Below are 282,482 nucleotides of genomic sequence, written 5' to 3' on the forward strand. Positions count from 1 at the left end.
TGTCATCAAATACATTATATACAGCACGATTTAAAACCCCTTTCTGAAAGTGATGTGAATCTGATGACTGTAAAGACCCAACCCGACTGCAAAACTGATTCAGTGTTACTGCATAGTTACGTGAGAAAAAAAAATGACAGTCATAACATTAAGAGAAAACCAGTGCAGTGTTATATATAAACCATTATCAGTGTGCACAACAGCTGGAGTATTCAACAGCTGCATATGCAAACAACCCTTTATATTCAGTAGTCTTAGTTGTATAATCTGATTAAAATGTGATTTTTTTTCTGTACAGTTTCTGTGACAACCTCTCAAATATAGTTCTTTTTTTTTTTTCTTACACTTGTGGTCATTCTGAGGATCCCTTACAAAGACATGGTAATTTGTATGTGTGCTCCATGTTGTGGGTATTGTATTCTCCCAAATAGTTTCCTCTGTCTCTCACTCCTGTCATGACACGGCATAACAACCACTCTGTTCCAACCGCAGTAAAAGACGCTGGCAGGAAGTGAATTCCTCTGAAGCTGGCTCACAGACTCTCGGCTCACGTGTTACACAGTCATCTTGTCTTCAGAAGTTTTCGGCTCTCGCAGGGACACTGTTCACTTCCAGCTGTCCATTAGTTCACTGAGTTCATGAACATCTCATCCACGTCGGAGTCAAGGCCGAGTGCTGGGATGTGTTTTGGAATAGAAATCTGATATATCTGTATGAAATAACCGTTTGGATATCAGTGTCTATACATGGCTCCAGCTTGAGAAAGGCACTTTTCAGATCAAATCAAACAGGGACAGAGTCGTGTGTGTACCAGACTTCCACGCTGTTGTGTGTGTGTGAGGCCACAGTCGGCTCCTCCTCCTTCACTTTCATTGCATCCAAGCTCAACAATCAGGATTTAAAAAAAAAAAAAAGAACATATTTTACATACATAAACCATTAAAGCAGTTATTGCTTTAATTGTAACAGTTGAACATTGCTCAGAGCCTCAGGAATGCAGAGTTATACACTGTGAAGCTGTGGTGCACTTCTGGTGTAAAGCCTCAGCTAGTCTTGACGTCAACCGCTAAAAATGATAACACAGCAAAGGCTCACTTGTGATCACTTGTCCCCCCCCACCCTCCCACCCCCCACCCCGCCACATGTGTCTCTCTCTTGTGGTGCCCACGGGTATTGCAATGTGGAAATCTCGAGCAACGTCTGCAGTGGATTTTCAAGTTTTCGAGGAGTTTTTTACGAAGGCGCCACTGCCAAAGACGTCCAGCCGGTCGGAGATGTGCCTCTGACAGGAAAATGAGCCAAGAAACGAGTTCACAGCACTTTTGTCTGTGTCTGAGGCCGAGTGCGCATCAGTGAGTCACTTCCTTGAAATACGACTCAGTGTAAATAGTCTGACAATCCGCAAACACAGAGCTCTTAGCTCTCCATTAAACAAGGCCACTCTTTGGAATGATGCTGATTAAAAACACTACACAACTGGAAAAGAAATACGCAATAAAATATCAAGTCATTGCAGCATTTAAAAAAAAGTGCTCAGTGTACAGTTGCTCTCTCAGAGAGATCAGTGGCTGAGGAGGACAGTTGCCCAGCTTGTAAAGGAAGAAAGGCCTTGATGAGTCTGGTGGCTGTATCGGAGGTGCGGAGTCCACAGAGGTCCTCCAACCATTGCTCATCTCATTTCCCAGCATTCTCAGTGGGATTGTATTCAGTTTCACCTGACGACACCTGAGAGATGCGGCGAGTGGAGCGCCACAGGCGACGGGGGAATTGTCCCGAGCGAACCTGAGACGAGGAGGGGAAATATGTTAATCTTCACTTCGGGGCTAAAACAGAGATGTTACACTAAAGACGCTCAATTATCATCTGAAAAAACCTGTTCTTCAACTTGTATTTAGCATATGATTACCACCAACCCCCCTTCTCTCTCACACACACACACAGACCCCCACCACCAACCCTCTCCTGCAAGTCCTGGTTCTCACCTCCTCGGGCTTCCCTGCCCCCACCACAATCAGCTTTCCATCCTCCAGGCCCACAAGGATGTGGCTGCACTCCTTTGTCACGGACACACTCCTCACAGGAACCTTCAAGGCCAGGGGCGTCACCGGAGCGTCCAGACTGTCAAACAAAGAGGAGTCCGAGTTGAGCTTTTTATTTGTATTTTCAACACAAGATTCCGACGCAAACGTTTTCAACAAATGAGGCATCTCCTTCATAACGTCAAACCGAGATATTCCAACAGGACATCCCACAACACCCCACATTAGCACTATTGGGAGCATTGCCGGAAGGCCTGGACGGGAGGGCCAAAGAGTACTTGCTAAACATACTACTCACTGCAGCCTTGAAGTGTATAACAATGAAATGGTTAAAACCCGACCCACCCACATACAATATATGGACCCAAAAAGTATGGGACATCTACCAAATGGAGCAAATCACATATTCATTAAGGCTCCAAAAGTCTATCTTTACTAAACGATGGGGTCCTGTCTCTGCGTTTTTAATACAATGAGGGTTACTAATTAATCTCGCTCTGGGCCTCTGGTTGAGCGGTTATCTGTCAACTCTCCCTATTCACATACATTATACATCCTCTCTGAAAAGTAGCACATACTACATTATGGAGTGGACAATTACTATTTCTTTATCCCTGGTTTTATTTTAATTTTACTTGTTTTTTCTTTTTTCTTTCCTCTTTTAATTTAATAAATTATGTATGTAATCAACCATTTATTCCTATTCTTATCCCCCCTCTTTTTCTCTTGGAGTAAGCACTGTTTGATGTTTGTGGTTCTTTCTATGCAGTGTACACTGTACTTGAATACCATGTATAACAATATTGTAAACAGTTGAAAAATGGACAAAGAAAGTAAATGTCTGAAAATGCCTATTGTTTTGTTAAAAACGAAATAAATAATAAGTTAAAAAAAAACAACAACGTCAAACCGAGTTCTCAGTGTCCTTACCTGTATAAGTCCAGTATGTGGAGGCTGCCCTGCATGGTGCCCAGGATGACGTACTCGGACACCAGGTGCAGAGCGGTCACCTGCTCCTCCATGTTGAGGGAGGCCAGTAGACAGCCATTCACAGAGTAAACATGAATGGAGTACTTGCCCTGTGGAACCAAGTAAATTGCAGATAATGACATAAGCAGGTGTGAGGATTTCAATATTTTAACCATAGGTTGGCTGACAGAATTCTAAATAAATAAAGATAGAATCATTTCAAATTATATTTGTACTCTTAACAATAAAGATATGAGTAGTTTTAGCTAGATATTATGCCTTCATACAATTGATTTTAATAACTGTTGCTGCTTAGTGTTAATAATGAATCTTTTACCTTGTTCTCATTTCTAACTTTCGTATTAAAGCGTAATTCCCTTAGATTTATTCAACATCATATAGATTTCGAGCAGCTGTCTGATAAGTTCTGGAGGTCGGACAGAGTGTCTTTGTTGACTTAATTTTGTGACATTGTTTGGTTCGAGGATCCGAATGTTTACACAGTCAGGATTGTTTTGATATAGCACAAAACATAATATTCTTTGCTTCGCTGGCCAACAGTTTGGCCCTCATGGCATCTGCTGGGTCAAGGCCTTTCAAGACGTGAACAGGTTGCCCAGCAACTATAGCGTCATTGGGAGTGGCTCCCTGTTCACTTCCGTATCCAAAAGCCAGGAGGATGGCTTACGCCTGCGTACTTTCGGAGGAGGAGGAACGAAGATCTACTGTTATAAAATGGACAGGCGCCGGATGTTTGTGGCGCTCTGATACAACTAGTGTGTGGAAGCCCATTGTTTTGCTGATTGATAACCTGGTCATTGCTTCCTAAATAAATACTTGCATGAACAAACCGAGTTCAGCTCTGCTTCTCTAAAGGATAAATGAACACGCCTGACACAGGCTGAGGAACTTGTTTGTAGTATCACTGTGTTTGTGTATGAGCTGTACTCTAGAGTTTGTGTACGCATGTACCTTCTTGTGGGAGCTTTCCTCTGGCGTCGTCTGCACCACAATGTGACCTTCACTGCCGACCTGGAGCTCAGAGATCTGGGCGGGCACACAGCTGCTGCTGGGGGGTCGCAGCGTTCGCAGGAACTGGCCTCGTCGGACCGTGTGCACGATCACAGTCCCGTCCTGATTCACAGTAAATAGAGAGCCAGGGGTAAGTTTGATTCAGATCAATTGCGAACCCTGATTTGGTTCACCGCAACAAATCAGGGTTCTTCAAATCCAATCTAAACCACACAGAGAGGGAATCAGGATAAATCCAATGAAAGATCCTATAACGACAGTTTAAATGACAGATTGTATGTTCCCTGCATCTTCTTCGATTTAATACCAGTAAGGATGGAAAATAAAAGCTCAACATCAGCCTGAGCTGTGGTTTTTGCCTTTGTTCATTTAGCTAATTACACATTCCAGGTATGAACAACTGCTGGCTGTGAGATGCCGACATCTGTCTCCTCATACCCATAAACTCTGTGTTTTGTGGTTGTTTCCTGTGACTGGTTCACATTACATTCTCACTTGTAATGAGCCACATCACATTTTGCTCAGTGTTGTTTTCAAGGTGATTCAGGTTGACTACCATTTTTTCATGCCCACACAAACATAAGTCGTTTTCGTACATAAACGTCCAGAAAATTGGATGCAGATATTTTATGGAGTTTGGACGCAATCCCAACAACGGGAAAACGTCCAGAACATTCGGGCGAGGGGCGGCGTCTGATGTGAGTAATGATGTATAAATTGCATTGTGGAAATCACATGGTTTGGTTTACAGCACATCGACCCTAATCGCCTAAAGCTCTTGAAATCTCGTTGTCTTGTCAAGTTGACTTCTTATGTTGTATATATGTATGGCACTTCTTTTTCATCCTGGGATATTTATATTCTTTTTGTATTTTTCAGGTTCGCTTCTGTTGCGTCCTAGAAAACAAATCAACACGCTTCACGAGATTTTATTAGGGGTGGTAGGAAAAGTTCCCCCGAAAATATCTGGAGCAACTGACTTGAGACTTGACTTTTCACATAAGTGGGATTATTGTTTTAGAAGAAAGCGTTGAAGGGTCCCGCTGATATACAAACATCCATCAAACTCAGCAAATGTTGTTCGTCCGGTGACTGCTTTTTGAGTGTAACGCCTCTGACCTTTGACCCTGAGACAGCCATGTCCACTTCAGTGCTGATGGCCACACAGGTGACCTCCTGGTCGTGTCCACATAGAACCTGCACCGGCCGAGGAGACAAGCCGCTGGAGAAACCACCCTGAAGGATAAGAGGAGGAGAAGAATCCGAACGTGAATTCATAACCTTCATATTATTCAGCACATGCGTACACACAGGGACACATGCCGAGGTTTACCTGCTGCAGGACCTGCCACACGATACAGGAGGTGTCTCTTGAACCAGAGATGAGGTAGATGCCACAGAGGTCGAGAGCCAAGCAAGTCACTACGTCTTTGTGGAAGAAACAAAAAACATACAAATTTATAGACAAACCTGAAACATAGTTTGTGCATTTTAATTCAGAGATATACAAAATAAGAGCTCACCGACGTGCCGGCAGATCCTGCCCACCAGCTTGCCCTTGGCCAGTTGGGTGACTCGGAGACTACAGTCCCAGTGTCCTCCGCTGAACAGCAGGCGTCCGTCGTTGGACACCACCAGCACCTGGGCGCTGATCTCCACCCCGGGAGAGAAAGGTCCACTCAGGAAACGCTGCGTCCTGCACCACAGGGCAACAGCAGAAAGAAAAAAAAAATCAAAGCGAGTTAGAGAGTAGAGGCGAGAGCGAGATGTGGCCTAAAGGCTCTTATATACTTCTACGTATCCGTTTCTCGGAGAGGTCTCAGCAGGGGACAAAGAGTCTTTTTGATTTTTACTTCGACGACTATCCGTCTAAAAACAATTCCCCGCCAAACCCATAGGTGGCGCAACGGAAGACGAGCTCAGAGAAGCCTACCCCATTTGGGAAGAAGAAGTCCACGTGTCTCTGTTGACATGTTAGCTTGCGTCCCACACACTGAACCATGGCAACTAACAGAACTAAATAAAGTGACACCCAGCGGGTCAAGATGCTGATGTAATCGTTTATTAGCGCAGCGGTTCCCCGGTCTTGTTTCCGAACTGTGTTGCTGATTCCACAGCTTGAATCTGCTTGAGGCTACATGTAGCTAGAAGCTACCCGGACCTAGCTCCCCCCAGCTTCCACACACAGTCAGCAGGGACTCCCGGCACTAACAACTACTATCCAGTGTTTGCTTCTAACCTGACGGTATTATAGAAACAGTGTCATGATAGAAGTGGAATTAAAGTCGTGACGGCGGGTTCTTGCACTGTTACCACCGCAGTTAGCATGGTGGCTAGCCCGCTAGCTAGCCTAGCCTGCTAGCGCCGTTTTGAAAGCTTGTTATAACCGTATGTGACCGTGCACACATGCCGTCAGTGCTCTAACGAGCCACCGTCAGCCAGACAACTCCGCTGGCTTAACACCCACGTCACATTAATCGTAGAATCATAGTTGTGTTCGTGTTTGTTGCTACATGTAAACAGGAAGTTTGAGGTCCGGAAATACGGAAATTATGTCGTTCGCGGACTAATCACAGCCAAGAGCGGTCCGTCGGGTCTCCAAAATGAAGCCGAATAGTTCGAAAAATCAGACGTGTACGAAAAGCTGTCGGAGGCGCTCGGAGAGGGCGTTTCACGACGGATAGGGCGGTCTTATCTGTCCGTAATAGAAATAACGGAGAGGCATAAATTGGCCTTAAATGTGGAGGAGATTTATAATCAGCACATTAAACTGTCGCGACATCGGCAAATTACAACCTTTGTGAATCCCCAGTGCTCACATGCTTTGCATCCTGGTTTATTATCTGTTTATGCGAGCCACGTCGGCCTCAGCATAAAACAAGATCCTTTCAAGCTAATATCAGTTAATTAAACAGGCTTTGAAGCTTCACAGAAAGAAAATAAAGACAGTTAGATGTAGTGTTTCCAGCCAACTGTCAGGCAGATTTACACATCTTTGAAAAGGCTGTAAAAGTTAAGTGGGTTTGTAACTCCAAAAAATCTTAGGAGACAGGAAACTCAGGACTATTTTATTATATGATTTTTAATGTTAAATATTTTGCTCTGTCAGGACACTCACTTGGGGTTAGTCATCGTTGGGTCCTTAGTGAAGGTGAAGTAGTTGACAATGTTTTTGTCGTATGGCAGCCAGCTGTGTGTTCCTATCAACCCGTTTGAACTCACAGTAACCTGGAGAGAAATAACGTCATTGTTTGAAAAACCTTTAATGAATACAAATATGATTTTTTTAAGCTTTAAATTTGTCCCATCTGAAAGTGACCGTACCAGTATGTCTGAGCCCTGAATGATGAAGGAACGATTCTGGTTCTTTGGCACCACTGCCTGCACCAGAGGAAGCCCGTCACACACCACCTGCAGCACACACAAACACACACATGTTAATACAGAGATACAACAGGATGTGATTTATTCTTTCAGGTGATAATAATGCGATCATGACAGAACTCACCTCCACAAAGGGTCTGAGTTTCTTGAGCTCCTCAAAGATATTCGGGGGCATGGTGTCCAGGCGGGCCAGCCGCCTAGCTGCGTTCTCAGCCGATATACGAGTAGGATGAGGCTCCTGGGTGGAAACAGGAACATGGTATCACACTGCTGCAGATTTCTTAAAAAAAACATCCCATAATGCTGAGAACTGGGTCTTAAGAAATAGCTGTGCATCAGAGTGGGAGTGGTACCTTCAGGAGCTGACAGGGTGTTTGACCAAAGTTGCTGATGATGCCTTCCAGGGCCTTTCGCTCATTCTCGTTGGCTATTGCATCCAAATCCACTGCACCTGCAGAGAGGAAGAAACAAGAAAGATCGAGTTTCTATGGGACACGAGAAGAAGAAGAAACAACTTTTCCAATGAGAACTCCTGCCTTACCTTCGTAGGTGCAGTAGTAGAAGACATTCAGTGCGTTCACTGCCTCTTCACCTCTCTGCTTGTAACCAAAGATCAGGTCAATCCACTCGTGGAGGTGATTGGACACATGCTCGCATTCCTGGGGTCAAACACACAAGACGCTCTCTTAGTTAACACTTGTTTGGAAGCCAGAGTGCGCTTTAAGGTTGTAGCTGTTCGTGTGGACTCACCAGAGCTTTCCTGTGTTGCTTGATGAAGTCCTCTTTCGACGTGGCCCAGCGAGGGAGAAGCACATCCGCCACTGGGTCCTGAGATATCTGCAGATGTCCCAGGTCGAATCCTACAGGGAACAGGAAGCAAACACTCATAAGGATCTAAATATCAGCAATATATCAGATAGTTTGAGTGACCACAGGTATCATGCCCCTCACCGTTGATGTTCTGCAGGAATTCTGGGAAGTAGAAGAACTCAGGGATGAGCTCTTTGACGTCAGCGGGACTCTCCATGCGAGCTTGCCAGGCGGCTGGCACTGCGTGAAACTGTCGGTCAGCACAGTCAAACCTAAACAAAGACAAGATATATAACTTTTTGACCACTGTATTACTTGTTACTTTGCATATTTACTCCTGCACAAACTCCAGGGGGAAATATTGCACATAAATTACTATAGTATTTATGTTTACATATTTTATTTTGACTGTATAACTTTCACTCATACTCACAATACATTCTCTTTTATTAGCTTTACCTTTCCCCTAACTTTCTAATTATTATGTTCAATGTTCTGCACCAAGACACCAACGTACAGTCTGTGTACATGAAAACCTTCTTGGAAACAAACTTGATTCTGAGAATAGCATGAATTACTATGATAAGTCTTGCACTAGTGAGTAATCCCACCTGCCACTCTGCAGCTGGATATGCAGGGTGGTGAATGGCTCCATGCGGATCATGTAGTGCATGACTCCCGCTGCATTTGAGTAGTGTGTGCCATAGTGGAATTTGTCCGTGGTGCCCGTGGGGTCCTCGAAGCTCTCATACCTAGTGACAGAGAGAAAAATGTATAAATGAAGCATTCTTTACATTGTAGAGAGGACACGTTTGGTGCTTTACACAACTGAAAGAAATCCCATTCTTATAAAACCCCTTACTTCTCTTTGACATTCTGTGCGTGACGTGCGTTGACCACACCGATGGGTTTTGACAGATCTCTGAAAACGGCCGGGTTCTCCAGATCCAGAATAGGCGAGGTGTAGTCACACAGAATCCAGGGGAACTAAAAGCAACAGAACACAAATTGCAACATCACGCCTCCTCACACTCACAGTGCATCACACAAAGGGATCATGAATATAATGGAACACTGTCAGGGGAGAGGTGGCGTGGAATTACCACAGGATACTGCGACAGGTCGTTGTAAGTGCGTCCAGCGATGGTGTTCAGCTGCATCAAATACTCAAAGTTGGAGATTTCCCTGCACACCCATTTCTGTTGGACACATCGACATCGGATTGGTCAAACACAGTTATCACAACTCAAATCCAATAACAAGTTTTTATAGAAAAGTCTGCTTTAAATAATCACCTGTGTGAGCCCAGATGCCTTCAGGAGCTCTTGAGGGGAGCGGGAGCCAAAGTAAAACAGGTTTTGAGGCCGCAGCCCCAGGATCCTGGAATATACTTTGTTTCGCACCTGAAAACGCAAACAAAGTGTTTTTTATCTATTACAATATAATGAAAAACACTTATTGTTTAATACTAAAATAAGGAGTATCTAGAGTTGCACTGAGCCTCACCTTCTTTTTGAAGTTGAGGAAGTAGTGGGACTGATCTATGAAGAACAGCTCCAGCGCAGAGCGGCGCAGGTTGTAGCGCCTCAGATGAACTTCTCTGAGCTGAGACAGAGGCCTCTTGAAATCAAACCCGATTCCTGAAGGCAGAGATAGAATCATTTATCAAAGAACCATTTGAAGATCACTGGATAAAAAAGAGCAACATATTTCTGTGTCACGTACCCTCTTCCGTCTCTTCTTTCTCACTGTTGCCATCATAGAAGTAAAGATGGTGCGTGGTAACCTCCAGACGACCAGGAACGACCGCCACGATGGTGATGAGCTCGCAGTCCTCGGACAGAACCAGTTTCTCTTTCTGGCTCTCGTCTTCTCCCTCCACCCTGGCAACACAAGACAACAGTGATCCTTTACTTGTTCTGCAGTGCATTTTGCATATAGGACTTTCAGAGGATTTCAGAAATTCCATTCAAATTTAAAATCTTAATATGTAAAACTGTAACGCCTGTTTGGTTTCAATACATGTCGACTGGCTTTTTTGTGTGAAAAAAATCAGACATGAGGACGAAACTGTCGACTCACTTATCGTCCAAAAGGACGAGGTCCTCTTCTCCTAACTGATCATCCTCCATGTCGCTCACTTTTGCTTCCTTGGCAACAGCCAATGGGAGAGGCTCAGAGCTGCGAGGACTGTCAGCTCCTGAAAAATCACCAAAAAACACACAACACATCGTCAGAGCACCATTTTTGGTGGAAATTACAAAAAAACAGAAAAGTCAGTAAGAATGTCCTCTGTGACATACCCATGTTGTCCCTCAGGGCGCTGGCCTCGATGTGAGGATCATAGTTGTAGTTGGGAACAAGTTTGAGACGCATCTTTGAATATGTCTCTGCATTGGACAATTTCCACTTCACCTCCGGTGGAACTCTATCAGAAACACGTCCAAAGAAAATTATAGTTGAGCACAATCTGGTCAGGAAGGGAACGCAACAGGACGAAGTAGGCAAATATTCGTATTTATCTTTACGCAACATCTTCAAGCTGAATAGATTTGACAGTTAAATGTTTCCTCGTAAGTTAATTTGAATGTGAGTATTCACACGTCATTATACCTGTGGGCCCATGCTCCTCTCTCACTGGTCAACAGCCTGCGGAGAGCTCTCCAGTGCTGCAACACCACCCCCTGCTGGCTGGAGATAAGCTTCTGCGAACTGGAGTATCTGTTGTTCTCAATTCTGACTCGCTTCATGTGGGGGTCCAAGATCACTTCCTGTTTTTCAGCAAAAAAAAAATAATCTGTCAAGTCAAATCAATAATCTGAAATGTCAACGCTTGGTTTCAGCATGAAGCCTGGAAGGTCTGGTAACCTGAAACTTTGATTTGCTGTCAGATCTGTCTTTGTCCCGTTTGAAGACCGTGCTCATCAGGTCGTCGAAGCACGAGTTCCAGAAGTTAGACATGATGTCGTGGCAACGGCCGAATGTGTCCAGCTCATACTGCTCCATGGTGGGTTGAACCTGGAGCACGGTTATCACAGAGACAAAAAGAGAGAGAGAGAGGACATTCAGTGTTACACACAAAAATGTCAGGAATGACACAGTAAATAACTAAAGTTAAAGTGATTAGGAAAGATTGTACAACAACCAATAAAACACAACACTGCAAATCACACATTCAAGACAAAAAACAAAATTCAAATTATAATAAATAACAGCTTTAACTTAATTTTTAATGAGTAAAAAATATCCCGTCACCACTAAAGGACGAGTAAGTTAGATATATGAAAACATGAGACAGGAATGGCAACACAACCACCCTATCATTATTACCTCTGCCAAGAAGGTTATGTTTCATCTGCATTTGTTTCTGTGCTAGTCAGCAGGATTATGCCCCCCAAAAAACTGCACCCTTACTACTTCTACTGTTAATGTGTAAGAAATACTATAACTCCATTTAACGTAAAGGTTGAGTTAGTTAGAAACAGGAGAGAGGAAGGGCATTACAACTTCCCCATGAAACTAACAGCTTCCCTTTATTCATTTATTGTTTTACAAGAGTATTAAAAGAGTCCTTATATTTGACACAAGCTGCATTGTTGTTTGTTTTCCTCTAACTATCGCACATTGTAGGCATCATAAAATAAATAAAATAAATAAATCCAATACATAGACTAAACTAAATACACAGAAAACATATACACACTAATACACAAAACATACACACACAGATACACACACAGATACACACACATACACATACACATACACATACACATACACAAATACATACACATACACATACACATACACATACACATACACATACACATACACATACACATACACATACACATACACATTCACATACACATACACATACACATACATACACAAACATGTGATAAATCAGCCTGGTCCAAAGTTTAAAACCACAGGCAGCCAAAGTTATGCCACACTGGATAATGTATTGCAGGATCCGTGTATAGAAGTAATCTAAACACAACAGATTTATGTACATGCAGTGTCACACAGAGCAGAGATAAATCTCCGCTCAGCCAGTGGTGAGTGTGTCTGTTTGGCATCAGTTCACAAAAATATCTCAACTTCAAGTTTGAGCATAAACTGATCTCTGCCTCAAATACACTGAGTCAGCTCGAAAACATATGGGAGCCTCTGGCCGTTTCTCTTCCTCTCTCAACTTGTGATAGCATTTTGAAAACTTTGCATTAGATTGTTCAGCCACCCACTGGGAGGTAAGTGATCAGGCTCAGAAGGGAGATTGCAGAAATTCTGTTTGTACGCTGATGAGACAAAGAGCAGAGCCAGCAGTTTCTGTGGATGGTTGATTCCGCCTTTAGTTTCGTAACATAAACAGAGGAGGAGGCTCTCTCGACTCTCTAAACAAATGATAAGACATATCATTTTATATCAATAAACGTGAGCTGCCACACTGACCTCCTGCTGGTAAAAGCCCTGCCACTCCAGCGTGTGACAGTAAACCTTCAGGTCCTCGGCGAACGTGGGGCTGCCGTTGGTGACGGGCAGGTTGGGCAGCAGCTTCTGGAGGGTCACAGGGTCAGCGTGCTGGTCGAGCAGGGTTCGCACGACGGGCACCAGCTGGGAGAAGGTCTCCGGGTGTGCGCAGTTGCTGCCGTCCATTACACCTCCTGGCCACAGAGGGGCGCCCAGCTGCCCCAGCAGGAAGCACACCTCCTCCCAGCTCAGACACAGCACAGTCTGCAGGAGGCTGTGGAGCTTCACACAGGCCATCACACACACCTGAAGAGGCAGGGGGATGAATTATTAGACTGTGGATAGGCTTTGGATAGGGAATGATTAATTATATGAATATATTTTATTACTTAATGTTTTTTGTTTGAGATAAACACACATTTCCAGTGATTAAATCTATGAGATCTCAATCTGAAGTGTAGTAGAATAAAAGTAATTTGTTTTAATTAGGGCCCGAGCACTGACATCAAAGGTCAGGTGAGACCCTATTGAAATTGTAAGGATTATTATTATTATTATTATTATTATTATTATTATTATTATTATTATTATTATTATTATTATTATTATTATTATTATTATTATTATTATTATTATAATAGAAGTAGTATAGTAGTATTTTATTACTTAATGTTTTTTGTTTGAGATAAACACACATTTCCAGTGATTAAATCTATGAGATCTCAATCTGAAGTGTAGTAGAATAAAAGTAATTTGTTTTAATTAGGGCCCGAGCACTGACATCAAAGGTCAGATGAGACCCTATTGAAATTGTAAGGATTATTATTATTATTATTATTATTATTATTATTATTATTATTATTATTATTATTATTATTATTATTATTATTATTATTATAAATGAATTGGCTTTTTGAGGGCTTTAACATGCTCAACTTCTAACCAATATTTGCAGAAAGTTAGAAAGTGGTGAAAATTTACATATTCTGGAGGAATTTTCATTCTATTTGAATCTGATATCGGGCTTGTTTTACTTGTAAAGTAAGTCTGTTTTATCTACAGCTTTGATCTACAGCTGTGATGTCAGGGAGCAATTAAGTGAATTTATTTCCGACCTGACATTTGGAAAAAAAAATGGCTTTGGGCGGACTTGTACCACTTTGGAGATGAACACAACCGTCAGCCTGGAGCTGCAGCAGCAGCAGCGCTCCTACGTCTGAGAGGAGCTGCCCTTTCATACTGAACACTCCCTCTCTCTGGGAGGAATGATTGCAATGTCTTTAAAAAAAGAAACCCATAGAAGGATCGTTTTTTGTTGCCATGGCTTTATCTGAGTGAACTTATCAACTTAAATAAATTCCATAACCTATTTCGATTTATTTTCAGCAAAGTTCAGTCTTGGGTTATGAGTGAACTGTGCAGTGAGTTTTTTTTTTAACAGTACGAGTTGTTAGTGCCACTGACCTGTGAGTGCTGCTGCTGAATGTATCCGGTGATGATACGCAGGCCGATCTGGGCCATTTCCTTCAGTTCGGTGTGGCCGGGGCTGCCAGGGGTGCTATGCCAGGCCTGTAACTTGTCCAGCAGGTTCACCACCCCCTCAAATATCTGCAATACAACAACAACGGCTGTCAACAAAGGTTCAATGGAAAGGCCGGACCTGTTTCCACACCTTAGCGTGTTAAGGCATTCAGTACATTAAATAAAGCTTAACCTGCTTTTAAAAGGTGATTCAGATGCCACTTACACCCAAATGTAACACTCCACCCAGCATTAACTCAAGAGAAGAAACATTTCTTCTCACGTTAAACGTAGTACCTGACCTCAACTTCACCCGGCTGCTCCGGTTTTTATTTACTAGGGATGGAGTCAGCGCTGCCTTCAACATCAAAATAACTGTAATATCTTCAATTCAATTACAGCATCACATCCCAATAATGTTATCAGCCCTTTGTTCTGACTTTGAAGATTTGCTGTGATATAAAAATAATTGTATTAGAAACAGCTTTCTCAAAGATTTAATTTCTAATCATTTAACTTGATTAAACCCATAGTAGAGACAATACTACAGTCAGATGAAAGACATCTGTTCTGTATCATCATTTCACAATGTAGGCCTCCAGTTTACTCATTGCAGAAATCGGCTAAAAAAAATGTATTGAAGGAAAACTCAAGTGAACTGTTGGCCTGAGGTCAAGCATTTGAAATTCATCAGTGGTTAAAATTCCACTGGTGTTGATGATCATTTATAGGAAGTGAATGTGTAGCTCTGAAACATCTCATTTGCTTAATCCCTACAAAAGCTGAAGTATAAAGAGAACAACCAGTTGCGGTTTTAAAGTGTTTCGTGTGCCAAACTATTTCTTTGCTGGGCGAAGTCACTGTCTTTGTGTTAAGCTGAGCTGAGCACAGAAAACAAGTGATATCTGTGTCCTCATTTAACTCTGAGCAAGAAAGTCAATAAGCATATTTCCATAAATATTCCATATGAAGCTCAAAGCCCCTCAGATTCACCTGGTCACACACACCCAATCAGATTCATAGAATGCTTCTCTACATCACTTTTTCTATCACACACAGATATCAGGTGCAATTTGGGGTTTACGGTACACTTCAACAAGAGGGAATGGAGGAGCCGGGGATTGAACCACCGACTCTCAGGTGAGCAGAGGACCCGCTCTACCACCTGCACAACAGCCATCACCGAATAATAATTTTCCTCGTTATCACTTAAGTCTTAAAATGTCGCTTTTATTTCAATCAGATGACTTCATATACTTTTTTTATAAATAGGTGTGGGATTTTAGAAGCAGAGCAGAATGTGTTGTTGACATAAACACGTGTGTATCAGGTGATTGATGTGTTCTACCTTTTCACTCCACAGTGCACGGTTGTCTGTACCCTCAGCAAACAGGAAGTCCTGCAGCAGCCTGAGTAGTCGAACCAGACTTGGACAGAAAGGCAGGGACACTCCCTGGGCGTCTCTCAGGTCCGACAGAGACGACTCCAGCATCATCTCCAACAAACTGGCACACAAACAAAGTCTGAGCACACACAGCGGTAGTATTTCCGGATATCTTGACAAAAGGGGTGCTGCAGCCAAAGGTGCGGTTTAACTAGTTTTTTTCCATTGTGACACAGGCTCGGTGTGGTTTGGATAAACGTTTGTTTAACTGAGGAGTAATTACAGTTTAAATGATGTCACTAACCTGCGTTTGATGTCATCGGGAGGGCGGACCAGTTGGCAGGATGAGCCCAGTTTGGTGAGAACGGAAAAGACCTGTCCCCTCTCCCTCCACACCACGTCCCCCGCCCCCTCCGCCCCGCTGCCACTCCACAGCACGTTGAAGACGATGTTGGTGAGGATGTTGCACAGCTCCTCTTCAGGGGTCTGCTGTATTATAAAACACCACCAACATTTCATACAGGAAACCACTAAAACAACACAAACATGAGCTACAACTACAGTGGTCGTGTGCTTCCGCCAACCAGTGCAGTTTCAGTCTACATACACTTTTTTCAGATTCATATGAGGTCACTTTTAACTTTAACCATTTAAATCAAATCAATTAATATTTGAGTCTAAGGAGCAACTGATCCAAATTTGAAGAAATTCCCAAGAGGCCGAAAAACATGTTTCAAGAGGCCCCTGTGACCTTTGACCCAAATCAAATCAATTCATCCATGAGTCTAAGTGGTCATTTGTTGGATTATAAGAAATAATGAATAAGGATTCTTTTAAGGCGTTGGCAAAATTAGTTTTGTGAGGTTACACTGACCTTTGACCTCCAAATTCTAATCAGTTAATCTGTGAGTCAGAGTCTCCAACATGGTTACCAAAATTGAAAGGATTCTGCTGAGGTGTTCCTGAGATAGGAAAAAATATAATTTGAGGTCACAGCAATCTTGGTATTTGACCCTTGACCACCAGAGTCCAATCAGTTCACTTGTTAGACTGACTGAACGTTTGTACCAAATTTGAAGAAATTCCCTTAAGGTGTTCTTGAGAGATCTTGCTTATAAAGGCCAATTTATGCTTGTACGTATTTTTTAAAACGGATAGATAAGACCGCCCTATCCGTCGTGGAACGCCCTCTCTGAGCGCCTCGGAGAGCTTTTCGTACACCTCTGATTTTTCTAACTGTCCGTCTTCATGTCGGAGACCCCACGGACAGCTCTTGGCTGTGATTGGTACGCGAACGACAAAATTTCCGTACGACGTCATTTCTGTTCGACGTCATTTCCAGACCTCAAACTTCCTGTTTACTTCCCTGTAGCATCAAACCCAAACACAACTACGATTCTACGATTAATGTGACGTGTGTGTTAAGCCAGCGGAGTTGTCCGGCTGACGGTGGCTCGTTAGAGCACTGACGGCATGTTTGCACGGTCACATACGGTTATAACTAGTTTCAAAACGGCGCTAGCAGGCTAGGCTAGCGGGCTAGGATAGCCACCATGCTAACTGCGGTGGTAACAGTGCAAGAACCCACCGTCACGACTTTAATTCCACTTCTATCATGACACTGTTTCTACAATACCGCCAGGTTAGAAGCAAACACTGGGTAGTAGTTAGTGCCGGGAGTCCTTGCTGACTGTGTGGAAGCTGGGGGGGAGCTAGCTCCGTGTAGCAAGCTACAAGCTGTGGAATCAGCAACACAGTTCGGAAACAAGACCGTGGAACCGCTGCGCTAAGAAACGATAACATCAGCATCTTGACCCGCTGGGTGTCACTTTGTTTAGTTCTGTTAGTTGCCATGGTTCAGTGTGTGGGAGACAGAGATAAACAGACACACGTGGACTTCTTCTTCCCAAAATTGGGGTAGGCTTCTCTGAGCTCGTCTTCCGTTGCGCCACCTATGGGTTTGGCGGTGAATTTGTTTCGACGTAAAGTGGCCGGACAAGTAAAAATCAAAAAGACTCTTCGCCCCTTCGTTGAGCCCTCTCCGATAAACGGATACGTAGAAGTATATAAGAGCCTTAAGAAGTGGACGGACAGACTTTTGTCAGGGAACTGAATGAGAGATCAAAGATTAACAAAAGGAGACCTACCTGGGGGTTGGACGTGTTTGAGATGGTGTCTCCAGTGGGAGGGTCCGTCCCATAGCTGGTTCCATCCAGCACATTGGACAGACTGGAGCTCTTCCTGGGTCTCTGTGGAGGAAACGGTTTGCAGTGCTCTAGAGGAGACGGTGTGTTATTCAGACTCCCTGCAGGAGTGTGTGCTCCCATGTCTCCCATTCCCCCGAGGTCCAAATCTAAAGGTGAGGTCCCAAAGGGCGAGAGCGGCTGGTACTCCCTCCCCTCTTCGTTGGGGCAAGACGAGGCGATATCCACTGCATTCGAGACGAAGGATGATTGGCTGCCCTGGTCGGCTGAATCAAACGACTTGAAGTGGTGCAGGCCTAACTTTTTCCGGGGGCCTCCACCTCCACTCGGAGGCGACTGGGATAAATCAGAGAATCCCTCGGAGATGTCCCGCTGGCCACCGTCATCTTCCTCCTCCTCGTCCTCCATGTCCTGGGAGGGGTAGCTCCGGAACATGTCGCTGCGGGTGTCCTCTATGACCAGAGACTGCTCTCGCCGCAGCTGTGGCCGGTGATTCGGTTCAAAGGAGCTGTCTGTGGTGGGCTCTCCGATGCTGTCAGCGTGGACCTGGTAGGACTCTTTCACGTAGAGCTTGGTGAGAACGTCCTGCCAGCCGGGCTGCTTCGCCAGCTGCTTCACATAATCCTCGTTGGAGTAGATCAGGTGAAAGAGCTGCAGTGATATCAGACAGGAACAGAGACGCCAGAGGTTGTTTTCATTACTGTGATGATCAATATGAAACGATGAGTGGCAGTTTCACCGGACGAGGGGGGGGCACACTGACCTTGCGACAGACGTCCAGACGCACAGAGAGCTCGGCTCGATGGGACAGACAGACCACAGCCAGGAGGTCTCTGAAGTTAGGGCTGGGATCTGTGAGGCAGCAGCACATCAAATGTCATTTGAAAGTGTTGGAAATCCTATTTCATAATTAACTTTATTAATATAAATTATTTTCTGAAATCGAATAACATTTGTGATTTTTCCACGGTTTGTCTCTCATAAACCGGATCCAGGTTAATAAAGCTATTCAAACATTTCTTTAAAGTTTTTAAAAGTTTTTTAAAACAAATAAAGTTAGTTTTCCTAAGTTTATAAGCCTACGCAGTGGAACTCAATGAAAGAGCTTCTCCATTTATTAGAACAAAGGTAAATATCGATCTATTAAGTATTTATTGAAATAAATTTGTGTTAAACAATATTTTCACTTTTTTGGGATATGAAACTTGAGCATTATATAGAAGTAACCAAGTGTCAGTGTTACATTTAAACATAATTTCTATTTTACAAAAAATTACTGTTAAAAATTGTAAAATTAGTTATTTTCAGGAAATCTACTTCCTGTTACTGTTATCCTTGAGTTTAAGTTGAATAAACAGTAATTCATAGCTTCAGGATATTTTTTTTCTAACTTACAATTTGATTGTTGCTTTTTCATATTTAAAGAGAAAAACCTTGTATTTAAAACCTACGTTCCAGGTGCTTTAACATCGTAAAGGTCTTTTCTTATGTCATTCGTTTTTTAAGCTCATTCAACCAGAGGAAAGACGTTGTCTGATCGTTACCTGTAGCGAGAACCTGCTCGTACAGACAGCGCACGGTGATCATGCTGACGGGAACATCTTCGAGGACACAAACCAGACCGAGGTAGCCGAAATCCTTCAGCTTGATGCGCTGCTTGTTCCGCTCGGACACTCGCTCGCTCTTGAGGATTTTGTATAGAACCTGAAAACATCAAGTGGAAATTGTGATTTTCTGTTTTGACAGGGGAGTTTAACATCGGAGGTTAGTGGGCAGACGTCATTTCTCACCCTGAACACCCTCTCTCTGGCCTCGTCTCCGAAGCTGGGAGTGAGCAGCAGGCAGTACAGCTGCTCCACGCCCCACTCCAGCAGCACGGCCTGCACCTGCTCCCGGGGGGGGCTGCTCCTCAACAGCGCATACAGCACATCCAGGGCCATCACGACCTGGTGAGGGTGAGAGTCAGTCTTCAGAAATGCCAAAAAAGTGAAGGAAAGAAGGAGGTGTGGATGATCGAGGAATTTTCATTTCCAAGTGAAATATGATGCTTAGTATGCATACATGACTTAAGTATAAATAAATAAATAAATAAATGTATAAATAAATACAGAAATAAATAAAAAAGGAAATAAATTAATTAATACAGAAATACATAAATAAATATGTTAATAACAACAGCAATGTCTAAATAAATGTCTTATGAGAAAGGCGGGCCTAACCGCAGTCTCATGCAGGATTGGTCACTGGAGTGTGATGACCCAGTCCTACTACTTCTGCCTTTCAATGCCAATTATAAGTCATGTATGTTCCTCCATAGCTGAGAAGGTCAAATTATAGCTCAACTCCAACTCAACTCCCTGAAGAAACAGAGATAAAGTTTATTAGTTGTACCTGCTGCTCCTCTCCTACAGTCAGGATGTAGGCGAGGACGCTGTGGAGCTCCTCTGGTGTTGGAGACTTGAGGAAGTCCTTCAGCAAGCTGAACATGGAGGTCTGGATCGTTTGCTTCTCATCGGACAGAGAGCTGCCATCTTTCTCCACACTGGGACCCGAGACACAGTAAAGACATAAACGATCCTGCCACGATTCACTGAGTAAAACGCTCAGAAACGACTACAAATCGATGAGAAGACCTAAGCTTTGATAAGCGATCACTAAATCTACAATGTGCTGTGAGTTTAAAACCATAAAGGGAAGTGAGAGGTTCACCTGTAGAACGTCCGGATGGTATCCAGGATGTACTGAACTCCATACTTCCTCTTCATGCGCTGCTTGCCTTGTTTTATCACAGAAGACAGGTACTGGACATGTGCTTAGAAAAGAAAGAAATATATTTTGTTAATGTACCAGAGAAGAGAAGTGCATTAATTTACAAAGCACGGAGCTGTAGTGCAAGCTCCGGGCATAGATTCACTTTGAACCCTTCGCCACGGGTGGAACTCGAAACAATAACGTTTTCCATCTCTGCCTCACGCTGCTTTTAGCCGCCTCTTACTCCTTTCAGTCTTTGTGCGCATTTCCAAATGAAAGAATGGAACGGGAACAGCTTCGGCAGAAATGAAAAAGGTTCACAGGTGCATTTACTCGACTTGCTCGAGCCTTACCCAGACAAACATCAAAATGGCTTTTGGTCCAGATGCGGAAATCAAAGAGCAGGTGCTGGTAGAGCTGCTGCAGGAGTGGACTGTTGCCATCTTTGAAAACCTGCTCCAGCAGCAGCTGACAGGCATTTAACACGTTCATGTCGATCAAACTGCCGGGAACCTGCACAGGAGAACACACACAGGAGGGATGTTCATGTGTGATTCCACATTTTAGGGTTTATCTGTGAAACACGAGTGGTGCAGTGTTGGATTCAGTTCAGTTCGTATACACCAAAGGTATTGGTGTATTATACAACTTCACTGATTACAGCTATTATCGATGAATTACTTATTGACCAAAGTAACTATTTTAATCATTATTTTCATCTCTGAAGATTACGCAACAATTAGAGGACAAATCACCATGAAACTCGGTAGAAGGATGTGTTGTAACCAAGGATTTTTTTACTATTGCGAGAGAAGGTGTTTTTCAACATCCTCTTTGATTCCTCAAGAATAATTCACGTGTGTGTGTGTGCATGTTATTTTATACCTGTGAGGATCCAGATCAAAAAGCCAGATCCAGTGAATATAAATATGGTTTCATAAAGGGGACTGTTGGACCTTAGCCGAGGTCTGCCCTCCGCTGAGTTCTGGTTTAATTCATTATTTAAGCAAAAATAAACCTTTTCCTTAGAAATCATTAAACAGAATTTTGTTTTACAGTTGGTTGGACAAAACTTGACTTTTGAAGAAGTCAGCTTAGACTGTGGGAAACTCAGATGGACATTTTTCTGAGTAAAAGAGTTTCTGACTTGTTAAGAATAATAAGCAGCAGATTAATAATTTCAGGCTTTAGGGTTAACGTATGTGCTGTGTGCATTTTTCTGTCTTTAGCTCCACCAAACCTGGCAACCCCATGTCTTTAGTAGGACTGTTCCCCTACAGGAAGCTCCACCTTAACATCATATATTTCACCATATCCTGTTAGACAGCCAGCAAGTGCAACCATTAATGTGTTAATAGATTCACAGCTTACAGTTTAAACTTCCTAGAAATGGTAATTTCTACAGATTTTGAAGACGGCACCTTTACAGGGGTCAACACTGATCAGAAAAATCATAAAACTGAACTCTTCATCATCGGACAGAATAAGTTTAAAGTTGATATAACTCAGAATCTCTTGCAGTTAAGGTTGCAGCAAAAACATTTCTACAAGACTTAGTGGAGGGATGGGACATGAGCAAAAAATGGTGCAGGAATGGATCCAAGAATTTGATCACTTTCTTTAACATTATGAAATGGAGGGTTCTTTTTTACATATTTTTACAACTTCCCAGGGGATAATTCATGGATCTTTTATGAATAAAATCCGGCACACTTAGAGAACTGATATCAATGAGTGTGTGGTACTGCTGGACCTGGGCGGAGGTTTGCTTCATTCAAATTTATTTTAATCTCTCCAGATTTTTTATGGATTTCAACACATTTTCAAGCATCAGATTTTAACCATGGTATCCTTTGTTCTCATTCAGAGAGAGACCATGCAATCGGACAAAGACTGCATAACCCCCCCCACCACCACCACCACCACTTGACCATGTGATACCACTGTGAAAGAACCATTGCTGTTTTCAACCACACCGTACTCATTCATTACGCAGCAATTACAGCGCATTAATACAACAGAAAAGGTCAACTCTTCCCTTTCCGATGTCTCTCGCAATTATCGCCCACTTGCCGCCGCACGATGATTCACGAGACACTTACTTTGCTGAGCATGGCTCCTATGACGCTCGGCCCGTGGCAGAGCAACAGGCTCTCTTGATTTACAGGGTGATGACGAATCAGGTTCTTCACCATCAGCAGGAAAGCAGCAATGCTGTTTGTCTCTAGTCGGCTCTCTGAGAGAAAGAAATGATGCACAACAGACTTTCAAGATTTCCTGTGCTACCCAAAGCTTTATTTATGCATTACAAAGCACTACAGTGACGTTATCTTATCTCAGGAGGATGCATGGACGTATCTTAGGGTAGCAGGTCTCACTCCTGACTAATTCTATTCATGCCTCTATTCCCACAGACTGATGCTGTGAGCTGCTAAACAGCAATTTTACAGATATGGTATGACTCAGTGTTTCCACGCTGACTCTGCAACCTATGGGCAATGATTTCACAACCACTACTATGATATGTTGTGAGCCTCTTGTTTGAGCGTCTAGCATTTCCTGTTTATCCTTGCATCATGCACATTGTGTGCACGCTGACTCTATTTGTTCAAAACCTGTTCAGAGTCTGACCTCAAATGAAAATCTTGAGCAAAACAACATTCCCCAAACTCAGAAATTTAAAGGATCATTTACCAAAATTATAAAAGCACTATCTGACCTACATCTAAACATGCGGGTAGTTTTGTTTGATTTGCTCAGGTTTCCTCCAAACAAAGTGTTTTTGACAAAAGGTATAATATTACATTACATTACATTTCATTTAGCTGATGTTTTCTCCAAACCAATTTAAAATAAGTGCATTCAACCAAACCGAGAATAGCAAGAATCGTGTTAAGTACAATTAATCTTCAAAAAAGCCAAACTACAAGTGCTTCATGTAAGTTTTCTTTTATAAACACCAGCATTGACGATGGTTATTAGACATGTAAACTTTCTGCTCTCCTGGTTTTGTTGAGTGGCAAGCTTTCCCTCTTATTAAGAATACTATTTCCTGCTTACAACATTCTTCCCTGTTTAGGTGATCCGCCCTCTTTCATTAAGACACTATCACAGCCGTCATCTGCTGTTCAATTCAGGAAAAAAACAAACACAGCCAATATCTAAACTGGAAGCGAACTGACCTGCGGACTGGTTCAGCGGCAGCAGCATGGCAGCGTGGCCTCTGGGGGAGGTGAGCTCCGGTCCGAGCAAGTCGGAGATCTCCTGACCACTGTTGTAAAACTGCTCGGCCTCGCACACCTGCTCGATCAGCGGCAACAAAACACCTACGCCTCCCATCACATTTACGACATCCTGCAGGAATTCCAGTACTTTATTACCTGTATTTAACTGCGCGAATTACAGATAATGTCAACATTATTATCATGAAACGCTTCTCACCTTGATGTCCCAGTTGACGACCCTGTGTCCCGTCAGCCTGCCATCATACTGGTGATTGGGAGCCAGGTCCAGACATATCTGGCTCTTAAAGGCCTGAAGAAACACCACATGCACATGAACAGGAATCATTCGCTGGTATTATTCATAATTTACCCAGGAACAGCAGAGTAAGACCATGTATACGTGTTCAGTGGGTCACCTGTGGAGTGTAGTAGAGCAGAAGTTTGCTGTTGAGATCAGATAATTCTCCATCTGCTTTGAATAAGGACACGTGATTGGGGCCTGTGACGGAGAGAAGAAGCAGTGACGGTTTAAACATGCAAACACCACTTGGACATGTACAAGTATTTATTCAAACGTTTTGACACTGGGATTTCGCTACACACTTATCATTATTATCATTATTACATTGCATATTGCAATTTGACACTGTTCACTGTTTTCGCATTTTGCATTTCACGTTTTATATTTAGGGCCAGAGCACTGACATCAAAGTCAGTATGGTGAGGCCCTATTGAAATTGTAAGGATTATTATTCAGGCAAATGAATTGGCTTTTTGAGGGATTTAACATGCTCAAATTCTTACCAAAATTTGCAGAAAGTTAGAAAGTGGTGAACATTTACGTATTCTGGAGGAATTTTCAATGTGCGTCGCAAAATGGCTCCACGGTGCCCCCGAGACCCCTCGAGACCCCCGGAATGTGTTCATCTTTTATATATTTTTATATAGATATGTTTATGTCTAAATAAATGTTACTTTGTAGAAATATTAGAAAAAGTGAGTAAATAAGAAGTAAATAGTGAGTAAATATATATTGTTTTTTATTATTATTATTGTTTTTCTTATGTGTGCTGTATTTATTGTGTTTTTATGTTTCTATGTTCATTGTATGCACCAATAACCAGAACAAATTCCAGGTAGGTGTAACCCTACTTGGCAATAAATACCTTCTGATTCTGATTCTGATTCTGATCAGAGCATGACCTACCTGCAGCGTAAAGAGCTCGAGTCTGGGTGGGCTGCAGAGCCTCGTGGCAGATGAAGGCGGTCCCCAGGAGACCGTCCAGAGACGAGGGCGACCCCCACTCGGTGTCCTGCAGTCCCGCGGGGATGGTGTGGGCAGCGTTGTCCACTGTGGAGCCCCAGTGGCCTCCGGCAAAGGAGGCCGGGAAAGACTGGGAACGGTTCAGGGGGGGGGCTTGGGCAGGGAAGGCGAACTCGGGTGATGGTGGGGTGGATGGGTGCGGGGGCAGGTTGGGGGAGGTGGTGGTGGTAGTGGTCCGGTGGCCTGCAGAGCCGATGCAGCAGGAGGTGAAAGGCTGCAGGATCCGGGACAGAGGATGTTAGACTGATAGAGCGGAACTACGCAGCAATGACATGATAAGTTGAAGCCCAGAATATGTTAGACACCAGATTCAGTTACCTCACTGAGAGATGGAAAACGGAGCTGAGAGGTTTTGCATTGCTCTCCATCGATGAAGATGGTCACCAGGTTTTGACCAAATGGACGACGGCCCGGGAGGTGGACTATAGCCACCGAGTGCTGTGGTGAGGACGACATTACAGGGCACACAAATGTTCATGCTCGAAGTTAGATCCTTACAAAAAAATCCATTTCTGAATTGAGAAACAGTCGCAGTTCACAGCTTTGAATTAACAATGTTGATAAACTTGTCTCGCTTCAGTATTTCATGAACTTCTCCTTGATTTACAGGGTTCATACACATTTTGACCAATGGATTTCCATGACTTTTCCATGACTTTTCAATAACTTTAAACCAAATTTCCATGACCGAACATTTTGTGAAATCTCGGTGTATACACGAAAAAGTGACAAAATGTAGTATTCAAACTAACAATTCCAAGGCATACAGTATACCTTAAATGACACAAACCCAAGTATGCCTGCCTATATTTTGAGCGTATTTCTTTGAAAGCATATGACTTATTTAAAACTCAGCATAAATGAACTAGGGATGGGCATTCGATTAAATTGTCTTAATCGATCGTTTATTAATTATGCCCATCCCTAAAATGAACGACATGAAAATATGAATATAACAAATTTCCATGACTTTTCCAAAACTTTTGGGAGACTTTTCCAGGCCTGGAAAAACACATAATAAAATTCCATGACTTTTCCAGGTTTTCCATGACCGTACGAACCCTGGATTTAATCTATTTTCATTTGGAACTGGCTAAATGAGGATAAATGTTGGACAAACACTCACCCAGCGTGAGTCGTTTAGTGGGTGCTTCTGCAGAGCGACAGCCATGTAGTCTTTCTTAGTGCAAACAGCCACAACCAGAACACCCTCCATGGTGAAGAAGGCCTCCAGGCCAGTCCCACTTGCTGTGAAGAAACTTTAGACATAGAAAACAGGATTCTATCAAAACTTATACAATGCTTCCAATTCAATGAACTGATCATCTGCACTGCATTTTTTTTCTACCTGTAGAGCTGCTTCCTGCGAGGCCCTTTCACCACATCCCCACTGCGAGAGTTGGCCCGAGGTCTGTTGTTGGGGAACTCTGACTGACAGAAGGGGAACTCCTTGTTAAGGCAGAGCCAAGCGTGAAAGGCAAACCCGCTGCCTGGCCAGCGTTGGACTGTGGGCACCATGATGCCTGCCATGGGGGGCGACAGATCAAAGTACTGCAAGGCACTGTCCTGGCCTTCTCTGGCTGCCATGGCCGAGAGCACTCGGATGACCTGAGTGCAGTAGGGGTGCACCCGCCCCAGTGCTGCACCGCTGTCCTGATCCAACCTGAGCAGCCTGAGGAGGCTCTTCAGCTCCTCTGGTTTCAGACACAGGGAGCCCAGGTCCTGCAGGAGACCCAGGAGGGCGTCCGCACACTGCCTGTCCAGACTCTGTGGCTGGGAGAGCACCTGCAGCAGAGCTCCCACCATACCTGCCTCCACCGCCACGGTGCGGCAGGAGAAGGAGCCGCGGCAGACGGTGGCCAGCCACTGAGCCACCAGCACCTGAAGGTCCCTCTGACCCGACAGGTCAGGCAGCCACTGCAGGAGCAGCAGCAAGGGCTGGTCGTTACTAATGCCCAGGTGATGAGCGTGGACGTGCTCGCCCTCCACCGCCTGGAGACACAGAAGGCAAGAAACAGAGAAGGGAGAAAATGTAAATAAGGTCATCATTAATAGGAATAAATTGGCTGTCACTGCACTCCGTGGTTAGAATGAGGGAGTGTGTTTCACCATGTTCATCAGCTCCTGCAGCAGCCTTTTGGTGGGTTGACCTTGACTCTTCAGCACATCAAACAGCTGGGAGTAACCAATCCTCTCCTTAAAAACCTCCTGGGGGAAACGAGACAGAAATAGGCTGGAGAAAGCTGCTCCACATGGGATGCTACTTGGCATACTTCCATACATTGGGAGGGAACAATATGAATTCCTAAACGAAGGGAAAATCATTCTCATCAGGCACTAACTTATTGCAGCCATTGTAGGGGTCTGATTGTTGTATTATCATGCTTTATGATGTGAGTACAGAAATATGACCATATACAGTATGATCGTACAGGGCCTTACCTTTGCAGAGGGCGAGTTACTCATGATGGAAGTCAGGACTCCTAAGGCATGAACCGTAATACTGTCTGATCCTTTCTCCCAAACCTGCATTAAGATAAGGTTATTGATTGTACAAACAGGAGTTAACACACAAAAGCCTGAAAAAATGAAGCTTTTAACTGCACACGGTCAAGAAAGGTAAAACAAATCAGGATCGTCCTTCGTATTATCCTGTAAATTGGAGAGGATCTTCAGGTCATGTCTCTTTTTTTCCCCCACGCCACAATTAATAAAGCCGACTGAGCCAAAGTAAATGAACTACTGCACCAGCCACCAAACAATCACCTCTTTGTTAATTAATGATAGGTCCCAGCATGCAATAACCAAAGCCAACCACCAAAAAAAAAAAAAAAAAGACTGAGGCAATCCCTAAATGGAAATTAGGGGAAACATCAAACATCAGGACACGAGCCAGGTCTTTCATACGAGCTCCAGCAGTCACACGACAGAGCAGCTAGAGTACAAGGGAACTAAGAGAAGGCATGCACTGAAAAAAACACCATTTCATGCAACAGGATCAAAACAGAGCATGCTCCTCTTTCCCAGTGTTGTCAACAGGGAATTCAGCCTCTAATTGTGAATGTGATATAAATAAACACTCCCGCGCAAGCAACGATTAATCCTGATAATCTGATTTTTTTTTTTAAACTTTTCAATGTGCACAAAGCAAACAGCAGCTTGTCCCTAGGTTTAGCTGAAGTTGGATTCACGTGGAACAAACAGCGGAAATAACATTAAGTGACATAGGCTGCTAGTGGACCTGCATTCCAGATGGACAGATACAACAGATAAAAAAGGGAACTCCAACTACTATCACATAAAGGGCGTGCTACCTGCTTTATTTACAAATGAGTGCAAGCCAGACTTCCTGCCTAAAGCTTCCTGTTTAAACAGCTCGGAGCAGTTAACGAGCGGAGAGCAGGCTGAGTTTCCTGCCGACAGACCAATATCGACACCAAGCACAGCGGGTAGGCGGGGACGGGAGTACCTGGTCCACTTCGACCTCTGTGAGCAACTGTGTGGCGAGGTCGCACACACCGTCAGGCTCCGGCCTACGGCTGTTGCTCTGAAAGAGCTACAGGACAGACAAGCACCAGCACAGAAAGATGATTAGACAACAAAAAAAAAAAGGCATCTGCGAGCGGCCACGCAGACACGTTTGATCCTGGATGTCTCGGCAGCTGCGGCATGCACATGAGCAAAACATCAGCTGGAAGTTTGAGCAAAAAGAAGGAGACCTGAGAGCAGACTTGCCTCTGCCTCTGCCTCTTGGGGCAGATGAAGGAAGAAAGGGGCATGACGGAAATTACATTGAAAAGGTGACAGACAGACAGGCCAGCTGATAGAGGGGCAGATTCGAAAGAGCTGACAGACACAGTTTGGATGGACAGGGGTCGCGGGTCTGACCTTGCTGTTTTGAATTAGCCTGAGGATGTGTTCGAAGCAGTTGTTGTTCAGGAAGACCGCCTGCAGGACTGGTCTGTCAGGGCACTCCAGGATCTCAGGAACAGCAGCTAAAAGTGACAACAAGGAGGATGTTGACTCATCCTATTTATCCCACACTGGGGAAATTGATTTCTTTGGCTTCCACGCCGATTGGGACATATGAGAAAAAAGGGGGGAATGCTTTTGCTCACGCAGCCAGAATTGAGACCTGGGGGACGTGGTCTTACTTAGCATTAGGCTCTGGAGCGAGAGCTGACTGTCTTCCCAGCTCTGTCGGTCTTGCTGCTCGCTGCTGAGCGGACGGTTCCAGTTGAGGAGCTGGAAGTAGCCCTCCAGTATGGTCCTGATCTCCACCTGTCGCTCCGCAGGGCTGCTGGAGTGCAGGAGGTGGATCATCGCCGTCAGGCACTCCAAGGTCATCCGTGGGAGCCCGGTGTCCTTGGGTCCAGAGGAGGTCCGGCAGCACCATGCACGCAGAACGGAGAGCAGGTCCTCAACTGAGTGAGGGGTGATGGAGAGAAGGCCATTCTTCTGAAAAACAAAAATAGGCAAAGTAATCAGTTGTAGTGTTTGCGGCAGAGCAATCAACGGTGAAGAGGATGAACAGACCTTTCCTCCGCTGATGACCGCTGCCTGGAGATGGACCAGTTTGAGCATGAGGATCTCTGGGATCTGCTCGCTTTCCTGTAGACTCTCTGTGAACATGGTGAACATCAAGCCCAGAAACACAGTTACACAACATCAATCACCACTTAACCACAACTTAGAAAACATTAACACGGTGCAAAGTCAAAAGCCCCCATTTCCTAATGCATGCTGGGCCTGAGTCCAGCTCCCTGACACTGGGAACAGAACATTATAAACACAACAAGGCTCAACAGTCCCTTAAATTCAATCAAGCTGGATCACATTTCACACATTTGAATAGATATAATATTAATATAAATATCAATCAATCCTTTTTCACCAAGAGCCACTGAGTATTCCCTCTGAAACATTTCTTACAAACAAACAAACAAACAAACAACAGGGGTGAAAACATAAACTCTTTGGCGGAGGTGAAAAAAAAGAGTCGCTCAACAAAATTCCCTTGAGAGCCACTGACGTCTCTCAGAGTTATATCGCATAGAAAAGCTTAAGCCTCACTAATTAGCAAGGTATTACACAATTAGCTCTTAGCATTTCCAATTACAGCATGCTATCCCAGTATAATCCTCCTACAGTGTGGCGTCTGTGAACCTACTGCAACTTGCCGAAGCAGAGATTGTTCACACACGACTCATGTTTGAATGTTTCAAACCAAATAATTACACACTTAATGAATAATTAGGTTTTAACCACAACCAGGAAGATGCAGACTGAGTGGAACTACCGGTTATCTTCCATTGTAGGAAACATGTTGATCACATTTTAAGCCGAGCATGACAGATGTAGGCTGTGTTTGGGCAGCGGGAACAGTGTGATTCTTGTGGTATGAGAGGTCTGACAGAGATCAGAGTGGTAGACTGGACAGAAAGGGAGTGTCTCACCATGGAAGAGAGCAGGCAGCTCCTCTGGCAAGGCCAGTGGGGAGAACTTATATTTGTTCCTCTCCAGCAAGCTCACCTCCTCCCTGCAACACACAAAGCCGAAAGTCAGCAGAGAACTCTGTACTTACTCCACCTCACGCCCAGTCACTTTGCGATTGCCACTAATAGTGTTGGCACCAATGAGACTTGACTTAAAGGCTTTCAGGAAACAAGACGAGGTGTTGCACACCACAGAAGGTTGGGCAACATCTTTTGGTCTTTGTGTGAGTAAATTCCACCTCCCACACACTCACGCAGGTGATTGCCGGGGTAAAGCAACACAAACTCACCCTGCTAGGCGTCTCCTCCACGTCTGATAAGGGTCAAACAGACTCTCACAAAGCACCAGTCCATGATGCACAACCAGCTGTAGAGAGGACTGCTCGCCTAGTCCATGTTTTAGCTAGAGAAAATAAGTTTGGACAGAAAATTAGCTGCATCAGGCGGATAAATGTTTCAAGAATCATATTAACATTGCAACCCTGTTGAATCAAAAGGTCAACTACACACCCTCTCCTTTTGTCAGTGTGAACTAGTTTTTTTTCTTTCTCTACCGGGATGTCAAATACTATCAACAGGCAAGGGGAGCTTTGCAATTGCCTGGGGCCCCGAGCTGATTACGTTTGTCCACAGCAACGACATCTTTGTGAAATCCCCCTTAAATTCCATGACCGGTTATGTACAGGAGACTTTAACGACACCATGGGTCAGAAACCCCCTGACGACTCCTCTTTCTGTTTCTTCTTAAGCTTTACTACTTGACTATTAGTTATGTGTCTTCACTTTGTTTATAATGTTGATGCTAAAAGAATCGTTTGAAGATTGAAATGATGCGATATGGTATCATGTGTTTCTTCGGAGGTGGTGCCCAGGGGTCCCTCAAGGTCTGACAGGATCGATTCTGTGTCAGCCTCTCTACTATATATCACATTTCTGCGGAGTCTGGCTAAAGTGGCACTTTATAATCTTATCATGCATGATATACTGTGGATGCTGTGGAGCCAAGTCGCATCATTAATCACTGAACTCTGCGTCCTGTTTGAAATACCCTTCATGATGTTTTTTACCTGGTCCAAGCAGAAATTTAAAAGCCTGATAGATTCAAAAACAAAGCCAGGGGTCTTCTCTTGGTCGATGTTCTCCATATTCCTGGAAGTAGAGAGAAATTCATGCAAATTGGCCATTTTGGTTTTAAAAAACAAATACGGTGCATTTACAGGGAGTTAAGGACAAGTTCTGACACTGAGCTGCAGCTGATTTACACAATCTGCACAGGACGTTTTGGAAGAGCTGAAAAACATCTGAACTCTTCTACTTCCCTATGTCTCCATCACTCCTTCTTGCATTTTAACTGAATGACTAACGTTTTGTCAATAAAAACAACATCTGCATATCTTTTTTTTTTAACAATTTTTTCTTCTATGTAACATGTTTACAGGTTCACTGGCCCCTCACCTGCAGACAATGATGAAGAACTTGATGAGGAGCAGTGGGTGTGGGGCGCTGCTGTTTTGCTCGGTGGCGCTGGAGAGGTGCAGGACGCTGTGCCATAGCTGGGTGCTGAGGAACACCAGGACCTCCCGGGGGAGCAGGGGCACCTCAGAGCTGCACTCCTCCGGCCTGGGAGCGATGGAGATGTGTGTGAACAGAGGGGAGGAGCAGGGAGGGGAGGCAGTAGCAAACAGGCTGCGTTTACACATAACATAAACATGTCAAATCTCTATCTCTAAAGAAGGTCACAGTTCATCCTGCTCTCCGGAACACAAACTGATGGAGGCCTTTTGATAGTTAGTTTGCGTACGTTAGATCACTGATACCACTCACCTCCGAGGCGCCAGTGACTGCACATCAATGAGCCTCTCGAAGGACGCCACAAAAGCCTCGATCCACTGCTGCAGGTGGCCCACGTCTTTCTGCAGGAGGGAGGCAAGGACATTGATTATTTATTTAAGCCTCGGAAAACACATTGAGGAATAAGACCCTCATTTACAATGGTGCAGAGGGTACAATGAAGAGTTGATGCATTGAAGAGTTAATACATTGAAAGAAAAAAAAAGAAAGAAAAAGATTGAAATAAATATGCATATATATACAGTAATACAATGGAAAAGGTCTTAAACAATCATTTTTTTGACTATTCAATCAAATACTATGGTTAAGTCAACTAACAGTTACAATCACTGCAGGAGAAGTCAGTTGTACATGAGATAAGATTTGAGAATTCCCTTAATGAAATAAATGAGCACATCCTTGAAGATTTTGAAGACATGCAACGCTGTTAAGTCACCTGCACACCTCTTCTCATTAGTGAACAACACAGCAGGTGTAAATGTAGTAACAATATAATATGCTCTTTGGTAGGTTGCTTTGCTACCATCCGAAATAATGCACATTGGCTGAAAAACATAGCACTGACTAAATCTGTTGAGCTGCTTTTGTAACAGGATGTTGAACCTCAAACAGGAACGCATGAGCCAAGTCTTTCCTTTTTCAAAACAGGTCAAAAGAAGCCAAATGAAGTTTCTATCAGTCACAAGTTCCATATATACAGGGAACTCTCTATAGAGCAATGAGCATTAACAACCTTTCACTGGAAACATGTTAATGTCTTAAACAAAATGTTACTTTTTGACATCAGCCTCTGTGGTGCAACGCGTATCTTCTCTTTGCTCCTCATATCAGCCTCTCAATCTCACCCCAGTTTAAACAGCCCAAAGACAAACAGCTCACCAGATAAACCAGGTCAACTCTACAATTGACTCTGAATTATTTCTTGTATTTTTTAAACACAGACTGTTTCGCAATCCTTAAATGATCATCACATCACTCTGATGATCCAGACCAGCGGTGCTACAGGAACCCAGTCATCATCAAACGACACAACACAGGACATCTAGGAATGAAGCCTGACATAGTGTGATGGAACAACCAGAACATTCTCATTAGTACGCAAGTAAAAAAGCGCTGTTGCACATTAGTGATGAAGCAGCTTCCTCCAGAGCAGGCGGCATGAGGGAAGATATGAGTTGTATCAGAGAGACTGAGTCATTGTACCCAAATAACACATTGTAAAGAGCGCATGGTACAACACATTCATACTTCCCTTTAAGTCAACAAATAAATGAGCAACCTGCAGACCATGCAAGTTTCTTCTATATGCTAGAGCTCAGTGCACGTCTCATAGGCAATTAAAAGTCACACTTCCTCTACTAAATATAACATGGAATGGAACGCCTCTGAAAGCACTTGTCTTCTCTAAATAATTTGAAATGTACATTACCAACTGGCATTGACTTATGAGCCAGTCCATCTCTCATTGTACGCAGCGGAGCAAGGTGCCAGGTTCTTGTGAACCCGGTCTCAGACGTTTGCCCTCGGCGTGGTCCACAGCTCAGCAGCTGCACATCACTCCCAACGCCACAAGCACCAGCGTCCGACTCGCTCGCTCGCTTCTAGTCTCCCAGAGTCAACCGAGCAACCAGGAAATGACATTAAACTGAAGCTTATTTCCTTTATACTCCGTTGCCTCGTCAGACCCCTTCTTCTTCTGGTTCTGATGTGAGCAGATATGAAAGCAGCTCCATAAAAAAACAACAACAATGTGTAAGTGTCATGCAGGAGGACGATGGGACCGAGAGGGCATGAGCTGAAGCAGTGAATGTCAAAATATAAGCAATGTATTATTTCTAGAAAGAGTCAATTAATTCCATAAGTTTTTCCCTTATTATTGTCGATTTATGACGAAATCAAATTAGTAGATAAGAAAAAAATGGTGTTAAAGTAACTTTAATCGCACTCATACTTTATATAAATAATCTCTGTATGTACTCTGAGAAAACAGGAAACTGTGAACAACCTATTGTATTGAGCCTCCATCATCTGGACAATCTGGTATTTGAGTTTTGAGTGGGAGAGGCACTGGGAAATATCTGCGACACTCCCTCAGCTTTGTTTAATTGTCTATTAAACATATAGAGGAGCTAAAAGAATGACTCCTCCTTAATAACAGTTTTTTTATAATAACACTTAATGATCGTACTTGTCTTTGATTACACCTTAGGATATGTCATTAATTAGAACTCTATCACCTAGATTCACAATGTACAAGGACACGCAGTAATAGTTCAGTGTTTACAATAATTACTGCTTGACGACAATCGTCATTATCAAACTGTGTGACTACAACTTTAAGCGCTATTTACCTTGTGCTTTTATGCAAAAAGGTGAAACAGCTGATGTGGGTTTTTAGGGGCCGATTCCAAATATATATATATATATATGGAATAAAACATTTCTATGTCAATGTCTTTATTAAAGTAAAAATATAAAGCAATTGGCAAAGATTCTTAAGATGTTGTTATCTAACTGTTGTAACAAAGAAAGTTATAGTTAAATATATCAATTAGTAAAACAAAAAATATGAATACAACCAAATGAATAGATCTCAAATTAAGAAACTTTCGATTACTTACAAATTCTACCCCTTTACCGACTGACACCGATATGTGTGTGAAAGAAATGACTGAATGTGAATCAATCATCTGTTCTGTGTGGAGCTCAGATGCTCGATGTGTTTCACTATAGCTGAGTGGTGATGCAACATGTAGGTTTTTAGGCCAGAGCTGGTCAATGAGGTTAAAATTGGTAGCGAAATTGGAACAGAAACCCTGTGTAACACCTGCCTTATGTCTCTATTGACACATCATAAAAATAAATAATTCCTTACAAAATAACTCTTGATCAACCCCTCTGAATAAATCCACATCCTTTCCTCGCTGCTCGACTTGTGACGTTGTTCAGAGCATCTCCGTGATTCTTTAATGTGTGCCACAAAGACTCTTATTAAAAACACTATTAGAACAGATGTCACAAACCAACCACGAGGAACCAGCCCCTACAAACAGTGTCATTTATCCCTCTCCTCCCTGCCCATGGCCGAGCAGCTGTGTGGCTCTCTGCTGCTTGGCATTCTGCTTCGCTCCGGCTTCCCGCACAAGTGAAAGCAAAGAGCACTTTGATTTTTTTTCCCGGTTGGCCCCTCTGTTGGTAAACAGGGGAGGCCGAGGCACACGAGGGAATTCGACCGCAGTGACAGTGAGCAGCAAGGGATGGTTGTTTTTGTTATTATGGGATCTCTACAGTACATCGACTGTGCATCAGTAAGTGAGATAAATGCACAGAAACGTGACTTAAGTTAAGGAAGTATGACTTGTTGTCCCCGGCAGAGGAGGTGGTTTCACAGCTGGGTTCTTGGGCATATGTTGGCTTGTCACTGTGGTCTGACTCTGCCACTGCAGGCTCTAATTACTCTCTACCACAGGCTCTCGAGCTAATGATCACAAAGCTAATCACAGACTGTTTCTCTGCCGGTCTGACATCTAACTGCAGCCACACTGATCTCTCGAGCAGCTGGAAAAGATGCTTCTTTGTTCTTCACCTCCATCCAGTGTTTAAACATATAGGATCATATGTAGATTTACTTGTGTGAGTGAACAGGGGACATGAAGATAAAACTTTGGACTGTGGTAAATCTTTCCCGGCACCCATTACAGTTTGAAACAAATTAGCTATTCTTTAATTGAGAAATAAATCCACAAAGTAATCAGTGGAGAAAATTACCATGAGCTGGAATGTAATTAAACATATAACCAGTTGATTAAAACTAATTTAACTGATGTTAAAGTACAATGCAACAGTACGACTGTGTTAAGGAAGAGGCACATCCAAAAATAATACCTCTCTGGGTGTAGTCGCACATGATCTGATGAGTTATGTTACTCCCTCAGTGATTAGATCAGACTCTGTTTATGTCCATACCTGTCAGGCACGAGCGTTTTATGTTGGTCTGTAAAACATTCTAAGGCGTGGGGTGCAGAGCCCTTAAATAGTTCCAGTAAAGCTGGTTTTAAGTCCAGGAGACGAAAGACACAGACACGTTCAACCCAATGTATGACGGCCTGCCGGTGAACTGAGCTTGGCCTGAATATAGCATATTATCGACTCTCCGGGTTGTTGTTTCTTTCATTGCCTGCCTGTTCTTTGTGTTATTTGTGCTGAAAATGTTTCATTCTTGTACCAGTGTTACTACAAGACAGATACTCCAATACACACCCAAAGGCTTTTCAGTATTTCACATCAGTCCTTGCTGAACCTCAGCTCAACTTAAAAGTATTGCGAGGGGTGTGTGTGTGATTTCTTACACAATCAGAGGAAGCAGAGTTCCTTTATCACTAGCAAGCCTGAGCACGCTTTGCTATGTTTTGGCCGAGATGTTCCTCCTCAAAAATGATGGAATCACAGGTGGGTTGGACTCACCGCTTTATTGTAGATTATTATAAAATAGAGGCACAGAAGCCTACAAATAATTTTAGATTTGAATTCAGATCTGTTACAGTGTGTGAAACAGCTGCATGGGTGTGTTTGATGTGACTCATAAAGAGACTGCAGGCCATTGCCACTATAAGTAAAAGATTTGTTGGCAGACAAAAAGCCTATGAAATGTAATTAATGCCTCTTCTCCGATTGAGCTGACTTGCAAATGTCAACAGTTTCCTGGATGTGTGGTGAAAGAGAAAATAAAGACCATCAGGTGAGAATGGGATGTGTCCAGTAAAAAAAAAGAAAAAAGGAAGAGATATTGTCTGTGCTAACATGACTAACATGAGAACAAAACCTACAGTGGTGATTGAAAGAGCCAGGTGATTGTTCTCTGAAGTGGTTCTGCAGCCTTTCTGAAGCCTGTTGTTTTACTGTGAGTCACAGAAGGTGGTGACGGTTAGGACCAAGCTCAGCTGAATCACTTAGCTCTGCCAACCTTCTCCTTATTCGCTGCTGGGCAATGAGGGTAGATAATTTGCACACATGCAAACCCTACTTCCAAGAAAGCTCGGAAATCTGTGCGTCCCTTTCTGCTGAGAAGCGTTTAAACCAAGACAGAGAGAGACTATTATGTACTCTCAGCCTTGATGGCAACTGAAGGGATGTAACAGAGAGCCGAGAGGCAGCTTAATAAGGAAGTGGTCTCGCACTTTGAGATGCTAGACAGCTGTCAGAGCACACACTCACCCACACATGCCCCGGTGACTCTTTGTAGAAGTAATTTATTTGTGTTAGCACCTACAGCTTGTGTGTTTTCCTTTCAGGCGAGTTGTATTTGCAGCAGCAGCCCAGAGGAGAAGTAACAGGGTAGATTAGAAACACTTCTGCCCAAGTAACCACAATGCCCACTTTGACGGTAAAAGCTGCGGCAAGAGGCGATACACTTCTCATTCACTTGCATCACTGCTGCATTTGGAGTATTTTTTTTTGCAATTATTGCAGCACTGATCTCTGCCCTCTCTTTTTTTTTTTAAAGCCTCAGGCTCTTTTCCCAGACTCGGGATTAGGCCCAGTACTAAATTAAAACCAAAATTCAATGAGATATCTATAGAGTAAAATGTACAAGTCCTTGTCAAGACAGCAACTCTCTAGGATGGTCTGAGAGGATTGGAGGAGAGGAGTCTTCATGCCTCACAGGGAAAATACAGTACATGCAAACTTGGAGTGGAGTCTCTTCTTGTTTGACTGTCCTCAGGCATGGAAGCAGATTGCAAACACATTAAATAGTAATACTTAATTTATTCACAGCCCCACGTTCTCTCTCTCTCTCTCTCTCTCTCTCTCTCTCTCTCTCTCTCTCTCTCTCTCTCTCTCTCTCTCTCTCTCTCTCTCTCTCTCTCTCTCTCTCTCTCTCTCTCTCTCTCTCTCTCTCTCTCTCTCTCGACATGAAAGCTTGTGCATAAAAAAACTCTTGGTATGATTTTGTTTCGTTCTTATTAACAAGACATTGCACTTTAATGAGCGACCGGGGCATTGAGCTGCAGCTCGACCCACAGGGGGCAACGTTTGAGACGTGTCGGATGTCGGATGTGCTCACCAGAGAGAAAAGCTAAGTTGTTTCTTATTCTGTATTTGCGAGACATAGAGCCAAAATATTGCGTTTACATTTGAAAAGCAAAACATCCCTGTCCATGTGAGCGTTTTGGCTTCAAATCTGTTTAAAACCCCGTCCATGTTAACACACCTGAAAACATATCACGTGACCATTCACCTACACTGGGCATGCGCATGTTAACAGGAAACAAAGGCTACCTCATGACTGAAACAACCCAATCAGCAAGCGGGTGTGTCTGTGTCATTGTTTCCAATCATCTCTGTTTCTGCCCGTCTAGACTAAAACACACTCCTGGAGTTTTCAAACTAAAATGGGGTCGGCCACATATCCAAACTTCTCTGTTTTAGCAGCTCTAAAACATGGTATGAGACTGAGTAACGTTGGCACCAGGCATATCAACAAAAATTGTCCTGCTGGGAGCAAAACACAGAGGGGTAAGGACAGGAAGGCACAGGCTGAAATCTGATTGGTCCCTGAAGTGCTCCTGTCCTATCTTCAACTTATTAATGATACGAACAGTAATATGACAATGTATTAGGAACTTTTACACACAATGTGCTTGAAAAAGGAGCAATTTCAAAAATGTATTTAATGGTCTGTGTCTTTGCTCAAAGTTAGAGTGAACATGTAACAAGGATCTACTTCAATGTGCTCCTGACATATATTTGGCCCCCTCTAAATTGTGGCCCCCTTTCATGGCCCCATGATGAAAAACCCTTGATCCGCCACTGAAGCAAAACAAAACCCATGTGTTCAAAGTGAGAATGTAGTATCTTCCTGAACAATAACACAGACTCCATGACGTGGTTAGACCAACTGTGACATGCTTCAACTACGAGTAAGACCGACGGGGAAGAAGAACAGGAACAGGAAGTGGTGTAAAGTAACGCCCACCTGTATGATCGCAGGTACCTGATCGATCACACGTCATTGTTTGTGATCGATCAGCTTCAGACCACCCTCATACTTTAGCTTTCAACAGGTGAAATGATACAATGACACACGATCACACATGATATCCTCCTGTGGTCAGCCTCCACCTCTAACACACTGCTGAGTAAACAGGCGACGTCCTTAGAATATCGCCCGTGAATAAACGATCAGAGACACAAGACACACACACAACATGACCGTGTGTCTGCGATCAGGTGTGCAGGGGGATCGGGTTCGAAACTTCAGCCAGAGGAGCTGCTGCGACGACAGGTGTCCGCGGCAGGTCTTCCGCACTCACCTTCGTGTTGTACAACATCCACAGCTCATGCAGCCGCTCTTTCGAGTCCATCCCGCCGCCCTTGTGGTTGCTCATCGTCTCCCCCTTCGGTTCTCTCTCTCTCTCTCTTCTATTAAAAGCCAGTCAAAGTGTCAAGCACCGAGGGAACTTCTTCCTTCCCGCACGCAGGAGCAGGACGCGGCGCGCTCCTCGAAACCATTCCTGCCCAAATTCAGCCAAGCGCCGATCCGCGCGTAAAGAAAAGTGCTCGCAGACTTCCCCTCAAAAGTTCCCCTCAGAGCGACGTGGAACCAGCGAGCATGACCGCGGCCGTCGATCCAAGTCGAGACTGTGAGACCAGGAACAAAAACGCGTGGAAGTCGTGCGTGTTTGGAGGAGGAGGAACACCCATGTCCGCCTTCAGGGAGAGCTGCTGCTGCTGCTGCTGCCACTGCTGCTGCTGTGTGACTCCTATTGGAGAGAGAGTTCCCACGGAAGCGACTGATGCCATCCAACACCTAACATGACCTCACAGTGCACAGGCAGTCAGTGGATGTGGATGTGTGGTGGTGGGGATGAGGAGGAGGAGGACCAGGAGCAAATCATCACCAACTGGTGTCTCAGGTGTCACAGGTGCACACAGACATATTGACAGGTTTCCTTTGAGTGACGAGACATCAGTCTGAAGAGGAAATCAAATATCAACATCAGTTAAATCCAATTTCATTTATTTGTATTCACAAATCACAATTTTGCTTCGTGGGGCTTCAGAACCTGAGCAAGGTCCTGGATCCTTTGTCCTGGAAGTGGAACCCTCTACTGTAGGAAAACCTTCAACATGGGGAGAAGTACAAGTAAAGTCAAACCCATTAAAAGAAGAAAGCAAAGCATGTTGAAGTAACGTAAGTGGAGGTAACCTATATGCAAATCATTTTGAAAATGTTCCTTGTAGGGAACCCCAAAATTAAAAATCATTCATTATCTACTCCCCACTATTCCGATGGAGGCTTGGGTGAAGTGTTTGAGTCCACAAATCTTGATACAAGTACATTTACACCATATTGTTTGCATTAATGTCCACTGTAATCCATGTACAAACGTGGATCCGTAGGCGTGGGGGATTATCAGAGGACATTTAGGCTAAGAACATGGTGTAAATGATGCTGTTACGAGTTGAATTTGATTGTCGTGACTTTCAAACGATTAGATTACACCACATGAGCAGTATGGAGAAGCTTTATATTGTTTTATTATGTTTGAAGAAGGAGTCACAGTTTACTTAAATTGTATTGGATATTTAGACCCCTGAGATTCCAAAACTGTTTAGTGTACTCAAACCGGTTCACCCAACCCTTCATCGGCTGGTCGGTGAGTAGATAATGTGTGGATTTTCATTTTGGGGGTACCTGTCCCTTTAATGCTGGTTTTGTGCAATGTCTGCAGGGTGAAGGTGATACAGAGCAGGCAACATTCAGACACACAAGCACACAACTGAACTTCAGACTCTAACACCTGCTTATAATGAATCCAATGTGCCCTAGGCTAATTATTGCACAATGTTTTATTATAGTCCTGATGAAGACTGTGGTCAATAAACATGAATTAAGAAACTCATACTGATGAAATGTGGCGGTACACAGATGGATACTGAAAATAAAAACGTGAAAATGACTGATTATGAGATGTATCATTCGTCTAGATAAAAAACAATGCAATCACATTGAGTTAAATACATAAAAAAGCACAAAAAAGAGACAACTATAGCTGGGATTGATAGCATAGTGCCAAACCTAATATTTGAAATTTAACTGGATGATAATCGTGCGTTTAAAGTATTACTCCAGGAAAATGTATCACTGCAGATGTTGATGTTGAATCCTGTTGGCTCATTCTCTGACACCAATGCAATATATATTTTCATTATATTATTTATTTGTTTACCATGTTCTTGCATGTAAACTATCGGTGGTGTTATTTGTTCAATATTGCAATGTATCATCTCTGGACAGGCAGGTTGTCTGTTGCACTGCATGGAAAGTTTACAACCTGTTCCTATCTGCTAAAGAAGGCTGTATTGTAGGATTGTAATCTACAGCCACATTTATTTAGTCTCTTCCACTCCCATGTATTAAAATGTGATTTATTGATTTATCGGTGCTATCTTTGCAGTGTTGTGATCTTTAATCTTTATAACATGTTTGTGACACAAACACTCATTAGGATGATAGACACAGCAAAGATTGTATTATTACCATGGCGATGGCCTACATTCCTAACCAGGACGTGACAGACCCGACAGTGAGCCAGCCTATACAATATCTGACCTTTTTATTAATTTTTAATTAAAGATTTGTTCAAAGTCTATAAGTAGGCTTGAATAGGCTTGTAAAAAATTACCCTATTAGCTACTAGAAGGTAAATTAAGCATTTCTCTCAATGCCAATACATCCAAACATCAATTAATCTGTGTTATAATTTTGCAAAACCTAAATTACTTAAATAGAGATTTTATTTTCAAATAAACGCTGTTTATTTTTTCTTTAAAAAAGTTTATGATTCTGAAGAAATAAGCCAAACAAAAACAATATGTCCTGATCAGGCCACTGGAATCGATGTGCTCTACGCTCAATACTTGTCGAGTCAGGATTACTAATGGACTTCAGAGAGAAGTGTGTGAGAAGGAGTGTGGAGGTAAACATGGGAGAGGCAGCAAGTTCAAATCGTGGCAGCGGCAGCTCGTAGAGGCACTTCCGGTGGCAATAGAAACTACAACTTACATGTAAAGTTAGCTGCCTTGACCCAGTGTTAAAACAAAGGCAGCTGGATTTAAACAGTGTGGCAACAGAGTCAGCTGCTTTGAAACGGTGTGGCAACAAAGGCAGCTGCCTTTACATATCAGTGGCAGTTTCCGGTCGACAACGGAAGTGCGTCTACGAGCTGCCGCTGCCGCTGCCACGGTCTGAGCCTGCCCATACTGGAGACAGAAACATGGAGAAGCATGTGGGTTCACTGCAGGAACAGGCCCTGAAGAGGAAAGAGAGACTCAAAGCTCTCAGAAACAAACAGAGTCATGTAAGTTGCGTGTGTGCTGAGCTGTTTGTTAATTCACCGTTAGCCTGTAGAAAACGCGTCTGTGTGTCGGTAACGTTAGCCGACTTAGCTTGTAGCTAGCGTTAGCATATCGATGTAGCTCGTCGTTTTTAACTCTGGTTTGTAGATTTGTTAAAGTGCTCTTCGATCACTGTTGTTAAGTGATTGTTAAGTTAATTTTTTTACTCTTTGACGTTTGTTTTGTAGTTGTTTTTAACCTTGTTTTCTCACGAGGCTACTAACTTGTATTGGCTGTTTCTCAGACAGTAACAAAGCAGTTCAATAACAACTCAAGGACCGAAGTTTATCTCTGAGTTACAATAACTTAGGATTTGAACAGTGTGTTTTATTCATGTACACGTTTCTTGTTTCAATGTGTTTATTATTACTTTTGAAACCGCCTTGACAATGAAACACTTCTGTGGTCATAGTGTCTCTCTATCGTCCTATATATAAGCCAAGAACTAGCTGTAGATGTGTTTCCTTTTATTGTAAATGTCTGTTTGAAATTCAGCAAACTCACTTATTCACACAATGCTTCAATATCATACTGAATATCAGAGGTGTAGTGATCCTACAGGGACAAGAGCATTTTAAGCATTAGACATAGTGTGAGTTTATTCTTTACAGAAAAAAAGGTTTCTGTTTGGTTGCCCCTGGTCTTGAGGTTATTGGCTTATTACAGAGCAAATAGATGTTTTTTCAGATGGGAATTTCTTCTGATGTTAACAGGGAGTTTAAATCTAATCAGATTACTTGGAAGGGTAAAACTATTTACTTGGACTTGGCCCACTAAACATGGCTGTGTGAGATTTCTTACACAGGCCCATCCACAGCGGGATGTTTGCAAACATCTCAACCAGCTACAACACTTTCTGAAAATACAAATGTTAGCACTTAAACTTCACCAATCATGGAAAAGGGGATAAAAGTGGCCGAGAGTGAACCAGGTCGTATTCCAGCAATTGATTTCAGCTCTTTGAAAGGTGATCAGTGTAATTTGACATTAATTGATATTGTTGTATGACATTTTTATTGTCTCAGAAACCAACACATCATCCTGTGCCACACATGTGTTAACTGAACTATGAGGCATGTAAGCAAAAACATTAATATTCTGTAGGCAATTTGTAAAGGGAGGGGGGGGGGGTGCCATCTCATTTAAACCAAAATGGAAAAATGCTCTGTGTGAAGATGGAGAATTTGTGTGTGCAGGTGAAGGTTCCTGTATTTAGTAACTGAACAATGTTCGGCAGGCAGGCAGGATTCAACCTAACTCGGTTGATGCTGCTCTCGCTGTGCAACAGACACCATAAATAAAAGTGAATCATCATAATCAAAACAGTCCTCTAGCAACAACAACAACAACCACACACAGCAACCCACAGAAATAAAGGGCTCTCACCACAACCATCACATGCTGGACAGTCAAATTTAAAGAAAGAGAGATTTATCCTATCAGATGTTTTCATGATGACATTGAATGCAGCGCTACTTTTGGTCATGCTGATTGTACAATATCAAACTTTCTTTCACATCAACGCACACCCTGTGACTTCACCCACATTCTGAGAGCGGAGTTCCACTGGCTCCTCAGAAGGCTTGATCCTGTCCTTGTGACTTATTATATACAGCACACAGTTATTCCGCTCCAATATTACAATCCTTCCACTCTGAATATGAATTAATCTTGCAACAGGAAAGCCTGCTAAGTGAGTTTCACTAAGCAGAGCAGAAGCATACAAGCTTGGCTAGCAATGTTTGATAAATGACCGCTGGCATTCCTGAAGCCTGAGCTTTTTCCCCTTTTGTACTGTACTTCAAGAACGAGTCAGTCGCTTGAATTGTTCTTGCAGGTGGAGAGGAAGTCTCTTCAGGAAAGTGTTAGATGGGAGGGGACCAATATCCTTTGTTACAGCTTTTCACTTAGGGTTAATGTTGTATTATTCTGGATTTATATGGAAGCCAATTTCATCATTTGTTATCTGTATACATATGTATAGTTTCGTGAAGGCCACAGTATGAAGTACTGTCATAGTACAGGTAGCATGTTAGCCGTTCTGTTTACTGCGTGTCCTGGAATAACTGTCCAAATGTCTTACAGAGTTTAAGATTTAATAATCATACGTATGGGCCTTAAGAATATTTAAATAAGTAAGGTCCTGTTTATGTTAACATTTATTTAAGGCTTCTTCTCATCACTGTAAAAAAGATTTAATTTTTTCCCCTGAGAAATGGCAGCATGTGTAGTTTGTTTGTTGCTAATTCACCTCATCTTAGTGTCTTAAATTCATTCATAATTAAACTACTGCTCCTTCAATCAGACATAATCAAGCTCAAAATATGAATGTTTTTTTCAATCCTATGACTGTTCACCACCTGTATCTTATGTGCGCCAGATTTAAAATGGGCTTTTGCAGTCATACATTCACTTTAAAAAGGAAGCTTGTTTTCGTGTCATCTCAGAGACCTATATCAAACTACCACACTTCATTTGTCACATGTGTTGTAAACTATTTAATATGAACAAAGGTACACTTAACGTAATGCTTTCTACTGTTTGTTGAACTATTTATTTTTTTAATATGCTGTTTATACAGTTAGAATACAACATCGTAAATACCATGTCATTATTTTGACGTTTTTATGATACAGGGCCAGGAGCCAGAGGACGGGGAGCCAGTGGAGAAAAAACCATTGTTCCTCACGTCTTCATCCGAGGAGGCTGTGGAGGAGAAACACAGGTTGGTTCATCACATCCCTTGAGCTTTTTTCATATGTGACATTTTCTTCAAACATTTCACACTGTTTACTTTGGCTGAAGCTTTTTTTTAAGCTGCACAAACGGAACTGAAACTGATCATCAGAACGTTATCTGCTCTATATCTGATCACCATCTTCTGTGTTTACACCGGGGCCCAGGCACAACCTTCTGCTATTAGCTGCTCAAATATCCTGCAGCTCACTCAACTTTGTGTATTAGGCGACAGGACGAGCAGCCATCTTTCCTGTCCTACAGGAGCTTTTTTTCCATTGTTTATATTTAATGACTCTGCACAAAAGGGAGTGCCACTGTGTTTCCTCCAGTTCAACAGGACAGATCTCCTTCACGAGAATGAAAATGGCTGTGTGCTTTCGGAGCCTAATTTAGAAATTTCGCTTCAAAAAGAAAATATGTCTGAGCTGAGCTGAATGTGCAAGTTTTTTTTTTTGCCATGCTTTGCTAAGACTCTCATCTGTTGCACAGTACAAGTGTAATGTATCTGGGGATTGTTATTAAAATTTCAAGAGAGATCAAATTCCCTAACCAAGGCATGAAATAACAAAGTGTAAGATGTGAAAATGGACATATCGGGCTTATTCAGACTTATAGGCAATTATTAAAAATTCTTGAAAGTAGATAAATAATAATGACATGTTGGTACCTACAGTTTCAGTTACTCATGTGTAAATGAAGAGGCTGGAGTTTTGGTCCGGTAGCTTGATATCAGTGAAAACATTTGAACATGCCGTGGCAGCTCCTCCTTATTCAGTTCACTCTAAATATTTTGAGAGGGCCACACTTGGGTCAGTGCTCTGAATTTATCACTAGTTCTCATAGATGCCAGAGTGTGTTAGAAGTGTAAACACACTCATAAGACTCAGACACAGTTTGTGCCTTTGAAGCAGCGCTTAAGATGGGCATGTTATTTATTATCTCTGTGCCCGTATGTGCCTTAGTCTATAACAGAGCATCTTGACTTGTACTGAGCAATATCAATGGTCCCAGAAGGTTGAGTCCTAATGATGTCTTTGACTTTTAAACAATCCGGTTAAATTTTATTTTTTGTCCGCAACAAGTGATCTTTAAAAACATTTCTTGATTTTTCCATTTGCTGTGATATCGCTGGTCCTCAAATGATGTATCTTTATGTTTTTATAAAACACTTAACTTTTCACTTGTGTCTCAGCTGCACAAGAAATATCTGAAGAAAATTATAACTTTCTTTTAATAACATTTAGAGGAATAACATTTTTTTTAAAGTATTTTAGGAGACTATATTCTATTATTGACCTTCATGCGGCTTTCAGACATGCACTTAACACCAAACATTCTCCTCAAATAGTCCAGGGGGACAGCATGTGAGAACATGCATGTAGATGACGCCAATGAAGATGTTGACAAGGAAAGAGAATGAGATTAGAAAGCCTCTGGTGAAAACAACAGTGAGGTGTCGATGTGCTGTAAACAAAAACACCTTTCCTCTAGCATGCTCTACCCAGACACTACCCCTCACCTGACATTTCCTGTAGTTGTGAGTGTGTTGGACAACCCCCTGCGGCGTTCATATCTGAAAGGCAAAGTCCAGAGAATGTCCAGATCCAAATGTGCGCACAATTTCCCGGAGTTTACGTCTGAAAATGGCTTTGGAAGGGTGAGAAAATGATCAGAGACAAAGAAGGAGGATGACATACAACGTGGTCCCTGGCTAGACTTTAGGCTTAGGTTGGCAAACTCATTTAAATCTTCTTATTCAAATTTAACCCTTAAATATAATTTAGCTCTGTTCACTACATTAGTTTCAGTAGCAGCACTGGGACACATTCAGCAGGCAGAGATGGAGATGGCTGAACTAAGAGTGGACCTCAGTCAGCCACGGGCAGAACATGACCAGCATTCCTGCCCATACCCATACAAGGCATTGGTCTGTCCTTAAGCAGCAGGAGTTTAATGAATGTATGGAGGGAGTAACCTCTCAAAAAAAAAAAAAATCTATGTTAAGCTCAGAACAGCTGATAGCCCTCCTGGTTGATGCTGTGTCAGACAACAGTTTGCCTCTGCAGAGATGTCATCTGAGGGTTGCCAAGAATTCCTCTGTGCAGACGAGATGAGAGACTGCGTAATTCAACATCAAGGAAAGCATTCCTCAGCTGTGAGCTGCTCTCAATTAGGTCGGAGCCCAGGAGCAGGTGGACAATCCGAACGTGTTCATACGAATAAAGAGGCACATTATGCCCAACCCCGTGCAGACATTAGATGTGCAGCTGTGCAGGGTTTTCAGATGGTCTTTTTATGCCCCTTAAATCTCTGGGGGAATATACTTGCCTACACTGCCACCTCCTGGAATGACTGAGCTGATCATGTTTATGTTAACCACTGAAAGAAGCCTCACCTCACTGTATTCCTTTCCTCAGAGAGCTGAAGCTGAGGAATTACACCCCGGAGGACGAAGAGCTGAAGGAGAGACAGGTGCCAAAAGCCAAACCAGCGTCAGGTGTGAACTCTTTTCTCACGAACAAGCTTTAAAAACCATTAACTCAGAGTGCTCGTTAGTGCTGTTAATGTTCTTCTTTATGACATGGCCTTCAGGAAGGTCATTGCACACAATCAGCTAGAGACTCCTGCTGCTGTTCCCACACATGTTTGAAAACTGATGACAACCTCTTCTTGTTTACAGTGGAGGATAAAGTTAAAGACCAGTTGGAGGCAGCTAATCCAGAACCCATCATTGAAGAAGTGGTGAGTAAATCTTTCAGGGAAAATGTGATTTCATTCATTGTTGCATCATCAGTGGCTCCTGTACTCAGCTGTTTTCTTTCCTCAGGATTTGGCCAACCTCGCCCCGAGAAAACCTGACTGGTAAGACATTTGTGAGAATTATCATTGATAAAATCTTGACATAATTAAAGATAATTTGGAATAATTTGTGATGTCTTGTCATTGATTCTGAATCTAGGGATCTGAAACGTGATGTGGCGAAGAAACTGGAGAAGCTGTCGAGGAGAACCCAGAGAACCATCGCTGAGCTCATCCGTTAGTATTTCTTGTTTTTCACAGGTTTTATGGCGTAAATTATTAGGCCAATTGCTCTGTGGTTTGTGGACTCCACAGAGATTTGCAGCCGTCTGGTGGCATCAACAGTGTGATTCCTCCAGTGATGTGTGATCCACATTCTAAAAATAGACTCGCATCACAAAACAGGTTTAACTGTCAGAGGAGGTTTTCCCTGTGGGACATTGATTCGTCGCCTTTATTGGAGGAAGCCATTTTCTGTTCAGGTGTAGTCATAGTAACCCATTTGACTGAAGCAGTTATTCGTTAAAATGCTGTAATTTATTATGACAATTCAGACATCACAGCTACTTTTTGAACAAATTACTTGCGCATCAGAAGTAACTTTGTACCTGTCATTGGGACATCACCACCATATTCTGCTGGGACCAGTGAAAGTCAGTTTCAAGGTGCTAATGGTGCCCATTTAGCCTGACGTTGTCATACTCATTATTCTAGTCAGAATATGAGTCTGAGACCGCTCCATTGGGCTGTGATTATGGGGCGTGTTTCAACGGAACCAGGAAACAAAATGCCTCTTCGCTCAATTGGATAGACCTACAACCAATCAGAGCAACGTAGTATGTGACGTATGTCAAGCGACGCATAGTTGTTGTCAGTTTTCTGTTTCACGAGTTCGTTCACTCTATAAATAAATCAATGGAAATGCTGCAAATGCCGCTCGTATCTCCACCGGAGGCAAAGCCCCCAGGAAGCAGCCGGTGACCAGGGCTGCTCGTGAGAGCCCCGGCCGCCGGCGGCGTGAAGAAGCCTCACCGCTACCGGGACCGAGGCTCTGACAGAGATCCGTCGCTACCAGAAATCTACGGAGCTGCTGATCCGCCAGCTGCGCTGCAGAGCTCCGCTGTCATGGCTCTGCAGGAGATCAGCGAGGAGAAACGGCAGCTAATCGTTTTTTTCAAGCATTCACTTCCTTGTTGCTCCAACATTAACAGCGTCCCAACTTGTGTGTTTTTTGTCTCATATGTGCTGAGGAGCGTTGCGCCCCCCCCCCCCCCACTCTCTTTTTATTTATATGACTGCTTGTGTGGCGGCAGCATCGGGGCCAGCTGATAAATTAAACTTTTTATGAATCCCGTAGGAGGACGGCAAAAACATCTGTTCGATCTACAAATGCCTTGATCGCGTTCCTCTGTTCCTCTTTCAAAATGAATGCGCTGTCGATGTCTCTGAAACAGACTCGATGGCAGCATCGACACATCTCAGCTCATAGATATAAACACTATATATGTCTAAATATGTCTCAGCTCTCCAGCGGCAGGCAGCGCTCTTTGCTGACGTGGTTGACTACGTCACTGTAGATCATCTGTCAATCATCGTATAAAGCCCGCCCTGACGATCTGATTGGTCCGTACAGCTTCTGTACGAGCATAGTTTCTCCCCAACGGAGCGACTCCAGACCGAACTTCCCGAACAACAAATGTTGTGGGCGGGGCTAAGTTCGTCTGGCACCCAGGCTAGTGCCCATTATCAATTCATCATAGAATGATGGGCTGAATTAATAAATCCGGTTGACTTACATGATTGTTTATGGTTTTGCATTTTATCTTTTGTGTGTCCAGGGGATCGTCTGCGAGGCAGTGAGGATGAGTTGGCCTTAGCGGTGGGAGCAGTGGAGGTGGGACCGATGGAGGAGGGAGACATGGACTGAATCCAAGATGTTCAAAAACAAAAAGACGACCTGGTGAATGAGTGGAACACCACAGTGATGGTCTGACTTTACATCACATCTGTGTTGTGCTCAGAAAGAATGCTGCTGTCATCGGTTCTCTCAGGTCTTCATCATTGTGTCACTGCATTTGAATATAGAGTAGCACATTCGGTATGTGTTGTACATTGATGTGCATTGTTTATGTAATCATCAATATTTTGTTGAATTTTTTAATATTAATTAAAATGTGATTTTTCAAATGCCTGATTCTTATTTCTTTGTATTAAATCACATCATTTATTTTGATTTTTATGACTGATGTTACACTGATACTTGCATATTTGGAGTCTGCGCAGTATCGATGGGATGAGGGAGCTGCAGTTCCTCCCACCTGTACATGCACTCGATCAATCATGACTCGGTCTCAGCTGTCGATCTTGAGTTTGAAACATATTTCCCAACAAACAGACTGTTAAAAAAAAAAGACACCTTTCTTTTTAAATACATTGTGTTTATTCTGAAAATGTACTCTCTAATTATGTTGTGACCTCTATGGTAGTTACAGCAACATTAATGTCTTGCTACACTTGAATCAATCTAGTTTTGATCCAATGGGTGACAGAGGAACGATGATAACAGATAATAGGCTTTTTCTGATATGACATTCACTAGTGAGATCTACTGCAAGCACCTGTAATATACCTGGTCTGAACTGAACCACTCCTTTCACAATAAAGTGCATCTTCTGTCCACATAGGCCCAAACAGCCTCCTAAATGAAGAGGATATTGCACAGGTCATTATATTATCACTCTGGTTCAAGGCCGCCCGTCTCCTTCAGTGGCTTTCCTCTTTTCCTAAAAGGCAAATGATCAAGGCTCTAAAGAGAAAACAGAATCCACCCACTGCTTCTCTGAAGTTCACAGAACAACTACACAAATACGTGATTTAAGTGTCACTGAAATGATTAATAGCTCGTACCTTTGCTACAAGAACAAATTCTCCTACATAACTACAACCTTTCCAAAATATACAACGCTGGATGTAGCTCACAAACTACAGACATTTACAGCGAGATGATTAATACAACAAAAACAAACTGATGTGCTGGTATCTTGGCACTGGAAGCCTACTAAACCTGTTTGGTCATGATGCTGCTCTGAACACATGGTCATTGAGGATATGGTTATTTCCTGGATTTTGGTATTAAATACAAAGGAACAGAGACACTGTAGTTCAAGGAAGCATCATATCTTGAAGAAGCTGGGGAATCTGAGGTTGTTTTGGCACTGCATGCAGATTATCTAAAGATAAAGGGTTATATTGTGTCAGGAGCAGGGAAAGAGGAGGCCAATACCCTCAATACCTATCCTCAGTCGCAGGTTGGTGTTTGGTGCATCGCAGACCTCCCACAGATTTAGCCCTTGAGCAGCGTTGCTGTTGGTCTTGTAGAAACTGTAGCTTTATGAATCATCCGAAGGAAGGGGGGTAATCTGATTGATGCGTTCGTGGCTCCCTGGTGTTTCTCTGCTGTCAGTCACAGTGACCTCCACTAGATTCAATCTTCCTGGCTGCAGGGCCCAGCTCCACCTTGCAGACCCTCTGGGCAAACTTCAGTGAGCACAGGGTCTCTCCCACATTACTCTCCAGAGCGGACACCTGCAGCAGAGGACCAAAAAGAAGTGTCACCACAAGTGCTGCAAATGTGTCAAACTTCTAAGAGAGGAAATCTATAAACGCAGAGTCGAGATCTTACCTGCACCACCATGACGGTCTTGCTGCCTTTACCCAGGGAGTCTTGTAATAAATACGTAAGGCGGGAGTTCCTGAAGGGGATGTGAGTCTGCCGAGCCCTCAGAGCCTGAATTACATCCCCCAGCGACAGCAGAGAGCGGTTGATGTTCTGAGCCTCCTTCAGCCTGTCTCCCTCCGCACCAGACTTCCACACCCGCTCCGAGCCAGCCAGGTCAACCAGGTTCAACTTACCTGAGGGAGGAAATGCAAATTTGAAGTGATGGATGAAATGAAAGAGAGTCATCTCACATGCACATGTGCCTGACTGACTCCTGATCAGAAGCTTTTTTTTGTTTACTTTAATAAAACAGACATTTGATAAAGAATTATTTTAGTTTATAGTTAAAAAAACATATTTAATGCATTTGAAACACTTTCTGTGTAGGAACCAACAATGCATGTCTGACTGACCGGTGCTTTTGGACCCCGTGGCGAGGTCAGTGCCCTGAACCGTGATAGAGAGCAAAGCATGGGAGCGTGAGCTGTGCTGGTTCATCTGCGTGCCAAAGGTGATCCTGTTCCTTCTGGCTGTGGCTAAAATCTGGTTTAACACAAGAATATTCAGCATCAGAGTTATAAATAGTTTCTTACACAGATAAATTAACCCATTTTAAAACCCAATTTGCAAACATCTGTCACCTTCTTAATGTGCTGAAAGCTCTTCACTTCTATGACCCTGAGGCCCGGCACATGCAGCTGTCCTGTTCCGTCCGGGTTGATCTTAATGTCCAGTTTCTCTCCGTCCTTACTCAGCAGGTCTCTGACAAACAGAATAAAACACAGGCACTAAAACATCCGTTGTCTTTTGCCTCTAATTTAGCCATCCAGCCATCCATCATCTATGTGTGGGAGCTGGAGCCGATCCTCAACCATTCACGCTCGCATTCACATCTACGGTCAATTTCAAGTCTCCAGTTAACCTCACCCTCATCTGTCTTTGGACTGTGAGAGGAAGCTGGAGTACCAGGAGAAAACCCAGGCAGGTGAGAACATGTATACTCCATACAGAAAGGCCCCGGCTGGACCAGGATTCAAACCAGGGAACCTCTTGCTGTGAGGCGACAGTGCGCTCTATGTTAGATTCCATGGTGTAGCTCACCTTAGCACCTCGTTGTAGATCTCCACAGAGCTGACAGTGACGTCGTAAGACCACATGTCCTTCCGCTCCTCGATCTCACTGAAGAGATGTTTCAGGGCTCGCTGGTTGATGCCTGGGTTCTCCACACTGCCCTGGAAATCAGACGTAACTAAACTTGCAACCCCAAATACAGACCATCACTCTGAGACATCAACAGTTAACTGGAGGGCGTACCTCCATGGTATGGGTTTTTCCAGAGCCGGTCTGTCCGTACGCAAATATACAAACTTGGTACCCATCGATGCAGGACGTCACCAGAGGTTCGATTTCCTGAAAGACCTGGTGGAGGTAAATGAAGGGTTGGAGTTTGTGTTTGAGATTATATCTCCTTCATACTCACAAATGATCCTCTTCTCTACCTCTTCCTGTGTGGCCTGAGGGTGGAAGACCTTGTCCAGTTCAAAGATGCGACCCTTCCCTTTGTTCAGCACGGTGAGGGAGGACTCGTTGTGAGGGTCGGTCGTCACCACCGTGGACTGGCCCTCCTCGTGCTGGTCCTCCTTCAGCACAGGCTTCACTCGACACAGCACGCGGATGTTGCCTGAAAACAGAGGGGCCCAATCAGTGACACATTTGATGTTTCCTGCAGAGAATTTCCATTTCCACTTTCCTCCTCTGCATACCTTTAAGCTCCACCAGCTGCTCGTGGTACTTCCTGCGCAGCGCCACTTCCTTTCTGTACTTCTCCAGAAGGTCTTGGTTGGCTTCGGACATCTCATGGAGGGCTGCCGAAATCTGACACAGAAATGAAGCAGAAAAACTCAACAATGTTTCCCTGAAATACAGCGGACAAACTCATGACGTCACATCGCGGTGTGTACCTGTTTTTTTGCATCATTTATAGCTGATCCATAAAAATCGGAGAAGTTACGAACTTGGCTCCTCAGACTGGCGTAGTCGGTCTTCATGGAGCGTAAAGTCGGTGGGAGGGAAGTCAGACGCTTCTGCAAGCCTGGGAAAAAAGAATAAACAATGTTAAACATGCTCAAAGAGTTTTTCTTGTGTTTAGAAACCAGGATCCTTTTCTTTAGGGATTTAATCACGTGTTGCTCACTGAAGAATTGGTCCTGCAGGTTCTGAAAGTGTTCTGCTGAGCAGTGGGCAGCAGCCTTCACAGCTTCCTCCTTTTTCTCCTCCAAGTGGCCGATCTCCTTCAGCAGCTCCTCTCTCAGTTTACTGATTTCACGCTCATACGCTGCAATCTGTGAAAAGAGTGTCACATCGCTTTATCAATCTGTCAGCGCGATGGGTCCAATCTGTGTTGGTTCAGCTCTGTAATGAGTTGGTCTGTCGATGACATTGATCCAGTTTGGAAATGTTCTCTTCCTGTCTCTTTCTTAGGGCCCGAGCACTGACAGGCACTGACAGACAATGAGACCATATTGAAATTGTAAGGATTATTATTATTATTTTTCAGGAAAATTAATTGGCTTTTTGAGGGCTTACCAAAATTTGCAGAAAATAAGAAAGTGGTGAAAATTAATATTTTTTATTCATCTTCTGTTATTTTATTTATTAAATTTTTTATTTATATATATTTTTTTATTTTTTATTATTATTATTTTTTTTAATTCAATTTTTTTTAATTATTAACCTCCTGCGCACAAGCGAACCGCGCAAAATTCAATTAATTTAATTTAATTTATTTTTTCAATTTAATTTGCATAATTAATATCGTTTAAGATATTGTGCAATGAATAGGTGGTTGAAGTTCTGCCAAATTTAGGGGGTCAGTATCTTGCCAAGGACACTTTGGCATGCAGAGGGGGACCCAGTAGTTTCCAACCTCGGCTTCTTACGCCTTAAAATAATCACAGTGTGGGACACATTTAATTTAATATAATTCTGAAAATTCATGCAAAACCTTCTAGTTTATCTACGGTGATCAAATAAATGACATATTGTTCCCATCAATTAGTGTCATTTAATCCCCATTGATGGCATCTGTGTTTTCCCTGGCTTTCAGTGGACAACAGCCGACAGTAATGATTTGTGCACTGGTCGATATATGACATTATTATGGAGCATTATTGTCAAAACCCCTGTAAAGATTTATGACCATCTCTCTGCTGATGTTTCACTTTTAAAAACACAGGTTGTAAAATAGATTTATTCAGCCTGTCTAGGTGAGCGTGGATGCTGCGATGGTCACCTTGTGCTGCAGATTACAGCTGTATTCGTCAGATTTCCTGATCTGGTCCTCCAGCTGTTTGCACCGCTCATTCTGACTCGACAGCTTTTCCGACAGCAGCTCGTTTCTCTGTCTGGATTTACTCAGCTGCTTCAGTGTGGCAGGAGATTCCACCTCCACCGTCTGGGTGACATACTGGGAATGAAAAGAAAACTCCTGATTAGGTTCAGCTACTGTAAAAAGAACAAAATCGACTCTTTGATATTCCAACCAATAAAAAAACACTTTGAACTGGAATGGTACACAGTGGAGCGTATACATGGGTCACACTCCGATATCAGTTCCCTAAATTTACCAGTGTGTTGTCACCGAGATCTACAAATGATTCCCTGGAAAATTGAGGAAAATTTCAATTTTAAGTTTCGTAGAAATCCATGTCGTGGTTATTGTGTGATCCTGCCTGCCTGCCGACAAACAACCAACCAAAAAAACAGACGATAGAGAACAGTAATTACCTTCACCGCTGGCTCCTTGCCTCTCTCTCTGTCCAACTCCAGCTGCAGCTCCCTCACTCTGTCCTCTCGTTTTCTCAGCTCCTCTCCTCTCCTCCACTCGCTCTGCTCGCTCTTTCGCTCCAGGTGTGACAGCTGCTCGGCACGCTGCTGCAGGGAGATCTCCAGCTGCTGCACTCGGCTGCGGAGGTTCTCGTTCTCCTAGCAGAGCGCAGGAAACAGAGTCAGACGTTTGCGTTCGCCGTCAACAACGGCTGCACATCGGCGAGTGGGCTATCAGTCGGGGCTTGTGCGTCTCACCTTGACGAGCATGGTGCTGGACTGGGACGGGATGGCCGACAGCTGCTGCAGGAGGCCTTGAGTGACGCTCAGGTTTTGTTTCAGGCTCTCGTTCTCAGCCGACAGACACAGCACTCGCTTCTCTGAGTCTGTGGCCCCCTGAGGAATTTCAACATAGAGTTAAATTCCAGCATAACAAAAACAGAGATGCATCAAAACAAAGATGCTTTGTCATGTGTTTTCCTCACATATACAGTATATCCCTTCAGATTAATATTCAAGTGTTGCATAAGACATGTCGACCCTTGGTTGGCACTTCCACAGAACTATCTTCTATTAAGTAGGTGCTTTCTCATGATGCGGAAAGTGACAAGGACTTTTTAAGCTAATAAAGAAATAGTTCACAACACTTACGGTAGCTGTTCTCAGTCTTGACATCTCCTCCTCACGCTCCTCTATGCAACTCTTCAGCTCATCTATCTGTGAGAGAAATATTGAAAAGGTTTCCTTAAAACAGATAGAATTTGAGAATGTAGAGAAGTTTCACTCTGAATTACATTTTAATATTTGTAGAATAATGTGAAGTTTTATATAATTCTGCTATTCTTTTCACATCTAAGCAGAACGTCTCTTAAGATATATAATACTGTCTGCAGGAGAGACCTGGTTAAAATGGCAAGGATATAACAAACATAGATAAAGACTAATTAAATTCTACTAATAGTTAAAAGTCATTTATGGAGATGTTGTAGCAGATAATTCACAACTGATTATTAATGTGAGTTAAAGTAGCGTATTGTCAACACTACTAAGCAGCCGCCTACCTGCTGCTGAAAGGCCGTGACACGAGAGTGTCGGTCCCGGTCCTTCTGCTCCAGCTGCGAGTGCAGCAGACGGAGTTCACCTCTCAGCTGACTCCTCTCACCCTGCAGGCCGTACAGAGACTCCACCAGCCGGTGAACTCCGGCTTGTGTCCCTGCATCCGGGCTCGACTCACCTGGAGGACACAAATAGTCACTACCGTCAGCATGTGCCACATCATCATCATCGTCATCATCATCATCAGCAGCAGCAGCAACAGCAGCAGCAGCAGCAGCAACAGCAACAGCGGCAGCAGCAGCAGCATCATCATCATCATCATCATCATCATCATCATCATCATCATCATCATCATCATCATCATCATCATCATCATCATCATCATCATCATCATCATCATCATCATCATCATCATCATCATCATCATCATCATCATCATCATCATCATCATCATCCTAAACACTGGCTACATCAATATCATCAAAACAAACAACTCTTTATTCAACCATTATTCTCTGAACTCCCTCTGACCTGTTTCCTATATGTCGGCTCCTTCAGACTGATTTCCAGTCATTTCGAATGCTTGTGTGTTTGTTATATTAATGAACATTAACTATGCACTGACACACACCTTTTTCTCACAGTCCATTGCAGTTAAGTAAGCATTATCACTGGCGTGTTTCCACCTTAAGTCTCCAGGGCAACTTTACAGGCCTTACATGCTTCGTTCGCAGACCCAAGATTCACATCCATAAACGCTGCATCGTGCTAACCCTCCTCTGTTGTTCCACAGGTTCCTCAGCACCGGCAGCAGCACGCCCCAAAGCATTTTAATCACTCTCCTCCTCCTCAATGATTCATCAGTCTCTGTCACCTTTCATTTTCATGGCAGTGCTTTATGCTAATTTTAATATCACGGCATGTCAGGTCTGCTGTGTCTCAGTGGTGCAGAGAGAGGTGGTGATGCCAGGAGGGGGGGGGGAAACAAAACATGGAGGTGAGGCTACAGCTGTGCATCCACAGGGGGTGATTACACAAACGTGTTGTCGAGCTAATCTGCGATTTCCTTCGTCTGAAAAACGGAATGAAACATTCTTGATGTTTGTCCGGTGAATGGAGCTCCATCCAGTCCTTCAAAAGATCATATACCTGGACCCGCATGTTACATCACAGTAAACAAACAAGGCCTTGTAACTCTGGGAACCCAAGGCTATTTATAGTTTGACACGAGAGCACGTGGAGCCGAGCATGTGCCAGAGCTCGCAAATGCATTCGCAGGGAATAAAACAGCACTCACGGCCATGTTTTATTTACGAAGAGGAGCCACGGAGTCCCTGTCCTGTGTCACACGGGCGTTTATGTTTGTCCTGTAACTAATGAGAGTGCCTGGCCTGAGGTCCTCCACTTCATCACACCCACACACTGAGATGTATATGACCCGCTCTGGATATCAGACCTGCTATCATGCATACTGACTCTGGGGCTGCACCAGTCAGCCTGAGGACAGGAGTCTGATCTGGAGTCATGCATATGTTCATGTGCTAGGCAGATGGAGTCATTGTGGTTTCTCTCGTGGTCTGAGGACAAACAACCACCTGGTTAAGTCTGACATGCAGCAGATACCAACTTTTAAAGCTGTGAGGCCGGTGACATCAATGACGCCAACTTGATTTGATCCCACACAAATCTAATCAGTCTGCTCCCCTGCTGGTGACTGTATTCTTCGATGAAAAGGTGTACAGTGTGTCCCCAGTTAAAAAAATCTAATCTTACTGAGAGAAGATTGGAAAATCCACTTCGCAGCACACTGAGATAAATCTTTTAACCTGAATCACCCCCCTGATATTAGAAGAAGAAGTCTCTCCCTTCTTGAATCCTGTTCACATTTTCAAACAGTAATGGAAAATTACACGAGTGTGCCTACGGCCAACGGGAGCACAGTATATTCATCCTCCTCTTAATGCATCTTACTCCATCCATCACATGATCTCATCCAATCTAAGGTCTCACATCATAGATCTACCTCTTAACACTTTTCTGTCCCTTTGTTCACACCAACCAGTCCTCCCAGTTATAAAGACAACCCCACGACCTCCTCCACCTTAATTTCACCCTCCCACCTCCTTTCTTCCCTCTCTCCTCACCCTCGCTCAGTGGGCTGGGGGACTGCTGCTGGCTGATGGCGTCCTCCAGGCCGCTGATGATGCTGCTCTTGTCCCTGAGGCGCTGGCGGTAGGAGGCTCGCAGGGCCTTCATCTGCCGGCGGTGCTGGACCCGGTGTCTCTTCAGCTGAACGCGGTACTGGTCGGCCTGCTGCTGCAGCTGCTGGAAGTGGGAGTACTGCTCCAGAAAAGTCAGCAAGTGGGACATCACCGCCACCAGAGGAGACTCCGCCAACTGCGCAGGGCATGCACACACACACAGGCACAAGGTTTAGCATGACTACAGAAGCTCCTCTCTGGGGAACTGTGGATTGATGTTCCTGCATCAGGTGAGCAGCTCAGTCAGAGTGATGCCACAGTTTCGATACCTTTCCTGTTGTTTCCAGGTGAACCTGTGAGACCCGTCTCTTCTCAGCCTCCTGCTTGAAGGACAAGAAGGCAGCCAGAGGAGTGCATGCTGGAGGGTCAGGGCCAACTGCTTCATCTTCTTCATTTGGGGACAGTTCATCACTGTCACTGCTGCTGCCTGGATGACAACAAACCCCATTGATGTACTGTATATGTAAATGAATCAATTAACAGAAAATATCAATAACCTGTATCAACACACCAGCATTTGTTTAGCTCTATACAAAGCGAGCACTCACTTGATTCACTAAAGCGAGCACAAGCTTTTTTCCTTATTTTGGGGGTGTGGCCATCTCTCCTCCTTCTCCCTGTTGCCATGGAAACAGGTCCTGGCTCCTGAGTACAGCATCGTGCATGAGGGTCAGACAAGCTCAAAATATTTACATTTTGCATACATAGAAATGCACATAATGACATGCAATGAGGCTGCCAACATGGACACCTTTATGATTGAGCCTGTAACTGTAACTCTCATATAGGTAACACATCCATATCCCTTCTGAAAAATGGTTTCGTGACAGACAACCCCCGAGAATGGACATGATGTGGCTAGACATACGTGTGAGGAAGCTCCACACGCCCCCTCCAAGGAGTCATCGTCCTCCTCCTTCTTAAAGACAGTGTAGAAGATGTAGACTAAGAGGGAGTAGAAGGCGTACATCTCCACGCCACCCTAGGGTCCCTGTAAATGACAACATTCACATTCAAGTCTGTCATGCAGCAGAAAAGCTATTAATACTGTTATATTCATATTATATTATGAACACTCATGTTTTACAGATAATCAGGTGATGCATTATGGTTATACTGATCTCAGTACACCAGGGCATCGTTTTGTCTTTATTAACTGTCATTCAACTCCCATCATGCATTATGCTTTGTCTTTACCTTATCACATATCGTCCCCTCTTAGGTGATCAAAAATTAACAATCCCATCATCTGTATTCCTTTCTTCTCCATCCGTGTCGACAATGACAAATCTTCCCGTGCAGCCCTTGTTCTCAGAGCTGCAACAGCATCCTGCTGCTCTGTGCAGCTCCTTTGTGGCTCCCTCTCAACTGTTCTCTCTCCTCCCCTCTCTCCTCCTCCTCCTCCTCTCCACTTTGCTCCATCCACAGGCTGCAGCTGCAGCGAGCATGCCCACTGCAGTTTCTTGATCTGCTGCAGCAGTGAAGTGAAGGTGTTAGTGTGGAGCTTTTTAAAAAAAATACAGTGCTATAAAGACTGATTGAGCTGTTGGCGCTGACACCAGCAGCTTGAGACCATCTATCCATTATCTACAGCTCTTGTCCTTTAAAGGGTCGCGGGGGGCTGGAGTCAATCCTAGCTGACATTGGGCGAGAAGCAGGGAACAACACAGCCCTGACAAATAGAGACTAACAACTATTCACACTCGCATTCATCCTGAGACAAAGGAATGAACTGTGCTAGGTTCTGGGTTCTCGTTTGGGATACTGTACTTGAGAAATACTGGGATTTTGGACAAAGATGAAGGATTATAAATGGCACAATAGGGGGACAGTTGAACTTGAACTAAGAAAATGCAATGTAACGTTACATACAGTGACTCGGAATAAAATTTGGATTATTTATTCAGAACAAGTCTTCTTAGTTTATATTAACATTTGCTGTTTACCCACAGAAAATGAATAAATAAAAATGTACAAAAAAACAGGCAGCACAATTATAGTCATTATATTGTCACTACAAACTCACAAATGTGCACGTAGATGATTGATCACATTGAAAATACCACTAGTGACCTCAGTGTCTTGAATTCTAAGAAAGACTCTGTGCCACAGACAGGCACAGACACATGCACATATGATGCAGTAAAACTGCTGAGGCAGCGGCTCACAGCAAATCCTGAGAGAGAATCTGCAGTGTCCGCTGCAAAACTCTGTAAAAAATATCAATACCCTGCAAGGGCAAGAATGTGGCCAAACTAATTGATACAGATACTACTAGGTAGAGGTGAAATAAACAGATGCAGTCGTTTCAGAAAACATTACAGTACCTAAACACTAAGAAAGGACTCGTAAAAAAGATGCATCGATAAAAATCCAATGGAGATGATGAGGTAAGTTCAGGGCCCAGAGCTCAGAGCACTGCAGGTCCTCTAACTGCTGAGGCTGCAGCACAAACAGAACCTGAGGCAGCTGGATGCCGTTAGAAACACTAAAGCTGTTAGAAAAGAGATATGTGCAGCCTGACCTAAAGTGCAAGTACACTGAGATGATCATAGAGGACTATATCAATGTCACCCCAGGCACTTCCAGTACACCCAATACAGCTACACAACACCACCAGGAACTGCTGGTTATAACATTCCAGTCACATACTCTTTGTGAGAGACATTTTTTTACCATCCTCATTCAGTAAATCTGTTCAGCATGTAGAGACTCATTCTACAGATACTCCCTTCCCTCTCTAAGCATTACCCAAGGTCAGGTTATAGATAAAGGGCCAACAAGCAGTACATTGTAATATCTATGCTCATGGACTTTCATATCTGATTCAGATGCCCAGACAGAGAGGCACCAACTCCAATTCTTCTTTTGAGTATTACATCAGTGGCTAGACGTAAAGGTTAGGTATGCATGCTTTCGTGGAGGGACAATAATTGGGATGCTGTGGAAGCGTCTTCAGACTTGAGGGTGACAATTGCTCATGCTACTCTGTTAGTGTTTGTATATTGTTTCACCTTCTGCTCTCCTTGATGCATCAGGTCTACATTAAACCCTTCTGCATAAGACATCAGCAGTTGCCAGAGTTCTCCTTTCACCAGCTTCCAGAAAACACACGCAAATTAGGGTTTTCAGTGGTATCTGTTTTCTGTTTATTCAGATCAGTTCATACAGAGTTCAGACAAGGTCTCAGTGTAGTAGCTGCTGTATGAACCAATAAACTGTGAATTACTAAGATGACTTTTTAAATATAATTTTTTTTCCTTAGTCCCTGAGATCTGCAGTGTGGTGCTGCAGCCAATCATTATTTTTTACTACTAATCAAAGAACCTGTTTCAATTTACCAAAGCCCAATGTAACATCTTCAAATTATTCATTTTATCCCAATAATGTTTTAACCTCTGACTATTTTATTACCTGACAAACATTATATAAAAACTCAGACCTAAAATGCTTATAAGTTAGACATGTTATATTTTAGTAACTGGTATCTGTCTTTGCAGCACTTGACAATGTAGATGTGTAACCAGATTCTGACTATTCACACAGAACTCTACTGATTTACTCAATGCTGATGTTACATTGGTCGGTCACGTCCAGGAGAAACTTGCCGAGGGCCCTGGTTGAGGCCCAGCAGCCTATCGACAAGGCCCCTTTCAAAACCCACTTCATCAGTCCCTCAGAGGCCGCCGGGGACATGAGCAGAGCCAGCGTGTTTGTCCCAACCTGCGGAGTCACAAGTAAAGGTAGACTGAGGGCCACACCACCCAGGGCCCCTAAGGCATTCCCAGCAAACAGACACACCATGAGGCAGCAGGAGAGGGAGGACAGGCCCAGGCAGCAGGTCATCACAGAGAAGGCGTCTGCCGAGAGCCAGTTGCACAGTCCCAGCAGCAGACAGGAGCCGCACAGGAGAACATGCGCTGAGTTGTGGTCTTGACTGAGCCACAGGAAGTCAAAGGAGACCAGCGCCGGAGCCAGAAGCTCACCGGCCCACTCGGCTTCTCTCTGGAGGACGATCAGCTTGGAGCTGGACGGCTGCAGGACGCACGCTGCTGCAGAGAGTCCCAGCAGGAAGAGGCCGACTGACGGAGCTCTGTGGTCCTGCAGAGACGGGAGCAAAAGTACAGAGTGAGACTGAGGCTGGCCGGAGATACAACTTTTCACGTCAGTCAATATCGATAATAATCACACATTATTCATTAATATAAGTTTAAAGAGTGAAGGTTGTGGTTTTAACATCTCTGTATGAGCAGCGAATGGCACCCACTTTAAGATGTGTTAGAAATCCGAGGTGGATCAGCTCATTTTATACCTTCTCATTATACACAGTGCACATTTTAACAATATGCATTGATCCTTTGCTAAATTGGTATTGATGAAAATCACACTGCAATGACTATTGATGTTGTTTTATCATCCAACACTAAGTGAGACATGCAAAATTTGACTGTATCTATTGACAGAAGAACTAACCTCCATCAGTCAGTCCAATTAGCATATGTTATATTAGCAATGACTATTTAAATTCAGTTCTCAAAGAGCAAAGTTTAAACGACCAGTGAGGGTAGCAGAATAAAAACAAAGTCACAGAGGCTGCAAATAACCCATTATTATCATTATTGATTAATCTACTGATTGTTTCTGGATTAACCAATAATCATGTGGTCTATAAAATGTCAACCAGCAGTCAAAAATCTAAAGATACTCACTGTCCTGTGCTCTATGAGAAGGAAAAGCAGCATGTTTTGCTTGAACAATTACAGCCAAATACATAAATAGCACATGAATAATGCATATGTTATAAAATAGAAATGATATTTAATCCCACAGTGAGGGACACGAACCTTAAAGAGTGTGTAGGAGGAGCACAGAGCAGTGACGGACAGCACGATGTTGGAGCATGAAGTGACCCACTGTGTCACACTGGACGCCATTGGTCGGGATCCTGGAGCTGAACTGGTGCAAACATCCACGATGTCACCGACGTTTCCGTCACTACTGGCAACGGCGGAGGTCGGCTAGCTTCTGAGGAATGTGTCTGACGTCATTTGATATTCATGTGGCATGTATGAGCAGCTCAGGTTGTGAAATGTGAGTCAAGTCGAAGCGAAACACCTAGAACCAAACTTCAGGTTTGTTTGTTTGGACATGTGACCGTGAGGAACTGGACACTGCGCATGCGCCAAATGAGATGCGTTCATGTTATTCTTGTTTACTCTGTACTATTCCAGCAGAATTGTTACTAGTAGTCTTGCTGGCCCAAAAATATGAATAGAAAACTGGCTTTTAATGGGTTTTTGTAGCTGCTTATTAGTTTTACTCTGCATTTTTTTTGCAGGGCACTTTAAACTGAGAATCTGTTTAAACAGTAAAATATATTTGGATCAGATATAGCAAAAACAGAATTGTATTGTTTTAATGCAGGACTGTTGGTAGGAATCAAAATAATATGCTAAAAAAATGTTGTTTCCTACAAACCGTGATTTAATATATATCTGAACTATAAATGTTAAGTATGAACTCAGGACTCTTGTGATGCACGGTCGAAATCTATGAACCAGCAGGGGCCGCTAATGTTCTTGGCCAAATGGAAAGTATGGTTTTTCCGGCAGCACGTGAAGGCAGCCAAAGTTCGAAAAGTATGGCGGCGGAGTGTACGACATCAATAACAGAGCAGTGGATACGGGACAAACTACGACTGAAACATCCGTGTCTGAGTAATATTATCTCCTTTCAGTAAAATGTTTATTTAGGTGTGAGTTCTAACGACTATTTAAAGTGAAGCCACGATGTTTTATCTCCTGTAACTTAAAATAATTGCAGTTTGTTGTCGGTAGCTAAGCTAACGGCAGCTAACGTAGCAGGAGTAACTGTCACATGATGAAAAGCACCAGAGTCATCGTGCCGCAGTGTAACCTTATTAATAAATATATATGTAAATATGTAAATATATGTGTTTGAACAGGTGATGTCCGCTCGCTGAGCCTCCCGGGGACATGTGAGGAGAAGATCAGACATCTGGGACATGCTCTGAACAACTTCGTCCGTCTCAAGTCTCTGGATCTGTCCTGCAATGCTCTCGTCTCTGTTGAGGTGGGTTTTTAAAACCGATAATATGCTATAAACCCCTTATTAAACCTTGATTATTAGATCTAACCTTTATAAAACTGTGCAACAGTGTTTGTTGCACTATAAAGACGAGTATCTTTGTTTAGTGGAAATAGGGCTGGGCAATAAAACCTATTTCAATAATCGTGGTAATATAATTATCATCAAAGCTCATAAAACAAAAGTCATATTGAGCATAACACATATCTGATCTACCTCAGATTTGTTAAATTTGTATCAATTGTATGCCATTCTCTGTCCATAAAGAGGAGTTAAAAAACACAATCTTTAAAGTATTTAAATGTAAAAGAAATAATAAAATGACATTTAATGTGATAATTATCAATATTGCACAAGTATTTTTCTCAAATTGTCATTGTAAATATTGCATTGTCAGTAATGAATGGGATTAAATCATTTTTCCTAACCTCTGTTTAAACTTTATCTGCTTCTTTCCAGGGGGTTCAACACTTGAAATCGCTGGAGAGGCTGATCCTGTACTATAACTGCATACCCTCCCTTGAAGAGGTGAAAGTGCTCTATGAGCTGACATCTTTGAGAGAGCTGGACCTCCGACTCAACCCTCTGACCAAGAGTTACCCAAACTTCCGCCCTTACGTGGTACATGCCATGCCCAAACTACGCAAGCTCGGTAAGATGTGGCCATTTAACTCTGACCCTGTTCTTCTCCGACAACTTTTACTAATAAGTCTCCTCCATTGCTCTCCAGATAGCTGTTCAGTCTCAGACACCGAGCGCAAAGCTGCCATAATGCAGTTCTCCTCTGACATTTTACCTAACCCTAACCCGAAGAGCTCCCGTCAAAGTCAGTGCGAAGACAAAAGGTTATTTTATATATCATGTAACAACACAAACTTATGTGGAGGTTTTAAATGAGAAAAGCTATGTAACCCTGATTGGTCTTTATTGTGGTTTCCAGAAGCAGCGATGCGAGATTGGCTCAAGTGAACCGCTTGACCAAAAGGCTCTCTCTCCTGACTAATCCCAATGATATTGTATTAAACCTTGTGGAGATGAATCCTGGAGACCAAAGTGAAACCATCTCGGCCTCTGTTCACAAGAAGGCAGGAAGTAAGAAGCCAAAGTCCAACAGTTAATTCTCATCTGAATTTCATGTTTTGTTTTCAAACTCTTATTAATTTCAAACCATCTTCTGTCTCAGAACCAGCAGAGGAAGAACCAAAAGATGTTACAGAACAGAGGAGCTCAACTCCTAAACAGGTGACTTCCTTTTGCTGTATATGAAACCATATCATCAGTCATATATTTAAATTATCACACTTACTGTATGTTCTCATATTTATTTAAGGAAACGGCTAAATCCATCCTGAGATATCCCCCCACAAAATATGGTAAGCTTTTTCTTATAGATTGTTGACATTGTGCAAAACCACCACTTGGGGGAGACACAATTCTTCCTTTTAATTTCGAATCATGAATACAGCCCCTCAATTGAAGACCAATTAATATATACCACACTTCTATTGTGATATTTGTAACTTACCAGATAACACCAGGTCGAAAATGCCACACGTGAAGGATTTGTCTCATAAAAAAAGTTCTACCTCATCAAAAGTCACTGAGAGACCAAAGGTGTCCTTCGGCCCCTTTGTAGAGACACGCAGACCTGTACCCGGAAAACAGGAGGATTTCCCCAAACAAACCAGACACGTGGCCAAGGGACATTTCACCCCCAATCCTGGTACAGAGCTGAATATCTTCATTCAATATGCTCCACTGAGAGAAGTCACACACATCCACAAATACCAAATGTTATTATATCTTGTTATGTTGATGAAATGTGTATTTTTTAAAATATTTTTCTAGATCAAAGTCAGCGTCTTTGTTCTTCATTCGTTAACCTCCGACCTCCCAGTCCACATCGTCCTGGTTTGAATCTGTCTGACCCCTCAAACCCCATCTTACATCCTCCAAGACTGACCTACTCCAGCTTCAACAAGACAGAAGGGGGCTCCAGCTCCCTGCAGCAAGAAGAAATTAAGAAAAAGGTTTGAAGTTGTCTGTTTTGTTGTGCACTAAATCATGAATAGTTCCTCCTCCCTTCAAGAACAAATTATACTTGATGTTATTTTGCTCCTGATATCAACTTACAGTATCTCTGAACTCCACTCGCAGGGTAGTTACAGGAAACCCCTGGAGATGCTTCTTAATCTCGTGGACAAACACTGGAAAGGAGAGAGGTCACTGCATCAAAACAACAACTTCCTGTGTGAGTTTGAGTTTGGTTTCCGGAATGTAGCCTCCACGCACTGATAGTGAATATCTTCTCATCATTTCTATTTTTGGCTCTAGCTCAGGCAGTCAAGATCCTCTCTATGATGGAAAACGATATTTCCATCCGGGAGGCTGAGGTCAAGACCTTAAGACGGGAAGCCGGCGCCATGAGCGTCCAAGCGGCTGCACGAGAGCAAGAGCACAAAACCGAAGTCCGTGACCTCTCTGCTCAGCTGGAGGAAACTCGCTCTGCAGTTGTGAGTGGATTCAGCTCTCTAAAACAATCTAGAGCTCCAGGAAGCCTTCCTAGTTTTGAAAAGCACACAGTTTTTATTGTCTTTACCTCATCCTAGGGCAAACTAAACGAGCAGCTGAGGATTGTCTTGGAGGAAAACGTCGCTCTGCAGAAACAGCTCATCAAGTTAGAGCGACAGTATCTCAAGTCTATGATGAAAAGTTCACCTGTCACTCAGATTAAAGGTGGGTGTTAATCCCAGTGGGAGATACATCTGAACATTTGGCTGTTTTCCTTACACTGAACTCACACTTGCACATCCTTTAGAGGCTCAGATAGAAGTGGAGGAGCTGAGGAAAGAGATCGAGGGGCTGAGGGAGAAAGTGCACGAGGCTGAGACAGTCAAGGAATCGTCAGATGTACTGCAAGAAAGCCAGGTGAGAAGATTCCCCCATGTGAACGTTGGCACTCGTCTAAATCGTTTCCGCTCTGTTGGTTGTTTATGTGATGTGGATGTGGTTGTGTACGTGCTGCAGGTCCCTGGTGGCTACCACTGAAGGTTTGCTAGCTGAGCTGAAGGGGAGAGAGGAACGTAAAAGAAGCATTTGAATGAGGAGATACGCACCGGTATGAAAAAGTGTGTCATATTAGCATTGCAGTAATGGCATGAGGCCCGGCAGCTAAAGAGTGTTTGTAATTCATTTTAATTTATTTATAGTCCTTGCAGTGTACACTTCATTTTTGTTTGTAGCAAGTTCCCAGCCGATTCCATTAATGTTTATTATTTTCCCCCAAAAAATGTATAGATTGTGTTTTCTCGATGGAAACAATGACGGAGAAAGGCAATTCATTCAAGCATGGTTGTGTATAATTGTGTGACAAGGCCGTTATGCTAACAAATGATTTTAGAGAGAAAAAATGTTAGAGAGAAGGTCACAACGTATTTCCTGGATCAGTAGCAAGATTGCGTCTCTCTTGGCTGTTTTTATTTTTTTGTATGTTTTTAGGTCAGTTGTGTCTCCATCTGCTTTGTACACTGCAGTGGAATGAATGCATCTCGATTCCAGCTGCACTGTGACTTTATTTATACTTCTACCTTGGGGCTCTTGAGCTTCGCACACATGCACTTTTCTCTAGCAGACGCTAATGCAGGACCTGGCAAACCAGGTTCGACTGTGGACTCTGCATACAGTCAGCTGAATGTAGCTTTTACCCTCATGTGAATGGTACACGTTCCTGGAAAAAGCCATAATAAAAAATAACACATCATATTTTGACAGATTTTTTTATTTTCAATAAAGCACTACAAATCATGAACACACATTAAGAGGTCTAAAGAACAAGAACAAAACCACGCTGCATGCACCAGGGCACAACAGTACATTAAAAGTTATTTGAAAAAATAAGACCGTATCGTTCCTCCACATTAAAGGTGCACAGTATTTGGCATTAAGCACAGAAAACAGATCATACCTAAGCTACTGCAGCAGACAAAAACTAACACACTGACCGATAGCTGCTAGTTTTCCACTTGGTGCCTGGTTCTTCATCAGCTGAGGCTACAGGCAGTGTGTGACGAGTGCGGCAGAAACACTGTCACTTTGCTGGAAAAATATTATTCTATAAAAGTTTATTACCTGTGCAATTTTCCCTTTATCTCACAAACTATGCAGTACGTCAGGAGACATCAGTAAAAAAACATCCTTTTGTTTTTATTTGCGATTTGGATGACAGTACCGCACATGAAGTGTCTTCTAAATCTTTATCATTAGACAAATCCAATAGCATTAGTGTGTGGCTGACTTTGTACATGTACAAGTTTATACATATTGATTTTAAGCAGTACGATATTTGATCACGATCTAGGACAGAGTGTGTCAGGGCCGTACTGAAGAAAAAAACACGAGACTTCAAGAATAAAGTTATAATTGGGGAAAAAAGTCATAATATTTACAAGAATAAAGTCAAATTTTAACGAGACTTTATTTTATTAAGAAAACAAAGTCGCACTAAGTTCCACTTTACCTGGTTCCAAAATCTTGAACCAACATCATTGTTTCCTGAGAAACTACGCAACCTATTTGAATCTCACACAGATGTAAACAACCTCACATTCGACCACGACCGAACATTTCCTCCTCCACTAAAGAGGCCACTTCCTCCAAGTTTCGTCAGAAGACACACAGTTTGTTACACAATCTTTTCAAAGTCCTGATACTTACAACGATGTGGTGCTAATTTGCAAAATAATTTAATATTTTGTTATGTGTGAAATATAAGATTCTGAGATTATGACTTTTTTCTCTAATAATTACAACTTCTTTCTCAAAAAATGATGACTTTATATACAATGCATGTATTCTTAAAACTTGTTCCCTTTTATTTCCCTTCTAATGGGCCCTTATACTCCATCATAATGACCCCACAATGTAATCACTTAAGAAAATAATAATGAATTCTGTCCAGTAGTCTGTCTTCACAGCAGGCACAGCATTTAAGATAAGTTAAGACAAACTCCTAATGTCATCTTTATGCTTCTGAATCATATGCAATATACGTAACATGCACAAAGTACAGCAATACAAGAAAAAAGGTACAAAGCCAGTGTCATAAATTAAGCCATGTGGCTCTAATGTTTTAGAATATACACAATCTTACCACAAATATATTAGAACTACTAGAAATCTAATTGAGGGACTAACAATATAAGAGAAAATACAATCTTGTACAACCGAGCTCATCTACTGTGGTTGGAGCTTCCTTCAGCTGGATTCACCAATTTAATACTTGAAATGCAGGTTAGCAAAACAGTTTGTCAAGACAATGAACTCCGAATAAAGACAAAGATATAAAACTGGAAATACTTTTTGTTTAAACAGTTAAAAAAAGAGGCCTTCTTAGTTTTTTGTGCTTTTGTCGTATTCACAGAAAAAAACAAATCTGTCATAATCTTAATTTACGACTGGTTTGAGAAAGCTTTTATAATAATGTATCTGTCTTGGTCTGAGCTCCATGCAAATTATTGAAATGGCAATGCGAGCTTGTGTAATGACATTAAATGAACAGTAGATTTTACAGATGGTTGACAAGAGGGGAAGGCAGAAAGACGATTAGGAGGGAATGGAATTAACAATTGAAGTAATAAAAAAACAACAAATACGATAATATCTGTCAAAAGCGTGCCAATTATCGAATCTCTGCAAAACAAATTAATGATGCTTTTCTTCAGGTAAATCTAGGAATAGACACATTTCCATTAAAAAGTGCAATGTTGTTGATTCATCGAAACCGTCGCCCGACTTTATTCAGTTTTTCTTGGCATGTTGTTGTTTTTGTGCTCAATAAATATAATAAGGCCCTATCATAACAACAAAGCTTCAATGTTCATAGAATGGTTTGTTCTCTTCAGTGTTTGGCAGTAACTCGCTCTCTGACAGGAATGTACCAGCTGGTGATGACTTTGTAAAAATAGATGTAAACAATTTTCCAGTTCTCACACTTGACAAAGAGAGGAACTAAAAAAAACATCTCTCTCTTGCACACACACACAGACACACACAGATACACTCACGCACGCACTAAATAAATGGGCGGGAAAATGTATGAAATTTTGTGCTTTCTTTGAGTACTCTCCTTTATTATTTTTTAATAAAAACATGTTTATTTCCTCGTCTTTAATCGGTTGGTTTAGTGAGTTTCTTTTCATACGACCCTCGGTGTTTGTATCCTGAGACGTATCCGGAGGTGTCGACTATGTCTACCCGACCCGCCTTGCCCTTCCCACGACCAGTGCCGTCGAAGCGCTCCTTGTGTGACCCTGTAAACTTGGTGGGGTCCGTGAGGCGGCTCACTGTAGGGGACGCCACGGCTCTCTGTGGGAAAACATTTAAGTTTATACTGTGATTGCTGGTACAAATGGATGTGATGTGTACTGACATCAGTATTAGTCCCGTTGTGAGACTTACCGTGACTCCTGCAATGACAGGTGCCTTCCCTTCGATCTGCTTGAACACCTCGGCCTCGGCCTCCTCTACTGTCTTCTCCTTGTATTTCTTCCGGGCCAGCTCTCCGAGTGCAACTTTGAACTCGTCAAATGTGATGGTGCGGCAGGATTTCTTCCTGTAATGTGGGTGGAAAAGGAGCTTAAGAAGGGGATAACACTTGTCACAGTGCAGCGCACAAAACCCCAAAAGACGTATGGAGATTTATCCGTTGACAAAGAAAAGGCTGAGTTTAGGATCGCCTTGTCGGCAGCTCTTCTCTACATCCTCTCAATCTGAAAGTATAAAACGAGAGCAGGCGATGCTGTGCACGCAGCCATGTGTGATCACTTCAGCGTGGCAGATGTAAGACAGCATAGAGATGGTATCCTACTGAGATAAACACTGAGAAAACTTTTACTGTTTGGATCTCGTCTCCCAGTGTTTCTCTGTACTTCACTGTCGTCTGAGCAACTCGGCAGACCTACACACACACACACACACACACAGCTGTAGGCTGTATATGTGAATGTCTCTTCATATTATTTATCATATTGCCTTGAAGTGTATAACTCAGGGCCCAGAGCCCTGTGGTATCCATTCCAGCTGTCTAATAAGGACAGTTGGACCTGCTGAAGGGTGTTGTGAGGCCCTGCCTTTTCATTTAGAAGCTCAATCTGTTGTAACCACTAACCAATACCAAGCCACAGATCATCATCAATCATTCTCCTTCTGAGAGAACTCTACTCGTCTAACTGGCCATTTGCCGGATTCACTTCCACGTTAGAAGTGCATAGTAACACAAACACAAACAGCCATTGCTGTGGTGATAGGTTGCCTAAACAACAGCCAATAAATCCAGCAGTCTCTCCGGGCAACCTGCTGTCATAGCAACAAGCTACAATAAACAGGGATGTTTGGGTTTATTATTAATTTGACTCATCCAGTGAACGGTCGTGTTTGGGCAATCCATCAGTGTTGAACATATGAGAGCTCCATTCCTCTGCGCCTGTCACGCTGTGTATTGTCAGAGGGAAAACTGGACTTCCAGCTGCCGTCTCTGTCCGAGGAAGATAAGTCCGACTCCTCGGCAGACCTCTCCAGAGTGAACATTAGATCCTCCAGAGTATACAAATACAGTGTAAGTGTGCTGTAAAAATAGCAAATCCGAGGAGGCTGTGATGCGGTTAGAAAGGACAAATGTTCAGTGGGCGAGAGGAGCTTTATTTTAGTTTGGGATACTGATGACCTGCTGTTTATATAAGGAGTTCAACCATCTGCAGCACATGATCCACATGGTAAATGGATTGTATTGATATTATGCTTTTCTAGTCTAGACCACTGGAAGAGCTTCAATCAGGGCCCTGAAGAGCAAATCACTACGACTAATGTCAAAATTCAACAGCAAATCCAAAAACAATGATAAAATTGTAAGTCACTTTTTTTTAAATTTATTTGTTGTTGTGTTTTCCCATTTTGCATTGTGATTTGCACCACAGGGCTACCGTACTTCACACTACAAATCACATTCACTCATTCACACGATGCAACGCAGTTATTTCTATTTCATGGCAGTTTGTGTTTCAGTGTCTTGCCCAAGTACGCATTGACATGCGGATTGGAAAAGCCGGGATCGAACCGCCGACCATCTGGAAACCCCCCTGGACTGCAGGCGCTCCTTTATGGATCTGACATAATAGCTGGTTGAATCGACACAATGCTGGTGCACAGCCTTCGCTCATGTTCAGCGATGAGGAAAAACAACCAAAGCCTGGAAAATGAAGCCACCATCAGATCGTGCCAGGAGTTAATTAGTCCATTCCAGATTTCTACCTCATCCATTGTTGATGCTGTGGTGTTCTTTGGCTCCGAGCACGGCAGAGCCTCAATGTGGTGCAGCTGACCTCCACTATGAATCAGGGTGAGTTCAGCCATGCTGTGATTAGCCAGTGCTCATTAAGATGTTTAATTTTTTCATGTGTAAGCAAAGAGCTTTGACACTGATTAAAAGGAGAGTGGAGATCTGCTCCTCTGACATGGCAGCGCTCCCTGACTCAGTTGTGCCTGGAGTCAAAAACTACATGAAAATGAGCCCCTCCCCCAGTTTGTCCTGCTTTCTATCCTGTGGCTGCCTGTGAAGCTTACACACACGCACACATAAACACACACACACATTCAGAAATCACTTTACTATCTCGCTCAACACTCTGCAGAGCTTAGTGAAGCTGGTTCAAATTGCATGCTGGGATATTGAAGGACCCTGATTAGGACCTGTAGGCCTCAACAAACCCAAACACACATCCAAGGACTGAATGTATACAACGCTGCACAGATTCATCACAAAACAAAGTCTGTTTGGAAAGATGTAGAACACATTTTTCTACTTAAATGTCTATTACAACATATTGCTGTTGCTCACCAACAGAACTGGATGTAAACAAGCTTTAATCCCACAGTCAACGTAAAGGTTCCTCCTCTAGTCCGGCCAAGAAAATGCTCAGAGCAGTAAACATGAGCTGTTACCATGCCAACAGGGAAGATTTTGATGTGGAGGAGTCGGGGAAAACAAGGATTCTTCCAGAACATTTGTCCAGTTTCCTGTAGAGAACTGTACACAAGTTCTGGAGGTATCAGTGGCGTGTGAAATAATGAAGGGATGTTTATTAGAACCTGCAGGATCTCTAAGGACACTTTTTTGTCCAAGTTGATTATCATATCTCAGAATAAACCGCCCATCTAAGGCACAAAAATAAAGGCAATCATGAGAGAAACAGGGGTGGATCCAGGGGAGGGGCCAGGGGGGCTCTGGCCCCATCTGAGATCAGACTGGCCCCTGAAGTGCCCCTGTCCTGTAAGTGATCTTTAAAAAAAAATTTAACTAGTCACTGTCCAACAATGCAAAGAAGAAAAACTAAATGAGCATGAACGAGGAACAATTTTCAAAACATTTTCAATGATGTGTGTCTTTGAGTAAAACAAACAGGGGATGTCTTACATGTGCACCTTACTGAATCGCTATATGTGCATGGATGTTGGACATATAATTGTGTAAATTGTTGCCCCTGATTTTGAGAAATCTGAGATACGCCATTCGCTAATTGTTATGCTTCAGTCTGCATATTTCATTCTCCATTGTTATATCCTGCAGCCAAATTCAACTGAGCTGTCAGCATCTTGCTGTGAAAGAGCATTGTAAGGGTGACGCCTTTCATGAACCGGAAGTTCTATGTGTGAAAGAATGAGGTTTAGAAATGTCACAGACTATATTTGATAATGCTTGAGAATAGATGAAGGTTCTTACCATCTGAGGCCGTATGTGAGGACAGCCACTGCTTATGGAGGCTTCAAAAACATTTTTCTCTTCATTAAGGGGAATTGACTTTCTTTGCATGTCTTTGCTTGGTCTGCAAATAAATCTGACATGACAATATAAAGCCACTTTAGTTTACACTGCACTGTTTGTTTGATAGTGATAATAGCCAGTTAGCGGTAGGTCCTAGTTTCCTGGAAATGTATTTAAAATGACTAACAGCCTTTTGAAATGGCCTTTTTATCTTCCTTGATCCAAGGGCAGGAACACACAGTTTCAACAAGAAAAATAACACATGAAACAATTTTGGAATCTCTTTTAAATGAGTGTGTACACAAAGTGACTGAGATTGACCTTTGGTTACACACCAGCAGAAGATGGAAAATCTACTAAATCAGTGTGAGATTCCTAAGCAACTTGTCCTCTCCTGTAGGAATATGTGATGATGAGTGGCCTCCAGCTTTGCTCCTCTATTCTGGCGCCGTCGAGCAGAATCATTAATTCACTTCATTCAACCAAGATACAAAAAAAACCTGCTGCTTTGTGTATGAATGAAAATCTCCAGAATAGCCACACACACCCCGACAAACCCACATTGTGAAAGCCTTGTCCTTTCTTACACCCTCTTTAGTCTGTGGTGCTTAAGGAACGTTACGATCTAATCTGTGGAACATATCTACACTCATCTGTCAATGTGTTATCAGCACATAATGGTTTGCAGACGCTCGGTACACTTGGTAAACATAAGCGCAGCTGTACAGATGAAAAGTTCTCTGCTTTGGTGAAATAACATTGAGGTCACAGCTTATTATTAGAGTCGACAGAAATCAAGGAGCAAAGGATGAATCAACGCAGCCTGAGGAAATACAAGTCGAGCCGCCCTGGCCTCCTGCTCTGGCTGCTGTTTTCTGACGGTCACTTTCGCCCAAGCCAACCTCATACAGAAAGAATAGTAACGTAGCCTGAAAATGTAATATTCCATAACTAAAAGATATGAGGTTGTGTTTTGTCTACGTTTGTTTATCTATTATCTGTTCATGAGCAGGATTACGCAAATACTACTCATGATTTCCATGGGATTCTCTGGAGAGATGAGACATAACCAAAGAAAGAGCTAATTGAATGTAGCTGTAGATGCAGATCAGGGGGTTGATCCAGGACATTCTTTTTCACTTTAGGCATTTTTCATTGATTTCCCAGAGAATTATTCATGGCTCTTCGTGAAAAAAAGCTGTTTAGGGGACTGATTTTAAAGAGTGTATGTAATTTGGTGCAGATTCAATTAAAAATCAGGATCTAGTGAAATTACTGACTGGTGACAGAGGTATGCACTCTACTGAGTTTCATTCTGGTTTGATAATATTACGCTGGTTTTCTAAATTGACAATCATAATAGAATCATAACAGTGAAACTATGTGGCCAGTGCTCAGTCTGATAAAGACCAGACCATAGATTTAGTTATATGGAAATGAATGAAACTACAAACACATCCTTCATCATTCGTAACTATAGTTCAGTCCTGGGCCAGTTTTCATCTCCAATTATTTTCTACGACAATGTTCCAAATAAGTGACCTTATAGGCATCGAGATGACTCAACCTGTAGTCATTTCTGCCTCCGCAAAAAGGTACAGTCATGTAGTGGCACGTCAGTCACTACATCCTAACCGGGTCATATGTTGGCAGATTAAACTCCAAACAGGCTGAATAACAGATTTCACAATATTCAGTCTTTAAGAGAACAGCACATTTGGTTTCTCTCTTACTTGACTTTGCTGAAGACGATGTCCACGTCAGTCAGGGTGATGTTCTTGCCGTCGATCACGGCGCAGTCCTTGCAGAGTTTGGACCAGTTCTTTCCGTGCAGCTCCTTGCCGGTAGCGCGAGTATCGCCGTGGATGGCGAAGCGCCGAAACGACTCCTCCAAAGCGGTGATCTCCACGGGCGTGGAGGAACCCGCACCTCCATCACTGGTCCCGTTGGAATCCATCGAAAGTCTTTTGGACGCTCGGTCCTTGGAGTGTTCACTGTGCGGCCGTAAAGGGGCCGAGCTGATGGTGGCATGCTTGGCTGTCTGGACTTTAAAGTCATCTATGTTGTCTCTGAGAGGGGGAAGACATGGCAACATCACCTGACTATTCATTCAGTGTAGGACTTTAAGCTATGTAAAGGACTAAGTGAATCATTTAAACCATATATCAGAATAGTCAGAATGCAAGAGGTCTGTAAAACAACACAGATTTGACAAGAGCTGCCACTAAAGGGCATGTAGCACCATTAAATGATTCCTATTTAATCCCATTTAATCAGTTTGGACACATCTATGGAAGAGGACGGCCTTCACCAGAAACATATCTGATCTCCAGCTGCTCTGCCAGATTTACAACAGACAAACTCTGCTGCAGAATGAAAACAATGCAACACGCCTTAAGGTCAAGACAGAGCTTGCTGCTTTGCCTCTAGTTGTCCCTTCTTGTTCATTACTTGATTCTACGTTACAGGCAAGATTAGACTCTCCAGAGGTGTGTCTCTGTAACTGTGAAAGGGCAGATGTCTTGTATCCTGGCAGAGAGGTGAAGGATATTAATAGACCTCTGAGGAATTCAAAGGCACACGAATCAAGACTGAAGGCGGCAAATGGGTATTTTAACTAATGTACAAATAAGAGGTGAAGGCTCTTTTTTCATGCTAGTACTTACTTCTGGTCCGCCATGCTTGAGCAGGAATTCACTTCCCTCCGTGCAGTGCTTGGATTAGTCGACTTCTGATTTCTCTTTGTGCTGTGGGAGAAGATGAGAGAGCAGGTGGACAACGTGAGAGGAAGACAGCATCACAACAAAAGGTGCGATGCTTCTCTTGTCCTCTTTTCTTTTTAATCAATGTGATCAAAATGAATAATGACAACGTGTCTTTTCAAGTCTGACACAAAAACTCACACTGAGACACATTTAAGGGAAATACTTCAGAGAGAATAATAGGCACAACCCAAAAGCAGCAAGATCCTCTCAATCATCAAATAACTTCCAGACAGCTTCTTAATATTCGTTACTGTTTGTAGTGACACATCTTTAAACGGTTTGCAACGACCTCTCTCGGGTTTGGATGATTTCATTCACTCTGAGTACAAAGATTCCTCTCTGAACACCTCATCCTCCAGATCTGCATGAAGCGAGCAACAGGAAAGCAGCTTCTCAATTCAGCCTCTCGCTTAGGCTATTCAAAAATTGCTTTTTCGACCAGGAAAAAGCTATTTACTTCCAGATAATAGCAATAAAAGTATTTCTATCAAGACAATTCAATCCTGCTGTGTATTTATAGAGCAAGTGAGGGTTCTCTGCTCACCTTTCAGCTGTTCCCATACTCAGCTCAGCATCATTAACGGACGTGTGTTGCCATGGCACCGCAACAGAGTCTCTAAAACTATTTGCCAATCGTTGTACTTGTTACTAATCAGACAGGAACAAGACGCAGACCGGAGAGAGATGCCGTGTCCCGTGGACTTTAATGTCTGCTCCAGCTCGCAAAGTTTCGCCCGAGTCCCTCAAGTCACCAATAAAGTTCTTTCACTCCCCCTCACTCACCACAGCCCTCACAATGGCACCACCAAGGGGTTTTGTTTCCATGTCCCTGTGACCAACAATCACACACAAGACCTCGCTAAGTACACTCGCCACTTAAATGGGTACAAAGGTTCCTAGATTGACGCTGCATAAAGCCATTATGATCAGGAAGGCAATTCTTAGTGGGGGGGAAAAAAAGAGAAGATTATTAATCTGTATGAATAATGGCATTCAGAGCTGCAGACACTGGGAGCCCATTGTCCAAAGCCAGTGGCCTCGGTGTCTGACCTCTGCTCGTGTCTTCACACATACATGGTGACATCGCAGAGTGCCTCTATTGAGTTTCTGTGCTCATATGTCATCGAGTACTCGGGCCAAGACACTCGAGATGGAGTAACTAAAGTTTGCTGAAGCTAGAATTCATTACTGCAACTTATTTTATACAGTATTGTATAATTGATTATTCATGTATTAAGTGTTTTAATTTTTAATGGAAAATGTAAATCTATCCAGCAATGAAATGCTCTCTTAACTAAATGCACAAATGACAATTTTACACATACAAACAAAATAACTCACACATACTTTTGGTTTACAACAGTTAAATTTAGCCAATAACCATGTGAGCAGTTATATAAAACTTAGCATTTGCATACATTTTTAAGAAAACCTTCTTTTCCTTTAATTAATCTGTGAGATCATAGACAATATTCAGCCTTCTTTAAATATTTGCCACCAGTTTGCTTCTTGTAAACTATTTCGATCATGACCCTCTCTTTAGGACATCACAAACTTAAATTTTTTTTAATGAAGTAGTCCAAACTAACTGCTTTAATAAGGTGTCTCTGGGTGTCTCAGGCTCTGCTCTCTCCCTGCTCTCATCCTACCTCATGACCGCACTTACCAGGTAACTTGGAGAGGATCTGTGTCCGAACCTTGTCCTCTCACTGCTGGGGTCCCTCAAGGTTCTGTCCTGGGTCCCCTCCTCTTCTCTGTGTACACCATCTCTCTTTTAGCTCTGTCATTTACTCACATGGCTTTTCCTACCATAGCTATGCTGATGACACCCAACTAATCCTCTCTTTTCCCCGATCCTTGAACACAGGTAGCAGCACGAATCTCGGCCTGTCTGACTGACATCTCTCAGTTGATATCCACACACCATCTGAAAATCAACCTTGACAAGACTGAACTACTTTTCCTTCCAGGGAAAGTCTCTCCCACCCATGACCTGACTAATACCTTTGACAGCTCCGTGGTAGCCCCCACCCAGACTGCTAGGAACCTGGGTGTGACACTCAACAGTCAAATCTCCCTTACTGCCAACATTACTGCAACAACACGTTCCTGTAGATACATGCTGCACAACATCAGGACAATACATCCCCTTCTGACTCAGAAGGCGGTGCGGGTTCTGGTCCCGGCTCTGGTCATCTCACGCCTAGACTATTACAACCGGCTGGTCTACCTGCTAGTGCCATCCGACCTCTGCAGCTCTCACTTACATACAGAGCTTTGTAGTTTGGCTTTCTTGAAGCAAATTGTACTAACTTGATTCTTGTCGTTCTGGGTTTGTACCCTCATGGTTGAATGCACTTATTGTAAGCTGCTTGGATAAAAGCCTCAGCTAAATGAAATGTAATACAATGTAATGTAATGATATGATGATAATTTACATATTCATTGTCAACTGAATTATTCTGTCATACAAGGAGAGTAAAATATAGGTTATTACACTATGGCAAATATTAAAATCTGCTATGTGTGTTTATGTGATGTAGTTTTCTGATGTTGTTGGGTTCACTTTTATAAAGTCACTGATGTTGGTTATTGACATAGTTTTCAGTGGGTAGCTCGACACCCTCTCGTTAGAGTAACGACCCACTGTGTGTTTTCCTTTGTACGTCAACGACAGCAGTAAAATCCATGTGAGACAAAGGAATCTTTTCATCCTCCTCCTCCAATTTATAGTCACTAGCTTCAAGTGTCTAAGTCCTCAGCACAACGAGCCTCCTCAAACACATCATGTTCAATAAGAGGGGTCATTAACACTGTGCTGAGTTCAATGGTCTTTTTTATTATAATCGACTGATTATTTGATTAAATTAATTTCATAATTAAGAATATATATATATATATATATAAAACTGCATTGCGGTCAATACATGCATTAAAAACCACAGAGGATAAAAGCACTATAAAGCCTTGAAGCTTATCTCTTTTGTAATCCATTGATACCATCTATTCTATACATGTATATGGAAAGAATACAATTCTGTACAATATTTGCCTGACTGCAGATTTATTGGGTGAATTATGTGTAATTAAAAGCTGTGTATTTTACACTTTAGAATAATTAGCCAAATACAGCTATAATTTTTCCACACATTTGTCCAGTGCCTTTTTTCTGCCCCACTTTGCCACACACACAGAAGACACCATTTGGTTAAGGGCAGATCTCCAGAGACAAATCTGTGACTGGATGACAGCATGCTTACATACACTCGCCTTCTGGCAATACACTGCACAGATGAGTGCTTTAACCATAAATTGACCCATTTTCAACTGCATCTATTCATAGCAACAATACGCTGCCATGACTGGAACATTCTTTTCATTCTGGAGGGAGGAGATCAGCCGGTAGACAACATGCCTGCTCAAACACACACAAAAAACAAAATTTTTGTGATTTAACTGTTATTTTGGCAGATGGTGTTTAACTCATAAAAATGATGACACTGTTGACAGAGTGATGTGTGTGTGAGAGAGGGAGTTTGTCAGAAAGCCTCCTCCTCCATCATGCCATCACGGTGAGTGCGTCTGCAGAGAGCCCATCTGTTTTCAGTATCCTTTCCAGGCAGCTGCTCCGTGACCGTGTCAGTCAATCACACAAGTACAACCAAGAGCGCCGCCCGCCGCTGCCATGACACACATCGGTCTGCTCAAGACTGATCTAACTCTTATATAGCACATTATGTCTGGCAGCTTACTGCCACGACACATGTCCTAATGAATGAGAGACAAAGCACCATCTTTACAGGATATGACTGGCAATATTCAAAATGTCTCTATTGGTCACAAAGGTCCGTTAAAATGAGCAGTGTTTGTTGATAAATTATTTCATCAAGATCCATCAAATACTCACTGGGAAAGCTGTGAAAGTGTTTAAAAATGCCTCTGTCCCAATGTTAAAGAAAGGGAAAACTTCCTGTATCTGCATCCACAGCAATATGTACTGGGTTCCTCCCTGACCCATATTGCATCCTTCCCTCGGGCTTCATGGAAATTACGTCCAGTAGTTTTTTGTGTAATATTGCCCACAACCAAACAAACCAACCAACACACTGATGTCAAAAACATGACCTCCTTTTCAGAGGTAACTACAATGGCACTCAGACGAGCACATTCCTCTGCCAAGGCCATCATGATTGTGTAGTTCTTATAGTAGAAATTAAATATAAAAAAGAAATGCTCTGATAACCTAAGTTAAAGAAAGTAGGAAAATATTTTAAGCGTTCTTCAAAGGCCAAGGCCCCATGCCTGAAATCGGGTTAGAAGTGATTTATTTAAAGTCACTTCCACCTGATCCTAACCCTCGTACTGCTCTTCGAGGTTTTGTGGTGTTTTAAGACACAAACGTGTCTGGTTGGATTCCAGCCTGGAGGGGGGGGGTTACAGCACGCCATGCCTCTCTCTCTCTACCCATGTTTCCTATCTGCAACTCCACTGCTAACAATCTAATGAAGGTTAAATCCCAAATATAAATACAACTAATAAATACTCTCTAAAGTGCCCATGTGTGGATTGCTGTGAATCCGAAAACAGTTCCTAAAAAATGCTCCATTTACTCATGTTTAAGAAGAGAGAGAAAACTACAATCCCCAGTTGTTTAGGAGTTCTGTGTACACATTGTGCTGCTTTTGATCTTTTGATGAATGGGCCTATACAAGAAATATAGCTTGTCGTAAGCTTTAACATGGACTCCACGTTGTTGAAGGAGTGATCAAACACAACCTCTTAACCCTTCCCCAATTCTGCCCCGGTCCCGACTCTCTCCCCAAAGACATAAGGAACGAGAGGATGACATCAGTGCCGCTGCAGCCCAGGTCTGAGGTCACCGGCTCTCTGTCTCCGTCAGTCCGCGCCTCCCCGCACCCTTTAACTGCTCTGTAAGTCAACGATCTTGGCAAGCGTCGTGCTAAAGAAAAACAAAACGATTGAAACAAGCAACGGCAGTCATTGTTGGCAGTAGCAGCAGTCCAAATAGAGGTATAAGGCAGCGTAAAGAAAGCCTGGGAGTCCTTATGCAACCCCACATTGGAGAGGAAAACGTGATGCCAGAGAAAGCACAAGTGTCGGGCCAACAGCAAATGAGCTGTGAGTGGAGCCCTTTTAAAAAGATGTTTGGAAGCCAGACTGTGTTGTATAATGTCTCACTTAATTAATTAAAGGTAACTTGTTTTAAAGTCTCTGCAGTGTCATGGAAATGTCATGTAATGCCCCAATAAGAAACCTTCCATTATCCGGCACAATGAAGCACAGTGAGACACACAAATACTCCCTTGTGTTGAAGTCAACATGGAAAAAATATAAATCTCCCTTTGTTTTTGGAGTAAAAACGCAGTCGGGAAACATCACTTCATCATTACGCCTGTTAACAATCATTTCAATTTCAAGCCTCACCTGAATTTAAGTCATCAAAAACGAAAAGGGAATATTTACACTCTGAGGTTAATCGTTTGTGTCAGAACACAAGGGCTCTCCGACCAGTGCAATGAAACCTAGAACAGTGAAATCTGGGACAATCTCTGTGACTGTCTTCTCCTCATGCGTATCTAATACAACCTATGGGGAGAACATGGCTGCACAGCCTCACTGAGAGAAAATAAACACATTACCTACATTACGGGGGAGGTGCTCTGTTTTATATTAACATAAAAATAAATCAAATACCTTTTCTGCCAGTACTGACCATTGTCAAAACAGAATCTAATGTCATTTTCATCAGTATTTATCTGCAAATAACCCATCCACACTTTCAAATGACATCATTTATATTTCTGTGCAGAAATAGAACATGTTGAACTCTGTCCACGCACTTGCCTCATTAGTCTATTACTCAGCTGTCAGCTCTTAAATTCAGACTTCAGCTGCAGAGCATCGAGAAGCTAATAAAACAGGGAACCTTTTTTTTTTCATGCACAATTATGTAACTACTTCCATGCAACCCACAGAGGCTGCAGCCACAGGCCATACGCATTGCCAATCATCCTTTCTGACCAATAATGGTGCTTATTGGAGAGCCCTCGTTCAGAAGATAAACAGCAGAGGGAAAAAACACCCCGATGTTTATGTTAGTGGTCACTGCTGCAGTCGCTGGTTTCAAACCGCAGTGTCTCAGCTGGGATTCTTTAGAGAAGCGTTACATAAACAAGGAAAAATGTCAGATTCACACACAGAGTCCACGTGATCTGTCTGTTATTGTCAGCAGCACCTATAGTGCACGTCTGCCAGTGCAGAAGATCAGAGGCATCACAGGCAGATCCCTGAGGATTTTCGATCGAGCATACAGGCTCAGCATGCAGCCACATGTGTTTACAACTGAAAATGTATCGTATCCTGCCAGATCAATATTAGTGACGCACGCAGAGACATGCGAACTGAGGCAAAAGAAGCTCCAGGAATCAGGTGAACGTGCAAATCTGGCATTTAGGTATCAAATCCTTCATTTTTGCAACAAGTGATAATATCTACGAGACAGAAAATAGCCCCTATGGTGACAAATGCATGAAGTGAAATTCAGCTTTAATCACCTGGTGAAGAAATCCTCCGCCTGCTTGTTATAATTCACACAACCATAGCGTGTCGTCCTGCAAGTGTTGCTCAGACTCTGCTTCCTCCCGCGGCTCCTGAGCTCGACTTTGCCCGATGCCTCGGACCCAGAGATGCTGAAGAGAAACCAGCCCGCTGATTGGCTGCCGCCGAGCGCGACGAGCTGATCTCTCCTCTCCTCGTCGGAGCGATGTGGAGCCGAGATGGTGTCTGCGTGCTCTGTGGAGATCTGGTAAACAAGAGCTGCGAGCATCTGGAGGTGGCAGGATGTAAACAAAGGGACGTGGAGGGTTTTCTGTGCACGGATCATCGCAGCTTCATTAATAAACAACCAGTGAAAGGGCACGAACATCAGAGTCACACACACAGAGAACCAATAAAAACAGAATATTTTAAAGATTTGAGTTCATTCTGATCCTGGATGTCTTGAGGCGGCTGGTGTATTGGACTGTAAGTGACCTGAGAGGAGTAAAGACTTTATATTATTATGACAAACACTGTAAAACGCAGAAATGTACACAAGTCTGCCCTATGGACGTGGATGGTATTCATGTGCACGGATCATTGCAGCCTCATTAATAAACAACCAGTGCGCGAGCATCAGTCACACACACACACACACGCACACGCACACGCACACGCACACACACACACACACACACACACACACAGAACCAATAAAAACAGAATCTTTCTAAGTTTTAAGTCTTGAATTAATCCTGATCACTAACTAGAGACTTCATATAATAATGAGAAACTCTCTAATGGCTAAATACATTTTAAAAATCCCCTCTAGAATATATACATGTCTGTCCAATGGACCTGACTCCACTGATGTCCAGCACACTCATGTGTTACACAACCAGTGGCAGCCTCGTGTCTGGATGTGGATGGACATTATGTAATCCCATCTCCACCCTCAGGGTTCAAATAAAAAAGGTGTAGCAGACTCTCACAGGTGCAACTCAAAGACAGAGGGACAGTGGTAAATACATGATGTAAATACGTGAGCGAAGAGAAAAAGGCTCAGATCTGCGACAGAACTCATCGTGATGAGAGCAGGCATGGTGTAAACACTCGATGACATAATATTCTTGAGCAAGAATTCAATTGCGCCACACTGTGGTGAGAAGTAGGTTTAAAAAAGTCACTTTACTATCACAGTCAACAGTTGAACAGTCTCGGTGCCACATTTGTGAAATCAGCTTTTACAATAAAACCTGTACAGGAAAAAATAAACAGTTCTTCTATGGATAACAAACGTTTAAAACACATCCCATGTAGGTGTAAGGTCATGAGGCTAACCTTTTCTCTGGTCCTTGTCCTTCCTCCTGTTTAGACAGAAAATAAATAGATAGGGGAAATACTTACTATTTAAAAACCTCTTTGAGTTGTGTGATTGCAACATGGATTAATAGTCTTATTTTTTTATTTCATACTGATAAAGTCCTATGTTTGTTTCTGATGTTACACTCACAAAATTTGCCTCTGAGACAAATAATTAATAAGGAGTCAGATTATATCTTACAAATGGATAGACCATGACTTGTGACAAAACAATACAATGCAATACAATACAATACAATACAGTGGTTATAGCAGGTACAGCGCCGATGTAAATAACACAATCAGAGATGGTGTTTTATTTGCTGATTTGGTTTCAGTGCATGAGCCATGCAATCACAACATGGAACAGAACTGAGTCATTGTCAATGTGATATAGGAGCAGCTTTCTGATGTGCTATGAAATAAAGGCCCATCAGGCCCCTGTCAAGTAATTCAAGCCATGATAAGAGATGACTGAACAATATATTTTTGCCCTATAACATCTATGAAGGAGGAAGAGACTGGCCCCATTAGATAAGCACATGACAGGTACTTCTCTCTGAAACAAACCGATGAAACCTAAACCACCCAGGTAGACCCTTGTTTAAAAATCAACTTAAAAACACAAGTCCTAATTATAATGTATAATTCATGTACTTTTTGATTCAAATATGACTGTTCCTTTTAGGAAACAAACAGCGATGCTAGGATCACTCACTGTGTAGGTTTCTTTACACTGGCTCCAATCACATTAAGGCCACAGATGAGAGCAAACATTTTAAAAGTAGCTGTGAGCACAAAAGCCACCAGGTGCTGTGGAGCTACAGAGCTGCAGAGCTTAAGGCTGATTCTCTTGAGAACAGAGCAGTTGTTCTTACGGACACAATACGTATAAATATACTTTGACAGTCTCCTGGATACCTGATATCTGGTGTTAAACAGATTTAGGTTATGCCAAACACAGTGGACATGTCGTTCAAGATAAGTCATTCTTGTTTATTCACTTTTGGTAATTATTGTTAGTCCTGTTTGTGTATTCACCAAATCCTTATCTTTTAGACAAATCCTGCTGCCGGGTAACACTTAACTACTTAACTACCCTACTAAAATAACAGTGAGTCACTCTGCTCTCAAACTGTTTTAGTTAGTGTGTTATCTAAAAACAAATGGTTAAGATTTTTTGCCAGAATAGCATTTTACTTTAAAGTGCATTAGGAAATATTTCAGTTAAAAGTAGATTAGCAACACACAGAGGCTTTTTCTTTTAGCTGAGCATGCTCAGCAGCTACGGGCAAACACATGTTTTGAGGTAAATTCAACCAGTAAATACCTGTTTATCTCAGAATATATAGACAGAAACCAGGAATACCCACAATCTGGATATGATTGGTTGTCTATGTGTGGTAAAGAAGCTCAAGAAGAAAAATAGTGTAGAGAATATGGTCTGTTTATATAGTTTACTACCAAATTCAGCTATTAAAAAAAAGACACAAAGCACCAATGGGTTTGTGATATCAACAGTTAACCGAAAGCTGAACGACTGCCTCATTTTCAAACTTCTATCTTATCCACTACATGAGTTAGAGGGAGTGTTTTGTCATTTCAGGTTCTCTCTTTGGTCTCCAGATAAAATGACAGGGGGGAAATGCCTAGATGAAACCCATCTGGCTCAGAATATGAACAGTAAACTCAAATATTATGTTTCAGCTTTTCAGGAAGATAAATAGTTCCTACGCATTGTTGTATCTATGTGACCCAGGTTGAATATAAGTGTATGTGCGCTGGACTTTCTGACTTTCTGTGCAAGTCGGTGACATAAAAACAGGCTTTAAATAATTCATCTGACATTAAAACACAGTGTAGATTACAAAAACAAGAACAGGTCCACAATTGTCCTTCATAAAAAATGTCCACTAGATGAAAATTTAAAAAAACAGTAACAAACTGTGCGGCGACGTCCATGATGTCCTCTGTCCATGTCAACAATGTGTCCATGCCGCTCAGTTTCGTGATGCAAAGATCCATAATACATGGTCCCTGAAAGCAGCATATCATCGGCCCCTGCTGTTCATCACACGTCAGTTCCTATCACGTATCGTCTGGAGTCATAACTGAGCTGCCCAGAGGGTCCTGCACCACAGGAACACTGTCCACAGACTGCACACTGGGGCTCTGAGGCTCTTCATCAGCACTAGGCCTCCAGCAATTTATGTCATTTATTTCCCCTTTTTAGAACAGGAAACAAGACAGGAACAAGGATTATTTACAAGCTGCGTGAGCTAATGTTCTTTATAAATGTATAAGCTTCAATGAAATTCATACCGTAAAACATGTTTGTTAAACTCACTGATTTCCTGTGCTGTAGGACATTTTTTTTGTCTTTTAAGACATTTATATTTCTTTTCCTCTATTTTTGTTACTAAGATTGACACAAGACATAATTAAGATGGGGATGAGTGTACTCCAGTACCTACTTTCTGTCTTCTCTGTGGGGTTTTCTGTTCCATAATGAAAACGATTCTCCTTCTCCGTTGATTTCTTGAGGTTTTCCAGCTGTTTCAAAGACATGTTTAAATGCTATATCACCCATTTAGTGCATGAAAAACCATTTGAAAGGTCATACGTCCTTACCTCTGTACATATGGACCCGGGAATTCTGCTGCTAAGGGGGACTCCATCATCAAATTTGCAGGTACTACAGAAAAGAAGAAAAAAGTCTGCATTTCTCTTCACAGATTACATTTTTCAAAACGTTTTGTTCCCAAAGAAGGGATGTGTCAAATGCATTGACATGAAAGGGATCTACTAAATGTAGTTATGTTTAATGTGTGAAACAACAACTGTAAGGAATCAGTTTTACCTTGAACTCTGTGATAATGCAGGCTCACAGTCAATTGAGTGATCTTGGTTCTGTAAAAGATGAAAAAAAACATGATTCTACAGACATTAAGAAATAAACAAGTGATCAACAGTGAGAAGCAAAGAGCAGGCCTCACCTCTGGGTCCTTGTTATGAGTTTTGGCATCATTGGATTGTCCTGCTTCATTGTCTATGATTCTAGCTTCTTTCTGGCGCTGCATCTTTACATAATCATAGGTGCTTATTCCTTTAGAAACTGTACAGAGAAACAGAGGGATACTATGAGCTCTAATGAATGGGTAGAACGAGATTTATCTGATGTACATTTGAATGATTGTGACTCACAGAGATAAAAGTGAAAACCAAGCAGATGACAGAGCAGCAGCAGGCAGACGATGCACAGCATCACTGTTATAAAGGCCAATATGAGGAGACCAGCTGAACTAGTCTTTATGGGTGCTAATGGTATAAACGCCAGCCAGGTCCCATTCCCGAGCATACCTGTGGAAACACACACACGATGCTTTTAATGATGCAAATTACAGAGAGACAATATTCAAATATGTTCCTCTGCCTTGGATTTAGTCAGATAAAGAGAGTCCAAAGGTCGGGGTGACTCACTACCAAACTGTGGAGCAGTTCTTAGAGTGTTTGGGTCCAGGTAATGCTGAATAAAGATGAAGAAGATGACAACAACGAGCAGGAACGAACCCATCGTAGCAGAGCACAGTGCCACAAAGAAGCACCTGAAAGCAGTAAACAAAACCTGGTGTTATGTGTATATACAGGAACACGCCACATTTCATAGGGGATGTCAAAATAGTCTTACCAGTAGTTTCTCCTGCCCACGCAGTTGTTCAGCCATTTGCAATGGTGATCAAAGTCTTCCACACATTTGTTGCAAACACCACAGTGTTTCACTTTGGGGCCACTACATGAAGACAGATGAAGATTTACACCCTTAAAACACTTTTCTGTAAATTTCATATCCTTACTGACTTGAAAAGTTGTATTTCATTAAAGTGTGCATTTTTCAGTGAATACATACACCTTGACATCACATAGATAGCAGTGCAGGTCCTGGATGACATGCAGCTGGTTTTTCCGATCAAAAAGTGGCTTTGGGCTGGAGTAGCTCTGCTTGGCCCTGACGCTGGCGTCCGCTGGGTCTATAGTGACGGCAGCAATGTGCGCCAAAAGGTGCACGATAAATGCTATGCCCGTCAGCTATACAAAACTTGAGTCAAGAAAAATAATACTAATAATAGAACAGCAGTAGAATGGCAATCAGTGGAACTCATAACTCTGCCAATGCCCAACAGTCCCCTTATAAAATAATTTTTTAATTCCTGGATCTGGACCTTGATCTGGATCCATGCTAGAATTTAGTGGGTTCTTCCCTGACTGATAGTTCATACTTCCACCAAGGCTCATGGTCATAAAGTAGTTTGTGTAATCCTGCTTACTGACAAACAAATGCAGATTAAAACACCACTCCATTGGCGAAGATTTAAAAAATACATATATAAATGTGAAATTAAGTCAAAGTCAAATTGAACCAGAAACTGCAAACTATTGCCCACAAGTGGATCTTTTGTGACAGAAATAAAGTCAGATCTGGAGAAGTCAACTGTTTTTATGGCTGAGTAAAGCTTGGGTTAAATAAACTAGTGTTTTTACATCACGCAGCATTCAACATGTGACAAAAGCACCAGTGAGTATGTCTACTGGGCATAATGAAGACCACAGAAACAGAGACAGAGTCATGTCTGATGTGACTGAAGCCCATACACTGAGCCCACACAACAGCATCCTTGTCATATGATGTAAGCGGCACAAAGAAAACCACAGCAGGGGATAATGTCTGCTCCATATTCAGCTCTAAATGAGCCTCTGCTACACCCACAGCTACAGTAACAGCCAGGTCTCATGTTAAAGGATACAGAGTAGAGCACTTGGTTCCACGGCAGAGGAAGAAGAGGGATGTAGATGCCGAATCCGACTATGGCGAAGAAGCTGTACACCAACCAGCCGACCACTTGGAAGGCCTGAGGGGGCCACGACCACCCGTTCATCCTGGGAAGTTTGGAGGGGACCAGCTCGTTTCGGCTGCTGCCCCCCATGGGAGATGTGCGTCTTCGCCTCTCACTGAAGCAGCTCATCTCTAGACAGGTGCCAGAAAACAACAAGACATAAGAGAAGAGGCACAGCCTGTAGAGTCTGTCCCTCCAGCCATCGTCCACAGCCCCAGGAACACGAGTCAGTGTCGCTGCAGCAAAGCGTGTGACCACATTTGCTGGGGAAATTAGTTAGTTAAATGAGCTGAGTGTTAATGATAGTGACTTTGAGCCACACCTACCTTTAACATATAGAGCAGTTTAAATCTACATTCAAAAATGATTGAATACTGTGACTACAGAGTAAACACCAATCTGTTACAACAGAAGAAGCGATCAAACTACCTTAAAGAGGATAGGATGAATGGCTGGCCTTTTGTATTATTATTCTTAGAGGGGTGCATCCTATAACCTGGCAACTGTGTATACAATGATAAAGGAGGAGGGTCTCGTATTAATCAAGGCACCAGTACACATAAATAAATGAGATGAAAACTGAAAGACAACAGCTGATTCTCAGAACATCCTAGTCACTGTTAAAATGCTTTGTAATCACATGTTTTGCTTTTGACCTGATGTCTTACACAACCGTTGAGCTGCACTCAAACTCACTTCTTATATGAGCTACAAACCAGTCAAATATATAAATATATGACATATATCGATGTTTAAATCAATTAATAGCCTAATGCACTATAGGCCTGAGTGAACTCCAAGTAAAAAGAGGAAATACCCATTTTATTGTTTGGCTTTGAGTTTTTACTTTTACAGCTGAAGCTACAAGTTAAATGTGAAATTAAATATGGTCTGTTTGAAAGTGGTTCACACAGAGATCCTGGATTAGAATAAACAATGAAAATCACGTCAATAATAAACATATTGTCATAATAAGGGAAACAGGTTCGCATGAAGTTTTTGTTTTGTACGAGGAACACAGAGGATTTACTTACTTTCTCCGGTGAAAGGACGCGATGATTAGATCAAATAAAAAATGTTCCTCGTCAAATAAAAACGCAGATTTCCACCGCTGGATTCTCCTCGATTAGTTCGTCGCCCGAGCAGGTGCTTTAAAAAAATAGATTTCCCATGATCGACAAACGCAAACCTTAGGAATAAAGAGAATCGGATAAGAAACGGTCGTAAAAACGGTGGAACTCGCTCATCGTCCTGGTTTCTCCTGAGGACGCGAGTCAGAAGTTGAAGAATCAACTCACTCAGCAGGTCTGAGCAGCGCTATGGAAACCGAGCGGCCGCGCAGGCGCACTGCAGCCCTGCTCGACACTGACTGATCACCAAGGCTCTTTCTTCACTGACTGGAAACACAGCTCGTCTGTCAAACTCTTACGTGTGTCTCCTTCAGCCCAGGAGAATAGAAGCTAGGACCCAGGTACCCTGTGCTTTGTTGACACCGGCAACAGGCAGGAGGTGCAAACACAGATAAGCACCTATTGCACTTCTGCTTTCTAACAGCCCAGATTTTAATGGTTAACTTTTATCTCCAAGTTATTCATGTTACATTATGCAGATTTTAGTTCTTTCACTTCCCTATCCCCCCCGACATCCTGCAAATATCTGAAACATCAAGAGTCAGCAGTGCATCTTGAGTCTCGCCGCAAGTGTATTCGGGGTCGTCAGCTTTTGCATTCGATGTTGTCCAAAAAACAAACAAGTAAACCACACATTTATAAATACAGGTGCAATCGTTTATTTTTCAGATGCAAAAGAAACACACAATTACACTACAAACAGTCTGTACAATCATATTCAGTCTGTAAAACAGATTAGAGGCGACGCTGTCTCCACGGTGTTTAGACAGTCCAACAGAGCAGAGTGCTGTTAACACCCGGGTAAGAAAACGGCAGTGTGTGTGGTCAGCTGTTGGCAGAGCTCTCTGGCTCCGGAGATTGAAGGAACTCGTACGGATCGTGAACCATGTCTGACTGGTCCCCAACACCCAGGTGTGATGGGCTCCCTGTGGATAAAAGAAAACATGGTTGTTAGGGGGCTGATGTTACTGTTGTGTGGAAGGCAATAAAAATGTTTCAGCAAAGTGGAGGGAGGCGTAACATTTATCTGGCATTCACCGAGGAGCTGAGCAGCATATGATCATGGAAGTTTACCTAGGTGGTGCTGGTCTCTCTCAGAGGCATTGGAGAGGGAAGAGAGGTTGGACGAGGGTCTGGAGCCCACTCTGTCCGCCTGGGCCTCCTGGAACTCCTGCAGGAGTTTATCTGCATCGTTAAAATCCTGCTGGCTTTCCTCATTTCCAGGCTCCTTTTTCACTGTTTTACCTGATTAAAAAAGATAAAAGGACGATCCCTATAGGAAATTAACTGAATGGAGAACTAAAAAATGTAGGTATACAAGTTTTTATATCTATATATTTTGCTTATAAATATGTGTTATTTCAATACAGGTTGTAATGACCTCTAAGGCACTAATAAGCTGAATGAATATTTTCAAATAGTCAGTAAAGAAAGTAGCAATTCAGTTTCACCATTAACTGTAAATAAAGATGGTCGATGCTTCTTCACTTGCACAAAAATGAATCAAAATATTCCGGATGAGAGCGTTGCCATCTTGCACTGGTGACGCAATTCACGGTCCGACTTTATTTTTTAGAATCAAATAATATATTAAAAACCAAACTTATCATTTAAATGAATACCTGAAAAGTCCCCAGTGATAAAAAAAACAACTTAAATGACAGAAACCCTCTTTGGAAATACTTAAATTGGTATGTATTTTATCTTTTTAGTTTGGCCCATGTCCCATTTGCTCACATGGAGGGGGGCTGGATTATTATCCTTACTCAATAACTAGCTTAATTGTGTGACTGGATTAATAATGTGTATGTAAATGCAGCCTTAATGTTGACAGAAGATAATCACCCAATGCGTTAAGCATGGAAATATCCAGGGACATATCAGGATAGTTCTTCATTGACATGAAGTCCAAGACTGAGCCGCTCTCTCCCAAGCCACTGCCATCTGCCATCTGAAGGAAAACGCTCTGAGTTAGTCAGACAGTAAATATTACTTAGTGCAATGTTATGTTTTACAAGCTACAGCATACCTGTATATCACAAATGTTAGATTTGGTTTCATCAGGTTTTAGCATCATGTTTCTTTTCTGAAACATAAAGAAGTATAATTTACACAAACAGAAACAACATGTTTCTATGCAATCTTAGAGAGTGGGTGATGGATGTATTGGATTTTGATAATCTGTGTAAATTGCTTAAATCCAAATATTATATACCAGCCGGATCTGATTGACAGCTGGAGTGTGATCATCTGCGGTCATCTTGTCCAAAAGGCCATCAACCCAATGCTTAGTGGCACTTCCACAGCCCTTGACAAACTCCTGTATACTTCATAGTCATACAAAAACAAAAGAAACAAAATGACAAGCTGAAAGTGAGTATACTTTCGTCTCTACAGAAGTTAAGACAAAAAATAATCCCTTACCTCAAAGCACATTGTACCCCTGTGTCATCTCCATAGGCTGAATAGAGCAAGTCCACCTCATCAGGCAGCAGGTCTGGATAGACGGAGTTCTTCTGAAGGCTCTGGGTGTTGTAGGCACTGCTCAGGAAGGTCACTACACAGAGCAACACCAATTATAAGCCATAGACTTTGTGCCAATATTTATTGTTGTTACTTGAGAGTTTAAGTGACACATATGTATTAAATAATAGAGTGCACTTTCACCTTTGTGTCTCCTGTCATCTTTGAAACCTAACGTTGTTAATCCAGGCAGAAGTTTATTTGACAGAGAACTCAGGTCCACCTTATGAGTCTCCTCCTCTGCTAAAAACAAGACAAAATACTTTTTACTGATTATGTTAATATTGTGAAGATCATGGGACAACATTGTGTTTTGAAAGATATTTAAAAGACCAGCAAAATGAGAGCAAACCTTCAGCCTCAGGATCAAGCTGATTTACAACAGTATATATTAGAGAACCATCGGATTCTTTGCGCAGGTGCCCCATCTGGAAAAACAGACGAGAGACAATATATTGTCATTCACATAATAATGATAATAAAAACATATAAAATCACATAAAACATATTCCTCATCTAATAGGAGTGTGAATGTCTTACTACTACTTAGCCATTATCTTATAAAATAACCTCATAACTGGTAGACACATCTTGTAAGAATTAAAGTGTATACACAATAAGTGAGTTTGAAAACCTTGGAGTTTGGCATGTATCGGTTGATGCGATCCCGGGCTTCATCTGCAGAGTGTTCAACCAGAGCCAGGACATGCTCCTCTGCTGTGCTGTCAGTCAAGCTGCAGGCATTTCCCTCTTGTTCATACAGGTAACTATGAAAAACAGGCAATGGTACCAGATCATTACACTGACAGGATGCTGTATCACAAAGCCTCAGTTGCAGAGTACAGAAAAAAATGCCCACTTATGAGATATTACAAATAAGTTATACCTGACTTCCTTCATGTCTTTGACTGGTTGCTTCTTGGACTTCTTTGCTGATTCCACTGGGAGGGGGATAATCTCCGGGGGAGTTTCATCAGCGGTTAGGTCTTCATCTCCCAAAATGGCTGCCTGCAGGGTGAAATCCATGTCTTGCATAAAAGACATGCTGCGTTTCAGAGCTAACAGACGCTCCTGTACACAGAGCAGAGGAGAAGAGAAGGAAAGAACTTAACTTGAACTGCCTGATAGGAAATTTAAAGGCAAGAAAGGAAAAGGGATTCGATAGGACAGTAGGAAATTGTATAGGGAAAATAAGGTTTCTAATACTACAATCACTATAGTAGGGGAAACGTGTCTTGGCCTTTCGTCCATATAATCTCATTACCTTGCTCATCATCTTGAATCCTGTGTGGAGCAGTTTCTTGGCAGCCTTATAGTACACAGTCTCTGGTCGGTTGTACATCATTGCATTGTCACACATCAGTTTAAAGTCCCCCTGAAGGTCAAAAGGTTTGCAAACAGGTATGAGTGAAAACACTGAGCAAAACACAGCAATCTTAAAGTTGATGATGCTCTCAAAATAAATGAAGAAATAAATATACTTCACCTTGAATTCTGTAACTGTGTTGTACTCATTGTTTAAAATCTTGTCTTTAATGGAGCTGAAGTCCATAGGATGTTTGATGATCGTTGAGTAACCAGGAGCAATCGCGTCTGTTACAGGAAATGAGAAGAATCCATGGGGGTCTTTCCTGGAAAGACAAGTGATGCACCAGTGATATTCAATAGCAGATTCTTGATTTGTTTAGACTTGTCTTTTAAGCATCGGTTTTCCTTATCTGTCAGGTCACTATGATCAATATGTATAAATTTTGCTCATGCTGTTATTTGGCACACTAGAGGAAATAATGCAACCCTATTCACATTTCCCTTTTTGCAATGTAAAGTAAATACATCAGCAAAACTTTCCACAGCAGAACTCAACTCTTAAAAAGAATAGTGTCCAATAAAAGTTCCTATCATGTCCCGCCTACTCAAACAGACAGACAGAAAGTCTACACACAACAAATGCAAATTTTTCTGTTGAATGATATGAAAATCAATCAGGGTTTTTTACACAATGGACAAAGTATGTGCTCAAATTCACTCATGTCAAACTAAATGAATCATTGGAGATGTTGCATGTGAAGATGAAATTATGACCTGAACGTGGTGTAAAAAGAAAGCTCAATGTCCAAAGTGGGAGGGCTTTATGTTCTGGGCAGCATTTGATGGTAATATGAACATTGATTCAAGACATTTGTTATCTTATAATTTCCTGATAGTGTTTGATTAACAGGAAAAGACGTATCCCCAAACTACCAGGATTCATTCTCAGTGACTAGTGTAAGCATATCAGCTTTATGGTCGAACCTCTTTATGAATTTTAACTCTTAGAAACAATGACACGGGACTGAAATTACACATGTTTGCATAAATTACAGTAAATTTGCAATTCTCACCTCTGCAGCTGACGTAAGAAGTGCTCCAGCAGCTGTTGACGCGGTGTGCACTCATTCTCTGTTGTGGAAAAACACAAATATAAAAACGTTTTAGATTTACGACTGGAAAATTGCTGAAATGTCAAGTGATGTTTACCTCCCATAGGTATCGGATATTTTGCCAGTGAACATGTTGTCCTACCTTGTTGTGTCCTGCATGCTCTGACCGGTCTGTCTCCCTGCTGCTCGACGTCCACCTTCACATTGGGGTGAAACTCGTCCACTTCAGACTCTATTTCAAACCTCTCTTTCTTTCTCTTCTTCTCTTCAGGCTGATGACAAACATATAGGAGGTGAGTGATGAGACAAAGTTGTCATTGAAAATGTAGCGTTCATATTCCCAGGCATAAATAAAGTCTCCTCACCTCTAGAGAGATATTTATAGCTTTTGACAACGTAAAAGGCTCAACGGCGACACCAGTGTGGACGGAAGCCGCAGCTGCTGCCGCGGATTCATTGTGCTCTCGCTCCCTCTTCTTCCTTTTTTCATCCTGTGTAACGAAAAGGTCGTTTTAAAATACAGCACCAATCTATTTCTCAGAATCAGAAGGTATTTGTTTACTCAGGTGGATGAATGTTCTTCTGTCTACAAACCTTTCGCCGTCGTCTCTCCTCGTCGTTCACATACTTGTCTTTATCCTTCTCAGACTTCTTTTTCTTCTTCTTCTTCTTCTCTTTGTGGCGCTCTCGCTCATGGTCCGATCTGTCATCGTAGTAGCTGGAGTCGTGGCCCGAACCGGATTGCTCTGTCACCTCGCTCCCTCCGACTTTGAGCACGAGCTTGAGGGGCTTCTCCAGAGCCTTGTCCTCATAGTCTGCAATCGAAAAACAAACAAGACGGAAGCTGAGACAGGAATCTATGGAAGGAGTTGTCCAGCTTATGGAGACAACGTAAACATTGTTATGATAGGAGTACTGTTTACTGTCATGGTACTTAAAAAGCTAAATAGATGGCATAATATTGCCAAATCTTTTAAGTCTGTAATAAACCTTATACTTAATGTTGTGTGACTGGGTTGTGTTCTACTGTGTTGTTTTGTTGAAAAACATCTCGTTGGTGCTTGACTGATTATGTGATTAACCACAAGCTAAATAAAATCTAAAATATGATACAAGGTAAACAACTAGTTGTCTTACCCCCATCTCAACATCGCACCCAGAAAACAAATGGAAACATACGTTATAAGCGGAATTTTTACTGCTGCAGAACATTGTATCGACAGGCTAGCCTGAGAAAGCTAACACAAAGCTAGCTCGAACAAAAGCGTTGTGGTAAAAGCAGCATATGGTAAAAGGTGCGTTCAGGTACCGTCTACTGTCCTCCACTCGGGCTTGTGTTTCTTGTGTTTTTTCCCCATTGCAGCTATCGGGTGTTTTAGTCCAGTGATGAGCGATGGTTTCCAGTGTCGCACTCAAAACAAATCGTTGCAGGAGAGCCAGCTGCAGCCGGAAGTGCTTCCTCCAGCAGAGCGATGTGTTTCCGGTGTAGAGAAACAGCGCGGTGAATTCAACGAGCTGTCGGCTGTGTGACCCACCTGACAGCCTCCCCCCGGGCTCATTCAACACGACCGCGGGTCCCGTCGCTAACCAGACGGATAACGTAAAGCTCGTAAGTTAAAGTTTCCATTATATTCACGAGGAAAATAGTGTCGGGAAGAGGCTTTGACGTTAGCATGCTATGTTAGCTAGCTACAACTTCACTCACTCACTCTGCTACGGAACATAAACAAAGTTCGTTTTGGTTCAGCAGATGTTTTTCAACTGAGGTTTTAGAGTCTGAACTTTCTGTTGCTGTTGTTAAAGCTCTGGATGTTGTGTCCGCAGGTTTACAGGGATGGAGGAGGACAGGATGGAGGTGGGGAACCAGAAACAAGACATCCATGTGGAGGTCCATGTTAGATCTGACAGGTGGGTGAGCTCAGGTGGTTTAACCTGGACCCTGAACCAGGAGCCCCTGGCCGGGACTGTACCATTAGATGGGTCTCTAGATTGTTAGAAATATACTTCGCTGTTTAACAGTATCTGCTATAACTAAGGCTGGACCCTATAGCCAAAATATTATATCAGTCAATGTCATTTTCACGATAAATGTCACATTATTAGACGAGTGAATAATGTTATTAAAGAAGTCTGATTCCTGCTCCTCAATGAAGGTTTGGGTTTTAATATTTTCTTTAAGAGCAGGTAATGACAAACACTTTAAAGGTTCAGTGTGTAAGATTTAGGTGTAAAGGGACCTATAGGCAGAAATTTAATATAAAATGCACACTAGTGATGTTTTCATTAGTGTGTTTCAACTAAATTGTATGAATTGTTGTTTTATTTAACCTAGAATGGCCCTTTCGTATCTAAATACCTTATATTTTCATCTGGAGCAGGTCCTCTCTACGGAGGCCGACATGTTCTTTTTACAGTAGTGAAGAGTGCAGACTGGACAAATTAAACACATTTTTTAGTTTTTACTACAACTGAAGTCTGTAATGGAAAGATACTTAACTTCTTAGTTTAGGCTTACAGCAGACATTTCCCTCTAGGGTACGGCTTGACATAAACTTTATGGTGCACCCACTTTCTAGCATGTGAGCCTATTGTCTATTCATGTCTTCCAGAAGTTGATCCTGAGGTCACCTGAATTCTATATAGTGACCTTTGCTCTGTGGTTGGACTGTGATTGTCCTTTGTTCAAAGACCCAGCTGACTGACACAACAACCTAACCATACATGATACTATTCCCTCTCCAACAAATTTAGGATGCCGCCTATACCACACACCTTTACAGACAATGTGTTCTAGACACAGAACAATACATTCAACCCCCCGCGTGGTTTCTGGTAACACAGAGACACTAAAATATGAGCACAGACGCTTCACTTTTCATCTCACTTGCAACCTCCACCTTGCCAGGGTGATCCTTTCTGCAGAAAGCTTTTACAAATAAACTAGCTGCAACAAGCGGCAACATGCAGCTTCACCACTAAATTCACTGGGTTTGCACAATGCATAATCATTATAATGATGGTTTGATCTAGTTTAAGATCTCAGTTGTTTTGGTCTCTATTGTGGTCATTGGATTTAAAGTTAGTGATTCACAAATAAACATCAGACAAGGTTTTAATAATCTGCCACAAGTGTTTTATTGTTAACAAAAAAACTTTTAATAACTCATTTAATGATTGATTGTTCAGCAAATAAAGGTCACAATGTTGTGGAAAAGACCCCCCATTGTGTCCTGAAGCCAAAGTTAAACAGTGAAACTTAAATTAAGCTTTACTTTTTATTTCATTCAAAGGGGTCGTCAGTTATCTAAAGTTTTTCCCATAAATTTAGTCTCAAACAACTGATCGATTGGTCAACCAATCATGTTGTCAGATGAAATGTTGAACGCGCCATTTAAACTCAGGGTCAATCAGGATCCCCTCAGGAGGGGAACCCTGTACTGATCAAACCACAGATCCCACCACTGCAGAAAAGACATACTTGCTGTTAGTCAGTTAGAATGAGATGCACTGATATGCTGTATATAATGTAGTCAAAGAATGTCCTGTAAGATTCTTACACAGAAGATCTCTGTTGCATGTTGTCATATGTTTCTGTTGTTGTTCATTTTTCAGCACAGCTAAACTGTCTGAGGTGAAGATACATGTTCTGGCTCTACTGAATCGCCACAGCATGGTTTTTGGAAACTACAGATGGAAGGAGTTTGATGAAGACTTTCTCAGGAAACATGTGGAGTCTGTGTCTATAGTTGATATCGAGGATATGGCAACACAGGTCTGTTATTTGGGTTCTCTTGCCAGTATTTTTTTAAAATTTTTAAAATTAATAAAGAAATAATAAAGAAATGCTTTGCACTTGTTAATATTTATTCTTTTATTTGTTTTCAACTCTGTTTCCTCACTCAGCCCCTTGATTTGACAAGCTGCTCTGTCTCTATTCACGTCTTCATTCTGAATGAGGATGGACCCAGCACCCTCAGTTTGGAAGAAGATGAAGAGCTTTCAGCAGCAAATCACTGGCTGTTGCCTGCAGGTAACGAACAACACTGAAGGATCGTGTATGGAATGGAACGGCATGCTGGGAAAATCTTGCTTTACAGATTGTTTACAACAAAATATTTTTAACCAAATACTTCTGTCTCAAGTACAACCCTGTGAAGCTTGAGCAAGAGCCTGAGGTAAAACCTGACTACAGCCCTGTTACTGTGTCATGGAAACCTAGTGATATAAATATATATATTTAAATATATAAAGGGGGAGTAAAGCATAAATGTAACAGCAAGGTTATGATAATAATGATAAACCAGGCCTATTTTCACTTTAATTATTATAATTTGCGTCTTATATTCATCTCACTCTTGTGTTGCTTAAAATACCCCTTTTACCTTTGGCTGATTAAAATGCAATAATATGGGACTATTTATCTGGATATTCCTTTGAATAACTGTTTCTGTTACAGCTGAATTCCATGGGATTTGGGAGAGCCTGGTATATGACAGTGGAGTCAAAACCCAGGTAATTAGACGTATACTCAACTGTGTATTGTACAAGCTAAGAGACAAAGTAAATGATTGCATGATTTTCTCATACAATTACATACATACTCTACCGACACTTTCTCATACACTTCTTTCAGCTCCTGGATTATGTCACAACAACAATTTACTTCTCAGACAAAAATGTCAATAGCAACCTGATTTCATGGAACCGCGTTGTTCTGCTCCACGGTAATTTACTTGTAACAGTCATGTTTATTGAGGTCTTGTGAAAGATGAGGCGTTTAAATTAATAGATTTTCCCTTTTGTGTTTGGTCGTATCCAGGACCCCCGGGCACAGGGAAAACGTCACTATGCAAAGCTCTTGCCCAGAAGCTGTCAATCAGACTGTCAAGTCGGTAAGGTCGTTATTTAAATGAACCCGCTTCAGCCGTTAATACACCTGCTCTTTACAGTTTAACATGCACTCCTCTCCCCTGCAGGTATTCTTACGGCCAATTTGTGGAGATAAACAGCCACAGTTTATTCTCAAAGTGGTTCTCAGAGGTACACCTTTTTTTGAGTGTTTAAATATGATGTAATAATCAAAGGATCTTCGAGATTAAACTGATAATATTTTGGTTGTTTATCATGCGTCTTTGTTGCAGAGCGGTAAGCTGGTCACAAAGATGTTTCAAAAGATCCAACAACTGATCGATGACAAAGAGGCTCTGGTGTTTGTTCTGATAGATGAGGTAAAAATCCAATTGTTTGAAACCATCTTGAAACTGGAACTAGTTTAATCTGAACCTCAGATAATAACGTATTTATAGCATGACAATTTATTTGCTCCCATATTCACTAGAAAATATGATTAGTCCTAAAATGTTAGTTATTTCTTGTCCAGGAATGTTTTTGCTGTGACTGAGGCTGTTCCTCCATTGAACCTACTTGATTGAGAATAGGTGGAGAGTTTGACGGCAGCAAGAAACGCCAGCCAGGCTGGAACCGAGCCCTCTGACGCCATTCGAGTGGTCAATTCTGTCCTCACTCAGCTGGACCAGATCAAGCGGTAAGAAAGCAAAGCATACACATGATATTCAAATCTCTTTCCTATTCATTTTTGTTTGAATTGATTACTTTGTGTTGACCTTTGGGCTCATATTTCAGACATTCCAACGTTGTGATCTTGACGACCTCCAACGTGACAGAAAAGATTGACTTGGCATTTGTGGACAGAGCTGACATCAAGCAGTACATTGGACCCCCGTCCGAGAAGGGCATCTACAACATCTACCTCTCGTGCCTAGAAGAGCTGATGAAGGTAATAAGTTTACTCTCATTCGTCTTTTTGTCATGTTGTGCTCCTATCAAGTTACGTACATCCATGTGCAATTGGGAGATTCAGGTTTCCAAGTTAAAAACAAAGCATCACAATGACTCCGATTCAGAAAACATCAAATACAAAATACATTAAAATGAGTATCACCAAAATACTATCTTTTTATGTATTCAAATACAAACTCCTGAGAAATTTGTAACAAAGTGCATTCTGCTTACACACTCAACCTCATTCAAAGATTAAGGTGAAATGCAAGTGTGAAGTTTAATGGGTTCAGGTACAAAACATTCACTTAAATAAACGCATCACAACAAAATAGCGCTGTTAAGCTTTATTTTAATCAGGCTGCAGAAAACAATGCAGAAGCAAAAGGTTTGATTAAATAGCGTGAGTTTGTGTCTGTGCCTCATGATGTGAATGTATGCAGTGCCAGATCATCTACCCCCGGCAGCAGCTGTTTACCATGTTTGAGCTTGAGACGATGGGGTTTGCTAAGAGCGAGGTGTCTGAACACAGCCTGAACCTGAGGAACTTGGCTCTGTGAGTACAACCTCACTTAATGCAATAGCACCCAATTATCTGTCTTGTGCTGAGTACATCCAGTGACAGTGAGAAGTGAACCAGCCAGAGGCTACCGTTTTGTTTTTCTTTTCATTTCCAGAAAAAGCAAAGGTTTGAGCGGAAGAGCACTGAGGAAGTTACCATTTCTGGCCCATGCACTGTTTGTGAGGGTAAGTATTTGATTTTCTCCGAAAGAGTGCTCGTGTGAAACAGAGTCCGATCGTTTTTTAATGCAGTTTTATTTGCCCGCAGTCACCGACAGTGACTCTCGAGAGGTTTCTAGAGGCTATGGACCAAGCGGTGGATAAACAGATGGAGGAAAAAGCTAATCTGGTCAATGGGTTCTGAAACTCATTACATCGCCTAAAGGCTGGCACATGATTGTTCATGAGCTCAGGATCCCATGCCCTGTTTGTCTGCAGTTCTGAAAAACTAGAACCTTTGTGTCTGTTTATTGAGCTGCATTCATTCATTTGACATCACTGTGTTAAATATATTAAAGAGTAACATTATTTAACAAATGTTATACGTAACTAGTCTTTATCCGGGTAATTTTGTTGGTGCTAGTACTTTAGAAGAGTGATATGAAATGTTTCATGTCAGTTTCAGTAAAGGCGGTTTGACAGTTTGGATCAACATGGAGCACCTGATCCCTGAATTTCTTATGTGACAATAATTGTTAACTCTTTTCTCAATTGCCAAATCGTTTGATGTTTTTATGCTTTAACTGTAACAGTGCCTGTAGCAGTGAGTTTCTCAGTAACGTTAGTGAATGGATATTGACTCAGTCTGCAGATGGTTTTGTATGAGATATCCCACTGAAAAAGCAGCTTGTCAGACAGAAGTGACTGGTGGGTCAGAGGCCTCAGTGGACAGTAAAACATCAGAAATACAGAAAGTATTTTTTTCATTTGGATAAAAGTTTCTGTGCAGGACACCATTGTCTGTTTAATAATGTTAACTGTCTGTTCGCCGTGTTTTGTCTTTCCTATACTGTTCATGTCTTTTTAAAAAGAGCTGTTTCTCTTTGACCAAAGTTCAAAGAAAATGTTGATTGTTTTTCGTTTCAGTTCTATATTTATGTTAACAACAAATCTTCTTTAAACTCCAGCCTCATAGGCATATTACAACTTTATTTTGTATATAACATTGTAATAAACAACACTGTTTATACTTTGTGTGTGCTCTGTTTGAAACGCATGCAGTTTGGAGATTTTAACAAAGCCCTTGGGCCACCACCTGGGGGCGCACAGATGCTTTTGTAGTTTCACACATAGTCAGTTTTTTATACAGTGTATTTTATGAGACACATGACGATCACATTATGAGCAGGGCCTGACAATGCTCACAGAAAAAACTGATTGAAGATGCACTGGAGCTCATCACATGTAACGGGAGGATAATTTTATCTCCATCTTGCCCAGTAAAACCAAAAAATATCACAAATGAAGAATGAAAGTGTGCAAATTGAGAACTTTTGCATCAAACACCATGTAGTTCCTTTATGAGGAAGAACCCCTGCATGGAGACCGAAAGAGTTTTAAGTTTATAATGTCTGCAAGTGTGTGTTTGGAGATTGTTGCCATCTATTTTCCCCTAAAGACAAATATTGCAGTTGGATGATCCAGTTTTGAAATGTATGGGTCATATGCAGAGTTTACAAGAGCAGATCAGTGGCTCCATTGTTCGTATGAACATGTTTTGCATTCTGTGAATGCTCTGCTGCTTTGCATGTCAGCTGTCGGCTTTAGACAATGTGCCCTTTGTTTGTTGTTGGGCAACAGCTTTTCTTTTTGCACTCCACCACTTCAAAGGTGGATTCCGTCGGCTGTTTCCTGAATGTGAAAGAAAAGCAAACATTAAGTTCATCTCTATTCTCACACTTTATTCAGGTGTAATCACATCTCTGTCACTTGTAAAAACCACCTCTGTTGGGTGGTTCGTTGAGCACATTTCACATGAAAATCTTTAAGAGAATGATTTCACTGGCAGCAGGCTATCATTAAGATCAAATGAAAGATTTATACTCATTAATTTTAAAGTGCTGGGTTTTACAGAAATCCCAGAAGGGATATCCCCTCTCACATAAATCCATGATTTAATTGTGCTTGTGAATTATCCCTTTAATGCCACAGTATCTTTTACGCCTAATTGTTTGACGCCCACAATTACCATTAGGCAATGAAGTTTTCAGTGCGGGATGTGTCACACAAGAAAGTTCTCCTCTGATCTGATCGATGATCACAAAGTGGAGAGAGAGGGGAAGAGAAAATGGCAGATGGAGAAAAGTCAAGTTGTAGAAACGGGGATTGTAAATAAAACCATAATTGCTCTGTCTGGAGGCCTTTGTTTTCTTTTCGACTGTAGTGGCTCCAAAAGCAGGCAGCTGTGAAGAGGCAATCAAGACGGAGAGAGGAGAGAAGTCAAAAGCCGTATTGTTACAGGGGTTTTTATCATCGTTTCAAGCTGTTTGAAAATGTCAGAAATGTCCAAACAAAACAAAAGCCTGATGTTTATCCTCACAACTGTTGTTCAGGTACATGGCTGAAAGCAATGGAATATGACTGCATGTGCCAACGGTGATTCACACGGGGAGGGGATTCATTTACACACAGACTTACAGGTACTTTAACAGGAAACTTATAAGAGCTGCACACAAAGACCATGGAAACTACCACTCTGAGTATAGAAGTTGCTAGGATTTCTAAGTGAGATACAGCCATTATTGACACAAGTATTACAAACACCCTGCATTTTTGTTGCCAGTGTATTGGTGCTGTATGCTCTGCAGAAATAAGATTGAAATCATTAACGTTAAGCTGTCAGGGCTTCTCAGTTCTACATCTGCGTGACGGCCTTTGATGATAAACCAGGACTTTTATCCAAGTGCACGTCTCCCTTTTTGAAGGCAGCTCTCCGCTCCCAGTCTAAACTATCCTGTCAGGAACTGCATGAAAAGTCGCTTCTGCTTTGAGTTCAGACGTTTTCTGCGTCCCATATGTTTGTCATCCATTTTAAAGCTGGATGTTGGAGAGAGCAGCAGAGGCAGAGAGAGAGAGAGAGAGAGAGTTAGGGCCGTACCTAGTGAAGAAGAGGCAGAATCCAGAGAGCCAGGGCCACATAGAGAAATTGTATTAATTAGGCATGGTGAGAGGGATCAAAAGCAACTGCCATCAGTAGGCAATGCAAATTAGGGGCTCGCTGTCAGCCATGGAGTGTGATCTGAGACTCCTGTGTCTGCGTGGAGTCAAATGGCAGACAAATTGACAGGAGGAGTTATAAACCTGCTCTCCGCATTCATCAGGATACGGTTGTGAAACTGGGACACTGACACGTACAGTAGGCCCACCACTCTGAAAGAAAATAAGATGTTCTTCCAGGGGCCCGGATAATCCATTTCTCTCATGTTTAGCCAGGCAGAGCTCCACTATTAGAGGTAATAAAGAATAAAGATGGGCTGTAATTTCTAACATGACAGCAGCAAGTGATTGAGCGAGTGAGCGATTGGCACCAGGCGAATAATAACAGTTTGGGCCTCGATAAAATGCAGAGATCAAAGTAGCATCTGTTCTGGTTTCCAGTACAGTCTGCAGGAGCTGTGTGTTTACAAAACAGCAACATCACATTCATATTTTCACACTAAGCTAACGGTTGTGTAAGTAGATGAATATTCATAGGAGTTGGCCTGGGTCCCGCAGCCAGGTTCTGTTGTTAGACCCTGCCAAAGGAAACAAACTATAAAACTGCTGAAGAGCTTGTGATCGCCGGTGAGTTCAAGTACACGCTGTTCTTCCCAGTTCTGTTTTATAAACACATGCTTTATCTCCAGTATGTGTGAATCTGTGTGTAACATTCACACAGTCAGTTACTTAATGTTGTCACCTACTAGCTCCTGGTGTGTTTATCGGTACACACACAAGAAATGATGCGGAAACATATATCTTTAAATCAACAGCATCTGGCATGAGTGATGTTGCTTTTATTCTGTTTCTATGTGATTATATGTGGAGATAGATTTATTTACCATCAAACAATTTAATAACTAATAAGCCTTTACCGGTTGGTGTTTAGTTTGAATGAGAGAAACTTGAGGAAAAAAAGGTGTCTGCAAACTAATGATTAATAAAATAATGAACGTGTCTTAAGGATAAATGTGTATCTGCTGGAAAAACCATAAATGGAGTTGAAAGTTGCACCGACAGAGGACGCGGTTTTACATTCAACTAGACCCGAGCTGCCAAACCAGTATTCATAATACAACCTCGATGGAACCGGAAAACAAATGGATTTTCAAAATAATGGTCATTAAAAAAAAAAGCATGAAATGAAAACTTCAGTTGTACAGGAAGTTAAAAATATACTGGTTCCATTGGACTAGGTTTAAATAGAATACAGACTAAAGGAGAATTAACCAACACAAAATTAATTGCAAAAAAATCTATAATCTAAAAATCCATCACTATGGTTAGGTAGATTAATGACGAAATGGATCTAATACATGGTAATTATAGTAACATAAAAAGTCACATAGGAACTAAAAATAGTCATGAAAGATAATTTGTTTAACCTACAATATGGGCATACATTCCCTGTTTCAAACTGAGCCTGTACTGGAGTGCACTTAAATCCTACTATTTCATTTATAATCACTTTATTATTCCATAAATATGCCTCCATCACACCTCTCCCCACATTCTGACTGGTTTTATTGCTCATTAGCTGGTTGCAGAAGTGTCATAAATCAGGTGTTTTATTTTTCTTCATAAGAACTGAACCGGAAGTTCCCTCCATGTTATGCGCGTCTTTACGCACGAATCCTCCGTGTGCCGCGGATCGGAGCGCGTCAATGTTCAGTCGGACTGAAGTGAAGTCCGGGGGTACACACACACACACACACGCTCACACGCACAGATCCCTGTTTCACACACGTATCTCTTCTCTGCACGGAGACAACTGATGCTTCAATGAAGAGGAGATTGAACGACCCGCCTCTGGATGAAGTTGGAGATTTTTTCGTGCCAAACAAACACAATGTGACCATGTTGATCCAGTGACTGCTTCATCCGCGTCCGATTTCGGAGTATACCTTCATCGAGCCCGGGAAGAGAGACTTCAACATGGGCAAACTTCAGTCCAAACACGGTAAGAGAGGATGAGGCTGGAATCACTCAACGATGCACATTTAAAAATATTGTATTATGCTCTCTAACATTAACATTTGTCTGTTCTGCATCTGTTCCCTGACGGTTTGGATCTGAAGCGTGTAAGCGCAGAGAAAACCCTGAAGGTGAGGATCGATCATTCGTAATGATGAAGGTCAATAGATGATGATAAAGTAACTGATTTGATTTGAGGCTGATGGATGCGGTTTTATTTCTCTTCTATCTCAGGAGACAGTTTTGTTGTGAACGCCTTCCTGCGCAAGGGGATGGAGGAGTGTGAGAGGTACAACGCGACGGATCACAAGCTGAAGAACATGCAGGTATCAGGCCATTTCTTCACATTTGTTTTTCTTCTTCATACAGATTAACACAACAAGCAAAATGAAATGACATAGTTCCTTTACCGATTTTTGAGACTTTGTGGGAACTAATTATAACACAAAGAAAAACATGAAATCTAGTCAATTATTTGTGATAATATCTAAATCCTGTGCTTCTTAAATCATCGAATCTGGACTTGTTAAAGTGCCTGTAAATGCTGATGCTCTTGCATGGTTTTTTATGAGTAGCATGAACAAAACTCATCATGTGTGTGTGTCTGTGTGTGGTTGTGGGGGGACAAAAAGCAAGTCCCCTTTAAGGTTAAGGTTAGAGTAAAGATTAGGCAAGTAGTAACTCTGGTTAAGATAGAGTAAGTCTCCAGGAAATCAATATGAGTCAATGTAATGTTCTCTGAAGTCATGAAGACATGGTGTGTGTGCACGTGTGTGTTTATTTGTTGATAGGACGAATCTGTCAAGCACTTCAAAGTGGTCTTGCTGAGGCTGTTACATTCCCTTTACCTTTTTTCCTGAAAGATGAGCCGCAGAGCTTCTGGACTTGAAGGCGAAAGAAACTGTATTCACGCTCATGTGTGACGACACGCTGGTGTCTCTGCTCGGTTGTGAGCTGATGTTCTTTCTGTCATGTCTGGCTCCGGCACAACACTGCAGCGGTTATTCCCCTGCCAGCATCACTGGATGGGTTATGACAGCCATGAGCCCTGTGTGTGAAGTGGCTTGGCCAACAACACACGCACACACACACACACACACACACACACACACACACACACACACACACACACACACACACACACACACACACACACACACACACACACACACACACACACACACACACACACACACACACACACTCAGAGGCAGAGGCAGGGTGGAAAGGTAGTCATGTCTCAGACTGAGGGGATAAAAAGTTTGCTCTTGTGGCTGCTGGCATCATGACTCAGGGCTGTGTCTTTTTCCTCAATGCCTCCCATTCTAGTGCGGCTCCCAGTGGGCAGCCCTCTGTGGCATAACATTACATCACTTCAATTAGCGTGTCGTTTTTGAGGGGTGCGAGAGTGGCAGAGCTCTCAGACAGAGACGTGCGAGAAGTTCACACCGAGGCACTGGCGACCGGTGAGGGTGGGTGGTTGTAATGGTGGAAGAGTTATGGATTATATCAGGATTGTAAACCGCCCACTTGTGGCAAATTAAAAGACTTGAGAGAGAACTCTGCTCCGCTTCAGAGGAGTCTGAGTTCACACTCCGCTGAAGGGAAACCACCAAAGGCACAAGCTTGGCACTTATTAGTAGGTGGGTCCCACCCTCACCACTATCAAAGTCATGCCCCTGATTTATACGGTGCCATTAGAGGCTCATTCTATCAGCATCAAACTAAGCAGCTCCTTCCAACCAGCTTTAACTCAAGATTGCTCAAACTGCAGCTGGAAAGAACAGAATACAGTCACATCTGTTATTGCACATGTTGGTCTCTATGTGTCTTTATGGTAAATTGTGGCAGAAAGTAACATGGAAACTGTTTTTTCTGCCTTTCCATTAGCTACTGTGGCATTATTTTCACCTTTGTTCATGCCGTTCTTGTACTGAGTCAAATATTTGTCATCTATACATTTGATAGATGACTTTTTTCTGCTTTATGTGACAGTAAACTGAATATATCTGGGTTTAGGGCTCATGTTTGGACAAAATTTGAAATTTGAACATGTCACTTGGGACATGAGGAAAGTTTGAGGTTGTTTTGTAACTACTTTTGGATTCTGGATTGGAGACCGACCGATTTATCGCCCGGTTTTATATTTATTTTTAGTACTTGAAATGCAGTTATTCATTAGAGGGGGATATAGTCAAACTGCAAAATATCAAACCCTCAGTTACATTTCTTTGTCATAAGGGTTTGAAAACAACCTCAATATATATTTTTTGATAGATCAGTATAGGAAATGTATTCATCTTTATAATAAATTCCATGTAGATGAATTGACAATGGAAATATTGGTTAACTTTTAAGTCTGAAATTCCACAAACCCAAGTGTTATTACATTTTAGTGGGTAAACTCAATATGTGTCTGGCTGCTTCGACAGTGAACGCTCTATTCGTGCTGTTTGAAATCAATGTATACCTACATTATTATAAGGACGCATTATGTCCCCAGGGATGTTGAGTTTCCCATCTAACAGTCAAAATGTATCTCTTCTGTAAAACCAGTAATACCATTTGCCTGTTTGATCCCACATACTGTTAATTAATTCTTCGCGATAGGATTGGATTACATTGACACTTTTCCAGATATAATTATTCTCTGGGGTTTAGACCATGATGAAACAAGTCCAGGTCAAACAGAAAACAGAAGCAATATCATATTATTTAGGGGATTTTAAGTTTATAGATCAACATTCACTCCCCCCCAGAGCATTTCAGCATGTGGCTCTCACCAGACAGCGGTTCCACGCCTCAGTCCCGGCTGCAGGGACAGTTGAAATTTCTTATAATTTCATATAGGAGCAGATTTGCCAAACACACTGTTTAGCTCTGACCATCCCCCTCCTCATTGTCAAACGGGGGAGTAGGATTCCTGAGCTGTCTGGCTGCGACTTCAAAGCGCGGAGCTGTGAGTTATAAAAGGGCTCTGATATCAGTGGAGCCTCCGAATCCTCACCCCTCGATCCCCCCTGCCCTGTCCTGGGGGATGGGCCGAGGGATGGAGCACCACCAGGAAGAAAAAAAACAACAAACAAGCGCTCTGAGAGCCCGTGCCCAGCGTGGTTCTAAATCTAAATCCTGACTCTCCTCTGCAAAGTAGCTGTTTCCATCTTGCAGGCTTTCAATGCTTCGCTGCATTTTAGCAACAAAAGATGAAAAGATTGCAAAAGGCTTGTTTAATTATTGATATTGCTGCAAACCATGATCCAGGATTTCAGCTGGCAGGTTGCCCTCAGTGTGTAATCCTATAGCCTCCTTCAAGTGTAGCATGAGTGGACAAAGAGAGGGTGATGTAGCAGGACACGTCTCGTCCTGGCTGCAGTCATCAGGGTTTTAACACCTCTCTGCAGGTGTTCAAGACAAGAGGTTCCCGTCCAGGCACCTGGTGTAATGTAGGGATATTACAGGTGAGATCAAAGTGCTGGTACCAAGGTGTAGTTGCTCCTCTCGTGTAAAAAAAACAGAGCTAACTGTGCAGTTGTTGAATATGTCAAATGCAGAAAAGAAACCCAAACCTTGTACTTATCCAAACCCGTGTTCATTAGTGGAAGAGCTCGGTGAAGGTTCACTGTGTTTCACCTCTGGAAACGTCAACACATCAACAGTCCAGACCCTCTCACACACACACGCACACGACTACAGTGCTTCGTTTCGGAGCTTCAAACAGACATGCTCGGATGCCCAAATAGTGACAGCCTAATTCAGCCTTTCAGCACCGTCTTTTGTCTCCAAACTCCCCACCGACTTGGCCCGAGCGGAGCCAGTGTGCCAAAAGGTCCAAGACGCAAATTTATTTTGACTTACGAAGAGTTACATAGCACTCACCCCCGCAATAATAAATTAGGTTTAAGAGCAGAGTTCCCGAGCAGCTCACTAAACTAATTTTAAGCTAATGTTTTTTTTTACTTTCATTTGGAATCTGTGAATAAGAGTTTCCCCTTATATAAAAGTCCTCATTTGGCAATCCGGCTCAAAATGGATGTTTTGTTTGGACATTTTTCGCCACTGGGCATTCGGGCATATCTTCTCGTCACTGTGTTAATTTTAAAATTGGCAGTATTTGATTTGGAGCTGACGATGGGATATCTGTGTAATCTGAAGGCCGTGGCCCTAAATGACATTTTATTTTTCAGTACACAGCCGCAAGTTGAGAACTGAGGTAATTGCTTTTTTTGGTTTGGAGCTGCGGGTACGGTGGGACGTAACCGTGCAGCACTTCAAGACATATTCTCGTCAACAGCATCTCATGACTGTTTCTCCACCGCCTCCGCCACAACCACCAGGGACAATAAAGGCCTGTCGCCGCTGCAGCACCACCACGGCGCGATACACACACCCGGTGGAGAGGACACAGCAAGGTGTGCTCACACTGTATACGTCTTGCTTTTTTGAAGGGACTTGAAGGCATTTGGAGAGTTTGTTTTTTTCCACCCCTCCTTCTTTTTTTTGAAATTGGCTTCACAAGAAGGCGAGCTGTGAGCCTTCATCTCTGAATGAAAAGCATGTGGCTGGCATCCAGAACAGCGGGGTCTTTCAGCACGGCCCCGGCAGACATCTGTTCCTGGTTTGTACAGCAAAATCCTGGAGCACGGAGAGGGGCTGCGGTGGGAAGGGGGTGAGAGAGGGTGGCGGGGAGTAGGAAAAGAGGGGGGAGGAGTGGTGGGTTTAAGTGTGTGTGTGTGTGTTTTTTTTTTCTTGGGAGAGATATTTGAGGGGCTTTAAAGGTAGTGGGGGGAAGGGGAGTAATGGAGGGGGCCTCATCCGCCTTGTCCACTGCATTGTTTGGTCAGGGGCTGACCATTGATCTCACCTTTCCTTCCACGCAAACTTCTAACACGTGTGAAACCAGCAGTTTGCAGCACTTTCCCGAACCCTTTTCCCCGTCCATGTTGGTTCCAGTTTGTCCACAGCCGTGTAAACATCATCACCTGATCGCCGTCAACACACATCACTTGTGTGAGGGGCTTGTTTGAGCCGTTCTTTCATGTCGGAGTGTCGAAGTGTGTGTCACCACATGGCTTCGCTTGTGAGTCAGAGGCCGAGTCCCTCTCTCTCTCTCTCTCTCTCCCCGTGTTTGTGAGTGAATGAGTGAGTGAGAGGTGGCTTGTGTGGCCTCTGCCTAATGGGGGAAGACATTAGAACACTGCAGGCGGATTGGATGTTTATTTTTCTGAGGATATTTATACTGTGTGAAGGGACTTTGAAGCAGTATGCTGTGCTGGTGAAGAGAGCTAAGGGCCCTCTCTGGCCGTCAGGAGGAATCAGAGAGCCATCACACGGGGGTTCACCAGGCTTTGGCACAAATCACGGACTGCATTAACCTTGGGCAACATTAACTCGCCTACGGGCCTGTGTTAACCCCCCCCCGACATCTTTAATTTCAAAGTCAAAGCTTGAATTTTTACCCACAGCCCCCCTACAAGATACCTTCTATAGGTAAATATTTACACCACCTTAATATAATATAATCATTTGCTTTATGTTGTGCAGCTATTGTGTATTTTACTCAACAAATGTGCAGTTATAGTCATTAGATACATAGACACTGGTCACACAGAGAAACTGAAGCTGTTGCCCATTTCACATTTTGTAACCTAAACATTTTCTTAAAAGAAGTAGTTTGTTTTCTTGCTGAGAATTAAATTAGAAGACTGATACCTCTGTCATATCGGTACAGTCTATATGACGGCACAGTCAGCAGCCCACCACAGGAAAAGCCTGGAAACATGGAAACAGCCTAATGATGTCCAAACATAAGAAACAGTCTATGTGAACCTCTAAGGCCAAATTCAGACAGATGGAAGCCCTGCAAGAGAAAAATCGACTCTCATTGATTTCAGTGGATCCAATGCTAAATAGACTGTATTTATATAGCACTGTTTTAGTCATATCGACCACACAAAGCACTTGACAGTACCAGTCACATAATCCATTTCCTCAGCGTTACTACATGCTGTGCCTCTCCTATCTCACACACGGGCATCACAGCCATCAGGGTGAGAAGCCTGGGATCGAACCGCCAACCTTCTGGCTAGTAGATGACCCGCTCTACCTCCTGACCCGCTCCAAGCAATGCTATGCAGGAGAGGTGCCAACACAGTGGGCTCTGGTAAAAACCATAAACCCTGCCCAGTTTTTTACGCTATGCAACAAAATGCCTTAATAGATATACACAACTAGAGCTTGATGACAGGCTCTCTGGTTGTAGAGACAATGTTTTGACAACTGCTGCAGCAGATATGCCATGCTGTCGGTTATACTGCCCTTGAGGGCATATATGATCATTTAAATTTCTCCAACAGTTCAAAGTAGAGGAGGAATGACAGTCGCTCCCCTTCCTTCATTAATGGATCTCTTATCTGCAGACACATGGAAAGAAGCTCTGCCTCCTTCAGAGATATCTCAGCCCCCATGATTGCCACTTTGAAGTCGCTCACTCCTTGTCTTTTTATGATATTTATAAGATATCTGTTCTGGTGCTTCACAGAGATTCCGTTTATAACTTCACAGAACCGGCTGGCAGCGAGTCATCCTCACAAATGCAATTATTTGATGGTATGTGAACTTCCCTGAATGTAGCCAATGCCAGGTTTTCAGTGACACTGCATGACCCAGACGTGCATGGTCACCGATGACAGCAGGGAGACCTCACTTCCTCTGCGTGATGAGCGCCCTGGTGGCTGTTCGGGGGCAGCCCCTTTGAGGGTTAACCCTGGTCTATGTCTTCTCTCTCGCTCCTTGCCAGGGGAAAGAAAATACCTGAAGCTGGAGCCCAGTGCTTAGCGCTGACATTTTTGGCAAAGGCTGCTGGATCCAAGTCTGTGTTTGATCTTGTGCCTCTTCCAGCCAAGTAAAACACCGGGAGACTCAAAGGTTATTACATTTTAGTGTGTAAGGTATGTTTCCACATAAACCCCTGTTCCCCTTAGAAAGCTTTAGCTCTTTTCCAAGTTGACTTCATTTCGCAAACCTTAGAGCAGCCAAGGGAATATTATATTTTTTCAGTTATGGTTGTTGGTGGTGTTATTATACACTGTCATTCCAGCCGTTGTAAATTGATTACATTGTTTTAATTAGGGCCTAGGTGAGTATTCACATCCTGAGTTCTTCCTGGAGAGGACAGAGGATGCTTTAGATTCCAAGTGGAATTAAAACATTATCAGACGAGACATTGCAGGTCTATTTTTGTTCAATATTTTGTTTCTTTAAATATTTGCAGATTGAAAGGGAGACTGAGGTTTTGCTTGTTTGGTTAAAGAGGACAGGGGATTCCTCTTTTGGACACAAGTTTGTTATCCCATAAATTCAGCCAGTGGAAACTTGAGATGCACTCCACAGAGGTCAGATGCTGACACACTGTATATTCTGAAGTCGCTCTCAGCACAATGCGCAGATAGCTGTAAATCTTAGACATGAGTACCTATACTTTTTGTGTTTGCGTGAGAACACCTGGGATAGGTCAGAGAGAGAGACAGAGCAGAGTGAGGACAACACCAGAGCAAAAATGTATAAAAATGATGGGATGTTTTTGAGATACTCGTACACGCTGCTCATATTGTGATGCACTTCCATTCACTTTCTCTCGATAAACAGCCTTCAGAGTCACCCGTGAAGGCTTCGAAACCTCATCCTTGCTCTACATTCCTGAACCTGACGCCCTGTTAGGTTTGAGGCTGGGGAGTGGAACACCGCACACACCACAAACCCTGGCTTCCAAAAAATAAAAAGTGTAGGGTACCCAGAGCTGCTGGCGATCCGCATTGTTGTGATGCTGCTGTTTGAGGCAAACACTCTGCTTCTTTTCAAAGGGTTTCAAAGAGCCGGAAAGTGTTTTTTGCCGAACAAGGATCCGAAACCTGAAATTCATTTGATGTTCACGCTCACCTTAGAATGAAATTTGGGAATTTATTGCAGAGCTGTGTTCATAGGTGATCAGACTTTACACACTATCCATCTACTTGTCGTTCAATTTCATATACAGACTGGCATATAGCACAAGATTTATCAAACACACCCAAACCCAGACCCCTGAGGAAACTAGGCATCTTTTCTCTCCGCTGTGAGCTGAGCCTCCCCCTCTTTGGGACCCCAAGCCTGCACATGTGTAGGTATCGCTACTACTCAGCTCATAAAACGCCACAGTCCCATCTGAAAGTGGTTAGCTGTTGAAACACACTGGCGGCTTCAAAGCTCGGATCCGGGCTCTGCAGACAGCCCAGGCCCGGCCCTCCTTCTGCACATCACATTCCACTCCGCTGGGGAATGGCTGCAAACTCGCTTTTGTTACACAAACCTGTTCCCGTCATCAAAACCCTCAATGGGTCTCCATTAAAAGGAAGTGGTTTATTTTTGTCATGGGTGGTAATTTTTCAGGGGGAATTTAATTTGGGATATGAATGGTTTCAGAAGGGTTCTTCGCGTGTGTTTGGATGAAACAAGAACCTGGTGGTTCTCACATTCTGAGTTGGTTTATAAACCCAAACACCTTTTGTGCTCTTTCTACATGTAACAGACAGGGAGGAAGAGGATGAAATAGTGCTGAAAGAGGCCACTGTTCTCATTTCCTCTGAAGGCAGCCTTCTTTTCTTCCCCCCACCCATTTCTTTTCCTGAGCCCGTCCACTTCAAAAGCTGACCTGGCCCTGTGTGCCATGTAACATGTTTACCTAAAGACTCATTTCAAATAAACAGCAGTTTCTCTCCGCGACGCCTGACCCCGCTTCACCGAGAACCTTTCAGAGACACCATCTGCTCACATGGGGCTTCACAAAGACAACACACTCTTATAAAGGATTTATTTAATGGTATCTCTGTGGAGAGCTTATAGTTTCATTAAAAAAAAAATAGTCTGGGTTTACAGTGGACCAAATTGTGCTGAAAAGTAAGAAAGAAGGGTCACAGAAAATCGGCTTTTGAGAGTTGGTGGTAAAACGTTAGTACCTCTGCAATGTCTTTATCTATCACCAGCACCTACTTCTTGGTGTTGATAGGGGCTGACTGATCCTATCACTTCAAGAATGCCAGTGTATCAGAATATCTGAACTTTTACCCCCATGACCATGTGCTCGGCTTTGAGAACCGCTCCATCCTGTTTGCGCCCGATTATCTCTTCGCTTTTAGTGTTAGTGCACCTCAGCACCCTCTGCTTTTTGAAGCATAAATCCGCCTTTCAAGAACTTTTATCAAACATTAAGTGTCACACTTTGTGCTTTTAAGTGGACTACCCCCAGACTTGTGTGTGTGATAGAGAGCAAGGCTCCTTCAGGCTTGCAGCTTTATACCTGAGATAAGATAAGAATATACAGGCAGCCAGGCTAAGCTAACTGCAGCTCGTGTTTAAGTGCAGACTCTTTCATGGCCTCACAGCACCGGTTTGCAGTAATTATGGCCGTGAAAGCAGCAGCTCTCTTTGCGCTCTGGAGCTGGAGAAGGAGGTGGAGCTGAGCTGAGCTGCCCTCTGCACCATAGCCTTTTGATCTCTGCTTGTGCCATGGATGAATTACGTTCCAGAATTTCACACTGGGGAACTGTGCTTGAGAAACACGCAGCCAGTCTGTCAGGTCACTAAAGTGCACACATGGCAGCCTCAGTCCAAAAGGGAAAAAAGGGCAGATGTTATGGTTTCAACAACCGTGGCCTCAAAAATCTTCTGCTTGGTATCGTTCTGTGATGTGTCACAAATAAAAATTATAATTCATGGGTTTGCATCATGCGGCTTTAAAATTCCTGTCTTGTTGCCATGATTTCAAAAGTAAGTCATCATATCCTTTTTATTTTTTCGCCCTGTAATTTTCTTTGAGAATTATTCAACAGAGTTATGAATGAGCTTTGCATGATTTTGATGAATCAGTAATTGGACCTCATCTGTTCATCCTCAGCTTTTAACTTTATCCTCTTTCTTCATGAGACGTTGTGTCTCATATGCCACAGCATTACAGCCAGTGGCCCTTTGGCCATTGTCCATTTTACATATCCAGTCTTCCTTCTCTTCGTCTGAAGATCGCAGAGGCTCCTCTGCTTCCTGTGCCCAGCAGGAGGGTATTTTTAGGAATCCTCAGGAAAACACTTGGTGTTGACCCTGGGATGACCCCCTGTCCAGTTCCAGGCCTGTGAGGAACTTCACAGCTTGGAATTAAGTCGGTTCTTGCAGTGTCAAGAATTCTTGTGGTCTTTGAGACTGGCAATCCCGACCAGATGGAGGAGAAGGCAGCACCGGTCAGCCAGAGATAGTTACCCAACAGCATTGAGGAAAGAGAGACGGCAGATAAAAGAAGTGCAGACACTTTGAAAATACAGCATCTCTTTTTTTTCTGTTGGATAGCTTGAAAATATTTTGTGCACAAAAATAAGCTGTGCAGCAGTCTGCAAAGCCAAGGGATTTTTTCCCCCAAAACTCTGTTGGCAGGATGGCCTCAAGCCTTAAATATTTCATTGTTAGGAGGAACAGTACCAATTATGCAAACAAGTGGTGTCTCCTAGGACCTGAGTTTGGCAGGTGCTGAGGAGAATAGTAAGCCTATAGCAGATGAGTTCTTAGAGGCCCTGTCTGTGTGCTCGCCTGTCGGTTATTTGTTGCATCCTGCTGCACTGAACTCTGTATTTGGCCGTCTCAAACCAGTGAGCCTGGTTCCCCCTCAGGGCTGAAGGCAACAAGAGTACAGTACAACAGCCACTCATCTCTGTTTGCTCAATATGCCTCCCAGATGGATGTGTTGGGAGTCCACGCTACATTACTGGCTGATTAGTCACGGCCACATAAGCTCCTCTTATCGTGGTCAGTCATATGGATCTGCACCTCTCCGTTACCCAAAGGCGCAGTAACTAGTGGGCTGTAGAGGCTTTATCCCTGAACCTGTTCTTATCCTGATGTATGACAGGTTCAGGAAGCCAGGGTGCCGCTCATCCAACAACTCACAAGCTTTTTAAGAGCCGCAGCGCCTCAGGTTTAAGTGAGCAGCCGAAGAGTCACTGTGGATTAGAGAGACAGACAAAGGCAAGTACCTGTGCACCGCAGGGGGCTTGCTTTTGCCTGAGGGGTATGTGGTTTAACTCAGCTATCTTGAGGAACAAATAGAGATTCCAATTGGATTGAAAAATATATCCATGTGAAAGGAGGCAGGTAAAAAGCCAACTAGCATTAATAATGTGTGTAATTCTGAGCCAGTCTCCGTGTGTTGCAATTGAAAGCAGGGGACAACTACTTAGGAAGCGTCCAGAGAAGTTGAAAAAAGGTTGATGAGGCACAAATGGCTGACTCGCTGAAATGGATTAACAATTGAAATTGTGAAAATGAATGGAACAACAGTGGCCATAGTTAAATAAGTGTATGTTGACGTAGTTAACATTAGCTTGTTTGCTTAAAGAGGACAGGCAGATCTGGTAATAAAGTAATGTATTGAAAGTTAAGGAGTAATGTCAAATAAAGATTATTACATTTTTAATGGTTAGTTTTTATCAAAGTAATCAGATCAGATACATCCAGATCCTTATCTGGATCCACGATAATTTAAACAATGTACACAACCCTGATTTAAAAAAAATAAAGATCTCTGCATTAGTTCTTGAACAATTCCCCAAAATGTAGAAAATATGTTCCATCCACTCTAAAAGTTAATGAGCTCTTACTTGGCCCATACCCCATCCTTTCAACAAATTTAAATCAAATCTGTCCTGTATTCTTTTAGTAATCCTGCATGAAAACATTTGCCTAGCATGTAGTAAATTCATAAAGAGATGGAAGAATGAGTTGGTTAACTAAACAGATAATTGCATGTACAAACACAAACTGACCAAAGCTTTACGAGACAATTCCATTTGAACAAAGAACTCTTTAACAATATCTCTAACAATATCCACTGACTGGAGCCTGTTCAGAACATGACAGGTAGCGGTGACACGCGGTCACATCAGACAGAGATGGCCGGGGACCGCTCGTGTTAAGTCCACGCGTGTGTTGCCGCTCCTCCACACTGGGATACAGCTGTCCTACCCCAGCATGGTTTGTTTACATTTCTCAGTCACCCACAGGAGCCCTGTAATGCCTGCAGCTCCAAAAGCCTCCAACCACAGAGCCGCGCCCCTATGAACTGCCAGGCCGGCTTTTCAAAACCTGTGACTCAAATCCCTCGCAGCTTAACAAAAACGGGCAGTGAAAACAGCGGTGTCTGTGGTTATCTCACAGGTGAGAGCAATTATAACTGACATGTCACTAATAGAGCGACGACTGGAAACCCGACTCTGAACTCCAGCGGGCGGCACAAAAGGAGCGCCCTCGCAGATTACAGAGGGAAACAGTTGTCATCCGGCAGGACCGGACAAGGTGGAGTGGTGACTCTGACTGACGCACGAGCAGTTTGAAGAGAAGGTTTATACTGAACCATGTGAGATCAATGCAGCAGATGAGCTGATGATGAACTGCTCCGCTGGACGTTCGGCGTCACCCACAACCTGGCAGTCTGAGGTCCTCCGTGTTGTATCAAGGGCCTGTGGAATGTGGAACAAATCCCCTCAGCTTTATCAGCCTGGACGCGCTGCCCATTGGCCCGGCTTAGGAGTCAGGGGCCTGCGCGGGAGCTTACAGAATTTCACATGGAGGCCAGAAACAGAGGAACATCCTGTTTGAGTCTAACCGCCTGTCCCACACCGGCTTTGATATGCCGTGGCCTTGCGCGCTCGCCTTCTTTGTTGTTTGTAGGGTGTGAGTGAGTGAGTGTTCAAAATGCGTTCTGTGTGTCTCCTGCCTCCCGATCCGTGTGCATCTTGTTTTCTTTACTTGAAAGATTATTTGAACAATACGGTTGAAAATATAAGGTCCATGTTTCCCCTGCCCGGCAGCCATTTAATAAAAAATGCCAATGAACTAAAGTGTGGCACAATTCCCAAATCATGAGGCCATACTGAATATTTTCTCCAAGCCAAGTAACATGCAGGAAGGGCAAAAATGAATTAGGCCACTGTGTTCATGATGTGCCATATTTACAAAGGTCATAGGTCACACAGCTTATTTTAATGCATTAACTATTTCTGTTATTATCTTGTGTGGCTCTTGACTTCTTTGACCAAAAAAATACCTTGTGCTCTGGAAGATTGTGCAGTTTTCTATATTTTATGGGCCAACAGGTTTGTCAACTGACTTATAAGACAATAGACTTGAGTTTATTTTGCCTCCTTTATTCAACCCAGTTACTCACCTTAGCGTGAGGCTGTGAGCTGTGACATACTGGAGGCTTCACCTTTTGAAAACACTGTTCGACTTCAGATTTAAATATGTGTTTAAATATGTGTTTCCAGTTTTAAAACTTTCAAACTGAATAAAAGGAACAGACAGTGTCACTTGTGACTGTTAAAAGAACCAGTTTTATTATACTTCTGAGCGCATATAACATAGTGTAGTCATATAAAAATCCACAGAGAGACTATTGCATTACACTACCAGGCTCGGTTACGTCTGAATTAAAGCAACATGCTCTCTGTGGAGCTGTCATAATGTGTGTGGCATCAGGTTTTAAAACCTACTCCAGTTTTTTGGGGTGTTTCAGATGTACTGAACCATGACAACCACTTTGTTTTTTTTCTCTTTCCAGTAACCGATCAAATACATGAACTGTGTTATGATCCGCTACGTCTATAATTTAATACATTTGCCTAACCCAGATTCAGGAGTGTGAATCCGCCCGCTGGTATGAAACACATGGTTTCCAAGTCCCCACAGTAGCTGCCTGTGTGACAGCTGAGAGGAGGGCGCTCATTACATCAGACTCCTATCAAAGCCTGCTTTAATGAAGGCGAGTTGATTACAGCACCGGTGACAGATGCAGGGTGGTCAGCCAGCGATGCTAATCTTTGTCTATGCCGTCCGGCAGGTCGCGAGCAAAGTGAAAGAGCGGTGATGCTGCGAGGAGGGGTTTGCAGGGGCGTGTGGAGTTTAGCAGATAGTCTCTCCTGATTGAAGAGGGAGCGGGTGACTTTCAGTGGTTTACATGCTGCTCTTACAGAGACAGGCAGGCACGCTCATCTCTCCTCACAGCTGTTGTTACACTGGTACCAAAGAGGCTTCGCCCCGGTGATTCATGTCCTGCCAAGGGGAGAGGTTCTGCCTCCTGTTTGACCTCAGCGAGAATCCCACCACCCTGTGAGCGCCATATCTGGGCCATCTCGGGCCACACGGGGCCGGTCCAGATAACAGGATGGCATTCTGCTCTGATCTCCTTTCCATTCACAGGGAGACATGTTGTGGCACACTGACACGTAGATAAAATAACCCTGATTAGTGGACAAAGGCATATTTGAGCCGTCCCCTAATGACAAGCATTCGACATTTTGAGATTTTTGAGGCTGAACTTGAAACAGCTCCAAACCTTTACTGAGGGTCCTTGGCTCGGTCATGTTAGCAACGCATGGTTATAAACTGACTAGTAAAAACATGGTCTAAGCTTGTGTTTTTTTTACTGTAATTACAATGAACTTTAATACGCAGAGTAACTCCGATCCAGCAGTGTGTGCAGCGCTGTTTGTTTTAATATTGCTGCTCACTACTAGGTGAGGCCAGTGCGCTCTGTTGACTCCTGAGCACCATAATTACCCTGACCTGGAATGAAAGCCGAGGCCTGACTGGCCTTAGGAAGAGGGGGCTTTCTGTTCAGCCGTCAAGAGACCAACATATTGTTCTTTTACTGTCTTGCAGGGGAAGAGACAAGTTGTGCAACAGGCCTCCTTCTCTCTCTCTCTCTGTAGCTCCCCATATTTTCAGCCCCTTCCCCCAGCCTCCACCCCTCGTCTGCCTCTCCTCAGTATATGACCGCTCACATCTGGTTTTGAGTCAAGGCCAAGTTGGTTTCTCTCGGAATGGAGGGCTTTTATTTCTCAATGGCCCCGCTGCTTCTCAGGTTTCATTCTGCGGCGAGGAGTATGTAGATTGTTTACGTACTGGTGTTCCTTTCTTTATGGTGATACTTCTCAATCCTCGTTTTCATCAGCGGCGCCCACAACAATTCCCAATTAATGGCCCGTGGGAGGAGGGATGCTGGTTGGCTGCTGGTCATCAAGGCTTTCCTGCATGTGGCGTCCCTTAAGTGTCAGTTCCAGGTGCCTTTTTATTTCTAGAAACTGTACATCCTGGAGAACTTCCACTGTTTGGCCACGACTTGTCTCCCAAGGCCCCTTCTGCATCAAATAAAGGAAATAACTGAGATTGTTGGCCTGGTTTGGACAATGGACTGCACACTACATTTGAAGGAAAACAGATTTTTTTGGGGTGGGGGCAAAAGAAATAATAAAATGTCCACCAGGCTAAGTTATTTTTATACTAACTACAGCTTTATCTCAAAACAAAAAGAAGCTATTTGAAGTATTTCAGAAACCCACAACGCTTTGATATGACATGACGAAGCTTCCAGACAGTATCCTGTTTTTGTGTGTTCCCCAGCACATATTTGAACTCGGATACGCATCCACACTTCTGATCAAGTTGCCATATTTCATACCCTGAGGCCAGAGGAGCTGTTTACCCAATCCTAATGTTAGCCTCCCTTGTTTTTGAAGATGCAATTTTTTCCAAACAACTGTTGTGCGGCACATGATTTGAAGAATGGACTAAAAAGAAGTCTGTATTAGGGGCCCGGAGCTTGAGAGAGAAGGGTGGTGGTGGTGGTGGTGGTGGGGGGGTGTTAAAACAAAGATGTGCAGTGTTTTCCAGTGGGAGGATGGGTGGTAAGCAGGCAGAGAGAGAGAGAGAGAGAGAGAGAGAGAGAGAGAGAGAGAGAGAGAGAGAGAGAGAGAGAGAGAGAGAGAGAGAGAGACTGCTGGGGGATGTCTGATGTCACCTGGTAGGGAGCAATGAAAGCTGCTGGTTACCCTATCCCACATAAAAGTCTGGCAGTAGGCTGAGGCTTTAGGGAAGCTTGGCAGAACTGCTGCATTAAACAGGAACAAACATCACACACCGTCTCTGTCTGTCTCTCATGTCAAGACGTCTGGGAGACGGAGCCTGTTTACATGGAACGCTGTCAGCGCTTGTTTTCCAATGCACTGTTTTTTAAAGACAACAGAGATCCAATACCTTATCACTTCCCTGTCAGCCTGCTGGAGGTGTTGGTCCCACACATGCAATGTTTTCATCTGCCTCCCTCCCCCCATATCACAGTATAGGCAACTAAATAAAAATGTAGCCTCACATAACTATGCCACTAGACGAGCAATAGAAGGAAGGTTTTCACTCCCCAGAGCTAATACCAATTTTCTTAAACGCACTGTGGGATACAGAGCCATGAACTCATGGAACCTACTACCAACAGAAATTATAAACGTGACACGTAAATGTATGTTCAAAAAGCAAATAATGAAACACTTGGGTTGGGTACAGCATACTTGTGACACTAGATGGTGTTGTACTGTACATAAATGTGTAGTATTCTATTACATGGTTTGCAGTTTTCGCTTCTATGGAATTGGATATATCAGTGTTTTATACCATGACAAAGGTAAAACTGCATAACCACTAAGTGGATTTTTAATATCTGTAATATAAAATTGTATGATCGTTATTTTCATGTATTTTAACTTTTGATATTCGTATGTTTTAAATGTTTGATATTGGTATTGTAATGTACCAATACCCCCCCCCCCCCCAAAGTGCTAACACATTCGGGCGGCCTCCGGAGCCGTTTGTGATCTGATAGTGAAAGAATGAGAGCTGCTAGATGCCAGAGCTCAGTTAATTACACATGTGGTGGGCAGATTTGAGCCCGACACCGTGGGCGATGGGGATGGAGATGCCATGTGTTTCAACATTAAACTTGCAGACTGTGGTCAGACCCAGCTTTGCTCTCTCATTAGCTCTCCCAAATGGATGTAATGGAGGTGTGTGTGTGGAGCAGGAGGGGGGGGTGAGCCATGTGTTCAACATAAGCGCTGGTTCTCTCCTCGTGCAGTCGGCAAGACGTCTCCTGATATCTGAATTTTAATTAGAGACGGGCCTGTCTTTTTGGCAGCCGGTCGGTTTATTGGCTTCATTTCATTACAGTGGAGGCTGAATCCCGTCTTTCATTTTGGAGGTGCCTCTACCTTGCTCTGCAGCCTCATGGGAACGGGGATGAGAAGAATCAATGGTTGCTTTTGATGTTCCTCTGAGCGGCGTAACAGTGTCTGTGTGAACTCCCTCATCCTTACACATTGCCCTTCATTAGGGGACTGCGCTACAAAGAGGGGGAGATGAAAGCATCCAGCGGAGGAGGGAAACAACAACTTGGCTACACAAACCAAAAAAAAGAAGGATGCATGGGGGACGCACGAACGCTCCCGTCGTCTGTAGATTCCTGTGATTTAAGGTTGCTGCTTTTTTGGGGCCCAGGGAGTGGTACCGGTTCTCTGCACCTCTCCCAGCAGCCTTCCGGCAAACCCACCTCCATCCCAGCAGGAAGTGAAGTCAGCACTAGATAGGCCCTATCTCCTTTCAAACACATCCCATCCTCCTCTGCCTCCTCTCTTATCTGCATTTCTCCCCTTCCATCTTTGTTCCTCTTATGTTTCCTTCCCTCCTTTCCCCCTTTGTGCTCCCTTTCCTCCGTTTCATTCTTTATTCCTCCCGTTTTACTTCCTGCCCCTCTTCTGTGTCGCTCCCCTCCTCCTCCTCCTCCTCCTCTTCCTCCTCTCCCCGAGGCTCGACTCCCATTCTTTCGCTGTTTTCTCTCTCTGTGTCTCTGGTGGCCAATTTGCAGGGGGAGGTGTCCGAGCCTTGACCCTGAGACTCAAGCGGCCCCCCCTTTTCAGCAGTGAAGGTCAATGCCTAGATTACAGGCTGGAGGTATCATCCTCAGAAGTGAGGAATAATCACGGGGTATAAGATTGTTAAATAGAACCACAGGCCCTGGCGCTGTCATTACTCTGAGAAAGAGGGGAAGAGGGAAGGAAGAGAGGGGGGGGGGGGGGGAGCTGGATCACCTAAACGCATGCAGATGTTCTGACTCTCGCTTGAGCCTCCGCTCTGTTGAAGGTACATGGAGTTCTTTTGTTTTCGAGCATCTATCTGTTTTTTATTTGTCTCGTTTCAGTGGGGCCCCTTGATTCCGTCTGGTGAGATTTTATTTCAAAGTGTGTGTGGAGCAGCTTAGAGGGAAGAGAATGACGTAAATAAGTTGAATCATTTGTTGTTTAAATACTTGTGGTTTAAGGGCCTGTGCTGCACTTAATTTTCATTGTTTCCACAATCCAGTTGTAAGAATGGCTGTGTGTGTGTGTGTGTGTGTGTGTGTGTGTGTGTGTGTGTGTGTGTGTGTGTGTGTGTGTGTGTGTGTGTGTGTGTGCATGGATACCCTCTGTATCAGCACATGTGTGGGATGGTTATGAATGCATTGTGGTTCTGTTTTATGCAGGGTATAGATTATTCACATATGACGGTGGAGCCTTTTCCCCTTCCTCCCCCTCTGCCCCACTTTTGTTTTATGGCATCGGAATTGTGTATTTAATCAGTCCCATCCTATCTGCACGGAAATTTCCATCTGGCAATTATTCTCCATTCAAAATAAACACACATGTTGCTGAGAGCTCATTGTGAGGTTTGTTTTACATAAACCATAAACTCAAGAGTCAAGTTTTCAATGAGAAACACAACAAAACTTTTTTTTTCTTTTTTCCTAAACCCTGGACGTCTTCCATCAAACACTTCTCAGTGGGTTCCATGTCAGGCAGGATGAGAATAAACAGCTAGAGAGAGCGAGAGAGCGAGAAAGAGCTCAGATGATGAAGTGCATTAAGGTTTTGTTTTTTTTTGATGGATGCGAGAGGTCCATTTGAAGGGCTTGGAGGAATCTTGAAAGCTTGGCTGCGGCTGCGCTCGCTGTACAGACAGTGAAACACAATAAGCGTGCAGATGTTCAAAGTGTTTGGCGGCGCTGGAGCCTCCAGCCCGCTCCCCTCTCATCTGAGTAGGAAATGCTTTAGCTGGAACTGTTTGTTTTCTCTGTGTCTGTGGTCTGAACTGTAGATTCACTTACATCTCTGACCCCCCCCCCCCTTCTCCTCCTCCTCCTCCTCCTCTCCTCTCTTCCCTTGTCCCAGGAGTTCTCAAATGGTGGGCTGAAGGAAGGACGATTCACAGATCAACACTGTCCCCTAGAGGGTAGGTGGAGAATGATGCCTTTTCACTAATTGATAAGCTTTGTGCGGAAAAACAATCCTTGAATATTTTATGGTGCAGGAAAGAGATCCGACGTTGTATGAAAGATTAGTATGTATGAGAAATTGGTATGTATGACTCCATAAATAACACAGCGTGAAACGTGGTAAATATACATCTGTGTACCATTCACAAAGTGCATGTTATTTCAGGATGATTGTGTAATTTTGCATGATGAAAAAAGCAGTTTTTTCATCTGCCTAAGTTTTCATTACAACTAAAGAACCATAGAAAGTACTGCCCTGTGCAGGGATTATTGACAATGAGGCTAACCACAGAAATGCAAGCTACATGATACCCAATACTAAACAAAAGACTGTAAAGGATTTACTCGGCATCACAAGCACATTTAAAAAATCCTTCTATAATCTCATCTGTAATCAAGTCAAATATCAAGATGTTACAGTTACATTTTGTGAGCTAGTATGTATAGAGCCAAAAAGAGACACTAATGCACATGTATTATGGACACAAAAATATAAAAAGAGAGATTTATTTTTTTGACCACATTAATAAGCAAAGGAACAATGGGGATCTAAGTGATGTTTTTGGTTTAGTGAGGCCTTGAGATTTTCTCCGTAAGAGAAGCTCACAAACTTTTGCCTAATTTCCGGGTGAGAAAACACCACTTTTGTTCAGAACTTGATTGTTTCCTCTTGCGTCGACAGTGGTTCTTCCTCCGGAGAAAGCTGAGGGCTGCGAGAGCTACCTGCAGTACCTGCACGCGGAGGACAGAGAGCGAGAGGTTCTCAGAGATGCCTCCAAAGCCACTGGGAAGAAACGCATCAGTCTGGATGTAAGCAGTGACTGATTGTGATTTACCTGAGCTGTGTGTCGAGTTAAATTAACATTCCTGTTCTGCAAGAGTTTCCATATTGACCTAACGTTGAGATTCCTTTACGTGCTTCTAATTACACCTCAGTTGCATTGGGACAATCATTATTAAAGGGGAGCGTTTATTCATATTTATGTAGTCCTGAAGACCTGGACATGGTATTACAGCACCAAATGAGGCACAGGCAATGTGGAACAAGACATAAGCTAGAGACCATTTTTTTAACTCACTCACTCACTCCAGCCGCTTAACCTTAGTAGTTGGGGCTTGCATTCTTTTCTTAGAGACCTACCCTAACCCTCAGTGTAACCACTACTTGCCTAACCCTACTTCTAGCCCAAAAATTGGGTTTTCTCCAATTTGAGGACACAGATTTTGTCCCCATTTGGATGTAGCCATCCCGAATTAATTGACCTCTAGTCTACAACAATACCATTCATGCCGTCTTGGCTGGTGCAGATCAGTTGTTTCAACAGCGAACCGGTCTTGCTTCACATGACAGGATTTTTCAAGTCAGGGAAAGGTCTCTCCTAGGTCACGCGTTCCGAGCTGGGAGTGTTGAAACTGTTGTGTGTTTCGGTGAGTGAAAGTTATTTAAACATGGGTTAGAAAATAAATGCATGGTGGGTAACTTCTATCCTAGCCACTGCTGGGTGCCCCTCTCCCGCGCGCACAGAACATCTGTCTGTATGTTGACACTGCTCCACACCATATCCTGATTGAATTTGAGGACCAATAAATAGAAAAAATAGATTGTAATGTTTAGACTTGGATGTTTTAAAGAAGTGCTTAGATCTGCCCTTTGGTGATCACTGCTGGATAGGTGAGCTGGGGAGATGTTATAGAACCGTAAAGCGCTGGCTCTCTCTCTGGGGTCTCTGTAAATGTACACTGGCTTTCGAAACAGTGTCAGCGCTGCACCGGGCCTGCAGCAGGGCCTATATATATAGATGTTTATTTTTCCAATTATGGCCATGTTACTAGATACATCTGAATCAATGTCACTGCCAAAAAAGTTGTAACTGAGAGTGGTTGCGCTCATTTTTCCTGGAAGAAGTCATTGTGGACAGGCTCTCGGCTCGCACCCTTTTTTCTCCACTCCCCCCCACACACAAGGTGAAAGCAGCTGAATGGATTTTTATTAATAAATTCAGCACCATCCTGTCAGCTCTCTGTACATATTTCTTTGGATATATAAGTAAATACAAAAATTAGATTTTAAGGTTGTTGATCTTGCTTATTTTTGCTTTGTAAGGACGTCTTTAAAGTCACCTGAAGATAAATCTCAAACAGAGTATGGGAGTGAATCTTGTGTACTTTGCTGCCCCCTGTTGTAGGAAATAGTGCATAGTTTGGTCTCTATGTTTGCAAAAATGTACATTTATAGTATGTTAGTATATAAAAGATATTCAGCTCATGTGTTTGTGTCTGCAGGACTTGGAGTGTGATGTGTCTGTGGAGGACGACAATCGTCAGGAATGGATCTTCACCCTCTATGACTTTGACAACAGTGGGAAAGTCACAAAGGAGGTGAATATGTTGTAGCTGTCTGAACTCCCCCCTGTCATTTTCTATCTGAGGTCCTTGGTGTATACTACAGAGTACTACTCGTCACATTGATGATATTGATCAAATACCAACAGTGTGATCTTCCTGTCGCTACAGGACATGTCCAGTCTGATGCACACCATCTATGATGTGGTGGACGCCTCAGTGAATCACTCCTGCCACAACAAGAGCAAGACTCTGCGGGTCAAGCTGACCGTCACTCCAGAGCCAAGGTGCCACCGGAGAGAAACAGGAGCAGGTAAATGAGATTGAAAACAGAAATTTACAACTAAAAGGTTTTTTTGTTTCAAATATGCAGTGTGACATCTCAGGTTGTCTCATAGATTTTTAGATTTCGGGGGATGGTTTTGATTCTGAAACCCACTTCTTACCACTCTCAGTACAGTGTAGTGGGGGTCAGGGCCGGGTCTAGGCAGGGGCAAGAGGGGGCCTGGCCCCTCAAATAAATGTTGTGCCCCCTCAAACTAAATCCCAATTTATAATAATAATAATATAATAAAGCACAATGCCCCCTCATGATTTGTGGCTGCCCCCTCATACATGCCTGTCTAGACCCGGCCCTGGTGGGGGTTAAGGTTGTTTGTGCAGTGCACTCAACAATTACAGTGGCCTGTATTGTCACATATTTTTCTGTAAATGTTCAGATTTAATTAATGGTCTGCATGTATGTTTGGACTTATCAGCTACTCACTGAAATTTGTGAGTGATTATGTGAATTAGCAATTATCCACTGTAACCAATTATAGTTAAAGTGGATTTGATGTAAAAACCCAATCTCTTTGTCAGTAAATTTGGATGTTGCTGAACACTCTTTGCTGTTCTGATCTTTTGTGTTCTCTGTTTAGATCGCAGTCACCAGGATGAGGGGGGGCGCTCGGCTGACAAACGACTGTCTGCATACATCAGGTCAGTTCCTACCCAGAATAAATGCTTTTGTGTGTTTAATCAGCTCTTACAGATAAGATGGGCAAAAGTGTTGGCCACTTGTATATATTTATATATATATATATTTCTTTTCATTTTCAGCAGCAAAGGGCAGAGCAATGAGGCGCCGGCCACTGAGGGTCAACATTACTGTGTGGATGAGAACACAGAGAGGAGGAATCACTACCTGGACCTGGCTGGTATAGAGAACTACACCTCCAGATTTGATGGTAAGTGTCATTTTGTTATGTGTTATACCCGGCTGGTTGTTGTGAATGTACTAAATGTACAATATTAAGTCTTCATGATTATATTATAAGTACAAACTGACCTTCTGTCTCTGCCTGCAGGCACCACCCCTGTCTACCCTCCCCAGGAGCCTCAGGGACGGAGCTCCCAGAGCCAGAGCCAAAGCCAGAGCCAGAGCCGCTCCCGCTCCCAGGACCCAGAACCACAAGTTGTTCACCAGCGGCGCTCACAAGTCATCAGCGATAGCTACAACCCCACAGAGTCTCGAAGCAGGGGCACGCAGTACCTCAAATCGCCCAAAGGAAACTACAAGGGAAGCGGAGGAAATAACGGGGTCAGCGGAGGCGGCAAATCCACTAAATGTCATGGCTACCACCCTCCTCTGCAGACTACAGCAGGCCACGGAGGTCAGGATGTGTACCACTTACCGCACCAAGCCCAACCCTCCAGCCACCATCAGCACCCTTTGCAATACAGCCACAGTAAGCGCCTGAGGGCCAGAACCAGGGAGACCCTGTCCCCGACCAAAACCCCTCAGTCGCAGCCGCAGCAGCAACCTCCTGTGCTGCCCAGCATGGAGAGAGAGCAGGCGTCTGGCCCCCCTGGGAGCCCGGGGTTTGTGGTGCCCATGGTCCAACGCCACGAGCACCACCATCACCACGAACACCACCACCACCACCACTACCACCATTACCACCAGACATGACCGCCCTCAGTGTGCAGTGACTCAAACTGTACAGGACCAACCACAAGCGACCACACCAGTCTAAAGGACTTGACGTCATCCCACGGGAGAGTCTCACTTTCTGTCCAGGATCTTTATATTCTCTTGCAAGCTATTCAGATATATCCTGAGATTAGATGAACTGAGGAATGGTGCCTGTGTGATGCCCGATGATAAAGGACCAGAAGGATGTATTCAGAAGTTATTGTGTAATAACAAAATACGTGTGGCACAGCTTTGAAGTTTTTTGTGGATATTCCGCTGGGACTGCTGCGATCAGTACCTGTTTTCAGTAAGGGCACAAATACCAGGAAGAACCGGATCGAAGGACCCCCCTTTTCCCTCTTGTTGCTGTTGGTTGAAGTCCCAGGAAGCTTTACTGTATATCAGAGTAGGTGTGTTGTTCTGTGTGAGACCTTTCCAAAACACGGATCTCAGGTGTAAAAGGTGCTGCTGCTCTCAAGCTTTTCACAGAGGCGTCTTCCTCTGGGGGGGCCAGATGTGGACTGAGGGGCTTCCTGTTTGGGGAGGGAGGGGGTATAAAATCACCACTGCCAGTTTTAATGCAAAAATATCTTGCTATATGTATAAAAAAATCTATATATGTAAACACATTTTTATTGTATAATTATTATACTGTATATGCATATTTCATCATGGATATATTATGCATATATGTATTTTTTGTCTTTTATATATTTTAATAAACGTTATATAGTTCATTTATGTTGTTGCAGCTACAGTTTATTTCTGCTAAATTGATTGAGTGTGTGTCTGATTCCTCTTTGCAGGTAAAAATATATCAACAGCTAAGTCTTATATTATTTGTTGAGATTTAAATATGAATTCAAACTAATACTTTGTTGTGGACCCAAAGCAAATAATAGCATGTTGGAAAAGTGTTTTAACATTTTAAATTAATGGGAATAAATTAGGCCGATACTTTGAACACAATAGATTAAATTAGAACAATGTTGTTGTCATTTGATCTGAACAGTTTCCCCTCTATGCCATAGTTTTGTTTTAATTCAATATCACAAGGAATTGAGTAACCAGCAAGTGATTGTAGGTTTGATACACCTGGTTTTTCATCTGAAAAGCTTTGTTAATAACCATTAGCTACATCACATTATTCTGAGAGAACAGCAGCTACCCTCTACATTAATAACAGGGAACACTCCACAGGGTGGTGCCTCCAACCTGCTATAACTCTGGAGCAAGCAGCGTCTTGCTCGTTGTGTGTTTATTAGTTTCTTATTTTTTTACAGACAAATCTATTGAGCTGCATGCACCTAGTTAGCACAATACAAAGTGAACAGGACTCCTCTGAGACTGACGAATTCAGCCGTTATGTATTTCATTATTTGGCACCTGTGTCTTGATTTAAGGGCTTATGAGTGTTTGACACTGAGCAGTCTGAGTCAGCCACTAGATGGCAGTAAATAGCCACCAGTGAGGTGAAAAGTGAATGATACAAATACATCTGTGAGAACCGTGCTACTGACCAGCTGATTTACATACACATGTATATAAACATGTATATCACTATTGTTCATATTGGATTACACTCATGGTGTGGAATATGAAACTGCACCATAACACATTGCCAAGGTGCACCTCCTGCACACCTTGCCACATAATAATAATAATGATAATAAAATAAAATTAGCTGCAGCCATCATTGGGTTCAAGTATTAAAGACTTGATTTCATATATTTTATTTATAATATGTGAACCACTTCCTTTTATGTAATGATTTAGTTGATTGGTTCCTTTTCCCTTCATCACCACCTTATAACATTAAGTCATTTAATATCCCTGAACTGAATAATGGACAAAAACTACAAATGTGCAGGTTTGATTCACAAGTGTTTGAATCATGTGATAAATTCAGCATTAGGTCTGAGTCTTTACTGATCAAGCAGCTGATATCCAGTCCACTTTGACCATGAGCAAAGAAAACTCTCTGACCTGCTGAGGACGACCCTGACCTTCTGTGAAGAGGTTAAGAAGTCAGAATCTTGTTTATTTATATACAAGATTCCACTTTACATATGCACATACTCTGCACTTTTACTGCTTTTGCACTTTTTGCAGACTAGGAAAAAACAACTTCCACTGGGATTAGAATATTGTACCTGAACTGACAGTTCAACCATCACAGCATGTTCTGGTCTTTCCCTCTGCAGGGGTCAAACCTGAGCCTGTCCCCTTACTGGGCATGCCTGCATCACGTGACCATGTGTGCAGACCTACCTGTCATTTTCCAAAGAAACTTAGTGCACAACTACAGCCACAGTGTGTGAGCCAATCCTGCTCCAGTGCACATGCTGGATTTACTGTGTTGCACATAGATAGAAGTGTCGGTGTAATAGTTTCTGTGTCGTTAATTGGCTGCTGGGTTGTAAAAGGAGAAGGAGGAGAAGGAGGAGAAGGAGGAGAGGAGGAGAAGGAGGAGAAGGAGGAGAAAGCAGTAGCAGCGGCAGCAGCATTCCCTGCTCCGGTCGTCAGGGATTTAGGGAAGGACTGAATCCGAGCCCCGACTGAGACAAACAATAGCAGCTATGAAAGGCGAGGGGAGGGGTCGGCCTAATGCAAATATCCACTTTGTGCGCCCCCGGAGAAAACTGCTCTAAACAACTGACAAGCACCAACTTCCACACGAAGTTTTCTGGAGTTAGAGCCGCAGACACCAGGCCGGGAAGCAGGGTCGTTTTTTTTGGTGGGGGATTTACGTCTCTGCGCCTTTTACGCACAAACTTGCTAAGTAAGTAAGTTCTGCCATGGAGGCGTCACTGGAGAACCTCCTCGGTGTCAACAGGCGGAGAGGAAAGGGTTTGTGGACTCAGGAACCCGCAGCATCACCGACATGTCCCGATTGCACCTGCTGCTGAAGGAGCACACACAGAGGTAAGGAGTCCAAACACAGCTTTGGCTCTCCCTCCTTTTTACGCATCAGCTCAACACTCCATTCCCTTCTGCTTCCATCGGTTCTTTTCAGTCCTGCGTGCGGAACTTTTCTGGGGAAACTGCAGCTTTTTTCTCTCGACATACAACAGTTTGTGTCCCAGCCACCATTTCTTTCTCTCCTTTCCCCCTTGTGCAGCTTATTTAGTGCAGCTCTAAGCCTGTCTCGGGAAAACGTGATTATCCTCAGCACATCGATACGCTGGCTTTCGTTCAACACATGCATGAGAAAGGCCCTGCCACATAATAGGTCAGTGGGAGCCTGTCTGCTGCTTGTATAGGCGTGGGGCAAACAGAAGGGGAATCCCACCGGAATATTGAAACTGATTGTTGTGTCCATGTGAGTGAAGCAGACAGAATATTAAATCACCAAAGACGTGACACTGGACCTCTGGTGTTTTGATGTCATTCCCTTTATATATTGAGTTAAAAAATCAACAACTCAATGTTATTATTATTTGAACATTCGTAACTTAAAAAAAGCACTGATAAGTACAATTTGAGCCTTGCTTTATTCGATTCTGCACTTTTTTATATCCAGTTGTCTTGTGCAAAAGTGCTGGTGTGAAGTGCTACTGTAAAACCCCAGCATATCCCCCCAGAGCACACATCAAAGTGGGCTCAACATGAGGGCTTTATCTGAACAATTGCTCCATTCTACCCTGCACCCCAACCCCGGCCACCCCCACAGCCCCCTATTCCCGATTTCCACTTGATTAAGCCCTAAGCTGAGCAGAGTTGAATCTGGAGGGAAAATGGCTCACTAATTCTGACTCTCTCCAGTCTGACACAAAAGAGGGAAGACTGTTCTCTCCGCTCTCATTTGGTTCAATAAGTTGACAGGAGTCCTCCTCTCTGACGTGTTGGAGCCCATATTGTTGGACAAATATAGGCAGGACCAGTTCGACCGCATGGTAAATGAGAGGCTGAAGGAAAGAGAACAGACAATTCTTATATACTCAATCAATTAATGGTAATTCCTTCTTGTCAAATCAGTTGTGTGTATGTTTCTATCTGGAATCTGCTCTGACTGTGGAGCCAAATCTCCCTCTGCGACAATGAAGACCTCAGTTTCCCCAGATGTTTTGCTGCTGGATGTAATTCCACGCTTCCAAAGCACCTTGCGTCAGATTATTTCACGATTGCCATGAATGAATTTTTTCGTCATCCATTCATCTATTTTTTCCCCTCAGTAAATCATTTGGTTTATAAATCTTAAGAAATATATGAAGATATTTTTCGTAACTAGAATGTAAAGTTTTTTCTCAAATAGTTGCAGATTCATTTCAAAGTAGGTTTTGTCAACATACAAGGAATTTCCTTTTTTTTGTTGCATAACAAAGATATACATGAGTAGGAACAATGAAGCAAATTAAGATGCAAGTACTTAAGCACAAAACTATACAATGAGATTCAATGTAAAGAACTTAAATTCAATCAAGCCTCATCAAATTACACACTCATAGGTATCAGTCCTAAACATGCCAGATTTTTTTAAAATCAAGATCCATTCATTATCTTTTGAGAATCATAGAAAATGTTAAAAGAGGGCCTATCTTGGAATGTTAAACAAAGTGGATTGGTGAGAACATAAGCTCCTTGGAGGAGGTAAAAACATCTAAAAATACCTTCAATATGAAAATATGTGCAATATGTTACAGATGTGCAGAAGATGTGCAAGTGGTCGCTGGTAAGACGTTATGTTCATGTTCATGGGGTCAGTGTCAGTGCAGAGGGAAAGAAAGTGATAATGACTTTATCAGTATGTAAACATTATGTGTTCTACACCAAAATCAGAAAGTAATTGACTATGTAAGTGTTTATCATCAACCCTACATTCTCATGCTTGTGTAACCATCAATAAAATGCAAAACAACTATTTGAAAAGATCTGTTTGTTTTGAGGTGGACACTCAGGTAGAGATGTTAAGGCCGATAATGTGATTTATGAAGACTCTTTAGAAACCGTCCTGTGCTTGTTCGAGCTCAAACGTCCTCCAGATCTAACGAGTGCAGTTGAAAGTGTTGTAATCTACGACGTCCTTTAGGTTTTGACACTGTTTGTAAATCATTATCTGAATTGGTGAGAGTAAGCAGAGGCAGCCTGCAGACTGCACTGTACACATTCTCTGTCTGGTGTCGCAGTTGCCTGGCAATGGGAGAGGTGCCGCTGGATGAAGGCTGCTCTGGTCGCTCTTCTTTTCTCCCTCTCTCCCTCTCTCCATCCCTTTCTGTCTCCAACACCCCCCTCTACCACCACACAGCTTGTTCTCCTCTCTGCATACTAATGAATGAAGCTAAGGCTGATTACAAACCAGGCCTGTCAAAGTGATTATTAATATTCCTCTCTGTGGCCTCCGTTTACAGGCACATAAACTTTATGGGAACTTACTCTACTATTGTTGTGTGTAGCGTTTGCTGTTTTCCCTAATGCCGTGTGAAATACAGCAGACAGCCAGTCTCCCAGCCTCCTGTTAATGTCTGCTGGGTGGATTAGTTCTCTTGTGTTCAGCAGGACAGTGAGGTTTTTATATGTCTGTGCGCCGGCCACTAGAGGAGGGCAGTGTGCAATCTGTATCGAGACGGAGTCAACCCAGTTTTTTTTTCAGACGAGTGGACGTCCCACTTCTAACTGTATTTGTGTTCAGGAAGTTTCTCTGTGAGCTACACACGTTTTTAACCACATCATTTCAAGGGTCTATCTCTACTGCATCTCTAAACAGGAAGCAATCATGACCCTGACAGCGGCTCACAGACACAGCGAGTGTTTCGTTTATATGAAAGCAGAAGGAAACAGGAGACAAATACAGAAACAGTTGGTGCAATACCACACCAGTGTAATAAACATAGACATGCACTGTTTCTTTAATATAATAAAGCAGCTCAATACATTTATGTGACAACCAGACTAGCTGTTACTTTGCTGTATGAGAAACTTCATACAAGGAGATTAGGTTTTTGTTGCCGTACGTCTTTTAGAAGGATTATGATCAAATCAACAGATTTGATTGAAACTTGGAGGGGAGCCGTATGAGCCAAGAAGGAACCCATTAACTTTTCGAGAAGATTCAATTAAGGGGGCAGATCCAGGAATTCTATTTATCTCTTTCTTCAACATTGCGATGGTTGTTTTTTGAACATTTGGTCCAATTTCCCAGTAAACAGTTCAAGGACCTTGATTTACAAACAAACAGACATTGCTCACGGACTGATATCTATGTGTCTGTAATTTGATGCAGCTTGAGTGAATTTCTGGGGACTGTTGGCAGAAGTGAGTGACAGTCTTGTTTTATTTAAGTTCATTATCTTATCTCCTCTGATAAAAGTGAAAAGGCTGAAAATGCAACGAGAAGAAAGCAAAGTTAAATTTTTCCTAATTTTAATACAGCAACATGTCTAATTTCTTGTTCCTAGTTTTGAGCTGCAGGCTTTTCTTTCCCTGGCATTTTAAAATATATTTAGTTAAAATAAAAACTACTTGAATATGGTGTCATTACTGTACTCTGTCTGATTTTTCCACTTATTTCATAAAGAACACATATTTACATTGAACATAATTATATATTTCTTTGTGATATTGGGTTAGTTTAACAGTGGAGTTATTACAATTTGATCTCAACCTCAACCACCTGTAGTCATAAATACATAAATACATAAACAAGTAATGGTGGAGTAAATGTTTAACACTTCTCCATCAAGGCACATTTACTTTTGGTACTTCAAGCATATTTTGCTGATAGTACTGTATCATACTTGTGTAGGATTTTGAATACACTGCTTTTTCTTGGAAAGGAGTATATGTTTAAATCGTTGCATCACCACTTTTACTTTTCTTACAATACTCAACAAAAAACAGAAACCTACGTATATAGGAAGTTTCAGAAACTCTGCATTTTGCCATTGAGGAGTTCCTCTTCCTGATAGGCCCTATCCTCGAGAGACGGGTATAATTAGAGCTATGGAAACAGGAAACACCTCGCCCTCCCTATCGTTCTCTCCCCCTTTCTCTACCTCCTCTCTCTCTCTCTCTCTCTCTCTCTCTCTCTCTCTCTCTCTCTCTCTCTACTAAGTTATGCATTTTTTCGTTCAAATTATGACGTGCAGGGACAGAGAGTAGAGTCTGTAATGAGTTCCGCGATGTTTATCACTGTGTCTCAGGTCCATAGGTTTACTGGAAATTAGGCTGTGGTATGTTCTTTGATTTTTTTTTTTTTTTGGAAGGAAATCAACAAGCTGTTAGTCGGCCAAACTGCCTGTTAGTAAAGAAGAGTCGCAGTTATTTTCACTCTATTTTAAATAGCTTATTTCCTTTATATCATATATTCTCGAAAGAAAATGACAATTGCTAAACATTAGGTGCCAAAGAATCCAAAGGTGTTCAGTTCCCAGGGATATGAAAAAAGAAAATTGCAACTCAGTTATGGGAGCTGTTACCACCCAGTGTTTGGTTTTTATGATCTGAAAAAGAATTGTACCACTAAATAATTGTATCTGCACGGCTAAAAGAACAAATATCAGAGAGGTAAGCAGACATGTTTACTTCTATTCATCCTCTCGTGAATCATGATGTCAGACAGGCACTAATGCCGTATGTCATTTCACGCTGTCTATACCGTAATCCTCCCGAACTCTTCAGCCCGCCTTGCGTCACTATGCTCCAGCTGTGACCGCCTGTGATTCATTTGTGGTGAATGTTTATACGCCCAGGGTAGTTCGGTGCAAAGTGAGGGACATGGTAGACGGAGGGGCCTCTAATTTTTGCTCCTTCCTCCAAAGATTAAAGACCCGGAGGAGACCAGGTGTACAGTTCAGACCAGAGATTAGCCCCCCCGTCGCACTTGCCTTCTCCTTAGACCACATAAACTGCCGCTCGCTGCTCGTGTGCTACACTCCGCCTCTGTACAGGTGAGCACGTTACGCTGGTCTTGTTGTTTTCTTTAAGAGCACGCGAGTTCCTCTTGACTCCCTCCAGCAGTGTCTCTCTCTGCTCGAGCACGCTCAGTTCATGAGAGAGAGAAAAGTTTGCGTTTTTTTTTTACTCCTTTATTGATTCAGAGGAGTGGCTGCCACCTTTTCCCCTTCCTGGTGTGGAATGCACACCTGGAGGTGTTTGCCGAGTGGCTGGAGTAATCCATATAACAATGCAGGCTGACATCTGGGGCCATCAGCGCTACTAGAGACCGTTTGCACTCCAACAGCCCCTGCATTGTCTCTAGATCAATATGTGAGCTGTGCTTGATGTCTTTATTGCCACATTTATCATTAATCCTTTGTTTTTTTTAGCTCTGACTGAAGAATAGAAGGCTACCGATGATAAGAGTCGTTTTAATTAGCAATAAACTTTTGAATTTGTGAGAATTAGTAACATTTAATTAAAACCAGGATCAGAAAGCTCAGGTAAAGTGCAGTTGTCTAGACTGAGTTGACATGACAGGTCAGTTGAGTTGCGCTGCTCTTGGTTTCCCCTCACAGTGCTCACACACACACACACACACACACACACACACACACACACACACACACACACACACACACACACACACACACACACACACACACACACACACACACACACACACACACACACACACACACACACACACACACACACACACACACACTCTGGAGGGAGATGGGTGCAGATAAAACGACTGGGTTACGCCCCGCCGAGGAATTGGGATGCCTGGGGGGGGGGCTGGGATACTTTCTGCCTGGCTAGCCTTAATATTGTGATTCTCCCCCAGTCAACAAAGCAGTGTGTTTGATGGAACATGTCAGGTTCCTGCAGGACTTATAGGGGCCGGTCCTCTCCTCTGGTTAGACAGCTGTCAGCCCCTCAGAGCCCAGAGAGCCAGCGACTCCTCCATGTGTTGTCGGAGACTCTGAAGCAGCACAGCAGAGCGAGGTGAGTGCTGATCTTCAAATTAGAACACAGGGTTGGGTCGTTGAGTCAAATTTGCATACGGCATATATCAAGTCAGGCTTCTGTTTGAAGTCAATGTACAGATTAAGTTCTTGTTGAAACAGATTTATGGGTTTATTGGTACCCAGGCATGTCTGAGCAGGAATACCAAAATCCAGCATCAGGGCGTTCAATATTTTTCCATGCCCTATTTCTTCTCCCCTGCAGCACAGATCAAGTTTGATTACTTTAGGCTGTAATGGGAGAAAGCCCCATTACTATACAGGGATTACTTATTAAAATCATTATTTCTAAAGATTTTATTGCAAAGTCTTACATCGTATTGACTGAGCGTTCGCTGTTCATACTGTGGTATAATATCTGTCTTGGTCAGACTGAGCGTGTCCTCTCCCTGACTCCTTGATGATCTGAGCCGTGAGAGCCGGCGCTGTAACTCGACCTTGCCTCCTCCAGCCACCTGTGCTCGTGTGCCCAGAGAAAACAGTGGCTTTTGTGTTGGAGTGAGACGTCCACACGGCAGGGGGCTAAGGTGCATTAGGGGGCTACGACAGGTGGCGCGCTCTTCCTGGGCCTTCCCCTGCAGTAAAGAGCAAGAAAATCGAGGGGCTGTTGGTCGGAACAGCTGCACCCCCCTGCACACATGTAGTCGGGGGGTAAAATGTCATTCCTGACAAAGACATCACAGGAGGAGTGGGACTGTGCTGAACATTTGATTTAAGATGCGTGGTTCTTCTTTTTGAAACGTGTCAGTGCAGCGTTTGCATATCTCCATACAGCGTCAGTTCTCAGTCTAAGTGCAGTGGGAGTATGAGACTCATACAGTATGAGCGGGTTTGTGTAGCTGTGTGCATTTGTGTTGCGAGGTAATCACTCAAAATCCCAGAGTCTATCTGTGAGAGGAGGAACGGTTCGGTCAGACCATTTTTATCTGCTGGGACTGTTTGGGAAGGGGCAAAGGGGGCATGGGGGGGGGGCCGTGGCTCAGGCTGCCTGTGTGAGTCCGGGTGGTGATGTGATGTGAACTCTCAGGTCCGTGTGAGGTGGACAGACGGAGGGCGATGACTCACTTCACTCTGTCCTCTTCATGGACTCAGCCTCCCTGCACATAACATCCAAGACTGAACTGTGAGTATTAAATCTATAATGCTGATTCATGCTTAGCGTCCTTTAGGATTGTCCCCACTAACGCACTGAGAGTTGGTGGAGACGCTTGTTAGTCAAGGAAGTGTGTGTCTCAAATGGTGAAGTTGAGTGAGGATCTCTACTGCAACAGTTAATCAAGTGATTATGTAGTTGATTGAAAGAAAAATGAAACAGCATTTTTACAAGCAAAGCGTGTGATTGTGTTAAGTATTCACATTTGAGATTTGCCTTTATTGGTCTTACATCACAGTAAATGGAGTCTTCTTGGAGTTTTCTGGTTTTGGTCAGATAAAATTGGTCGTATGAAAATGTCACTTTGTCAAAAAAAAATGCAATATTCATTTTAATTGATGATCAAGATAATGGGACCTTGCAGCCCTAGTTAGTATGGGTTTCCTGAGTTGTAGTCATGCTCCTCCAACATATGATTTTTTTTTTTTTTTTTTATGAACAAGGATCTGGCAAACATTTTGCTGCTTGGAAGATGTGTTTATATTCAAATGACTGGGCAATGCTGTGATTATAGACAATGTGTTACCGTTGTAAAGGGGTGAAATTTAAAGTTTTCATAACAACTGCAGCTGGGTGGCCTGTGTGGCACTGTGAGGTTGGTACGAAGTGAGGTTGTACCAAGGTGTGACATTCCTCAGTTTGGTGTGTGTGTGTGTGTGTGTGTGTGTGTGTGTGTGTGTGTGTGTGTGTGTGTGTGTGTGTGTGTGTTTGTTTCAGTTCCTCACAAATGACCACCCATCTATATAACAACAGAGACTGTGCTTCAAAGTACAGTTGATGTACTTTCCAGTTAATGAGGGAGTTCTTTCTCTCCAGTCGCCAAAGTACTCCCTCATTGTGGGAACTCTTGTGTTTCTCTATAAATAATAAGGTCTTGACTCTATTATATTATAATATGGCGTGTACAATTCTACTGAATTGAATCCCTTTTATTTAAGTTCTTTCATTTTGTGGGCATGGATTTTGTGAAGCACTTTGTAACCTTATTTAGATAAGTGCTATACAAGTATTTGTTTATCATTATTATAAGTTCCTATGATCATTCCTTCGAGTTCTGAATTAAGTTTGGTTTAACGTGTGTGTGCGAAATACAAATCTCCAAAAATCTGTGTCCTCCCTCCCCTCCTAAAACTGCCTCGTATTTTTCATCTGTAGTCAGATGTGACGTTGAAAGATGATGAGAGTGCAGCTCTCCCGTCATCTGACTAATTTGTTCCCTTGATAGATTTATCAGATCGTGTGGCACCCCTGGGACCGGCTATCTGTTTTTTCACATCACATAAATATTGTTTACCAGAAGCCTGCGTAAATGAGGCTATTTTAAACCTTGTGGTCACTCGTGGAAGAACAACAGGAAAGGTTTCATTCTCGCAGTTGTACAAACATATTATTGTAAACGGTGCTGATGTTGTACTGTCCAGAGCTTCACCGCTGTCTTGATCTGAATCGAGTCTCACTTTAGATAACGTGCATGAAGCCCACTGATGGATTTATTTTGGCCTTCAGCAGAGGGATGTCAGCAATGTGGGATAAATTACCCTGAATCTAAAACTGTCTGGACCCCAGAACACTGTTTGTTTACTGTGTATCTCAGTGCAGCAGGTTACGCTCCTGATCTAAATCATCAACTCCACAAACACACCGAAGTCACATCTAGTGGCCACAGAGGAACAGAATGTTTACCTTTCTAAATAAGGCCAAATTAGAGAGAGTCTGTGTTTACTATTTGAAACGTTCTCCATCTTTGTTAACATCTTTACGAGAGTGTAAGTTCTAAAGTATTGTCTTTTGTAAAATAGATTCACAAATAATCCCATCCCTCATTTCCATTATTTAAGATGACATTTTCTATATGGTGTTAACAATGTTTTCTCTATTAATTACTAGAGCATGGTGGTATACGCTATGTGAGATAAGTCTTTAATTTGGTGGATTTACAAAATAATTAAAAGTGAAATACAAAATAAAAGTCCTATTATAAATACCCATAACTGTAGACACAGTTCACACAAGGCAGCTTTTGATTAATTAGACAAGAAGGTACAGTCGTGTTGCTGCACTGCTGAACAAAATGAAACACTGATACTTTATCCTTTATTAAATATAACAAAAATGATTTGCAGATTGGTACAGTATCAAAGCTCTGATGTGCCTTGAGAATTTACCAGAACTATTTGCATTTAGATGATGTATCAATGAATACATATAATATTTTTTATTACAGTCTTAACAATACTGGATTATCTGAACACTCTGATTATTGCTTGATAATCTCACATAGATTTGCACAGTTTAAGATTTTAGAGAGTACTTTAATTTAGTCAATGATCCGGCTGCCCCGGCGGTTAAGGGGTTAAGCCGCTGACCACAATGTTCCCAGTATGAGAGCTTCTCTGCTGCCTGTCAGTCCCCCTCATTTCCTGTCCTCTCCCTTCTATCAACTTGGGAATTAAATACATAAAGTGACCCCTCGATTCTTAAAAAAACATCTTCTTAAAGTTTAAAAATATAACTAGTCGCCATGTGGCCTTGAGGCTCCTGGCTGCAGTCTCACTTCACTGGTCAAATTTACACAGGAAGGACTAAACAGCAGGCATCCTGCTCTCTCACTTTGGCCGCCGCATCTGCATCTTGGACGTGTGCCGACTGGGATCTTTGTCGACTGCTGTGCCCCAACGTGACCCGCTCTGATTCTCATGTGCAGCGATTTCGACCCAATTTGATAAGTAAGAATTAAAAGGAAGGAAAAAAGAAGAAGACAAAAAAAAGTGGGGGATGGAAGAGACATAAAAGAGAACAAAAATCTGCCCTCACCAACAGTGAAACCAGCCTAGTGGAAAAGGGCAGCAGAAATTATAGGGTCAGCCCCTGCACAAACATCATGAGCTGCAGGGAGAGGAGGATGAGGAGGAGGAGTGTATATTTGCATTGTGCACATGTGTGGTATGTGTGTGTCTGTTTATATAGCAGATTATACAGTAGATATATACATAAGACTAAATCTAGATCCATTGTATATATAACGACACACGCAGTCAGTGATTTACCTTGTCACTTCTCAGTTTACAGTAATGCCTCGGGCTTCTTTGTGCTGCCCAGAAATGGGCAACATCAAAGTGTGTATCTCCCCCGGTGCCTTCTGTCAACATATCGCTAACTACAGTGCGTTTGAGTTGCGTGAGCCACTGTGTGTTGTGTGACTGCAGCCGATGACAGTGTGTCTTCTTGTCTCTGTTGTATCATTGTGATGTGCGGCTCTAATGGCGTCCTGACAAGAGTCCAGTGCCTCTCTCTAAATATAAACCAACCTAATTAACCGCCCTCACTACCTCCTCTGTCCACGGGAGCCGGCTTAACGTGATCTTCACATTCTCACACAAAGCCTGCTTTCTCGCAGGAAACGCTGCGTTCCAGCGGTGAAATCACGCTCACCCCTCTTCTGGTGTTTTTGTGTCTCAGTGAGTGTTTTCGTGTGATGCTTCACCAGTGGTGGAGGAAGTACTCAAACCATTCCCTTAAGTAAGAGTGCATCTAAATAGACAAAAACGTACTTGAGTAAAAGTACCACATGAACTTTTCTTCTTGAGTAAAATGTTGCCGAGGCCTTTTCCAAATAATTCTCAAGTGTTTCTTCACCAGTGATGCTGCTGCTGCAGGAGGCGGGGTCTAATGTCACCTGCCCGCTCTGATTGGATGTGTTTGTCAGTTCCTCTCTCGATATTGATTATTTTTTAGAAAAATACAAAAAAATGTAAATATGTCAAATGTAGTGTAGTAGAAAGTACACATAATTGATAATAGATGTTGTGAAGTAAAAGTGAAGAGAATGTGATAATAAATCAAGTTGAGTAAAGATACAATACACAAATGTATATAAGCATATGTAACTATGTGCTTGTGTCTTCATCAAGGAATGTAACTGATGGCACAACTGAGTTTATTCTCAGACGTCCTCAAATGAAAATTACAGTTTTAATGTGTTTTGAAGATGTGCTATTTGTCTTCTGAAACAGGAGGATGTCCCACATATGTCAGTGGTTTGTAAGTGCCAGTGACAGGTTTGGATATTCCCCTGACAATATTTAAGGGGGGGACGCCATTGTGGCGAGCGACCTGAGCCGCCAGTCCTGTGCTGATGTCTTTCTTTCTTTTTCCTTTTGAAAAGCAGCAGAATAAGCTGAAACCCTAGTCCATTTGTATTGTCGGGACAAAGAGGGACCATTGTGGCAGGAGGGGGTGGAGGGGAGCTGCCGGTGGAGGTAGGGGTGCAAGGGGTCACGGGGGGCAGAGAGGATTTAGTCAGAGTCCGACCCCTGCTGGGTGGAGTGTTGGGGGCTCAGGCGGTGGGGGTGTGCAGGTCAGGTAGTGTCTGTGTGTGTGTGTGTGTTTTTTTCTGAATGATGAGCCTGAAGTTGCACCAGTTTGCATTTATCCAGCTGGAAGAGGCTTCAGTAGCAGAGCAGCAACAGGGCGGGGGAGGTTATGCCAGAGAGAGGGACTGAGGGAGGGAGGGAGAGAGGGAGGGAGGATGAGTGACGGGGAAGTCAGCGCACTCCCTCTCTCACGCTCCGACAGGAGTTTAGTCTGCTCCAGCTGCCAACACCACAGCACACTGGGAGAGAAAGAGAAAGAGAGAGAGAGAGGGGGACCTGTTGATATGCACAGCGATGACTTACAGCAGCATGGATCATACACTGGATTATAGCGCTTGGACTGGATGACACTTACTTATTTATTGAAGTTTTGGATTTCTTCTCTCTGGGTTTTCTAAATGCTGTCACTGGGCAAAATGCAGTCCAGAGCCAAGTCCCGGAGTTGTGACAACTACCTGAGTATAAAAGTACAAGTTTGAATTATATGCTTTGAATTTCTCCCCATTATTTTAAGGGGGTTTCTTTGAAAGTCTTTTGTTTGTCTCAGTGTGTGGTGTTTTCCCTCTTAACCCAGTTTTTCCTTTTTCTTCTGTACTGGCTGTAAACCTGGCTCCTCGGGAGCCTTCAGTGACTGTGTGATGTGTCTTATTGTGACCACTCAGAGGATGGATGTTTTTAATGCCTCCACGTCTAGACAGCTGATATCTTTGACTTCTGCAGCCAAAACATCGCCGGCAGCTTTTATACACGTGCATTACGTGAGGGACAAGGAAGGACAATGTGTACACTGATTAAGGATTATTGTATTGGTCAATACACAGGCACACACACATACTCACACACACATCCGTATTATTTTCATTTAGTTCTGACAATTTCATGACTGTATTTTCTCAAGGGAATATACTGATGGTCAACAATGACTAAAGACAAATTTGCAGTCAAGCTGGAAACTAAAAAGTGAAGTTTAGGACCAGATCTCATTGATAATGTGTGTTTTCATTTTGCCATCATCATCAATAGCAAGCTGGTGTATGGGCAAAACGGGTGAAAACACTATTGACGTACAATTTCTTATTGCTCGGGTCAGTGAAGTGCACGAGTTTGTAAGTCAGGTTTCTTTATCATCCCCCCCTCTTGTTTTGGAATGCATCCTTTCTATATTTACCCCTGCGGAGGTATCAACAGACTTTGTTAGCCTCCTTTGTCTCTGCTGTCGCTGCTCATCACGGCTCTGATTGGTTGAGGGCATCCATTCGCTCTTTTTACCCTCTTGTTTGGATCTCTTTTCGGCAGAGACCCCATCAGATGTGTGATTGGTGTGTGTATGCAGTGCATCTGTCTGTTGTGTGTGTGTGTGTGTGTGTGTGTGTGTGTGAGAGAGTGTGTCAGGGCTGCTCAGGAACAATATCCTGTCAATGTTGGTTACATCCTGAGGTGCAAAGTGATTAGTTGCCTGCTGATGACATAAATCAAATATTTACGATAACTTTAAGTTGCACCTAATTTCACACACTCATATGTCAGTCCTCTTAATATCCATGATAACCTTTTCATCAAGATCCTTAGGGAGTCATTCCCTGGGAAATCTGTGAAAATCAAAAAATGCCCCATATCTCAATGAAGAAAGTGGAAATCTGTCCAGTTGTGTTTTTGTATAATCCTTCTAACTAACAAACAAACAAAAAACAGTGACACTGTTGCCTGATGATTAGCAGAAGTATTTCTCTTCGTTGCTGCATTATAGTCAGGTCAAAGGATGTGAAGGTAAATGACAGGAAATTAAAAATAGGAACCTTTGTCTGTACATGAGTGGGAGGGATACTGTATCACCCCCGGACCTCCATTATTGTGAGGGTTAAAGTTTATCATCTGAGATAACTTTTACTAAAGTAACTTTTTACAACGTCATTCTAATATTCTGCTGCTGTCGAGTGGAAGAAAAACTGTTGTTATGTGTCTGAGATCTTGTGTGTGTGTGTGTGTTCAGTTACAATTCAGTTTGAAGGAATGCGTCTTAAGAAATGCACGTGTCTCATCCGAGACTCTTGTGTTGGAAGCTGAAGTCAGACAAAGGATCCCAATCTCCACTGATCACTTCTAATAAATTGAATTAAACACAGGAATGTTTTGATTGCACAGGAATCTTTGTCTGGCATTGTTAGGTGACCTTACTTGGTTATCCCCCTCTCTCTATAAATAATATACACCGTTACGGTTAAATCTATCTGGAGTTATTGGTAACGTGTGCAGATCTTGTGTCTGCCTCTGCCTCTCCTCCTCCTCCTCCTCCTCCTCCTCCTCCTCCTCCTCCTCCTCCTCCTCCTCCTCCTCCTCTCATCAGATAGGATTTCTACTGATGCAGATCAAAAGCAGAATCAGACTGCGGGTACTTTACTGAGGTCTCTCTAGCTTCCTTTGTTGGCGTCCTGGCACCTGGCAGCAGGGCAGGTCTCAGCAACCTGTGGCCTTTGTCATCCCGCTGCCTTTCAGGCTGTTTGCAGGTTGGTTAGTGGGCGGCCTGTATCCAGGCTCCAGGGCTCTCCTGTTACACTCCCCTGGTGGCTTCATGCTCCACTGGAGGCCTGGTAGGCAGCGCCTTTTGTGTCCCTGACCCGCTAAATGTGTCAGTGACCACCTCGCGCTCACTCTCTTACTGTCTCTCACTCTTTCTTTCTCTGCGATGAACCCCTTCCCCCTTTTTTCTTCCCCCTCCCTCTTCCACATGCTTTTATGCTGATTCAATTCGGAGAGGGCACCCGAACCCAGTAGTTTAGCTCACTTCCTCGCCCCGTGCACCTCTTGAGCAGCTGGTTTACTAAGGGCTCAGACAAAAGTGTCCCACCTGGAGCACCGAGCCATTAATTAGCACCCTGGCCCTCCATCAGGCTCACAAAGACCTGGCATCGGAGAGGGGGGGACTTCCCACCCTGCTCCGGTCCTGGCTGAGGTTCTGAGGCCAGACACACACAACAACCATACACACTGCATTCCTCCCGGCTCAGAGCGGATGGGAAGCTCAGCCCTGGCAGCTCCGCTCAGTCCCTCTGCTGAGACCTGCAGATATGCCTCCCGCTGCCCAGGTGACACTTTATGAAAATGCTGCCCGACGATGAAGAGTTGAGTGTGATATCATCACCTGAGGGATGATGTCACGCAAACTATTGTTCAGCTATAGGTGCTGTTTTTTTAATCTTTGCGTTGAAGCATTGGATGACGTGGGCTGCAACTCCTGTGCAACAGGTTCAATAGAGTTTGATTTATGATTGAGCTCAAGTTGATGTTGAAAAATTGTCCTTCTGAACCCTCTTTCTGTCACTGCCACTGTTTTCACTGCCTTGGAAACCTGAAGAGAAACTTGCAAGTCCGTCCTAACTATGTAAAGAGGGCTTTCCTCCCATTGTTAGCTTTCCTCCAATAAAACACCATGTTATTCTTCTCCTCCCGGCTGCAACAGTGACTAATGCCCAGAGACATTTTTGTCTCTGAAAGCAGGCGGACTGCTAATGGAGGTGGGCGTTTTGTTTCAGGGCATCAACACTGTACGGCACATACCACTTAGAGAGGCGGAGCGCACAATGAGAGCCTTGTAGTGGAGCGGTGGCATGTGTACCAATGCACTGAACTGTACTCGCTCGCCTCTAATTGATGGCGCTGAGCTGCTTAGATCAACAGGACAGATCCTCTAAAGGATGAAACACGGGATGTCTGCCAGGCTCAGTTTCACCAAAGCACAGGCGATCTCTCCATTTCCAGTCCTTGTTCTTTTTTTCTTTTTTTTAACACACTTTTATTGTCACGCAAATGCAGCGCACACATTCAAATCAAAAGTTAGCTGGACCCTCAAAGCCCACGTCCCTCAGCGTGGTCCACAGTTGTCACAGTGTTGGACTTTTCCTGGCATCACTATCTATCAGCGTGGTTATCGTTGCAGTCAGATGTCTCTGACTCCAACAGTGTTGTGTTCCATTCGAGGAAGGACAGATAGGGGAGGGATGTTTGGCCTTGGCTCTCACCGCTGAGAGGAAGGTCGGAGTCTGATCTGCAACGAAAGTACAAGAACAGGTCAACCTCAACCAAGACCACTGTAACCACAAATGTCCCGACTCATTTAGTCACAAGTTGTAGCTAACAGTATCAAAACATGTCATCTGGATCACTGTTGCCCACCCCAGTCATGAAGGGGTCAGAGAATGACATGCTTGTTATTAGAGGGTAGCGTTGCACCGTTCTGGCCAGACTGGAGTTCATCTTGGACTTTCCAGTTGGGCTGTTTGTGTCCACTGACGGCGACGTCACTGTGACCAGGTGTTTCCCCTCTTACTGATGGAAAGACCATCAGGGCTGACATGTCATGTTTCCTGTCATGTTTCAATTTCCTCACTGTCGGACTAAGTGGAATCATTCCTTATAAATATAGGGAATATGCAGTTGCATGTTTATCTAGTTGAATTTATCTAAAGTGAGCAGGTGCTTGTAATTTGTATAGTTTTGGAAGTGTATCCTGTCAATACTAAGAAAAGTGGTGACTAATCTGGATCATTTGACGGTTTCACACATCTGAAAACCTTCAAATGAAACAAAGAGAGGAAGAAAAGAGAGGTTGCATAATGTCCACACGGCAAATTAGTTTGCATTTCTCCTAAATCCAGATTTTTATATAGCACCAAATATAAACATGTACATACTCAGATATGCCTGATTTTTGTCATCAAGATCCAAACTTTATTTTTCGCTCTATCTTGCCGCATCCTCCCAGCACGCTGCGGCATAATCCGTCCAGTAGTTCTTACGTAATCCTGCTAAATGTCAAACAAACAAAACCTCCTTGGCATGGAGATCGTAAAAGCACTAAAATGGTTGGCACACCCTTATCCTTCTTTTATCCATTTGTTCCTTTCATGACAAAATGAGGAAGAGGGGAAAAACACACAAATTTGGTTTGGTAGAGTTTGGTCAGGTGCACTCCAGCTCAGTTTGTTTTAAGGTCTAGCCTCACATGTCCATGTTATCATGTGCTGTGTAGTTTTCTTATATCTTGAGAAAAATCTTTATGTGGCTCTGAGCATTTACTGTAGCACAAGCTCGACGTGATCAAATATTTAAATCCTAAAATTTTTTCTCATTTTCTTCAGGACGCTGAGTCTTTGGACAACTGTATCCAGAACACCTTGTCGGCCCTGTACCGCCCCTTCACTGCCACAGCCGCCACTGTCCTCTGGCAGCTCTTCAGCGTGGTGGAGAGACAGTACCGTGGAGACGGACTCCGCTGCCTTATTGACTTCTTGCTTCCTGCCAAGAGGATTCTGCAGATCATCCAACAAGAAACCTGCGTGAGTAGTTGATATCCCTGACATGGCACCTGAGGTTAAAATGGTAGAATCCAAGAAGGCTGACAGGGATTTGTTTGAGGCACAACCAAGTCTGAGATTTTGCTGCTACCAACTGACAATGTTCACTGTATCAGGACGAAGTTAACTTGTATTTTTCCAAATGCAGCAAACATGGCACAGTACTCACCTTGAAAGAAAAACAACTAGAGTGATAAGACAAGATGTTTGTGAAGGAAGAATGTGAGGACAGTGCTGCAGAGTGTGAATAGCTCTGCTGTGTGGGAAGCGGGAGCAGAAGACTGAGACAGAGTTGACAATTGTTCCAAAAACAAGTTGAAAAGTCGCCTTCTCTCTCTGAAAAAAGACACAGAGGGAAACTGTGGTCTGTCATGGACGCTTGTGTCCAGAGTGAAACTCAATATCCGCTTTCAAAAGCTCTGATTGCTGTGGGTTGGGGCTCTATGACCGAAGCACTGAAACTTTAGTCCTCTGTATTCATCTCTGTGGTGATTTCACCGTGACGATAGCCATGGAGCAATAGTATCAGCTAAGTCTGGCCCCTGAGAACAGCCCGCTGTGCATGAGAGTCTTTGTATCGCAGGCAATACGAGAGGCTTCAGAGGAAGATCACATCCTCAGCCTCGGCCTTGACTTTCATAAGCGGTGGAAAAAAGGGAGCCCTTGAGCGGCGTATCTTTGTTTCCCTCCCAGGGTCTTTTTTTGATGCTGTCACTGTGAAGATTTGTGTTGTTGTTGCTGCGAAACCAGGCCTGATCAGACAGGTTTTCCTCTTTAGTCAAACAAGCGCTGACAGTGATTCATCTAGCGCGTTCCGTGACATCTCACCCCTCCATTAAACATGTGTTCCGACACTGTTTTGCAGATGTCTTGAAACCACGCAAGGTGCACCAGATTCGAGCTGTGACCCAGACAGATGATAATAATGTTTTGTGAAGAGCGGCTACTGACTGACTTCTCTGTTTTCTCTCAGGTGAGGTTCAGGGGCTTGTTGTTCTATCATGAGGGGTGGCCGCTCTGCTTCCACGAGAAGGTCGTCCTGCAGCTTGCCCCACTGCACAAGGTCCGTCTAAAGCAAGGAGACTTCTACCTGCAGATCGTTCCTTTGGGCCGCAAGACCGCCAAGCTCGTGATAAAATGTTTGTCAGCCAGTGGGCAGGCCATCGCAGAGATCCCCATCACAGAGAGCATGTATGGCAGCGTCTTCACAGCTGAGTTCTTGCAGAATGTGACCCGTGACCGAAACCTGCAACCACTACAGAACTGCCTGCTCACCACCGGTACCTCTGTGTACAGGACGCCGTGGAAGAACGTGGTCAACCCTCTGTTCGTCAGCAGCACTACGGACGCCATCATGCAAGCACGCTGCAGCAGGGTGGGCTTCCGCGGCCAACTCAGCACCTGCAGCACGAGCGGATCCACGGGGACTCTGGACAGCCACCGCAGCTCCAGAGAGTCCCTGCACTCTCAGGGAGCTGACTCCATCTTCTCTGAGCCCACCTCGCCGAGCAGAAACCACACGGACCCCAGCGGAGACGGCGTCAGTGCAGCGGACACTGCTACACCCATCATTAAGATCGAAGGATCCACTGAAGAGAGTGGGATGGGACAGCGGGGTGAGGACACTGGGGGGAGAGGGAAAGGCTCCAAGATGCTCTCTCCTAGCACGGACCTCAGTAACCCGAGTCCTCGACGTCGCCTCCCGAGGGATTCTGTAGCTTTTGAAAGCAGGAGACTCTTCAGAAAATCCTACATGGAGGCCTTGCAGAACCCGATGAGCCTGGGGTCCAGCTCCGAGTCGATCCTGGAGGAAAGCCCTGAGCACAGCCCTGGGCTCAGAGAGAGATCGGGGACAGCAGGCAGCAGCCCGGACACCCGCATCTCCTCCAGAGAACACTTAGCGCGAAGGCTGGGTGGCCGAGGCTGGCTCGGTGGCGATGACTCCAGGCCCAGCACACCTTTGCTTTACCTACAGAGGGGGTTACGGAGCGCAGAAAGACGAGCGGATCGTCGATCAAAGTCACTGGAGAGGACTAACAAGGCAGCACAGGTGAAAGGCCACCGGGAACGATCCTCCTCCGGGGGTTCAGTCAACATATCACCCAAAAAGCTGATGAACGGCTACACTCTTCGTTTTGGGAAGCTGGACGTGGAGGCAGCTCTTCCTGGTTCTGAGAGGAGAAGCAGCAAAGAGGAGTCAGGTGTGTTATGCTGCACTGAGGTTCAACCCTTAGTTATCACAACGCACAAAAACCACACTGAGGTTGTGTTAAAGTATTTGCCTTGTAGGTTTGTTCAGTGAAACATGCTCAAGCAAATTAACTTGACAACCCTATTGCACAATATAAACATTACTTATCACAACATTAATACTACCTGGGGTACGTAAACATTCTATTAAAGGTGTATCACATTAAAAATTAAATGACTTTAGTTCAAATAAACAGCAAGCAAAAACAACAATAACAGTTTATTCATTCCATTCTATTGGGGCTGATCATTATCGATGGCTGCTGACCACAGGACATTCTCTTCTGTGCTTTTTGGATCATCTCTGTCCAAAGAGAGCTCACTGGTTATGTGTTAGTAAACCAGACAATCAGTTTAAACAGACAGGGACAGACTGTATTTACCTTTAACTCCTGTCTGAAAACTGCAGATCATACAGTATATGCTACATCTCTTTAGTTTATCTTTATTTTTACTTCAGGAAGCTGCCAAATGTATATTTCCTCCTTTAGAGAAGTTAAAACAGAAACATTGTCTTAATTATGACAGATTAATATCTTTAACATTTATCTTTTTCAAATTCCTATGTCACTGAACTAGAATTCACTCTACTTTAACATCTAAATGTGGTCCATAAAGACAATTTCGCATCAGAAAGATATTTTTAAACAAAGTGATTTAGTTTCACAGAAACTTGACATGTTTGGCTTTCTCCAGCGGTGGTTGAATCGTCCATCAACACCTCATCATTTATGACTTATCAAATAATACAGCCTGAGGGTGTGAAAACGAAGCTCCACTCTTATTAGCCAGACTACAGTGGTTTGTCATCAGGCTGTGAATTTGCGCCCTGCAGCAGGAAGTGGTTACAACGGTGCATCGGGTGGACCGGACCTGGAGTTTCAGCCGAGACAGCTCACGTCTCTGCAGCCTTAACGCTGCCAGTGGTGACAGGCTGCTTTTCAAAGCCCACACTGTGTGTGTTTTGGCAGGTTCGGGAGACAGGTATCGCCCTACTCTGGAAACAGAGGTTTTATTCACCACCCTGTGTTTTCTTTACCACTGTCAGTCTGTTTTGTTTTTTTGTGGTTTCATACTGGGCAGCTCAGGAAATCAGCAGTGTGAGAATACCACAGGGGGAATCTCGCTGTTTTTACAAAACACGGCTTCTTCCGTGAATTGAAATGTGACGTGAAAGCAGATCATAGCTGGCTCTATCCAGGTTTTTTATTTTTTAAATGCACCATATATTTGCTTAGTGTAAGACAACACCACCATTCAGCAGTACAGTAGTTTAATCACATCACTGTTGCTAAGATTACCTCACACGGGATTGTATTTCAGCAGGTTTCCCACCACCACATTTCAAAGGCAACAAAGGATCCTGTAAAAGCTATAAACTAACCACGGGGACCCCCACATCCCACAATGAGAAGACCCTACACTGTTATTGAGGCTGGGGGCTGCACTGATCCCCGATGTGTTGCGTCATTTACAAAAGTTTCCTTTGTGAACAAATCGGCCACTGGGGATTGACAGTAAAAGAAAAAGCCTTTCAAACTGTGTACATGTCTTTGTAGAATCCTTTCACTCCAGAAACACGAGACTCAGCCTCACTCCAAAACTCTGCAAGGGTCAAATTACTTGAGACAAAGCAGCAGCCAGTGCAAGTGGACGGCTTTAAAATGCATCCAGCAGAGTGCACAGAAAACAGACTTTCACACAGCACCATACTCCAGAGGATTTGCTCTACTTTTGTCACTTCCTCTGAAAACAAAGCAATTTAGGAAACATGCAGCAAACACAGGCCCGGCCACACAGTCGCACAGGAAATGCACTGACTGTTGAAAGACAATAGAGTCTGAGCTGGGTGGGTTTACTGTCACAGAGCAGAGCAGAGCAGAGCGGGGGCAAGAGGCCTCAAACTGTTTCAAAAGGCAAAACACGACAGGTGTCCATCACTCAGTGAAACATACAGGGGCTTGCTTATGACTGTGCTATCGCCTCACAAGTTCAGACACTAAACAAGTAAACCCATTTAAACCCTATTCTTTTAAATGTACAGATCATTTTTTGTCTCTGTGTGTTGGTCCTGCAATAAGCTGGTGATCTGTCCGGGTTGCCCCTCACCTCTCACCCAATATCAGGTGGGCCGGGCTCCAGCCCCCCCCCCCTGCAGCCCGCAAAGGATACACGGTGTAGATAATTAATGGATGTTTTAAATGTCCTCAAATATTCAGTTGATCATGAAGGGTGACAGAGAAAAGCAGCAAAGCTTCACTTCAAAAACATTAAAACCTGCGCCTTTATGTTTTTTTATATAGCTATGGCTATGTATATTTCTTTTATTAAGCCTTTATTGATGGAACAGTTAAGCAATGGGGAAGAGACGCAGCAAAGTGCCGGGTCGGAACCAAACCTGTGGCTGCTGCTGCCAGAGGACTCAACTCTCCATACATGGTGATCAAATAATCATTTCAGTCATTTTTCAAGTTAAAAATACTCTAATATTGGGGCCCAGTAGCCCACCTGGTTTAGCAGGCTCCTCAATTATGGTATTTTTAACTTGAGGAATCACCAAATTCGTTTCCAGTCACTGTTTTAATCAGTGATTTGTGGCAGCTCTACTCTAAACTCTGCAATTCATTTTACCCCAGTTGTTGACATTCTTCCTTGGCCAAGGCCCAGTGAAGTAAGCCCCATAGAGGAAACACAGATACTATACTCTGCGTGAAGATTTGCACGCTGTGTTGCTGCCTCAGGAATCGGATCAAGTGTAAAAAAAAAAACGTGGTACCACTTGGGAATGCCAGGAGCAGCATTCCAGTAAACAGAGCCTTGAGGTATGATGGGCAGAGGAGGAGGAGGTGAAGATATGAGAGTCTAATAACACCACAGTTTGCTGTGACTCAGGCTAACTAAACACCTGGTCTCCATGGTGAGTCAGTGCAGACTCACTACTAAAGCAGACCTACGCTACTTCTCGTAAACACTTGTTTCATGAGGGCATTACGCTGAGGTGAGAAAGCACTGAGGTGAAAGGAAACGTCTAATTTCTATTGATTGGTGTGTATTTTTGGACAATGTGCGCTCAGTAGATATATAATTACAATAACTTGAGCTCGCTGTTTGTAATCATCTCCACAGGAGAGCGTGATGACGGCATCGGCAGTGAGAGCAGGCGGCACAGTGGTGAAGAGTCGCACAGTCCTAAAGCTGCCAATGGGACGGCCGTTAGTCCGGCTTCAGCCTCCAGCTCATCATGTGACGGTCACTCAGTTCGGCCCAGGCTGGGGTCAGAGGTCAACCAGGAGCTGCTGGCATCGGGCGCCGTGATCCTGCCAGGTAGGGGACGAGTGACGCTTTCACTTCCACTTGTCATCTGGTTTCACACAGTAGCTATTAATTACATACAGGAACTGTCATGAGATACTCACAAAGTCTTATATTACTCTTTAAATAGAAATTGAAATTGTGCGTAAAGCTGACATGGATAAAAAAAAGTTCCCTTTTTCTTATAGTTTTTTTAATATAATTTAGTTCATTTCAAGACCAACATAACTGAACAATGAATCATTCGCATTGCTATTCATCTTGTAACCACTTTTATGAATCAACAATTCCTTTTAAATCCGTATAAACCACATGCTAAACCGTTGATGTTGATTTCTTGTCAATAGAACAGTGTGTAAATAGAACGGCAAACTTTCAGGTGCGTTTAAATGTTTTGCCTTAAGCTCCCATAAATTTCTTATCCCAGTGGGACGGTATAATTGACCTGACACTGTGAAGATGAAGCGAGCGATAGTGGACATCTGCAGCGCGTGTTGTGTGTTGACCCCCTGCCGGCCTTCTCTCTTTCCAGGAAACAGAGATCGCGGTGGGCGGGCGGTGCTGCAGGTGTGCACGAGAGCTCAGGTGTGGGCAGGTGAGAGTTGCACGGTCAGTGACCTCACCTGTTTACTGGGCTACTACCACTCCACACTGCGGTAAGTCGCACATACTTAGCTCTTATTCTGTCTGCCTCAGGAATAACTTCAGTAGCGTTCACACCTGTCGTTTACCCCTGAGGTGAACAAAACCTCCATCCCATCCAAAATACCTTTTCTCTTTTTCCTCTAACACGTCTATGCATGATTAAAGAAGTGGTAAACCTATCATGTCGATGTAAAGTGATGTAAGGACATTTAAACCATTTATGAATGCACAGTATTTGTCAGCATTTATCTTATGAAGTTGTGTTTTATCTTATTATAACTCTGTTTTACCTTGTCGTCAGTCATTATCTATTTATATAGAAGCCTCACTTATTGGTACTTACATTAATTAACAGTTAGAACTAGGTAATGCATGTTATGACGCATTTATCCAAAGCATGTATATTGCTTATAAATGTCGCTTTAAATATAAATCATTATTTCTATAATAGGCATTGAAAGAAAGAATTAAGAATCATCAGTTGTCTGTTTCACAGGGTTTTCTAATAGGCATAATAATTGATCCAATGCTGGGGGGAATTTATTTGTTACAGCATCAGCTAGTCAAAGTGAAGTAGGAAAGAGAACATAAATAAACAATGAATTTAAATAAAACATTTTGGGTAGAGGTGACTGAGATGACTTGTCGTACTTTATAGTTTTTCTAAAGCAGTAAAACCAAAACCAAACTGGCGGACTTTCACAAGCGTCTCACACACTGTGTTAATCCTCCTCCTCATTAATCAGGGTGCACTGACACCCTAGCTGTCCAAATCTAGTATTGCATGCAGTCTGTTTGTTTTTGCCAAAGACATCGCTCTAACTTAAATGCTTTGGTTTCAGGAAAGAGAGGCAGGATCAAGGTCTGACTGTTGTAATAGACAGCAGGAGGCAGCAGCCGGTCCCAGCTCTGTTGTCATCTCTGTCTGAACTGCAGGTGAGTCCACAGTGGAAAATATGTAATTACCCTCCAACACGCCCTAAGAGGTTTCAGGCTCCACTCAATCTTTGTTGTCTCCACAGCCCTCTCTCTCTCTCTCTCGATCTCCCCCTCTCTCTCTCTCTTTCCAAACACATTTTCTATTATTCCATCTCGGACACAGGTTTTAAAAAAAATGTTTAAGGAAGAGCCCAAGTTAAATGTGTGGTGACTGCACTTTAAGACATTTTTGTGAAAAAGGCTGCCCTCAGGGCTCCTGTGGAGAAGCCTGTGCTTACTTGTCTGTTTTTAACCACACACTGGGAGCGGGGTTGGCTTCAGCCGACTCGCTTAGAGACATGTCATCATGTATATGATGATGAGTTGCTCTCTGATGTAAGACTGGTAATTCTGCAAACCACAACACATACATTAGACGTCTTTTTAAATGCCTGTTTCTCAGTATTTAGCTGTGCACCTCAGGAAATACACGTCTTGTAGTTTTTATTTTTCTTCATTTGTGGAAACTGTAAAAATGGCATCTGCATGTTTTTCAGGCTTTAGTACCAAATGCACTTTACTCGGTTCTCCTCCTGGGGGAAAAGGAGGCAGCAGCTAAACCTGAACGAGACCTCAACCTGCAGGTAAATAATTAATTTTGTTATAAGATGGATAAGAAGTATTTCAAACACTCAGTAGAGCGCATACCTCCAACAAGGTCCAACAGTCTCCTTAAGCATCTACATTTACATTCACTGGATCTGGATTTTTATTTGAATCTGCACACATTTGTAAATATCAGTCCCCTAAACATGTCAGACTCTTTTCATCAAGATCAATGAATTTTTCTGTGCTATACTATACTATCTGTTAATGTTAAAGAAAGTGAAAAAAGATTCCTAAATCTGCCCCCTATTCCAGACAACAAACAAACAAGTAAACAAATGCAGATAAAAACATAAAATAATGAGTGCAAGATGTAAGTGGATATCATAACGTTCAGTCTATTTGTTACTGGATTCAGATTGAATGAGTCCTCTCTGATTCTCATTGCTGTTGGCCATGAGGGCAGATATTAAGGAGAACTGGACTCATTCTAGTCAAAGTTACTGGATCTTGGAGGACAGACAGAAGAAACACGGACTGACTGTGTGTCTGTGATTGTGTGTGATGTGTGTGTTTTTGTTGTTCTTGGCACAGACTGAGACGCTGTCGTCTCTGAAGGCCCTGCTGAAGCACATCGACCAAACCCAGCTCACACGAGACTTGGAGGGCACCTTCCACTACGACCACAACCACTGGATCCACTTCAGACAGGTGGGTGTGACGGAGGGGGGCTGGCCTGTCGCCAACATCATAAACATACTGTATTTGGAAGCTTAGTAAAGAGCTTCGTGAGGGTGGGGTTGGTTTTTGAAAATAGTTTTGATGTAAGTTGCTTGGTTCTATACGAGAAAAAAGTAAACTATACTAATTGCTAGTTTTCTAAGGTTATGTATAGGTACAATAAATGCCTGTGGGCCAGTAGGAACATGATCAGTTAGAGATATGGAAATGTGACTATTTCTGACTCAGCCTATTTAATTTCAGGGGGGGAACAGTGGTCAACTTTTTATCGTTTTGATGTAAAGAATTTACAGTTCTGACACTTCTAATTTGATTTTTTCGTCTGTCTCTTACAGAAAATTGAGCCGTTTGCCAGCAGTTGTAGCGCAGCCATCACGTCCCTGCAGGAGTCGATCTGCACCCTGAGCAGCAGCGGCCACATGAAGACCTCAAAGGTCAGACCCAGCCCCTGTGGCCTGTCTGGACCTTCTGATTTATGTGCCTCTACTGACACACAATGGCTCCCTGCAGGAGTAAACATTTGAGGATTTTGTTGTGTGGTTAACCTTCATGATCTCTCAGTTAAATCGTGACATTGAAAGGACGTTGTCTTGAAAAAATGTCAAGAGCATATACTTTCCTCTGTGGAAATGTAATAAATTGTATATCATTAATTTCCCTGTTCACATGTTGGATTCAGGAGGTGTCCGAGGTGATGGAACAGCAGAGGAGTCTCATGAAGTGTGTCCTGGAGGACACGCGTCTGAACAGGCTGCGTCTCGAGGGAGGAACTGTCCTCGCCCGCATCAGGAAAGAAGAGGCCTGTGAGAATGAAATCTACAGGTAGTGGAGCGAGAGTGGATGGACTCTTTTTCTTTTTCTGATGAGCTCACTATGTACTTCTGTATATTGAAGACCCTTTAAAGTAGGGGTTACCGAATGAGTGGGTGATTTCGGACACAGCCCAAGACTTTTAAATGGGTAATACCTATTGTGACCTTTGACCCTTTTGTTCATTCAGAGATGCTGTAGACACGTTGAATGCACTGTACAACCAAGTAGATGAAGAGGTCCATAAGCTGGTGATCCTGTCCAACAAGTCTCAGAAAGAGTTAGAGAGTCTGCTGGAGGTGCGCAAGTTTGAGGAGCAAACGCAACAGGTGACTTTAAACTTTACTTCTCTCCCTATGTGGTCATCTGTGCCGCAGACAGTCAACAAAAATGTGTCAACAAATAACATTAAAATTTCCTTTCTCCTCTCAGATCAAGCTCTGGTTCAGTGTGGAGGGAGAGAAGCAACTCGTACCTCTGGAGTCACTGACTCTGTCTGTGGCCAAAATCAACGAGATGAGAGAGAGCTTGGAGCAATTTGTGTCTGAGTCTGTGGTGAGTAGGTCCAATTTTAAACTAGAATGGCCCTAAGTAGAGCAAATACCTCGGCCAAGGCCCAACAGTACCCCTAACATATTTCACCCACTCATAGATATCAGATATAGATCAAGATCCATGAATTTTTCCTAGAGACATTTGTGAAAATGTAATAAAAAATGTTAAATGAAGTGTTTTAAAATTCCTTTGACCAAATATTGTTGAATCAGTTCAGTTGTTGGTTTGTAATCTTGCTTACAAACCAACAATCAAACTGACAGAGATACAGATTAAACTCGTTGGTGGAGGCAATTATTAGACTTATCCTAGTTGTTTTTATGTCATTGTTGAATCGTGTGTGTTCTCTTGGTACTGACAGCACCAACAGAGACATGGCCTGAAGCTTGTGAAAGAGTCTCCAGAGTCTCTTCCAGGCTCAGCTCTCCTCGACTTCAAGCAGCATCTGGGCTCCATCCTGAGCAGAGTGGAGCGGAGGAAGACGCAGCTCGACATCCTGACCAACCTGCACGAGTTCTATGACTCAGTAAGTATTATTTTCATGTCAATGTTTAAATTGTCAATGTTTACATTAAATTGTTTTCCTATTAAAGCCACAACACTCAACGATCTCTCTAGCTTCTTCCAAATCTCGTCTTAAAATTTACTTGAAAGCTATTGAAATGTTTGATTTATTTATACAGTTTTTATTTGTTTTATCTTAGTTTTAACGCTTCCTCTTACTCTAATATCTTGCCTGTTTTTTTTCTTTATTCTATTTTTTGTCTTCTCTATAAGCACTTTCTAGCATTGTTAAGAAGAGTGCTATTTAAAAGTTTATTATTATTATGATGATGATTATTATTTGCATTTTAGAATTCAGGATTTTCTCTAATGCAAAGTACTTTAAAAGTATTACAAAAGAAACATTTTAAATTTAAAAGCTGGATTCTAGTCTTTTAACTGGCTTTACTATTGCGCTATATTAATATACCTGTCACCCTTTCATATCTGTAGGCAAACCAGTGGATGGACCACTGTCAGGATTATTCCCATCACCTCAGCCTGGACACTGCAGGTGCCACTATGTCTCCGTCTGTGGTGGAGATCCTGCAGGATTACTGCACCGAGGCATCCAAGTTCTCCATGGACAACTTCAGCAATCTCAACGACATGGTGCTCTCCCTGGAGAGTCCTCAGCAGCTGCAGAAGTGGAACACCGTGTGGCACCAGTGTCAGCAAACCAAACAGCAGCTGGAGGAGACTTTGGCCCGAGCCAAGGCGGCAGCGCGGACCTCCACGGCTGCAGTCACTGAGGCTCCTTCAAAGACTGAAGACAGTCCGATCAGCACCACCGAGCCACGTGAAGCTAACGGTTGTGTGATTTTACCTGGAGCGATCACACTGTTGACTTTTGAGGATAACAAGCCTCATTCTGCCGGGCCGTTCTCCAAAAGCCCGTCCAGCTCCATCTCCTCCTCCTCGCACTTCACGTTCTCGCCCGACAGCGACAGCAAACTGAGGCAGAGCCCGTCCATGTTCGACGACACGGACAGCGACTGCACCATCGACTCCACCATCTCCTGCCACTCGGAGCCCGTCTACACAGGGGCCGCCCGCCTGCGCAAGCAGCCAATGAAGAAGATCATGAAGAAGACCTTGAGCTACGAGCTGACGCCAAGGGACGGCAGCCACACAGATGTGAGCCACATTCACGGCTACACGGGCGTGTACATCAAGGGTTTGGAGGTAGCAAATAATGTGTCAGCAGAGAAGAAGCTGCAGAGGCCGGATGTGACGAGCCCTGCGTTAGGACGGAGCCGCAGCATGTCCACGCCGTCCAGGGTTCATACCAGACACAGTGATGGAGACGGCAAGAAACATAGCAGGTGAGGAAGAGAACCACAAGATTCTTAAAGACCTACTCCGCTAAAGCCGCTGAATTCTTCCCTGTGTTCTTCAAACGTACATATTCAAATGGTTTGTTTAAAAAAAAAAAGGATTTCCCTTGTGGCTGTAAAATGGCTTAAAAGTGACTCTACACCTTCCTTCCTCATTTCATGACTTGGATTCATGAATATGTTAATATAACAGCTTGGGACATCACAAACCTAAGAAACCAATCCTGAATATATGTTTTTCCTAATTCATTATCGTATTAAAAAGTCTTAAATTGAACTTTTTCAAACCTGCAGAAACCCTGAATATAAATAGCATCACTTAATTTCATCAGACAACCTTCTTACTCCTGCACCCTCCTGTGTCTTTGTGTCCACCAGTAAAGTGCAGCACATCATGGATGAGATGATCTCCACAGAGAGGGAGTACGTGCGCTCGCTCAGCTACATCATCGAGCACTACTTCCCCGAGATGGAGCGGCTGGACCTGCCCCAGGACCTGCGGGGGAAGCGCAGCATCATCTTTGGCAACGTGGAGAAACTGTGGGACTTCCACAGTCGGTACTTCCTGAAGGAGCTGGAGTCGTGTGCTCACTCGCCGCTGTCCATCAGCAGCTGTTTTCTCAGACACGTGAGTCCACGCCTTCTCAGGCGGCACGCTGACAGATTGAAAACAGCTCTCAGGTCACCGTCACTGTAATGATGTGTGTATTTGCTGTTAGTGATGTTTCTTAAAACAAGTTAATGTGATGATTCCAGTTTAGGAACATGGTTTCACTGTACCACACCGTCCCATTATCGTTTGTAAACACATGTATTTAGGTCATTTGTCATCATCATCATGTGTATGACTGGTAGGAGAAGTCCCACTATTACATTTACAGCTGCGTCAGAGCTGAATCCTTCACAGTGTTTGTTAAAGCTTATTAAAATGTCAGCATACTTGTTACTGTGGTCAGTGTTGTAACTTGTTAATCTTGTGTGCAGGAGGATCAGTTTGGAATGTATGCGCTGTACAGCAAGAATAAGCCCCAGTCTGACGCTCTGCTCAGCAGCCACGGCAACGAATTCTTTAAGGTGCGTCTGGAAACCTGGGCTCTGGTTACATTCCTCACTTCATCGCTGTGTTTGAAACGATGTGTCGTTCAGGTTCAGCTCCAGAAATGGTTCATATCATAACGTAAAGAAGCGTCGCTCTCTCAAGGCCAAAAACGAGGAATCCATTATATTTTCATTATTCAGCACTTATCGGATCATGTACAATATACATAGAGGTTGCTGGTAACTTTACGCCCGATATCAGCTGGGAGACGTCCACAGAGACACAAGGGAAACATGCAAACTCCACACAGAAAGGCCTGAATCTGGGTTTGCACCCAGAACACTCTTGCTGTGAGACAATTGATATTGATAAGTCTCTTCTTCAATTATTAAATGTACTTCTGAGTTCATAAATGTTTCTTAATAAGCAGTTTTAAAAATTACTTTGTGTTACTTTGTTATCTGTAAATTCATATTGGTTAATATATTATCATTTTATTTAAGTCTTTATAATGATTTTGATATCAATATCAGTTTAAATACAATACCTCAAACTGTTTAAAAGCAGAATTGACCTTGCACGTCTCACCACATATTCAATATTTGCAGATAACATTTTTTGAAAAGCAATAACAGCACAGCAGTAATCCTCACTGTGTGTTCCTCCAGAATAAGCAGCTGGAGCTGGAGGACAAGATGGACCTGGCGTCCTACTTGCTGAAGCCCATTCAGAGGATGAGTAAATACGCCCTGCTGCTGAAAGACCTGATAAAGGAGTGCAGCCAGACCCAGGAGCAGGAGCTGAGTGACCTCCGCACCGCAGAGGAGCTGGTCAAGTTTCAGCTTCGCCACGGCAACGACCTACTGGCCATGGACGCCATTCGGGGCTGTGATGTAAGTGGCAATATGGGAACCATGAGCTGCTATTGTGAATGTTCAGCACCACTTAAGGAGGACAGGGGTCATTAAATCTATTTTGGAGCTGGAGGTCATCTTGTTATGTATACAGTAGTGTGAGGTCAGAGCCCTGTCAGGAGATGTATTGTTCTCTGTCACGCATGTGAACGCTCATGTTTCCTCTCTAGGTGAACCTAAAAGAACAGGGTCACCTCCGCTGCCAGGACGAGTTCATAGTCTGGTGCGGACGCAGGAAATACCTTCGCCATGTCTTCTTGTTTGAAGATCTCATCCTTTTCAGCAAGACCAAAAAGATCGAGGGAGGATATGACATCTACATATACAAACAGTCCTTCAAAGTAAGAATTTGTTCTTTGAAGAGAATCTTTTCTTTTTTGCCAGTTTAGTTTGTACAGTGACAGATCATTTAGTGCAGATATAAAACAAACCTTTTTTCTGTTCAGACTGCAGAGATCGGTATGACTGAAAACGTTGGTGACAGCGGCCTGCGTTTTGAGATCTGGTTCCGTCGGAGGAAGTCACAGGACACGTTCATACTTCAAGCCAGCTCCGCAGAGGTCAAGGCTGTGTGGACGGCCATCATCGGGAAGATCCTGTGGAGGCAGGCACTCCGAAACAGAGGTGGGTTCTTCTGTCAGATTACACCCATTTACACAAGATTATTGAATCTGATTCCTCTTTGTACTTTTATTGACATTTTATCTATAAAGATGTATTTTTTACTTTAGAGGTGCGTATGCAGGAGATGGTTTCCATGGGGATCGGGAGCAAACCTTTCATGGACATCAAACCTAGTGACGCAGCGATCAGTGACAGATTCATCGACTATATAATGAAGGGGTCAGGTGAGTTTTCTTCTTCGTTTTCTTCTAACAGGAGTACGCAAAAATGTGTGATTTCCATGACATTTTGTGAAGGGGTGGGCATGACCAAAGGAAATACCCTTTGAATTTTGGTGTGGATCCAGATCATGGGTCGGATCCAGGATAGTTTGGTTATTATTTATGGATCTTGTTGGGCCTTAATCGAGGTCTGCATTCTACTGAGTGTCTTTCTAGTTTATATTTGAATCTCTTCCACCTTTCTTTCTCTGATCCACCTTCTCACTCCAGTTTGTGTTTCTCTGAGAGGATGCAGGTCGTAGTGATTCATTTACCTCATAATCAGACACACACATTTTTTCTTGGCTGAAACCTCAAAAACGTGGCACAGCCTTGAAGGTGCTTTCACGCCGTATTTTTTAATAGCAAACATCAAAGATGAAATCTGACCCTTACTGAATTTTATGTGTCATTACAAGTACATTATTTTCACATTTCCTTTCATGGTTTACCAGAGCTCCTGTAAACAGAGATTCACACCTCAATTATCACCATTGAAAACCACAGGAATTTTTCAGTCATTCCTGTCGCTGTTTCTCGCTCACGTGACCTCACCGTGTTTCTCTCTCCGCTGACAGAGTCCAGGACGAGAGCTTCCATCGCCGTGCCCTCGTTTGAACACTGCGCGTCCATCAAGAGACCCCACTCCACCATCTCCAACAGCAGCACCTCCTCCTCCAGCAGCCAGTCGTCCTCCTCGCTGCTGGGCTCGCTCAATCTCCACCTGTGCACCTCACCCTCTCACTCACACCCGTACCCGATGGCCAGTGTTCCCTCCTTTGCCCAGTGGCCCTACGACTGCATAGAGGAGGACGAGCTGGAGCAGGACACTGGGAGTCAGCCCTCCATGAGTGAGTGTTCAGCTATATTATTAAAAAGTCAGATTATTGTATGTGTGTTTAATTTGATTATTAAAAAGTGGTGATGTGGATAAATAGATATTCTGGGAGAAATTAATATTAAAAAAATGCAATTTTCACCATAAATACTGTAGATTAACCACTTCTTATTTTCTGTGTACATAATCTGCAGCTCAATTGTGCTTACTCGTTATTCGTCTCTTCTTTTTTATTATTGAGAATCATTTATTATATAAACCGCTGTAATCAGTGTCATCTCACACCCGGAAACAACTTTTAGATGTATGGGGAAATTGAAACAAGGTGAATAAAGATGGTTTATATACTTTTTTTAGATGTATATAGGTCAATAAAAGAAAGACCCTTTAATGTCTTCAAGAGAACAGCTCTGTTATCTGAATAAAAAATACGTACAATGTTGTTATTATTACACATTAAATAAAAAGAAGACAAAAGACTAAGAATCAAGACTAACATAGCTAAAGATTTAGTATACTACATAATAAAATCATGATATAGTACAAATATAACAAGAAAATACAGTTTTAAAGGCTGAATTTTTTAAGTGTAAATGGAGATCACTGTCTGTCTGTGTGTTTTTGGCTGTTACCACTAGAGGTCGCCGAAGTCTCAATGCCATACGTAAGAGATGTAAGAAAACATGAGAACTACAACTAACGTAGTGACTGTTTCCTTAATGGCGTTCTGTGTTTTTGCTTGATCCAGAGTGTTTGTCTGTTTCTCTGTGTTGTGCCACAGTCACTGAGAGCTCAGAGACGTCGTCCCGGTGCACGTCCAGTGAAAGTGAAACAGGACTCGGTAGCCTCGGTGTTCCCGGGCACCCCGACGTCGTCTTAGACTCCTACAGCCACAACAATAACAACAACGAGCCCCCCTCTTTCCTCTGCTCCTCCACACCTCCCTCCATCATCACGTCTCCCTCGATATTCCAGAAGGACGAGGACCTCCAGCCACAGGGCACCAAGTTCATCACAGCAGTGGGTGTTTGATTCTCTCCCTCTCTCTCATTATCTTCTTATGATCCGATGCTGATAAAATGCTGATGATTCATTGTTTAATATTCTATATTCTTCCCCACTGATCCAATAAGTGCTGCCTGGTCATATTGTAATGTGATTAGTAGTCAGTTTATTTTGAGCTGTACTGAATAAATTGACAACTAAATGCATATTTCCACTGATAGTCAAGACTAACTGTATATATTGTAGACACAAATATAATTAAATAAACTAGAATTGCACTAAGTAGAACTCAAACCTGCACCAAGGCCCAACAGTCCCTTTAAATTCAGTCAAGTTGATCTAAACTGTACACACTCAGAAATCAGTCTCATTCATTTCTTTATCTAGATCCACGAAAGAAATCCTGCAGTGTTAAAGAAAGTGATAAACAATTCTTGAATTCGCCCTCTGATCCGGATCGTCACCAAACATTTGATGGGTTATTTCATTGTATTGCATCCTTCCACCAAGTTTCGTGGTAATCCGTCCTGTAGTTCTTGTGTAATCCTACAAACTAACAGACAATTAAACGATAAATACAGAAACTCCTTGCTGGAGGTTATGAAGGGGGAAAAAAACATTTTAAAGCCTGACTATAACCAAGCTTTTACTGTGATGACTGATCTTAAATACGTAAACATGTGAAATGGTTTCCTGTAGACAGAAAGCAGAAGTCATCTCGTGTAGCAAAACACCTCAAAAGTGTTACACAAGTCTCTCACCAACTAAACAATCTTATCAGCAGAACTGGTCAGACTCTGGTGATGGGGAACTCATCATGTATATGATCTTGTTATTGTGGACTGCAGTTTCTTAGAACTTAAAGGGAAGTTGTTCAGAATAGCTGGCGAGTCGTTGCACTCACAACCTTTCTGCTGTTCTGTTTTTGCCAGAGCAAGACATCTCATGTAGCAGTAGGCCTCTCTACTGTGGTCTGACTGAGAGTTTTAGGTCAGTAAGTAACTGGTGTCACCAGAGCTGACATATATATGTGTGTTGTTTCCTTCGCCTCATTAACAACCGCGAGGTGCCTCCTCTGAATACTAATCTGTGTGGAATGTGCTGTGTGCTGCATGGCCGTGCGTCCGGGCCGGCTTCAAGGGCTCTCGTTTGTTTTTTGGAAACTTCTGGCTCTTCCTCAAGTTTCCCCTGGGAGTTTCCTCCTCCTCTCTCTCCTCTGTGCATCCATGTTGACATGAGGGTGAAATCTGTGTCGCTGAATATCATGAGTTTAATGTTTGTTGTAACACGCGCATGTTCTGTCTCTGCCTTTTGTTATGTGTTTTTTTTGCTTTTGGAATGCATTTTGGTTTGAATGTTTTGGAGTAGGTGGATTTTATTTGGTTGAAATGTTCAAATTCTTTATTGTGTCTAAGGGTCAAAAATATATTCCAGACCGAGGCAAATGGTTACTCACAATATTCTTAGGGATTAAAATACACAAAAAAATTACATTTGATGAACTGGAAAGTGTAAGAAATGAACAGGGCATGTCATTTGTTGTAGGACCTAATTGGCAATACACATTCAGTCATTTTAAGGAACCTTTAACTGCTTAAAATGTATGACACGCTGTAAACAGTAGAAACATGACTTCTTCATAGAATATTTTCATTTACGTTTAGATCTTTTTTCAGTAAAGCAACTTTTTGAATTTCCAGTGTTACTTCCAAAATATTTCAATCTCCAGTTAAGCTATTTTTCCATCTTTTCATTGATAATTTACATACTAATCAAAACATAGGCATTTCAATTACAGCAATGTTATTTATTCAAATTTTTTAATAAAAACTTAAAAAATGACATCATACGTGCCAGTACTTGAACACCTCTTTTTTTACCATGACATATTTTGTTATACTTATCTAAAAAAATTGATGTCACCATTTGGGGAACTTCTAAATATGTCTTGTGTGAAGCCATTTCACAACCTGAACGTGTTTAAAATGGCCGTTTCGTTGACTCAAATAAATATTGCATGGGGACTCAAATAGAGGCGTTGTGTGCTGTGTGTTGTGTTGACCTGTTTATGTGCTAAAATCTCCTGTTTTTCTTTCCTTCTCTCTTCACAGCTGTGACGCCCTCACACAGATCACTACTTGATGCCACAAGCAGCTCGTATATATAAATAAATATATATACACAGAGTCCAGCTCCGCAGCACTGAGACTTTAATGGATGAAGCTCAGTTATTACAAGACATTTCATGATGATACTGTAAATTGGAAATCAACACATCATGCACATTGTCATGATGGTACGTCAGTGGTCTGTACAGTTGTGTTTAATGCGCTATAGATAAGAATCAGTGTTAATATTGTAGATGAGTTTTTTATTATGTATTTTACAAAAGAAAAAAAAAGTAGCAGGCAGATCCACACAGACGATGTTTTATTGTCATGTTTCTTTTGTCACCAGCTCTGTGTTAAGACCAGTTTGTACAGATGATTAAAATGTGTAAAACATATCGTTGTATTCTTATCTTTGTCACACCAAATATGAAATTGAGTATTTCCACCTGTGGCTATTTATTAGAAACCTAAGAAAAACCTATAAGACACAAATACTTCTGAGCTCTGTAAAAAACCTCCGTGAGAAACTGAAAACAAGAAGCAGATATTTCAAAACTGTTAAAAAAAAACAAGTGTGAAACCACACCCACACACACACAGAGGGCCCTGCAGAGAAGCCAGACAGATCTGCACTACGAGACCCACCACTACCGTTTTACAGAGGCGCAGAGGTTGAGGAGGTTGAAGAGAGACTTTTCCTTCACATGAGAGACGCTGACATTTGCCCACCGCAAGCCTCATGTCCTCAGTACAAGTCAAACATCCGACACAGCCCACAGCCCAGCCTTTTCAGCAGCGGTTTCAGCTCCACATATACAATCGAGACAACTAAAAGCCACACATGATGAAGAAAAAAGAATCAACCAGCTTTATCATGGTGATTTGGCACGTCTCTCTTTAACGAAGAAGGAGCAGAGAATCGCAGAGAGGAAAACCTCAAGCCCCATCACACAAAGTTCCAGCGCTTCTATCTGTGAGAGAGATAAAGAGCATCAGCACATTTATTTCACTTCAGCAACTACAACTTAACATGCACTGTAAAACAAATCCATGATTGATCCAGGGGGGTTTAATTTCCCTCATTTTCACATGTTCTCACCCTCAAATGGAGGTAATTCCACGGATACCATTGAACCAGGTCGACGCTTATCAGACAGGCTGCAACCACAGCTGCGATGATACCCGCACAGTTAACCCCAAGGGACAGCTGCAAGAAAAGTCAAGACAACCTATCAACCAATAATCACTGCCACTAGCTCTAAAGTGCTATCAGGGCTTCCACTGAGTCGCACTCACAGGCAGTAATCCTGGATATTTGAAGAGCAGGTTGGAAACAGCTCCAGCAAAGATGAACTGCAGAGAGGAGAGGAACACAGCACATTTTTCACACTGGGGGATTTAAAGATTCATACATATTAAGAATGAACATGTAGTTTTATCTTCTTTAAATGATGCCTGGTTTTTATCATGAAGTTCTGGATTGAGCAGAAACCTACGATCACTCCAGTCAGGTGGGAAAGTCTGAACATGGTGAAAAGTGACTCTCCCATTTCCTGAGTCACAGCGAAGAAAATCCCCACTCCGACACTGAGGAAACCGCTCACAATCTGCAGAGACTGACAGCGGACACATAAATACATATAAGACTTTATAAATATCTACACACATATATATATCTTTTCTTTTGTAAACAATTCCATTTCAGCTTACAAACTATGAAGCATTGCACTGAATCACAATATTAAACAACACTTTCAAATACTATCTATATGAATATGATGAGATATGAACATTTTTGCTGCATTCAATACTTACAGTGCTGAAGTTTATAATAATCAATAATTATTGAGATATGACACTCTTTGTATTGTGTAGTTGCAATAGTACTTTGATCCCTGTCTCTCCTCTTTCCCCCTCTCCCTCTCTTCTCTCGCTCCTATTATTCTCCCTACCAACACACCAACCGGTTGAGGCTGATGGCTGCCGACATTGAGTCTATTTCGATAGGTTTCTTCCAAATAATGAGGAAGTTTTTATTTTCTCCATAGTTACCAAAGCGTTTGCTCGGAACTGTCTGGCTTCTCTATAATATTATTTCTCGACTACTAAGTGTTGAGCAAGACACTTAACCGCCAACTCTTCCTGTTCAGCAGTGTGTGCCATCACTATGTGCTTTCATTGCATTTGAAACAAAATCTCTCTGTTTCCTTTCTTCAAGGTAAAGTTGAAACAAAAATCAAACCAATTTATGACATGAAAGACATTTCAAAGACATTTATTTGTCACATAAAAAAACATTTTAAATTTTGATTTGGGTTCACTCTGTCAACAGAAACATGTGGAACTGTCAAATAAAATGACAATTATCTATGCTTGGATGGTTAGAATGAGAGATTTAAATTGGGTCAGTCGCCAAAAATTGTTGAGTGACCAAAATCTCATTCGATTAGCAACTTGTAGAGTCAATGCTCTAAATCAGGGGTCTTCAACGTTTTTCAGGCCAAGGACCCCCAAACAGGTGGAGAGATGGAGCAGGGACCCCCTACTATATATATTGTATAAAATTGTGTTTTTTATTAAACTGGCCCTAGTGCCATGTATAAACATAACTACCCTGATATTGTGCATTCAATACTAAGCTATTAAAATATTACAGGGGTTCATATATTCATGTTTTTAATTTAAACATGTGCAAGGTACAGGGTGGCCATGCCACTGCCATTTATAAACATACAGTGGGTACGGAAAGTATTCAGACCCCTTTAAATGTTTCACTCTGTTTCATTGCAGCCATTTGCTAAAATCAAAAAAGTTAATTTTATTTCTCATCAATGTACACTCAGCACCCCATCTTGACAGAAAAAAACAGAAATGTAGACATTTTTGCAAATTTATTAAAAAAGAAAAACTGAAATATCACATGGTCATAAGTATTCAGACCCTTTGCTGTGACACTCATATTTAACTCCATGCTGTCCATTTCTTCTGGTCCTCCTTGATGAGAAATAAAATGAACTTTTTTGATTTTTGCAAATTGCTGCAATGAAACAAAGAGTGAAATATTTAAAGGAGTCTGAATACTTTCTGTACCCACTGTACATCTTGCATACAACACTGAGCTATAAAAGGAATTCACAGATTCATGTTTTTATTTTAAACATACATGTAGAAGAGACAGTGAATACTCAAGCCATCTGTGGATGGCACACATACTCCCACATTAGTGAGATGTCGGACCCTGATGGGTAGCCCACAACTTCTAATCTTGCATGGATGGAGGTCGTCAGGCAGAGGGTCAAATCAGCCTCACAATATGTTGGATGCATGTTAATGTGTATTGAAAGACATTTAAATTCCTGAAAAAAAAAAATTGTCTAATCAACCAAAGATTTTGCGACCCCCCTGCAGTACCTCCGCGGACCCCCTAGGGGTCGCGGACCCCCTGTTGAATACCTCTGCTCTAAATGGTTTGCATTTAAACTGTGCTTTTCAGTACAGTTCAGTTTTGCAGCTCACCCATTCACACACCTATTTATACTGTGCATCTATGTGCACACTCGATCACACATCAATCACACCCAGGTACAGCCGTCAGGGGCAATTTGGGGTTTTTGGGTTCAGTATCTTGCAGAAGGACACTTCAGCAAGCGAAATGGGGAGACTGGGATCGAACCGGGGACCTTCTGGTTAGTGGACAACCCGCCCTACCTGCACAGTCATCACTTGGGTCAAACAAGACTGGATATGGTTTATTTTTCGTGGCTGATAACATTAGATTGAATTTTATTATATTTTGATGAGCTCACCCCCAGCACAGCAGGTTGTTTCTGCAGGAGGTTGTGCAGCGGCCCTTTGACTTCTGGCACCACCTCTACAGCTTTGTACTCTTGCACCAGAGGCCGCTCTACTTGGTTTAGGCTGAACGACTCCTCGTCAGCTCTTTGGATTTCCAGATTTACATCAGCACAAGCCATGGTGCTTCCCTAACCTGCATGGATAGTTTTCCCTTATGATCTATAATGATAGAAAATTTAGAAATCTTTAATTTGTCAGTCATTCAGTACTCGTTTAGCCTCACAATGGGACAATCCAAAAACCTTCTATAAAGTATGATAATATTATATAAAAGTAGCTAAGATGTAATACGTAAATAACAAGATATTAGAAATTCACTCTATAATGCAGTATAATACCAATAAACTACAGCGTACAGCTTTGGAAATATTAAGTAAACAACTAAACAATTCAAAAAGTTTCATACCAAAAATTGGGACGTTTTTTTTTTCTCATTGTTTTTTATATTTATTGTAGAGAGAGCTTGGAGATTTTATATTTGAAAGTTTTAAAATATTAATATGTCTGTAGTCTGGTGAACAATCATAATTTTAAAATCAATTGTGCATCACCCATTTTTCATAATTATCATATATGCAGAGTGAGTTTTGTGTTAATCAGTTGGATTGCATCAAATGAAAGGGTTAAGAGTTTCTTATATTTTAACATCACATAATCAACATTTTATTCTGTTTCTTCTACTTCTTCGTCTCTTGTCAGATTTCTTATTTAACATCAAATACACAAAACTTACAATCCTAACTATAAACACATACTGTATAGACTTAACTAAATCCAATTGTGTGTTTAAAATTTGTACAATAAAGCATTTAGAAGTGTAACTTGATAAAGATGTCTTACCCTGTTTGGCTTGAGCGGGACCTTATTTCACGCTTTGTTCGTGTCTCAAGCAAATGCTTTTTTCTTCACTCATTTCCACTTCCCTGCAAGTACTCAGAAATATGAGGTCATCTCACACCTTCATTTCCCCACCCTGTCAGAAAGAGTGCGGCAAACAAAGAGAATCGTCGTGTCTGGTCATTTCCTCTTCAAACTTATTTGACAGAGCAGAGAATTTCAGGTCAGAGTAGAAAAAAGATTTGTTACTGAAAACAGTGACACAACCTGCTTCACCATCCTTTACACTGATCTTGTTCTCACGAGAATGAAGACGACGTTTGTGTGCAACGAATCGATGGTCATCTCTATTCCCATCGGGAGACTAAAGGATGCTGGACCGGCTGAGCTGATGCCAGAGAAATTCAACTGTGTGTTCAAGGACTCCTACAAGATCTTTGTCCTCAATGGGAAACCCAAACCTCTCGGAGTAAGTTCACTTCTTTCTTAGACAGATATGTGGAAAACTACAAACTGACTCTTACATGGTTTGTGTTCACATTCTTGTTCTAAATTTATATAACAGAAGCACTGTTATACAGTATTTTCTGTTTATATATTAATTATCTCTTTTTCATTTATAAGGCAGCTCAAGCCATCGCTGGTGTGTTTCTTTGCGCTCTTGGTGGTATTGAGACAGGAGTAACGCTGATCTACACTGTACCCAGTGTTCTGGTAAATATATTCAGTATAAAAAAGAGCTTTAAACTACTATTATGGTTATTTATTTTTGGAGAATTTGAATGTGTAGTAATATACAATCACAAACCAACCATTTAATCTTGTATTTCTACTGCTATAGTGAGCTATACCGTGCATCCGTGTCTTTCATACTTCCTTTTTGCTGTGACACTTCTTATTTGATCCTCTTTAGTTATGACCCAGTATTTGAAAATATTTGTCATATATATATATATATATATATATATATATATATATACATCTATACATATAAAAGCATTATGTTGCTTTACTGCAAAATATTATATTGTGAAAAACTGATATTTTACCATTACATTAGTTTGTGGTCTCTGGTTTGCTGTCCTATGCTGCAGGAAGAGGTCCGCATATGGGTCTGGTGAGTTATTTAATGTAAAATAAAGACATTATTTGAAATTGTTAAACCCGACTTTCTCACCGATTTTGTCTAGAGTTTATTTTAATTGAAAAATGTATATTGTTTTTTTACATGAGTTATCAGAATAATCTTTAGTGCTCCTAAAAAGATTGATTCATAGTTCATCATTACTACAATGTGAAAATAATAATATTGATGATTAACGTCTCTTCTTTGATAATTGATGTATCTTTGTGTGAATTTGGTGATGGAGCTTAATGGGGAAAAAAAGTACTTATAACTTAAATTGTAGGATTTGTGTAAAGAATGTGCATCTAAGTAAATTTCACTCAATTCATTTGAGCCGGACACCTCAGTTAAGTTGAGAAAAAACGTGATGCATCTAACTTTCTTCAATTATGATAACTTACACTTTGATTGTTGTGTATAGTGTATACATGGATGAATGTTGGTTTTCTTACAAAGTTCGAGTTGAAGTTACTCATCAGGTTTTACAGTGTGATAAAGTCAAGGCTTAGTAACACACTGAGCCCACATTGGTTCTATAATGGAAGTCGGTGCGGACGCTAAATGTGCAGTAACATGATGTTTTCTTCCAGGCAAAGCTGTCGTTCTCTCTGAACATCATCAGCTTCTTCTGGTCACTTGCAGCATTCACTGTCAGCGTGATCTTCTCAATATTTCCACCTCCTTTCTCACGTGAGCCGGTAAGGGAAACACCACTGCCCTCGACTGAAATACAAAATATATGTGTTTTCGCTTCTAATAATCTCTTGATCTTTTCACAGTGGTTCATTGGAGTTAATGGAGTGATAATGAGTCTGCTGGTTGTCGAATGCCTCCTCGCCCTGTTCTTGATCTTCTGGTTAAGTAAAGCTGTTTGCAGGCAACACTTCAACACTTTGGTACGTTTTTGTCATTGCCGCTACTTTAGTTTTAGTTGAATAAATAAATGTCAATTCTAATGGTTTCTCTTTCTCTCTCTGCAGCCCATCATACTGCTGAAACATGGAGACTGAAATAAAAGACTTGATGGAGCTCAACACACCAACCGACCATATTTAAACTTTTAACTTCCTGGTTGTAGATCAGCCCGTCAGTGTACTTCAGTATATCCCTGAGCGCATGCTGTAAAAAAAACAACAACTTCATAATGACCTAATGGTTTTGGTTTTTACAATAACATGTTTTATTGTCTTTTTAAAAAATCACATCCATAAAGAATCCATAAAGAAACAAAAAGGACGAAGAACACTTTTAGATAATATCTGAAACCTACGTATTCCAAACGGGCTCTGGTAAATTACTTTAAATTGATTATTGATTCCTGTGGTTGCCTGTGTGTTCTCCCCCCAAAAATGTAAAGACTTAAAGATGAGTCTTAAGATTTCGGTGACCCACTGTGGATCATCTGTTGAGTATTGACTCACGTTGTGTACATTATAATGACTTGATTTTTTAAAAAAAATCTTTGGCTTCAGATTAGTGAGTTTCTCTGGACGGGTTTTATCTCGTTTTAAAAAATGAAAGACTCTCAAGCTGACAGATACTGTACATTTTAATATGTGATTAAATAACTTTTAGTTCTTTATCCATGAATTTCTCTCATAGACAGACAGAATGTTTTGTTTGATTCTGGTATATTTCCTACCAACTACAAATTGAATATTTTATGTTCTTAATACATTTGCTTTGAAATACTGTTGGGAGCATTTAACATGTCCACCAGAGACATTGTGGTGCTCAAGCTTTAGAGGCCTAAGCTGAGGAATGTCAGATCTCCACCTCCTACACCACCAGGGTTTGCAGATTCTGTGGAGTCATTTAAACAAAGTCATGGCATTCTTTTTTTAAGCAGGGCTTTGGGTAATTGATGTGCACCAAGTCTATGTATTATTTTCTGTCCTGTGTGTGTGTGTGTGTGTGTGTGTGTGTGTGTGTGTGTGTGTGTGTGTGTGTGTGTGTGTGTGTGTGTGTGTGTGTGTGTGTGTGTGTGTGTGTGTGTGTGTGTGTTTTCTCTTCTGCACTTTGTATGAGCGTGTCTGAAATTTAGTAGTTAGATGTTAAAATATTACATGACAGGTCTCAAATGTATTTAGGTAGATTTTTATTATCTTAACATTCATCTAATGCTGCTTCTGTTGCACTTGAAATCGGTTTCTTAAGAGAAATGTTTTAGCGACCCTCATAGTTTGTAATGTCTTCATGTTAGCTCTTTCTCAGTGGTACCAGGTATTAGGATGCTGTAATAAAACAACAAACAGGACAAGCATGGAACTGATGATTGATGACTTACGTACACACTAGACCCGGCTATGTGAAATACTACACATACCTACTCTCTCTGCCTGTAGTTCATGTGATATGAATCATTACTACAACCTTCTACTTCACCTTATCTTCAATTATGATATTCTTTCATATCTATTTGACGTAGGTCTTAAACTTTGATCATTATGCTATTTTAAACTACTTTGCTTTATGCATTATGCAAAAAGTTTGTAATTGGACTTGTTGAAACCATAAACAGTCTATGGTTGAAACCTGCAGTAGCCCTGTGTCATCGGACCTGGACCATCTGACAGACGCTCAGTCATGCAGTGACTCACCACATCCTCTAGATGTAGCTGTTGTCTGCTTTCTTTGCTGTCGTTCATTACTTATGTCTCAGTCTTTCCCTTTCACACAGACAGCAGTAAAGCCTCATTGAGGTTTCTGAACCAAAGCTAAACATCAACTGTTATACGTTCAATGCATTTTTTATCTTGCAAAGAGAGATCGTGATAACTGGATGGAGCAAAACAGTATTTATTCAACAGCACATACAATTAATACAGCAATATAATTCTGATCAACAACCACTATGCTGCACCAACGTTTTCTTGCAGTGGCCAACTTGTAATGTTCGTATAATAATATTAAATATATAAATAAATAATTTCACAGACGTGGTGTATGTAAAACACTTCTGGGTTTTATGTTTGGCAACGTGGTTTGAACACTTCCCAACAACATTTAAGTGTTTCAATTTATCTGGGTTTATATTTGTATATTGATCATGGACAAGACAAAATATACATATATATATATATATATATATATATATATATATATATATATTTTTTTTTATAAATACATAAATATGATATACTGTACAGTATATGCTCTGATTCCACCTTCACCTGCACTCACAATAACCTGAGGACAAACCCCTGACTCCCAGCCAATCAGAACACACCATCTTACCCAACGTACAGCCATTGGTAGATTCAACTGACAGCAGTGTCACATGTCCAAACACTGACGTATTTACTGACAATCTGTAAAACTCAGTTATTCATACAATAATCCTTATAACTAAACGGAACTCTATTAATAAGCCATCAACACATAAGAGCAATCAACATTGACAATAACTACCAGTCATTAATTGATTGATATCAAACTGAACATTCGAATATTTTTAAAAATCAACTTTCGGTGGGTTGCCATGGAAATAGCATTCACACGTCACTCAGATGCTTTTGATCTCTGAGGACGTCAGGCAGTACCAGGCTCTCTCCAGTTAGATTTCGTCCTGCGCTTGCAACCATCGCTTGTGTCTGGATTATCTCTGCGTTGGACGACTCCGTTTATCGTTATATTCAACGTTTTTGGACATTTTGAGTTCTCTGCTTGTTTTGTATTGTCATGTACAACATGGCTACGAAGATGGAAAAATCCGACAACCTAAAAGGCATCCACAAGCCCATCGAGGTATGTGTGAGCATAGTTTTCTGCTGAAGTTTGGACTGTAAACATGTTTATATGTAGTTTCACCTGTAGATCCAATCCAATTTCACCCATTAGCCCTTCCCCTCGCATTGTTTAACAATAACGTTGAGAAATCTCTACCATTAGCATGAAAACGATTTTTTAAGAGGGTCTAGCTAGCGATTTTAACTAGCATGCTAACGCTAGCGATTTTAGCTAGCATGTTATTGTTATTTAAAGTTGTTGTGAAATTATATTTAACTAAGATAGTACAAGTAATTACCGTCGAAAACAAGGGGTGGGGGAAGGGGGTGAAATGGAATATGAAACTGTAGAATGACTTTCTCTCATTTCATTACAGGAATTGTTCGATACACCTTGTTATGAGATGTCCCAGCTGTGCTGCTGGCACAGCATCTCCTACATAGGACAGGTGAGTAAGGCCCACTGTAGTTTTTAGTCTGCACTTAAATAATCTGTGTCCTTTATTTATACATACAAACTAAGATTTATATATAAAGTCGTTTGACCTTTTTTCTGTTGTGTAGACTGCAGCTATGACTGAGCTGCTGAGACTTCAGGAGAACAATCAGCTCCCGTCATCAGTGTCTGGTGAAGACATGATGAATCTGATCGAGGATCGGTGCAAAAGCTCGATGAGAGTGCAGTAAGTTAGTGACACACACTCACAAGCACACACACACACACACACACACACACACACAGACACACACACACATAAATAGTCCAGTCGGAAATTTTACCTCAACTCTGCTCATGTCACACCAGTGTGTTTGTGAGGAAAAGGAGCAGTAGAGATGAACCTTGTATTTTCTTTCTTTGTGAAGGCTTTGGGAGTTTCAGCTGGAGCCCTACGATAACCCTGAGTTCCTCCCCCTGCTCAATCTGTACAAGCTGGTGAGTACACAGTCCTGAGTGGACGCAACAGGAGTTTGACCTGAATTGTTACATGACTCTTGATGTCTTCTGTAAATTCGTCCAATCTTCTCCTAACGTCCTCTGTCCTTGTTTCAGGTCTGGGAGGTGAGCAACAGTTTGAAGAAGAGGGACATTGAGTTTGAGGCACGACAGTTCCTCAAGTCCCCAAAGGAGAGGCCTCCTAAGTTCAGGTGAGTTTTGTCACAATTCACACATTTACTACCCTGTGTGTGTGTGCGTGTGTCTGTTTGTGTGTGTGTGTGTGTTTGTGTGTGTGTGTGTGTGTGTGTATACATCGCACCTCCAATACTTTTTATCATTGGTTACTTTGCAGTGGTTGTTTTGTGTTTGTGCTATTGTGAAGTGGTGTTAACACAAACTTTCAATGACTGTAACCTACAGAGATCCCGGCATCATCAGGTTGGCTCTGGAGTTCTCCAGCATCCTGAAGGAGCAGCACAAGCAGCCCCTCACCTCCAAACACCTGGGCCCAGCAGAGGTGGTGCTGGAGGTGGTGCCTAAGGTCCTTCAGGGCTTCTGGCTGCCTCCTGAAGACACCTGCCTGAACATGCCATCCCAGCACCTCAGTGTTCTGGCTGTTAGCCTGACCCAGGCAGTTGATGACAAGGTCTCCAAACTTCTGCCCTCACTGCTCCTTGAAGTCAGCTTCACCCGCTCCACCAGGGACAAACTGGTCCAGTCGATCCAGGACAGTGTTAGACGGATCTTCACTCCCCCCGTCCTGATGGAGAAGATCAGCTGCTTTGCAGTAGATCTGATGAAGTCCATCACTGCCATCACATCAAATAACATCTGTGAGCTGTTTCAGCCACAGATTTCAACAAAGGAGCCAAACACTGTTGCTGAAGAGGTGAAGAAGGAGCCTCATCAGGAGTCAGCATTCACTCCTCCACCACCAGCTCCTCCTGTGACTCCTCCTGCTGAGCCTGCTGTGGTCCTGGGGGGTGAGGGTCTCTCTCAAGTACCCACCATCCCACCAGATACTGTGACTCCTGTCATAGACAACATGAAGACAACAAAGGAGAAATCCGACGCCCCCAAAGGCATCAACATGCCCATCAAGGTATGTGTGAAAACTTTTTTTGCTGGAGTTGGACAGTAAACATTTAAAAATGTAGTTTAAACTCTGAATGAGAAACTTTAGAAGGATATTGTCTTATTTCATTTCAGGAATTGTTTCAAACGCCCATTTATGCGGTATCCCAGCTGTGCTGCTGGCACACCAACTCCTACATTGTCGAGGTAAGTAAGACCCAGTGTAGTTTCCAGTCTGCATCAAAATGAAGTCCCTGAATTAATCTGTGTCCTTTATTTATACATGAAAACTAAGATTTATATATATAGACGTTTGACCTTTCTTCTGTTGTGTAGACTGCAGTTATGACTGAGCTGCTGAGACTTCAGGAGAACAATCAGCTCCCGTCATCAGTGTCTGGTGAAGACATGATGAAGCTGATCGCGGAGGAGACCAATGCATCGCTGAGAGTGCAGTAAGTTACTGACACAACACACACACACACACACACACACACACACACACACACACACACACACACACACACACACACACACACACACACACACACACACACACACACACACACACACACACACACTCACACAGTCCATTACTACACTTGACCTCCACTCTGCTCATATCACACCAGTGTGTGTGTGAGGAAGAGGAGCAGTAGAGATTAACCTTGTGTTTTCTTTCTGTGTGAAGGAAATGGCAGCGTCAGCTGGAGGAATACAAAGACCCTGAGTTCCTCCCACAGCTCAATCTGTACAATCTGGTGAGTTCACAGTCCTGAGAAGACGTCACAGGAGTTTGGCCTAAATTGTTACATGACTCTTTATGTCTTCTGTAAATTCTTCCAATCTTCTCCTCATGTCCTCTTCCCTTGTTTCAGGTCTGGGAGGTGAGCAACAGTTTGAAGAAGAGGGACATTGAGTTTGAGGCACGACAGTTCCTCAAGTCCCGAAAGACCAAGCCTCCTCAGTTCAGGTGAGTTTTGTCATATTTCACACAAATAAATGTCCCTGTGTGTGGTTAATACATCGCTCCTCCATACTTTTATTTGTTTACTTTGCAGTGGTTGTTTTGTGTTTGTGCTATTGTGAAGTGGTGTTAACACAGACCTTCAATGCCTGTAACCTACAGTAATCCCGTGATCATCAGTTTGGCTCAGGAATACTCCAGCATCCTGAAGGAGCAGCAGAAGCAGCCCCTCACCTCCAAACGCCTGGGCCCACCAGAGGTGGTGCTAGAGGTGGCGCCTAAGGTCCTTCAGGGCTTCTGGCTGCCTCCTGAAGACACCTGTCTGAACATGCCATCCCAGCACCTCAGTGTTCTGGCTGTTATCCTCACCAAAGCAGTTGAGGACAAGGTCTCCAAACTTCTGCCCTCACTGCACCGTGAAGTCAGCTTCACCCGCTCCACCAGGGACAAACTGGTCCAGTCGATCCAGGACAGTGTTAGACGGATCTTCAGTCCCCCCGTCCTGATGGAGAAGATCAGCTGCTTTGCAGTAGATCTGATGAAGTCCATCACCACCATTGCATCAAATAAAATCTGTGAGCTGTTTCAGCCACAGATTTCAAAAAAGAAGCCAAACACTGTTGCTGAAGAGGTGAAGCAGGAGCCTCATCAGGAGTCAGCATTCACTCCTCCACCACCAGCTCCTCCTGTGACTCCTCCTGCTGAGCCTGCTGTGGTCCTGGGGGGTGAGGGTCTCTCTCAAGTACCCACCATCCCACCAGATACTGTGACTCCTGACATAGACAACATGAAGACAACAAAGGAGAAATCCGACGCCCCCAAAGGCATCTACTTGCCCATCAAGGTATGTGTGAAAACTTTTTTTGCTGGAGTTGGACAGTAAACATTTAAAGATTTAGTTTAAACTCTGAATGAGAAACTTTAGAAGGATATTGTCTTATTTCATTTCAGGAATTGTTTCAAACGCCCATTTATGCGGTTTCCCAGCAGTGCTGCTGGCAAACCAACTCCTACAAGGTTGAGGTGAGTAAGACCCAGTGTAGTTTCCAGTCTGCATCAAAATGAAGTCAGTAAAATAATCTGTGTCCTTTATTTATACGTAAAAACTAAGATTTATATATAAAGACGTTTGACCTTTCTTCTGTTGTGTAGACTGCAGTTATGACTGAGCTGCTGAGACTTCAGGAGAACAATCAGCTCCCGTCATCAGTGTCTAGTGAAGACATGATGAAGCTGATCGAGGATCGGTGCAAAAGCTCAAGAGTGCAGTAAGTTACTGACACACACTCACAAGCACACACACACGCACGCACGCACGACGCACGCACACAAACACACACACAAACACCCACACACACACACACACACACACACACACACACACACACACACACACACACACACACACACACACACACACAAACATACACACAGTCCAGTACTACACTTGACCTCCACTCTGCTCATGTCACACCAGTGTGTGTCTGAGGAAGAGGAGCAGTAAACATGAACCTTGTGTTTTCTTTCTTTTTACAGGTTTTGGGAGTTTCAGCTGGAGCCCTACTATAACCCTGAGTTCCTCCCTCAGCTCAATCTGTACAATCTGGTGAGTACACAGTCCTGAGAAGACGTCACAGGAGTTTTGCATTAATTGTTACATGACTCTTGATTTCTTCTGTAAATTCGTCCAATCTTCTCCTCATGTCCTCTTTCCTTGTTTCAGGTCTGGGAGGTGAGCAACAGTTTGAGGAAGAGGGACATTGAGTTTGAGGCACGACAGTTCCTCAAGTCCCGAAAAACCAGTCCTCCTCAGTTCAGGTGAGTTTTGTCATATTTCACACAAATTAATTTCCCTGTGTGTGTGTGTGTGTGTGTGTGTGTGTGTGTGTGAATACATCGCTCCTCCATACTTTTTATTTGTTTACTTTGCAGTGGTTGTTTTGTATTTGTGCTATTGTGAAGTGGTGTTAACACAAACTTTCAATGACCGTAACCGACAGAGATCCCGGGATCATCAGTTTGGCTCTGGAGTTCTCCAGCATCCTGAAGGAGCAGCAGAAGCAGCCCCTCACCTCCAAACGCCTGGGCCCAGCACAGGTGGTGCTGGAGGTGGTGCCTAAGGTCTTTCAGGGCTTCTGGCTGCCTCCTGAAGACACCTGCCTGAACATGCCGTCTCAGCACCTCAGTGTTCTGGCTGTAAGCCTGACCAAAGCAGTTGAGGACAAGGTCTCCAAACTTCTGCCCTCACTGCTCCGTGAAGTCAGCTTCACCCGCTCCACCAGGGACAAACTGGTCCAGTCGATCCAGGACAGTGTTAGACGGATCTTCAGTCCCCCCATCCTGATGGAGAAGATCAGCTGCTTTGCAGTAGATCTAATGAAGTCCCTCACCACCATCGCATCAAATAAAATCTCTGAGCTGTTTCAGCCACAGTTTTCAACAAAGGAGCCAAGCACTGTTGCTGAAGAGGTGAAGAAGGAGCCTCATCAGGAGTCAGCATTCACTCCTCCACCACCAGCTTCTCCTGTGACTCCCCCATCTGAGGATCTCTTTCAAGTACCCACCATCCCACCAGATACTGTGACTCCTGTCATAGACAACATGAAGACAACAAAGGAGAAATCCAAAGCCTCCAATGGCATCTACTTGCCCATCAAGGTATGTGTGAACACTTTTTCTGCTGGAGTTGGACTGTAAACATTTAAAGATGTAGTTTAAACTCTGAATAAGAATCTGTTGAATGACATTCTCTTATTTCATTTTAGGAATTGTTTCAAACGCGTGGTTATAAGATGTCTCAGCAGTCCTGCTGGCATAGCATCTCCTACATGGGACATGTGAGTAAGACCCACTGTAGTTTCCACTCTGCATCAAGATGACGACACTAAAATAATCTGTCCTTTATTTAAACAAAAACACAAAGATTTATATGTAAAGTCATTTGACCTTTCTTCTGTTGTGTAGACTGCAGTTATGACTGAGCTGCTGAGACTTCAAGAGAACAACCAGCTCCCGTCATCAGTGTCTGGTGAAGACATGATGAAGCTGATGGAGGAGGAGAGCAATGCATCGCTGAGAGTGCAGTAAGTTACTGACACACACACAGAGTCCAGTACTGCACATGACCTCAACTCTGCTCATGTCAACCCAGTGTGTGTGTGAGGAAGAGGAGCAGTAGAGATTAACCTTGTGTTTTCTTTCTGTGTGAAGGAACTGGCAGCATCATCTGGAGGAATACAAAGACCCTGAGTTCCTCCCACAGCTCAATCTGTACAATCTGGTGAGTACACAGTCCTGAGAAGACGTCAAAGGAATTTGACCTGAATTGTTACATGACTCTTGATTTCTTCTGTAAATTCGTCCAATCTTCTCCTCACGTCCTCTTTCCTGTTTCAGGTCTGGGAGGTGAGCAACAGTTTGAAGAAGAGGGACATTGAGTTTGAGGCACGACAGTTCCTCGAGTCTCCAAAGACCATTCCTCCTCAGTTCAGGTGAGTTGAGTCATATTTCACAAACATATTTCACAACACTGTGTGTGTGTGTGGGGTGGGTTGGTGGGGCTGGGTGTATTTGTTTGTAAATACATCGCTCCTCCAATACTTTTTATTATTGGTTACCTTGTAGTGGTTGTTGTGTGTTTGTGCTATTGTGAAGTGGTGTTAAAACAAACTTTCAATGACTGTAACCTACAGAGATCCCAGGATCATCAGTTTTGCTCAGGAGTTCTCCAGCATCCTGAAGGAGCAGCAGAAGCAGCCCCTCACCTCCAAACACCTGGGCCCAGCAGAGGTGGTGCTGGAGGTGGTGCCTAAGGTCCTTCAGGGCTTCTGGCTGACTCCTGAAGACACCTGCCTGAACATGCCGTCTCAGCACCTCAGTGTTCTGGCTGTTAGCCTGACCAAAGCAGTTGAGGACAAGGTCTCCAAACTTCTGCCCTCACTGCTCCTTGAAGTCAGCTTCACCCGCTCCACCAGGGACAAACTGGTCCAGTCGATCCAGGGCAGTGTTAGACGGAGCTTCACTCGCCCCATCCTGATGGAGAAGATCAGCTGCTTTGCAGTAGATCTGATGAATTCCATCACCACCATCGCATCAAATAACATCTGTGAGCTGTTTGAGCTATAGATTTCAACAAAGGAGCCAAACACTGTTGCTGAAGAGGTGAAGCAGGAGCCTCATCGGGAGTCAGCATTCACTCCTCCACCACCAGCTCCTCCTGTGACTCCTCCTGCTGAGCCTGCTGTGGTCCTTGGGGATGAGGGTCTCTCTCAAGTACCCACCATCCCACCAGATACTGTGACTCCTCCTGCTGTCACCAGTACAGAGCAGAAGAACGTGGACCTCAAGGCCAAGACACAAAAGTTTGAACAGTCTAAAAAGGCTCGACTGAGTCCGTCCCTTCACTCACTGGTGAAGGAAAAATCTCTGCTGCTCTTTTCTTACTAAAGACGCAGAGTGAAAAAACTATTCCCTTGCATTATTGGAAATAATTATCATGTATCTCATTTATTTTCCATTTCATTTCATTATTAAGATAAGATATCCTTTTAAATATTGATTCATGTAGTTTTATTGTATTATGTCCATCAGTCATTTCACCAAATTCCTTTAAATGTCATATTTTAAATAATAAATGTATTGTTTTATCGCAGTCTGTCTCTATCAGTCCTTTTCAATTTGTTGTGAGTTGCAACAGGAAATTAAAACATTGATAAATTACGGATTTCAACACACTTACAAATATCCAGAAATAACATAAAATACAGGAGTCTGACTGATTTCATATCATATTGTTGCGCTGGTAATCCAGATGGAACTCAAGCTCCAATTACTATATTTTTCCTGAGCTTTCAACCATATTCAGAAGTGAAAATGTCCTTTACAATAGTAAAAGTAGTAACATCACACAAGGTATTGTCTGACATTTTTCCTCCATTGACTGTAAGTGTTTATTTAGTGTCTGTACACACTATTTAATACAAATCCTCAGTGTAGTAATGTATTATGTGGTCAGGTTTTGTTGTCTGTACATTAGAAAGCAATGTACACATTTGTATGTTTTCACATTGAAAATGCCAAACACATCGGTTTGAACTTCCACCACAGCAGCAACTGTACCCTACAAAAATACACATATTCTGTATTTGAGACATTCAAATTTTATATTGCACAAGTGTAAGAGGAGAAAACATTATGCCTATTTCAAAATCGGTTGGGTCATCCAGTATCGGCTTTGGAGGATCAGCTATAAGGCAAGGCAAAGCTGAAGAAAGGGTTAGGGTTACATAGAACACTGGTTGAAATTCTCCTAAACTCAGTGACATACACATCACCAACATCATTCAGCCAGACAGATTGTTGTCATGGTTTTGAACATTGGTGATCTCTAAGGTAGTCAACTTTATGAACAACTTTTTGAGTCCCTCAAAGCTTTCCAAGACATTTATTTTGTCCTTGTGACGTCTATTTTACTTGCAAATTTCCAGGTCCCTCTGAGTCAGGAGGAGGACAGCGCTTCCTTGGAAGCCGTAAGCTGTAAGACATGTCCTCTGATATCCTCCTCCAGAGACGGGTTCACACGTGGATCACAGAGGACGTTTAGGGTAAAAACAAGGTGTGAATGATCTTGGCTCGAGTCAAATTTGAATGTCGGGGCTTGTGGACACTTGGGTGACACCACAGGAGCAGCATGGAGGCATTTTTTACGTTGTTTTTTCACGTTTGAAGAAGGAGTCACCATTTACTGCAATTGTTTTGTGTGGCGATCGGAGTGGGATTAGGTACATTTGGAAGCTTAATGCTAGTTAGAAATAATACCTTATCAAGTAATCAACAGCCAGACAACGCCACCTCAGGAATTTCACCTGAAGAATTATTTAGATTTGAGTTGTACCTGTAGCAAGGCCTTCTGGTTCATTATACTGAGGCAAGAGACTTGGTTCTTTTTAACAAAATGGAATTATTTTTATTACCAAAATAGCATGTCAGTAAAAGGCAGTAAAATCAAGCACACAAAGGGGGAGACCACCACCCAGGACACCAGCACCACCACCTTCGGCTCTCAGCGACTGAAAGGGATAAGGGAACACAGTCAGTAGGGTCACAGGCAAAACAGCGAAGACAGGAAAAATAGCATGGTAGGCAAAACAGCGAAGGTAGGCAAAACAGAGAAGGTAATCAAATCAGCGAAGGTAGGCAAGAATACGAAGGTAGGCAAAACTGATCATCACCCGTTGGTTAACTACACTGCTCAAAAAAATTAAAGGAACACTTTGAAAACACATCAGATCTCATTGTGAAAAAAAATTATGTTGGATATTTAAACTGATATGGACCGTTTAATGTCTTAGTAACAAAAGGATGCCACATCTTTGATGGAAATAAAAGTTTTCAGCCTACAGAGGGCACAATTTTGAAGACACCCCGAAAATCATAGTGAAAAAGTGATGTGGCAGACTTGTCCATTTTGCCTAAATTCAATTTCTGCAACTCAAAATGCTTCTCAATATCTTGTGTGGCCCCCATTTGCTTGTATGCATGCTTGACAACTTCGCAGCATGCTCCTAATGAGACAACGGATGGTGTCTTGTGGGATGTCCTCCCAGATCTGTCTAAGGGCATCAGTGAGCTCCTGTAAAGTCTGAGGAGCAACCTGGCGGCGTCTGATGGAACGAAACACAATGTCCCAGAGGTGTTCTATCGGGTTTAGGTCAGGTGATCGTGAGGGCCATTCAATTGCATCAATTTCTTCAGGACCTACTGCAACAGCGAAGGGTCTGACCATGAGTTCAAGGATTTCATCCCGATACCTAATGGCAGTAAGACTGCCGTTCTCTAGCCTGTAGAGGTCTGTGCGTCCCTCCATGGATATGCCTCCCCAGACCATCACTGACCCACCACCAAACCGGTCATGCTGAACGATGTTGCAGGCAGCATAGAGTTCTCCTTGGCTTCTCCAGACCCTTTCACGTCTATCACAGGTGCTCAGGGTGAACCTGCTCTCATCTGTGAAAAGCACATGCAGTGGCGGACATGCCAATTCTGGTGTTCCATAGCAAATGCCAACTTGAGCTCCACGGTGCTGGGCAGAGAGCACAGGGCACACTACAGGACGTCGCGCCCTGAGGCCACCCTCATGAAGTCTGTTTCTTTCTGTTTGGGCAGAGACATTCACACCAGTGGCCTGCTGGAGGTCATTCTGTAGGGCTCCGGCAGTGCTCAACCTGTTCCTCCTTGCACAAAGCAGCAGATATCGGTCCTGCTGATGGGTTGAGGACCTTCTACGGCCCTGATCAAGAGGGAGAAACTTGAAATGGCCTCCACATGCAAAACCACTCCTATTTTTGGGGTCGTCTCATTGTTGCCCCTCTAGGGGCACCTGTTGTTAATTCAACACCAACACCAATGCAGCTGAAACTGATTAACAACCCCCTCTGCTACTTAACTGACCAGATAATTATCAAAAAAGTGCAATTGAATTCAAGCCATACCCTGATAAAAAAGTGTTCTGAGTAGTGTATTAAAATGAGGGTATAGGTATCAGTATGTGACGCTATACTCTGTCTTGTAAAATGATTTATAAAAGCACGTTTGTGGACTACACAATTAATTGTTTAGCTGAAGTATCTTTTTATTCATGAGTAACTGCCTAATACTCTTATAGTGATGTATTAAAGAAAATACAAATTTTATAGAGGGCTGGATATTTATCTCAGAAAACGTGTACACTGCCAATACATCAAAAATGCAGGTAAAACATTGCAAAAACCGGCTTGCAAAAAAATGTACAGAAAACAGATTTTTACAGTTACCCAAAATGGAACATTAAACATAATGCAACTAATTCAAATATAACAAACAAAAACGAAATCTCAAATGAAAAGGAGTGAAAACAGGCAAAATAGCGAAGGGAGGTAAAACAGCAGTGTTTTTGTCATCAATTACAGTCTGAACAGACCAGGCCAACGGTTCCTGTCACACAAAACGGACCGAATTAATATTAACTTAAGGTTGAGTGATAAGAAGATGGTAACAAGTGAACAGAGGAAGCAAACACTTGTGTTTAATAAGTAGATTTACCTGATTGTGAAATAAACATGAAGAGAGAGCAACCAAATCACATATGACATTTACTTTGTAAAAAATTCTTTGGTTTTAATTAATTGGATTAATAAGATAAGCATCATAATTAATAAATAAATTCAAAGGAATAATGATGAAATAGTTTTTTTCTGTGGCTCATCGTATTGCTGATTTTACAAACTGATATTTATTGCCAACAAGTTTATGACTGAATCCCACTGAGGGCCTTTTCTGTACATGTGGTGGGACATTGCTGTGAGGTGTTAATCTCACAATAACACATTTTAAACTGAAAACATTGGGGATACCTTCAAACCACAATACTACCTGTAAACTTATAACCCCAGTTCTATAACTGAGTGTCTCTATTTTAGATGACAATGATGAAGGAATTGGAAATCTCAAAGAAAAGACACAAATATACTCTTGCAGAAAAGTGTTTATTATGCTTTTTATTAAGAACATATACATTGAAATCTCTGATATGTAAACATATTCAGGTTAATAATGACACTATGGACCATAACTCACATTCACAACTTAAAGGAGACATATTATGCCTATTTTACCACAAGTTGATATGGTTCCTTGGGGTCTTAATGAAATGTCTGTAACATTTTTTGGTCAAAATACCACAAGGATCATTTAAAACAGCACCCTTTGTACCCTGTCTAAAACAGCCCTCCCCAGATTGACCTGTTTTGAGTGCCCCCCCCACCCCCTCTCACCGCCCCGCCCCCGTCACTGCCCCACCCCCCTGTCACTCACACATCCACTTTCACGTCTTAAATCCCCCCTTAGCATATTTAAGGTTGTTGAAATCATTTTAAGTCACTGTCCTACACATCTTTTTCTGTATCCATTTATTTAAATACATGCATTAGATGTGTGTATACAGTATATAATTGTATGTGTATATTTATTCATACAGGGCTTATATTCTGAGCGCACACAGACACACACACACACAGACAGACAGACAGCTAGACAGACAGACAGACAGCTAGACAGACAGACAGACAGACAGACAGACAGACAGACAGACAGACAGACAGACAGACAGACAGACAGACAGACAGACAGACAGACAGACAGACAGACAGACAGACAGACAGACAGACAGACAGACAGACAGACAGACAGACACACAGACACACAGACACACAGACACACAGACAGACAGATAGACACACAGACAGACAGACACACAGACACACAGACAGACACACAGGGAGCCGAGGTGCTCGCTGCTCGCTGCACCGGCCAAGGTGGAGGTGCCGAGGTGCGCGAGCACCCAGCCGGTGCAGCTCCTGGCCGGGCTCGCGTCCAGAATTTGGGAGCTGCACAGCTTCACACGATCCCTTTGTCTGTCTGTCTGTGTGTCTGTCAAAAGTCACATAGAGCGGAGGCAGCAGCCTGGAATAAACAGCAACAAGTCCACCAGAAGCGAGCCGCTGACATGGAGCCAGCAGCCCCTCCCCCTCGAGTTGAGGACTTTACCCTGGTCTTCATCTCTGCCAGATCTCCACCTCCGGGGGGGGGGGGGGCTATGGCAAGTTCTGACGTAGAAAAAGCCCATAATCCCATAGGACGCACTCTAGGGTAGCGTTTCTGACAGAGAGGAACCACATCAAATCACAGGAGTTGTTTTTTTCGAGAGTTTTTAAGACGGTAGACATGCCAGATACCCAAATTAACGTGTAGAAGCACTACAAAAGTGGAATTTTCCTAATATGTCCCCTTTAACCTAATGATATTTTCTTGCTAAATTGATACTTTTTCATTCATCAGTTCAAAGGAAAGGAGCGGGGTTGAAGCACTATGAATAAGAACAATTGAACAGTGATGCTGTTGTAAACTAAGAGAACATGACCTGTTAAGGCGTGTTTTTTTATCCTATATAATGAGAGGAGCCGATCCAAGATTTTGGTTCAATCAAATGTTTTATTTAAAGATACAATGAAGAGTTATTCATAGCTATGGACAATTATCACAGCCTATGCTAATTAAGTTAGCAGTAGGAAGATGAAAATGGCCCCGAACAGCAGGGGTTTGGTATAGTTATAACAGTAGATTTGATGTGATTGGTTATGAATATTTGGAGGGGAGTCACCGCAAATCACTTTGGATCTCCCTTATTGGTCCAGCCGCAGTCCCACGCCTCTTGTTACCGAATCCAGGAAGTGACAAAGCAGCAGCTCTCCGTCATGCACCTACGCTACTCTACCGGTTGCTAGGGCAACTCTATCTACCCTGACAGTCTGATGTTGTCTCGTAATTCAGCCTTGAGTAGAAAGTGTCTTGCTCCAGCCATCTCGGCTGCACCAATTTAACCATAACAAACTCTCTTCGACTCTCCTATCAGGACAGCTGTTAGACTGACCATCCTTGTGACGTACAAACATTATTAGCAAATTCCAAATATTAAATATGATAAGCTAAAGGTTGAAAATAATGATTTGTATAAGGTAATGTTATTGACCCACTGCTCCTACCTCCCCTTCCGCCTTTATGAAAAGAGTCAGTGCCATTATGGTTTGAGAAACCATTATTGTGTGTCTGCTCCATCAAAACAATCTTGACTGTGAATGTGTAAACATTCGCATCCTCGAAACTAAACAATGTCATACTGACTTTGCCCCAGAAAGGACAGCTCCTTGAATTCTGTCTGATGTTGAATACAGCTAATGAAAATATGCTTTAATATCCAAGAAGTTAATTATGAGGACAACTAAAAGATACATTATTGGCACTAAACAGCAACGGTTATTAAATTAATTTGTATGTGCATTATATCTAGCTAAAACTACCTCTAGCTTTATTATTAAGAGTTTTTTCAGACACAACCTATAGTTAAAAGTTTGAAATTCCTAACAGACCCAAGTGAGCAGTGGTGCCACCAGGAGCAGGAGGCCAGCCCGTGTGCTGATGGCACTGTTGCAGTAGTCCCCCTGACAGCAGCTCAGCCCGACTCCAATGCCCCCTGGTAGCTGTGCAGTTTCAGAACCTACGCACATCAGTTGGGAGGCACAGCCCTTCATGGTTATCTTTTCACCCGCGACGTCCACTGAAAGAAGAAGAGTGATGTTAGAGTGTGAGCTTCAAGTTTCAACTTCTATGGAATCACCACTGTGGGCCTGTCACCTGTTGTTGTAATGCAACGGTCCTCATTCCCCTCGCAGTTCAGAGTTCCACTGCATGTCTGTCCCTCACAGCGGAAACACTTCTTACCATTGGGAGTTGATTTCACAGGTGCTGTAACACAGAATGCATATTGTTTGTGTTCATTTTAGACAGTAGAGGGCGGCAGAGGCACAAACGCGGCAGAGGCACAACCAAGTCTAATATCCGCCCTTAACAAGGTTCTGATTCAGGTTCTGACATCATCAATTAGTATTAAGCATATTTACAATGTCAATGTTAGCTCAATACATTAATAGAGAAAGTTGGCATTGGTTAGCTGGTAAAGTCACTTTTTTCTGTTTCTATTTGGACAACTGAAATATGACAGCAGCAATCTGTGCAAACTTATATTGCAGTCAAACGGAGGATAAGCGTTTTTAAATTTTGAATAATTCTTGCCCATGCAACTAAATGCCAGGTTTAAACCATGAAAAGCTCTCAAGAAACATCAAAGAATACATCTCAGTTACCTCGGGCAGGTTGAATGTTGCAGAGGTCGGAGGTGCAACACTTGCTGGTAATGACTGTCCTGGAGACTCCAAAGTTGAGTGAGCCCTCAACACACTGCTCGGCCAAAACACACGATTTCATGTTGAGTTCGTTGACTTTCGAAGCACCTGCAATGAATGAGGAACTTCCAGTGAAGTGTGCCGATATGTAATAATAAGGACAGTGGACTGCAAGAATACCATACCTGCATAAAAGGTGACTTTCAGAGCACCACACTGATAACCATAGGATGGACATTGCTTTGCTGTGTCTTTGCAGGATCCCAACGCATCAGGTGTACACTCATAACACCTTAGAGTGGAGGCTAAGGGGATTCATATCTCAGATTAGTTTAAAAAAAATGGGGTTGACAAAGAAATGTTAAATCTAAACATTCACTCTAAAGTACATTCACCCTGAATTATAAGCATAGCAGCTCTGAAATTACATTTAAGTCAGACAGACAAGAGAAGATAAATGTATCTTCAACGAGGAACAAAGAGAAACAACAGAAACAAGTAAAAGTGAAAATTAGTAACATTTCTCTGTGGGGCGTTAACATATTTGATGTTAAACCCGTAACCTTAAATGACCCCTTTCTTTGGCAGCATGTGTAAAGGAAAATTTGTTAATAGAAAATTACTCTCCTTCTTTCTTCAAACATTTTTAAAGATTTTCGAAAATCCGATTGCAGAACAAATAAAAGCGTATACCTTTCGGAAGAAGCACAATCCCAAAGATCAGGAGGAGAAGCATCTTGTGACAGTGAGAGACAAATGACTTGGATTTGACTTATGTCTGTCAGTGGTTCTCTTTATAGGGAGTGGTCTTCTTCACTCCCACACAACTCCTTCACTCCCACTTTGATAACCGACTCCTTTTGTTTGCATGCTATAAACATGTAAGGTTCTCTTTTCTGGAAAGTGAAAGTTACATCCCAAAACCTTTGGCTAATTATTAATAATCATGAAATATGATTATAAAAATAATAAAAGATTATTTATTAAAAATAATTTAAAAAATGATAAGGCCATAACTTATCGTAGAGGGGCACCACCCTGGTAACAGGGACCAACGATATCAAGCTATAAATATCAGTCTCATAATGATAAATGTCAAATTAATGATGTCAATATTTTAATATTAACGATTACTTAATAAACAGTGAAGGCTTCTAAGTTCGAGCACAGGCAATCATAATCCAGCTGTATTCACACACTTATGCACAAATAATCACAGACTACAGATACTTTAATTACAAAAGCATTTATTAAAAAGGGGAAATAAAGTTATAATGTTATTCAATGATTCATCATTTTAACAAGCTCCGATATTTCAAAGATAAACACAGCAGCAGCACATATCACAATTCAGAAAATGCGCAGTCACGTAGTAGTCACGTAGTGACGTCACATCTAAGATGGAGGCCGACAATGTTAGGCTTAAAACTACAAAACAAAATGGCAGGTTCGTTATGAATTTAGAGCCAGAATTGAGGGCGGGTCTAGAGATGAATAACCTCCAATGGCCGCCGGACCACGTGTGAGACACAAAGGAGGAGGTTTTCTGTTCTAGTTTAGCTTTGGCTTCAAAATGGCGGCCAGATGCGTTCAGACCCTATAAATATAGATTTAACTATGTTACATGAACTGTATTCTAAATACAGATCGGAACGGGTGTATAGGTCGGTTCAGAAGGAGAGAGAGGGAGAGAAACATGCGAGGAGAGAACGAACTCTTAAAAATACGCCGGAGATAGGTCAACAGTGATTTAACCACTCAGCCCTCAAGCGAACGTTGTGGGCTGAGGTTCTGATCGGTAAAATCACTGCAGACTCACACAGACGTTAACAGTGCGGGCGGAGGCGCTTCTCGCGGCCCTATTCACTGTAACACAAAACATTTCCGTCAAACCGGAAACCGGAAGTAGCGGCTCGGAGTAGCCAGCTCGTCACGGCTAAAACAATGAAGAAACACGGAGGTTCCGCCAGCACATACACTCAAGTATTAAATCAATACGCTACATATTAAACTAACATCTGCCCAGACAACATAAGCCTCTCTTACTGTAACCATGGTTTCATGGGGTGCATGCGCGTTGGCGCGAATATCCCGGAAGTTCAGTGAATAGCTTGAAGTCTCTCAGGCGGGCTCCCGTGAGCACCGCAGCTGGACCGGAGCGGATCCGTCGTGCTCCGTGGCGGCATGAGGCTTCGTCTAGTCGGTAGCAGCGGAGATCGTGCTGCCTCACAGGAACGTGCGGCTGCTTGTAGCCGTTGTAGATCGTGTGGAGAAAGAATAAAAGTAAAGTCCGTGTCTCACTCGTCTCGCGAGTGAGATTCCTGTTTGGTCTTTTCAAGTTAAAACAGCGAAATGTCCTTTCAAAATAAAACTTTGACTGAGATAAAAGAAGAATACTGGAATGAGTTAAAATAAACGTCTTATCGCCTCCATTAGATTGCTGGGTTAATTAGGAAGACCCCCAGGGGGGGGGGGGGGGGTCTAGTACAACGTCAGCATCGGAGTAGAAGAGAGAGATTTCTGTGAGGTCCCTTGCTTTATACCACCTGAGGACTTCCTGCTTCCTCAGGAAGTGGTCATAGGGTTCAGTTGGCTCTCAGCCAATGAGAATGTCAGGATTCCGACCTTAGTGGGCGGGGAGTCGACCTCAGTGGGCGTTTCAGGATCCCAGTGGGGGTCCCTGAAGGAGAGTTGCTTGCAACATCTTCCCCCCCAGGACCTGCTGGGGGGGGTTGGGGTGTCGACCCCCAGGACACTCTAGAGCTGGTCTCAGCCTTGCGTGTAGGCCTCGTTTACGACTCTTTGTTCTAAGTCAGATCACTGGGCCTTCCCCAACACTGTCTTGGAAAATGATTTATCAAAGTATGTTTGTGGACTGTGCAGATTAAAAACCACACAAATTATTATTTAGCTGAAGTTTATTTTTATTCATGTGTAACTGCCTATTACTCTTATAGTGATGTATTAAAGAAAATACAAATTTTACAGAGGGCTGTAGATTTATCTCAGAAAACGTGGACACTACCAATACATCAAAACTGCAGGAACAACATTGTGAATAATGGCTTGCAAAAAAAACATTACCAAATCCTGCTTAGACATATACAAAAAACTTATTTTTGCTCTTTCTACCCACATGACATGTCCTGGGGCAGGAAGAGACCACGATCTGACTTTCCGTGCAGTGGGTGAAGACAGCTTCACCGGCTCCACCAGGGACAAACTGGTCCAGTTGATCCAGGACAGTGTTAGACGGATCTTCACTCCCCCCGTCCTGATGGAGAAGATGTGTTAATTTTGGCAGCTATTTTTGATTTAGTCTTAGTCTTAGTCTTTTGACGAAAATGCATATTTGTTTTAGTCACATTTAGTCATTTTTATCCTTCTTAGTTTTAGTCTAGTTTTAGTCGACGAAAACAAATTACATTTTAGTCTAGTTTTAGTCGACGAAAACGAATTACATTTTAGTCTAGTTTTAGTCACATTTAATAGCCTCATTAAACTCCTTTTCTTCCCTTCTCAGGCCCAGGGACCCCCTGTGTTGTGTCTACAACTGCGTACTAGTCTAGCTTGCAGTACTTAGGTTGTCCATTAGATGTCCCTCCTATAGGTCTATAGCAGGGGTCGGCAACCTTTACTATCAAAAGAGCCATTTTGCCCCCTCTTCCCCCAAATAAAATTTGTCAGGAGCCGCAAAACATATTTGATAACAAAGCTGATAAAATTTTATATAAAGTTATACTATACTAATCTGTAGATTATTGCATTTATGAAATTATAGAACAACAATAAAGAAAACTGTTGACATTTTATTTATTTTTACCTGTTACAACAAAGGGAAACACCAAATGCTTATGAAGAGGAGGCAAGTGTAGGCCTACTTTGAAATAAATTAAACGCAGAACTATGTAGGGTTATTAGAGTCATCCCCATATTTGTGGGAAATGTATGAAATAAGAAGTACCTTATTTTGAAATAAATAAAAACATATAGCTGCAGCCTATATATTTTAGTTGGCGAAATGTGAAAACAAAAAGTGAAAGCAGATCAGACCGGAGGCGGACAGTGAAACTGCAGCTCTGTAGAAACCAGCTGCAGCTTCTGCTCTGATCCAGAAGCTGCGGCGCTGATCTCAGAGCAGCTGAGACCAGAGGAACTCTGTGTTTTCACTGTTTCCATAGTTAAGAAGCAGCCGGTCAGTCAGTGAGCGGTCTGCTTCACATGAACGAGCTCTGATCTCACTGTCTATCTGAGCGAGTGCGCGGGGGTGGAGCCTCGGGACCGGTGCGCTGTCTGGGAGCACACACACACACACGCACACACACACAGACACACACACTCGCCGCTCCGGGTACTTCATGACGGCCTGATACGATTATGTTTTTAAAAATTGTTGTGACTTAGTCAACCGCCGACATTTTCGTTTCGTCTCGTCTCGTTAACGAAAATTAAAATAGATTTCGTCATAGTTTTTATTTTCAAAGATCCATTTCGTTACGTCTTCGTCTCGTCTTAGTCATGGGAAAAGGGGCGTTAACGAATATTTTTCGTTATCGTTATCGTCAACGAAATTAACACTGGCTGCTTTGCAGTAGATCTGATGAAGTCCATCACCACCATCGCATCAAATAACATCTGTGAGCTGTTTGAGCTATAGATTTCAACAAAGGAGCCAAACACTGTTGCTGAAGAGGTGAAAAAGGAGCCTCATCAGGAGTCAGCATTCACTCCTCCACCACCAGCTCCTCCTGTGACTCCTCCTGCTGAGCCCGCTGTGGTCCTTGGGGATGAGGGTCTCTCTCAAGTACCCACCATCCCACCAGATACTGTGACTCCTCCTGCTGTCACCAGTACAGAGCAGAAGAACGTGGACCTCAAGGCCAAGACACAAAAGTTTGAACAGTCTAAAAAGGCTCGGCTGAGTCCGTCCCTTCACTCACTGGTGAAGGAAAAATCTCTGCTGCTCTTTTCTGACTAAAGACGCAGAGTGAAAAAACTATTCCCTTGCATTATTGGAAATAATTATCATGTATCTCATTTCTTTTCCATTTCATTCATTATTAAGATAAGATATCCTTTTAAATATTGATTCATGTACTTATATTGTATTATGTCCATCAGTCATTTCAAGTGTAAATAACAAATTCCTTTAAATGTCATATTACAAATAATAAATGTATTGTTTTATCGCAGTCTGTCTCTCAGTCCTTTTCAATTTGTTGTGAGTTGCAACAGGAAATTAAAACATTGATAAATTACGGATTTCAACACACTTACAAATATCCAGAAATAACATAAAATACAGGAGTCTGACTGATTTCATTTCATATTGTTGCGCTGGTAATCCAGATGGAACTCAAGCTCTAATTACTATCTTTTCTCCTGAGCTTTCAACCATATTCAGAAGTCTCCTGAAAATGTCCTTCCTAAAAGTAGCAACATCACACAAGGTATTACCTGACATTTTTCCTGCATTGACTGTAAGTGTTTATTTAGTGTCTTTACACACTATTTTAATACAAATCCTCAGTGTAGTAATGTATTATGTGGTTAGGTTTTGTTCTCTGTACATTAGAAAGCAATGTACACATTGGTATGTTTCCACATTGAAAATGCCAAACACATCGGTTTGAACTTCCACCACAGCAGCACCTGTACCCTACAAAAATACACATAATCTGTATTTGAGACATTCAAACTTTATATTGCACAAGTGTAAGAGGAGAAAACATTATGCCTTTTTCAAAATCGGTTGGGTCATCCAGTATCGGCTTTGGAGGATCAGCTATAAGGCAAGGCAAAGCTGAAGAAAGGGTTAGGGTTACATAGAACACTGGTTGAAATTCTCCTAAACTCAGTGACATACACATCACCAACATCATTCAGTCAGACACAATTCAAAGGATTACAGAAAGGGCTGTTGTCATGGTTTTTAACATCAATGATCTCTATGGCACAGGTTTCCTGAGTCAACTTTCTGAACAACTTTTTGAGTCCCTCAAAGCTTTCCAAGACATTTATTTTGTCCTTGTGACGTCTATTTTACTTGCAAATTTCCAGGTCCCTCTGAGTCAGGAGGAGGACAGCGCTTCCTTGGAAGCCGTAAGCTGTAAGACATGTCCTCTGATATCCTCCTCCAGAGACGGGTTCACACGTGGACCACAGAGGACGTTTAGGGTAAAAACAAGGTGTGAATGATCTTGGCTCGAGTCAAATTGGAATGTCGGGGCTTGTGGACACTTGGGTGACACCACAGGAGCAGCATGGAGGCATTTTTTACGTTGTTTTTTCACGTTTGAAGAAGGAGTCACCATTTACTGCAATTGTTTTGTGTGGCGATCGGAGTGGGATTAGGTACATTTGGAAGCTTAATGCTAGTTAGAAATAATACCTTATCAAGTAATCAACAGCCAGACAACGCCACCTCAGGAATTTCACCTGAAGAATTATTTAGATTTGAGTTGTACCTGTAGCAAGGCCTTCTGGTTCATTATACTGAGGCAAGAGACTTGGTTCTTTTTAACAAAATAGAATTATTTTTATTACCAAAATAGCATGTCAGTAAAAGGCAGTAAAATCTGGTCACACAGGGACGTGGGAAAAGGGGGGTCCTAATCAGGAGTTGAGGCTTACTAATGGTGGGATGGGTTGACAAGGGAGGAGTGATCGCAAAAACCAAAGTAAAACTTCATCCCAGTCACATGTGAAGACCAGTCACACACATACATTGGGAAGAAAATCCAACCAGGGGGAGCAAGCACACAAAGGGGGAGACCACCACCCAGGACACCAGCACCACCACCTTCGGCTCTCAGCGACTGAAAGGGATAAGGGAACACAGTCAGTAGGGTCACAGGCAAAACAGCGAAGACAGGAAAAATAGCATGGTAGGCAAAACAGTGAAGGTAGGCAAAACAGAGAAGGTAATCAAATCAGCGAAGGTAGGCAAGAATACGAAGGTAGGCAAAACTGATCATCACCCGTTGGTTAACTACACTGCTCAAAAAAATTAAAGGAACACTTTGAAAACACATCAGATCTCATTGTGAAAAAAAATTATGTTGGATATTTAAACTGATATGGACCGTTTAATGTCTTAGTAACAAAAGGATGCCACATCTTTGATGGAAATAAAAGTTTTCAGCCTACAGAGGGCACAATTTTGTAGACACCCCGAAAATCATAGTGAAAAAGTGATGTGGCAGACTTGTCCATTTTGCCAGAATTCAATTTCTGCAACTCAAAATGCTTCTCAATATCTTGTGTGGCCCCCATTTGCTTGTATGCATGCTTGACAACTTCGCGGCATGCTCCTAATGAGACAACGGATGGTGTCTTGTGGGATGTCCTCCCAGATTTGTCTAAGGGCATCAGTGAGCTCCTGTAAAGTCTGAGGAGCAACCTGGCGGCGTCTGATGGAACGAAACACAATGTCCCAGAGGTGTTCTATCGGGTTTAGGTCAGGTGATCGTGAGGGCCATTCAATTGCATCAATTTCTTCATCCTCTAGGTACTGCCTGCATACCCTTGCCACATGAGGCCGGGCATTATCGTGCATCAGGAGGAACCCAGGACCTACTGCACCAGCGAAGGCTCAGACCATGGGTTCAAGGATTTCATCCCAATACCTAATGGCAGTAAGACTGCCGTTCTCTAGCCTGTAGAGGTCTGTGCGTCCCTCCATGGATATGCCTCCCCAGACCATCACTGACCTACCACCAAACCGGTCATGCTGAACGATGTTGCAGGCAGCATAGCGTTCTCCTTGGCTTCTCCAGACCCTTTCACGTCTATCACAGGTGCTCAGGGTGAACCTGCTCTCATCTGTGAAAAGCACAGGGCGCCAGTGGCAGACATGCCAGCTCTCCTAGAGTAACTGCCTGTCTCCTTGAATCTCCTCCATGTTCTGGAGATTATGTTGGGAGACACATCAAATCTCCTTGCAACGGCACGCATGGATGTGCCATCCTGGAGGAGTTGGACAATCTGTGCAACTTCTGTAGGGTTAAGAAATCGCCTCATGCTCCCAGTAGAGATAATGACTCTAGCTAAAGCCAACATTAATGGAAAACCAGTCGAAGTGATCAAGAGGGAGAAACTTGAAATGGCCTCCACATGCAAAACCACTCCTATTTTGGGGGTCGTCTCATTGTTGCCCCTCTAGGGGCACCTGTTGTTAATTCCATCAACACCAATGCAGCTGAAACTGATTAACAACCCCCTCTGCTACTTAACTGGCCAGATAATTATCAAAAAAGTGCAATTGAATTCATGCCATACCCTGATAAAAAAGTGTTCCTTTAATTTTTTTGAGCAGTGTATTAAAATTAGGGTATAGGTATCAGTATGTGATGCTATACTCTGTCTTGTAAAATGATTTATAAAAGCACGTTTGTGGACTACACAATTAATTGTTTAGCTGAAGTATCTTTTTATTCATGAGTAACTGCCTAATACTCTTATAGTGATGTATTAAAGAAAATACAAATTTTATAGAGGGCTGTATATTTATCTCAGAAAACGTGTACACTGCCAATACATCAAAAATGCAGGTTCAACTTTGCAAATACCGGCTTGCAAAAAAATATTACCACATCCTGCTTAGACATGTACAGAAAACAGATTTTTACAGTTACCCAAAATGGAACATTAAACATAATGCAACTATTTCAAATATAACAAACAAAAACGAAATCTCAAATGAAAAGGAGTGAAAACAGGCAATAGCGAAGGGAGGTAAAACAGCAGTGTTTTTGTCATCAATTACTGTCTGAACAGACCTGGCCCACGGTTCCTGTCACACAAAACGGACCGAATTAATATTGCCTTAAGCTTGAGTGATAAGAAGATGGTAACAAGTGAACAGAGGAAGCAAACACTTGTGATTGAAAAGTAGATTTACCTGATTGTGAAATGAACATGAAGAAAGAGCAACCAAATCACATATGACCTTTACTTTGTTAAAATTCTTTGGTTTTAGTTAATTGGATTAATAAGATAAGCATCATATTTAATAAATAAATTCAAATAAATAATGATGAAATAGTTTTTTTCTGTGGCTCATCGTATTGCTGATTTTACAAACTGATATTTATTGCCAACAAGTTTATGACTGAATCCCACTGAGGGCCTTTTCTGTACATGTGGTGGGACACTACTGTCAGGTGTTAATCTCACAATAACACATTTTAAACTGAAAACATTGGGCATACCTTCAAACCACAATACTACCTGTAAACTTATAACCCCAGGTCTATAACTGAGTGTTTCTATTTTAGATGACAATGATGAAGGAATTTGAAATCTCAAAGAAAAGACACAAATATACTCTTGCAGAAAAGTGTTTATTATGCTTTTTATTAAGAACATATACATTGAAATCTCTGATATGTAAACATATTCAGGTTAATAATGACACTATGGACCATAACTCACATTCAGAGCTTAACCTAATGATATTTTCTTGCTAAATTGATTCTTTTTCATTCATCAGTTCAAAGTAAGGGAACAGGGTTGAAGCACTATGAAGAAGAACAATTGAACAGTGATGCTGTTGTAAACTAAGAGAACATGACCCAAGTGACCAGTGGTGCCACCAGGAGCAGGAGGCCAGCCCGTGTGCTGATGGCACTGTTGCAGTAGTCCCCCTGACAGCAGCTCAGCCCGACTCCAATGCCCCCTGGTAGCTTTGCAATTTCAGAACCTAAGCACATCAGTTGGGAGGCACAGCCCTTCATGGTCATCTTTTCATCCCCGAGGCCCACTGAGAGAAGAAGAGTGGTGTTAGATTGTGGGCTTGATGTTTCAACTTCTATAGAATCACCACTGTGGGCCTGTCACCTGTTGTTGTAATGCAGTGGTCCTCATTCCCCTCGCAGTTTAGAGTTCCACTGCACCTCTGTCCATCACAGCGGAAACACTTTTTACCATTGGGAGTTGATTTTGCAGGTGCTGTAACACAGAATGCATATTGTTTGTGTTCATTTTAGACAGTAGATGGCGGCAGAGGCACAAACGCACCCCCATTTAACATATAACATATGCCTATACATAAAATGTTAAAAATTGGCATTGGTTAGCTGGTAAATTCACTTTTTTCTGTTTCTATTTGGACAACTGAAATATGACAGCAGCAATCTGTGCAAACTTTTATTGCATTCAAAGGGAGGATAAGCGTTTTTAAATTTTGAATAATTCTTGCCCATGCAACTAAATGCCAGGTTTAAACCATGAAAAGCTCTCATGAAAAATCACAGAATACATCTCAGTTACCTGGGGCAGGTTGACTGTTGCAGAGGTCGGAGGTGCAACACTTGATGGTCATGACCGTCCTGGAGACTCCAAAGTTGAGTGAGCCCTCAACACACCGCTCGGCCAAAACACACATTGTCATGTTGATGTCGCTGACTTTCGAAGCACCTGCAATGAATGAGGAGCTTCCAGTGAAGTGTGCAGATATGTAATAATAAGGACAGTGCACTGCAAGAATACCATACCTGCATATGAGGTGACTCTCAGAGCACCACACTGAAAACCATTGGATGGACATTGCTTTTCCGTGTCTTTGCAGGATCCCGACAGATCAGGTGAACACTCATAACACTTTAGAGTCGAGGCTGAGGGAATGCATATCTCAGATTAGTTTGAAAAAAATGGGGTTGACAAAGAAATGTTAAGTCTAAACATTCACTCTAAAGTACATTCACCCTGAATTATAAGCATAGCAGCTCTGAAATAACATTTTATAAGTCAGACAGACAAGAGAAGATACATTTATCTTCAATGAGGAACAAAGAGAAACAACTGAAACAAGTAAAAGTGACTATTAGTAACATTTCTCTGCGGGGCGTTAACAGATTTTATGTTAAACCCGTAACCTTAAATGACCCCTTTCTTTGGCAGCATGTGTAAAGGCAAATTTGTTAATAGAAAATGACTCTCCTTCTTTCTTCAAACATTTTAAAATATTTTAAAAAATCCGATCACAGAACAAATAAAAGCGTACCTTTCGGAAGAAGCACAATCCCAAGGATCAGGAGGAGAAGCATTTCGTGACAGTGATGGACAAATGACTTGGATTTGAGTTATGTCTGTTAGTAGTTCTCTTTATAGGGAGTGGTCTTCTTCACTCCCACGCAACTCCTTCACTTCCACTTTGATAACCGACTCCTTTTGTTTGCATCCTATAGAAACACAATATGTTCTCTTTTCTTGAAATGAAAGCTACTTCCTAAAACGGATCATCACCGGTTGGTTAACTATTAAAATGAGGGTGTGGTCATAGGTATCATTGTGTGACGCTAGACTCTGTCTTGGAAAATGATTTATCAACGTATGTTTGTGGACTGTGTAGAATAAGAAGCACACAAATAATTGTTTAGCTGAAGTTTCTTTTTATTCATGGGTAACTGCCTATTACTATTATAGTGATGTATTAAACATTACAGTCGATCCAGGACAGTAGATCTGATGAATTCCATCAACACCATCGCAACAAATAACATTTGTGAGCTGTTTCAGCCACTGATTTCCACAAAGGAGCCAAACACTTTTGCTGAAGAAGTGAAGCAAGAGCCTCATCAGGAGCCGCATTCCCTCCTCCTCCAGCAGCTCCTCGTGCTGAGCCTGCTGTGGTCCTGGAGGGTGAGGGTCTCTCTCAAGTACCCACCAGCTCCTGTGACTCCTCCAGCTGTCACCAGTACAGAGCAGAAGAACGTGGACCTCAAGGCCGAGACACCAAAGTTTAAAAAGTCTAAAAAGGCTCGGCTGAGTCCGTCCCTTCACTCACTAGTGAAGAGAAAATCTCTGCTGCTCTTTTCTTACTAAAGAGGCAGAGTGAAAAAACTATTCCCTTGTAAACATTGTTGCATATAATTACCATGTATCTAATTTCTTTTCCATTTCATTTCATTATTCAGATAAGATATCCTTTTAAATATTGATTTATGTAGTTATATTGTATTATTTTCATCAGTCATTTCATGTATAAATAACAAATTCTTTTAAATTTCATTTCATATTACAAGTAATAAATGTTTTGTTTTATAGCAGTCTGTCTCTATCAATCCCTTTCATTTGTTGTGAGTTTTAACAGGAAATGAAAACATTGATAAATCTAAACCGTATTTCGTGACAGTGCGGGACAGATGACTTTGATTTGAGTTATGTCTGTTACTAGTTCTCTTTAGAGGGAGTGGTCTTCTTCACTCCGGCACAACTCCTTCACTCCCACTTTGACAACCCACTCATTTTGTTTGCGTGCTACAAAAACATGTTATGTTCTCTTTTCTGGAAAGTGAAAGCTACTTCCCAAAACCGATCATCACCTGTTGTTTAACTATTAACATGAGGTTGTGGGTTGAGGTTTCATTATGTGCAATATACTCTGTCTTGTAAAACGATTTATCAAAGTATGTTTGTGGACTGTGCAGATTAAGGACCACAAAAATAATTGTTAGCTGAAGTATCTTTTTATTCATGGGTAACTGCCTATTACTCCTATAGTGATGTATTAAAGAAAATACAAATTTGATAGAGGGCTGTATATTTATCTCAGAAAACGTGTACACTGCCAAAACATCAAAACTGCAGGTACAACATTGAAAATACCAGCTTGCAAAAAAAAACATTACCACATCCTGCTTAGACATGTACAGAAAACAGATTTTTACAGTGACCCAAAATGGAACATTAAAACAGCAATGTTTCTGTCATCAATTACTGTCTGAGCAGACCTGGCCCACAGTTCCTGTCACACGAAACGGACCGAATTAATATTATCTTAAGGTTGAGTGATATGAAGATGGTAACAAGTGAACAGAGGAAGCAAACACTTGTGTTTAATAAGTAGATTTACCTGATTGTGAAATGAACATGAAGAAAGAGCAACCAAATCACATATGACATTTACTTTGTAAAAATTCTTTGGTTTTAATTAATTGGATTAATAAGATAAGCAACATAATGACTAAACCCACTGAGGGCCCTTTCTGTACATGTGGTGGGACACTGCTGTGAGGTGTTAATCTCACAATAACACATTTTAAACTGAAAACATTGGGGATACCTTCAAACTACAATACTACCTGTAAACTTATAACCCCAGGTCTATAACTGAGTGTCTCTATTTTAGATTACAATGATGAAGGAATTGGAAATCTCAAAGAAAATACACAAATATACTCTTGCAGAAAAGTGTTTATTTTGCTTTTTTATTAAGAACATATACATTAATATATCTGATATGTAAACATATTAATGTCAATATGAACCATAACTCACATTCAGAGCTTAACCTAATGATATTTTCTTGCTAAATTGATACTTTTTCATTCATCAGTTCAAAGTAAAGGAGTGGGGTTGAAGCACTATGAAGAAGAACAATTGAACAGTGATGCTGTTGTAAACTAAGAGAACATGACCCAAGTGACCAGTGGTGCCACCCGGAGCAGGAGGCCAGCCCGTGTGCTGATGGCACTGTTGCAGAAGTCCCCCTGACAGCAGCTCAGCCCGACTCCAATGCCCCCTGGTAGCTGTGCAGTTTCAGAACCTACGCACATCACTTTGGAGGCACAGCCCTTCATGGTTATCTTTTCACCCGCGACGTCCACTGAAAGAAGAAGAGTGGTGTTAGAGTGTGAACTTCATGTTTCAACTTCTATAGAATCACCACTGTGGGCCTGTCACCTGTTGTTGTCATGCAACGGTCCTCACTCCCCTCGCAGTTCAGAGTTCCACTGCACGTCTGTCCATCACAGCGGAAACACTTCTTACCATTGGGAGTTGATTTCGCAGGTGCTGTAACACAGAATGCATATTGTTTGTGTTCATTTTAGACAGTAGAGGGCGGCAGAGGCACAAACGCGGCAGAGGCACAACCCCCCCCCCACACACACACACACGCACAGAGCTATGTCCAGCCCCACTGTGGCAGTTGGGGAATTGTGCCCTTGGGCTCCTCTATGGCAGATGGCCAGGTAGAGAAAAGTAATTTACCTCGTACTGGCTGGTCTCGGAATTTGAGACTTGTTTGTCTAACATCTTTTATAAACATATCTACTCATCTAATATCACATATAACGTCTAATATCCGCCCTTAACAAGGTTCTGATTCAGGTTCTGACATCATCAATTAGTATTAAGCATATTTACAATGTCAATGTTAGCTCAAGACATTTATAGAGAAAGTTGGCATTGGTTAGCTGGTAAAGTCACTTTTTTCTGTTTCTATTTGGACAACTGAAATATGACCGCAGCAATCAAAATTTGAATAATTCTTGCACATGCAACTAAATGCCAGGTTTAAACCATGAAAAGCTCTCAAGAAACATCACAGAAAACATCTCAGTTACCTGGGGCAAGTTGAGTGTTGCAGAGGTCGGAGGTGCAACACTTGCTGGTAATGACCGTCCTGGAGACTCCAAAGTTGAGTGAGCCCTCAACACACTGTTCCGCCACAGCACACGATTTCACGTTGATGTCGCTGACTTTCGAAGCACCTGCAATGAATGAGGAACTTCCAGTGAAGTGTGCCAATATGTAATAATAAGGACAGTGCACTGCAAGAATACCATACCTGCATATGAGGTGACTCTCAGAGCAGCACACTGATAACCATTGGATGGACATTGCTTTTCTGTGTCTTTGCAGGATCCCGACGCATCAGATGAACACTCATAACACTTTAGAGTGGAGGCTAAGGGAATGCATATCTCAGATTAATTTGAAAAAAATGGGGTTGACAAAGAAATGTTAAATCTAAACATTCACTCTAAAGTACATTCACCCTGAATTATAAGCATAGCAGCTCTGAAATTACATTTAAGTCAGACAGACAAGAGAAGATACATTTATCTTCAATGAGGAACAAAGAGAAACAACAGAAACAAGTAAAAGTGACAATTAGTAACATTTCTCTGTGGGGCGTTAACATATTTGATGTTAAACCCGTAACCTTAAATGACCCCTTTCTTTGGCAGCATGTGTAAAGGCAAATTTGTTAATAGAAAGTTACTCTCCTTCTTTCTTCAAACATTTTTAAAGATTTTCGAAAATCCGATTGCAGAACAAATAAAAGCGTATACCTTTCGGAAGAAGCACAATCCCAAAGATCAGGAGGAGAAGCATCTTGTGACAGTGAGAGACAAATGACTTGGATTTGACTTATGTCTGTTAGTAGTTCTCTTTATAGGGAGTGGTCTTCTTCACTCCCACACAACTCCTTCACTGCCACTTTGATAACCGACTCCTTTTGTTTGCTATAAGGTTCTCTTTTCTGGAAAGTGAAAGTTACGTCCCGAAACCGATCATCACCGGTTGGTTGACTATTAAAGTGAGGGTGTAGGTATCATTGTGTGACGCTATACTCTGTCTTGGAAAATGATTTATCAAAGTATGTTTGTGGACTGTGCAGATTAAGAACCACACAAATTATTATTTAGCTGAAGTTTCTTTTTATTCATGTGTAACTGCCTATTACTCTTATAGTGATGTATTAAAGAAAATACAAATTTTACAGAGGGCTGTAGATTTATCTCAGAAAACGTGGACACTACCAATACATCAAAACTGCAGGTACAACATTGTGAATAATGGCTTGCAAAAAAAACATTACCAAATCCTGCTTAGACATATACAAAAAACGTATTTTTGCTCTTTCTACCCACATGACATGTCCTGGGGCAGAAAGAGACCACGTTCTGACTCTCCGACAGTGGGTGAAGTCAGCTTCACCCGCTGCACCAGGGACAAACTAGTCCAGTCAATCCAGGACAGTAGATCTGATGAAGTCCATCACCACCATTGCATCAAATAAAATCTGTGAGCTGTTTCAGCCACAGATTTAAAAAAAAGAAGCCAAACACTGTTGCTGAAGAGGTGAAGCAGGAGCCTCATCAGGAGTCAGCATTCACTCCTCCACCACCAGCTCCTCCTGTGACTCCTCCTGCTGAGCCTGCTGTGGTCCTGAGGGGTGAGGGTCTCTCTCAAGTACCCACCATCCCACCAGATACTGTAACTCCTGTCATAGACAACATGAAGACAACAAAGGAGAAATCCAACACCACCGAAGACATCTACAAGCCCATCAAGGTATGTGTGAACACTTTTTCTGGCGGAGTTGGGCTGTAAACATTTAAAGACGAGTTTAAACTCTGAAAAATAATCTTTAGAATGAAATTCCCTTATTTGTTTACAGGAATTGTTTAAAAAAACTTGTTACGAGGTTTCCCAGCACTGCTGCTGAGAAAGATTTAGTCCATGATAATCCAGTTTCCGCATAAAATTTAACCAAATTAGTGTGCCATTTTATATTTCCACCGCTCCACCACTGGATGGATGGTAGGCCCAATGTTGTCCCAAATCAATTCCCAAATATTTACTAAATTGTTTTAAAGCCTTACTAACAAATGGAATCCAAATCATGCATGCGTGACACAATTTCTGAGTGTAGTTGGAAAAACCCATTGTGAACCAGTGTTAAATAAAAATGCAGCCAACACTGATCCTTTCTAAACATGATCCATCCCATGCGTTAACTTTTATTATCAAGCAACTTTTCCTCCAAAGTACACGCTCATCTGCTGAGGCTCTAAGTTGGAGCTCCTGCAGGTCAACTGTGGGGATGGTTGGGTCGACATTGAGATACTGGGTCATTATAAGAAGTGTGAGCATCACATTTACATACTGCAACCTGTTTCGGGAGGAGGATAGCATCAAGCATCAGAGACACTAGAGCATGATATACAATTGAGTTGTCTCTGTTTCCAAATCATGCAAAATGATGTACTACATCACATGCATATCTACTGTCTATGTAGATATTGACCCTTTTCACTTAATTTGCATGCTTCAATGAGAGCAGTGGGCTGTGCTGCTTGTGCAAACAGAGAAGCAGGGAGTGGTCATGCAATAAATGTATCATGTGTTAATACCATGATAACTGATAATTGAATTGCGAAACGCTGATCCAACCACAAACAGTGCAAAGTCTGGATTCTGCAACAGTGTTTCCTGTAAGTCTGATCTGGAGGAACAAACTTAGGTTATTGTTACTACACAGTTATGTTGTTCACCATCTCCTTCTGTTCGAGGAAGAGTAGCTGCGTTTAGAACATTACTTTTTTTTTTTTACAGTGATGTTAGACATTTCCAACAGAATAGCATGTTATCGATAGCATCATAGACATAGTATTTGGGACCAGCAGGGTGAGTGAGGAGTATCCTACTAAATCCTTGGATGCCATGTTAGTCTTATGTGAAGCTGTTACAGCTCTATGACAAGTAAGGAGGCCTTTATCAACAGGATCAAGTTTTGCTGAGAAATATTTAAATTACTGTCACTCTATTAGGGGAGAGGGATTTGCCCTCTGCTGTGATCACATGCCTTAAAAATTTAACTTGCACTTTTACAAACGTATACTTTTACAAACTTGTACTTTTATAAACTGCAGTTTTTCAGGGTTGCCTTATGACCTCCTGCAATTAGATGGTTTAGTAGAGCTACATAATCATTTTCACAATATTCTTCAGTTGGAGCTCAAATCACAAATCATTAAATTATTAACATATCAGAAAGGGGCTCTTCCTGGTGTGATCTCTATTTATCTAAAGAGTTGTTTTAGTGCCTGGCTGTAAATGGCCGGTCACAATAGCCTTGACAAAGGCGTGTGAATGAATAACTTTCTATGTTGAAATCAAACGCAAACCAGTATTGGCTGTCTTTATCAATTTATACACTGAAGAATGCATCAAGTAATGGAAAGGTCATACAGATTTCAGGTCATAGTCTTAGACGGGTATGCAAAAAGTTACTCTCCAACTATAAAATAGGTTTCAACCACCCTACTTTCCGATAAACCAAGTCATTTTTCCACTACACTCCGTTGCTGAAGAGCTGAAGCGAGAGCCACATCTGGAGCCGCATTCCCTCCTCCTCCAGCAGCTCCTCGTGCTGAGCCTGCTGTGGTCCTGGAGGGTAAGGGTCTCTCTCAAGTACCCACCAGCTCCTGTGACTCCTCCTGCTGTCACCAGTACAGAGCAGAAGAACGTGGACCTCAAGGCCAAGACACAAAAGTTTAAAAAGTCTAAAAAGGCTCGGCCGAGTCCGTCCCTTCACTCACTGGTGTAAGAAAAATCTCTGCTGCTCTTTTCTTACTAAAGAGGCAGAGTGAAAAAACTATTCCCTTGTAAACATTGTTGCATATAATTACCATGTATCTCATTTCTTTTCCATTTCATTTCATTATTCAGATAAGAAATCCTTTTAAATATAGTTTTATATAGTTATATTGTATTATTTTCATCAGTCATTTCATGTGTGAATAACAAATTCTTTTAAATGTCATATTTCACATTACAAATAATAAATGAATGGTTTTATCGCAGTCTGTCTCTATCAGTCCTTTTCATTTGTTGTGAGTTTAACAGGAAATTAAAACATTGATAAATCTAAACCGTATTTCGTGACAGTGAGGGACAAATGACTGTGATTTGAGTTATGTCTGTTAGTAGTTCTCTTTAGAGGGAGTGGTCTTCTTCACTCCGGCACAACTCCTTCAGTCACACTTGGACAACCGACTCCTTTTGTTTGCGTGCTACAAAAACATGTTATGTTCTCTTTTCTGGAAAGTGAAAGCGACATCTCAAAACTGATCATCACCTGTTGGTTAACTATTAAAATGTGGGTGTAGGTTTCATTATGTGCAATATACTCTGTCTTGTAAAATGATTTATCAAAGTATGTTTGTGGACTGTGCAGATAATAACCACACAAATAATTGAGCTGAAGTATCATTTTATTAATGTATAACTGCCTATTACTCTTATAGTGATGTATTAAAGAAAATACAAATTTTACAGAGGGCTGCAGATTTATCTCAGAAAACGTGGACACTACCAATACATCAAAACTGGAGGTACAACATTGTGAATTATGGCTTGCAAAAAAAATATTACCACATCCTGCTTAGACATATACAAAAAAAATGTGTGCTCTTTTTACCCACATCCTGGGGCAGGAAGAGACCCCTTTCTGACTCTCCGTGCATCAAGGGTCTGCAGATTGTATTTTTCGCCACCGTCTACAGAAGGCGGTGTCCTCCTGCGTTGCGTGCAACTCTTCAACACGGACGAGCTTCTAGTCACTCCCTGAAGGGCCCGAACGATGGTCCCTACTTCAGGACCACATTTCCCTTTAAGTGACCTGAAACCTGGAAATACGAGGTTCCACCTGGAATGCATATAACAGCAGTTCAACCAAGGTGTTAGCAGAGCAGTCGACTGTATTCTGACAGCGCTGAGGACTTTTTCACCCCATCCCAGATACGGGCTGAATAGTGGAACCTGTAAAAACAGAAAAGAAACACAAACAGGTCAGGTCTGTCTGTCATGACTCATGACACACCTATATATACTTGTTGTAACACATCTACCTTGTAAACACATAAATTCAGTAAAACAGTAAAACAACTGTGCTTCTGATATACAGACTCTGGAAAACCTTCAGCAAGATCAGGATAACACAAACATTACCAAGATCTGGCACATACACACATGGGCATCAAAGGGGGCTTGAGCCCCTGCCCTTTTTTCTTCCTTGAGAGAATGTGCCCTTTTTCTGGGGTGCTATAAAAAAAATATATATATTATACTCCTGTTTGTGCACAGCTTCCCTTTCAAACAAATATATTGATTGAATAAACAATCAAAATATCAGGTCGGGAGATTAGAATTTGTCGAGTTCCGATACTCTCTCTACCCTCTCCCCTCCACGTCTCCTGCACAGTGGTGATCACTAGAGCTGTGGACATGTCTTGATTCTTAGATACATTTCGATGACGACGACTCTGTATTGTTGTGCATTCGAATCGTTGACTGCTGAATCGTAATGGAATCGGGAGGCTAGTGAAGGTGCACTAGTGGGCACACAGTCATCACATTGCTGTCAGACAGGCAGCACCTCCCAACTCCCACTTTCCATCTCCTGTTCCAGTTGTGGTGGTTTTTCTTTGCTTGTGTGAAGTGTTGATGAACAAAGGATTAAGCTACCAGTTCCTCCAGTTTACAGCTAATTAGCCAAAAGACAAATATAGTAAACTTGAGCACGCAGACAGAGGGTAAAAAAATTTTTGGAAGTTTTCCCTCCATTAGGGTGAAAGAAGACGAAATGGAAGCAAAATCTAAAAATTGACCTGGACACGAAAAAACTTCCTAATGCCTTAAGCTGCATAATTTTGATTGTAGGCTCCTCATCTAATAACAATTAATTATACTACTGTTGAGTAAATTTGTGAGAGTATTAAAATAAATTGTTAAGCTAGACATGATACATTATTTAACTTTTGGTTTTAAACATTTTTTTATAAAAATAACTATGAGAAGTGCCCTTTTTCTCACTTGATCCCCTACCCCTCAAAATGTCTGTGCACGTCCCTGACCAAGATTTAGGAAAAACTAGAATTGACATAATATAGATTATTTTTCCAGAATCATATGTGGTCACTGGCACCTTTCACCAGTGAAATAGATATATTTGATGAACTTTACTGAAGGCAAACCAAAGATATCATGTTCAAGAGGCCAAAACTAGGTTTTGAGAGGCCACCATGACCTTTGACCACACAAATCAGTTAATCCATGAGTCTGAGTGAACATTTGTGACAAATTTGAAAGAGTTCTCCCGAGGTGTTCTTTAGATCACAGGGTCAGAAATTATTTGGGAGGCCACCGATTCCATGACATGTGACCACTAAAAATATAATAAGTTCATCCTTGAGTCCAATTGAACGATCTACCAGATTTCAGGAAATTCTTGAGATATCATGTTCACAAGAACAGGACATACAACGCTAATGCATAACGCCCCCAGCCACTAGCTCTCACCAGCGCAGAGTCATAATTATACAATATATTAATATTATCATATTTATATAAAGTGAACAAAACCTGAACTACACCAAACTATCAAATAGAGGGCGATGGAAACGAGATATTGAAAGGTTGCAACAGGCATTACAATTGTGGAGGTAGAAGAATGAAAAGCATGTCGAGGGAAAGTGTGTTTACCAGTTCTTCTCTGTTAGGATGGTGTGGGACAGCTGACAGCGGGGCATGGTCAGTATTTGGCTGCGAAGTTTCAAAACCATGGTGGAGAAAGAGGGGTGTCCTCTGTAGCCCGGGAGCAGGGAAAAGAGCGGGTATGTCCCCGGCCCTAAACATGGAACCATGATTAATTCACACGTTACACAATCTACAGGAGGACAACTGGGTTCTTTCTGATGTGACAATAAAGTCTTTATAACCTGCTTTAGTCAGATTTTCCTCCCCATCATTCTCCTGCACAGGAAGAAGAAACATGTTGACCTCAGGTGACAGATAGTCCGCTCCCAGGCCAGGAAAGATGTTGCAGTCGAGCATGGACAATGTACCTTAAGACAAACCACATATTATAGAATGAGTATAGACTGAGTGTAGGTTCGGCTTGTTTGTAGAGGCAACTTAGGTTTGTACCTTTGTATTTGAGATGGGAGTGGGCCATTAATTTATCCACCACCATATGCATGTTCTTCAGATTCTTTGGGCAGAAATCATCTCGCTTGGCCTTATTCTGGAGGAACACTGTTTGTACAAGCACAGGTTTTCAGTTTAAGAGCATTGAACCTGGTTGGTGTGTGAGACTGTGTTTGTGTTTCTGCTTAACAAACCTATATGAGGATAGTACTCTGCTCCATCATCATTGCCTGAAGAGCCAGCGCTGTCATGGCTTGCAGACGGAGTGGAAGGCTTCAGCATCTCAGCGGTCTGAAGAAACCTATCGACAAACATAACAGTAAACTTCCTGTGTGGTACCAACATCTGCAAACTAGGACTGGGTAATTGTTCGGGGTTTCAGTGTGATCATCTCTGTGCAGGAGATGTAGTAGGGGAGGGTATCAACGTCCCCCCTCGTCACCAATCGTGTTTGGGATTTCCATAAACAGCTTCTGATATCCACAGCTGTGGTGTGGCCCTACCGTTTGAGGGCCTCTGAAATTCCTCTCTGGTATTTGTAGATTTATAATTCTGTTAGCTTCATCAGACTGTGTTTGCAGGTGCAGTGCGGCTTGGATGAGGGTCAGAGTCTCAAAATCTCAGGCCACTGTTCTCTGCCAGAGAACTGTGGCTTTCTCTCTTCAGGCTTCTGCCCCAAATGAAGGAGTTTCAGTATCCCGGGGTCTTGTAAATGAGTGCGAGTAGGCTGGAGCAGGAGATTTACAGGTGCAGTGCTGGACCACTGATGAAGAGGGGGCTTACCTCTCAACTTACTAGTGGATGTTTGCTCCTGACCTCCTTTATAGTCATGAGCTTTGGGTAATGACTGAAAGAATGAGATCTACAAAAGATATTTAAAGAATATCTGGGGGGGAGCTTGAGAGTAGAGCTTCTGCTTCTTCACATTGAAAAGAGCTGGTTAAGCTGGTTCAGGCTGGTCTTCTACGCTAGTCCAGACAAGTCTGACCCTACCCTCCCAGGTAGGACCCAGAACCTGCTGTGTTGCTTAACTCATTTCACCTGGGAATGCCTCCAGGAAGAGGCGGAGAATGTTGCCCAGGACATGGACATCTAACTTCTTTCGTTGAACTGCAAAACCACCCCAGATAGGCAGCAGAAAATGAAAGGATGGAAAACTGATGGAAGGACTGTGCTCTGCTGACACAGAAAACTAAATACTTGGTAAATCTACAGACTTCATCACTTGGCTGTAAATACAATTTGGTATGGTCATAACACAGTTCTCCTCACTGATTTTCAGGACACTCACTTGTTTTCAACAGGTCTGGCTTTTGGCAGCATTTGTTGTTTACAAAACCAACACGACGCATAACATTATTGAGCTCATGAAAAAAGCAGAAGACAAATATCCTTTCAAGATCTTAGATGAAATACTCAACATTCCTGTGGGATGAGGGAACATGCAAGTTATTGTCCGAGTCGTGGAAAGAGCTACCCCCTCCTTGCGAATGTGGCAGTTAGTATAACACTGATTCAAATCAAATAAACAAGTACCTGTAGAGGTTTAAGTCGGTGAACCAGTCTTGAACCACAATGATCACATGGCAAACAGTGAACAGGAAGGCAGCGATCTGAAGAGACTGTGAACATATTGTAGAGAGCATTAATGTGGTTACATGTGACTGTGTGTGTACAGAATTAAATTTACCATTTAACCGTTGGACAGGGAACAATAGCTTATGTTTTCATAAAGCGCCCTCTGCAGGCTGCTCACTGACCTGCATCTCAACGTATGTGTGAGGGAGGTTGTACTCTGGGGGCAGCTTCCGGTCGTTGTTGATGAGGTGGTCCAGAATAGATGGACTGAGCATTGGCTGAAGAAACAAATAAACAAACCAACAAACAAGGCATTTAAACACATCTTGTTGCTCCAGTGCAATCTATCTACAGCCAGATTATTTTACAGTCTGGAGGCTCATTGATGCTGCTTTTACAAATGAAAATAGATGTGCTGGTTTCAAATGACGTAATCATCACTGCCTATATGCTTCCATGTGTCCTACGCTTGATAAGCAATACATCCACTATAGGACAGCGGAGAGTCGAGAGTTTCCAACAACATGGCGACGGCGGAGGAGGTTGTGATACTATTCCACTTAAGAAAGAGGTAAAAGCGGCTGAAGTAGGCGGGTGAAGAAACATCATATAAACGCCTGTAGTTTCTCACCAACTCTTAAAGTCCCTCCTCAAAATGTTTTGCCATCGTTGACATCTCTTCTTCAGGTTTCATGGACGTCTTGATTGAGCTACTGGCTACACTTCCGCCCACAATTTCCAGTGGCACTATTCAATTTTGTCTGTTTAATCCATATCCGTAAAAGACATAGAGGACGTCCACAAATATGACTGGAATGAACACAGAGACCGGACAGAAGGCTCCAACCTTTACGAACTGTATCTTCTCTTTATTCTAAGGTGACATTTGTATTTAAACAGTTAACCACCTCTGGACATTATGCCAGCAAATTAAAGATACTGCAGAAAAAGACATAGAAACACACCCTGTGTCTTAAATATTTTATTCTTACCTGTGTATCCAAGAAGATGACTCTCTCCTGAGTGATGAAGAAGTCAATCCCTGTGCTTTGGTTCCCTCCTCTTTCCTTGATTTCTTGAGTCTGGGCTCTGAATACATAACTCCTGTGCAAACACATGTTCAAGCCAACACAAAGTATTAGTAATTAATCTGTCTCTTACTAAGGGTGCAAGTCACAGACCCTGAAACACGGGAGAGAGAATTTTCATACTGTCAAATCAGTTCATTATAGTGTCACACTATGTGTTTGGGTAAAACACAAGACTATACAGAAGCAGGTGGGTCCACTGTGTGGTCAGAAAGAGTACTGCTACTTTATGCATGGATATAAAATACAAAATGATAAAGGGAAGAAAACGGGTAATGGAATGGGAACACTTCTAATTGAGAATTAAGAAATCTTAAACTGCAACTTAGATTAAACACTATATGTACACATTTATACATTTAAACAATAACAGTTCTTTATGTGACAAAGGCTAAATATATTACATTATTCTGCTATTCTCCTTTTTTGACCTATCCTTGCCCTGGTCAATGCATTTAACTACATCAGATTGAGGTTTTTCATTCTGCTGGCAGTACAAAGCAAGTAAGAGCTGTAAAAAAGTCAAAAGTTAAGTAATTATCTCCTACATTCATGAGGACATTTTCTGTTATTACAGGAAAGTCTCATCCTCATAATTCAAATTATTTTACATATACGTTTTATAAATGTTTTCACTTTCACTTTTGACAAGTGCAATTGCAGACAACATTACCGTTGATCTTCCTCAGGGGTGTTGGCAGATATCAGTGACATCACTGTAGATTTCCCAGTTCCCTGAAGGCCAATTACTCCCACCACCAACATATCCGTCTGGTCCCTTAGATACTGCAACGCATCACAACAAAAAGCAACTTCATCTGAGTAAAAACAGTACAGTGGGTACAATGTATTGAAATATTTAATACAATGGCTCCACATTCAACTAAATACATTAAATACTCACCTCCATGGCACTGTCACACCAGTTCATTTGATCATCCACGAGCTTAATGCTGTGCTTCATCTTCTCTGGGGGGAGGAGTTTGGACTGGCCAACCATGGCTGAATGTTATTTAAAAAGAAAGATCAAGATTTGCTATTCTTTTCTCTGCACACAAAAGTTGCCTTTACGGAGCTCATCCAAGCAGAGAATTTGTAAGCATTACAGCAAAATTTGTAGTTTACAATTTTGGTTGTTCCTTGTTAAAATCTACAATAACTCACGGTCCACAGCGCTGCTGGATGCAGAAGCACCCATTCCTCGGTTTTGGATCTGGTATACAGGCTGAGTGGGTCGCTGCCCCTCTCTCTCTATCTTGGAGGGCCCGAGGCCAGAGGGCTGAGCTGCCGCCTCTGGAGGGGTCCCCGTCTTTGTTCCATCATCCCTGGCTTTCATCAGCATGATTGGCTTCTCCAGGACCGGAGTTCCGCTGACAGATGTATTGGCAAGTGGCTTGGCCTTGAAAAAGATTAATTTAACAGCACAAGTCAATGAATCACATGAGAGGAGAGGTAGCCAGGATGAACATAAATCACACTTTATGTGCTCTTTACCTCCACAGAGGAGGTTATGTTTTCATCAGCGTTTGTTTGTTTGTCTGTTAGTTAACAGCATTACACAAAAACAACAAAATAGATCACCATGATGGTGGAAGGGTGCAGTATGGGTCAGGGAAGAACCTTCTAAATGTAAGCATGGGCGGAGCCAGGCATTGTTTTTCTCTTTCCTTGTGTTTTTGATGTTGTTTTTGTGTTAGTTTTTTTTGGTATGTTTTCACCAATTTCACCAAGGAATGATTCCTGGCTCTTGATGAAAAATTCAGGCACATATTGGGGATTGATATCTGTGAGTGTGTACTGTTGGAACAAGTTCTTCTGAGAGCACACCTAATGTGACTGCAGTCCTAAATCCTACAAAGAACTGTGCCTTCAAAGCACCTCCAAATAACTGAATGTAAAGGTAACTGCTGTCAAACTCAATAACATAAAGACGATCCTGTGCCGCAGTCTTATGCACACTTCTACTTTCGGACCAGTCTGACTTCCCTGTGAGCAAAGTGCTAACTAGATCTACCAAGCAACACACTACTGTTTATGTTCAAAAAAGAATATTGCAATCAGGGTTCTGAGTGTGTCACCAGCCAACGTACCCTTTCCCCGGGGGGCTTGGCCAGAATGATGGGGGTCTTCTGGATGGGTGGACCTGGAGGATCCTCACTCCCATCCTGAGCAGACACGTGAACGTTACTTACTACCCAGTAACACCAGCAGTGAAAACAACCCAGACTCCATTAGCGAGTGTTTGTGTTACCCTTCTTTCTCTCGGTTGGAATTCTCTGTCCCGGCTCGGCCCGGACAGGTTTTGTCCCGGAGCTCCGACGTCTCTCTCTCCGCGGCGGCGCCTCCTCCGCCGCCCCTGGCCGTACATCCCGGGCTGACTGTGGCCGGACTCGGACATGTCGTCTCCCCGCTGCTGTGAACAGAGAGCTAGCAAAGCACTGGTAAGCAGAGGCGATCTAAAGGTTGCTTGATTCGACTTATATCTGCTCTCAACTATGAGTCCTGACACACTAGTCTCATTAATGTCAGATGTTATCTAGTAGTGACACCGGAGAAGATCGAACACAACTACGTGCACTCCGTTGGCGAAAGCTTTTTGTTGGTGCGCTTGTTTTGAAGCTCGATCTCAACCGTTACGTTGCGTCTGCGGAGCGGTTCCTCGATATTAACGGGCTCCACCCGCTTGAAATGACAACTTGCTACTAATCAAGCGCACCGTGTCCGTCTGTTAGATTCTGTCGTTCTAAAACATCGTAATGCTTTAGTTCCGGTTCCCACCTAGTCCCGACACTTCAGGGACCATTTCAGGTGCATGCGTTGTTTAGCAGTCCCCTGTGGCTTTTCGTTTTATGGAAAATATATTCATAATAATCACAATAATCTTAAACTAGGAACGGCTCCTGTTTTTCATGTATACAATATTGTGAGATCTGGGCGTCGCATCCGTTTTTAACCGGAAATGGAGGATCTCGGTGTGCGGACGCCATCAATTTGACGGTGAAATGCAGCGAAATTAGATATTTCTGTTATTCTAATCAGGTGAATCATAACTTTATTATCGTCCCCGTCGTGGTTAAACGTGCTGGAGACAGACATGTGTCCTAAAACCCCATTAATTGTCCAATAAGTCCACAACAACTGTTAGCAGTTTTTATAGTTTTAGTATCGTGGACTAAATGACCTGGAGTCGGTCTCCTTCTTGTCTGGAGGAGTTTGTTTGTTTTACCGGTGTGGTGAGCTGAAGGCGGCGGAGCTATATTGCAGTTTCTTTTGCCAGAGGTGAGTCATTTCCCCGTGTAGCTTAAACTGTAATGTGTTGATACGTGCCTGACTTCTTACATATAAACAGTAGGCTTCTAGGCAACTACATACAAGTGGGAAACAGGCCATTGTTAAAGTGTTTGTGCTTCAGACGGAGCAGATTGTGTTTGGTCATGTGAAGACAGGAAGTTAACCACAGGTTAGAGCTGCTACTGTTGCTGAAACTCAAATACATTGCATTCAAATGTTATAGCAAAGGTAAACGACTGAAACAACTGCAGCTTCAATAACACCGCAGCCATGCTAGCATTGTTGTGATGCTACACGATGGTACTCTGCGTGTTTGAGCTAAATGCTAACGCGCTATGGTCAGTTGGAAACACTTTGGTTAGCATATTAGCATGCTAATATGCTAACGTTTGTCAATCATGAATGCTAAAGTGGATGTTTGTGAGTTGTGTCATGCCAGTCTGGTTGCTGGGATATGTCACGTAAAGTGTTTATTAGTACTAAATTTCATCGCAATCCATCTGATGGTTGCTGCATTTCAGAAAATATTATCGCAGTTTGGCCACTCACTCAAATGAATTAGGATATAAACGTATTAGCTTTGACTGTGGTTAGGAATCATTTCACTATCATTTTCTGGGTAAAAATCCCGTTTGTAATAGAGTTTTGCCCCAATGTCATTCCTAAACATTTTCAGTCATCCTGTCTTTTCTGCTTTGACTTGCAGACATCTCAAACGATGCCTTGACCACCTCCTTATTGCTGAAGACTCCAGCAGAGATGAGGAATGGCATAGATCTACCAAAAGGCAGGCGGACGCACACACCTTCAGTGACTCCAAAAAACTTGATGTCGCAAATCAAAAACCACGATATAATGCGAATTTCCGACGCCTGACTTCACTCTCCACACATCTGGATACTAAAATAACTTGACGTCCGTCTGCAAAAAAGTGTCATCAGTCTTTCAGTAACGTGTGGGAATTGAGTGAGATACATTGCAGCAACTCAACGCCTTGTAATGAAGCTCCCTCGTTGACTCCTGCGGTCATATCTTATCATATGGCATCTTTTCTAATGTGTTGACTCTTCAGCGAAGCACAAAGTCAGAACCACCCGACTCAGTGTCAGAGTTGAGGCTTCAACAAGGAACTGAGATGAAGCCTAAGCGTCTGGAGACACCTGATAACGGTGTGGAGTATATAGTGATTGACGATGATACAGACATGGAAAGTGACAGTGAAAAGGAGGAGGATTCAGATTCAAGCTCTGAATCTGATGATGAAGATGAGCCACTCTCCAAACATAGTAACTTGTGTTCCGATGATCCAGATTTGGACGATGACTCAAGTTCAACTGATTGTTCCAGTGACTCTTCAAATAGTCTGCATTCAAAAGAAACTGCAGCACCCCCTCCTCATGTTAATAGTTCAATATGTGCAGCCTGTGGTAGAGGACCCTTTAGGTCAATGAAGCTCCATTTGCTGCACTGCAGTGGTATTAAGGTGAAATATGAGTGTTCACTGTGCAAGAAGCTCTTTGTAACGGAGGATGCTCGTAATGAACACTACATGCCTTTGTATTCATGTAACATCTGTGACCAAGTCTTTTCTCACGAGAGCTCGTACCATCACCACCAGTGTCCCAAGGAAAGCAAGCCACCTTTGGTCTTCTTTTGTTCAGAGGCGATGCCCAAAGCATGTAACATATGTAAATCATTTTTCACTTCAGAGAAAACTTTGTTGAACCACATCAACAGAGTTCACACCTCAGTGGTCAGCACTAAAATATGCATTATTACAGATCCATCAGCACTGACAAATAAAAAGTTTTCACCATCTCTGCGTGGCACAGCGGCCCAGTCGGCCCTCACTACAAATGTAGTCAACCGGGTCTGTAATGGAAAGCTCCACGTCGGCCAACCTTCTGCGGGGTCACTCTCCACTTCTGCAAAAACTAGCCCTTCCTCTTTCTCGACCTCACGCAGACTTCCTTCCCGGTTACTCGTGGCATCTTCTGCTTCACCTGTCAGACTGGAGGAGGACGATGCCCTAGGCGAGCCAACCAACCAGCCTCCAGCTTGCCTCTCTGCCCCCGCTGAGACAACTCCAGCCACTGCGACCTCTGACCCCGACTCCCCACCAGCACCCACTATCATGGCCATGTTTGAGCACGACAGCCAAGATGCGGCTTCGATGAAACGCATGAAGACAGGCTGGCGCTCCAAGGTCCCTTACTCCTGCAGGCAGTGTGGTGCCGTCCTGAGGCAGCCCTCCTTCATCATCAGCCACCGCTACCTCCACAGAGGCTACCGCTCTCACCGGTGCCAGTGTGGACGAGCTTTTAGGCACCGGCTGCATCTCCTGCGCCATTGTGTTGAGCATGCTGAGGCCATGAGCTACATCTGCGTCAGTTGTGGGGAGACTTTCATTGGAGCGAGACTCTTAGCTGAGCACATGAAAGGCAAACCACAGAATAAGTCCCATATATCTGGGCATACATGGAAACATGAAAATAAAAGAAAGTGCAGAATGGCCTTTACATGTGACTGTGGACAACTGTTTTTAAGGCCCTCTGCTTACATATGGCATCAACTTCAAAACTGGACAAAAACTACACAATTGAAAAAGCCCTCGAGCTGACAAACCATCAACCCATGTCTGGTTTACTCAGTTCTGAGGTTCTCTTCTCCAACTTTGTAAATTAAAGTGTAATAATAAAATTGACATTTTTTACATCATCTGATTGCCCCTGTTGTGTTTAAAATGTCAAAGCAAAATCACATACACGTTTTTTCATAATGGCTCTTTAATTATAAGCATGTTCTGGATGGTTAACATGTTCTCACCATGTGCAAATGATACATAGTAAACGGTAAGAATAAGCTTCTCAGAAGTTCTTTTGACAACCCACTGAAATACAAAGGCAGTCAACCCACAAAGCTGTTTTGTTCAGTATTGTGATTAAGTAAATAAACACCAAAGCTCCAGTTTATCCTCCAGAGGAAGAGTTATGTCCAGTTTTGCTTATTCTTCTGAAAGTGCATTTTTTACAGTGAGGGGTATGAATTGGGGGGGTGGTCCTCGTGTGTTCTGTTTTTCAGATTTTTTTTAATTTAGCTTAAACTTATAAATATGGCATCCTCTTCTGAGACATCAATATCATGGTTGAAAAATAGCAAATAACTGTTTTTAAATTATTGTTATACATATATTTTTGACTCCACAATATCACAGTTAACTTTTTTCATGTCCACTTGGTGGAGCTGTTGGGTTGCTAAAAGTTGATCTTCAAGGGACAACTTGAACAAGTTGGATTGAACAGGTGTAGACTGCAGATAAAGATCACAACCCTCAATGTGGACATTAATCTATGAGTTCTATTTTATTTCTGTTACAATGTCTAGCACTTTACAAATTGAAATAAAGGTTGTTTTTGACTTGAAGTATTTTGTTCTGTTGGTGGAGCATCACATCAATTATCTTAGTGGGTTGAAGGGAAAACAGAACAATGAAGAAGTGTTAGAGGTTGTACTATGTTCAACAAGCCTGTTTGAAAATAACACTTGGGCCTGGGAACCTTTGAACTGTCTCCTAATGAACATTTGGTTTGCACAAGGGTTTTAGAAAAGTTTGAATATTGCAAAATATTTCAAATAACATTAGTATGTAAAAATATATCTCATTCCACAGGAATAAGGCAGTATTAGAGTCCATCAATGAAACCTTATGAGTAGCAATTCAAAGAGCAATCCTGGAGGATGTGAGGGTGTTGATTACATAGATCTCCACGGCTCTTGTTTGCCATTAATTCAGTTCTTTTCACTGCTGAAATCACAACAGAGCTCTCAAAATACACATCGATTCTTCTCCCACAATGAATAGGGGTCTTGTTTTATCCGTATAATGTTACAGCTATGAGTCCTTGTGCAGTGGACTCAGCACAGGCCCAGAAGATAAGATCTTTAGTAAGTATGTCAGTCCTCCAAGTGGTTCAGCAAGTTAAAGAGTCTGGAGCAGCTGTGGTTGGAGAGGATTCACTGCATTTTCATGGATCTTGTTTATGAAAACACTGAAGGCAGTTCACTCTCTCTTTTCTTCAGAAACGCATTGGAGCCGTGTCACCTGCAAAGAAAATGAAGACCAAAAACTGGTTATTTTCCTCCGCAGGCATGTTCCAGTTCAGCGCATATAGGTCCACCACATCCTGCAATGCGCAGTTATCAGATCTGCACAGTGTCACAAGCACCTCTCTGTGATGTTTACCTGATCTCCGGGTTGGGGTGATGTAGGAACTGAGACAGCAGCTCAGATGTTTGTTGGAAGCAGCGACTCAGTTCGTCCAGCTTCTGCTCCATGGAGAGGATGCGCTGCTCCAGCTCCCGATAGGAGTTGTTCCAGTTGGCGCTCAGGTCACACATGATCATCTGCATCTGTGGAAACCGGCCACACTTTAAGTATATGTTACAGGTTCACAGCAAAGCTCTTACTTACTGACTGAGTGACAGTGTTATTATTGTGCATGTTTGAGGCCAACTCAGTGAGTCAAGCTCGAAACCACCCGAGAATTGTTGACTCAGAAACTGTCACTCACAGCGGTGACTCCTTCAGCAACTTGAAGAAACCAGAAACAGCAAACTTGTTTTCTCCTTCCTCTATGTTAAGTGTGACTGTGGCTCTGCTGCATTTAGTAAGTTTCAAATTCAGGATTGAAGTTTATTTTATCACAAGAGCCATCGCTGTAAAAAGGGAGTAGAATGAGATTGTGTTTCTCATGAGCCGTGTGCACATACAAATGTTTAGAAAACTAAACAAGAAAGAAGCAGTTGGACAAATGAGATGAGTGCTTTCAATTGCATAAAATATATATGTACATAAAAGTAGTTACATGGTTCTAAAGAGGGTAGCTTATTATTAGACTGTGCTAGTTAAGAGAGAAGTAAGCCTTTAGTCCCATGGCTTCCGCAAACTCTGGCTGTTGTGCAGCACGTGGGGATCACTGCTTGACTGTATCTGATTGTGAAGTGAATCCTTGTCATCTCATTTGGCATCTGGCTTTACCAGTGAAACATGCATTATATACAGTGACAGTGTCGCTCACCTTAGGCAGGTCCACCATCTCACTCACGTAATCCCTCAGTTGTCTTTGTTTGAAGCGCAAATGACGGAATCTGCAGAGAAAAAGGTTTCGATTGATCTCAGTCATGAGGAACTATTTCTCACATATTCACATTTTCGAACAGTGGGGGAAGAGAAACTAACCTCACAGACAAGTTTTTAAGACCATTTAATTTGCGGAGGAATAAGACTTTATTAATCTGAAGGAAATTCTTCTGCCAGCTTGCTCCAAGATTACAGTATCAATAGAAGACAGTGAATAAAACAGGAGAGCATTAACTCAAGAAATGTAAGAGAAAACAAGAATAAAAGTATAGTGCATAATAAATAAATGAAAATATAAAGTGTATATAGTGTAATGCAGCACAACTGCCTAATGGAAATAATAATATAAATGAGAATAAAATAAGCAGGTTAAATGTGACGGTAAATAAATTAAAAATGGTCAGTAATAATTTATGATAACTGGAGTAAATAATATGGAATAATACACATTGTACGGAAGTTATATAATAAAAAAAACTGTAAGTGTGTTGTCAGGATAATGGCCCCACAATTCTGTACTTCCTGTCTCATGCAATTCATCTGTTCGTGGAGGAGGAGCTTTGGCTCATTGACAAAAAGACCTAACGTAAATTGGGAAGAAAATGGCTCCTCATTGTAACGTTGTCCATGTTGTTTTTCGTGGTGGGTGTCTCAGTGGATTGACATTAAGATGTGTTTTAGAAAGTAAGCAGTAACACATGAAATATTATGATTTCGCCAGCATGCTGAGGAATTTCGTGTTTATTCTGTTGATTCAAAGGGTTGAAACTTGCCCTGCCGACATAAAACAGGCAAACAAATCGAATGACTAATCCTAATTAGGCTTTAAAAAACAATGTCTCTGTGGCTAAGCATGTTGACATTAAGTTAATGACCCGTAAAATACACATCTAAGGCGTATAAACCACCAACCACTCATATCCCTCGCCCAGATAACAACACGCAGGGATCACTCAGCGATATGGTAACACCCACACTCTGATGGCTTCCAGAAGGCATCTCTGGTGTCTTCGGTGCTCACCGCGGTTTCCCTTCGTCAGGTTGGTGCGATGCAAGAGCCAGCATTCCCTCATAACGTTAGCAGCAGCGTGGCGGATCTGGTAAAGAGACAGAAAGTTCAAAATTGGCCGATCAAACAAGGAAGTCCCGGGAGGAGAAACAGGTAGATAAGACCATGAAGATAAAGTCAATCAGAGTGGCAGAGTAAACCAAGCTCTTATCTTGTGTTTTCCAACAGAATCTGGATTTTACATCTTACATTTTACTACAAGAAATAAAATCACGAGTCATCCAAGCATGCTGATTAATTCCAGACAGGGTTTCCTGTTCGGCTCTTTTCCTCTATGATGCTGATTACAGATAAAGCAGAAGTATGAAGGTTTTGTTTTCACAGAGAGGCTTATTTAGGAGAATTTGAAGAGCGGGTCATACAGAGTGGAAGTGAGATTCAATGCATTTGCAGGATTTCTAAAGTATCCCCCTTTTTTCTCTTTGATTCTATTCGTGTCTGTTTGTCTTCCTGCCCCGAATCACTGTAAGTGCCCCGTAATGATGTCACGCTGGCCCTGTTGTGGGGGTTATTAATAGAGGTTTGTCAGTGTCTGCATCCAGATGTCTTCCCTTGTTCCCATCAGTGTAAATCTGGACTGCACCAGATAGCTCAGAAGGACGCAACCACATGCACGAAAACACGCTCAGACCAAAACAACCACAAGCTGTGCGTAAAGATGCACCGAGTGACAGGATGCAGCCACTGGGAGAAAGGAAATGGTTGTATCCTCCAAAGCAGTGTACCTACTGTGGTCAGTGGCTGCTTTACAGTTTGGCAAGAACCTGTAGCATTGTATACAAAGCGCGCAGAGAAACTAAGGATGTAGGAATCAATCATTACGTTTTCACGTATATTCATCAAATACATCTCTGACTCTCTGGCAGTGTTTCATACCTTTTATTTATGGGACACTTGGATCCTGTCCAAGGCTACAAACAGAGTAACTCTTCTTCAGGCCGCTTCCGCCCGCACACACCTAAACTCAACCAGTTTCCTGCCCACAGCCGCACCGTCCTGAACTGACACGAGTTTCTTTCCTGACAGAGATAAGATTGTTTCCTCTGTTTGACGCCTTGAAAAGGCTTTTAAAGGGATTGGCACAGCTCATCTCCCTCCTCTTTTCCCACACTATCATGTCCTGTGGTGTCTCTTATTTAAAGAAAATGCAACATGGAAAGTAATGACGTGTCCATCCTGACAACTCCACGCACTTTGTCATCCGTTGTATTTGTCGCTCACTATTCATATTTATATCGGGAAGTGCGTTTGATGATGAGAGAAATCACACGTGTGTTGTAACCATAGACTGTATATAGGCTCTACATGTGATATTATTTAAATTGATATCTATATGTCCTTTTAAATCTACAGTTAATTATCTGACCTATATTGAGCTGTTGGTCTATAAATCTGTCAATAGTTGTTTGTAAATTCAGACCTCTATCAATAATCTCAGAAGTTTGCAAACTACACACAGAAAGGTTCTGGTCAGCTAGAAGGTTGGAACACAGCACATTCTTTCTGTGAGATGAAAATGCTAAGAAGCACCGCAACCCTGTGCTGCAACGTAACAGACCTTTCAAATAATTTTGCATTAACAGTTGCATTGCCACGCTTCTCTCATCAGTCAATGCAGATGTTCCACTGGGATTAATACATTTACACAAGTTTGAAGCCTCAAACTTTCATACATTAGTGAAACCCCACAGCTACCTAGACATTAAGAAAGATACATTCAAAAAATCTGATATGTTACAACATGCGTTGAAAGTTATTGAAGTCATGTGAAGTGTGTACATTCTTTCTAAAACTCGGGGGCTAAATATGCACAAAGTGTGAATTCCAAAGCAAAGCAGTCAGCACTCAAAAGTTATATGCTTGAAGAAAAGAAATTGCTAAACTGTTACATAGAATAATCCACAACATGGTGAGCGTGTATGTTTTTTTCTCATATTCCTGTGTTTCATCATGGTGTAGCTTCTCACCCTTTTCGAGATCTGGATGTCCAGCATGAAGAAGTGCACATGTTTCTCTCCTTTGTTCAGAACCAACTTCTTGGTGATGACTGCCACCAGCATGGCCGTGCAGGCTACACCCTAAAACCCAACACACACAAACAGAGCTGTTGGCATGGTTACTGATATATTTACCATCTGCGTCAAGAAATTCACAATAATTGTGAGGGAATAATTCTGTTACATGCTGATTTTAGTTCTGATTTTGTCTCATTCCTTGACAGTGGCTCTCGCCTCTTTTTTTCACCGTTCCCCTCAAGGGAGAGTAGTGCTGCTTATTCAGAAAACTGGATGTTGATCTCCATACCTCATATGGTTTCATCCAATAAATCAAAGTTATATTTATAAACTGAGTGCAATGGCGAAACACAGGCCTCTGTGGCACTGCTATGCGGGTTTTCTCTGAGAATAGCTGTGTGCTATTGCTGGACAGACTGATGGTGAATATTCAGATGGGCGGCAGAGCGAGTCACAGTCACATAGTCTCACATACAAACACATAAACGCAGACAAAACCCTCCAGTGAACCTGTTATCACCACAGATAATCATAACCAGTGTTTACCTGTTTTCCTGTTTTTCTGCTTGCATTAGAAAGTGAGAGAAAGGAGAGAGCAGCATCAAATGTGAGCATAAAAAAGCACAAACCAGAGTTTAGAAAGACATGCAGCATTTATCCTTAACACCAACAGCCACAAAACATCCATCATTACATAGCCTGTGAAAACCTGGGAGGTTCAAACTCTTTCCTTGGATCCATCTTCACATAGTGATGGGATGCAAACAGTGTTGTCAACCCCTGAACACAGCTGCACATTGAGTTACAGCAAAAGTTCAGAAGCCTTCAGCCGTATTACAGGTGCGAGCAGCACCCCAGTCACCGGCTAGAACTGCACCGATGGGAGTAGGAATTTTATTTATTTTTTCCAAACCATGGGCACAGGTTGGCACACCCTCCTGTTGTAGTTAGTGCCAAAGACAATAAACCACCTAAAAATGGATATGGTGGAAAGTTTTCCCTTACAAGAGCGGGAGCTTACAAAAACAAGGGAGAGCGAGCAAGAGAGAGAGAGAGAGAGAGAGAGAGAGAGAGAGAGAGAGAGAGAGAGAGAGAGAGAGAGAGAGAGAGAGAGAGAGAGAGAGAGAGAGAGAGAGAGAGAGAGAGAGAGAGAGAGAGAGAGAGAGAGAGAGAGAGAGAGAGAGAGAGAGAGTTTTCCACTTTGTCACAGAGGTGTCTCAACCAGATCCATGCCCATTACCCACAACTTTGGCAACAGCTCTTATCTTCTCATGTACTGCATTAAAAGGAGGTGTAGCAGCAAACTTAAGTTAAGACAACCGCTCCTGGATCTCAGTGACTTATTGTTTATTTAACTCAACTGTAACTCTTTGTGTTTTATCTCAAATATGATTCCCCCATCCCTTTGACCTCTTTATCGCTGCCCTAACCCTCCCACTCCCTTCTGGGTCTTAACTCTGCATTCCTTTACAGCACCATAAAAAATGCCATATTATTTTGCAGTGAATTTGAAGAGACTCTTTCTCTGCTTCCTCTCGGGGATATTTTCTTTTTTATATTCTATGATGAGATGTACAACTAATCTAAATTCAACCTCTAATGTATCTCCACAATGTATGATGAGGAGCGTATAAAAACAATGTCATCAAGCAGCAGACACACCACACCCAATGCAGATGTTTTGTGTGGACTGCACAGAGCCAACTCAACTCAGACAGCTTCCCTCCTTCTGTCTTTTGAGTGCCTGGTACAGCCAAGGTCCTGCAGAGGCACCATCCATTTATCTACAGCTGTGATCTAAATCAAACACTCCAAGGAATTAAATGTCTGTCAGCACCTCTATGGTGTGCAGCCGCGCAGAAAGTGTCCAACGCGTCCAACATAACGAGTGGAATAGAGCGTAAAAGGCCTGGATAGAAGACAAGAGGTGCAGGAGAGAAGTGAACCAGACTGGACCGACCCAGGAAATGGGAAATAGGAAAATGGGCAAAAAGTTGCTGCAGTGGAACAGAACAAAAATGGAAGGGAATGAAACAAACCAGATGAAATGATATGGACCAGCGCAGAACAGAATATAGCAGAGGAATATCCCACAGAACAGAGGGAAATAGGCGAGATGAAATCAGAACGAATACAGTACATTAGGGAGAAAGTGCATGAAATGAAATAGACTTAAATCGAACAGAATATAACCGAATCAAATGGAACACAATGGAGTGAAATGAGCCAAATCAAAACATGAGATATGAGCAGATTTGGTTATAAAGGGACAGAACAGAGGGAAATGGAATAGAATGAAAAATAAGGGAAAATTTGACCCGTACAAAGAGAACATAACTGAAGAATAAGAACAGCAATGGGACAACTTGTTTTATCAATGTGGTCTGGTCATGTACACAGATGGCTTAGTTAAGAACAAAGATAAGACGTCTTCATTCTTTGCGTTTACCTGGTCGAGTATTAAATGCCACTTCTGTTGAAACAAATACTGCTCACTGGCTAAATGACTGAGAAAAGCACAAAAACAGCCACGTGTGACTTCTCACTTTGATGCACTCAACAGCGTTTAGAAAAAATGTCTTAGTGCGTCTCCGAGCATGAACTCTTCAGTGTCTCAAATATGACATTTCCTCTATAAGCCAACCTATATTTACCATGACTCCAGTGAAGAGACACACCACCTTGCCACAGCTGGTGGTGGGCGCCACATCCCCATAGCCCACTGTGAGGAAGGTGATGGCGATGAGCCACAGAGACGTGTCTATGTGGCCTGTTACTGCCTGGGTCTGCCTGCAGGGAGGAGAAAGCATAGACTGAGACTGTCATAGCCAAATGACTAGAATGGCACTCGGCATACATCCAGCAGGGCCCAACAATTCAATTCAATCCAATTCAATTTCATTTGTTTGATTGAGAAACCCAAGAGTTCCCACAACGAGCAAACGCTGTGGCGACTGGGAAGAGAAAAAAACATCCTCATCAACTGGAAGAAAACCCTGGCAGGACCAGATTGAGTTTGGGTGGAAATCTGCCTCGACCAGTTGGAGTGAGTGGTGAAAAATGGGGAAGAGAGGAGAGGGGGGTGGAAAAGAGAGAGACCAGAAAACAGTTGTGTGACCTTTATAGACGTAATGATGTTATTAATGATAGCAGCACCAGTTTTATAATAATAATAATAATAATAATGATATTTTTTGGTGAGTAGTCCGCTTAAATCCAGTCATAATTGTTAATATTAGGATTCATGAATATTTCCCTGGGAGTAATATTCCTGATTCTGTTTCTTTCTTGGCCAAGTTTTTGTGGAAATCTTTTTGGTCGTCTTTGTGTCATCCTGCTGACAAACAAACCATAACCTCTTTGGTGGAGGTAGCCAATGAATCAGAATGGTTTGGGACTTGTTAAATGTCCCTGAAGCTATAACCTGTGAATATGCGTTAATCTCTCAATTAGTGTATTATCTCCACTCCACAGTTTGAAATAGAGTCAACATTATAAAGTACAATTGTAACATATGCTTGGCAGAAACCACACAAAGAGGTTATTCAGCAAATGAGTTTTCCCCTTTCTCCTGTCACAATCAAACAAGGGCTGGTGTGACAGATTTAATCAACTATCAATCAAAAGCTCTTTTATTGCTCCTGACAAATCAAACACTGGAGACTGAGACGTGACAAACTGGAGGCAAAACCTCCCATTATGGTTAAGAATGACCTCACACTGAACAATCAGCCAAGCAGACTGTAGAGCATCAGGCTGACGTTTAGTTGGCTCCCGCTGAAGGGAAACTTGTCGGTTTAACAAAATAGAATGTGATTATCAAATCGTCAAATCGTTGGAAACCCGTTTTGAGCAGGAAAGTCAAATTGACCATCAAAGTTTGTGTGTGAGAGAACAGACTACGAGATACCATTCAGATGTGATGAATAAAAAGGTTCTGGTTAATGGTTTGCAGGGCGGAGTTAATATAGGGCCCGACTCCTGACTCAGTCTTCCATTGAAGTGGAAATAAAAACATAGTTTGTTCAATTGTTTGTTGTTGGTTTTAATTATCTGATGGCACGGTAACGGGAGTGAAACGTCCTGATTTACAGCTGAGACTGACTTGTGATTGTTTGAGAGCATAAAACGATGGAACATCACTACCACAGCTTTATCCCATTTGTATCCAGGATATTTGAGCTTCATTTCTGGATAGTGGGAGGAAGTGGTGAGGTGTTAGTCATCTTTATATACAGTCTATGATATTACTCACAATCCTCCACCTCTGGAACTAGAGGGTGTGTCGCACCACAAACTCTATTTATAATTCTTAGTATTTAAATAAAATTCTTGCAAAATATCAAATATGAATGCAAGTCATTGAATTGGTCGCACACTGATGCAAATTCGGCATTAAGAATCATGTTTGAAGGGAACTACTTTGTTTGGAACTCAAAGATATATTGTGCAATGACTCTGTAAATAAAGAATCCTTGATTATGATGTTTTTTCTCAAAGCTGCTAGGTGCAGTTTTCAAGAACCAGAAAGGATCTGGTTGAAAAGGGCTGTGACTTAGAGCTCAACTGAGCTAAGAAAGATTTCAGGAAGTGATTCAGTGTACTGTACAGAAATGAGAGTGGTTTCAGACATTCAACTCTCCGCAAGAACGAGAGTAAGCATATTTCCTAAAATAAACAGTTCCTTTAAATACACAGTCTTTCTTACATGGGTTTGTGGTCAACTTGTGATTGTTAAAAAAATAGTGTCATTAGAGTTGTTTTGATTAAATTTTCTTAACTGCTTAGCATTGTGTAATTTCAAAAAAGTTTCCTATTTCCATGTATGTCCCTCATAATATAACAGTTCAATCTCTGAGTGTGGCATACGTCCTTTCTGTAGCAGCCTCTTATATATAAAGATAATACTTATTATAATGTTTAATATGCACATATTCCATTTGATTACTTACATGCCGCTCTCTTTCCCTACCTCTCACACAGCGTAAGCATCCAGGACGCAGTGAGCCAGAAGAAGAGGATGAAGACCAGCAGCGTGCGTGCCGGGTGCTTGTTCATCAGTACCTTGAGAACAAAGCGGAAGGTGAAGTTGATGTTGTTGAGCGAGCCGATGCTCCTGTAGGAGGCACTGAGCAGCACTTTGCTGTGCAGCAGGATGGCTCTGTGCACCAAGTACAAACGCAGGAACATCAGCACTGACAGCAGCAGCTCCATGTCCAGCAGGGCCCTGTTGTGATGGCTGGTATGACAGAGCGGAGCTGGGGCAGAGGAGTTGAAGTGGAGGCCCACCTTCCAGTATGTGCCTATGGGGTGGATGGAGCACACTAACAGCTCCACGGTGATCACCAGAACCCGGTGGCTGGTCAAGGCGATACGCCAGTCCACCTGGTTGTGGTCAGTGATGAACAGCTGAGAGATGGAGGAGGACATCAAAGAGAGAGAGAGAGAGAAGATGAGAGATAGAAACTAGTGAAAACATCAGATTGTTACCATTTTATATGTAATGTTTAGAAGTCATATACAAAAAGTGATGTGGAAAAAAATACAAAACTCAGGTAGCACGTTTAACACTGAAGTCATGAATGTAGTCACATGAAATTGATTTATTAGTAATATCATTAGATTTATTTATCATCTGATTTTGTTATTGTTTTCTTACATACTGTATACATAATTTATTATTAATATCACAGTGATGGGTTCATATAGGAGGTGATATCTCATGGTTAACCACCGGCTCACCTGTGTGTGACAGAGAGGAAGTGGGTCGCCACATTTTTCGTTGACACACTTTGTTGATAGCTTTGATTATTTTGCTTATAGTTTGTCCACATTAAAAATAAGATGAGCGTTGTTCATTATTATTGTGTTTTTAATTAGTAAAATCCTTTTTTGACGTTTTCTGGATCTCAGCGATTCTCTTTATTAGCCCCTCATACAAAGTCACTTTTGTGTGTATCCCCTGAACCTGCAATAATGTCATCGACAAGACGGTATTAAATGTTGAAATCAGTTAAAAATAGAGTCACCTAACAGCTACCTGAGGGGAAAACGTGCACAAGTTTGCATTCATACTTCATATGAGAATAATGAGGAGAGTGTATTCTCCATGGTGTTCACCCTCTTTTCCTTGCTCCACCAATTCCGACACGTTCTTGTTCTTGCACGATTTAGTTTGTCACCTCTGACACTGCATAATGGTTTGGTCTCCACCCTGAACCTGCCCTTCCTTATCTCCTATACTCTTGTATCTGACACATGACTTGCAGCCAAACAGGAAACACTGGGGGCAAACCCTGCAGCCCAACCACAATGATAAAAAAACATGAATCCTGTAGTGCGGTTCATTTATGCCAATTTTTTTGCACTCAAAATATGCAAACTATGAATACATATGATAGTAAAGAACAGTGTTTACTCAATTAAATCTTTGTGTATATAAATCAAATCACATAATGACAGAGAGCCACGTGGATTGGATAAATAATGCAGCGGCCAAATTGTGCATGCCTGTGTGAGCTGAGGTTTCTGTGTGTTTTTTGCACATAGCAAATAAAGCACAGACAATCAGTGTTTGATCAGAGTTCCTTCTGAAACTACTGCCACTCAAGTACATCTAACAAAGTGTCATCATAACCACGCTAATGAGGAGCGATTGTTATTGTTAGTAAGAGTGATGCACAAAATACAGCCATGAAGTGTAGACATGTGCACACAGGCTCTCTCTCTCTCACACACACACACACACACACACACACAAACACACACCCAGACACACACAGAGCATCCAGACTGATGGAAACAATGAGAGAAACTCACCCTGATGTCCTTATAATGAAAAGCTATGATGAGGATGATGAGACACCCGGTGGACAGGCTGATGGAACAGTTGATGATCAGGGCGATGTTTGTGCCCTGGGGGGAGGGGGGGGAGGGGTGGAAACAAAGGCATGAAAATGAAGATGTCCATTATCAAGGGTATTGTTGAAATAACGGTTGGATAGATAATCATAATATCCTAAACATTTACATGTGTTGGATTCATTTTAATTACAGTTCAAGTTTGATAAAAAATAATGGGTCAAAACAAACAGGGACATAAAAACATCCAGTCACTATAGACCAATGAATACAAGCATATTTAGTGTGTAGCTTTATTTCATTGATTCCATATTTTGGTCAAATATTGAAATGTAGTACTGAAACAAGCAGTGGTCGAAAAACAGAAAATTAACCATTAACAATTTTGATAATCGCGAAATTCTTTGTAGCTTATTAAGCAAAAACTCAAACATTCACAATTATCCGCTCATTTCACAGCTCATTTCATTTAGTTTTGTGGAAGGAACAATTGTCAGTTAATTGAAAAGAAAAAAAATCAGTTTTATCACAGTGTCAAACTTTGCTGAAAATGTTCAAAACGTAAGTTGCTTTAAATATTTATTAGAAATACAAATATTATAGCACCAAGCCCAACCTTTTAAAAGGTGCACAGAAGGCGTTAGCTTGAAGCTGTTTCCGTATCATGACAATGCGGAAAACAACAAATTCAAGACTATACTTGGACTTTAACAGTTGTTATTGCTAACTGTGGTTGATGCTGGACAGTGTAAACCAAGTCAACAAGGTAATAATGATTTAAGATTGAAATGGTACAATTAACCTAAGGTCTGGACTTTAAAAAACAGTACGCCGTGAACCCAGTAACCACTTCATCACTGATGAGCAAAGTCATTTTCAGTAAGAGAATGTATTTCTCTTGTGCTTCTGTCTTTTCAATACTAATACTACCAACTGATTCCTCTCTTATCTGTGAAGTGCTATAACCATCGTTTGTTTTAAAACAGGTTGTTTCAGAAATTTTCTTCGTGTAATTCGGGAACTTAATAATTTAATAATTGTGTTTTAACAGCATAACTGTAGGCTTAGCTAATCCTTGCATTTCCAAAGGGAGCTTCATTAGTATTTTACAGAACTCAGGCCTCATGAAAGTGGAACTGCTGATTCTGTAATGGACTCCAAAAAGGTACGTAAAAAACCTCACTCAATTACAGTAACAACAGCACTCAAGGTTTAAATACTTTCCGCTCCAGGGAACGGACAGCAGAAGACACCGATACACACACTGTGACGTTTTTTCCCCGTCACGTCAAAATGTTTTCAAGAAGTGTATTTAGAAAAAGAAATAAGCACAGGCTTCTGCCACACCACCTTGGCCTGAGCAGGTTGAAGAGCTACACCCTCTTTTCATGCATCTCAGCGCCACTGATGCAACGTCAATGGAAGCTTTTTAACGGGAAGTGAAGTTTAATGTGGTTTACAGTTAAAAAGATAATTACAAACTTTCAAACTTGAGGAAACTTGAGCATGTAGGTGGTATGGTGTGACGTCCATTGGCAAGGTACGTCGTTTTCCAGTTTCTCCTGTAGCATCCACATCGTGTCTGTATTTCATCCAGGGCTCATTAGAAGACCCCACAAAAGCTCAACGTTTCACCGCATTCCATAACACAGAGTTCAACAACATGTTTCTTGCCGAGTTTCTAAAACAATGTTTTTTGTACTGTTTTCCCCATTGGAAACAGTCACTTCAAACCCGCTGAACCTAATTTGGGTTATCACGCTGATTTCTCATGGTCTTGGATGTACAAAGCCACTGTAACCAGGACAGGCCACTTACAGCTCTGAATCTAATGTTAAGGTTTGTATGCTCCGATGTGAATAAAATACTTTCCAAAACAATAGTACATCTGACATGAGTTTTCTAATGTGGTGTGTTAGTCAGTGGGGTTTTATTAGCTTTCACGTAGATTTTTTCGCTATAGGTCACTCATGGAATCCTGTAAAAAAAATAAGGGCTTACAAATAAAATCCCCCAAGATTACTAAACTAGTGGGTCAGTCACAGGAAATTCGACACTACAGGGGGTAAAACAGTTGCAGGTTTCGTTAAAAAACAACCAACACCTGCATGAGGTGATGACCCTATGTTTAGATTTCATTAGAAAACTAGAACATGGCTCAATAGTCAGTTAAACTCAAATTTCACACACTAGATATCAGTTCTCTAATGTTAATCTCGCAATGTTACACAAAGTGAAAAATAATTCCTGGATCTGCCCCCTGATCTCGACCTGTACCAAAATTTTATGAGATCTTCCCTGACCAGTACCACACCCTGTCAGCAAGTTTTCATGGAAATCTGTTGAGTTACTTTTCTGTAATCTTGCTAACAAACAGAGACGAACCAGGGATCTTCATGTCAGTCAAACACTGCATCACATACTGTGAGGGATTTCTCCGTTGTACGTTCGCTGATGAGGGAAATCCACGCTGATGTTTTTTCTAGCGTCACATGACCAGTGTAAAGGACGGGTGGGGTTGATATGCTCCCTGAGAGGAACAGAAGGCCGCACATCACCAACCCTCCAAGACCACAAGTACGTAACATGGCACTTTACTTCACAATGTGGTACAAGGTATGTGAACCTCTTAGCACTGCTGGTTTTCTGACTGGCTATAGTGAGTTAGTTATTGGTGGACTGCAGTGTCTCATCAGTCCTCCATAAAACCAGGATTGAGATCCTCCGCCCTGGAGAAATACTACAGTGCTCTTTATTGGACAAGGACAGGGGTTTGTCACCACTAATCACCATGGCAGCACGTTTCAATAAATCCTGAATTCATCTTACACATGTGGGCTGGATCTGGACCAGTTAAGGAAGTCACAGCTTCATTCCAGCAGTGGAAACAGTCTTTGCGTTCGTTGTGGCCTCGTCCGTAGCTGGCTCATACTGTATTTAGCCGCTAAGTTGCAAATAGGCCAATCGTGGCTGATACACAGAATGTTGCCTCTGTGGCAAGCAGTGACATCTTGCCTGTATGAGGGTAACGGATACAGTGTCCTGTTTTGTGAGCTCATTTGCATGCATGTAGTAGAGCTACAGTTAAAGTCCATGTGTGGGTCCTTTGTAACCACATCACAGCAGTCAGTCTAAAGAAAATCACCTTTTATTTGACAGGGCATGGGTCGCATTACTCAAAACTGCTTCATATCAATGTCAACAACTTTATATTTCAGAAGGGCATTTGGCTGAACCGCTGACTGTTTCTTAACTTAAACAATTTGAAATCAGAATCAATCACAATCAATTTGGTTTATGTTTGCATGCAGGTAGTAGAGCTACAGTTATAGTCCATGTGTGGGTCCTGTGTGACCACATCACAGCAGTCAGTCTAAAAAAAGGCACCTGTCATTTTACACAAAATATGGGTCGCATCACTCAAAACCGCTTCATATTAATGTCAACAACTTTATATTCCAGAAGGAAATTGGGCTGAGCCACTGACTGCTCTTTAACTGAAACATTTTGAAATCAGAATCAATTTGGTTTATTTTTGCAATCGACAGTCAGGTTTAAAAAATGATTAGCCCACAATTATTCATCCGCATTGTCAGGTGGTTCGATTTAATTTCAAAACAACGCAACAAATAATGTAAAATCATAGCAGGAAAAAACAGCCATGAAGTATTTTATTTTGAAACTAAAGGATCTTACACCAACCTTTGGGACAACTATGTCGCTTCATCTGTCAAACCTAACCTGCACTTTTAAAGTCACATGTGTGGGAAGGAAAACAAAATGAGTTTGTCCACATGATCCACTTCACTTCCTGTATAAATACAAAGGACTATTCTGTTCAAATCATGGACACCATGCTCGGCACATGCTCGGCACACTGTTTCGGACCGTGAAGCCATTCCAGGAAAGTTGTCAAAGAGTTGCAGGAAAGAGGACATGAGGTTGCATGCAGGTCAAAGTGCACTCTCCTGGATCTTGCCCAGCCAAACTCAAGACACAGAGACTTCCAGACTGGCCATGCAAACACTCTCATTATACACTAAATGATGTGGAAAGATAGCCTGAAGTACCGTGAGCAATCTCGCTGCAGGGGAAGAGGTGAAATGTGGAAAAACGTTCCAGAAATAGCCCTGTTTTCGTGCATAACCATGAAAAGGTAAGCTGAAAATATAACTTTGCAGACTGGCGTTATAGTTCTGATAAAAAAATCCCGCACACTTAAAAGTGCTTCAAAAAATAAACAGCAGTAATAGCGTTTTGCACCTCAACTGCAAGGATGCTGTATTTTTGTTTGCTGTATTTCTGTGTGACCAAAGCTCCTGTCTCTTTGGGGAGATGTCACTGCTCACACCCACAACTTGAACATCACATGTTGTTTCCAGATGAATATTGACAACAGTAACATAACTGATGGTTAAATCAGGAGAGCAGCCTCTCCAAAATAATATGCTTTAACTGCGGCACGCACAGCACTTTTCCAGTGCATCAGCATTTCCATGGTATCGAAGCTCATGGCTGTTGTTAGGGAATGGACAGACAACACCTGTTCTTGGTTCGCATTTGTAAACTGGAATGGTAATGTCATCCTCGTGCCAGCACTGGTAATTTCCCGATCGTGTCTCTCCTGCTCCAACTCTCTCAACGCATCAGGCGTGTGTAGTTTTGAGGGCCAGGCCACATTTCCATAGGTTCCATGAGATTGCGAGCTAGAAATGTGGGGGGTTCTCTGACAGTGTAATCAATCACTGACTCTCACAGCATGGAAGTGGTCTGATGTTTTTTTGCGGCATGATGCATGAGAACTTTTTTCCACATGTGGAACTGGCGTGTGCTGTAGGAAGTGCAGAGGGAGTTAATAATTTGTTGATTGGGTGGCCTGGCATTGTTATCCACTGAGATCTGCATGTTAATGTCATGAGGCTGTGCTACCAAATAGTGGGTCTGGAAACGGGACTAACTAATCAGGAGGTCAGGGGGGTTCAAAGCCCAGGTGCAGGTTCTGGTGTGGAGCTGCCTGTGCTGTCTGCTAATCAGGAGAGCTGTTATGACAACCAATCCGGCCAAGTTGTGTGTTATTTCTGCAACAATTACTGGCAAATTAATTACTAAATATATCACAAGTACAGAGACAATGTGATTTAATATCAATCTGTTGATTTCTATGTGATTAGTTATGTCATAGTCTGAGTGAAAAACTCTATTTTGAGCTCCGAACTCCCACAAGCAGCAGAGCAGTTGTAAACAGACTCTCCATCAACAAAGCTGCGTCAAAACAAGAGGATTTTGTAGATGATTTCATAATTATATGATGAGGTAATAAAGGGAACACAGAGCAAAGTGAATGTAATGCTGATATAAGATTATCACAGATGTGCTGCATGTGTGAATGCTCCAACTTTGCAGATGTAAACCCTTTGCAACATGTGTCATCAACTCATTAAAGCTCAACATTTTAGTTTGACTTGTAAACTTGATCAAACAGCTTTTAGATCATCATCATTCTGATAAGCCTGGTTTCATCGCCAGCATGAGCGTGTGTCCCTGTTGTCTTACCGGTTTATAAACGTAGGGACATATCTCCGCGTGGATGATCATGAGCAGGATCCCGAGCATCGCGGTGCCCAGCGCCAGCGCGCACAGCCGCTTCTTGTCCTCCAGTAACACCTTCCTGTCCCGCAGTCTGCACAGGTCGTCCCCCTCCATGGGGGGCTTCTTCCCGGACAGCGGCACGGACACCTCCGCCGAGTCCCCGCCGACGTTCCGACTCATCAAGCCATCGCAGTTCACACAGTCCACCACCTTGGAGTCGCCCACCAGGCTGCGGGTCGTCATCTCCATCTCCAGAGCGCACACGGTCCCCCTGTCCCCGCCGGGCCCCTCCGCTGCTCCGGGCTCTGTCTGCGCTTTGCTTCGCTCCCAGGTTGGAGAAGGCATAGCCCGACGGGCGCGCTGTGTACCAGGCTCTTCTCTCTGTCGTTGCTCATGGAAGTGTCCGGTTCACCTTCAACACTTCGCCTCTAACACACCAGCACCTTGAGCACTCCTACCAGCCTGCGCGCCGTCTTTACGCACACTGACACTGCAGCGGACTGTGCGCCCTTGTTGCCATGGGTTGTAATTTTAGGAGTGTGCGTCAGTCTGCCGCAAATCTTCGTGTGTGTATGTGTTTGTGTTTGTGTGTGTGTGTGTGTGTGTGTGTGTGTGTGTGTGTGTGTGTGTGTGTGTGTGTGTGTGTGTGTGTGTGTGTGTGTGTGTGTGTGTGTGTGTGTGTGTGTGTGTGTGTGTGTGTGTGTGTGTGTGTGTGTTCCTGAGGAATCACGACGCATTAAATCTCACGAACATGGCAGGTCCACTGTTTTAATAGAAGAGACGAGATGTTCTTTTATATTTTATTCTTTATTTGATTTGGATCAGTTTCATCAGATAACCTTTTATTCGATGGGAAAAAAATATTTTAGACAAAATGTTAAAAGAGAAATGTGTTTTGTGTTTCACTTGTCATGGATCAAGTCACGAATCCTTGTTTCTCTTCTCTGGCAATTCAAAAATAAAATATTATGTCCCACAATAGACTTATTATATACTTATTTTTGGTAGCACGCTTCAACAACGTTGAGCACCAATAATTGCTCAGCACGAGTTCCACGACAGCTGCAGAGTGACATCTCGTGGTTGAGTAACTTGCTGGGTCCATTCAAACCATTCCTCATGGTACATCAGGATTGGCCATTGCTCGCACAGCTTCCATTCCTTAGTCAAGCATCTTAAAAAATACATTTTACGAGTATTTTACTAAGGTGCTTTATAGCGTCTTTAAATATTATTTTTAATTTTACAAGTTGATTTGTTATACATGTATGTATATGTATTTCATTATACAAACTGAGTTGCCATGGTGCCCTTTCATTTCCGACAAACGGATTCAAAAGGTTATATCCACCAAAGGCTAAACAAAAAGTGGAGCACAAACCCTCACCCTCTTTACTGGGCCTGTTTAAGGAGGAACAGCGTCATGACCTTGGGTGTAGTGACGCACCCAACACTTGTTAGTCCTTCCTGCTGCAGCATCCTGCTGACGGCCATGTCCTCAAGGCTCTGACTGACAGCACGAGCTGAAGTACAGTTAATATAGTGTTTCTTATCGGGTCAAAAATATACTTATGTCCTTTAATCAGACATCACTAAAATACAGCACCAAACTCTGCTCTGAAAGGTTCAACGGGTATAAAGCAAGAGAACAAACTCACAATCACAGATAGAAGTTGATTTATTCCACTTCAGTATAAAAAAGTAAATGGCTGATGCACAATTTAAAAGCAAAACAACCCTTTAAGCAAGCAGGTGAGCGTCAAAGTTGCATGCAGCATACACATACAATAATTAAAATAATCTCAGTACATAGGAAACAGTGAGCGTAAATGGAGAGGATAAGGATATTTAGCGGTAGCAGATTTCATAGAGATAGTTATTTACAATAAAATCTTTTAAAAAAAAGCTTGAGGCAAACACATAACGAACAAAAATGCATTTTTGATTGAAAGCAGGAAGTTGGAGCCATTTAAAACCAATGTTTTGTTAAGTTAGATTTGGAGTATCCATCATAGCTGCTGTTAATATAAACTATACCATTTCATGTATAAGCCTTGAGTTGAGTGCCATCTACTGGTGGCCAAATAAATTACAAGTGATATTAGAAAGTGTGCATCAGTCTATCTCCGTATGCAAGTACTGTATTATTTACAAGCAGTTAGAAAGAATTCTTCATATATAGATATTTCTTATCGAGCTACAATAGATCAAAACCCTGAATCACATTTTACATTGATTGACTGTGAAGTACACACAGTGGAGCACACATGGAGAGAGAAGTGACAGACTGTGATAACAGCTGGAAGACAATCATTTGGCATCGAGTATATTGCTGAGAGTCCCTGAGTTAGTCTAAGCACCCAGTGACTGAAGTCATTCTTAATGTGTACAGTATGTAAAAAAAATTGCTTTGAAGAGCTGACAGATTCATAAAGAAAAATAAAGTTTTCATTCAAGTGGCATCTCTGTGCTGAGAACAAGCAATCAATCACCAGCATTAAAAAAGACAGAAACAACTACACAGTGGAAAATGTTCTTTTTGGCCCAAGTTCAGACCTGATAGGACGCGGCTCAGTCGAAGGAGCTTATAACTCTCCATCCGCCTTCAGCCCTCGGCTGCTGGTTGGTTCTAACCCATCACAGCTCCCCACGGCTGCAGAGTGGCCTGAGGCAGAATGAACTGCGGCGGCGGCTGCGGCAAGATGTAGTAGCCAAATACCTGCTGTGGAGGAGGAGGCGGAGCAGGAGGCATACACACCGTGGTGAGGAACATCGGAGTCGCCTTCTTGTACTGAGGCCACACGGGTGCAGGGTGGTAGAAGTACTGGAGGCTTGCAGGAAGCTGAACAGAGAGGAGGGTTGGAGGGAGTATGAGAGATTAGCAGGGATGGTGGAGACTTTACCGTACGGGTGTTGTAAGTTCCTTTCTAGAACATACAGAACTGAAACTTGATCACATGGGCATAACTTGAGAGCAGCAGCAGATCGTGTTCAAAGGAAGCAGCTTATGGTTTGTGTACGAAATAGATATGAAGTCTGTACTTTTAAAGAATTTGTGGGTGTGGATGAAAACATGTTTCCAAAAACAACACACAGCTGTTCTGTGACTGCAGCCAAGAATCTTCAGTTTGTCAACACATACCTGTACACGTTGTTCTCTCCTATTATAAAAGTAGGTATGTTTTGAAGCCTCAGCTTGTTTGTTGAAATACATTACACTTTGTATTCCACAGATATATTTGCACATGTCTATATTGTATTGTATATTTTTATGGCGTATAATATTTATTTTTCCAGCTTATTCATTTCAAATATTGTTTCTCTTCTTATTTTATTATAACCATGTTTCACTTCTCTGTCCAGCGTGCAGCACTAGCCAATTTGTGCCTACTGAAGACTGGTTCAAATATTTAGTTTTTTATATTTAAAAATAGGGTTCCATAATTTCCTAAACTGTTGTATTTGGCATATTACTGAAACAAGAGCAATTGCTGCATTTATTTTCTATTAATTTTGTATCTATCTTCAATTGCGGATGAATCAGCTTCGTCCTTTAAATCGGAGACACTGGGTCCTTACCATATTTCTGACGTATTTGACTTTATTTGGTCCTTCTCCACGTCGTTTCCGAATCCTGGGCACCATGGCCACCGTGTAGGCATCACATTTAGGCGCCTCCTTCTTAACATCCTCCTTCTTGACGACCTCCTTCTTTCCCCCTTCTTTCTCTCGCTCGCCCTGCGTCTCGCCCTCCTTTGCCTCTTCCTCCGTGTCACTCGACGCAGTGGAGCCACAGTCTGATGAGGTAGCTGAGTGGTAATCTGACGTTTCCAGGTTTATTGAATCCACGGACGACTCATCCTGTTCTCCCTTCACGCCTCCTTCCTCTGCCTCCTCTTTTTCTTTGAAACTGGCAATCGTGAAGGGCCTGCTGTTCTCTCCAGATCTATAAAGAGGGAGTGGATTATTTCAAGTCGTTTTTTGTATCTAACCGTCACCCGTATTCCCACTCTTTACTCCCCACTTGGATCTATTCATCATTTCACAGAATGAATCATGACAGCGCATTTCTTGGCGAGACTGGGAAATGCCTCGTTGTCATTGAAGCCTGTCAGTATGTCTCACCCGCTGACTCACCTTGCACACACTTCTAGTGGGTCGATCCAGACTGTGACCTCAGGCAGCACGCACAGCTCACTGGGTGTGAGCTCACTCTCCTCACACGCCTGCAGAACCACTTCATCACACAGTACTCCATTATTTATCCGAATGCATCTGTGGAGGATAAAATGGTTAAAAATTCAGTATTTCCATATGTGGATCTCTCCCTCTGTGGTGCGTGGATCTCAGCTGATAAACTGAGAATAGGATTTTGTTGAGTTTGGTGCAGGTACCTGTAAGCCTGGCCTTTGCTGGGGGAGTCAGGGTACCAGTGATTTTCGTATTTGTCACATAAAAGCTTCTGCAGCTTCTCAGCAAACAACTCTGCTTTGGCCTCGTCGAGCTTGCCACGCTCCACCACCAGGCGTTTGAGGAAGTTCACTCCGGCCTTCACCTCTCTTTTCATGATGTCTGCAGAAACTGAAGATGAGAAAAAAAAAGAATGAGTTAAGCTGCCCAAAAAAAACCTCTTTGTGTTTCTCTCTATGACCAAGAGTGTGTTGCTCTGTCATCACTTGCCACAATCACTATGTTTGTTTCAAACCAAAGCACAGAGAAGGAGGGAGATCAGAGTTTTTTTGGTAACAGACTGTGACTACCCTTCGACGAGATGTGGGGGGGGAGCGGGAACATCAGCTGCAGCGATAACGGCACTTCCCTGTGCAGCTGCCCCTCATCCTGCTATGTCTTTTAAAAAACACCTCCAGTTGAACTCAGAGTCCGTAAAGGCTGAAATTTGTATACAGGCAAACAAGATGCAAACTACCAGTGTGCATTTCGACATGCACAAATTTTGACATATCCAAATGAACTCATAGTGCTGTTTATCTACTGATAGCGTGTCTGTTTGGGTTGGTTGCCAATGTCAGCCTGACCAGGAGGGAAGAGCAAGTTCAACAGAGGCCAAGGAAATTCAAACTTGCTGATGTCCCTGACGACTTAATCATGCCTTGAACATCGAGGTGCAAACACTCATTTGTTATTGTGGCTTGTAACAGGCCGCCATTTAATTTGAAGTGTGCAATGTGTTGTGAGAGACAATTACTATTGTGCCCTGGGGCACGCAGCCACAGCCTTCACCTTAAAAGTAGCATGACAAGTTCGAGTAGAAGTGACATAAAATCCTTACATAAGTGTTTTGAAATGACACAAACTAAGCATCAGCGGCGCCTTATGTCTAGAGTTTCGAGCAGCAGCTGAGATATTCCACTCAGTTATTTGCCTGTGGGGTAAACAGCGTCAAATAGCATGTATTCTTCACATTGTTTTTGCCTACTCTGTGATGCAATAAGTTTTGCTTTTCATCACCCGGCAGCAAAAAATGTCCATTCCACCAGCACCTGTCAGCAGTAAGTGTCTTAAATCTTACAACACACAGAATTTCACATAGTCTAACCAACCTACATGTTGTTTATATAAGTTTGGAATTTCTGCTGCCACATTGATGAATGTTAAAGCAGCCTTGTACTCGAATTCCTGCTCATGTTGCCTTCAAGAGGTCACAGAATTTCAAAAGCGATAAGGTGTTTTAGCTGACCCAGCCATTTCGTGGATATCTAGAAGCATTTTTGGGCTTGGAGCCTTGGAGCGATAAATGCTGACTACAAAGCCTTTTGGCTCTATTGTTTTTCAATATTCAGAGTTTATATTATTCAGAATCAGTGTGAAATAATTTATCCTCGTGTTATGTTTGTCAACATCACCAAGTTTGCCACTAATGATGATTTTTATGACGAATCCTGCAATCATCTTGTTCTTTATAAATCTTTTTATTGGCTCTTGGCAGCAATAGAAAACAGTTTTAATCATTTTGAAACCCCAGGTTGTCAAATATCATGTTTCGTCCATGAAACAGCAAAAAAAGAAGAACAAAAGAGGACAAATCCAACCAGCAAATAATCACAAGTGAGAAGCCGTTACCATTTTTATTTGGATAGTATACTGTTACCGATTAAATTAATTTCAGACAGATCATCAACACATGGACTCATCCTTTCAGCTCTCAACTAAAAGATAAACTCTTCTTCCGTGGGTTGATAAATGTCTCAAATCTTGGACTAAATAAACATTTTAAAACCTGTTGGCTTATCAGAAATTTAAATTTTTTCAAGAGATGAAACTTAATGTCTTTTATTGTACCCAAGAAAGTTGGTGTTTCAAGATCCAAAGCAGGGCTGAACGATGTGACCAAAATTAATATGAGGAATTAAGTCGATATCAATAATCATTACTGCTGTTGTTGTTGTTTTAACCACTTCTTTATGAAGAGAGAATAACAAACACCTAATAAACAGCAAAACATTAAAAAAATCTGAGGTTTATCTATCGGTTTTGTTTTCAGGAGTTTTGTAACAAATGTGACAGCATGTGACACATCAGGTACATTGTAAACACTGATTCAGTGCCACATTGAGTCATGTCCTAAGGGATTGCATCAGGTCACAATAATGACAAATATTTGTACATAGCAGAGGAAGTAAAAACACAATCACGGCCCTGACGGTGTGTGTTTGCTCTGATTACTGACTGGTGTCACGTCTTTGATATAATCAGACGTCCTGAGAGAAGATGAACAGCTCGGCTACCTCAATAACTGTCTGTTTACTGAGCAGTGACCTACTGCCATTACCACACTCTGTCTGATTGTACCATTTACATTTGACTTGACCCATATTCAGACTCAGATGTGGCTCAACTGACTACTCTTCAGCTTTACTCCAATATACACACTGAGCACAGGCTGGATCACATATATAAAGCTAATAGATAACCTCAATGAATGTTGTGCACATGCAAAATACTTTAACTTCATATGAGTATTTTTTTAAGCCGGAACAGACATGTCACATCCTGGTCAGTGGTTTGCAAATGAAACACACAGTGATCCTTTGTCTTGGTTTCGTAAATATTCACCTCAGGTGACAAGGAAACTTGTTTTCCTGGCTGCGTGAAACAAAGGACACACAACAGTCCCACCTGAGGAGGACACGTGTATGTGTGCGTGTTGTGGACATAGTACATCAAAACAGAGAGAAACAGCATGAAGATAATTCATTCATCAGGTTTTTGTCAGTGTGTTTCTAGTGTGAAGAAGGAAACTGAAAGGCTATACACTGGAAATAACACAAATGGGTTTAGTGACAGTGCGGAAACCCCCCAGTGGAGATGTAGAAAATTTGAAGAAACGCACCTACAGGAAACTCATTTTAGCTGAATAAGATGATTTGAAACTAATGTTACTTGTACGCTTAACGCACATCTTTAGAAAGAGAGAGTGTGTAAGTACCAATAACAGATACCTGAATGAAACAGTACAGAGAAAAAATAAACACTAAAATGACTGTGGGAATGTGAATACAGGTAAATAACTGAATAAAGCCACAACATTACAACAACGCGACAGCAATAGAGTACAAATACACGTACAATAATACAAACGACACAGGACAAGTTTAAGAAAGAATAAGAACAACACACAGCACACGTTTAAGAAAGAATACAAAACAACACGGTACAAGTTTGAGAAAGAAAGAATAAAAACAACACAGTACAAATTTGAGAAAGAAAGAATACAAAACAACACAGTACACGTTTGAGAAAGAATAAATATAACACGTACTCACGGATAGAAATGAGGAATATCAGTTGCGTGGATGTCGAGCAGTCAGTGAACGTGTCCTCTCCTGTGTCTGTCTCTCTCTCTCTCCCTCTTTCTCACTCACTCGCTCTCTCCGTGTGTGTGTGAGTGTGTGTGTGTGTGTGTGTGTGTGTGTGTGTGTGTGTGTGTGTGTTGCACTCAACGCTCTCAGCACATGTTGCTTCCTTGTTCTCTCCTCAGCTCAACGCTCCTGCTGCAACACACGCGTAACTTTACCGTCAGTGTGACTCACTTCCTGTTCTCAGGACGGTGACTGTCCCTTACCCCGCCCACCCCGCCGGACCAAATATGGCGAACAGTGCAGACCAGGTAGCAGATGTATGTGTGTGTGTGCGCGTGGGTGTGTGCGTGTAGGTGCGGTTTCACTTATGTGATGACATTGGAAGTAATCATCGTATGATCTCTACTTCTCATCTTACTTGTAATAGTAATAACACTACTAGTTCTCTGATAAGACTGTATCAAATAACTAGTAGTGTTATTACTATAACTATTAAGTATTAACTATACTATACTGCACTGTTCTGTACTATTTTACACTATACTGGACATCACTATACTATGCTGTGCTCAACTATGCTATACTATACTATTATTAGTACATTATCACTACTATATATGTAGTATAAGCGTACTTAGAGTTATTGAGTAAAATCACAAAGTTATAACCCACTTGAGTATACTTGAGTGTGTGTGTGAGGTTTCACTTATGCGAGGACATTTGAAGTAATCCTCGTGTTTGTTCCTTGTGGTCTCTACCTTATTAGTCTTATCAGAAAGCTACTAGTATTATTACTAGTACTATTAACTATGCTGTACTACACTGTACTATATTATTTTAAGCTATACTGTACTATACTGTACAAAACTATACTGTGCTGTGTTGTGTTGTGCTTTACTATACTATACTACTTTTCATAAATTATAACCATAATACTTATATATATATATTTGTAGTACTTTATTATACAGTATTATCAGAAAAATGTAGTTGGAGTATGAAATGTACATTACTGTGTCAGTGTTAAAATACTATACAGACATTAATCAATTGCTATTATTACCAATAGATGCAGCATTTTATTGTTAAATTGGATAAATGTGAGATTAATTTTGAGAAGGCATATGTGTATAACATTGCAATGTTGCAATGATGGATAGTTTGATTTATTTATAACAAATTATAACAAATTATAACAAATCATTTTGGATTTATTAATTGCATGTAATATCTTAAATTTCAAAGTTACTGAAGCTATTGTTTAATTGCAGTAATATAAAAACCATCTTTCCAGTATATAGAAGCATTAAACAGAAACCTCAGAATTATTTTAAAACTCAATAATCAAATAGTTTTCCTCAGCAGTCAAATATCTATTTATTTGAGTAATGGTATGAACATCCTGATGTAGAAATTCTCTATTAGCTTTGCTTCCTATGTTATTTTTGAGGGATTGGGAAATATGTACACTTTAAAATTGTAATGATTGATTCATCTAAATTGACAGGGTTTTTAAATTCAACAAGCAAACTTCCTCAGGCGTCGCACTTTAGCGGTGTGCGGCAGTTGACCAATCTGGATGATTTTATCAGCCCCTCTCATTTATTTTATTAGTTGTACTCTGATGTACTGCGTGTTACTGTCTTCTTGTTGTTTCTTATACTTGTGAAGCACCTTGGTCAACCAAGTTGTTTTAAATGTGCCATATAAATAAAATTGACATTGAATTAAATTTAAAAAGTTTAATTTAGAAAATATTGCAGACATGTTCATCATTTATTTTGTAATGATGTGTCATACTTTGTTAGATTATCACATATTTTTCATTATACAATCTAAATCTTAAAATTAACACAGTGGAGGATAATATTTCCCTCTAAAACAAAACGGAGTGAACACAATTGTACTTGAGTTCTTGAGTAGAATTACAAATGAAAAGTTGTGACCCACTTATTTAGACCAGGGAATGTGTGTTTCTCTCCGTGGCCACTAGAGGGCAGGCTGGTTTTTGTTCTCACAAATTAAAAATGGAAGAAAAACCACAAAGTCAACACCACGTTAGAAACTCGACTTCCTTTTCCCTTTTTTCCTCATCGCTCCTCCGTCATCATTTCTCCTCCTCATCCTGGATCTGTCAGGTATTATAAACCTTCTGTACATTCATGAACTTCAACAAACACTGTTGTCAGACTTAAACTGATATTTCGAAGTGGTGTGTTTTTGAAGGATTGTATTGCATCTGTCACAGGGTAAACGTCAAGATGCGAGGATTTAAGGATTGATGACAAAGTATTCAGCTCATTATTTAATCTCACTGTTACGTCTCAGCCGAAATGTTAACACTTCTATGTTCTCCCTCTCTGCTGTGCACATCTGGATGCTGTTTCCCTTTTTCACTTCTTACACTAGTTCATTATAATAACCTGTTCTATAAAAAAATGTGTTCACTTCTTTTTATGTCCATGTCGATGCTCCTTCTTCCTTTCACTGCTAGTTTCATTTGTGTGTGTTCGTGTGTGTGTGTATGTGTGTGTGTGTCTGTTGGTGTGTGTGTGTCTGTTTGTGTGTGTGTGTGTGTGTGTCTGCAGGTAGCTTGAGGACAGCATGTCAGATCTGTGTGGATTTTTCTTTCCTCCTGCCTTGGCTGCTGGAGCTCACTCCCCTGCCCCAGATGCCAACTCAAGAGTAAATTATTGCAGAGAGTGTGTAAGTAGAGAAGAGAGAGAGAGAGAGAGAGAGAGAGAGAGAGAGAGAGAGAGAGAGAGAGAGAGAGAGAGAGAGAGAGAGAGAGAGATTGTCTTTCGTATTGATTAGTGTTGTTTTGACAACTGATGGAAATTAAATTGCCTTCTCCGTCTTTGTTTCCCCTCCGTCTCCCTGCATCGCTCTTTCGCTCTCGTTGACCTCTTTCCCACTCCGTTTCTCCGAGCCCAACCACTGTAGGCAATTCTTGCTGTTGGCTGTGCGACTGATTGCATTACGCTGCCTTTAAGCAAGCAATTACTTTTCTCAAAGAGTCACAGGTTATTCTTTCTTTCCCTCTGTTCTGCTCTGCTCTGTTGCTGAGCCGCTGCACAACTTTTTCTCCATCTGAAAACTATTGATTTTCCCTCACAGTGTGTCATTTGTGCTCCTCAAACACTTGCGAGCATTCTGCTACCATAATGGGAACCCGAACTGAGACGCCTCAGACAGACCCACACACATCTCCTCAAAAGTCCTGCCATTTCGGTGATAAGTATTGGAAATGAGACCACTTGACCTCGAAATGTGATCGTTCTTTTCCAGGCAGCGGGGGTCTCTCTGAGCGCGTCTGGTGGTATCAATGAAGCCCACACGCATACACCACAAGTAGCCTGCTACGCCTTTAAAAACATATTGATTTTTCTCTTTCGCAGGGAGCTTAATGTGATCGATCGGCCAGGCCCTTTCAAGATCAGCGCCAGTATAAGCATCTCTTCCCCTAACACACACGCTGCCTCTTTCCCCTCAGGTAATGATTGTCCTTGGGCTGGGGGAATAGTTTGTCTGCATTAAGAGAGAGAACTGTTTCTCATGGCATCCACTCCCTCGCCCTCACCGCTGGTCCCTAGTAATGGAACATATTTTAACAAAAAGGTGCGAGCAAATGCAGCGCCCACCTCTATTGACCTTTATCATCCAACCAGCGCCTCCCTCCCCTCCTCTTCCCCTCCGACTCTCAGTGGGTCGATACCTATTTGTATTTGCAATGCATTAGGATGGTGCCCTCTTTTTAGATGGAAAATTAAGCTTTTGTCAGCGCGGAGCCTCTTTTTACGAACGTTTCGCACTTGTTTCTGTATCGTTTTAAGGCACCGTCCTAAGTTCAGTCCGTTACCACGTTCATCCGTCTTGTTAGCTTTTTGAAAATAAGAAGATAAGACCTTCTCCAGGGCTGCATTAAAGAGGATGGATCGGCCCGTCACCTGCAGCATGAGCTGCAGTCGGGGTCTGAACCCTCAATGTGGTCACAAGAAGAATCCAAAGGCTCACGAGAAAGGAAATAAACTCCTTCAAAGCAGTCAAACCTTAAACCTGCTTTAATTTTTTGGCCCCTTGGATGCAGTGTTTTAGTTGATAGGGCAAACTTGTTAGCAAACATTTGCTTATTTATACCTCCAGCAGACATGGAAAAACATTGTCATTAATTTGGATTCATGTATATGGTTTTTTGATAAATGTAAGTCCAATATCTATCCACTTCCAGCTCCGGTTTTGGTCTCCACCACCTATTGAGTGAAATGCTCCATTAAATTCTCCAGCTAGTTGCTGTAATTGTAAAAGCTTCCTCTAACAATGGAGAATGTTTCCGATCACACCTTTCTCTTACAAGTCATCACTTGATCAATCCATGATATATATAGATATTGACGATAGCTGCTCAACTGAAAAACAATGCCATGACAATAGAACTTTTTAAGTAACATCTAAATGCACATATTACTTTTCACATGAATCAGACTCTGTACTTGTACTGAAGATACCCTCCATTAAGAGTAACATGTCTTTACCTTCTATTCTGAGTCAATAGGGCTGCTGTGTAAGTGGTCTACTGGGTACACACACTGGGAGTTTTTACCTTTTCAGGACCTTAACTTATTAAAAACCTGGGAAGGGAACAAGAGTCATCATCATCAAACATCACAAGTTGTCCCGAGAAAACACTGGTTGGCAGCAAAGGCTCACGAACTGTAAAGGTTGGGAACCAGCAGGCTCTAGTGGTGAGGGTCAAACGCAATGATATTCCGCACAAATTCTTAAACAATAGTTACAATATTTTGAGGACTATGTCTCTCAGCCCTGGTTTAGACGGCCCCTCACTGTTAGGGTTCAAGTGCTGTACGTGCATGTGATGTTGACATATCCCTCCCCTCATATTTTCTCTGTAGATATGACAGCCTTACATCCACCCGTATATCTTGTTGATCTAAGCCAGAGAAATCTGCAACAAAGCCTTTTCTCTACAGATTTCAGTTGGTCACTGACTTTTTAATTGCCTGTATTTCAGCCCCTCTCCTTGTTGCACATGATCACAGTCTAAACATGGCATACATTACAGTGCTAACTGTCTTTTAAGTGCATTAGGAATAAACAGTACAACACAGAAAGGAATCAAGCTAAGTAAACCTAATGAATATGTCTGTAATTGTAGAGGAATCTAAATAAAATGCAGATACACATGAAACATTGTAAGAAAATGCACTTAGTTGCATCACACCAGTGCTTAAGACAGGTAAAGCTAAGTGAACATAATAAATACATCATTAAATAACTCTGAGTGTGTGACATTTTTAACAATTTGCGGCTTGGAAAACGTACAACTCACATTTCCTAGTATTTAAATGTCATTTCAAAGATTCACTTCATTTAATCCTCTGAATCCCCCCCCCCCAGCTAATTTCTGGCGTCATGAAACTTAAACGTGAATTTGAAAGTCCCAGCCCACTCAATGAGGAACAAGATGGAGACTTTCAGGGTCTAATGGCACCGGTTTGTTTTCTCTTTCTATGTCTGAGTAACTACTCAGCACACCATGTTTCCAGTTCTGCAATATAACAAAACATTTCTACAGGAAGTTCCCAAGAAATAACAATTTAATGGCTCAAATTCGAGGGGGAAATAGAAATTTCCTTTACAAAGAAAAACAATGTAGACCAAATTGAATAATAATTCACTGCTCATTTATTATCTGAAACTTTATTGTTCATATTTGTTGAACTTGTTTCTTATCTATTTTAGTAATAGTAAGTACTTGCTTTACTCTCATTGAAGGAGGCGGAGTCCAATGTAATTGCCAGCTCTGATTGGATCAGTGGACCAATTCCCCTCTCGGTATCGATTACTTTTAAAATATTTTAAAAAATCATGTAATTGTCTAAAAAGTTATAATTTGAGTAAAAAATTTAGTGAAATAGAAAGGACAGACATTTTCTGATAAAAGCAAGCGAGTAAAGTGAAAATTACCTGAAAGAGAATCTACTTCAATATATTGCAGATACATTAAAATAAAGTAAATCTGTTTTGTTAAATCCCACCCCTGCTGTAGACAGTTTTCACATTGTGTTATGCTCATAACTTAACACTGAATGCTCGGTTTCTATTTCCTCTGTGGTTATTACCAAATTATTCTTAAAATTCCAAAATGATGGTTAATTTCCTGTTAAAGTGATGCCTACTATAAAACCCTATGAATTCACAGCGAGTGAGTCTTAAGTTTATTTCCTCCCGTACATTACATTATTTTCTTATCATTTTGGTTAAACTCTGCATACATGTTGTGAAACTTTCTCTGCGATGACACGAGATTCAGATTTTTTTAAGTTCGACCCGAGATGTTTCTGTGAACTTTAGTGTCCACTCTGTAAACTCTGGCCCCCATCTAAATGCTCAGGGACTAACGCTGGAAAATGTAACATGCGCAGGTCTGTGCTGTGAGAGGCGTCGGGTGGTTCAGTTTACCACACGCCCCCGCTGGCCTGCGATCGAATCCTGCCAGAGCTCCTGACTCCCCTCTGTCTCCCCCTCTGCTGTCTCAACAATTAAATCAGTCAAGGTGAGTGCACTGCCCACTCTCTTTATTTCTTCTTTCTTTCCTTCTTTCTTTCTTTCGCTTTCTGGAAAATAATGACAAATAGATAAAAGCATGAGCCGGTTTGAATGGTCCATTTATGACCCACAACATAACGAGTTGTCTTATTATGAAACATTTCACCTGTATGTCAGTTGCCATGGAGATTTTGTGCAGATATGTGAGGCTCTGTTTAATGGGCCGACCTTAGCCTTGCACTTTCTCAATTGTGTGCTTTCATGATGTTATAAACATATGGGCACACTTTTTTATGCCCGTATTAGTGGGCATATTTCTACAGGAGTGTGTTCTGTTCACCCTTTCCTCACTCGCAGAAAACATTCCTATAATATTGATTCAGCAGAAGAAAAACTTCTGACTTATGTATCATTTTCGAGTCCGCACAATGTCTATCTTATATGTTTCTTGAACTCATTTCCAGGTTCAGCATAGCCTTGAAACCACCATTTACAAACCCGTCCCCTCCCCCATCTGCATTTCTCTCTCTGCCCCTTTTTGCCCCTCTGTCCTTCTCTCTCTCTCTCTGTCCCTCTCTCTCTCCTGCAAGCTGTGTCTCTTTCCTGTGTGCTGGGGGGCCAACGGAGGGGAAGTACACTGAGGAAGAAATGCGCTCTCTCAGTTCAAGTGCATGGGCTTAAAGACACAGCTGGCTCTGACAAAGGGGAATATGACAAGGAGAAACAGTCGTGGAAAGGTAGAATAATGACCCACTGACATGGCAGTTGTGTGCGGAGACAGTATGGGGATCATTTCACTCAAAAAAGGGGGGAAATTTAAAAAAAATTGTGAACAGGAAAACGGAGAAAAAATGTCTCCTCCCCTCTCCTCTCTCCACGTACTGCTCCTAGTCCCTCCCACCTTTCTTTCAATCTCTGTCCCTCCCTCTCTCCTTTCCTTCATTCCTACCCTACATGCACACTCACATGCACACACACACACACATAGATATACACATGATGACTGATGCCGTCTCCCTCCTCTTGCATTCTCCGTTTTCTGCACCACCAAGACTTTTGTGTCCCCTCGGTACAAGCGTACGGTGGAACCAGTTCTTTGCAGCTCCAGCACATGCTATCCCAGCCTCAGACCGAGCAGCAGCAGCTCCTCCTGCCGCTCGCTGTACTGCTTGTGACTTTGTCCGCTAGCCTTTGCCACCGGTACTTTCCTCACGCCGTTGATTTCCTTTGTCCACAAGGCCCGTTTCCCTTCAAAGTCCAGAGCGTGGAGGAGTGAGGGAAGAAGAGAAATCGCTGTGTGACGAAGGGGCAGATGAGGCAACACCGACAAGCTGGAGTGAAATAGAGATGCAAGGCTGCAAGTCGAGAGGAAAAGCACTAACTCAAGAGTGAGGAAGAGGGAGCGGAAAGAAGGAATCAAGTTGGAATCGGGGAAAGAAACGCGGGAAAAGGTAAAAAAAAAAAAAAAAAAGAGGCAGACTTATGCAACAAATGCTGGAATTCTCTTCTGTTCTTTATTTCCCTCTTGAGCTATTATTTCATGAGAAAAGTAGTCACGTAGACGTATCATTTCGTTCTATTATCGTGTTTGCTGCCTATTTCTGATTTCTGTTTTCAGTTCCGGCGTGGTTTGTGCTGGTTTGTGTACCTAAAGTAATTTTCCTTCCTCCCACTCCCACCGGAACATTTCCCCCTCGGTCTCCAGGCTTCTCCCATAACCCAGCCATGCCTTTTACCCCCTGCATTTGCTTGCCAGAATGTGCGTGTTTGCTGAAAGAGCTCTTGGCTGAAATCAAGCTCAGCGTTTGTCAAAAGGCTCAGGCGGATTTTGGGGCCCAGTTGTGAGGACGAGGGGGAAGGAAGGACTGAGTAGGGGCACTCACTCCTCTGCCATTACTATGCGTGAATCACTGTCTTAGTGAATCTTTTCATCATTTTTAGTCTGGTTTTGGTTCATACTTTCCGCTGGTGTAAAACTATTAGAACGATGACGAAGTATTTAATTATTTGTCCGTCACCCTCTCTGCTCTGGAACTGACATGTCCCACCCTCGACTTCCCCTTCCACTGTTTGTTTGAGGTCTCAGTATGTGTCCGTGTTAATGCTGCACATGACCAAGCCTCATCTGTCGTCCATCGTCCTAACTACCTTCACCAAGTATCAGTTTTGCTTTTTGTCTACACTGCCCTCCATTGTTTTAATATCGACAAGTTAGTCTCGTCTCCGCTCGAGGAGCTGCGATATATATCCTCATTCTGTCCGTGAGCTTAACCCGCCCGTCCATCTCCATGCAGCTCCTGGCCTCGGCACCCCTGACTGCAGGGCAGCCAACTCTAAAATGCCCAAATTGTTTCCATGCCAGGGTGTGCCATCCGAGATGAGGTTTTCCTTATCAGTGGATCGTCGGGGGTCTGTGAGGATCATGGTGTTACTAGAAACAGACTGGAGTCAAGCTCAACTCAAGACTTAGTGCTGGAACCAAACACCTAAATAGCCGACCTTGATGGTTACTGGCTGGTTTGTGCCCATAGACTGCAATGAAGAAAAAGTAAAAGCACAGGTAAACGCAGACATTTATTTTTAAGTTTAAAATAAGTATTGGTACATTTTTATTTGGAGCATGCTCAAATGGTCACTTCACTTTATTCATTTGCACATATTTGATCTTAACAGAAGTAGGCAGCTGGCCAATGTCTTGAAGACACGGATGACGAATTAACACCATTTTGGGTATTTGGGGCTATTAACACCTCTGCACCTCTGGGGACTCAAAATTACTTTATATTATTGTTTTTTTTATTTCATTCACACAATACTCCACATCACCATGATTCCGGCCTTGGTCAGTGGTTCAGGAAAAGTTGAAAAGCTTTTTTACAGAACAGAGTTGTCACATCCTCATTTTCTATTTATAAAATGACATTATATTTTCATGACAGTTTCATGCAAAAGAAACACCAATGCTGTAGGTAATATGCAGATGACACATGGACTATTTCCATTATCAGCTGATCTGCCATTTATTTACGTGATCAATCAAAATAAAATATCAAAATATAACGAAAACTACCATGATCACAGTTTTCCAAAGACCAAGCAGATGACGTTAAATAACTTTTATTGTTCAACCAAATACCAAAAACCCTTGGACATTCCATCAATAAGCCATTTGTGGTTGCCAATTACTTTTCCTGTTGATAAATCTAATCTAATTTGATCTGTTTCAAATCGACACTGTTTCAAAGTACAATCAATGGCTGAAATAATCTTGATAACTGCAAATCACACTGACCTCGATGTGTGGAGTTGGTTTGATGTTCTTCAGCACTAGGAGCTTGATGTCCGACTTCTTCCTGCACAGTGCTCACCACACTCATCCAATACAGCTACATGGGAGCTGTCTGTCTGTCTGTATCCTTTGGAGCATTACAGACTGTTGCCTCGACTTAAACATCACACAACTTCCATAACTGCATGTATGAAATCCTCAGTTTTATCACGTTTCTTACTTACTGAGTTATTCACACGTATACTTAGCTAATGATTAAATTCCTTGGAATGGGCTTTAAGTTTGAGATCGAATGTCAGTTCAGTGCGAATACATCACTGTGGTTGTGGTGCATTTTGTAAATCGAAGGTTTCCATTCACTTTCCCAAACAAAATGAAAACAGAGATTAAGAGCTCTAGTGAAAAATCGCTTAAATCATATGAGCATCTGAGGCTTTCAGCACGTCTCCACAGCGTCGGCGTAATAATAGTGAATACTTTGGCAGAAATAATGGATTACCCCGGCTTATTGTACTGACAATGAATGTATCAGTTATTTAAAACCTCTTCAACTTGAGGCCACCACTTACTGATCCCAGCATATCTAAACTTTAGAGTGCAGAGGAAGCCGTTAATGTATTGCACTTTATAAAAACATAACTCAGCCTTCGCTATCAATTATGTAGTTCTGGTGTGAAAGAGACGGAAAAGGGCCACACACACGCACGCACACACACACACACAAAAGAGGCAACGGGGTCCGGCATGAAGAGAAAGCACTGCAGCATGTGACTGCTGTGGATGTACTAACGCTCTCTCTCACGGTCGGAGTGAGAGCTATTCCCCCCGGACTCGGTGTTCCAGTTGCATCCGCATTTGTCTGCCTTCTCGAAGACATGGGGCTGAAACGGGGCAGAGAGAGAGAGAGAGAGAGAGCTCCATCTGGATACCCATAGGGCTTTCCTACTTTATAAGCGCAGCGCTGATAATGTTTCTCAGTGCTGCACGGCGAACAAAGTTTGACCCGTTTCCATGTCTGGCTGACGTGAAGTTCTTGTGTTTTGTCCCAGTTGCAGGAGATGCACGTCTTGGTGTTCTTGTCAGTTGCTGAGCGATGTTGTGGGAGGTGATTCATTATGTGGCAGAGGCTTTGTTCTCTGCTCAATATTCAAAGTTTTACTTTTTTTACTCCACCACATTTATCTGACAGACGTAGTTACAAATTACAAGATGATCATATGAATGGGATGCTCTGCCCTAGTTTGAAATACCCAGAGGTACCTAAAATATTTTCAATTAGCCCAACCTCAGACAACTACATTAACACACTCTTTACATGTTAATGTGTACATTGTTATAATAATAATAATAATAATACAATATTATGAAATATGTAATACTATAACACCCCAAAAGGACCAATTTTGATAATTAGACTTTTTCTAATACAGTATTTCCACACTAGTTAAACTTTGAATGCAGAGCTTCTATTTTTAACAGTGTACAGTGTGTTTATAGTGGGGTTTTGATTATGTTTTATTTAATTTGTAGATTTGAATACCTCTCTATACTTTTTCCTAGTCTATACCTATACTCATTATATACTTTTTACAGTACTTGGGCAACAGGTTGGAGAAGAGATTATGGGACGTAAAGCTAATATTGGATAATACTGCAGAGATGCCAGAGATGTTAGGGGGGGTTAGAAACAGTACTATATATACTACATACTATAAAAGTTTACTATTCAACTGTCATATCATTGTGTCATTGTGTCAATCTGCACAGTTCATATCTTCATAATAAGAAAGGCTTATCAAATTGAATGGCTCTTATTTGATTAGTGTTTGTGTATCGCAAGATATTTCTTCATCAGATGTTTTACATTTACAAAGTGGGCCAGGTATCTAAGAAACACTCAGTGTAAACTGCGATGTCCCTTTTTTAAATCACGACAAAATATCTTACTCTCTCTGTTCCTATATTAACTGTGACTAAATAAGATTAGTTAAAGAAACTAAATAGTGTACTACAAAAATGTAATAAAAACAAATTTTTTAAATACGCTCTGTTTGTCTGCATCTTGAACAATAAGAACATATGAATTGTACCAAACTTTGATACAATTAAAGAAATATTGAACAACATTTTAAATTCAAGTCATTATTAACATTATTATGTGTCTTTGAGATGAGATACCTGTCAATTTTTTCATTTAGCTTACAGCTACAGTTGGAAATGTTTTAATTAAATATATTTATCTGATCAACCATTAATCTCAAAATGCGGCAGCAACCTAAACACCAAAACCCACAGATTCTCACTATTTGCCATCATAAGATTCTGCTCTACATGGACATGCATCTCTCAAGAGAAGCTAAGTTACCAAGTAGATCTCAACCATTTCCTCTGAACAGCAACAAGCGAGCACTGTGTTCATGTAAAGCTGCATTCTCTTTGTTTTAGATATTTCCCCATTCTTTATTCTCAAAAGCATAAAGAAATCACGTATTGTCTACTTTGTCTCGAGTGTGTTGCTAAAGTTTCACATCATGTTACACGTTTTCTGACCACTGGTAAATCGCTACTTGCTGTTTTTTGGTTACTGACTTTCTTTGGTGTTTTTCCTGTCTCTGGTTACAGTGTTAGAATCTCTTCCACTAACCAGTTTGACAAATGAATGGTTTCCTCGTGCAGGGGCCAGGTGGCTGCCTCGTGCGTTCAGACGGAGGCCGAGGTGGTGAGGTGGGGGTTAATATTTGTAGGCTGTAGGAATGTGTTTGGAGTCAGCAGTGAGAATTCCTCAGTTCTGCATTAGTAGGTCACAGCGTTGCCTCTTACCTCGCCGAACTATCTCAATCCCCTCCTCGCCCCTCTTCCCCCACGTCTGTCTCCTCCGTCTCCCTCCACCACTCCATCTCACGTTTGATCTCCCTCTTTATCGCCGCGTTCCTACGCCCGTCTCATCCTTGATGCGTGTCTTTTTCTCCTGTGTTCCGTCTCAAGTTTTGATCCTCTCCTCTCTCCTCTCGGGCTCTTTAGATGTCTCACAGACATCTTAAGAGCCGCAGGAGCCGGTGGAGGGGGCGGCTGGGTAAAAAGTGAGCGATAAGGATAATGCAAGCGAGTGTGATAATACTAGTGCAGCGCTCTGTGCTGCTGCCCTTGTGTCCTCTTCACTACGTCAGTCATGTATGATTTATGGAACAGGCTCCTGAGGAATGGGCTTTGTTGATGTCATGAGGCAACGTCTACTCCTATCTTCTCGTGAGCTGGTTCAACTGTGGACCAGGAAATAGTCATGTGGAGCCTTTAACATTTTAGGAAATATACTGAAACTGATTATATATGAGAAATGAATGCCACTCTCATGTGTGTGTGTTAAAATGGCAATGGAGAATATTTATTGGCAAAGAGTCTAGCAGCTACAGCACAGGAGACAAAACATTTGATACCTCTTTGGAATAAGAGGACAGACGAATGTTCACCAAAGAGAGAGAGGAGTCATATGTCTATACGGAGCAATAGCAACGTTTATTCATTCATTTCGTTTGTAATAGAGACCTGAAAGCAGATAGAAGTTATTTGTAGCCTGTGTATTGAGAAAAGAAAACTGAATGTGTATAATTTTATAATTTTACAATATGAGAGAAACTCTGCGATGGAGAGGGTGATAGATGAAAATCAACAGACAAATAAAATATTTTATCAGAGCCACTGGATCGCTATAATAAAGGTAGAGTAAAACACCCAGTTCATAGATATCGGCAGGTTTGGTTACTTACTGATCGACCAGCTGAAGGTCGTTTTAACCCCTCGCGTCTCTTACCTCTGTCCTTCAAGTGGACGCCCCTCCAATGTTCTTACTACTCACATGTAGGACCACAGGTATGTGCTTAGCTTAGCTCAGCACACCGACTGGAACAAGGGGGAACCAGCTAGCCTGCCTCTGTGTAAAGTTAACAAAATCCAGCTTTAAATACCTCTAAAGCTCATAAATTAACACATTTGATCTCATTTGATTAATCCATATGAAAGATAAATTATGCATGTCTTAATTAGTGAGCTTTATGGGTATCGAGCTGAAGTAGTTTCTTATTTACTGTACTGAACTGAGAAATGAAATGGATTTTTATATCTTAATACCCCAAGATATTTAACAATTCCTCAACAATAAAATAAAAAGTTAATGGTCTACATTTTTATCAAGTACAATATTAAATTAACTGATCTCAGCTTAATTAGAAGTTTTTGCTCTTTTATATTTCTGAATTATGTTTAGGTTTTATTTTTCAGACAACTTGACAATTCTCTGGGCTTGAATATGTATTGGTATGTTGAAAAAAATAGCAGATTCATTGAATAAAACAAAAAATCAACACGAGATGTTGCCATAAAAAGTGTTTTTTTTAAGTTTTCGCATTAAGTGTTTCAAAGTGTCACTACGTGTCCTCTGGCAACATATTGATAGCATTCACAGGCCTCTCCATTATCCCCGGCGATGATACACATGCTCTGCAATGGCGTCGGAGGTATCAGCTGCCCGCCTCACACAGCGACACCCTCGAGTGTGCCAGCTCTCTGGTGCCAGACAGAGAGGAGGAGATATTCACGCAGTGTGAATGAGAGGGGGGGGGGAAGAAAGATGAAGGCGTAGAGAAACAGGCCGTCTGAGAGGTAGAGAGACAAGTGGGTGAAAACAGACGGAGAGAAAGAGAAAGCGTTTGAGGGAGGAAGAATGGGTTTGATGCTGGAGCAATGGGAGGATAAGAAAGAAAGGAAAGTGGAGGGTGGGAGGAGGTTGGTGTCTGATCTCCTCAGCGGATCATTAGACCGTGAACCTCAACTGCACTTAAGCCACAAAAATGAGACACTCTCATAGCCAGTGTCAAATGGTCCATGTACATTACACGTCACGTCATGTATATAAAATACTATGAACTACTAGGAGTTCATAGTATACTAGGAGGTAAAACTTGGCGGCTGTTCTGTGGCCGAAGTGGGTTGTTAGGTTCACATCTATAAGATGAAAAGAAAGGCTGCGGTTGGTTGCTTCCACACAGGGATGGAAAGGTCAGGAAGTGGCCCCAGCACAAACACCAGACTCATTGTTCAAGTTCAAGGTAACGCTGAATGGGGGGTTTCATCGCGTTAGCTCGGCCCTCCGTCCTCCGACAAGTCGTCTGATAAGTCATCTGATAAGTTGCTGTTTTTTCAAAAGAGGCGTAATTAGAGGAAAAAACAGCCTTAGGCGACGTCTGAAGCTGGTATCATGCTGTGAGAACTGTAAACTAATTATGCCTGTGTTGTTAATTTAATCAAAGTCTGCTTGGGCAGAGCGTTTCCTGCGTGTTCGGTTTGAAAGGACGAGCTGCAGAGCACGTTTTAGACCGAGTGCATGTGCTCGCACGTGGCTGGAGCTCAGGTGCGCCCACTCTCTGCCCTTTCAGACAATGAACAAGGTCACAGCCAGAGGGTCAGATGTCGGGGGCAGAGTTTCCCCTCCTCCACCTCCAGCAGTCTCCCTCCCTCCCTCCCTCCCTCCTTCCTTCCCTCCCTGTTGTGTCTGTTCAGTCGTCAGCTCCTCATTAACTCCTCACAGGGGATTTCCTGTTCGCCGCCTTCGCTTCCCCCCCGTTCCTGCTCAAAATGGAACGGCGTATTAGCTCTTTTTACCAAACATGAATAATTAAATCCTTCACGGTTATTGTGCCGAACGTGTGAGCGAAATGCCCGAGAGTTGTAGCTGTACGAGCCGAGGAGCTAAGATGAGGTAGTCGGAGCACGACTGAAGCAGCCACAGTGTCAAAACCTTTAGGAAGTGTGCGTCTGTAATTGATGACTTTGTGCTCTCACTGAGTACAGTACACAAACACACACACACACACACACACACACACACACACACACACAAGCACAGGCACATAATTCAAAGTGTGACTCACCCCCTTTAACAGAAAGTCAATAACAATACAGGAATGATTAATCAGTCCCTCCATGGCCCCTCCCTCTCCACTCACCACCTTCCACTCTCCCTTCCCAGCCCCACTCGCCCTCTCTCGGCTCAGTATTGATCTGAATGCATTTGCCTCCCATTTATCCGTTAGCCCCCCTCCCCCATCACGTACACGCTGCCACTGCATCGAGCGGTCACAAAGAATCTTTCTGCACAGGAGTGTCTCCCCCCCCCCCCCCCGAGCACACAGACAACACACCCGTAAAGTGTGCGCACACATAGCAAAGCCACAGCGAACGCACACCGCCGCAGCGCGCGCACGCCACCCGATACTCTCCTAGGTACTACACTTAAGTGCATTGCACCGAGGGATTTGGCTGGATTATTCTGGAGTGCAAATCAGAAAGGTCCTTTTCATAGGGCAGGTGCGCCATGTGTGTGTATTCTCGTTTGTGAGTTGCACACACATTAGACTAAATACAAGGCGGCATTCTTATAGGTTTAACTGAAAGCTCACCCCCCCCCCCCCCCCTGCTCGCCCCCTTACTATTCTGGTTGGTGGCACACAGGTTGCCATGACACCAGACTGTTTTGTCTGCCCTTTGACCTCTTTAAGGGGTACTGTGGTCAATCAGGCATTGCATGTGAGGGGCAAATAGAAGGGAGCAGAGGGAGGGGGGCTGCATTTCCTCTGTAAAAATGAGGTCCAAAAGGTTCCTCTATACATCCGCTTTGTTCAGAGCAGAAGGTGGGGAGCCTCCGCCAGGCTCACACTGAAACAAAGACACATGTGCACATACAGGCATGGTTGCTCTCCGCAAGGGCAAATGAACTAGGCTGGAGCTCCCAGGGGGTGGGGAGTTATTATGCTCATTGTGCAGTCGGCCAGCCAAAGCTGTTTGGCTCCTTCTTTTGAAGTTATATTTATCAAACCAGAGCAGGAGGCTTAGCACTCCAAGCTGGTGCATCTCTTTGTCCACGCCGCAGAAGGCATGTGTGCATCGAGATGGCTTTCAGATATCACGATTCAAACGCCCGCAAAACGATTATCGGAATAATCTCACACGGAAAATGAAGCATGAAACTGAATTTATGTCACACCGCCACTAGTAACGTCCTTCTCCCGAGACCTTCAAACTGTGAAACGCTGAAATGATCGAGTTATTCTTAGTCATTTTACTCAGCTCGATGCTGATCATGTTGGATAAACATTTAATACTGTTAATACTTACTTTGCAGGGTGAATAGTGTTTCTCGCTGTTGCACCTTCATGCTGAAAATCCCATTTTAAAAAGTTTGTCTGATGTTTTTTGAATCAAAACGGACGCTGCTGTTTGATTCTGTGTTTTACGAGAAATCCTCCTTCTCTTATGTCCCAAATGCTCCCACAAACACCTTTTTTCACTCGTGTGTCGACCATGTGTGTGATATTTAAAGACTGCTACTGTTCCGTCGAACATCTCTTGAGTCTGTGTCTTTTCTTTTCCAGTGACACTTCAGCTGTTGCAGGCATTGAACCTGTGACCTTTTGGTTAAACAGTCTTTCTATTCACGTGCAACAGCTCGTCTAACCGCAACCTCTCTCTCTCTCTCTCTCTCTCTCTCTCTCTCTGTGTGTGTGTGTTTCAGTTTCAGTCGACCTCCGCTTCACATCTGAGAAACACCGGGCAAACTTTGGCGAGGGAGACATCGCAAGGTACCAATTTTTCTATATAATCAATTTCACTTAAACGCACCACATTACATCAACGCTTGCATTTAACTGACCCACCATCGATCTATTGATAGGTTCTTCTTAATTATTTACTTAAATAGTCTCTGTGGTTGCTGCAAATTTTAGTTGTCAGTGTTATTTTAAGGGAAATAAGAGCTGAAACAATAAAACCTTTCACGGTAAATATTCATGCACACTCATGTCTGTAAAATTTAACACGTTTTATTGACTGATGAAGAGGAGTTAAACACGTTTGTGATTATTATATCATCAAGGACCTTTCAGGATTTTGTCTAAAACATTACATTTTTGTGTCATTTGTCCTTGAATATTTGGGAAATAATTTATCCTAAAAGGGTTGTTAAAAGTTTTCGAATCATGTTTATCCAATTCAATAATGCTTGCACTGACTCTGAAATGTCTAAAATGACATTTTACTGCTTTAGAATATAGAGATGACGATGATGATAGAATGATGGTATTTTTTAAGATACAAACACTTTTTAAGTCGGATGCTGAAGCTTCTTATTCTTAATCGGCAAAATGATTTCACTACCCTCACACACACATCCACCCCATCTAATGTCTAACCAAACACGTTCTACCATCATGCATTTGATTGGAAACTTTGATGGGGGAGGAGCCACGCAAGGCCAGGCACACACCAATCCCAGCATATGGAGATTGACACTTGTGCCATAGCAACAGTTTGGCTAGTTGCCAGGCTGTTGGGGTTGCCAGGCAAGAGGTTCCCATGGCAACATTCGTTTTGCCATCTTGATATGTGAGGCTGGCATCAACCAAAGCTGATAAGTGCAGGATAGAGGATTGCTCTCACCTGGGAGAAAACACATGCATATTTCAGCAGATCAGGACATTACGCTCAAATGTTATTAACATTGCAAAACGACTACGATGTTTTTCGAGACGCTGCATGCTTCGCTGCAAAGCCAGAGCGTAGCAGAAGCGATATATAATCACGTTCAATATTTAAAATTGGCCCGAAACTCTGGAAGCAGTGCACACATTTACCATCATTGCGTTTTCCCCGAGTTGCATCATGCTCATTTCATCACCTACGATCACGGCTTTGAAAGGGAACTTGTCTTGTTGTGCTGAAAGGTAAATAGGTGATTTTGTAACATACGCTTCAGAACTGTCGCAAGTTGTGTCGATGTATGTGGACGATGATCAGGTGTGAGAGAGGTTCTCAACTTGAAGTGAGGCCGCTGCATTTACAAATCATCCCAGACGGGTTTTTTTTTTTGTAGTGGAGCAGTATGGTTTGCTCACTATGGGTGGAGTGAGCAAAGGAGAAAGAGAGGGAGAGAGAAGGATAGCTGACACCGGCACAATTACGCTGCATTTCTGCGTGATTTGACTGTGAAAATATTGCAGGTGGTTTGAAGCAGGCCCGTCAGCGTGTGAGCGGGTCAGGACAGGGGTTCGAAGACACAGGGTGGTTAAAAGGGTAAGAGGCGGGAAACGGGGGGGGGGGGGCATGAGTGCTGAAGCAGAGAAAAGGTTGAGCGAGGGAGGAGAGAAGGGCAGACGAGGGGGGGGGGGCTGCACTTTGGGACAGTAGAGAAAAAACGGAGCAGCAGAGAGAGGAGGATTAGGGTTTGAGATACAAAAAAAAAGTAGTGAGGAAGAAGAGGAGGAGATGTATTGGACACAAATTCACCTTTCAAGATTGGATCTAGTTTCTGCCTCCTCTCTAGGACATTGTGAATTCATATCTGCGCAGCTCAACACGAGGTCTGAAGAAAGACAGGTGCCGCCACCACGGCTCTTTCTGTCCCGTTGTGTTTCTGTGCTGGAAGGTGAATGCCTTAAATCCCACAAGGCAGTGTTCCTATGCAGAGAATGCAGAGCTCCTCAGTGCTGCTCTCTTCTGTCCCAGACCTGCTGCATGGGTTTTCATTTCTTCACAGCTTTGCGATGATTCTGAATCAATTTGTAACAGTGTTTCTGTTTTGATCAGGTGCCGCTGAAACTCTTGAAATGGCATTTACGTGTCATATCATCTTGCCCCAGTTACGTCTGGTTGACTATCCGGTGTAACGGAACACTCCTGGCCACTAGCTGCCGGTTTGCAGCCTTGTGCCAGCAAACGTGGTTCTGCAGCACTGCCACTGCTACAGAGAGGATCCACAGACCTGAAAGAATTTTTTTCATTTTTCTTTTTTGTTTCATCGTCTTTTTTTTTCTCACTCTGTGTTTTGACGTGAAAGGAAATTTCAGTTTGACGGCGGAGCAGAAGTCGCCCAGATTTAGATATCACAGCTGACAGCAGACTTGACGGTGATGACAGTGTTATGGCAGATGACATTTAACTCCAATGAAATTGTGACAGCTAATAAGTGGAGTCAGACAGCTCACCAGGGTGAAATGCTGCAGTGTGTAATTGTTGGAGAGTGCAAAGCCAAACATCATGGTTTTAATGAGTTGGACACAAATATAGCTGCATGGGGATTTTTTTTAATATTTAGCTTCTTGCATGAGGAGGTGATGGATTTGCTTACTGCTACCATCCTGTATGAATCAATGCTTGACAGTCAAACCCTGATTTTTTTCTCAGTCAGTTTGCAGATGTTGATGCTGCTCTGTTGCAGAGTCCTGTGGCATTGAAAAGAGGTCAGTTTGCACGGCCACCAGTAGAGGGCGATAACTCCTAAGTAATGGATAGAGAAGACTATGAATGAACATGAGAATCTAAGCCTGTGAAGTACTCAGAGCTGCGTGAGCGGCCTTAGTGTGTGGAAACAGATTTTCGTAGCTCTGTTCCAACATTGTCAAACTTCAGATCAACATCTTTTGTCTCATATCTTCGTGCAGCACGTTTGATTACGTCAGCCTTTCTCCTCCACCCGTGTGTGTTTATAATGAATTTACCCATCTACTCCTGGCGCCTGCACAATATGTGCACCTGCTCTTTGTAACTAATCTGTAGCTCCTCCGCTGCAGCTACAGGGCACTTCCATATCTGTGGCATCGACGCCACTGCGGCACTCGGCATGTTAACCCTCCCGGTTCAGTCATGATTGCAGATTCATGCCTCTCCAGATGAAACCCGTCGTTCAAACGATTCATCTGCTAAAACAACGTGCACAAATAGACACGCATCAAGATCTTAGCTCAGTGGGAAGATAGGATTCTTGTCAGGGAATGAAAATGTCTTTGCCTGAATCGAGACCAAAGGGGAAAAAAGCAGCATGAAGTGGTTCTTTAGCACAGCAGGAAAGCATGCAGCAGACAAAATCAAATGGGTAAATCCCTTTTGAGTCTGTATCTCAATCTCGAATAGCTTGAATAAAGGATTTTTTTATAAGGACGTTAACTATTTGACAACATTAATAACGGCTACGTGAGGCGCGTGATGTGAATGGCTGACTGGTGCACAGAAGCCAGACAGGGGGAGAGTACGCACACGGACACCTGCGTCCTGCTGGCGAGGAACTTGTCTGGAGAGCAGCTCTACAATCTGTGCTCTGCAGTGTGAGGTAGTTGGTTGTATGGTTTCGCATAATAAACAGCACGGAGATAACTGTACAACCTTCTAGCTTTCCCTGCGGAGTCACTTCTTGCCACGTCTAATGTACCCCCAGCAGAGAGGTAAGTAGAGGATCTCCCAGTGGTTAATAACACGACTCGTCCTTTTGTCAGCTGCGACGCCTTTTTCTCCTCTCACAAGGTCTAATCAGACGCGCTCCCCACGGGCAAAGCCTTTCTGACTCCTCCACGGGCTTGTGTGTCATTTTTGTGCACAATATCTGTAGCAACTGGACGTTTTTGTGAGCAGGGCCTACCGCTGCTTGACGGGCTGTTGCTGGCGCTCGGGCGATCAGTCGCTCTCACTGCAGCAGCTTCCAGAGAGGAGACAAAAGCAAGCTCAATTTTGTATCTAACAACTTACTTTGCTGTCAGATGAGGGATTGCACGCAGGATGTTCACGGGGAGAAGGCAGCTGAAAGATTTATCTTCTTCTTCTTTTTTTTTGTTAATATTTTCTTTGACTCCGAAAATAATACTGCATTACCCTCCCCCAACGTCTCAAGACAGTGTTGTAAGAAAATGGTTTAAGAAAAACTCCCCACCACTCCCTCTTGGACTGAAGTGAAGATAATGCTGATACAGACACAGGATTGTTCTCCTCTGCATTTAACTACACAGGCAACGTTCACTTTTTTAAACATTAACTCTCACTCGAAACTTTCAGACCCTTGCCTCTTTGACAAAACAAAAAAAATCGTATTTTTCTGCACCTCTCCCTGTCAGTTTTTTTCATATGGTCCTTGATAAAACACAAAACACAATGTAGAATACATATAGATTACATGAGCCACATGTTTTATACACAGCCTCACTATGGAAATCCCCCAGCCTGTACTTGGCTGTAATTTAAGAGATCTATGTATTACTGCTACAACAGGTAGAGGAGTATTGTCTGTCCGACATTGTTCTTTTACACACATGCTACTACTACTACTACTGCTACTACCATTACTACTACTACTTCCATGTTACCACCTTGTGCAGTCCACTGCATCCACCAACACACACTTATTTATCCAGTTTCATTACCCCCCGACCTCGCCCTCCTCCCATCCCCTCACTAAGTCAGACCAGGGGTTGAGACAGCAGCCATCTGCAGTGCGTTATATCCAGCTCTCCTCTCCTGGAAGGAGGGAATTGTGCTGATTCGGCACTGTCAGTCGCAGCGTTCTTTATCATCCACCGCACCACGCTGCTCTCCTGCCAGAACAGACGGCTGAATGTCTGACAGTTGCAAGGTGTGCAGAGCAAGGATAATGTGCGCTGGAGGAAGGGCTGCTTCCTTCTCTCCTCTTATACACCAAAGACTGTTTACACCAGCGTCCTGTTATACTTGGCTCCGTTTGCAGCCTGGCAGATGCTGCACGCTCTGCATATGTGGGAGCAGATTGTTACACCAACATTCATCCGCCTGCAAGTACGCTGCTCGAAAAAAAAAAACGCCTTTCAAGGTTGGAACCGTGAGTAAAACACCTCAACCTCTCCCAGTAGAAGAACATCACAAGCCGGATTACAATTGTTTTGCCTTTGTGAACACACACACACTAAGTTGTAAAAATATGTGTGATGAGCAGGAATGTGTTGCCAAAGATGTTGTCTCCAGGTCTCTCGGGATGTTACGGCAAACTAGAGCATCCCGAGACATACGAGGCAGACATCATCCCAGACTGATGATGTCATCCCTGTGGAGCACTCCCAGTGCTTTGTCTCACAGTGGCACTGCAGAGTGCAGCCGCAGGCACACACACACACACACACACACATACGTACACGCACACCCACACAAACACTGACAAACACACACACACACCTGTCTGTGACATTCTGTATTTGTCACTCGGGTTCGGACACTGCTCATGCCAGAGAGAGCTGCTTTTCCTCGGTTTTTAAGGCAAAATGGCGTCCAGCTAGCCGCTGTCTTGGAAAGCTGTGCTCTAATGTAGTCTGCTGGCAAGAGGGCAGACAGAGGAGAGAAGGCAGACACTCCTGCCCTTTATAATCCATTCACAATCGCAATCTTCGTGCAGTAAACGTGCAACAATTCGTCTTAGTGACATCAACGTAGGATCAGATAGAAGGCATGTGCTGCACAAGCACATATTGCCCAGGAACTCGCGTGTAGTGCAAACGGACGGTACAGAACAGGTAGTGCACATATCACAGCAGATAGAGAGAGCACATTCAGCATGTTGTCTCTATGCAAATTTAGGTGGCATGGCATTACAGTACAATTGCAGCTACGGAGGAGGATGTGAAGAGTCCTGTCGTGCATGGGAGCTGTGAATAAGACAGAATAGGATCAAAGCAGGGAATAAATTCAGCCGTGCAGAGTATGTGTCTGGAATACCTGCTGCACAGTAGTGACACAGAGTCGTACATAGGCAATGTTGGTACAACATGAATATTCATGAGGTATTATGAATGTATATTGTGGTGTTTTTTATTGTAACCTACATTTCTGAAAGGGTGGATCCTCGTGTTGCATATTTATGACACAGGAGCCTCATCTAGAAGCCCTTTGAAAGAAGGTGAAGATCAGTTTTTCTTTTAATCGATTCTCATTGCACGATGTTTGTTGGGTTTCAGAGAGAGGGGCTCTTAATTATGTTGCTAGAGATGGACATGCTCACTCCTTCCTGTAATTTTTCTCAATTTCATGGCCTTTTTTTTGCTTTTGTTAACTACTTATCCATCAAGGAGGCGTCATTACAGGCCTCAGTTCTCGCTTGCTGCTTCAGGCCAAGAACACACAAAGTATTTTCCTCTGCCAGCTAAAGCCTAATTTGCTCTGGATGTGTGACACATCTGTGATATTCTCTGTTGTACAACACGGTCCGAACACTTCAGGGCCATTAATGATGCTTACACATCAAGTGTGGTGTTTATGCTCCATCTCGCTGAACAGACAGCAAATCAGTAGCTCTAAATTAGATTTACTTTCATTTCTGAATTTCCCTCAGGGCCGCATGATTCTGTTATCCAACAAACACGACTGCAGCCCTCTGTCCTCACAGAGAGCAGCACAAATATTAGAGTCCCACTGCCCGTGGAGCTGTGAACTCACCAAGCAACCACGCAGAAAATATGAAAGCTGTGAAAAGGTACAGAGTACAATATTGCAAGTTTCTTTATGGATGCATGGATTTCTCAGTATATCGATGTGTTTAAACAGCCTCTGTCTCTGCACCATGCATCGGTTGCACCAAGCAATTAACTCTGCATTGTCCACCTCGGGTTTCAAGCTGTACAATCAGGCGGCATTCTTGTAATTGGTGAAGTTTTTCCCACAGAGGGTTGATTTAGTGCCTTTGATTTCGCTCCAGCTGCAATCTACAGTTGTGCTCCAGCCTTTGCCATAAATCCTCTAATCAATGTGATGATGGTATGATTGGTGTACACATAGGAGGAGGCAGTAATGTCAGCCTCTCAGGTTCATGAGACTCCTGGGCTTCATATTTTCTCTCTATTCTCATCCTATTAGAGATTCGGACCCTCCCCCTCCATCCCCCACTTTCTGCTAGCCTCTCTGCAGCCACCGCCACCCCCTCCGTCTCCCCCCACTCTCCCTCGCTCTCGCTCACGCACACACACATGCACAGGGTCCCTCTCTCTGGGAGACACGCATATAAACACACACGCACACGCATGCACCCGCTGCACTCTTATTCACTCCCTCTTTCCGCCGCTCACACGTTTACACACAGACACGTAGCTCACAGACTGGAGTGTGTGTGTGTGTGTGTATGTGTGTAGAGGGGGTGGGTTTACTGGGCTACTAGAGACGTGAGTCTTGGAAAAAACGTGAGGGGGAAAAAAGAGGGAGATGGAAGGTTGACGACCAGAGAGTGTAAAAGAGGGAGAGAGAGAAAGGAAGAGGAAAGACTTTAAGGTACAAAGAGAGACGACTGGAGAGCGTGAATGCAGCATGTTTGGTTAATGAGTTTGTGTGTGTGTGTTTGTGTGTGTGTGTTGTCTGTCATCCGTGAAGTGTGAGCGCACAAGTAAGGAAGCGTTTTCTCTTTCCTCATTTTTCTCTCATTTGCAGCTCGGTGTGCTTGTCACGGCAGCCCTGCGGAGACAAAAGGTGAGGAGCTGTATAGATGTTGGTGTTAGTCAGGTGGGTTGGTATGGAGCAGAATAATGGAATCAATACTATTGTCTGTAACCTACCTGCCGCTGGGCTCTCTGTCTGGCCCCAGCAGAGACCATCAGAGAGAGAGAGAGGGAGGGAGAGAGTGAGAGGGAGGGAGCTGAGAGGAAACACAGATTCACTCTGAGCAGGAAAGAAAAGAAAAGAAGACGCTGACTTGAAGGTGAATGTCTCTTTTATTTAACATTTACACTCACCAGGTGACTGTACATTGAGGGTTTTATGTTTTTTTAATGCAGAGGTGGCATGCATTTTTATCTGAAACTTTTCCATCAATAATTCTTTGCTTCTGTGCTTGCATTTGGTCCTACGCATGTGTGCACACTCTTCTAGTTGTATACATTTACAGTACAAATGTGTGTGTTTGCACCGGTTTCTGAAGAGCATTTCAATTTGCATCTAGGCTGTGTGCTGTCGCCAGGTCATGTCTATGTTTCAGGTCTGATTCGCTCGTTGTTTTAATTCTCACTTTCCTTTCACGCCTCGATTGTGAATCTCAGATAAACATTTGACTGATTAAATTGACTTTTTTTTCACCAGGAGATGTTAGTAAAAATAGCAGCTGTCAAGGAATGGCAATGTTTTACAATATGCATTTACTCCTGCTGCTGTTAGCACGCATGTGTTCAACTCAGAAATGTCAATTTCTATCTTTGTGCTTCATGATTTCACCTCATTAACCCACCGGTTTGCTTTACTGGTGCCGACATGAACTTAACCATTTTAAAAGTAAAGCGTCCTCCATTGCGTACAAATCCATAATTAATTTCCAGGTTATAATCGCTGGTCCCTCTTGTCCGATCCAGCTGCCACATCTGTCACCGGCGACATTAACAAAGACAATCTCAACGTCATTTCCAAAAATCCTGAGGCCTGTAGCTCGTGTCAGGTCCACCTGTGGGTTCGACTTAATCTGCATTAATGCAGCTCCGCTTGATGCAGGACGTGATGCAGGCTCATCGCTCCCTTAATCACATTCATGCTGAGGTTTTGTACGTGATGAAAACATGTCTCCTGCGACAAATGAGTCATAAAATGTTCTAATGGCCCTTTTCCCCATCACATGAACATATTCAGTCTTCCCCCAGTCATTGGTGTCATTCTCTCTGTCTACCAGTGGGTGGCATCGGCTTCTTATATTCTTACGCAAATATTTTTCTTTCTTTTGTCACTAAAATATCCAGGAAGTTTTACACTGACTATGTTAGTCTTTGACTTAAAGTGACATTATTTGATTTCATTTACAGGTGGACCGACGTCGTAGATGCCCCCCCTGTCCCGCTCTTCATCTTCTTCTCCACAACCATTGAAAACGGTTGTAATCCTAACTGGTGAGTATGGAAGCAGATTCTCTCCTGCTCTTAGGACTTGACTGATAAGATATAGCAGGACATAGTAATAATGAGTAATGCATGAGGAGATTTTCAAACCTGTTAGACCCATGCGACTTAAAATGTCTGTGACGGGATAAATGTGAACTATAAACTCCAGTTAATGAATCTTCATAGATTTATCTGTAAATAAACTTGTCTTTTTCTTTTACAGAATCTTGTGGATCTCGTATCTAGAAAATTATCAAGAAATAAAGATATTGCACCTTTCTAATATTTATATGTTATGTTTTAAGGTAAAGATTTGGCTGTGTATGTATGAAGAGTTTTGGTTAGGATACTTTTAAGCCTGTTATTCTGCTACTATTATCTTTATCACATTTGTGTGAGATCACTGAGCTCTGAACAGCTATAGACTCAGTATAAGCTCAATAAATCATGTTCAAAATCCCCTTGTCATTTACCAACATTTTAAAATAAATAGTTCCTCCTAAATGAATTGCGTCTCCCCCACAATGCGCTCATCTGCTGCATTGCTGAAAAACGATGTTCAGCAAAAACAAAAGACGATTGTGGGAGAAATGCAGACAAAAAGGTCAGGATTATGTTTTAATTGAACTGATCGGTTTTGCTTCTGATCTGCAGCAAACCAGGGAGACCGCTCGCTGCTGCAGAATCCAAACGTCAGATGAGGTCATGTCTTTGTCTGGGTGCAGCGACTCTGCAGTCCCTAATTTTTAATACGTTTCATCTCACCGATGTTCCTTTTTTGCACATTCGGTCGCTCTACAGTTAAACCCTTCCTGGGTAGTTTAATCTGACAGTATGCCCCTCTGTCCCTGAGACCCTTAACCTGTGAGATCAAAGTAGGTCACAGGTGAGGTCCTCGGGAACAGGGCTGCATTCAGTTTCAACGTCCTGCAAATGAGAAGAGGTTTGTCAAATGTGTTTACATGATAAACGTCTGTTCGATATTTAAACCATTGATGCATATCAGTATCCAGCTGTATGACTCCTCAGACTGATTCAGCATGTTTTCCTGTCATGTCATGAGGGAGATGCGTCGGGTTGGACAAGAAGACGATGATCCCTCCACCTGCTGCACGATCCGCTCAGGGGGCCAACCCTATTGGCTGGCTTTGTGTTATAGCCCTCACTGGGGGCCAATAGGAAGACAGCCAAGGGTTGTGACCCCGTCATATATATCACCTTCACTTATTGGTACATCATGTGCATGTGTGCGTATTTTCAACTTGCTGTTTATGACCTGTGTGTCTAAATAAAAATATGGTAAAGAAAAGCTGTCGTAATGTGTGACTTTATGAGAAAACAACGTCTGTCTGGTACCACAATGAGACCACAGGTGTTCAATTTGCAGTCTCCCACTTTTCCTTGAAGCACTGGCTCTTTCATATGAAGCATAATAGATTATATCTTGTGACGATTGTTCCTAATCTGTTTTCTGAATGAAAAATAGTGTCATGCTGCACATTTGTTACTACACGTTGATTCAAACAAAGCTGTGAATGAGCAGATTTTACGCTCTTGCAAAAGCTCTGTACATGAAAAGATTGTGCTTTTTTTCCGTTACACACATGCTGCATCCAGACACAATGAAACACTCTCACACTGACACACACACACACACACAACATATTTGGGATTTTCCATGTCCTGACTCGCTGTCTGACTTTGGCAGTCCTGGAGCAGACTCTTGCCTAATATTGATTGGCTTGTCTGTGTGGAGACAGATGAATGCATTAGTACCCAGCTCACCCTGCCATTGGAAATATATTAAGTTCATGTATTAGGCACCCTGTCTGGTTGCCATGGAGATGCACCGGGAGTGAGGGACTTGGGGGGGAGGATGGGAGACGAGTGGGGGATACAGGATGTGATGAGGCAGTCGACTTGATTTGTAGTCCTGCTCCCTCTTCCTCTTCGCCCCTGCCTCTGTCACTTGTGTGTTCTCTCCTCCCTCCTGCACATTGTCTCCCTCTCTCCTCCTCATTTCATTTTCTTTTCACCCTGTCACATTCTCTCTCCACTAGTTTTAGAAATTTCTAAACTCCACCAATGTGCACTTTCACCGCTCACTATTGATTTTGTCATTCCCTTTGGTTCCCTTTTTCCTGTTTGTTTTTTTTTGGGGGGGGGGCTTTCACACACAGGCTTGTCATCCCCGCACCACCAGTCTAGACTTTTATTCCTCGTGGTTTTTTTCTCCACGTACTGTACATAAGCATGTAACTCCCTCTTCGTCTGACTCCCTCCCTACCCCCCCATCCACCACACCGCTGCCACCGCCTCCCTCCTTGGCGCGCTCCATCTCTGTGCTCTGCAGTAAAACTGGTGCATTAAGGCAGCAGGAAATGGGGAGTAGAGACAATAGAATGGAGAGAGTGTAGAGGGGAGCCTGATGCTCGCCCCTCAAACCCAAGCATGTTGAAAAAAATTATTTCAGAACCTTACATTTAATATCATGTGACATGCACACAAAATTCAGATTCAAGGCTTTATTTTGTAAGATCTGGAACACAAATCCTTCGAACTTCTGTCACAATGAGACCAGGATTTAACCCTTTGATACACAACATTGGTCAAAAGTGACCCAGCTCAGTTTTTTTTCTATTCTTCATCATTCAGTATTTCAGGTATTCCCTAATTAACTTGTTTTTCACTATCACAAATCATTATTTGATTTTTTTCTCTGTTACTTTTTGAATAAAAATCCATGTACATCCGTATTCATTTCTTGTGTTATTTCATGCATGAATGTTTCTTTGCTGTATTTTTGAAATAAATGTATTTTATTATTTAATATTCTAAGTATACATTAAATATCTTGCTTTTGATTACCACAAATCATTAATTTCATTTTTCCTTTCTTACTTTATAAACAAATGTATGTTTTGTATTTATAAATCACTTTTACACACATAGGTCAAAATGACCCATACAGTATGTTTTCACTACAGAACACATTTCAAAGAGCTGCTTTTGCACATCTGATGCATGTCGGTCTTATTTTACAATCCATTACCAGTGAGAAAGAATTACATACAATACTAAGTAGCTGTTAGCTAGCTAGCATCTCTTCTGACTAGCTAACCATATCTAGATCAACACAATAAAACTCCAAATATAACATCTATATATACTTTATAGACTGATTGATATGCATTTGATTAGAATGTTAGTATTACTGGTTGCATCATTTCAGACTTGGTTGGTCAAAAAGATGATGTATGAAGAACCGAGGAAAATTAGGAGGCAAACTTGGTCTTGATTCTGAGTCTAAAATGTCTGATGCTGAGGACCTATACTTTGTTCTACATGGATCAAGCTTGAGTTGTGGATGTGTATTGGAATCCATCTCTCCTAAATGGAGAAGGCTCCTTTGATGATATAGAAGATGATTTTTCAAAGTCATCAGAGGAGCCTTGATCCTAAAGGAAGAAGGAAGAATAAGCTATAAAAGAACACCCAACCATGCATGAAATACCACAGCAAATGAATATGGTTCATGTTTTACCCATGATCTGCATAAGAAGGGGTTTGCACAGTTTGTGTATCAAAGGGTTAAATATATACTGTTTACCCACACACCTTTGTTTAGTTGGATACTTGCATTAGAAAATGTTCCCCTCTACTCTGCAGCTTGTGTGTGTTAGCTTGCTCTTCGGCACCTCTCTGAGCTGCTTTCAGTGCTTTGTTGATACGAAGGTGAGTAATCCTCTGTGCTTGGGTCACATTCTGACAGACAACAACGTTAGAATTAGGAGCGTGGACGCCTGCTACAGGATGCTGGGCCGTTTATTCGACAAGAATGAGAGGGTGATAGAGGCTGGCAGAGTCGGTGAGGCCAATTATCTTATAATAAGATGAGCAAACCATGCAGCTCTAGACAATTAGTGATGGCAGTTGGGTTATACCGTGTGTCATGTGTGTCCCTCTTCCAGGTAGAGGTTCTGACAAACAGCTGAAGGAACTTTTGGAGGCAGAGATTCTGCCCATGGTTAAGGAATTCGACCACAAGGAGAACGACGGTAACTAATCTGCTGCTCTGATCCACACAGAACTGCAAGTAAATGAGTCTTTAAAGCGTCAGAATTGTTAACTGGGGTCAGAAATGGAGGGAAGGTAGAAATGAGAGATTTCAAAATGATGCCCTGAAGCACACATTTCACCAGGATGTGTTGAGCCAAATATTTCTTTCTTCTTCCTCCTCCTCCTCCTCCTCCTCCTCCTCCTCCTCCTCCTCCTCCTCCTCCTCCTCCGCCTCCTTCTCCTCCTCCTCCTTCCCATCTATCAGACACAGTGTATGAGAAAAGGTTGCAGGCAGCAGCAGACAATTTCATCGCAGCTGCCTCCAAACTGCCTAGAGGTGAGACATGGTCTTTTCCCATCTCCTCCATCTTTTCATCTATAGGGAGGCCTGGATTAGGTCATTAGAGCTCCATCTGATACCTGTACTCGCTCTGTAATAAAGTAGTTACAGCCTTTCAAAAACTGTGAAAACTACTGAGGAGCAGTCAGGCTGAACAGATGTTTGCATCAGTCGTCTGATCAAAATAAAATGTATTAACCGCCTTTCATTCCTTTCACAGTCACTGGATGTTTCCCTCCATGTGGTCAGTGCCTTTATTCTTTTCTTTGTCTCTTCAAAGTCATTATTTCTGTTAATACAAACAAGGTCTTGTATATTAATTAATCCATCAGCCTTACAATATAAGTTGAATGCCTTCTCTAGGTTTCCAGAGTGAAGGTGCAGAGTACAACTGTGTTACCTGCCAGTATGACTCCTGTGAATTCCCTCTCGACTGTCCTAGTGAGTATTGGTAATAATCTGTCCAACACATTGGATTATAGATACTGTTACATCGCAATTTTCAAGCGGGTAAAAGAGGGTGTGCTAATCCAGACTTGACACATCCTTGCATAACGATATTTTCACCTTTATAAGCGTTAACTCTTGATCATTTAAACGCTCCTCTTCTGATCCTTGAAATGCTCTTAGCAGAAAGTCAGGATTTGAAAAAGAGACTGAGGCAAGGTTTTATTTTCACAGTTTATAATGTATCTTTTGCATAGAGCCCCCAAGGTACTCTTTAAGTCCTTGGCTTCTTTATGCAAGGTGACAGTTGACTCCCACACATGACGGTGTTCGTATCAACCCCATGCAGAACAGCCACTGTGTTGCATATCATCACTTTTACTCCACTCCTCAGAGACCGGGCTTAAGTATTATCATTAAGGAGGACTCAGAGCGCAAGAGCTGCCCCCCTGTGAATGTTATCTGTGCGTGTGCGACTGTGTGTGTGTTTCTGACTGTGTGGGTGGCTGTGTTTATTTCAGTTAAAGAAATTAAAGTAATGGAGAACAGCAGGAGCCGAATGAGGTGCGACGTGCCGTTTCACCTACCAAACAACATCCAGGTAATCTGGAGGTTTGCAGAAGAGGTATGCACAAGGTGAACTAGAATGGCACTCGGTAGAACCCATATGTCCACTGAGGCCCAAC

At 42.4% G+C, this 282,482-nt stretch overlaps 21 protein-coding genes across 28 annotated transcripts in view; 8 read left to right on the forward strand and 13 right to left on the reverse strand.

Annotated features, from left to right (window-relative positions):
- Positions 1 to 1,141: 1,141 nt before the first annotated feature.
- nbeal2 (neurobeachin-like 2) lies at positions 1,142 to 40,158 on the reverse strand. Of its 2 annotated transcripts, none has more exons than XM_061081485.1 (55): positions 39,775 to 40,158; positions 32,435 to 32,523; positions 32,066 to 32,230; positions 31,678 to 31,759; positions 30,901 to 31,013; positions 30,572 to 30,654; positions 29,652 to 29,737; positions 29,270 to 29,573; positions 29,004 to 29,110; positions 28,585 to 28,671; positions 27,558 to 27,641; positions 27,225 to 27,323; positions 26,464 to 27,107; positions 26,242 to 26,374; positions 25,434 to 25,553; positions 24,999 to 25,329; positions 24,208 to 24,290; positions 24,009 to 24,101; positions 23,750 to 23,921; positions 22,670 to 22,803; positions 20,921 to 21,080; positions 20,526 to 20,628; positions 20,208 to 20,358; positions 19,607 to 19,762; positions 19,361 to 19,520; positions 18,580 to 18,668; positions 17,760 to 18,467; positions 15,917 to 16,098; positions 15,577 to 15,733; positions 14,172 to 14,315; positions 12,690 to 13,013; positions 11,103 to 11,252; positions 10,848 to 11,005; positions 10,538 to 10,662; positions 10,317 to 10,434; positions 9,960 to 10,117; positions 9,741 to 9,874; positions 9,530 to 9,637; positions 9,338 to 9,433; positions 9,097 to 9,221; positions 8,846 to 8,986; positions 8,376 to 8,506; positions 8,175 to 8,284; positions 7,966 to 8,083; positions 7,778 to 7,875; positions 7,549 to 7,662; positions 7,365 to 7,451; positions 7,159 to 7,268; positions 5,564 to 5,736; positions 5,374 to 5,468; positions 5,160 to 5,276; positions 3,981 to 4,142; positions 2,970 to 3,118; positions 1,983 to 2,118; positions 1,142 to 1,782 (listed from the first exon to the last, which is right to left on the reverse strand). In XM_061081485.1, exons 1-55 carry the CDS (start codon positions 39,847 to 39,849, stop codon positions 1,675 to 1,677), a joined length of 8,439 nt encoding a protein of 2,812 aa, XP_060937468.1. In that variant the 5' UTR covers positions 39,850 to 40,158; the 3' UTR covers positions 1,142 to 1,674. The 2 variants fall into 2 exon arrangements, with proteins under 2 accessions (XP_060937468.1, XP_060937467.1); XM_061081484.1 differs by having other exon boundaries at positions 15,917 to 16,101.
- Positions 40,159 to 42,693: 2,535 nt separating this feature from the next.
- Positions 42,694 to 50,587, forward strand: ccdc12 (coiled-coil domain containing 12). The gene is made up of 7 exons (XM_061081053.1): positions 42,694 to 42,825; positions 45,499 to 45,587; positions 48,019 to 48,098; positions 48,282 to 48,343; positions 48,429 to 48,463; positions 48,561 to 48,637; positions 50,239 to 50,587. Exons 1-7 carry the CDS (start codon positions 42,742 to 42,744, stop codon positions 50,325 to 50,327), a joined length of 516 nt encoding a protein of 171 aa, XP_060937036.1. The 5' UTR covers positions 42,694 to 42,741; the 3' UTR covers positions 50,328 to 50,587.
- Positions 50,588 to 50,843: 256 nt separating this feature from the next.
- si:ch211-257p13.3 (kinesin-like protein KIFC3) lies at positions 50,844 to 60,230 on the reverse strand. Its single transcript, XM_061081052.1, has 19 exons — positions 60,129 to 60,230; positions 59,809 to 59,905; positions 59,530 to 59,687; positions 59,144 to 59,396; positions 57,005 to 57,177; positions 56,595 to 56,660; positions 56,202 to 56,339; positions 55,905 to 56,102; positions 55,411 to 55,584; positions 54,313 to 54,460; positions 54,080 to 54,210; positions 53,882 to 53,993; positions 53,618 to 53,799; positions 53,433 to 53,537; positions 53,220 to 53,350; positions 52,760 to 52,880; positions 52,532 to 52,661; positions 52,083 to 52,312; positions 50,844 to 51,985 (listed from the first exon to the last, which is right to left on the reverse strand). Exons 1-19 carry the CDS (start codon positions 60,228 to 60,230, stop codon positions 51,860 to 51,862), a joined length of 2,775 nt encoding a protein of 924 aa, XP_060937035.1. The 3' UTR covers positions 50,844 to 51,859.
- A 2,155-nt stretch (positions 60,231 to 62,385) lies between these two features.
- LOC133014359 (uncharacterized) lies at positions 62,386 to 64,397 on the reverse strand. The gene is made up of 2 exons (XM_061081573.1): positions 64,105 to 64,397; positions 62,386 to 63,361 (listed from the first exon to the last, which is right to left on the reverse strand). The coding sequence occupies exons 1-2, from the start codon at positions 64,192 to 64,194 to the stop codon at positions 62,819 to 62,821; spliced, it is 633 nt and encodes a 210-aa protein (XP_060937556.1). The 5' UTR covers positions 64,195 to 64,397; the 3' UTR covers positions 62,386 to 62,818.
- Positions 64,398 to 64,847: 450 nt separating this feature from the next.
- cep72 (centrosomal protein 72) lies at positions 64,848 to 69,128 on the forward strand. 2 transcript variants are annotated; one of them, XM_061081450.1, is made up of 14 exons: positions 64,848 to 64,977; positions 65,226 to 65,353; positions 65,828 to 66,020; positions 66,099 to 66,213; positions 66,309 to 66,460; positions 66,552 to 66,610; positions 66,699 to 66,741; positions 66,897 to 67,091; positions 67,217 to 67,398; positions 67,526 to 67,619; positions 67,703 to 67,881; positions 67,978 to 68,104; positions 68,187 to 68,296; positions 68,396 to 69,128. In XM_061081450.1, the coding sequence occupies exons 1-14, from the start codon at positions 64,848 to 64,850 to the stop codon at positions 68,414 to 68,416; spliced, it is 1,728 nt and encodes a 575-aa protein (XP_060937433.1). In that variant the 3' UTR covers positions 68,417 to 69,128. The 2 variants fall into 2 exon arrangements, with proteins under 2 accessions (XP_060937433.1, XP_060937434.1); XM_061081451.1 differs by having other exon boundaries at positions 64,902 to 64,977; positions 67,005 to 67,091.
- Positions 69,129 to 70,140: 1,012 nt separating this feature from the next.
- LOC133014261 (tubulin polymerization-promoting protein) lies at positions 70,141 to 84,697 on the reverse strand. Its single transcript, XM_061081452.1, has 5 exons — positions 84,523 to 84,697; positions 77,849 to 77,929; positions 76,916 to 77,251; positions 71,825 to 71,978; positions 70,141 to 71,731 (listed from the first exon to the last, which is right to left on the reverse strand). The coding sequence occupies exons 2-5, from the start codon at positions 77,860 to 77,862 to the stop codon at positions 71,534 to 71,536; spliced, it is 702 nt and encodes a 233-aa protein (XP_060937435.1). The 5' UTR covers positions 77,863 to 77,929; positions 84,523 to 84,697; the 3' UTR covers positions 70,141 to 71,533.
- Positions 84,698 to 85,716: 1,019 nt separating this feature from the next.
- zdhhc11 (zinc finger DHHC-type containing 11) lies at positions 85,717 to 90,888 on the reverse strand. The gene is made up of 10 exons (XM_061081745.1): positions 90,670 to 90,888; positions 89,775 to 89,953; positions 89,556 to 89,657; positions 89,348 to 89,472; positions 89,072 to 89,227; positions 88,864 to 88,982; positions 88,728 to 88,777; positions 88,499 to 88,562; positions 88,342 to 88,420; positions 85,717 to 88,092 (listed from the first exon to the last, which is right to left on the reverse strand). The coding sequence occupies exons 1-10, from the start codon at positions 90,886 to 90,888 to the stop codon at positions 87,956 to 87,958; spliced, it is 1,230 nt and encodes a 409-aa protein (XP_060937728.1). The 3' UTR covers positions 85,717 to 87,955.
- Positions 90,889 to 92,532: 1,644 nt separating this feature from the next.
- brd9 (bromodomain containing 9) lies at positions 92,533 to 98,267 on the reverse strand. 4 transcript variants are annotated; one of them, XM_061081744.1, is made up of 17 exons: positions 98,142 to 98,267; positions 97,427 to 97,647; positions 97,198 to 97,323; positions 96,975 to 97,104; positions 96,794 to 96,851; positions 95,899 to 96,043; positions 95,677 to 95,787; positions 95,299 to 95,420; positions 95,047 to 95,179; positions 94,765 to 94,840; positions 94,557 to 94,652; positions 94,314 to 94,446; positions 94,105 to 94,216; positions 93,919 to 93,975; positions 93,735 to 93,840; positions 92,964 to 93,134; positions 92,533 to 92,815 (listed from the first exon to the last, which is right to left on the reverse strand). In XM_061081744.1, the coding sequence occupies exons 1-17, from the start codon at positions 98,188 to 98,190 to the stop codon at positions 92,715 to 92,717; spliced, it is 1,947 nt and encodes a 648-aa protein (XP_060937727.1). In that variant the 5' UTR covers positions 98,191 to 98,267; the 3' UTR covers positions 92,533 to 92,714. The 4 variants fall into 4 exon arrangements, with proteins under 4 accessions (XP_060937727.1, XP_060937726.1, XP_060937725.1 ...); XM_061081743.1 differs by having other exon boundaries at positions 94,557 to 94,655; XM_061081742.1 differs by having other exon boundaries at positions 95,299 to 95,483.
- Positions 98,268 to 98,383: 116 nt separating this feature from the next.
- On the forward strand, positions 98,384 to 103,624 carry trip13 (thyroid hormone receptor interactor 13). Its single transcript, XM_061081898.1, has 14 exons — positions 98,384 to 98,441; positions 98,657 to 98,740; positions 100,445 to 100,604; positions 100,736 to 100,862; positions 101,289 to 101,344; positions 101,466 to 101,556; positions 101,652 to 101,724; positions 101,809 to 101,872; positions 101,974 to 102,060; positions 102,271 to 102,377; positions 102,476 to 102,629; positions 103,075 to 103,187; positions 103,309 to 103,378; positions 103,461 to 103,624. Exons 2-14 carry the CDS (start codon positions 98,667 to 98,669, stop codon positions 103,554 to 103,556), a joined length of 1,272 nt encoding a protein of 423 aa, XP_060937881.1. The 5' UTR covers positions 98,384 to 98,441; positions 98,657 to 98,666; the 3' UTR covers positions 103,557 to 103,624.
- A 4,472-nt stretch (positions 103,625 to 108,096) lies between these two features.
- Positions 108,097 to 132,358, forward strand: nkd2b (NKD inhibitor of WNT signaling pathway 2b). Its single transcript, XM_061081785.1, has 10 exons — positions 108,097 to 108,350; positions 108,469 to 108,495; positions 108,599 to 108,690; positions 127,468 to 127,528; positions 128,254 to 128,381; positions 129,855 to 129,950; positions 130,086 to 130,227; positions 130,835 to 130,895; positions 131,016 to 131,143; positions 131,264 to 132,358. Exons 1-10 carry the CDS (start codon positions 108,326 to 108,328, stop codon positions 131,866 to 131,868), a joined length of 1,365 nt encoding a protein of 454 aa, XP_060937768.1. The 5' UTR covers positions 108,097 to 108,325; the 3' UTR covers positions 131,869 to 132,358.
- Positions 132,359 to 146,538: 14,180 nt separating this feature from the next.
- Positions 146,539 to 170,542, forward strand: zgc:158766 (uncharacterized protein LOC100009641 homolog). Its single transcript, XM_061082084.1, has 24 exons — positions 146,539 to 146,770; positions 151,439 to 151,636; positions 152,628 to 153,855; positions 157,031 to 157,228; positions 157,749 to 157,872; positions 158,704 to 158,797; positions 159,337 to 159,423; positions 159,980 to 160,096; positions 160,462 to 160,560; positions 160,806 to 160,948; positions 161,127 to 161,265; positions 161,369 to 161,491; positions 161,853 to 162,017; positions 162,488 to 163,359; positions 163,750 to 163,999; positions 164,356 to 164,445; positions 165,079 to 165,303; positions 165,495 to 165,665; positions 165,771 to 165,948; positions 166,056 to 166,172; positions 166,787 to 167,059; positions 167,828 to 168,066; positions 168,984 to 169,041; positions 170,163 to 170,542. Exons 1-23 carry the CDS (start codon positions 146,702 to 146,704, stop codon positions 169,026 to 169,028), a joined length of 5,244 nt encoding a protein of 1,747 aa, XP_060938067.1. The 5' UTR covers positions 146,539 to 146,701; the 3' UTR covers positions 169,029 to 169,041; positions 170,163 to 170,542.
- On the reverse strand, positions 170,253 to 174,921 carry si:ch211-269k10.4 (uncharacterized protein LOC100150242 homolog). The gene is made up of 6 exons (XM_061082083.1): positions 174,858 to 174,921; positions 173,969 to 174,176; positions 171,659 to 171,778; positions 171,459 to 171,515; positions 171,262 to 171,369; positions 170,253 to 171,133 (listed from the first exon to the last, which is right to left on the reverse strand). Exons 2-6 carry the CDS (start codon positions 174,134 to 174,136, stop codon positions 171,035 to 171,037), a joined length of 552 nt encoding a protein of 183 aa, XP_060938066.1. The 5' UTR covers positions 174,137 to 174,176; positions 174,858 to 174,921; the 3' UTR covers positions 170,253 to 171,034.
- A 134-nt stretch (positions 174,922 to 175,055) lies between these two features.
- On the forward strand, positions 175,056 to 177,872 carry LOC133014477 (uncharacterized). Of its 2 annotated transcripts, XM_061081730.1 has the most exons (6): positions 175,056 to 175,323; positions 175,479 to 175,568; positions 175,915 to 175,971; positions 176,571 to 176,678; positions 176,760 to 176,876; positions 176,961 to 177,872. In XM_061081730.1, the coding sequence occupies exons 1-6, from the start codon at positions 175,162 to 175,164 to the stop codon at positions 176,988 to 176,990; spliced, it is 564 nt and encodes a 187-aa protein (XP_060937713.1). In that variant the 5' UTR covers positions 175,056 to 175,161; the 3' UTR covers positions 176,991 to 177,872. The 2 variants fall into 2 exon arrangements, with proteins under 2 accessions (XP_060937713.1, XP_060937714.1); XM_061081731.1 differs by lacking the exon at positions 175,915 to 175,971.
- Positions 177,873 to 186,878: 9,006 nt separating this feature from the next.
- LOC133014558 (phospholipase A2 inhibitor and Ly6/PLAUR domain-containing protein-like) lies at positions 186,879 to 195,196 on the reverse strand. The gene is made up of 7 exons (XM_061081825.1): positions 195,154 to 195,196; positions 194,646 to 194,765; positions 194,422 to 194,568; positions 193,913 to 194,023; positions 193,648 to 193,835; positions 192,269 to 192,379; positions 186,879 to 186,992 (listed from the first exon to the last, which is right to left on the reverse strand). Exons 1-7 carry the CDS (start codon positions 195,194 to 195,196, stop codon positions 186,879 to 186,881), a joined length of 834 nt encoding a protein of 277 aa, XP_060937808.1.
- An 8,784-nt stretch (positions 195,197 to 203,980) lies between these two features.
- LOC133014560 (urokinase plasminogen activator surface receptor-like) lies at positions 203,981 to 205,508 on the reverse strand. The gene is made up of 5 exons (XM_061081826.1): positions 205,466 to 205,508; positions 204,957 to 205,076; positions 204,733 to 204,879; positions 204,301 to 204,411; positions 203,981 to 204,223 (listed from the first exon to the last, which is right to left on the reverse strand). Exons 1-5 carry the CDS (start codon positions 205,506 to 205,508, stop codon positions 204,021 to 204,023), a joined length of 624 nt encoding a protein of 207 aa, XP_060937809.1. The 3' UTR covers positions 203,981 to 204,020.
- Positions 205,509 to 207,725: 2,217 nt separating this feature from the next.
- Positions 207,726 to 209,665, reverse strand: LOC133014642 (urokinase plasminogen activator surface receptor-like). The gene is made up of 5 exons (XM_061081910.1): positions 209,544 to 209,665; positions 209,036 to 209,155; positions 208,812 to 208,958; positions 208,147 to 208,257; positions 207,726 to 208,069 (listed from the first exon to the last, which is right to left on the reverse strand). The coding sequence occupies exons 1-5, from the start codon at positions 209,584 to 209,586 to the stop codon at positions 207,867 to 207,869; spliced, it is 624 nt and encodes a 207-aa protein (XP_060937893.1). The 5' UTR covers positions 209,587 to 209,665; the 3' UTR covers positions 207,726 to 207,866.
- Positions 209,666 to 213,236: 3,571 nt separating this feature from the next.
- Positions 213,237 to 221,224, reverse strand: smg9 (SMG9 nonsense mediated mRNA decay factor). The gene is made up of 13 exons (XM_061081161.1): positions 220,885 to 221,224; positions 220,724 to 220,798; positions 219,798 to 220,032; positions 219,538 to 219,635; positions 219,307 to 219,419; positions 218,538 to 218,649; positions 217,728 to 217,823; positions 217,504 to 217,589; positions 216,162 to 216,268; positions 215,968 to 216,075; positions 215,760 to 215,885; positions 215,524 to 215,668; positions 213,237 to 213,801 (listed from the first exon to the last, which is right to left on the reverse strand). Exons 1-13 carry the CDS (start codon positions 221,029 to 221,031, stop codon positions 213,723 to 213,725), a joined length of 1,527 nt encoding a protein of 508 aa, XP_060937144.1. The 5' UTR covers positions 221,032 to 221,224; the 3' UTR covers positions 213,237 to 213,722.
- Positions 221,225 to 221,624: 400 nt separating this feature from the next.
- On the forward strand, positions 221,625 to 224,642 carry si:dkey-79d12.4 (zinc finger protein 836). The gene is made up of 2 exons (XM_061081536.1): positions 221,625 to 221,912; positions 222,631 to 224,642. Exon 2 carries the CDS (start codon positions 223,060 to 223,062, stop codon positions 224,542 to 224,544), a length of 1,485 nt encoding a protein of 494 aa, XP_060937519.1. The 5' UTR covers positions 221,625 to 221,912; positions 222,631 to 223,059; the 3' UTR covers positions 224,545 to 224,642.
- Positions 224,643 to 225,875: 1,233 nt separating this feature from the next.
- kcnn4 (potassium intermediate/small conductance calcium-activated channel, subfamily N, member 4) lies at positions 225,876 to 242,620 on the reverse strand. Its single transcript, XM_061081926.1, has 9 exons — positions 242,563 to 242,620; positions 236,968 to 237,063; positions 235,121 to 235,557; positions 232,803 to 232,938; positions 230,101 to 230,211; positions 228,086 to 228,161; positions 227,003 to 227,072; positions 226,168 to 226,334; positions 225,876 to 226,026 (listed from the first exon to the last, which is right to left on the reverse strand). Exons 1-7 carry the CDS (start codon positions 242,602 to 242,604, stop codon positions 227,038 to 227,040), a joined length of 933 nt encoding a protein of 310 aa, XP_060937909.1. The 5' UTR covers positions 242,605 to 242,620; the 3' UTR covers positions 225,876 to 226,026; positions 226,168 to 226,334; positions 227,003 to 227,037.
- Positions 242,621 to 244,258: 1,638 nt separating this feature from the next.
- Positions 244,259 to 250,540, reverse strand: si:dkey-79d12.5 (maternal B9.15 protein). 2 transcript variants are annotated; one of them, XM_061081173.1, is made up of 5 exons: positions 250,383 to 250,540; positions 246,993 to 247,179; positions 246,736 to 246,873; positions 246,178 to 246,544; positions 244,259 to 245,440 (listed from the first exon to the last, which is right to left on the reverse strand). In XM_061081173.1, exons 2-5 carry the CDS (start codon positions 247,163 to 247,165, stop codon positions 245,228 to 245,230), a joined length of 891 nt encoding a protein of 296 aa, XP_060937156.1. In that variant the 5' UTR covers positions 247,166 to 247,179; positions 250,383 to 250,540; the 3' UTR covers positions 244,259 to 245,227. The 2 variants fall into 2 exon arrangements, with proteins under 2 accessions (XP_060937156.1, XP_060937157.1); XM_061081174.1 differs by having other exon boundaries at positions 250,379 to 250,540.
- Positions 250,541 to 280,598: 30,058 nt separating this feature from the next.
- The window catches only part of spaca6 (sperm acrosome associated 6), an 8,179-nt gene continuing 6,295 nt past the window's right edge, over positions 280,599 to 282,482 (forward strand). Inside the window, exons 1-6 of the mRNA XM_061081827.1 lie at positions 280,599 to 280,818; positions 280,922 to 281,008; positions 281,275 to 281,346; positions 281,570 to 281,593; positions 281,713 to 281,790; positions 282,318 to 282,421. Of these exons, the coding sequence (XP_060937810.1) occupies positions 280,599 to 280,818; positions 280,922 to 281,008; positions 281,275 to 281,346; positions 281,570 to 281,593; positions 281,713 to 281,790; positions 282,318 to 282,421 (585 nt within the window). The remainder of the gene's footprint in view (positions 280,819 to 280,921; positions 281,009 to 281,274; positions 281,347 to 281,569; positions 281,594 to 281,712; positions 281,791 to 282,317; positions 282,422 to 282,482) is intronic.

Source organism: Limanda limanda, chromosome 11 (genome assembly GCF_963576545.1).
Source record: "Limanda limanda chromosome 11, fLimLim1.1, whole genome shotgun sequence".
Taxonomy (NCBI): Eukaryota; Metazoa; Chordata; class Actinopteri; order Pleuronectiformes; family Pleuronectidae; genus Limanda; species Limanda limanda.

Excerpts from the sequence above, each read along its gene's own strand:
- smg9 (XM_061081161.1), bottom strand. The coding sequence starts at position 221,031 with ATGTCCGAGTCCGGCCACAGTCAGCCCGGGATGTACGGCCAGGGGCGG. Across the intron at positions 220,033-220,723 it reads CCAAGCCCCCCGGGGAAAGG|GCCAAGCCACTTGCCAATAC; the intron begins GTACGTTGGCTG and ends ATCTTTTTCAAG. Across the intron at positions 213,802-215,523 it reads ATCCTAACAGAGAAGAACTG|GTTCCACTATTCAGCCCGTA; the intron begins GTAAACACACTT and ends CTGTTTTTACAG.
- trip13 (XM_061081898.1), top strand. The coding sequence starts at position 98,667 with ATGGAGGAGGACAGGATGGAGGTGGGGAACCAGAAACAAGACATCCAT. Across the intron at positions 100,605-100,735 it reads TCGAGGATATGGCAACACAG|CCCCTTGATTTGACAAGCTG; the intron begins GTCTGTTATTTG and ends TTCCTCACTCAG. Across the intron at positions 101,557-101,651 it reads CCGCGTTGTTCTGCTCCACG|GACCCCCGGGCACAGGGAAA; the intron begins GTAATTTACTTG and ends GGTCGTATCCAG.
- LOC133014261 (XM_061081452.1), bottom strand. Across the intron at positions 71,979-76,915 it reads ATCGTCTTCAGCAAAGTCAA|GAAGAAATCCTGCCGCACCA; the intron begins GTAAGAGAGAAA and ends CCCACATTACAG. Across the intron at positions 71,732-71,824 it reads CTGTCATTGCAGGAGTCACG|AGAGCCGTGGCGTCCCCTAC; the intron begins GTAAGTCTCACA and ends GTTTTCCCACAG.
- cep72 (XM_061081450.1), top strand. The coding sequence starts at position 64,848 with ATGGAAAGTATGGTTTTTCCGGCAGCACGTGAAGGCAGCCAAAGTTCG. Across the intron at positions 66,742-66,896 it reads ATATCCCCCCACAAAATATG|ATAACACCAGGTCGAAAATG; the intron begins GTAAGCTTTTTC and ends GTAACTTACCAG. Across the intron at positions 67,882-67,977 it reads AGGAAACTCGCTCTGCAGTT|GGCAAACTAAACGAGCAGCT; the intron begins GTGAGTGGATTC and ends ACCTCATCCTAG.
- zgc:158766 (XM_061082084.1), top strand. The coding sequence starts at position 146,702 with ATGCTGTCACTGGGCAAAATGCAGTCCAGAGCCAAGTCCCGGAGTTGT. Across the intron at positions 163,360-163,749 it reads GACGGCAAGAAACATAGCAG|TAAAGTGCAGCACATCATGG; the intron begins GTGAGGAAGAGA and ends TGTGTCCACCAG. Across the intron at positions 164,446-165,078 it reads ACGGCAACGAATTCTTTAAG|AATAAGCAGCTGGAGCTGGA; the intron begins GTGCGTCTGGAA and ends GTGTTCCTCCAG.
- nbeal2 (XM_061081484.1), bottom strand. The coding sequence starts at position 39,849 with ATGAGCAACCACAAGGGCGGCGGGATGGACTCGAAAGAGCGGCTGCAT. Across the intron at positions 10,663-10,847 it reads AGAGGAGCATGGGCCCACAG|AGTTCCACCGGAGGTGAAGT; the intron begins GTATAATGACGT and ends TGTTTCTGATAG. Across the intron at positions 2,119-2,969 it reads CACATACTGGACTTATACAG|TCTGGACGCTCCGGTGACGC; the intron begins GTAAGGACACTG and ends TTTGTTTGACAG.
- si:ch211-269k10.4 (XM_061082083.1), bottom strand. The coding sequence starts at position 174,136 with ATGGCTTGTGCTGATGTAAATCTGGAAATCCAAAGAGCTGACGAGGAG. Across the intron at positions 171,779-173,968 it reads AACAACCTGCTGTGCTGGGG|TCTCTGCAGATTGTGAGCGG; the intron begins GTGAGCTCATCA and ends GTCCGCTGTCAG. Across the intron at positions 171,370-171,458 it reads AATATCCAGGATTACTGCCT|CTGTCCCTTGGGGTTAACTG; the intron begins GTGAGTGCGACT and ends CTTTTCTTGCAG.
- si:dkey-79d12.5 (XM_061081173.1), bottom strand. The coding sequence starts at position 247,165 with ATGAAAAGAGAGGTGAAGGCCGGAGTGAACTTCCTCAAACGCCTGGTG. Across the intron at positions 246,874-246,992 it reads AGCAAAGGCCAGGCTTACAG|ATGCATTCGGATAAATAATG; the intron begins GTACCTGCACCA and ends TATCCTCCACAG. Across the intron at positions 245,441-246,177 it reads TCAAATACGTCAGAAATATG|CTTCCTGCAAGCCTCCAGTA; the intron begins GTAAGGACCCAG and ends CTCTCTGTTCAG.
- LOC133014642 (XM_061081910.1), bottom strand. The coding sequence starts at position 209,586 with ATGCTTCTCCTCCTGATCTTTGGGATTGTGCTTCTTCCGAAAG. Across the intron at positions 209,156-209,543 it reads GATTGTGCTTCTTCCGAAAG|CCTCCACTCTAAAGTGTTAT; the intron begins GTATACGCTTTT and ends GCATTCCCTTAG. Across the intron at positions 208,959-209,035 it reads GAGAGTCACCTCATATGCAG|GTGCTTCGAAAGTCAGCGAC; the intron begins GTATGGTATTCT and ends CATTCATTGCAG.
- LOC133014359 (XM_061081573.1), bottom strand. The coding sequence starts at position 64,194 with ATGGCGTCCAGTGTGACACAGTGGGTCACTTCATGCTCCAACATCGTG. Across the intron at positions 63,362-64,104 it reads CCTCCTACACACTCTTTAAG|GACCACAGAGCTCCGTCAGT; the intron begins GTTCGTGTCCCT and ends CCGTCTCTGCAG.
- LOC133014560 (XM_061081826.1), bottom strand. The coding sequence starts at position 205,508 with ATGCTTCTCCTCCTGATCCTTGGGATTGTGCTTCTTCCGAAAG. Across the intron at positions 204,412-204,732 it reads CAACAGTCAACCTGCCCCAG|CACCTGCAAAATCAACTCCC; the intron begins GTAACTGAGATG and ends TCTGTGTTACAG. Across the intron at positions 204,224-204,300 it reads CCACTGCATTACAACAACAG|TGGGCCTCGGGGATGAAAAG; the intron begins GTGACAGGCCCA and ends TTCTTCTCTCAG.
- kcnn4 (XM_061081926.1), bottom strand. The coding sequence starts at position 242,604 with ATGATCATCCACGCGGAGATATGTCCCTACGTTTATAAACCG. Across the intron at positions 232,939-235,120 it reads ATGCTTACGCTGTGTGAGAG|GCAGACCCAGGCAGTAACAG; the intron begins GTAGGGAAAGAG and ends TCCTCCCTGCAG. Across the intron at positions 230,212-232,802 it reads GTCTCTTCACTGGAGTCATG|GGTGTAGCCTGCACGGCCAT; the intron begins GTAAATATAGGT and ends GTTGGGTTTTAG.
- zdhhc11 (XM_061081745.1), bottom strand. The coding sequence starts at position 90,888 with ATGAGCTGCTTCAGTGAGAGGCGAAGACGCACATCTCCCATGGGGGGC. Across the intron at positions 89,954-90,669 it reads GGAACCAAGTGCTCTACTCT|CTGACGGGCATAGCATTTAT; the intron begins GTATCCTTTAAC and ends AGTTTTGTATAG. Across the intron at positions 88,983-89,071 it reads TGGTTTTCACTTTTATCTCT|TTTCTAAAGGAATAAGCACC; the intron begins GTGAGTCACAAT and ends TTCTCTGTACAG.
- LOC133014477 (XM_061081730.1), top strand. The coding sequence starts at position 175,162 with ATGAAGACGACGTTTGTGTGCAACGAATCGATGGTCATCTCTATTCCC. Across the intron at positions 175,569-175,914 it reads ACACTGTACCCAGTGTTCTG|TTTGTGGTCTCTGGTTTGCT; the intron begins GTAAATATATTC and ends CCATTACATTAG. Across the intron at positions 176,679-176,759 it reads CTCCTTTCTCACGTGAGCCG|TGGTTCATTGGAGTTAATGG; the intron begins GTAAGGGAAACA and ends ATCTTTTCACAG.
- nkd2b (XM_061081785.1), top strand. The coding sequence starts at position 108,326 with ATGGGCAAACTTCAGTCCAAACACG. Across the intron at positions 108,691-127,467 it reads ACAAGCTGAAGAACATGCAG|GAGTTCTCAAATGGTGGGCT; the intron begins GTATCAGGCCAT and ends CCCTTGTCCCAG. Across the intron at positions 130,896-131,015 it reads CGACTGTCTGCATACATCAG|CAGCAAAGGGCAGAGCAATG; the intron begins GTCAGTTCCTAC and ends TTTCATTTTCAG.
- LOC133014558 (XM_061081825.1), bottom strand. The coding sequence starts at position 195,196 with ATGCTTCTCCTCCTGATCTTTGGGATTGTGCTTCTTCCGAAAG. Across the intron at positions 192,380-193,647 it reads TGGCACCACTGCTCACTTGG|AAACGCTACCCTAGAGTGCG; the intron begins GTCTGTTAGGAA and ends CCTCTCTGTCAG. Across the intron at positions 186,993-192,268 it reads TGGCAGAGATGAAGACCAGG|GAGGAGTCACAGTATCTGGT; the intron begins GTAAAGTCCTCA and ends TGGTGACAGCAG.
- si:ch211-257p13.3 (XM_061081052.1), bottom strand. The coding sequence starts at position 60,230 with ATGTACGCCTTCTACTCCCTCTTAGTCTACATCTTCTACACTGTCTTT. Across the intron at positions 53,994-54,079 it reads TAAATGATGCAAAAAAACAG|ATTTCGGCAGCCCTCCATGA; the intron begins GTACACACCGCG and ends TTTCTGTGTCAG. Across the intron at positions 53,351-53,432 it reads GAAAAACCCATACCATGGAG|GGCAGTGTGGAGAACCCAGG; the intron begins GTACGCCCTCCA and ends TCTGATTTCCAG.
- si:dkey-79d12.4 (XM_061081536.1), top strand. The coding sequence starts at position 223,060 with ATGAAGCCTAAGCGTCTGGAGACACCTGATAACGGTGTGGAGTATATA.
- brd9 (XM_061081741.1), bottom strand. The coding sequence starts at position 98,190 with ATGGGGAAAAAACACAAGAAACACAAGCCCGAGTGGAGGACAGTAGAC. Across the intron at positions 96,852-96,974 it reads AGCATGCAGGACACAACAAG|AGAATGAGTGCACACCGCGT; the intron begins GTAGGACAACAT and ends TTTCCACAACAG. Across the intron at positions 96,044-96,793 it reads TTCTTACGTCAGCTGCAGAG|GAAAGACCCCCATGGATTCT; the intron begins GTGAGAATTGCA and ends TTGTCTTTCCAG.
- ccdc12 (XM_061081053.1), top strand. The coding sequence starts at position 42,742 with ATGGAGAAGCATGTGGGTTCACTGCAGGAACAGGCCCTGAAGAGGAAA. Across the intron at positions 48,099-48,281 it reads AAAAGCCAAACCAGCGTCAG|TGGAGGATAAAGTTAAAGAC; the intron begins GTGTGAACTCTT and ends TCTTGTTTACAG. Across the intron at positions 48,344-48,428 it reads AACCCATCATTGAAGAAGTG|GATTTGGCCAACCTCGCCCC; the intron begins GTGAGTAAATCT and ends TTCTTTCCTCAG.